A 243,793-nucleotide genomic window follows, 5' to 3' on the forward strand; every position below is an offset into this window, starting at 1 on the left:
CCTCTCCTTTATAGGTGTCAAACTTGCATGGTAGTCTTGAGGATTTTCCTGCTGATTCCCACTCCCCCCTTTATCCTTCACAGACGTTTTCCCCAGTAATCCTATGTATATCTAAAGTCTATTTGACATCAGCTTGGTGGGTTTTTCTAAACTTTTTTGCATGTGCTTCTTAAAAGACTTGAACTGACACAAGTTGGAAAAGAATAACCACCCAGGTAAGCCCTATCCAATTCGTGACCCATAAAGATTATGAAACAATATGAAATTGTTATTGTTTTAAGCAACAAAGTTTTGGGCTACTTTGTAATGGAGGAATAGATAACTGGATCAGTGATGTTTTAACACAAGTAGCGTGAAAAATTGAAAAGGTTGTATGTGAAAGAGTGATGTGTTTCTGAAGCAAATACTCTTCTAATGACATGACTTTACAAGAAATGACCAGCTCAGGAAGTGAAGCCTGAACTAGATAGTGACCACAAAACCAGTTTTTCCCAGGACTTTCTGGTTTTAGCACTTAAAGTTCAAAGTCTCAGGAAACGCCTCACTCTAGAGTAAACAGTTGCAGTTGGTCACCCTACCTGGAGATCCTCAAATACGCAAATAAAACAAGACACGGTTTTCCTCTGATGAGAAGTGTTTCTCTTCCTCCAGAAACCCCATTATCTTAACCAAGAGTCATACCTACCACTTAGGGTAATTGCTTCGTTAAGAATTCAAGGTCATTCCTATCAAATTAGAATGTGAAGATAAGTTACTCTTATTACTGTCTCCTCTCTCAGTGAGTTCCTCTAAATAGAAAGTCCCAAAAGCATTCAACTTAACTTTTAGGAAGCTTAGACACTATATAGCACATGCCAGTGACCGCTTTAGGGCAGGCTAACATTTCCCAGAGAGGGTTACTACACTGAATTTTTGCACCTTACTAGGCAAGAAGAAAGAAAACAAAATGCCCCATGGTTAGTTTGGGAAACATTGCATATTGCACCCCTTTCCAGAGAGTCTCAATGCACATTACATATTAAGAATTGGAGTAGACCTGCACAAGGTTAATCTTTTTGGATGATCACAAGCTCTATTTCATTCATCAGCCTGGTAAAACCAAAAATGATTTGTAATACCCACTCTTGGCAAAAGAACTGAGAAACAGTTTCTAGAATAAACCGTGAATGAAAACATAAAATGGTAGCGATCTTTTGGAAAGCATTTGGCGGTTATATTTAATAAATGTACATAGTCTTCTTTCTAGCAATCCTACCTCTTGGTATCCCTTTTACAACAAACACTCATCAGGGCATGAAGATGTGTATATAAAGGTTTTTCTTTCCACAGCTTTGTAACAGCAAAAACTTTAAATCAGCCTAAATGAACATTCTTATCCTTTCTTTTACAAGGACTTACTGAGCGGCTGTTAGACTATTCTAGTCACAGGAGAGAGCCCAGTGAAAAATGGAAGTAAGATGCTGAGTGTCCATCATGGAGTTTTTACAGATGGAATTTATGTAAACAGGGGGATAAGGGGGGCCCATAAGCAAAATAATAAACTAACTAAACCTAGTAAATATATACCACTGATATTTAGGTTTGGCTTGCTATAACAGAGGCCCCAAGTAACAGTGGCTTAAACAAGGCAGTGTGTTTCTTTCTTATGTCAAAATCTAGATAGGTGGTAGAGGGCGGGTTTGCTGACTATAGTTACATGAGGCTCAGGCACTTCCAGCTGTCATCTCTCCCATTCCCAGGAGTAACCATCATCCTTAGGGACCAACATGGAACTGGAGCCATCATATTCACATTCAGAAGAGCAGCAAACAGTGGGAAGAAACACGCACATTGGAATTTGTACATACAGTGTTCGCTTAATCTCACGATCCAGAACCTAATCATATGGCCATGATTAACTGCAAGGAAAGCTGAAAATTAGTGCTTTTCTTTTCTTCTGAGCATTCGCATGACCAGAACTTTTGGTGATGAGGAAGTAAGAGCGAAGAAAGACATGGTGACAACTAGCAGTTTTGCTATAAAGATAGCAATAAAACATAAAGAAAGGAAATGGAGTGATTTATCACCAAGGGTTGAGCAGTAATTTTACATTGGGTTGTCTAGGACAGCATTTTTGATGATTTATAATTATGTTAATACCTACATGAGAAGAATAAACCAATTGTATTAGTTATCCATTCTGAGTAATAAATTACCCTCCAACTTAGTGGCTTAAAATAGCACATATTTATTATATCACAGTTTATGTGGATCAAGAACTTGGGCACGACCTAAGTAGGTCCTCTCTTCTCAGTCTATGACCAAAGGGCAGAATCAAGGTGTTGGCCAGAGCTTCAGTCTCATCTCAAAGGCTCAACGAGGGAAGGATCCACTTGCAAGTTCAAGGGGTGATTAGCAGAATTCAATTTACTACATGTTGTTGGACCAAAAGCCTGACTTCATCACTGGCAGTCAGCCAGAGGATATGCTCAAGTCTAGCTCCAACATGGCAGCTGACTTCACCAAAGCATAAAGGCCAGGAAGGCCACAAAGAAAGTCTGCTATCAAAATGGAAGTCACAGGCATTTGCAGCCTAATCTCAGAGAGTCTTCCCATCACATTTCGCTGTATTCTATTTATTAGTAGCAAGTCACTAATTTCAGTCTATACCCAATCTTTGCATGGCTTTTGCCTTTATAAAGACATGCAAAAAGCAGAGGTGGAGCCTTCTTAAATGCCACATCACCTACGAAAATATATGCAGTAAAATCATTCCAGGCAGAGGGACCAACTAATACAAAGACCCTAATTATCTTACAACCTCAGCATGCTCACAAAAAGAATGAAGGGGGGTGCCTGGGTGGTTCAGTCGGTTGAGCATCTGACTTTGGCTCAGGTCATGATCTCGTGGTCTGTGAGTTTGAGCCCCACGTCGGGCTTCTGGGCTGACAGCTCAGAGCCTGGAGCCTGCTTTGGACTCTGTGTCTCCCTCTCTCTCTGCCCCTCCCCTGCTCATGCTCTGTCCTCTCTCCCTCTCTCTCTCTCTCTGTCAAAAATAAATAAATGTTAAAAAAAATTTTTTTAAATAAAAAAACAAAAAGAATGAAGGTGTAGGTGTATATTGTTGGTGTGCAGGGGAGAGGAGTCACATGAAATGGGGACACCGCAGTAGGTAGAGGGTGGTCATGTAGGATTTTTTTTTTTTTTTTTTTTGCCAAATCAGTTGTCTGGACGTTAATGTGCTATGGGATCTTAGGAATATTTTGAGCAGGAAAGTGGTATTTCCTAGTTAATGTTTTAATAAAGTTCACTTTGGGTCAATGTACAGGAGAAGCCAAGGACACTAAGATGGCATGGCCAGTGGCATCCATGAAGGCTAGAAAATAATTTTCACTGTGGTGAATATTCCTGAGAAGCCAAGCAAGGGACAGAGAATTGACCACTAGATTTGGAAAGATGGATGGCATTAGTGATACTGGAAGGGATTTTGTAGCAGGGGTGGGTATTGCAGGATGACTGGACTGGGGAGATGATGATGAAACAGTAAATGCAGATAGCTATATTAAGAAGTATTACTGTGAGGGTGAATGACATTGGAAACCAGAGGACGGTGCATGGTATCAGTTAAGCTTGGTGTCATTTGTGACACTAACATAACAAACAACCCCAAGAGTCAGCAGTTTAGCACAACATTTTTATTTCTCCTATACTACAAATCTAATTAAGGTTTTCAAGGGGCTTTGCTTATCATTCTGACTCAGGGGCCCAGGCTGAAGGAGACTCTGTAGAACACCTGCTTTCATGACCACCTGGCATGAGGCAGAGAACAGAGGGGGTCCCTCACTGGCTTTAAAGCTTCCTCTGGAAGTGACTGACCAAAGCAAGTTCTGTGTCCAAGGCTAACTAACTTAGCATCACATGTGTTTGCAAGGAGAAGGAAACCCTTGAAAACATATGGAAAGGAAGCTTAAGACCATTTTTAAGAACTTCTAACATTAGATACCTTTCAGAAACACCACAAGATGACTACCACAAGCCCTGAGAAAGAGAAAGTGTTTATATGGGACAACAGAGAACTGTGAAGGTGAATGATTGTCCACATTCAACTTGAGGAAATATTCTTAATTGACTACTTAGGCTATTGCAACCATTGTAACAAAAGGGAATGCAGAAAGTTGTAAAAGGTTGGTATAGTATTTGATGAGAAGAACATTAAATAACACCAGCACTGTGAGTTTGTTTATGTAAACGAGCTATCAGCACACAGGTCTGTGCATGCACACGCACGCTTTTCCTACATGGTACTGTGCTGGGACTGGATGGTACAGGGAAAAGAAATCTGATGTTTACACATTAAACTGGTAACAGACCTTGTTACTTTGGGAGAGTAGAGTGGAACTGGGATTGGAGATAGAGGTGAACTTTTGTTCAACTGTTATTTCTTGTTGTTTTTATAACACAATAGTCAAGTATTATTTGTATAATTATTTAAAACACCTAGGGGTGTCTGGGTGTGTCAGTCAGTAAGTGTCCGAATCTTGATTTCAGCTCAGGTCATGATCTCACGGTTCATGAGTTCACGACCCACGTGGGGGCTCTGCACTGACAGCACAGAGCTTGTTTGGGATTCCGTCTCTCTCTCCATCCCTCTCTCTCTTTCTTTCTCTGTCTCTCAAAATACATAAATAAACTTTAAAAAATTAAAAATAAAAAATAAAACACTATAAATTTCTTTAACCTGGCATTTCATAAATGAAAATCCCCTTAAAAAAACATATAGAACTTATTACAATCCCAAGGAACAAATTGAGGAAGCACGTCTGACTTTCCTGTCAGTGCTTACCAGGGCTTCCACGGGAGGATGAGGACAAACTTAATATTTCACGTCCTTATCTCTCCCAAGGTTTACCTTATCTCTCCCCTTTCAGTAAAACTGGAAAACTGGAGAATGGTTTTGTTTTCTTCTTCTTCATTCACATCTTTATAAATAAATGTATCTTATTTCTTTTTAAAATATATATCCATGATGTTCAATTTTGTCCATAAAGTTTGTCTGGTTAAATAAAATTACTTTCCTTTCCCTAAAAAAAATGTTAGAAACACATATGCAAATCAGTGATATAATCTCAGTTGGATTTTTTGTGAAAGTGTGAGCAAGGACACCCAGGTGGACCCACACAAAGGTGGTACCTAAGGAGAATTCCCAAACCCAAAGAGCCAAGCTTCTAGGTACATGAATACTTGTGACAAGACTTGCCATTGACAGGGTCACCGACTTTGCTTTGTAAAGCTCTCTTATCCAGTTACCGAAGCATGTGAATTTCTTTAAAAACACAAAGCAGAAACAGACCCATAAATACAGAGAACAAACTGATGGTTGCCAGAGGGGAGGCCGTTGGGAGATGGGCAGAATAAGCGCAGGGGAGTGGAAGATACAGGCTGTTAGTTATAGAATGAAGAAGTCACCAAGATGAAAGGTACAGCATAGGGAGTGTCATCAATGGTATTATAATAGCATTATATGGTGACAGAGCGTGGCTACACTTGTGGTGGGTATGGCACAACATACAGAGTTGTGGAATCGGTATGTTGTACCTCTGAAACAAATGTAAAGTGTGTCAACTATAGTTCAATTTAAGAAGAATAATAAATTAAAAATTAAACATACATAAAATAATACTTTATGTGTTATTTTGAAGTAAGGCTTAAAAATCACTAGTATCCTGAGTGGCTCAGTTGGGTAAGCGTCTGAGTTTGGCTCAGGTCATGATCTCCTGGTTTGTGGGTTCGAGCCCTGCGTCAGCGCTGTGCTGACAGCTCAGAGCCTGGAACCTGCTTCGGATTCTGTGTCTCCCTCTTTCCCTGCCCCTCCCTCACTCACATTCTGTTTCTCTCTCAAAAATAAATAAACATAATTTTTTTTTAAAAAAATCACTGGTATCTTTATATTTAAATGCATATTTCAGAAACTCAAATCCAAATATTTATCATCAAGTAATTGAATCTGTTACTGCAGAGATCTATGCATTGACAAAACAGATATCGTTCTGTAGAAGAGATGATTATGTGCATTAGGTATATTTTTGGCTAGAAAGACAAAATTACAATGAAACTTAACCTAAACAAATAGGAAGTTATTTTCTCACAAGACAGTATTTGCTGGGTTGGTTCAGCAGGTCCCAAGTGACAGTGACCAGCAAGTCTGTGAATATTTCTTACTTTCTCTCGTTTATCACAAGATGGCTGCAGCATCTCTAAGCATCACAGTCTTTATCTCATTTAAAGGCTTGAGGTGAGAGATGGTTCTGAGCAGAGCATGTCTCCTCAAGCTCCCCTCTTGAATAAGAGAAGGATTCCTCCCGCCAGATTTCATCCAATTTATATCCCCCTATGTATCATTGGATAAAACTAGGCACCATTCTCAATATTAGAAAAGGGGTTTCTTTACCCTCACCCACAACATCAGTGTCCCCTCCACACACAACACAGAAAAGAGGCCCAGTGACTTCAGGAAAAATAATGACCAGAGTCTCCATCACCGACCTTAAGAATAAGTCCTAGTAGTACTAAGCACTTACATGTGGCCAGGCATCGTGGGGAGTCTTTTAGAAATACTAACGAAATTACTCCTTAAAATAGCAATATGAGATAGGTGCTGTAATTGTTCCCACCTCACTGATGCAGATACTGAGGAATGGATAAATATTCCACACACAGGGAGTGAGTGTTCTGAGCCAGGATTTGAACCCTGGTTAGAGTCAGAGCTCTTAACCAGTATGCTAACTACTGTCTCACAGAATACGATGCCTAAAAAATAACGCATGTGGAAGGTTCTCCTACACTACTGAACGCTCTGCCGTATATGCCTGGGAGGGCAATCTTGCACAGACCTTCCAAACCTCACTCACAAAGGCATCACTCAACGTAAAGGAAAAACTGAAATGCAAGAAAATACAAATCTGAAGAATTAAGCAAGGTTACCTGAATTCATATAAATTTTTTAAATGATGCTCAAAATGGCAAAATAGGTAAGAAAGTGGGCAGGAACTAACTTAAAAGAAAACCAAGAAACCAGCAAGTAGGAAAGAACTGATATCATCTGGGGACACAGTGACTCTGGGTTTGTTTTCCTCCTCATAGAACCATAGACAGAAAGGCAAGCTTGAGATAGAGACTCATCAGAGTGAAGGATCGGGGAGCCAGGAGAAAATGACTCACATTCTTTCTCCTTTAGTATCTGACAAAGAAGGCATTGTGATTCTGTCCTCATGTGGAGAAATCAAACATAATATCCCAATCAAATTCCCCTGCTGAGGACCCTGACCAGAGTTAACACAAGGGCCCCTTAGACCATAAATGATGTCTTACCAGATAGCTCATCATTTTAAAGACCACCTCTAACCTTCTGGCCCAGGTCACAAATAAGAAAAGCTGAATTTTAAAAAAGCAACATTAAGCCAGACCTTCTAGGCTGAGTTAAGTAAAAAAAAATTAATACATTGACTGGATAATGTAGACTGAAAACTGGTTTTAAAAATTTCATTACCATACAAAATAATGTTTCACTTCTCAGAATCACTTTAAAATCATGATTTAAATTTAAATAATTGTTTGAGGTTATGGGCTAATTTTCACTCATTTATAGGAATAGACAAAAAAAATTACTCCTTTCTCATCAACTCACAGCCAAATAGGTGAGTGCTTAAAAAGCAGCAAATTCTTCATGTACATTAAATACTACACACACAGTATTGCTAGGCAAAAATAGCTGTTTTGGCTTTAAAAAAAAAATAACCTTCTTGCTTACTTATAATTTTCCCTGCGATCATGGTTTTTAATTTCCATCAGTGTGTTGGTTGTTCTAACACTGCGATAATTTTTCTTCCACTGTAGACTAATTTTTATTTCCTCTTGGGGGTCATTCTAGCTTTTGAGAACTACAAAAAGCTGATGGTGTTTTATTGATGTTTATAATATAGAATTGAGATCAGCAAACTTTTTCTGTAAAGGGCCAGATAGTAAATGTCTGGGATTTTGTGGGCCATGTCCTCTGTCATAACATCTCAACTTTGTGGTTGTAATGTGAAAATAATCAAAGGCAATACGGAAATGGGTATAGCTGTGTTCCAGGAAAACTTTGCAAAACAGGAGGGGACTGACTGCGCCCAGGAGCAGTATTTGCTGACCTCTGATAGGGAACTTCAGGTCTTAAATGACTGAAAGATTTAAATATGCATCTATGTCAATGCTATTTCATAGCAGCTTAACTAAAGTAATATATGTATAGTAATAAGTATGATGGACTGTCAACCGATGTCCTGTAATGCATATCTTTTGTAATTTAACTTCTTAAATGTTTAAATATTTTTGAAAGAGAGAGAGAGACCACGTGTGAGTGGGGGAGGGGCAGAGAGAGAGGGAGACATAGAATCCGAAGCAGGCTCCAGGCTCTGAGCTGTCAGCACAGAGCTCGAACTCATGAACTGTGAGATCATGACCTGAGCTGAAGTTGGATGCTTAGCCAACTGAGCCACCCAGGTGCCCCAATCTTTTGTAATTTTAAACTCGGTTATTAATTTGCCTTTTTTCAGCAAATTGTTGATGACTGACTAATGGGAAATATGGAAAAATTAATAATTGCATGTTTTAGCTAGGAAATTATGCTGTAACACGTTGAAACAACAGTGGAATTCAAAATCCTTACAGCACTGCAGTAAAAATTGTATGTTTTGTACTATCTCCTCTTCTCAGTCATTCCTTCATAACTGTAACCAGCTTCCTTACCTGAATTGAATTGGCCATGCAATATTATAGAATAGATCTGCCTGTCATGATTACCGATGCTTCATGTGTGAAATTACAATGACCATAAAGGTTGAATGAGTTGCCCAAGATTCACAAACCTATGTAGTAGCAAAGCTGGGACTAGAACGCAAATGTCCTGACTTTTCCAGGGCTGTTTCTGCCACATCACTCTGCTCCCTTGGTAGAAATAATTCCCCATAGGTCCTGCAGAGGGAGTCCCCAGAATTTCTAGGAAAATATCCAGATTTGGGGAAGTGAGACAGATGAGGCTCCAGAGAGTCAGCTAATGCTGACCAGTGCTGAGTGGTACAGGAATTTCAGCTGGGAGCCTCAGTCTTTAGGAGCAGCACTCCACATCTTGGTGGTTAACAGCTGGAAGTTGACCTCCAAGCATTTGTTAGGCATTTGCCCAGGATTTCAGCCAATATCTGAAACTTTGTGCATTAGATTAAGGTCTACTTAATACTCAAGTCAGGGATGTTCAATATGTGTCATGAGTCATTAATTAAGACGATGTATGCACCTGGAATGCCCATCTGCACCATGGTCAACATTGCTTACTAATCATAGAAGCCTTGATGTTCACATCAATGCTGCCTATGAATCTCAAAGAGATCACCCTACTACATAGGCTTCATTTGTCAATCTGAATTTTCACACCTGAAATCTATTCGCCTTCATAACCTTACATGACCATATTATTAGCTGTAGCTCAGATCTGAGACAGACACTGGTTTTAGTCTCCCACAGGGGTATAGAGATTTTTTGATAAGCATCACTTTGGGCTCAAGAGTTAGTAGGCTGGTAATGTTTTAGGTGGGAGCAAGATCATTAGTGCGTTCAGGAACGTGACTTCATGTAACCATAGTTCTGAGTCCCAGAAAGGGGCATAAGTTTAGAAAGGTATTGATCTCTTGAGCATAAAATTGTAGGAAAATAAAGGAAAGAGGAAAATAAGCTAAGTGAAATGAAGAGAAGGGAAAAAGAAGATGCAACCACCATTCATTGTTGCAAATAGAAGCTTCTGGAGAATGGTGGAAAACAGTAGGGGATTTTCTGCTGTTCCTACTGAAGCTTGTTGGACTTATTTTTGGAATTAAGGACACTCTTCAGTGTTGCATTGGTAACTCAGCTGTCTTTTATTCTCTGAATAATCACAGGTGTTCAGTGAGTTTTGTACAATTCATTCTACATCTTTCCCTTAAGCTTGTTTATGTATCTATGACATGTAATGGCTTCCTACAAACCTTTTACCTAACATAATTATAAAATTGTGTGTTCACATTTTATAGAAATGTGATTTATCTACATTTGAAATAGTGCGGTATAAACCATTAAAAAAAAGTCTTAATTTGTACACCTTTCTCTCCCCAAAAATTATGTTCAAATTTAATTTGATTTCATAGGTACCTATGTAAATTGTAAACTGTGTTCGCTTTTGTTAATTGTCACTACCTTCTTTAGCTGATAAACATAAAACCCATTTTATCAGGATCAGTATTGAATTAGGCAAGTTTTGAATTATATCAGGCCTTTAAGAATACCTTCTGACATAAAGTGGAGCCCCCTGTAACCCGAGTGTATTAGATGGTGTTTCAGAATGTGAGTAACTAAAGATAGGGGAAGTATCTCAGGAAGTCTGAAAAACTATTAACTCTATAAAAACTCCTGAGCCCAGAGGAACTCAGATAATTATGAACACAGGCTCCATAGCAATGAGCAATCTTGTCCCTTACCTAACTACCTGGAAAAGCTAAAATATCACGGAAGGGAAGAAACTATGTTTTGTTGTTAATTGAACCAATAACCAAGTTTGTGTCTGTGGTTCTAGAACTGTTTACTCACTTAAAATACACCTGACAGCTGACACAGGATAATTGTTGGCAATTCCTAACAACAAAGACTCAATTATTCTAGCAAGACTTAATCTGTATTTTTCATTTCAGAGAAATTTATCAAATAATTTTACTGGTTATTATCTTGATAATGAGAACAAAAGAAATCAGTATCTTCGTGTCAAACTGTCCAGAATATGAAAAGAGAGATTGTGAGTGATTATTTTATTCAGACTAAAGCTGTTTATTTCACAGTGTTTGGATATTGCTTTGGTTTTGATTTCCCTTCTCTAACCTTTGGATTCCTTTTCCATTCTTTCTTTTTTTTTTTAAGTTTATTTATTTACTCTTTGAGAGACTGCATGAGCAGGGGAGGGGCAGAGAGAGAGAGGGAGAGAGAAAATCCAAAGCGCTCTGTGCTTTCTTAATGCAGAGCCTGACTTAGGGATCGATTTCATGAACTTGAGATCATGATCTGAGTCAAAATCAAGAGTTGGATGCTCAACCAACGAAGCTACCCAGGCGCTCTTCCATTTTTTTCTTTCTTGAGGAGAGGCTTTCCCTTTAACCAAAAAATGTACAACACATGATTGCCTAAAAGCTCTTCGTTTTATTGTCTTTTTGATGAGCTGCCTTTGTGTTTGGAATCTTACTTCTTAGCCTGGAGACCCATGTCACAACAGTGTCTCTAAAATCATACAGAGAAATCGAAATTTTTTATTAGAAAGCCAAAATGGGGGCACATGGGTGGCTTTGTCGGTTGAGCAGCAGTTTTTCAGCTCAGGTCATGATTTCACCGTTGGTGAGTTCAAGCCCTGCACTGGGATCACTGTGTCAGTGCACAGCCCACTTGGGATCCTCTGTCTCCCTCTCTCTCTGCCCCTTCCCTGCTCATGCTCTTTATCTCTCAAAAATAAATAAATAATAATAATAAAAAAAAAAGAAAGCCAAAATGATTGTTAGAGAGGTTGTTCAATATTGATCTCTCCCTACAATTTTCATCAAATGTGAATACAACTTTTTTATTTTCTAGACAGGCATATAAAGTGAAAATATTGGCAAAAGGCACAGATACATGATGTTGAGACTGTGTGTTGGGCTACTGGCTTTGAGTGGGCTAACTTTGTGGGTGCTAGGATACAAAATGAGAAGGGGTTTCATAACGCGTGCTAGGTGGTAATTTTATTCAAAGGCATTTTGTGGATGTCACGATTAAAATTTTGTATAAAAATTTGCCATAAATAATTTAGCCTTTTCAATTATTCTAAGAAAAGCTAAACTAATAGTTATTCGTCTTTGATCCTCCACAATTTGCGTCGTGTTATGGACTGAATGTGCATGTCCCCTGAAAATCCCCATATTGAAACTCTAACCCGCAATATGACTGTATTTAGAGACAGGGTCTCTAAGAAGGTAATCAAGGTTACATGAGGTCATAACAGTGGGGCCCTGATTCTGTAAGATTGGTGTTTTTAAAGAGAGAGACATCAGAAAGCTTGCTGTCTCTCTTTCTCCACCATGTGTGGACAGAGTTAGAAGGCAGCCATCTATAAGCCAGGAAGAGAGTTCTCACCAGAAGCTGAATCAGCTGGGTCCTGAATATGGACTTCTCAGCCTCCAGAACCATGAGAAACACAGCTGTGTTGTTTAAGTCACTCACTCTGTTGTATTTTTGTTAGAGCAGCCCAAGCCAACTAAGACATACCCATTATCAAAAACCTTACACAGGGCTATTTTATAGCCAAGAGACAAAGGCCTGCCACTCTCCCTCTGGATTAGGGCAGGCCTTTGGACTTAAAGAACTCTGGGTTACAAAATTGGCTGCAGGGGTGCCTGGGTGGCTCAGTTGGTTATGAGACCTTACACTCAGGTAATGATCTCACAATTCATGGGTTCAAGCCCTGCATCGGGCTCTGGGCTGACAGCTCAGAGTTTGGAGCCTGCTTCGGATTCTGTGTCTCCCTCTCTCTGCCCCTGCCCTACTCGTACTCTGCCTGTCTCTCGACAATAAATAAAACATTAAAAATAAATAAATAACAAAACAAAACAAAATTGGCTGTGAGACCTTGGGCTTCTCCAAGTGTAATTTTCCATCTTTGACAATAGTTCTTATAATAGTAACAGAACCTTAGTGAGGCTGTCAAGATTAAAGAAGAAAAACAGTGTTTTGCATGAAGAAATCAGTAAATGAAAACAATTATTAGTATTGTATCCATCAACACTCAGAAGGGATGAGTAAACCCCTTAATATAGGTGAGGCCCCACGTTAATACTGTTTAAATGTAGCATTAAATAAAACCAGTAACTTGATGATTTCTGAAAATTAGTCTTAGATCTTTTCTAAAACAAAATAGCTCTTGATTCTATAATACAGATTGGCACTTAACAACATACAGGCGTTTAAGGTGACAGGCTGACTTTTACCTGAGCCCTGTGTCTGGAGAGCAGCCAAGACTGAGAAATCCTCTCACCCTTTTTATGCTCTGGGAAGGGCTTACAGCAAAGAAACTCCTTTCCCCCCGTGCAACTTAAGTAGCCTCATGGTACCCCCTGGTTTTTACCCAAGCCAAGGCTGGACACCGACCCTCCACATTCCTGTTTTTTACCTCAATGATTAGCTGAATTGCTTTCTCTCCAAGGATCGTGTAACGAAGTATTTCTTGACCACATTTGGTTAATCTTCTTTCCTTCCTGAGGCCTCTGAGTTTTGTCCCACCAGTGCTCAGGTGGCCTTCATTGGGCCCCTCTAGGGAACGGGCTATCATTAGGGCAAAACATTTTCCTCCCTCGTTACACCTCCCCCACACCAGGTGCTTCCCAGCCTGGTTCACTCCTCCTTCCCAAAGAAAAAGAAAAACCTCTTTTCCCTCAGCTCTGGAACTCTTGCTGATCTACATTCAAAAAAATCTCTCCCTATTGCAGGGGTCTAATTCACCACTTGTAATGATCTTTTAGAATAGTCTCTTTTTACCTAAGTCCCGATTTATTTTTAATCTGACGAAGGAAATCTGAATGAACTAAAATTTGTCCAGGTAGTTTGGGAGTCTTAGATTAATTGGCTCGTCAGACTGTGATGCCTCTTTCCCACTGACTGCCAGTGTTTTGGTCTCTGCTACTGAAATTGCAAATTGATGGGTAAAATAAAGTAATATATGATGAAGCGGGGGAGTTTTAACTTCCATTTAGAAAGATCTCCATCAGAGTTTTTACTATCTAACCCAATTCCAAGTATGTCAATAAAGCTTCCTGTTATTCAGCATCGTTTGCCGAGCTGAACACTGAATTATTTTACCAAACAGTATTGTGGGGACTTAATAAGCTACATGAAACGATTTAAACCACCTTTACGCTAAAGGCCGATGGATGTGATTAAATAGTCCCATGGTGTTCCGATGAAAGGTTTGCATATTAAAATGGTTGGGATTCTCTTTAGAGCAGTATGTTCTACTTGGAAATGAGTTGGGCTTGCATTTGCTGTCACCTGGGGAGAAATGTGGTTTACAGTCGTGTTGGTTTGTCCCCCAATTTCAGTTGGCTATTTTTCAGCAGCTGAGTGATTTAGGGGCTTATTTGTGTCACCTGAAAATTGAAAGCACATCACTTGCTTTGCGTGGTTTTTGGGAGCATTGAACGTGGACAAAGCACTTAGCACAGTGCCTGGGACAGGCTTAATAAAGAAATAATGTTATTATTAAAAAGTCACTTTATTTAGTTTTCTTCTGCCCTTGTACTCATTGGAACAAGGTTTCTCCCTGTCTTTCGATGAAAAGTTAAGCAGTTCTAGGACATTTCTAGTCAGTTTAAAGAATTTCAAAGTGCTTGGCAGTTTAAGTTACAAAACACATCTTCAGTTTGGAAACGAGAATGTCTAGATTCAGATAATATTGATTTTAAAATAAGCAATGTAGGGGCCAAGGGCAGGCCGGCAAAAAACGTGCCACTTCGGCAAATTGATTATTGTGAATGAAAAGTCACTCAAGAAAGCAGCCAGTGCAAAAAGAACACTCTGACCCCCTCCTTTGCCTCCAGAAAGCAGTAAATAAATCTCTGATGTGAAAGGTATAGTCCCTGTACCAGGAAGAGACATTCTAATTATCAAATATAAGGGATTCAGCACTGAAAAGCTGCATAAAATAACTTTGTTACTTTACTAATTTACTGCCCCAGTTCAGATTCTGGGTAGAATTCCTTACTAATTGAACCTCCCAAACATAAGTTTTCTTTGTCCTGTCAACTCTTCACAGATCTATTGTTCCTGTGTCTGCAAAGTATAAAAGCCGATGCCGTGGTCATTTCTTTAGACCTCAACTTCATTATGGAGCCTCCAGGTACACTTAATTTAATTTTTTTCCTGTTCATCTGTCTCCTGTCAATTTAATTCTTATACCAGCTCGAAGAATTTTGAAGGATAGAGTAAGATTGTTCCTCCCCAACACCAACATATGAGATCTGGATGGATCCCATATGTGTGTGTGGAGTGTGTGTGGAATACCTCATTTCTCTGTCTCTTCATCTCCAAGTCTGACAAGTGTTGCTGATTCTTCCTCTCCTGGAGGGTTTTGTTGGTTCTTTGGACGCCCACTGCCTTTGATTGCTGAGCAACTCTCACCTCCAGCTCCACTGACTATAGCAAATAGATTCCACTTCTTTTGGTCATGTACTTCTGTCCTAGTTCCTTTAGAACCCAGAAGTTCACTGCCAGCTTTTATATGCTGATGTTATTTCTCCTCCAGGAGAGTCTTCTTGGGCAAGATGTGACCACTACTGACTTTCCATCCCATGCTGCCGCTTACTCCCTCAGGCCTCTCATGAAGGCCACAACGAACATTTGCCTATCTTGTGGCCTCAACAGAGTGGGAGTGCAACGTGATCCCAAAATAGGTTTCTTTCAGCTTACCTGCCCTAAATTATTCAACTCTCACTCTTTAGATCTTTCACATAGAAGTTAGACTCTAGTCTCTTGTGTTTTTTCAAACTACCGTGACCTTTTCAATGTCTCTTCACGATTGTGTTGAAGTTATTTCCTCTAGAACCAAATGGTGAAGCACTTCCAGCCCTTCCCCATGAGGAAGCATGTTTGAGGTGGGACTCCAGGGATACAAAATACTCCACAATTCTTACCCTCAATGTTGGTGAACTGCTTCAGAGACGTCTAACTGGTCCTTTTTTTTTTTTAAATATATATTTTGGAGAGAGAGAGAAAGTGCACGAGGTAGGGTGCAGAGAAACAATGAGACATAAAATCCGAAGCAGACTCCAGGGTCTGATCTGTCAGCACAGAGCCCGATGCCAGGGCTCGAACTCATGAACCACAAGATCATGACCTGAGCTGAAGCCGGATGCTTAACCAACTGATCTGCCCAGGCGCCCCTAACCGGTTCTTGACCACCTAAAGTTTGCAAGTTCTATCAGATAGTCTCTTTTACAATACTCTTAGATGTCTGGCATCCAATAACTGATAGATTTGAGTCTATTTTAATATCCTTTTCCATTATTATTGGTTTATTAAAGCTATTCAGGAAGTAAAAAGCCTACTTTATAGTAATACATAGGATGTTTGCACAATTAACATTAGCCCAGCATCAGGAAGGATTCTGTCAGGTCATCTAGGGAACTCCCAAAAGGCCCAGAAGGAAAGGAAATAAAGAAAGCATAAGGGTGAGTTTTAATGCTCAGCCTAAATTTCAGACCCATATCAGCCACATGGGCATAAGTGAAGTGGGTGGTACCAGCTTTACAGTGGACATTTTTTTTACTTTGAATTTTAGAGAGAGAGAGAGAGTGTGAGCAGAGTGAGAGAGAGAAAATCTTACTCAGGCTTCATGCTCAACAAGGAGTCTGACACAGGCCTCAAGCCCACGACACTGGAACCATGACCTGAGCCGAAATCAAGAGTCAGCCGCTCAACTGACTGAGCCACCAATTTTAGCTCCCTTCTCAACATATATCCTTACTGATAGAACAAAAACCGTAGCAACTATTAGAATATGATTTATTAGCAAGCATTGCAGTAAACACTTTCATACTCATTATCTCATTTAATCCTGTGTCATTCAGAATGCCAAAAGAATCTAATAATCTGTCCAAGAATACATGATTAACAAACAGAGGTACTGAGTTGATGCCAGATCTATCTGGATCTATAACGTGAGCCCTTAAACACTGTGCTGGTTGATGTTATTCCAGACCCTTTCTTAGGTTTTGTAGTAAACTTGTCCAAGGTCTGGTGTCTCTTTCGTGCCATGGACACACTCCGAGTGTGAGGAGACAAACATGTCCTGAGAGTTTATTCAATATTTCTTTCTTTAGTTTGGCTGGAGAGGTATGAAGTCATTTACCAATGTAGGGATCAAAATTCTCCTTTAAGTTTCCCATATGGTCCACCAGGGATACAATCAAAATCCAAATCAGTAATTTGGTAACACATTCAAAAGGGACATGTTGTAAATATCAACGATAGAAAATAATTTTCTACTTCTCTGGGGAGAAGCAGACAACCTACTGTTATCTAGAGTATTAGAGATCATGCAGTACATGGTTTTTAAATGCCCAAACTAAATAGATCTAAATTTATGGAGGGAAAGCACGCAAGCAGTACGCTGAAGAGTTGGAGAGGAAATGACTGATTTTTACAATGTCCTGCATAATGTGAATAGAGATTCCGTGAACCAGCTCTAAGAACAAAATCAGTCTGGGGCGCCTGGGTGGCTCAGTCAGTTAAGCATCTGACTGTTGATCTCAGTTCAGGCCATGATCTCATGGTTTGTGGATTTAAGCCTGGCGTTGGGCTCTGCATTGATGGGATTCTCTCTCCCTCTCTCTCTCTGCTTCTCTTTCTCTCTCTTTCTCCTTCAAAATAAATAAATAAACTTAAAGAAAAACAAGTCTGTGATACACTGGATTAAAAGGACTTCCATCCTATTACTTTCTCATTCTTTAACATACATTTTGATTCTCCAAGACGGGATATAGTTTATAGTGGATTCACACTCCTTTGATCACAGGCTTTTGTTCTCTCCATCCATCCACCCTTCAGAAGGAACACATATTACAGAGTGGGCTGCCAGGGCTCTAGGGAAGCTTCTTTGAGAAATGGTAATCTGGGTGGTCATAGGAAGGAAGCCACTGTCTAGTAAATCAATGTGAAGTGTGATTATTGGGAGAGGAATAGAATCAGAATTGCACAGGTCTTTCGGTCTAAAGAAAAGTCAAAACGGTTTTCTGGTGAGAAGGAAAGTGTCCAAGTCAGATGTTTCACCAGTAGGAACACTGCATAATGAGCTTTCACAGTCACCGTAACCATCTGATGTGTGTACCCTGAGACGGATGGCAAGACTTTGGCTTCTCTGAAATTTTTAAGTGATAAATGCTTATTTTTGGCACCAAAAGTCACGGTCTTTTTTAGATACTGATTTCCCGGCTGAAACAACTCATCATAATGATATGCACAGACTGTACACTACAGATAAACTTCCTTCTGCCATCTGTAAATGGAGTGTAAACAGTGGGAGGGCACTGTGGCTACAATATGCAGCTTCTTTTAGTAAAAACCAGAGAATAGCAGATGTTAGCAAGGAGAATGTTACAGTGCTTTCTAATTTATTATTTGACATCCCAAAGTGTTAAAGGAGTGATATTAATCTTATTTTGCATTAGAGAAACAGGAGACAAGCTCTTCTGGTTGGAGGAAGCTACCCATATGACTGTGGAAAATAGTGCAGTTATGATCCCTTTCACAGAAGTGGACTTTCCTGGATTCTCAGATTGACTTTACTCTTAGACCCTCCTTCCACATGACTGACACCAACAAAATAGTCACCCATCTAAGACTCATGTTGACAGCTCAGAGACCAAACAACCTTATGCCATGACCCTTATAAGCTAATTCTGAAATCACTTGGCCATTCCTGATCTTCATGGATGACCCTACAATTTCAGCAAACACTGCAACCATCAACTTTCAAATCTGTTAATTCTCCATGGGAATAGTTGCTGAGATTTCTTGAGAGCATGAATTATTTCCCACTGAATCTAAAGATTTCAACCCCAAGAATTACCTCCTGGAGAAGTTCTGTTTTAATCAATAATAAAATAATCTTCACCAAATGTGACAAGAGGTTAATGTTAGTAATCTCAGATATTGTATAAATGGGTGTGTAGTATTCTTTGTTCTCTCTGGTATCTTTAATGACATTAGAAGTCTTTATTTTTACATACATATGGTACTTTTTAAATATAAATTACCTTTGCTAATGGGTCACAAGTAAATCTTAAGAGAAGCTAGCGGGGGAGAGGGGGAGGGGAGGTATTTGAAACGCAGCCATGTGAATGGCCCAAGAGCAATGTCTGAAATGGCAGAGTCTGAGTTCCTCTTGAGGCCCTACGCCTCAAAGGTCACCACGCCCTTGCACTGTGCCACAACATCTCCTTCAAAGGTTACGCTTCTGGGCGTTTATTTTTGGACCTCCTTGAAAGGGGTGACTTTGAGGGGTTAAGAGGATAAGGGATTGCTATGAATTCTTCATGTCTCCACTGACTAGTTACTTTTTCCATGTGTGATGCTAACAGTACTACCTCACTTTATTGAATATTCACCTAAATGCCAGCACCACATTAGAGGCATTTAATAACCATAACCATAAAGATGGATAAGGAGAGAGAGAGAGGGTTTTCTCAATTACAGTTGATGAAAATGAGTGATAGAGGCTTTGAGAGACTGGAACTCCCTCAAGGTCATTTAGTTATTTAGCTAGTGAGTGGTGAGGCCAGGAATTAGACCCAGGAATCTCTGACTCTTAAGAGCTACGATTGGTAACCACAAACCAGGGAAAGGCACATACACTGTGTACCTGCTGCCACTCCCTATTCCTATGTCCACGGCAGCCTTCGCTAATCGTGGCACTCTTCGTTGGCCTACCTCAGTGTGCCTTCCCTTCCGGACTGAAATGAGCTCCATTCCTTCATTAACTGTACAGACTTCACAGTTCACATTCTATAAGCCATTAAGACATACTTTGAGGAAAAAAATAGCTAATATTTTATCATTGATTATTATTATGCTGTCACTATCGATATCATGTAATGCCATATATACATATACATAGGAAATGAATGATTCTTCATTTGGTACTGCAACCCATGTGACATGAGAGAGATGATCCCATACTTTGTTTGATATAGAATCTGCATTTTTAATTATTTAGGCAAGTGTCGTCACTGTGACTAGTTCCAAAGCATAAATAACATTTTAGGTACCATGTGTCTAACCATCTGCAGTATTCCAGCATAATGTGTGTCCCAGTGAACTTGACTATACAGGAGGGAGTTGTACAAGCAATTAGTTACATTCTATGTATCTTCTGATCTCACCAAGACTGGCAGAGAAGGAAAAATTTTTGTAATGAAAAGAATAAAGAAAAATCTATACTTTTAATGGGTAGGATCATAAATGTTGTGACGATTCGCCCACAGTGACATAGAAAGTATTAAAGGTCCTAAAATCCTTGAAGAAGTTGAGATCTCCTGTGTTTCATTAGACTCTGAAAATCATCACTTAAACTGTAAAGATGTAGACCTACCCACTCAAGGGAAGCCCAGAAGTGGGCCACTAGAATTCCATCCTCTACCACTTGTTTCTGTTATAATGACTCCCAGGTAGTTATCTGAGAAAGGCTGTGGGCAATGAAGATTTTTGACATAATGATTTCAATTGGAGTACAAGAGTCCCCCGTGGTTTTGCTTTTCCAGGTTTCAGTCACTGGCAAATCCTCCTTCCGAGGTATCATCCAAAGGTCAGGAGTAGCCTCATGCTACATCACAATGCCTACCTCCATTCACCTCGCTTCACCTCATCACATAGGTGTTTGATCACCTCAGATTATTACAGGAAGAAGACAGGTATTACGGTATAATAAGGTGTTGTAAGAAAGAGATAGAGGGAGAAAGAGAGAGCACCTAACTCTCATTACAGTATATCGTCATCATTCTATTTTATTATTAGTTATTGTTGTCAATCTCTTACTGTGCCTAATTTATAAATTAAACTTTATTATAGGTGTGTATAGGAAAAAACCACAGTATATATAGGGTTTGGTACCGTTTGTGGTTTCAGGCATCCACTTGATCGTGCTGGAACGTATCCCCTGTGGATCAGGAGGGGGCTGTACTGGGGAGTGGCTGGTAGAGAAGTTTTACTTCGAGCAGTGGAGTAGAAAGATGTGTGACTTCTGGTGGGGTTAAAGACAGCAGTTCGACCGAAAAAGAGTCTTCCTGTAACTTACGGAACAGATAGTGGTTAAGATGTTAAGATATTTTATAAATAGCCATAACATAAATTATGAGGGATTCATATTTTGATAACCAGTTATGGAAGGCTCCGTTTTAACAACCACAGACATTATCTTAACTTGCTTTCACACATGACAATCATCATATCTTACAAGCATTTGTATTTGTTTTACAGTGTCCATCAACCATTTGGTAAGAGACCGTTTTGTACCTTGATATTTTTAGTTCTGGTTTTCTCATTCCTTCCCACAAACCTGAAATTTAGCTATTTTTACAGATGAGAAAACTGCATTTTGAGAGGCTTGCTAGGTCAGACAACTAGAAAGTGGGGGAACCAGCCTTTGGAATCTGAAATATTGGATGCACATGTACCTAAAAAAAGCAGAGGCTACCTTTTGGCTTTCATCACTACAGACAAGCAACCTGACCTTTGGTACATCCCTTTCACTGGGCTCATTCTATAAAATAATGATATTAAACAAGATATCCTATTTTTTTCCTATGAAGGGATTTTAATTCAAACAGCGACAGCACCAACATAAAAATGTGTTACAGAGGCTTTTAATATAGAGAGATATATAGATATATGGATATAAATACAAGATAGGGAAATTTGCTGTATCATGCACTTTACCATGCAGGATAACTAGAGCAGTGCTGTTGAGAAACTTGTTTTTAGGCATCAGTTTCTCCTTTTATTAAATGTGGGATTAACTAGATCACCTAAGGATGACCTAAGAATGGTGATCACCTAAGGCTTGACTAGATCACCTAGATCAACCTAAGGATGGTGAATAAACGGGGCTTCAGAGGATTCCCCAGAGCCCCTCTTTTAAATGCCAAACTGTGCGTATGAGCAGCTTTGAGAACCTGATTAAAATTATTACGGATTTTTCCCAGAAAACACACATGTGCACATAGATGCACCATTTCTATATATGCCAGAGTACCGACTCCTGATTATGAACTCTAGAGGTTTCCATTATGACATTCTGTCACTATATAATGCTATTTTTATAACAGGCTTTATTTCAAAATGACGTTTTTTAAACTTTGCATTATATTGATATTTTCCCCTTACAGTTTAATATATATTGTAGGAAAATTCAGTATTCTTAATTATATTCCTAGAGTATATTTGGGGGCTTCGTATACATTTTGGTACATATTGCCAAATTGCTTTATTTTATTTTTTTACCAGTTGGTATTTCCACCAGGAGTTATAAACATTTTATCACTTCCCTTGCCAACCCTAAACATTCTAATCATTCTTGACCTTTGTCACTTCTAGGAGGACTAATAGTGTTCTGTTTCTTTAAATTTTGATTTTACTACTTTGTGACTGCACTGGGTTTACATGTTTCAGATTTGAATCTGCCACAGCTACGACATAAGTTGTACATTTTTCTCACATCACGGAAAACCCAGAGAATGAGGAATATTCCCCCCGTGATAAGCTACAGTTTCAGGCACAAGTACTAATATAGCTTTTCTCTCTGGAGAACACAGTTCTATATTGGTACATCATTCTGCGTGGTAATCTGCATGTTTTGTTTCTCTTCCCATACACTAGGTGTCTCCATTAACACAAAAACATCCTCCAGATTTGTGAAACAGAGAAGCTTGGAGAATCCTGGGAAGTAGGATAATTTAGAAGGGGGTTGCATTGTTAATCTCTTGGAGGTATGCGCTTCAAGAGCTGCTGAGAGTTAAAGAAATAGCAGATGGAGTGGGGTAGGAACTGAGTAAGTGTCATGCAGGATTTAACAAAGTTCTGTGTTGCTTATCCCAGTGCAGAGGGACTTCCTGCTCAGACTGGGAGAGAACCATGAGCAAATGTGAGATTGCTCTGTCACAGAACCAAAATGGATGCTGAAGCAATTTTCCAACCATTTTATAACTTCTCAGAGTCCATCAACATGAGCTGTTTCATTTGCTTAATTAAAAAAAAAATCTAATACAACAGGAGTTGAACAATTTTTCCTAGACCAGCATTTCTTGGGGTAAAAAATAACACATCTGTCAGATATTACAAAACATTGAATATAGATATTATGGATTTTAGCCATAAATCATGGCTAAATGGATTTTAGCCCATAAATCATGAAGGGAATATACTATTACTTTTCATACTAAAAGTCAATTTGCTACGTCTATGAAAAGAATATCCAGAAAGCTGATGGAACATGATTTCATTCTTTCTGAATTTTTCTCAAGTTTAACTGATTCTTTTTTTTTTTAGGCTTATTTATTTGGGGGGAGGGAGGGGCAGAAAGAGAGGGAGAGAGAGAAAATCCCAAGCAGGCTTCAGTGCAGAGCACGTCGCGGGGCTCGATCTGAAGAACCATGAGATCACGATTTGAACCCAAGTTAATAGCCGGACACTTAAGAGAATGAGCCACTCAGGCCCCCCCTAACTGTTTTCAAATCTATGCATTGTTGTAGGTCAGTGGTTCTCAAGGTGCCATCTCCAAACCAGCAAGGGAAATAGCACATCTGGGAGCTCTGGGCCCCACCCTAAATCTACAGAACCACGAACTCCAGGGATGGACTCTAGCACTCAGGTTTTAACAAGCCCTTCAGGTGATGCTGATGCTGCTGAAGCTTCGGACTATTAATCTGAAAGGTGCCAGTTATATACGCGTATTATTTAACTTTTAGGTACGGAAGTGAAAGTTCAAGTTGACTTTGATATAAATGCTTCATTTAGTTATATGTCAACTCAGATTTCACCTAGTGACCTTTCTTGACAAAATCGTTTATTTCAAATGACAACGTATTCTTTACTGCAGAATTATCAACGTGACTATAACTACACCTTCTCAGTTAACAGTTTTATAAAATTATTTAATTACTACATCATAATGTGCAATTAGCACTTTTCACAGAGCTGAGTTATTTGCATATTTGAATTCATTTTTATCTTTAAAACAGTCCCATGATATGGCTACTACTATTAATATTTAGCTACACATAAAGTCATCAGAAATTATTTTATCATTCATTGTACCTGAGTTATTCATATATTAAAGAACTGTGAAATATCAAATTTGTTTTGAAATAATATAAATCATTCAGCAATCACTTTTATCTGTTTCTACCAGAAAGAAAAATGTTAAACTAAGAAACTAATTTTTTTAATGTCCTAAGTATTATAATTTATCACACTTTAAGATTTGAAAAATGCCAATCCCTTCAAAAGTAGAAGACTTGTGTAATTCACAAAACTTGAATTAATGAAGGCCAATAATAATGAAACCACAATTTATAAGTGAAGGATGGAGTGTAAAATCCCTAAGTAATCCACACATAATACATGCTTAAATCTTGAAAAGTGCCAAGATAAAAAAAATGCCTTGAGGAAAGGGTGCTTGCTGTATGCATTTTATATTACTTTGAAACACTTCCATCTAGTGGTTGAGCCTTTTAATTACATATTTCATTAGAGCAATAGAATTATTGTAAGATGTTTCCACTGTTTAATTCATCAAAAAAGCATGTTTTTTTTAAAAAATTAATTTTAAAACACAGCTAACTTTCATACTCTAAGTAGGAATTTATGGTTCATAATATAACATTTTCTCTGTGGGATTACAAACATACATTATCAACATTTTAATTATCATAATGACTCTCTATATATTGTATTGCAGTTAACTTCTTGGTATATAACTTGTTGATGTTTACCCAAAAGGAAATTTGTACTGATTCTTGTGACTGGAATTACTGAGTTAATTACTGAGTTACATAACTGTTTTCACAAAACATTGAAAACTTCCTTTCCTGAAAGAAGAAGAAATGAGGGCTTGGTGTCAGCTTAAAAAAATTTTTTTTTTCTTCTGTGGTAAGACCTGGACTGCAGTTTTTTGTTCTTGAGTTTATGGACATAACATTCTATTAGTTTTGGGTATACAACATAATGATTTGATGTTTCTATATATTTCATAATCATGCCCAGTAACTCTAGTATATTCTAAATGTTTTTAAAATGTAAAACTCAGGGCACTATGTTTTGATATGCAGAGTAGTTATTTTCCCTTATTATTATTATTTGTTGCATTGTTTCCCATTTGGTGCCTTAGCTCACTCCTTCACCGAACAAATATTTGTTGGGATCTGTTATAGGCTGGGGCCCATTCTGGGTATCACAGCAGTGAACAAGGCTGGCGAAGTTGCTGTTCTCATGGAGCTTACATCGTAGTGGGAGTAGGAATGGAAAAAAAAAATCACACAAAAATATAAATTAATACAGCAATGATTGATATAAAGGAATAACATAAACATCACCTGACTACTTTACAGTTGATAATCACAGACATCTTCCCTGAAGAAGTGACATTTAAACAGAACGGAAACCAGTTTATAGGAAATTCAGGAGAACATTCCAGACAGAACAGCAACTGCAAATGTCTTTAAGGCACATAAATGGATTTTAGCGGGCTCTAGAAACACAGAGATGGGCAGAACGATCAAAGCACAACTTTGGGGGGAACGCTGTATGAAATAAAGTTGGTAAGGCAGCAGGAGCTACCTCATAGATGGTCACAGGGCTAGGAATTAGGGGTTTGGGCTACATTCATTGAGTAACCATTAGCATACTCTGGTTTATAGGTTACTAAGTTCCCTGTGATTGTTTTATACATTGGAGAGGAGAGCAAAAAAAGAGAATACAAATACATTTAAATATATATTTTGGAGTTAGAACTGATAGGAGGTGATGTAGGACAATGAGGGAAAGAATGTACCCCAAAATGATTCTAAGTGCTTTGGCTTGAGTAACTGAGTGGATAGTGGGTCATTTATTAAGATGAAGACACTGGGTAAGAATTGCTTAGGGGTACCAATGGAGACTTCTTTCTAGACTATCTAGACTAGAATCTTCTCAAATGCATTCATTATTTGGAATTATTTGTGACTCTCATTCTTTAACACATATTTAATAAATGTTCACCAGAAGCCAGACACTATGCTAGATGGCTGGTATTTCCAGTAAAATTGACCATCTATCTCCTGCCTCTACAGAACTTTTACGCTACATGAAGAAATAAAGACAGTAATCAAATAGCCATAGCAAAAAGTGAACTTGCAACTGTGTAACACAAAAAATGAGAGGTATATAAAATTATGATACACTAAGATAGTGATTTGACCTACTTGTGGAAGACTTAGAAGATTTCCCTAAAGAAACATTAAGCTTGATACTAAATCAGGGATTCTGTGAAGAAGAAGTAAGAAACTTAAGAGATGCAAAACAGGAAGGAATTTGCCAAATACTTGGAGCTGATAAAAGACAGAGTCAGCCTGGATTCCTTACTAACAGAACCTGCAGCAATCAGTATACAGGCTACTAATTTATTAGGGAGTACAATCCTAATAAGTTAGCATTAGGCACGAAGAAAAGAGTGAGGCAAAGAGGAAGAAGCAACAGAAGGTACATTATTGGAATGGCCACTGTTAAAATTCAAATGATTGCTCTGATCCACAGGACCATCCAGTATGAGGGAGTGGGGAGGGGCCACAAGAGAAGGTTGGAATTTAGCCACCATCCCGTCTTTCACTGAATAAACATTTGCTCCATGGGGTATTAATTCCTCCATGTTTCCACACTGAGCACGAAAAGGCACCAGGCAGGGTGTCATAGTACCTCATGCCAAAGTGTCAAGGGACAAGCCCCTCCCCCCCCGCCCCCAGCAAGAGGTGCATCATGGGCACTTCTGTTAATTACCTTATGCAATTAGTCTGTTGTAGTCACTTGGAGCAGCTCATGCTACAAGTGGCTGGTACTATACGGACTAGGTCTGGAGAACCTGAGGTATTTGATATAATCATTGTCAGAAATGGAGAGAATGGTGAATGATGGCAGTGGGGCTTAGTAGGGGTCTGACCATGCAGAATGCTGAAGACTTACTAAAGATTTTTGTCATTATCTTAAGAACTGGAAAGTCATTTTGGGGAGTCATCATAGGGAAACAGCATGAATAGATATGCACTTCAAGTATTATGCTCTCTGTATTCTGATCAAAAGTTTGTGGAGAGGAAGGCAATGCACACAGACCAGTTAGTATAAAAGTGGCTCAGCCAAATGATCACAGTACACAGCAGTGAGTAGATCCAGGAAATAGATAAGCCATCCTATCAACAGGATTTTGTCATGGATTGAGCACGGGGAAAGGGAGAAAGCTTGGTAAGGATAGGTTTATGGCTTAAGTACTGCTGAAAATCATTGCATTGTATGCACAGTTGAGGGGTGTTGGATAAGTTTGGAAGGGGAAAGTCATTCACTCACCTTTGAAACACTGAGTTTGAAATAGCCTTCAAACATTAGGAAAAGAAATGTCAAGCAGGAAGTCATAAATAGAAAGCCTCAGATAAATGGACAATCCCAGGCTAAAAATACCTTGAGGTCATGTGTCTGCACATGACAATCAAAGCCTGATGGCTAAGATAGATTAGAGAAATAAGAGAAACCTAACATTGAGTCTTCACAGAACTCCAGAGTCCAACAAGTTTGGATGCCATGTTTTCCTCTTGGCAGAATTGTAAGGCAGCAAATTTATCAATTTATTTCAATTACTGTGTTTTAGGCTACACACATTCAGTTGCTTTATATGTATAATGTTGTTTTCCCCTGTTGTACATTTTGATCACGTATCTTAAAACCAAGAAGTTTCTAAACATGATCACCAGGGCAATATTAAACTCAAACTTACCCTTCTTAGCATTTCTAAGATAAATGGTGGAGTGAGAGATAAAAGAATACATACTGGAATAAGGATTCTGAGCCTGGGTTTACAGTCAAACAGCACTGGGTTTAATTTCCACCTTGAGCCCATCCTGGTTATACTCACCACATTATTTTAACCATGTTGTGCCTTAATTATACAAACAGAAGATGTTTTAGAGGTTAAATGTGATAATGTATGTAACATGTTTAGCACACATAAAACACTTTTCAAACATCACACTTTCCAGTAGATTGTCTGGGTGTCCCAATTACTTGCTAGCCTTATTTGAAAGTGTAGTATATTGGACATTTTCTTGAGTATTGACATGTCTACACTGTTCTAAAAACAATCAAATGAATATATACATTCATCTTAATTTCACATTTATCATTAAGTGCAGAATTATTGGCCTATTACAGTTTGTAGATGTTGTTATTATATGGCCTATTTGTATGTATAGTCCTTCAAATCAAAATGCTTTTATTTATATGTCATTTATACTTAATCAATTTATACTTCATTCTGGGATCACAGGCAACTGAAGCAAGATTGATATGTAAACTCTGATTCTTCTTATCTGGACAGAAAAGTATACAAACATTTTTAGAGTACATGAAGTTGAACTTTTATTTGGAAAGTTGAATTTCTTGTATAATGAAAATATTTTTAAACCATACATATTCATAAGCATAATACAAACACCACCTACTGTACAAACACATTTTAATAAAGTTCTACTACGAATATTAATCTAAGCCAAAAAAAAAAAGTAATCAGGTAAACCAGTTCTACATACCTTTCATCTCTTTTGATGATGTAATCAAACAATTTAAGACACAAAACAAATTAAGCTTTGGCTCAACCCTACTTATTTCACTATGGGAACACTAGGATATATACTACCACAGATTACAAACCCAGTCCCTTTATAATCAATTTAAAATTGTTACAAGAATCATATCTTAATGGCATGTAAACATATTTAGGGTTTCAATTGGCAATTATGTTTTAAATGCTTAGAAAAACACACCAACATTTCTCATTATCGTTCTCTCTCTATCTCATCTCTTCCATGAATATAAAATAGGAAAAAATATTATTTGAGACTTCCAGCATAATTTCATTGTGCTTTACACTTTTATAAACATGGGTACATCTAAAATATCAGATGCCTTTACACCAATAGAATAATCCACCAAATTCACATTTTCTTATAAATACACATGCAAAATTAGTGAAAAACACTTTTGTATAGCAAAGACCCTGCTTACTTGTTTTCTGATTAATCATTTTTGATGGCATGTGCAAATCATACTGCTCACTGAACAGTAGATTTTACTTCCTGTAGATTTGTTTTTCTATAAAAATATATTTATGTGCTCACAGGAAAAAAGTTGAGTTGGTATGTGTGGGGTGACTTTTGATACATCATTGGATTAACGGTTTGTTTATGAAGTTACAAGGCATCTTAGCTTTTATCGTTTTCAAATTTTTCTTCATAAAAAAGAACACCCTGTGACAAAGGTAAGGTAACTGAGATAATCATTAGCACTTGATAGTTGAGACAGCATGAAACAAAGGGGTCAAGCAACGTGCCTAAGGTTTATATACAAGATCAGCGCTGGAACCAGGAAGAGAACTTGGATTTTGCCAACCCTTGGACAGTTCTCTAGGAACTCATCCCCACCAACAATCCTTGAGATTATATACAATCTATTACATTAAAATAATATTGACAGTTAACAGAGAAAGTTAGTTATGAACCAATTCTTCTGCACTGAAGATTCGTAGTAGAAGCCAAATGGTATTAAGAAAACATATAAAAAAATAACAGCAAAAGGCAGTCATAACATAATCTCAGGCTTCGTATCTGTAAGTAAGTTTTGGTCTTTGAGAAAAATAGGAGCAGGAACATCCTTGTTACTCATACTGCTAAAGGGAAACACTGAGGTCTAGGAAGATCAAACACTTCAGTATTTGTGTTAACTTCTAATTTAAAGATTATCAAATTTAAAAGAAATCTACTTCTAATGCTTTCTGGAGAGTATTTCCAACCTGCATGATTCTCTTAAAACCGTTTGGGCTGATGACAAAGAAAAGGAACCAGAATAACAGCAGAACTAAACGCAAAAGTCCCAATCTTGGCCTTATCAGTGGCTGAGTACGAGAAATTCCTCCCAGGTATGTCAAAACATGAGGATTCTTCCTCCAGAAAATGCTTTAGAAATCTGATGGGGATGAAACTCAAGGTGCACTAATGGAAGTGTGGACCCTCACACACAGGGAGGACCAAGACGCCCTCTCCTTTGGAAACTCTGACTTCTGGGAGTTTGGTCAAATCCTGAGCCCATGACACATTGTTTCAACTAAGACATTCTTTTGCTGCCTATGCATTTTGGAGGACACACAAGGTAAAAAAAAAAAAATGACCATTAGGTACTCCATGTGGATTACTGCACTGACCACTATAAACATCCCTAATTTCAGTCCACCAGAAATACAGTGGGCTGCATAAATCAAAGTCAAGATTTCACAAGGTATGGCCATAGCTACAGTTCAAAACATAAAGGAAAATCTGTGAGTCACTTTCACTTAAACATAATTAAGAATTTCATGGTAGGGTTAAAAAATATTTCCATAAAGTGAGAAGTTGAACACCAGATTTTACTGGCACGCATGCACAGTCCTTCATAATATTTTTAAACCATTTCCATGTACAATTTTAGAAGGACTAGTGGCCCACATGCCAGAAAATGAATTCCCTGAATTTGTGCTGACTTTGACAGAGGAACAGAGATCCCACCTTAAGGATGTTTAAAATGTGAAAAGCAAACCTCTATATAGAAATATCTACTGTAAACAGTTTTTCTTTTGGGGGCTGGGGTAGGAATATACTCAACAATAAAAACTTATTTTGAAAATATGAAAACATTTCCCTCAATATTTATATGATATTTTATTTTGAGACTGTAGGAAAAAGCAATATAAGAACAAAACCCAAATGCTTTATACAAAGTCTTCAGTTTTGGAACCTCATGTTGTTGGTTGTAGCTGTGGAATGATGCAAAATGTTATCTTACTATATACTTTAGCTGTACAAACATGCCTGTTAATGTTCTTTTTCTCACTTCAAAATAAAACACATCTGTATTTTTAATTGTGTAAATATTAACATAATATGTACAATGCATTCATGAAATAGATGCAAGCATACCATTATATAAACATAGAAAAAAGGTCAAAGTGGTCAATTTAGAAATGAAGATATTAAATAGATATAGCTAGGAGATGCCAGCAGCCCGGAAACCTTGGCCTGTTCTTTCATAAGATAACCTTCTGACCACCACTTCCTTTTCAGCTGAATTTGGTCCAAGAAAAGAACAAAAAACAAAGATGGTTCTAGATGTCATAAGTGACATACCCAAAAAATTCGTGTTGAAACTGAAAAAATTAGAATTCTGTTTAAACAGGACCATCTCTGGGCAAACAGTTAGGCGCTCAATAAATACGACTTGATTGTTTATCTAGGACTCCTGCTACAAAAAATTTAAATAATAGGTTTAGACTGTATATATTCAATGAACCATTTTAATAAGACATTCATATTCCTCTTTACATTTTAAATAACCGGTTTGCTTCCCATCTTTTTACCTGTTGTGAAGCAAAGTCACTAAGACAGTTCTCAGAGACTGAATACAAATGTGCACACAGAGGAAAAACCACAAGGTAGCAACAACAATGCAAACACAATGACCAGTAAAACCAGGCAAAAATGGAGTACACTGAATGGATACTTTGGATTCAGTTGAGGTGAATCTAAGTACAGGATTTGTTTTGTGTTCTGAATTTTCAGCACCTGAAAAACAAAACAAAACAAAACAAACAATACAGGCCTGGAGTGCTTGGTAGTTTACTTTTTCAAGGCAGTGCTATTTTCTCGACATGACTGCAAGATGTTCAAATTCTGGATGAAATCTTAAGCCAATACGTTTCTATTCCTATGTGAAAGTTCTTGCTCCCTTGAACAGATAAATATGGAAAGTTGATACGAAACCACTGATTTGTACATGTGGTACATTTACGCCCGGAGTGGAAATGTCGCTGTGGAACTGCCATTGCTTTCAACAGATCCTTTCTCCTTAGACCCAGCATAAGCGCCAATGAAGGATCCGTCTTCACTGAACAGACCGTGATCTCCTTCTCCATACTGGACCAAGCTGTCAGCACTTTCTGTGGCCTGCATATCCCTGTTAAGCGATCGAAGGCTTCCTTTGAGAGGTTTTTCATCACTGTCGCTACAAAATAAAAGACAATTCAGCAAAATCTAATATAAGATATTCACATAAAGCAAAACTCGTGCATATGTGCTAATATGTCTTACAATTTTCAAAACATTCACATCAACATTGCGGACACACAAACCCTAAATGGCCCTTTCTCAAATAAATGTTTAAAATGTCATAACCTATTTGGGTCATTCTGAGGAACTGAGAAAGCATTTTCTATTATCCACAACACTTCTTTATCCACAACACTTTAAAAATGGGAGTTTTGAGACAGTCAGACATTCAATCTGTTGACGTATATAGATGATAATGTTATTCCCTTTGATTTCCTGAACTTTTCGAACTCCCAGTCATCAAACCTTGATCTCTCGTGTTTACCTTTTATTCTGTATCCTTCCAAAATTTTCTCTTTTAATTGGGTTAATCAATCAAAGTCTGTTTCTGGTAACCAGAGAACTTTCTTTAATACAGTTGATAAATTCAAGTTGGTTGAAATTTTTTTTCTTTTACATGGCTGGCACTTTTAGAACATAAACACTTATAGTATCCTAAATTTATTACTAAAATGTCTATAAATGTCTATAAAGTGATACGGTATTCTAAATTTCTGGATCAAGATCTTGTTTAAGTACTAACTACTATCACACTACAATGCTGGATACTAAGTTAAATGATCTTATAAAATTTTAAAAAGGAAGAATTTGGAAAAAAACTCTATAATTAGAATATGATTAGCACTTTATAATTTTTGGCAATCAGTGTTGTTCATCAGATAGGTCCATCTCTCGGCTGTCTTAGAGCAGGGCAAGGTGGCACCTTCCTGACCTTTCTGAGTTATACATTTCCATGTGACTTGCTTTCACCCAAGAAGAGTGAGCAAAGGCAGCATGTGTCACTTCAGTGCCAGCGCTCAGTTTGTTGTGTTCTATTTCCACTGCTGTGGTGGTCCTGGATGCTCATCTACCAGGCAGTGCTCCTAAATGATCAAGATGACCAGAGCCAAATGTGTGGGACACACAACTTGAGAAAGAAAACAAGAATTACCCAGGCTCTCCTGACTCATACAGTAATTGGCTCCAGAATCAGGATGCTTATAGTCACAAAACAAAAACAAAAATGTGGCATGAGCTTAGGGACCGGGCAGCAAGTGGTGCAGAAACTATCACCTAGAAGCCGGAAGGATGACAAGTCATGTCATGAGCAAGAACAGCATCCAGTAAAACTGTCTCCTGGGATGGCTTGGAGACTAGATAATTTTCCGGATGAACATGTTTTGGGAGAAGATGATGGAAAACATTAAGAGATTAAGTAGATTTAATTAAAATATTAATAAATAATTTTGTTAATGGGATGCCAGGTTAAACAGTGAAGGGGATGGCTTTATCAGGCAGCAAAGTATGGAGGAATGAGTTTTTGAGCAAGACATTATCATAGCTTTTTTCTTCCCTATAAAACTGAACCAGTAAGATCTGTATTTCAAATATATTTTAAACAATTGCCATAGGCTCCTAATGATTCTTGCCTCATGGAATCTGAGTCACAATTTTTAAATTTGTGAAGTTTCAAGTTTTCCTCTCTCTCTCTCCCTCCTTCCCTCCATCTCTCTCTACTTTTCTCTCTCCCCTCTTTCCTTCATTCTTCTCCCTTTAATGATCCTTATTCTGTAAAGAAGTTGAAGTGAGTAATCAAGAAATGTAAAAATATAAAAAGAGCTTTTGATAAGTGGACAAAAGAAAAATTATCATAGAGCCTATAAGGAGGCTCAGATGTACATGGTTAACCCAGGTCAGCTAATCACATTGCTCCATTTCACTGAAATGGATCCAGGGATGGGCCAGTTAGAGTCAATCAAGTCTCTTTTCTGATGTGAATTCTGACCTCCTGTGTGATAAAGGCCACATAAGCCTGGGCGTTGCAACTCTCTTGGCTGCAGTACACAAAGGACCTGATGGAAAACAATGCCATCTCAAGTACAAATGGCTAAGAAATGGGGAGGGTGGTGGAAAGAGGAAGATGGTGACCAAAAACAGCAGAATGAGAAGTTTAACACAATCTCAAGAACTCCCTCCCTCATTCGGATATCCTGCAATTCCTCCCAGGTCTGGCACGCTTTTTTTTAAATTTTTTTTATTTAAGAGAGAGAGAAAGAGAGCAAGAGAAGGAGAGAGGGACAGAGGGAAAGAGAATCTTAAGCAGACTCCATGTTCAGCATGGAGTCAGATGCGGGGTTCGACCCCACAACCCTGGGATCGCGACCTGAGCTGAATCAGATGCTGAACCCAACCGAGCCACACAGGCACCCCATACACGTTTTTGTCTTAAGTTTGGCCATGCTCTACCCATTTGTTAATAGTAACACAACCCATTTCATCTATAAAACCTATCTTATCTCTTTTGGATGATCCTTTATCAGCATCCTTCCAGGGCTGACAGAGCTGCTCTTCTTTTCTCTGCCCTCTCTTATTCTCTTTACTTAATTACAGTGATTTGCATAGGTAAGTTTTTCCTCTGCAGACTGGGTTCATCTAGAGGACAGGATGTGTAACTTACTCACCTTTGTAAGTAAATAAAGGTATACAGAATACATGTTTATGGACATAAACTGAATACAACCTGGGTTCGTAATGGCCATGCTAGAGATTTCAAGATGTTTTAGAAACTCCAAATAGATAATCACTCTAAATGAAAATGGTATCCTTTGCATTGCACACAGAGCTTTAAGAAAAGTCTTCTAACACTCACATCTACCTAGATTGCAGTTACACCCACCTGTGCACCCAGAAGGTTGGTTACTATCACTCAAGTAGATCCTATTTTTACAAACCATTGCTTTTTTTAAAGTGTTCATTTATGTCGAGAGACAGAACGTATGGGTGCAGAGAAGTCACAGAGAGAGAGAGAACCCCAACCAGACTCCACACTGTCAGCACAGAGCCTAACACAGGGCTTGATCTCACGAATTGTGAGATTATGATTTGAGTGGAAATCAAGAAATGGACGCTTAGCTGACTGAGCCACCCAGGTGCTCCTACAAACTATTCTTTAAAAAGGCACTACAAGATAGTAGTATAAACTTTATTTTAACAAGAAATACTTGTTTGTTTTTGTATTTTTAAGCTTATAACCTCATGAGTGCATGTTTTAATACATTTTGAGAAAGGACACTGTTTACCTGTATTCACCAAAGGTTTCATCTTTTACTGACTGAACTTCTGGATCTGGATGCAGATCTTCCTTTTCTTTCACTAAAACACAAATAGAGGGGTAAGTAATACAAATAATTTTTAAAGACATATTAATAATGTAGTTAAAGATAGATCATCAGTAAGAAGCACTGCTCCAGTTCTTAGATACTAGCGAGTCAAGGGGTTTTTTTTGTTTGTTTGTTTGTTTGTTTGTTTTTTGTGGTTGTATCTACAACCCATCAGTTACCTCTTTGTTTAAGCAAAAAAGGAAAAGGAGTTCCTGGATTCTCCTGATTTGTCATCAGAATTACAGCCTGTTGCAAACCATCCTGTGGCTATTCAGTATTATGTGGGCAATGAGTCTTATTGGAAGAGTAAAACTTAGTTACGGTTTCTTAGGGAAGACCAAATTACTAGATCTACATTGTACTAACCAAAACTTTTTGAAGATGCCACGGGATCATACCAGATCTATGTCACTAAAGTGAGTCAAGAGTCAACCTTTGACCGTCCTCTTCTCACTCATATTCATAATTGCCTCAAATAATCAGAATATTCAGGTCTATCTACGGTGACATTTTAAATTTGATTTATTCTAAGTAGTGGGACACAGGACAACTAGGAAAACTCAAACAAAAATCCTTCATGGCATCTTGTACTTCTACTTGCAGAGACCTAAAAGATTCTTTTACCCATCCTACAATGTGAACTCCTGACTTTTTTTTTTCTTTTCCATCATTCTTTAAAATTTGGATAGGGCCACACTTCACAAGAGACTATTTGTTGGGGATACTCAGAAGAGGATGTTCTATCTCTTTAAAATTTCCAATTAACTAACTCAGACATTCATTAATTATTGAAAATCTACTTCATAATAATTCAGGGTTCACAGGAAAAAAATGAGATGGATAATTACATAAATTCCCACACATACATTTTTTTAAAAATTTTTTTTAACATTTATTCATTTTTTTTGAAAGGCAGAGAGAGACAGAGTGCGAATGGGGGAGGGGCAGAGACAGAGGGAAACAGAGAAACAGAAGCAGGCTCCAGGCTCCGAGCTATCAGCACAGAGCCCGAGGCAGGGCTCGAACTCACGGACCGTGAGATCATGACCTGAGCTGAAGTCGGCCATTTAACCGACTTAGCCACCCAGGCACCCCTCCATGCATACATTTTGTAAAAATTTAGAAATTATGCTTTTGTTTGTTTGAATGTTCAATATACATATCTGTTCCCAATAAATATTTGCTAGATGAATCATAAGCCAATAAAAGAACTTCTCACTAATCTGAACATCATCAAACTAATAGGAGGAGGTTCTAAATCTTTCCCGTTATGTAAAAGCATCTTGAATGCTAATAAGAGCAACAACACAATATGGATAGCTGAAAAAGATCAAATAAATTTGAAAGTTGAATTAAAGCCAACCATTATTTAATTATGATGGTTTTTATTTATGTTTCATGTACATTAATGCAGGAGCCAGTGTATTCAATATATGTCATGGTCATAAGAAAAGCATTCCCAGCCATGGTTAACTCTAACAAAGCTGGCTGACGGAGTCACAACTGTTAGAATATGCTAGTGCATGCATTCTCTGCACCATAAATATGTGGCAAGGCTTGCTATAAATGGGTCCCTTCCTCTTAAGACAAACTGTATGTGTGTGGCGTAGTGATTAGTGTTCTCAACATCTCTGATACTTTACAGACAGAAAGTAGAAGCTTGGAAATATGATAAGCTTCCTTAGAGACTATCTAAATACTAGAAAGTAGAAAACAAGTAACCATCTGAAAATAATATTCTGGACCATATATCCTTTGGTTAGTTAATTTAGGATATTTTTTCCTTTCAGTACACTGCATATCTAATGTGCTAACATAAATTTGACTTAAATGTGTAACTTAAAAAACAAAAAATGTGTCAGAAGAATGCCTCCTAGAAAATACTATTTAATAACTTCATAGGATATTAAGAAACAGCTTTACCTGAATACTTTCCACCTCTGTTCCTCTTCACAAAGCAAACAGTTAACAGGATTAGTGTGAGAAGAGCAATCGCACACATCAATCCAATAAACCAGCCTTGAGTGGAGATGTCATCATATAAACCAGCATATTCTGTTGTATAAAGAGAAATCACACATTGAACACTAGAAACAGGCTTTGGGATTATGCCCCTTGTGGGAATATGAAACATATTTTTTAAACATACAAAATAGCATCCGTTTTATTTTTCCTTTCATTGACCCTTGAGGCAATGTGATTTAAAGGACATTTCACTGGAAGAATACTGATAAATCATTGCAGTCTTTATTTAGAAAGAGCCCTCTCAAGCTACATTTGACTCAGGATGAAAACCAAAAAGGGATAGTGGAGGCAGATCAAGTGAAATACACAGCAGCACAAGCAAGCAAAAGCATAAACTGGCTTGGTTATATGCAGATTGCCAGGGAGTTTCTGTGGGGCTTATGTTGTTTTGTTTTTCTTTTTAGTTTTTGTTATCAACATGTGTTAATTGGCAGGAGGTATTTTTAGTCAACTAGTCTGGTAAAAATGATAAGGAATATGTTGGAACTTTGTGGAACATTCTTCATTTTGATAATTTAAAAATGGTATGCTAAAACAAATGGAAACTATTACCTTTATAGCTAATGTACTCCACATTTTTATCTTTAATACAGGAAGTAGGTAAAATTTAAAAATCTACAAAACATAGATTTATTGTCTAAAATTGCCCCAAATACAATCTCATGTCTCACCTCTCCCTCTGGTCTCAATTACATCTTCAAAAATGCTATTGTTATCAACCCAATTCTTAGTCAAGAGGCGAACTATATGTTCAGCTCCAGGCTCAAATACCTCTACCGGGTGAGTCTTTTGAGTAAGATTTACTCCTTCTGATATCTTCCCGATACTTTTACCTAAGAAATGCACAGAGTTAAATCATATAAATTGTAATTGTTGAAAAACAGGACATGAAAAGTAAAAAAAAAAAGTTAAAAAAATCCTGTTATTTGAGAGGAGAGCCATTTATAGCACTTATTTCTCAGAGAGTTTTTGAATTATCAGAAGATCAAGAACATCAACATTTCAAGCTTTTCTTTCTTAATACATTGAAATTGAGTAAATGCAATGAACTTATTTCATGTCCTTTAAAGATGATGTACTTGTTGATGAAATGGCACTATATGAATGGTTCAAAACCAAACACAGATTTCAAAAAATTATACAATGTCACTTTGTGCATTATGAACTTTCTCAGACCTAGCAGGAAACTGAACATGGCCATTTTGGCTTGGTTTTGAAAACAAATGGCATTATAATTATATGTGTGTGTGTGTGTGTGTGTGTGTGTGTGTGTGTGTACACACACACACACACACACACACATATATATTTGCTTTGTTCTTCTCCATCAGTACTGATGGAATAGCATTATAACATGGTTATATCTTATATACTTGAAATTTGCAGACACATAAGCAGTTTTATAGGTACATAAAGTACAGGTTTATAGGTACATTTAAATGAAATGCACTGGGATTTTTAAAATATTGTAAGACATTAATACTTAAAAAAAAGAAACATGAGTAGGGCAATATATTAATTGTAGAATCCTACAGAAGTTAAAAATATGAGTCAAGTGTAATTAAAGGTACATTTGATTTCTGAAGTTGCAACAAAATTTGCAAAATATCTTTATATTTGATCCACAGTTTTGCTAAGAATCAACTCAACATAATAAATGTAAACCAGAAAGTGTTAATAATTTACACTGGAGATAAAATACTGTAATCCATGTTGAGAATATTAAAAGTTATGAAACCCTGTTTCAAATGGGTATATGTCACACATTAAAATTTGGCTATAACTTTTAACCATTGAATACACATTGATGATATAGTTACTGGTAACAAAAGGGCTTCATTAAAAAATGTCACCATGGGAGAAGTAAGGCTAATTATATTAGTTGAGCAAAGCCTTTAAGATTGAGCACCAGTGAAATAGAACACAATTAATCTTGACTTTGAAAAACAGAAATATTAGTATAACATTAAGTAGTGCAAGCTTTTGAAAAATAGAGCAAAGCAAGTGTTTTGTTCAAACCAATAAGGACACAAATATTTCTGAATAGCTCCATCATCTTTCCCCTCTTAGACTATGGAATGTGAGCCACCTGAAAATCAGAGTGACAACCAGAAAATAATCAGAAAAAAAAATGCTTGTGTATCAAATCCCATTCTCTGAACAAATGCCAGATGACCTTAAAATGTGCTATCTAGGCAGAGCAAGAAGAAAGATACAGAGAAATAGATTCTAATTTGCACAAAAGTTATTTTTAGAGTGTTGTGATATCAAGCTTTATCTCCTCAGTGGAAATATATATGTATGTTTCCTTTTTCAGAGATCAGGCTGAAATCCAGTGGCAAAAAGAGATTATAGTTTCTTTCCTGTAAATATGGCAAGATATGCCTATAGAAGAGAAATCAGTGTCAACTGGGGAAGGGGCAGTAGCTGAAAATGCAGAATCCTGAAAAAGAACACAAACATACTAGTAAGGAACATTTTCAAATTACTGAGACATAGGGCAGTGAAGAAATATGCTGTAAGATACTCAAGCACATTAGCTACATCTTTAATTTGCAAAGAAGATGCCACATCATTTATAAAATCATACCAAGAGCATTTTCCATTAGCTAAAAACATTTTCAACCATGACCAAACCCAAATTCTCTAAATAATTCCATAGATGCATATGGTGACTATAACTCTTCTAAGAGGATTTTGTGAATTTTTTCTTACCTGCTGCAAATTAGCAATGATGGGATTAGCATTTCTCCTGCATATTATGGTCTTGATTCTAACAAAATAGCAACCCTCTCCATGCCTCAAACTCTGTTTTGAAAAATATGGAAGTTGCACATTTAGATTACTACTATTCTGACTTCTTTTCTTTGTATGGAACACTTGATGCCAGTTTGGCCTCTTGAGAAATGAGATCCTTTTTGTTACTAAAAAGTTTTCAATTACCATTAAAAAAAATTTTTTTAATGTTTATTTATTTTTGAGACAGACAGAGACAGAGCATGAGCAGGTCAGGGGCAGAGAGAGAGGGAGACAAAGAATCTGAAGCAGGCTCCAGGCTAAGCTGTCAGCACAGAGCCCAACAGGGGGCTCTAACTTGTCAACTATGAGATCATGACCTGAGCCAAAGTCAGAGGCTCGACTGACTGAAACACCCAGGCGCCCCGCAATTATCATTTTTAAATCTCTCTTTTGAGTTCTTCATTCAACATGGTGTCTCATTTGTTCATGGGAATAATTTGTGGGTTTCTTGGGAGAAACTATTTGAATACATACACTTTTCCCATAAAAGGGAGCTTTGAGTATTTAGGGTATCCGAGGAAAACATAAAGCCTTCACCGTGTAAATACAGTAGGAACAATAAGGAGAAACAGATAATAAAGATCAGAGCATAACCATTCATACACAGTTATTTTACAGTGATTCATATGCACTTGGATATATTTTAAAATAATATACATACTTTATAAGTTACAATTTAGTCTTTCCCATTGCTATTGCCTTTTTCTATTGAATCTACCTTTCTTTTCTGATCTAAAATTTGGAAAAGCATCCAGAGCAATGGCTAACATACAGTAGAAAATAAACAAATGATTATATTTCCCTTCCTGCCATCTCCTTTTCCTTCTTGTCTTCCTCAAATATCCTTCTAGGTCCAATCAACTTGAATCCTATACAAAGCCCTGTTTTTTAACTTCTATCTGTGCAGCAGTTCCTCTGTTTCATTTCCATTTTTTGGCCCTAACTTCTTAATTTCTCTCCTTTTAAGCTTAGCAAAAACACTGCTAAAATTATAATTGCTGAAACAATTTGGGAAGGAAAATGGGTCTGAGTTGGAAAAAACAAAACAAAACAAACCAGAAAAGTGCAACTGAATTCGCAGACTTACACAAATGAAACCAGAGATTGATGGGTCATTTCCAAGTCAGTATTTGACATCAACCAGTAAACAGTTAAATTAAATTGATACATGAATCAATATATATACGTGTGTGTGTGCGCGCGCGCACGCGCGTATGTATGTATGTCTATATATATGAGTCAAGACATGGAAGTTAAATGTATTAGATCATTGTTACAAAATGTCTACCAGGACAAGAGGCAAAATTTTTTCGTTATGAAAAATTTCCGAAAGAAAAATATCCCTCTACTAACCTTATGAATAACTTCATGGACTTACATACTCCTATTTTAATTAAAATTATAGTCCCTGACCTTATATACACTGAGGCTATAGTTTCATGCTGTTGTGTAGAAATCCATAAATTGAGTCAATGTGAACTTTACACACAAGAGAAATAAATTTTGTATCTGTATCAGTGGAAAACAAAAGGTCAAACAGATTGAGACCACAATCATTTCTAATTCACAAGGGATAGCATGGTATGTTCCCTTCAGAGCAATTTAAAAACCAGCATGCAGGAACCTCTTGCACTTACTCCCTTCTCCTAATGTGGAGCCTTCCTCTGTGATTGGTTTTCCACAGCCCTTTGAAGTGCAAGCCCTCAAGTAGAATTTGTACTTGGTAGTCGAATTGAGGTTTGAGAGACGCCAGCTGGGCTTTGATGGGGTGGTAATGTTGATATCATTTAGTTCTCCAAGTTCATAGGTGTCATTTACTAAAGAAATAAACATGAACAGCAATGCCTTAGATTTCATACTCTTAACATTTCAACTTGTGTTGTTCCTTATTTTTGATTCTGTATACACTTGTGGTATGCAAGGCACTACCTTAATGATTAATGGCCAACAACTTACTCAATTCTATGATGTGGACATAATTATTATTACAATATCATACATGGGAAAATTGAGGTCTAGCAAGAATAAACACCTTGCCTCAATCCAGAGCTAGTAACTCGCAAACCAAGATTTGAATCCAAACCACAGCCTTTCCACTCCAGAGCCCATGTTCTTGATCACTCTGCCACACTGGAGCAAATCACTCCACTGTCATTATACCTATTAAAAATGATGGACTTTCCTCCCATATTATATATTCATTGAATCTTTCACGTAAGCGCTTTTAATCTTTTAGCAGAATAATTTGGACAATGTTTTGTCCAAATTCATTTAATTAAAAAAAATGTAATGTTTATTTATTTTTGAGAGAGAGAGAAACACAGAGTATGACCGGGGCAAGGGTAGAGAAAGAGGGAGATACAGAATCTGAAGCAGGCTCTGAGCTCTGTGCTGACAGCTCAGAGCCCGACATGGGGCTTGAACCCACAATCTGTGAGATCATGACCTGAGCCGAAGTCAGATGCTCAGCTGACTAAGCCACCCAGGTGCCCCAATGATTTGTTGTCTCCCATGGCTTCTGGTTTAATATGAGACACCAAATAAGTCCTCATTATATGCAGAACCAATAAACTGATTAATAAATTATATATTATAAGATACCTACTATATACTAAGAACTATGCCAAGTGCTAATCAGAAAAAGATGAATTATTAGACAGCATCTTTCAAACAATTTGGACCAGCAAGACCATGGGATTTATGGTATTACCATAAATGGGATTACCATAAAAATAGTCCAAGAAACGAAACATATCCCAAAATTGTGCAGCCATTAGTAGCAAGGGAAGGGCTAGAATAAATCCTTTTGATGCTAGTCCAACATATCACATAGGTTAAAAATATATACATATATATACATGCACACACACACACAAACACACACACTCGACATAAAAATGCCTTTTTTTGGTTTATATAGTGCAATTAGATCAATGAACAAGAAAAACAAAGATCCACATATTGGAAATTAGAAAAAAAAAATCACTCTTTACAGATTTGAGAGCATTCCTATAAAATACCACAAAGTCCATTGAAAAACTACAGTAATCAATCTACAAATTTAGAGAAGTATATAGAGAGCTCTCATACACACAATCAACAACTATTTAGAACATACAAAGCAATGGAAAGAGAGAAGTTATCCAAAAATATTTCAATACCTTAACAGAAAGCAAAGTAAGTGTACAATTACATCATTTGATTAAAAATCCATATATCAAGGAGTATGATAATCACTGCAGTTGTTAACATTCCAGCCTTTCTCTAAGAACTTGTTTTTTAACAAAAATTTAAATCTTACATACAAATCAACACAAAGGTTGAAATTAATGTTGAATTTCTTTACTCTTCAGATACATAAATCATACCTTTACCAAACAAATTAACAGTTTAAAAGTCTTCAAGTATTTCTTCAGTGCTGTCTATATATTTGAAAACCAGTTCATAGAATACTGTAGGCTTAAGAGCTCAGCATGGAGAATCAGACAGATTTAGGCTGGAATCCTGCTTAATACTTACTTTACTACATGGCTCTAGTTAGGTGAACTCTGCATGCCTTAATTCTGACATCCACAAAATAGTGAAAATACATCCCTCATATATTTTCCATTTTAATGAAAAAATATGGGGAGAGCACTTGGTACTGATCCTGCTACTGAGCAAACACTCAAAAAATGCTAACATGCTACCTCTACTGGGATTATGCCTGTATCTATGTAACTATATGGCCCAACTCAGAACAGACCTTAGGAGCTAAAACTCATACGTGACCTGGATTGCTACAAGCTTTGAACTACCTGGACGCAGAATAGCTCACTGAGACCATCATCAAGATGGCTTTTGCAAGCAGCACAGTCCTAGGGTTTCAGGTATGGAATTCATGTCCTCAAAATCTAAAATTTTCTATGACCTCAGTTCCCTAATTTCCACTTTGAGATGATGCTTAGATGTAAAGACTGTTACACATGGAAGGCACTATGATTAAAAATAACCTGATTTTGTATAAGCGTGTTTTCAACCAAATGTCACAGCAGCACAAGGGCAGAGCCCAGTCTGAGTAATGAGGCAAAACAACTCAAGGCTCACAGTACAATGTGCTATACCAGCGGGCTATCCACAGAGGTTTCTACAAACAGAAGTACGCTTAAGGTTGAGGCCAGAAGCATGTGTTGGAGACAAAAGAAGTGCAGGGTGGAAGTTACATGCGCTCTGAATCTCTGTTACCTCATTTACTAATGCTTTTCTTTGGCACGTTTCTTAATTCTCAATGCTTCTTATGCATAAATATTAAATATATACCCTCTGGTACCTACTGACTTTTCCTCTGATTCAGGGATTGGTAAACCTTTCTGAAAAGAACTATATTGTAAATATTTCAGCCTTTGTGAGCCATGTAATCTCTGCCACAGCTACTCAATTTGGCCACTGTAGTGAGAAAGCAGTTACTGACAAATGTAAATGAGTGGACATGTATGGCCTGTTTCTGAGAACAGGCAGCAGGCTGGATTTGGTCTACAAGCCAATTTACAAACCCCTTTGTTGTTAAGGTAGTATGCCAGCTTACAAACCACCATCATTAGATTCTCAGAATAGCAAACCAAATACTCAACCAATAATGAAATATTAATAGGTGGACCCAATTCAAATTTCTGCTTACTTATCTGATACTGTAATAGATAGCCAGTTAAGTTTCCATTCAGTTTCTTAGGTAGTCCCCAGGTTAAAGTAGCAGTGTCTTTATCAACTTTGATGACCTTCAGAAAAGCTGGTTGTTCAGGTACTAGAAAACAGAAGATCAAGAAGAGACACTTATAAATTGGTAAGTTTCTTTTTTTTAATATCCATTAGATAACAGTTTTTTATAGAAATTGAGAAGCTAACTCATATGGAGTACATATTAATTAACTACTAGTAAGGAAGGAAATGTTTAATTTGCTCATGGCATAATTCCCATTGTTGGCATTATTGTCCACTGTTATTCTTACCTCCTTCTGGTGTCTGAAATATATAAGGCTCACTCTCTGGACCAGCTCCTTTGGAATTATAGGCTAAGACTGTTAAATGAAATTCACTAAAGGCATCTAGAGAAGGAACCATTCCATAGTTTCTTTGTCCTGAAAACCTCAGAATGTTTACTTCTTTGGGATGTGTTCTTCCATCCAACAGACTTTTTGTTTTCCACCAATTTATCTGCAATGGAAACAGGAATGCTTTAACATTTTGGCCATGGTGGCAGATGCTCTTGTAGCTTCTTCTGAGATCAGTTCTTATTTGCATTTAAGATATTTATTCAGCAACAAGAAGAAAATCTATAATAAAAACCTGATATCCTTTTAGATGTCCATGGACTCTGTCCTTTGGAATTGTTGACCAGGAAACTTTAACTAAGGTGCTGTTTATAACATCCACACCATGGATCACTGGAGCTGTATCAGGATCTGTTAAGCACATAAGAATCATGAGTTTTCAATAACCTTTAAATGTGACTGTATCCCCTTTTCAAAAGGTGATTTTTCATAATGCTTAATCTGAGCAAAGCACTCTTAGGAAATCAATTCCAAATGGAACCAAGAGAGTTTCTCAACTCGCAGGAGTTTCAGGGCCCTAATAGGTTTCTAGGAGAAATGCAGCTCTCCAGGCAGGGGCAATGTTACTAGAAACAGTGGCCAGTGAAATACTCTGTGGGTATCTCGCCTTTAGAGGCAGGTGAACTAAACAATGTAACTAAAATTACTTGACAATTTGATCAATCTTTTGGGAACAAAAGCTAACTGAGCATATGCTAAGTGTAGGCAATGTTGGATTGGCTCACATAATCCTGAAAACAATGCAATAAAGTAGTAGTATTATCCCCATTCTACAGAGAACTAAGTATAGAAGAATAAGCCAAATGCAGAGTAGCCAAGATAAATAATATCTTAGTTCACAGTGATGTTTCTGGTGTACTCGGGTAGAAGAATTTAGGTAGCAGGCAAATAAGGAGTTAAGTCATTTCACATTCTCAACCTTCCATTCTTGGATCAAAATATTACTCTGGACACTGGAAGAATAATGAGAGTAATGCCTTAATGACATGAAATAGAGCATCTTTCCTTTTTTCAATAACCTACTTGTTATTATGGTCTAAGTATTTAATAATATGAGCATATCAGTAGTACCTCAAAACTGTGTGTGTGTAATTCTATATACAAATCTCAGTTTGCATCTCATCTGCATGAGGAAGATTCCAGACATACAAGTGAGTGAGGCCCGTGCATGGCAGCAGATGGTTGTTAGGAAGTCTTTGATAAGTAAGGACAAATGTCACTGGAAACCATATGACAGTTATACTGATCAACTAATTACAGTGAATGATTACTCATCTTTGATTTTAATATAGAAATGGGTTTACTGGGAAGTTGAATAAAATTAAAACTTTTAACATACTTCCTTACTACTCTATAGTGATCAGCTATCCTACAGTCAACCCTCAAGTAGGAACCAAGTGTTATATTTCTGTTAATCTCCCACAGCTAGTATATCCTCTTTGCATGCAGTAGTTGCTCAAAAATGTTCATCAATAGAAATGCAATATACATGAAAGAGGTGCTTGGCGGTTTCAGGTGTATCACTTACAGTCTTCCCCAGAATACAGAATCACTGACTGAGGCTCAGGGCCAGAGCCAAGGTGATTGACGGCTTGGACCTGGACATCATAAGGAGCGTAGACAGTAGGCGTCATCACGCGCAAGGTGTGGTTTGTGACTGTCTCTTCTTCCCACTCCACGGGGGCTCCCTGTGGCTTCCATGTCACTCTGTACTCTAGTCCTGGTCCATTCTGCTCCATGGATTTCAAAGGCTAAGACAAAAGGTAAGACTCATCTAGTGTGATCACAGATATGCTGAGTCAGAGACGGCGGCAATCCACCCTAAATTGCCTAAGAAACATTGCAATAGAGGGATCGGGTCTTGGAAGATCGTAAACCTCCCCCTGGCTTAGAAACGCTTAGGAAAATTTTTGTCTTTCTCTAAGTTTGAAAGTTAGTCCTTCACCTACCTAAGTAGTAAGGAGCCACAATTTAGATGCCTTGATTATGCCCCTGTGGTTAAGTTTCACTGTTCGTATATGAAAGGATTTACTAAGAAATTCCACAGAGGACTTTTGCTTTTGTCTAAATTTTACTCTACTATTTCATGACCAAAGAACTAGGAGATATAAAAAGGGCATGATCATGAACTGCATGATTGTGAAAGAGATCTCCCATGAATTTTCAGTCAGAACTCTTTCCACCTGACCCCATCCATCCTTCTCCATCTGCTTTTCAAGAGAAGAGAGAGATTGAGTAAATCCTTATTTCTGGATAATATGCATGTTTACACATTAGCGCCTAGAAGATATAGCTCTTCTCTATAATAAAATAACTCTCTAGCTTCTTGACTATTTCATTAAGACAAAGTGCCCCCCTCCCATTACCAACTTCCACTATATTTTGCTGTAAAAGAAAATTTAGTGGAGGAATTTCTCGTATAGGAAATTGGTTATTTCCACTCTCATTTTTAATCAAGCATTACTTTAATTAAAAAAAGTTAAAGTGATTTAAACCACCTATTTCATTCCAAAAATGGGAATATGCATTTAAACGAATCTGTTATATAGAATACATAAAAATGTGACTTTAGTCCTAGAGCGTAAGGTTCACTTAAATAAACAGTAATTTTGTGGGTATAGACGAGTGATTCAGTAATGTGGTATATAGTGTTTTCTTACAGAATGTGCAAAGCTTCTTGACTCAGTCCAATTTACTAAAATACTCTTTAGATAGATTGGCTGGAATTAGGTTGAAAGGAGTGCTATATCAGCAAAATAATTTCAAGTTACACGGACTCCAAGGTGATTCCTTAAATTAGTTATGAGGGGAAAAAAATCAAAACAAAACAAAACCCTTCTGAGATTTCAGTCACTGTCTATACTTTGCATTCAAAGTTTTGCACTGAGGTAATTATTACTACCATCAGGATATAAATTCACCAGGGGCTCTAGCAGTGCCCAGATGAATCAGGCCACAAGCTTCTAGTTTCATACCGCAATCTGGAATTACGGTTCCTTCAGCCTCTACCAACAATAAATGTGCACAAATAAAAGTATTCAATTTACACATGTTTTGCTCCAAGGAAAATTGCTACATTTGATAAAGCTCTCTGGCAAATTTTAAAATAAACTGTCACCATAGGTAACACTTTTAAGAAAAATCTTATCTAAATCACCAGGCTCCTGGGTGCCTGGACTCCGGAAGAAGCCGGAGGAATATTTTGTATTTGGCTTTCAGACAACTGGCAACAAAACCACAGCAAATTCTCAAAGAGGCCCCCAACGAAGATAGCAGACGGGAAGGGCAAAAGCAGGGGTGGGGGTCGGGCCCTCTTTTCATCACTGACTCAGCGCAGGGCATCTGGGTAAGGTCATTAAAATGAGAGTCCCAGCTTCTCTGTATGAAACATACAGCTGATAGCATCGAGCTGCGGTGGCCCTTCAGGAGTGCGGACGACTAATGAGCTGATACTGGTATGCCGTGGTGTGTTTCTCTGAGGAACCGGCCTGATCATTACATGCTATTATTTTCATCTAACCACTTATAACATCTGTCTGATGGAAATTTCTATGAAACTTAAGAGAGAAAAGGACAGAGACTCTACAAGAATAAGATATTAACATAATTTCAGATTATAAATTAAGTAATTATCAAGACAATGTAGTAGCAAATATGTATGACCACAAATTCAAGGAAAGAAATAATATTCTTGGATATATTTAGATTCTGTGTATTACCATTTGTCTTCAAATTTCAAATTCGCAAACTTTAATTGCACTGAAATGTGAATAATGGGTTAGTGTTAATATAAAAATATTGACTAAAAAACATCAAACTAAGGTTCATACATCCTAAAACCCTTCGCAAAATCGTATCTGGAAAGAGGTTTAGAAATAAAATAGTATATTCCGGCATACATGCAAGAATGTTCTACATTTACATACAATTCAGTGAATTTAATGTTGGAAGTCTATTATTCAAATCACAATGTTTGGTAATCTACTTTCAAGTAGGTTAAATTACTTGTTCATGAATATGTCCAAAAAAAGAGGGGGGGGGGATTACCCACTAAGAAGAAATTTAGAAATGACACTCAAAAAAAAGTCATCTGAGCAGATGTGAAATTTCATCCCAAATTCAAAGACGAAAGTCTACTTCATAACCTTTAATAGAGATATATAAAGGGGCAAAAAGTACAGTTTAAAGTCCACAGATACCTATGCTGATACCCTAGGTTTGTTGATGTCTAGTGCCAATCACCCTGACCTCAGCTCCTATATCTAGACAAAGCTGTAAATGACAAGGTTGTTCTCGGAATTAGAAAACAGTATACAAAAAGCTTGATCGTGCTTAGTAAGTAGTGGGTATTATTTGGCAGCCATCCTTTAGATATTCATAATGTTTATTAGACCATGTACTAAAATTTAGTGAAAATTTTTGAGTATATTTTTTACATGAAAGGATTGAGAATACTAGTTGTAAAAATACTAAAAACTCTGACAATTTTGATAATTGATCACAATTATATCAACCTTTATAAACTTTACATAATTTACCACTGTTTAACATTCTAATAATATTCTAATCACAAAGATCTGTAAAATATACAAATTTAATACATTTATAAAATATACAAATCTTATAAATTCTTAAATCTTATAAATTCTTAAAAAATATTTTCCTATCCTTACACGTAGCATGCAGATCTAAAGGAAAGAAAAAAAAAAAAAAAGAACACAAAGTAGTGTATAACACATTAAAGAATACATACCTCCCATTTTATAATCATTTCCTTGGGTTGAGAGGCTTGAACCCTTATGTTTTGTGGATTCTTGTCTGGAGCTGAAAAATTATAAGTATTAAAATTACACTTTCCAATTTTACGGTCCATAGGTAAATCAGCCTGTCATCCCTCCTCCAGCTTAAAACAATTTAAAATAACTTTGATTGTATTTGTTTATTTCTATCTGGCCAAGTCTGTAAAAAGACTTAAGGCAATTTTTCCCCCAGCTTTATGTAATTGACATGTAACATTGTGTAAGTTTAAGGTATAGAGTGTAATGATTTCATAAGTGTGTATGTATGTATACATATACATATATGTATCAAATACATAGATACACATTTTATATTTATATATTGTAAAATGATTATCACTGTAAGATTAGTTAACCTATCCATGAGCTCACATAAGGCAGCTTTAAATATATATTTTATTTGGGACGCCTGCGTGGCTCAGTCGGTTGAGCATCCAACTTCAGCTCAGGTCATGATCTCATGGCTTGTGGGTTCAAGCCCCGCATCCGGCTCTGTGCTGACAGCTCAGAGCCTGGGGTCTGCTTTGGATTCTGTGTCTCCCTCCCTCTCTCTACCCTCCTCCGCTCATGCTCTGTCTCTCTCTGTCTCAAAAATAAACATTAAAAAAATTTAATATATATTTTTATTTAAAGGGGTAAAACCATACACTTGAAGTAATATAATTATTATTTAATAGAAAGTAGACGGTTCATTTTAGGTATCTTCATTTTAAACCTGCTCTTTAAATTTTTCAACTTGCTTTTTTAAAATTCTTAAACCTACTTTAAAAAAAATTATTTGAGAGAGAGAGAGAGAGAGAATCTTAATCAGATTAAGATTAAGAGAATCTTAATCTCCATGCCCAGCACAGAGCCTGATACAGGCCTCAATACCATGACCCTCAAAGCATGACCTAAGTTGAAATCAAGAGTCAGATGCTCAACTGACTGAGCCACCCAGGCATCCCCAAATGTTAAACCTACTTTTTAAATATACATTTTAATTTTAAACCTTTCCTTTTCCTATTAGAATTACTGTTAGTAATGTGTGCTGTGAATATTTCCATCTTAACAGACAAACACCATGTCTTAATTTCAACAGCCCAGTGTTAGGGACAACAAATAGGAAAGAGCAGGTAATGTGCCCATGAAATATATTCAGATGGTTCCATTTCATAAGAAAGGGCTAAGTGTAGTTTTAGTGCCAAACGCAACTTACACTTAAATCACACACGTATGTGTGATTCAGTTACTATCTCTTCTTGCTTTTCCTCAATCCAAAAAGGAAGCTATACCCTCGCGTATTTATTTTGCCCAGGGGAAAAAATAATAATGTCACTGTTATGACCACTCAAGCAGTCCTAGATATTTTCAAGTGTTGGGGCACCTGGGTGGCTCAGGAGGTTAAGTGTCTGATTTTGGGTCAGGTCATGATTTCATGGTTCGTGGGATCTAGCCCTACATCAGGCTCTCTGCTGTCACCTCAGAGCCCACTTTGGATCCTCTGTTCCCCTTCTCTTTGCTCCTCACCCACTTGTGCTCATGCTGTCTCCCCCTTTCTCTCTCTCTCCCTCAAAAATAAACATTAGAAGAAAATGTTAACAAGGTGACTACAATGAATCAACTGTTTTATTTCAGAAAATTTAAATAAAAAGGAATATAAAGGGAGAAAGCTGATTTTCTATATACTGAAATTCAGTTTATAACATACTTGATACCTGATTTTAACATGATACTTACCTATCACAGATAATTCAAAGTAATGTTTGCTCATATACCTCCTTGTAATTTCCTGCTATCAAACATGCATATACTACTTTTTAATCTGATGTACTTTGGATATTTGTGTGCTGTTAGTTCGCAGAACTTTTCAAGCTGTCTATTAGGAGATATCTAAAACCCTACACCATAGTATCAATTTGTTGTTTCATATGTTGAAAGATGGGACAAAACTAAAATATTTTGAAACTGATGATATTTTGAAATATTTTATTTTGAAATATTCAAAATATTTTCAAAATATTTCAAAACCTGATGTGAGAACTCACATACCTGCTGGAGGTGTTTCATGATGATCTGATGGCTGGCTAGGTTGGCTTCTCCCTACTTCATTCACGGCTATGACCCTGAACTGATATCTCACATATGGAGCCAAAGATAATATGACTGTTGTTTCTTTTCCTTCGACTCTAGTCAGTTCCTCCCATCTTCCAGGTTCTTCCTTGTTTCCTTCAAATTCAACAATGTATTCTGGCAGTAGAAGCATAAGAAAAAGTAAAAATTAGAATGGAGTTAGTATGTTTAAGTTATAATAACACTTACATACAATATACAAAGTCTGAAAGGATGGGGAGCCTAGGTGGCTCAGTCTGTTGAGCATCTAACTCTTGATTCAAGCTCATATCATGATTTCACAGTTCGTGGGTTCCAGCCCTGGGTTGGACCCTACACTGACAGTGAGAACCCTGCTTGGGATTCTCTCTCTCCCTCTCCCTGCCCCTCCTCAGTTTGTGCATGTGCATGCTCTCTCTCTCTCTCTCAAAATAAATAAGTAAATAAACATAAAAAAAGTTTGAAAAAATATTTTAAGAAGGATAATCTAGAACTGTGGTAAAAAAAAAATGGCCTTAATATTAACTGTGACTCAGGAGCTTCAGGAACATAGTTACCCCAACATAGTATTCCCTACCACTAATATGGCTATTGTGATCATTTCCAGCGTCCCATGTCAGCCGAACACTCCTGTTCTGTCTTTCAGACAAGTGTAGGTTTTCTGGTGGATCCGGAACATCTAATTAACAATAAAAAAAAATTAAGGTAAGGAGAGTGCAGATTGTGGCTTTGTCCACTCAATTTTCTCCCTGAGGCACATTGCCAGCCCCCTTTCTTTCTCTCCAGGCCCAGGTCTCCACACCCAATTGTCCACATCTCAGCAGCCCTCCAGTTCTGCTTCAAATGCAGCTTCCTGCACATATATTCCCTACCATAAACACTCTCTCCCTTCCCTCTGATGCCAGTTCTCAAAGGGCATCCTTGACCATGATCATAAACATTCTTTCAGAAGTAGATATTAACAATGAGGATTTGTTTCTGGGCCCTGTCTCTCTGGCTTACTGACGGAGCTGGGCCCAGGAATCTTCATTTCTAAGCAGTTGCCCTGCATTCCCATTATGTGCAATTTTGAGAAACATGATCTATCTCAAGAGGATCAGTATCTTCCTGCTCATATGTTTATTTATGTACCTGATCATTTCCTGAATATGACAGATCTTCAAGAGTTATAGGGACTGCATTTTATTAATATTTGCATCACCCTCAGTGCTTTGCATATAAATGTTTTGTGACTAAATGAGTAAGTGAAAAGTATAATATCACTTCAATCATGCATGCAATTACCACATTCAAGCAATAAAATTAGGCCCTATGACTATAGGAAAATAAGATAAAGAACATGAACTCAGGCTTTCTTTTTTGTATGCTCTGGATTTTAATTGTAATTTCTAACAATAAATTCTCAGTATATAACAGCAACTTTTATACTCTCTTGGCCTAGAGTTCTGAAAAAGAGTAGGTAGTCTGTTTTTATTGGAAGAGAAAAATCTGGCACCAATAAATATGTCACAGACTAGAAAATTGAGTAGGTGATGATTTTTTTTTAATTTAAAAATTTTTAATTTTAAAATGTATTTAAATTCCAGTTAGTTAACATACAGTGTAATATTAGTTACAGGTGTATTACTTAGTGATTCAACACTTCCATACATCACCCAGTGCTCATCACAACAAGTGCACTCCTTAGTCCCCTCACCTTTTCACCTGTCCCCCTGCCCACCCCCCTTCTGGTAACCATCAGTTTGCCCTCTATAGGTAAAAGTCTGTTTCTTGGTTTTTCCTCTCTCTCTTTTTTTCCTCTTTGCTTATTTTTTGTTTCTTAAATTCCATATACGAGTGAAATCCTGTATTTGTCTTTCTCTGACTGATTTTGCTTAACTTAATACTCTGGCTCCACCTATGTCATTCCAAATGGCAAGATTTCATTCTTTTTTATTGCTGATAATATTCCAGTGTGTGTGTGTGTATGTGTGTGTACACACACACATACACACACACACACACCCCACATCCTTTTTATCCATTCATCAATCAATGGACACTTGGGCTTTTTCTGTAATCTATTATAGGTAATGCTGCTATAAACACTGGAGTGCATGTATCCCTTTGAATGAGTATTTTTGTATTTGGGGGGTAAATACATAGTAGTGCAATTGCTGGATTGTAGGGTAGTTCTATTTTTAGCCTTTTAAGGAATCTCCATACTATTTTCCACAATGGCTGTACCAGTTTGCATTCTCACCAATAGTGTAAGAGGGTTCCCCTTTTACCACATCCTCACCAACACCTGTTGTGTCTTATGTATTAATTTTAGCCTGTCCAACAGGTGTGAGGGGATATCTTATTGTAGTTTTGATTTGCATTTTCTGAGGGTGAGTGATGTTGAGCATCTTTTCATGTGTCTATTGGCCATCTGGATGTCTTCTTTGGGAAAATGTCTATTCAAGTCTTCATCCCATTTTTCATTGGATTATTCATTTTTTGGGGTGTTGAGTTTTATAAGTTCTTTATAGGTTTTGGATACTAAGAGTAGGTGTTGACTTTGAGTGTTACAGTCCATGGAAATGTTTATCAAAATAAAGGAAGAGTGAAACAAAACAAAAAACCAAACGTATCCCTAATGGTCTTTACTTCTGAAATTTGATTTCAATTCTCTCTTGTACCCAGGGACATTTGTCTTTTCTCAGTGGAGACAATTAAGTAATATCTCTTAGGACCTTCCCATGGGCTCCTTATTCCCCAAGTGGGAGGCATCATCTATGCCCCTGTGAGTATTTACCAATTTCTGGAAATTTACACTGGCAAAAAAAACATTGTTTTTTATTCAAAAGAGACTATTTTATTTTAAAAATGCAGTCAGTGACTGTGCAAACTTCAGGGCCTTAAATAAGAAATTATTTCCTCAACAGGTTTCAGATCTGTGAGCTCAGAGAATTTACATTTCTCTTCAACACTTCCTAAGAGCTCACTCATTTTTCAACTTACCTAAAGCAACCAATACAGACTGTAGCATCTGACATTAAAATCTGCTCTTTCCAAAAAGCATATGGAATTAGAATTGATGGAGTGCAGTTGATACTTAAAAGATTGATATAGTTAAAGGACAGTTAGATCAAGGACAGCTACTTCTGATTGCAACAGGTCAAGCATATCTTTTCAAAAATCATTTTCTGGGGAAAAGAATTTCTCTAAACTACACAGGGATCTATTTGTTACCATCAGTTAGTGAGATATGCTTCTTTACACCAGGGACTGGCTTCAAATATTAGAAGGTAACCTCCAAGAAGTGGTTAAGAAAGTACAATCTTGTCATAGAATATTTTTTAAATGAATTTATTTTTATTCTTAGAAAATTGGTTAAAAACTTCATATGTGAGTATTATATGTGATCACAGCAACTCTATTTAAAATTATCAAAATCTAATGGTTTTGGAAGATAGTAGCCTAATCACATGACTCATATATTAAATTTTATAAGGAGCTTTGGACAGCGTGCAGCAAGTGGTATGGTGTCCCAATTCCTTAGCTGGCTCCATTGCTTAAGATACTTAGGGAAAAAGTCCAGGGATTCTGAAACTTTCTCCTACACGTGCAGTGCCTGAGACAAACTCTACTTTACCTGAAGCTCAACTATTTTATCTGATGACTCACTAGTGGATTAACTACTAGAGGGTTGGGCCTTTCTGAGTGCAAACCCCTGAAGTAGCTAAATTCCTATGACCAAACATCTCACCTAAAGGTACAATTCTACTGAACCAAGTCCATACCCTTTACCACTTGGGAACTCGTGTGTATGTGTGTGTGCGCGCGCGTGTGTGTGTGTGTGCGTGTGTGTGTATGTGTGTGTAGAACCCAGTCTGATGACCCTTTGTTTCACTTAAACATGATGGTCATTTATTTCTCTTGAAATATATATTTGCTTCTCTTGAAGAGATCTAGCATGTTTAGTCATTTTTCACATCCTACCTCCAAATACACTGAATTATTTCCTCTCATCCTGGACACTCTATTAGCAATCTACCTGTGGATTCCAGCAACCAGAGAGCTAAAGATACAAATCCTGTTACTAATAATGATTAATCTACATATGTAATAAAGGAGTTAGGCAAAATCAAACACTAAAGGAATATCAGCAAACTGGAAGAAAGACTAAATGGTTCCCACAGGGGGAAAAAATTGTAACAGAAAACTACTTTTAAAAAAGGTCTCTATCAGTCAGGGTCCCAGCAGAAATGCAATAGTTCACACAATTTGGATAGTGCCAAGAGTTTTTAGAAAAAAAACTCTTTCAAAAGAGATAGGCAGAATATATGGAGTGAGGGGTGGAGGGAGCAGTTAATAGAATTTTATCAGAGAGGATTTTGTGGAGAGAGCCTCCCTGGGAGGAATCAATGACAATGAACACAGTCAGCCTGCAGGGAGGGAATATGGAGAATAAATACACCCACCCTCGTCTATTGCCAGGGCTTCCCATTGGTTGAAACAAATGGAAGTTTGAGGGTAAGTGGTTCGCTGATGTTATCCATATAAGTCAGCTTTCCCTATCAGATAGCTTATGGGGAGTGAATCTGGCAAGGAAACTGGAAGAGAGATGGTCTAAGAGATGGTTCAAGAGCTAAAGGTGGTCTAAGAAATGCACCAGAATGTTCTAAGAGCTTTAACCATGGGTAACCGGAGGAGTACATTCTTTTCTAATTAGCATTATCATAAAAAAAAAAATCAAAGGCATTCCTCTGTAGAACTCTTGAAGTTCCTCCACACCCTTCCCAGAACCCTGAGAACTTAGCCCCTGCCTTTGGTTTAGGGCATGACCACTGTGCCACCACCATGGGACTCCCAGCCTGATCCCTCCACAAAACCCATCTCCATTCCTCAGCTGTATTTTCTCTGCAGGCTAGGAAAGGGTAGCTCAAATGCCCTGACAACTCAAGCGTGCTTCAGTTTTCTTTCTGCTGATAGCATCGCCAACCTCCCACTGCTACTGGAAACATTACCATGCAGGGAAAAGAAATTAAGCATTAATTAATTTCTTTAAAGCCAGAAGAGGAGAAAGCATTTGAAAGTGGAGTTACTATTTAAATGAAAAATTCAAACTAACAGTATATGTACAGGGGCTCAAGTAATTGTTGATTTAATGGTCTAAGAACAATGGAATTTAATTCGTAACAAGAAAGAAATGAACAGACATTTCCCATTAGTAGCGCACTTACCGAGAATGGTTACGTGAGTTACATCAGCAACACTGTCCAGGGCAGTTTGAGCTGAACAAGAGTAAATACCTTGGTCCTCTGAGGTGACATTAGATATGGTCAAATTAGGTCCATCGATAGTTATCCTACCAGTAAAAATAAATGAGTATATGATGAGGATGAAAACAACAGAAACAGCAGAAATATATATTCAAAAATATATATTCCCTATAAAAATATTCAAGGAAGAGTTAAAGAAAAACACACACACACACCTTCACATAATGCAAATTTTATTAGAGAGTGCCACAGGTAAAACTGGGGACATGGGGTTACTGGAGCATGCACAACTGTCTACACAGCCATGAAAGGGATCCGTTTGTTTTGTTTTAATTATCAACTCCAACCATCTGTGATGCATGGAGCAGTGACACAACTGTGTTGCTTGGTGTTTCTGAAGACTGTATTATTCATTATAATAGCTAAGATACATCTGAATAATTCTTAAGGTTTGTGAAGGGAATCACCTACATAGGACCAACTGGGGGCTTCTTCCAAAGGGACATTCCTGAATCACCCCCCAGATCTACAGAGTCAGACTGTCTGACACAGAGACTGACAATCTGTTTTTGACAAGATTGCCTTTCTCCACCCGTCCACTCCCCTAGCACAATGCACATCCAATAGATCAGATAACAATTAAACCATGAAATTTATTTGAACAGTAGAGGGCAGACTAGCACTTCTTTTTGCAAATCATTTGCACTGAGCTTTTTATCATTCGCCCTATTTTGCCAATTTGTAATCCGGTTTACTACATGGAAATTTCCTTACTATAAATTACACTTTTTACCCTATACCTATGTACTGTCAACTTAACTATTTAAGCACTTTTAGAAAAATTAAGTTCCACTAAATATCAATTATATTTAAAGACTTTTGCTATTTAGTTGAGATAATGTGTTTGCAGAGAAGGAGCGAAACTCATACAACTGACGTTTCTTTTGTATTTTTGAAAGAAAGAGGGCACAAGTGAGCGAGGGGCAGAAAGAGAGAGGGAGAGAGAGAGAAGAGGGGCTCACCAGAAGCAGGGTTTGTGCTCACCCAAAGAGGGGTAATTGACGTTTCTGATGTAAAACTCATTTAACCTCTTTCTAGATAAAAGTCTCAGGCCCCTTGCCTACCAGTAAGGAGAAGGTGTCCCAGCAGAAAGTGAGAGACAGAAGCTTCCTAATGGTTCCCTTGAAATTTAACCGAGACCTGTGATCTCTGCTCCCTGCTAGATGTCCATGCGTGCTCCTGGCCCCAGCCAACCTCAACAGCAAGAGTTACTCCCAGCCTTCTCCACTCCAGTGATCTCTTCTAAGAAAATCTAGCTGAGGTTACTGTTGCTCACCCATGCCCTAGGGAATACCGGCAGAATATCTGTGTCACTGGCTTAGTTTGCTAAGACAGCCAGAGGTTCATTTGAGTGTCAGCCTCAGCATCCTGCAGAACCTATTAAACTCGGCCATACAGAGGATGGCTGGAGTTTCTGGGATCAGGGCCTAAATATGCAGGTCACATCACCCACAAGGCACGAGTCTCTGACTCCCTTCATCACTGAAGCCTGGAGGTTATATGGAAGACACCAGGTAACTAGGCAGCAGTGACAAAAGAGGGAGAATATGGGGAGATCTGAGCAGTTGACAGATTGACTAAGACCTAACATAAGGGTGAAGATCTCTGTTGCAATATGTAGTCTTTTAGGTCAATAATTAATCTCCTCTTGTTTCAGCGACAACAGTTCCAATACATATGCTCCTTTCCACAAATTCATATATACGGGAAGGATGAGATGGAATAAATTAAGTACCTAGCTGAGACCAATGCCTCTGCATAGCGGTGGTGTAAGCACAAACACACAAACACACCAATAGGGGCCAAGCATGTCAGAGAAATGAGATAAACCAAATGTCTGGAGAAATTAGTACAAATCATGATCACTAAATTGGACTGAGTATTTTCTAAGTGCTTGGAATGTTAACTCATAATAACCCTGTGGAGGTATCTTAGAATGTAAAGTTAAGGCACAGTGAAGTTAGGGAGCCTGTCTAAAGTCATAGACACAATAAGTGAACGAGATGAGATTTAAATCCAGGCTGCTGGACTCCAGAGTGCACACTCTTACTCACCCCACGGCTGCAGTCTCACCAAAGGAATGCACAAACTATCTTCAGGTTTACTTTTTCAGAATCATGAATAACAACACAAAACTGCAGGGGAGGTTTGGCTAAGGATGGTCTATTTTTAACCCCTACTAGTCACAATGCAAAAGGCAGGAGAGCTAACCTCTACATGCTTTTGAAAGATAGCACAGGCATTCAGTAAATGCTGAGTCTTTTCTCTCTTTAATGGACTCTGATATTGTCCAATGCTATTCAATATTGTCTGATGCTATCCAGCATCTATTCACACTTCCTTCTACAGTCTCTCTTCTATATATTTTACATTCTAAATATATAGAATGTAAAGTAGAGAACTTTACATTCTCTACACAGAGATTAGGAGGCTTAGAAGCATAGCTGTCTGTACATTCTAACTGGAAGGACTGTAGGTATTATTTAGGTTCTGCCAATGAGATAGACTCATCTGAGTTTGGGATGTAAAAGGGTGATGGGGAGTGCCTCCTCTGGGTCCCTGTGAGCAGACAGCGACTCTGGAAGACCCAAGAGCTGGCATTGGTTGATGTCACTGCCAGCACCAGTGGTGTGAGGTGGCTGTAAAGAGCAGCATTTTTCAGACCTCTGGCTTACAGCTGCAGTTCTATGTGACAAAGAACCCAAAAGTTTAGTAAGCAGCTTCCGTTAGGCCCATCTCTCCCAGTCTTCCCAGTGGTTTGGTAAGCATGCACACTCATGCAGTACCTCTGTCTCACACATCTGGAACGGACTCTATTTCATGCACTAACAGCAAGGTACACATTCTGTTAAAAGTCAGTAGCAAACAGAAGAAGATAACTATGTGAAAGAAAACCCAAACAGTGCACTGTATTACCTTTCAAACGCTGCCCTGATGCCAAGACTTTGGGGTCCCCAGGTGGCTCAGCCAGCTAAGTGTCCAGCTTGGGCTCAGGTCATGATCTCACGTGTGTGAGTTCGAGAGAGCATCAGGCTCTGCAGTCAGCGCAAAGTCTGCTTCGGGTCCTCTGTCTCCCTTTATCTGCCCCTCCCTTTCTCTCTGCCCCTTCCCCACCCTCGTGAGCACATGCTCTCTCTCTCAAAAATAAATATTAAAAATAAATACATAAATACTGCCTTGAAGACTGAAATGAATTAATCAGTTTTTATATTTTAATTCAGCATGAATACTTTTACAACTATTTGTTTTTCAAGTGCTAGGTGTTAATCCCAAATATGATGACACAGCATAAGACTGTACCTACCTGCCATCCTCTGTGGCATTAATTTCAAAGCCTTCTCCATTTTTACTCCAGGACAACTTCAAACTATGTTTTAAATATGGGTCACATTTGCTCTCACAATGTAATTCAAGTGTATGCAATTTGGGGACACGAGGATTCTTAGGAGAAACTTGAAGTTTTGTAGCATCTGTTTTTACCGAACAAAGAGACTCGTTAGAACCATAAATCACAGCTTACTTCGTAATCAAGTGCCTGCAATTTAATCAACCAAAATTGTCAACGTAATAGTCATATCTTCATGCAATGTTTTTTTGCACTGTAATTTCTTAACATCATATTTCACTACTATTTTCTTTCCATCAAGCCCAAACATCTGAGAAATTAGAGTGGAAGTACTAATTAATATCTTAGAAATTCCCCGTACCACTTCTTGGGCCAAAGAGTAAGAAGAGTGTGACAAAATAAATGTCTCTAGATGCTGAAAAAATATGATTTCTCCTTCTAGTGCTTTTGGTCATGTGATCAAAGGACTGTAAGGGGAAAAAAGGCAATGAGTTGATTTTCTATTAATGTGTTTATTAATAATTCAGAAACCAGAGGTATGGTAAAGCCATACATGGGTGATCTATCAACATAAAGGTGGGAAATGAGAACATAAGCCCTGTGAAGAAGGGGTTGTGTCTGTTTTGTTACAGGAAGTTTCCCCATAGCTCAAAAGGGACCCTGTACACAGTAGGCATTCAACACATATTTGTTGAATTTCTTGTTGAATGAGGTATGGTGAGTGATTTAGAGTATTAGTGGTATTAACAATATGAAGCTCAAAAATGCAGCTACAAAATTAAATATATCAAATAAATTAAATTCAAATTCAAATCAAATAAATTAAAAAGAATCATATTTGGATGTCTTAAAAACATTTGCTCATTATGACTGTTTCAAAACATATGATCCCAGGGGTGCCTGGGTGGTTTAATTGATCATATGTCTGACTCTTGATTTTGGCTCAGTTGATGATCTCACCGTGGTGAGATCAAACCCCAGTTGGGCTCAGCACTGGGCATAGAGCCTGCTTAGGATTCTCCCTCTCCCTCTCCCCCCACTTGCACTATCTCTCTTTCTGTCAAAAAAAAAGAAAAAGAAAAAGAAAGAAAGAAAGAAAGAAAGAAAGAAAGAAAGAAAGAAAGAAAGAAAGGGAAACAAAGAAACAAAGAAAGAAAGACAATCTACTCAGTTAAAAAATATGTACATATGATCCTTACCCTTAGAGGCCATACTAAAGGTTCTTTACCCTGCTGTGGCATTTGGTGACTTTCTCAGAGGCCAAATCTCATGAGCTGACCCCCAATTCCACAATTACATTTTAACATTTGCTATCTATATGATATTCCATGAGCTGATTAGAAATTGAAAGTGATAAAACAATTTGATTATTTGGTATCCGAGGCATGAAACTTGAAGATACTATTTAATTGAATTTAATTGTAAGTGAATTATTAAACATCTATTCCTATTTTTTAAATTTAAAGTCAGAAATCCACTTAATAATAACAGATACTACTTAATAAGCATTTATTCTATTTACGAGGACTCGGCAATAAAGTTCACAGTCATGCAACACTTTATAATTATAATAAGTCTATAAATATAAATATTTTCACCTTACAGGGAACATAAGGCTAAAATGAAATTAAGTAACACCAAAGTTTACTAACTGGTAAGGGCTTTAAGCTGCAATTTGAACCTCAATTTGGCAGAGACCAAAGCTCTTGCTTTCAATCACTATGCTAGATAGCCTCTTACTCAATTCAACTCTTGACATTTTTTATATGCAAAATTGTGTTCTTATATTTCATTGACAAAATTGCTATATATTCCTTACATATAGAGTGGATATTTAGAGCAGACAAAAAGTTCATGGCCTTGTCCATCCCTTTGTCAATTAGCAGTTCTGAGGTCCACTTTGCATCAAGTGCTGTGTTGGGCAAGAAGAACGTGAAGATTCATTTGGATTCGAGGCTTCCCTCTCCTTGACTTTGAATCTGGCTGAGTTGTTAAACTCTGATATAGGCTGGTTTTATAAAGTCTAAAAAAAATCACCTTCACTGACTTCACAAGGGCATTTTGAGAATTGTATATGACACTTAAATATGGGGGAAGACATCATAGTTAAGCAGACATAGTAGGGGTATATTTACATGCTTTAAAAATATAATCTGCAGGGTTGGTGTGTTGGATAACTTAGGGTACAAAAAGAAACAGATACTGTAAAAGAATATAAGACAGAAGAAAAACAAGGAAGGAAGGGTATGTGTGAGAAGAGAGACAGAGAATTATAAATACATCAGTAAAGACAGACAACTGAACAAATATACCCTGTTCTCTAAGCAGCAGTAGTGATAGGCCATGATGATGCTGCACCACAAGAAACAGATCCTCCCTACAATCACTGTAGGATCTTCCTATTATGTTTTCCTGAAAAGAATTTTCTGAGCAATTTTAAAATCAAAATGTCAGTGAAACCCAGGACTTTGTTTTAAAGAGAGAATAAACACAAAGCTGTTCATGAGGTTTTGTCAAACCCTTCTGATTCTATCATGCCCCAGTCTTTATGAAGCTGAAGTTTGATGAGTTCATGAAACTTTTAGCTCAAAGTGTTGATTGCTGATGACATTATGTTGAGTTGGTTATTGAAATAAAATAGTTACAAAAATACCCCCAAATAGGGCATTTTAAAATCTTGCTGGTCATCCCCCAAACACTTAGGTCCCTTTTAAAATTATAAAAAGAGGTGAACATGTCATCAATATTTCCTATAATTTTAGTGATGGTCTTTCAGATGAAACATAATCTGGGAGTTTCGAAATACAGTCTACAAATTTTAATACACACTCAAATTTATATCATATTGTCTCATTTGGGAAAAGGACAAACAACCTAGGTGAGAATTCATGCAAAGTAAAAACAAGATAAAAGTACTTCTAATATCCAAATTGGCTGTCACAGCAGTTTTTCCTTTAGCATTTTCCACCCAACAAGAGTATGAGCCAGCATCGTCTTCTGTGGTTTTGTTGATCTGCAATGTGCCATTTTCATGGATATGATACCGTCTACCTTCAAGGGGTTTCGCTTCATCCACCTTCTGCCTATGAATATAGAAAGCATAAATCATTTTAGATGTGAGAGTATTATATACTCTTTTTTGAAACTGGTTGCTGATGTCATTTAAGCTTAGCCCTTCCAGGAGCTCAGAAGACCTTATGTTCCATCAGGGTTTATATTTTCCCCCAAATGGGTCCTATCCTAGGTGTATATCATACTTGTCCAAACAGCCAAATAGGCTAGAGGAAATCCTGGACCATGTTCTAGGCTTCTGCTGTATTCCTGATAGCTATGAGGACTGCTTTGCATCTGTCCTCACAGCTTAATAAATATTTTCTGGTTTATTGATGGTGAGCTCTTTAGTTAATGATTGCTTCAGGGTACTAAATGGGAAAGCTAGTAATTGAAAGAGATAATGAACCTTCTGAACCTCCTGCCGTCTGGGGGAAACATTGGTCATTCAGAAATATTACAGGCCAGGAAGTAGTTCCTGTCCTGTGGACATGGATTACATTTACCCTTATCAACCCAGAGCCATTTTCTCCTCCATTCATCCATTTTCTAAGCATTTGCTGCCAAAACTTGATTTATCCAGTGCATTTCAACATAAGACGCTGCTGGAGCAAAAAAAAAAAAAAACCAAAGCATAAACTCTGGCTGCTGTTCACAAAGGACTTTCTAGAGCTGAGATTAGGGTAAAGCCAGTGAGGCACAGAAGCAAAATGTAAGCGTGGCCAAAAAAACTCAGCACTCAAGATGAATCACATTTTAATGAACTATGTTTAAAAATAAAAATAATGCAAAAAATCCAATTTTTAAATCTTTTTTTTAAGTTTATTAATTCATTTAGAGAGGGGAGGTGGGGAGAGGGACAGACAGTAGAGGGAAAGAGAGAGAGAATCCCAAGCAAGCTACACACTAATGCAGGGCTTGATCTCACAAACCACGAAATTGTGACCTGAGCCAAAATCGAGAATCAGACGCTTAAATGACTGAGTCACCCAGGTGCCCCAAAATACCCAATTTTTAAAGAAAGATCTGAGCCTGCACTTTAATGACCCCGCCTCCCCATCTACCCTCTAGTCTTGGCCTTGTAGAGCAATGGCAGGCTTATTTAAGAACAGTTTATCCAAGCTTTTCTGGTGAAGTAACAAATATGTCAGATTCACACAGGTGTTTGGACTGTCACACCAATCAATACATTGAAATTAAATTCAAAATACACGTTGGAAAAGTTTTAAGGATATGTGTTTGGAATCAAATTCAGGCTTAGATAATTATTTAGAAAATACCCAAAACAACCACAAAAAAGTACAGTCAATTCTGGACAACATGGGTTTGAACTGTGTGGGTCTACTTACACATGGATTTTCTTTCAGTAACTATATTGGACAAATTTTTGGAAATACACAACAGTTACAAAAACTCACAAACTATGTAGCCTAGAAATATGGAAAAAACAGTTAAGAAAAAGTTGGCTATTATTGTAAGTATACAGTATGTAATACATATAACATACAAAATGTGTGTTAATCAACTGTTTATGTTATGGGTGAGGCTTCCAGTCAACAGTAGGCTTTTTAGTAGTTGAGTTTTGGGGGGAGACAAAAGTTATATACAGAGTTTCAGTCACATGGGGGATCAACCTGTAACCTCCACAATGGGCAAGGGTCAGCTGTAATATATGACTTTTGATGTACCCAAAATGAAAACCAAGTCTATCTATATAAAATTGCCTCAGTAATCACTTCAATTCTTTGCTTTCCTTTGTAAGCAGAAATGGCCCTCCCTAATCTCACCACGTGAGAAAATCCTACACATCTGGTCAATGATTCCAGGAGAGGTAAGTAATTAAGTTTGCTATCTTATTTCTCAGAGGCATTGGCTACATGGAACACCAGCACGTCAAATGATGGATGAAGACACAATGAATGAAATCTACCACTGACATTCTCTTAAGAAAACCCTGTACCAGCTTACCAGGACACTATGGCCTCGGGTGAAGCAAAGTACTCGCAGTGTAAGAAAGCACTGTACCCAACCACCGTAGCATAGTTTTCTTCATCTTCAGTTTGTATCAGTGGACGAACATCTATTTGAAAATAACATAAATACAGTTGTGAACGTTCATTAAGAAATAATGTGCACAAATTAAAATTTTCTACATCCTAGTTACATTAATAAAAATGGGAGACAACTGAATAACACAGTATAAGGTTTTGAGTTAGAAAAATATCCAAATTCAATACATTTTTGAAAGTTTAATTTTAGTAGGATGGCTAATGCCCACACGCTAGATTAAAGGTACTTTGATGTTTCTCCCCATGTTTTATATGTTGAGAATTCAGTCCACTTGTGTGTATGACCTTGAACATCTTCCTTTAGAAAGTAAACAGTCTGCTCCCAGACTGTTACTTACCTACAACATCAATATTGGCATTGGCAAGGATAGTTCCATGGACATTTGAGGCTTCGCACTGGTACACAGCAGTATGATTCGGTTGTAGGTTGGTAAAACTGATTTCCGTGGGGGAGACAACATCACCAGCAAATGGATTTTCTGCAAGAGATTAAAGAATGTCAGTATGATAAAAAATGTGATATAAAATATTTATACACCAATTATTAAATGTATCACACAGTATTTATATTTTAAGGCGAGTTTAGGGTGAATAATAGTTCACTGAAGCCAATTTTTAGAATTTCTTACCATAAACCATGTTTTTTTTCCCTGACCCTTCTCCAATTTCAATCTTCCTTCAAATTAATATTTATTGCTAAAATATTTGTTGATCTCAAGCTCATTGCCTCTCCATATCCATACCCATAAATAAAATTTCAGATTTTCCATTTGTCGTTCAAGTCCCACTATAACTAGACCTTACTCACTCTTGTAAATTTAGGTCCTAATACTGCCCTGCACAAATCACATGAATCAACACAGAGTGATCTCCCCAACCCACCAACATTGGCTCCTCTGTTCCCCCTTTGACACTTTTATTCCTCTATTTGACTTCTCTGCCCTTGTGCAATTTTCTGGTGTGTACTGTTCATTTCAGTTGTCTTGCTTTGCTATTCAACCACTTTGGCTACACAACTTATATATTTCCTTTTCACAGTAAGACTAAAGCCTTCTTGGGATCAGGGGCTAGGTTTTCTACTTTTTGGCAATAAATACTACCTCAATCCTGATCCAGGCATAATTCTGGAAATACCTTTGGGAGTTAAGAACATCTAACATTTCTAGTAGATTTACAAACGGCCAAAGAACTCTGTTGGAAGTGGCACATGCATTGTCTCGTTAACTCTGCTCAGAACCTGCGGGGTCAGCACTAATATGGCCACTGTGGAAGAAGGGACTGGAGTCTGGACAAGTGAATGCCACCTCCTACAGCATTTGGCCACATGCCAGATCTCATTGCTCCACTATGACACTACAAACAAGCAGTGTAAAGGAAACATATTACCTAGGAATGTCAAGTGAAGGACACAGATGTTAAATTTTTTTACTTTAAGTGATATGACAAGATTACCCATAAACCTAATTTTTTTTTCTTATTGTGTCTCTATTATATAAAATAGTGACTATACTAAGTTTTGGTTTGTAGAAAATGTTGAGTATTGTTTATTGAAATAGAAAGACTTTTCTTATACATTTTTTCCTGATAGTCAGAAATGAATATATTTTTACACTTGACTATGACTCCACGTAAGCAGGACTCTGACTGTGCATTATGCACTGTGTTCTCAGTGCCTGAAAAGCAGCTATCACAGAGGAGGCACTCGGGAAATATTTCCCGAAATGACTGAAAGCCATTTATGTTGGGTGGCATTTTATTCCTAGAAGGTCCCTGTGGTAGGCAGAATTGTAGCCCCCAACAGATACCCACATTCTAATCTCTATCAGTAAAAAAATATTTAACCTTACATGGTGAAAGCGACTTTGCAGAGGTAATTAAGGTTAAGGACCTTGAGATGGAGGGATTATCCCGGATTATCCAAGTGGGGCCAATGTAATTACAAGGCTCCTTAAAATCAGAGAGCCTTCCCTGGCCATGGCCAGACAAATGGAGATGCCTATCAAAGAGTGGTCAGATATGCAACGACGCTGACTTTGAAAATGGAGAGTCGTGTGCCAAGGAATGTGGGCTCTCTCTAGGAGCTGGAAAAGACAAGGAAAGGGATTCTCTCCTAGTTCCTCCAGAAAGGAACACACCATGGCTGACAACTTTATTTCAGCCTAGTGAGGCTTAGTTGGACTTCTAACCTGCGGAATTGTAAACTAATACAAGTATACTATTTTAAGTCACTAAATTAGTGATAATTTGCAGAGCAACAGTAGAAAATCGATACAATCCTGCAGAGTCGTTTCCCTCTTGAGAACTGTCAGGAAGAGGAGCTCTCTGAAGTTCTTCAAGGCTGCAAAGGACTGAGTCTCTGAACCGATTCCGCATTCCTATACCTGATGCCCAGCTCTTCAACTGTCAGAGCTAAGCCCATCACTCTCTTTAGATTCCTTATACCATCTTCCCATGGGTAAACCCTGAATCAAACACAGCCTTACAAAAAGAAGAAATGAAACCAGAGCCTCAGGTTTGAGATGAGTAACAGCTGAGCATGGCTTCGTGCCATCCTCTGGGATAGGTACCAGAAGCTGCAGCGTGCTGCTGCATGCAGGCCAAGGCTAACAGGAGCTCCCAGGATTCAAGAAAGCCAGTTCTCTATCAGTATCAAGCAAAACACACTAGGTGTGCCATAAGTTGTCTTTGGTCAGCTCAGTGAGCGATAATGCAACACACTGGGAGCAACTTCAGCTCTGAGACTTAATCATTTCTGGGTTCCACGTTTAGCTCTAATTTTACTGGGGTTAGGGCACCTGGGTGGCTCAGTCGGTTAAGTGTCTGACTTTGGCTCAGGTCATGAACTTGCTTTTGTGAGTTAGAGCCCGATGTTGGGCTCTGCACTAACTAACAGCTCAGAGCCTGGAGCCTGCTTCAGATTCTGTGCCTCCCTCTCTCTCTGCCTCTCCCCCACTCATGCTCGCTCACTCTCTCAAAAACAAATAAAAACATTAAAAATTTTTAAAAAACCTATAAATTTACTGGGGTTGTGTCCTCAATTAAGTAATGTGACCTCCTTGAGCCTCGGTTTGCCACATGTGCAAACGAGAGAATTAAAAAAATATATATCTTCTGCAGGGCTTATTAGGAGGCTCACAAATATTGGATGCAAAGCATTTGAAAAAGGTTAAGCCTGTTATCAATAAAAGTAATCACTTTTTTAATGATTATTTATTTATTTTGAGAGAGACAGCAGGAGTGGGGATGACACAGAAAGAGAGGGGAATCCAGAGAGAATCCCAAGCAGGCTCCAGGCTGCCAGCACAGAGCCTGACCCGGGGCTTTGAACTCAGGAAACTGTGATATCATGACCTGAGCCAAAACCAAGAGTCTGACACATAACCAACTGAGCCACTCAGGCACTCCAAGAGTAATCATTTTTGTGCAATTTTGAAATACTACATATAAAGGATACGGAATTGCTAGAATTATAAGCTCAGAGAGACTTCAGATCATTCAGTTATCCCACTGTTACTGAGCATCCCAACCAACGAATGGCTATAACCCATTTGCAGGGGAGCAAGGAGAGCTATGGTCGACAGCTGTGGAAGGAACACTGAGCTTGAACTCCAAGGATGTGGCTTTGTTTTCTATCCCTGCCATTATTCAGCTGTGCTGTCTTGTCTAAGTTTATTTTCAGCCTTGATCTCCTCATCCCCAGGTGAGCTTTCCCCTTTATGTATGACGTGGCCCCTGCATCTGCCGATTGATCTTGTGTCTGAACACTGCCCACTCGCTCAGCTCCAGCCACGTTGGACTCCTGGCTTCCCATCAACACTCCAAACATACCTGAGGGTCTTTGCCCTCACTGACCTCTCTACACTGGAAGCTTTCCCACATATGGATGCCCCCTAAACTCTTTCAGTTCTTCTTTTTTTCAGGTAAATTACCACGGGAGTCTTCCTAGTATTATCTTAAAATAAAAGAGCCACTCTCGGTCCTGAACTTGTATTACACCCATCCCTTAGTCAGCTATTTTTTATTTATCACACTACAACACAGATTTATGTGCTTATGTGTCTATTAATTGACTCTCCCCGCTAGAATGTCAGGTCCACAGGAAAAGGAACTGTTCATTTTATTCACTGCTACTGTCCCAGCAATAAGGCCGGTCAGTTCTGGCACAAAGAAGGCGTTCAATAAAGATTACTGAATGAACGAATTGATCTGTTAAATATGAATAATCGTACCTCCATTAAAAATGTTCATTTGGGGATGCAAAGCAATATATGAATGTCTTTCATAAACAGCCGAGTGCCATTCAGATATATAATTTTATGATTTTATGTTTCAGAGAATCTGCATTCCTTATTTTAGCATCCTTAACATTCTTTATAAACAGCAATTGATCTCATTTCCCTCTGATCTACCTGAAGCCTTATCTTTCATTTGTTAGTCTGCTCTCTAAAGAGATGAGGGAAAAAAATCTCAAATTTGAGGATTTCAATAAAGAGGGCTAAGGTTTCCTGAGTGTGTGGTATGTAACAACAATAAAAGTAAAGAATACTTTAGGAATGTCCCTGTCGTGAGCATTTTCTGCATGGTCTTTCCTTTACTCCACATAACAATCCATGAGTTGGTACAATTTTCGTGCCCATTTTACTGATGAGGAAGCAGATTTTAAGAGTGTCAGTCATAGGCCCAGTCACACAACTAGTAAATGGTAGAGCCTAGATGCAAACACAGGCATTCTGGCCCCAGAGTTTATAAACTATCATAATGTTGCACAGATAAATGACTATCCTAGGTGGTTGACCACAATGACCTCTTTCCATCACAACCAACTATCATTAGCTCTGTTGTGCTGTGAAAAAACAACAACAACAAAACTAAACCTTTGGGACGTTCAGTAAACAACTCAAGATCATATACCTGGGAAGGTGCACAGCCTAGATGGGACCCCAGGTCTCTGAACCACCAGATGTCTACACTTGGTATGAACGGTCCAGGACAAAAGAAACTTATGAAAGCCATATATATATGTCTCAATAATAGAAATGCTCAAGATTAAACTAGTCAGTTGACAAATAAGATTTGTTCTGTCCTATTTTGACAAAGACATTCAAAATGATAAGAGCTCTAGGTTCAAACTGAGGATTTTTGGACTTCTCAGAGTTCTTTGCTGGAACATGGTAGAGTAGGGAGAATCAGGCTTCAGCCCTTGTGCATCCCTGCCTTTCCATGCCCAGCCCATTTGGGATGGCTGAGAGCTGACTAGACAGGGATTTTTCTGATCTTCGGTACAAATGGAGCTCAGTCAAGAACATGCAGGGAGCCAGGGGTAGGGGGCATGTTTACAGTTCTCTTTGGCCTGTGAAATTCTCAAATAATGACAGCAGGCATGACCAAAGGATGGCCAGACCAGGTCCTTGTGAAGAGCAGAACCCAAAGCCGGGGTCACTGTTGCTTGGGTCTAAGGGCAATTCTGACTCTCAACCCATGTTCTCAACCACTAGGTCACTGCACCAATTTCTTCTCAGGGAAAAGCAAAGGAATGGGCTTTTCTCCTTTTTCTCAATCAGCTGCTTTATCTTTTTAACCTAATTTTTATATAGAGTTAATATAATGACCCAACAAGTACAAATGTTATTTATCACTTCTCCATAAATCGAAGCATAAATCAAAGTGCTGGGAAAGATTCAACTTTGAACTTCCTGGCTGGATCTGTCTAGATGGTCCAGCCACTTCCCAACTCCCATCTTACACATAACCAGGGTGTCTGCCTATCAACCATCCGAGCACACCATTGCCTTCAGCACCGCATCACAATTGGTGTTTCACTTACTGTCAATCGGGGAGCCATTGACTCTCCACTTGAGTGTGGGCTCAGGCTCTCCTTCTGCCTCACATAACAAGATACCGCTGCTCCCAGTGCTATACACACCACTCTGAGGTTTCTTTGTCCAGCGAGGAGGCTCTGGAATAAAGTGAAGACATCATAAGTGACTTGAACCATGTCAGGAGGTCCGAAAATTTTAATGCCTGTGTTTCTATAATGTGCCAGCAGATGGCAGCCACAATAAAGTGTTTCACACTAGCTCTTTCTTGTAAATGTTCCGTCAGGCAAGGTGGACACTGTTTTTAGTTATAGGGTGTGTGCATGCGTGCATGCATGGTGTGTGTGCGTAATCTAATTTGGACTCTTAGCATGCATAATAAAATTAACATGTATACAATCACTTTGTTCAGCATCACAAGTATCTACCTCATTAACAGAAAGTGAAGGAGGGATAAGCAGATGGTTAAGTTTATTTAGTGCTGGCTGTGGCTTATTTTCAAGCTGCAGCAAGGCGTCTAAAAAGGCTGACATTCGATAAATGTATCTGGAGAATTTTTAAATGAAATTGAAATGTCCAGCATTTATTTTAAATATTTCTTAATGACTTTGTATCATTTGTATACCCATACTGATATCTAATTATCTATCTTAGAAGTGTGGAAACGTTATTTTCCTAGAGATTATTTTTTGTAAGACAGGGAGAAGAAAGCCTAAAAGCAGCATTTAGCTTTTTGTCCTGAAAACAATGGAGGAAAAATGTATTTAAATTACTTGCATCTTGGCATGTTCTATTGCTCCAATATTATAATTCTAAGTGGTGTTTCAGTACAGAATGAGACATTTATCTTTAGTGCAAATATTACTGCCATATCTTGTCACCTTAAGTATATTACTATGTCAGGAGTGAATAAAAGATTTAGATTAAAGTGTGGATGGTTTGGATAATTTGATTCCAGAGAAAATTGCACAACACCTGCAGGTAGTAATTTCCATCAAGTGTTGCTTGGTTATTTCCCCCAAGACATTCTTGGATTTCCATTTTTAGTCAAAAAGGAAACTCTTTTAAAGATACATATATGTGAAATGAAAAAATAAGTCATGTAAACTGCTTTTTTTGTGTAAGTAAAGGGGAAACAAAAGGATTGTGTCAAAAGAAAATGCCTATAAATTCACCAAGAAAATCAAAAATATGCAAATAATCGTGCAAGTTCAACTCTGAGAAAGGGACGTGCCCTAGAAATTATTCCATACGGTGTGGACTTAGTTACTAAATCTTAAATTAAATATGTGTATTCATCACCTATAATCTGTAAATATTTAGTCGTTTAGGTTAAAATGCAATAGTCCAAATTATAAACTGCACATGATTCTCTGAGGTGTATGTATATGTACATTTTTATGTTATTGTTATTTTTTTGTCTTTTCACATTACCACAATAAAATCAGACATTTGAGTTAGAGGGAAAAAATTCCACGAACATGAAAATTTCCATGCTTACAACAGTAAACTAATATTGCTTTCAGAGCAAAAACTAAATGTAAAAACATAAATCATAGGGATATAATATACAGCATGTTGACTGTAGTCAATAATACTGTTTGCATATTTGAAAGTTGCTAAGAGAGTCATCTTAAAAGTTCTCATGAAAAGAAAAAAAATTTGTTACTGTGTGGCCATAAATGTTAACTAGACTTAACCTGGTGATCATTTTGCAATACATACAAATATCGAATCATTATGTTGTACACCTGAAATTAATGTTATCAATGATATCTCCATAAAAATAATAAAATAAAGAAGATTATGTAATGATGACATTTCTCTAAATACCCATGCATCATAAAATACGGATTTTATCTCTACTCTCACCCTACAAATTTCATTAACCCCTGGTATCCATATTAAGCTTAAGTTATCAGCCTATCTGATTCTACCTCCTTGCAGACCAAGGACTAAGCTTGAGAGATACCATCTAACTCGCTTAGAGTCACCAACAAAAGAAGCCCCACTCTGTGTTCTGGCCACTTCATGGATCTGTGAACCTGTAAACTGAGTAGCACTGGGACTCCAAGGAAAATGTGATGTTATTACTAGTTAATTACTATTTTACTAACTCAGACCACTGATAGGAACGAAGTCCAAATTGCTTTACTAACTTTCACTTTGTGCTCCCAAATCCAAGTTCCTTCAACATCTATCCACTGGAGGGTGATACCAAGGCGTTTCATATATTCACTAGAAATCATTGCTAAACTTTAGCTCTTTTGAATAAGCTTTTTAAGTGCTCGGGTATTTGTTTTATGTTTCTCAGATAAATAAAGAGCCATGGAGGAACCTTACCCTTCCTTGTGTCTCCTCTGCTTGGCACAAGGAGAACAGACACATGTGGAATAATTACAAGTTGAAGTGAAATGATTGATCCCCAAAGACTCTAGTGAAAAAGGCATAGGGAGGAAAGAAAATGTTGGATAGGAGGGAATCACTGACTTCTAGTAATTCAGTCTCATCATGCCATGTCTTGGTTGAACATATTTAGCTAGTTGCTACTTTGTTCACAAAAGAATGTAGAGTGAGCCCGAGGACATTGGCTATGAATCAGGATATTTTTGGTGAGTGAAGTGAGTCTAGGGACACACAGGGACAGAGAACAAACAGATGTTTGCCAAAGCTTCAAACACGTAACTCTATTCCTGAAGGGTAAGATCTAGTTGAAAGAAGACGAAGAAAAACTCAAGAGAAAGGAATAAAAAAACCAAAACAAAACCAAAAACAGATAAAATGGAAAATCCTGGGAGAAAACATCAGTGAATCCCATTCTTTTATCCATTATCCTAAAAGATACATGATAAGTGATGAGAATAACTTATGCTGCGACTTTACTCATTTTGTCATAATTATATATAAAGAAAGATGATAATTTCCCTATGTTGCTAAAAAGTGAGATGCAAATGACTAAGCATTTAGAATATAACAAGTTAATGAGAAACATTTATCACTGAAAGGAAAATGAAATAAAATAGGAAATTTGGTACCTATAAAACAACACAGAGGCTATTTTCTTAGTAACAGATTCCTACTAAATATCTATGTTCTATTAAATCAAAATTGTGAGGTTTATCAACCTTGGATTTAATTGTAGTTTTTTAGAAAAAATAGATCATTTGAAACCGAGGCTCTCTTAAGTATATCAATGTCTGAATTGCACTAGAGTTCATGATAGCTTTTTAAAATGCAAGACAGTTATGGGTATGTAAATATTTTCCTACTACAGCAAAATTCAAAAGTTTAAATGGTTCAAAAGTTTACAACATGAGAATGGTGCAAGTTGGTGGGAGTTTATTTTTAAATAATCAGTTGAAGGGCACCTGGGTGGCTCAGGGGGTTAAGCGTCTGACATCGGCTCATGTCATGATCCCACAGTTCATGAGTTTGAGCCTTGCGTTGGGCTCTGTGCTGACAGCTCAGAGCCTGGAGCCTGCTTTGGATTCTGTCTCACTCTCTCTGCTCCTCCCCAGCTTGCACTCTGTCCGTCTGCCTCTTTCTCTCTCTCTCAAATAAACACTAAAATAAATAAATAAATAAATAAATAAATAAATAAATAATCAGTTGAAATGTGATTGTGGTCATATTCTGTTTTTTGGATTTAGAATGCTTAGATGTCATTTTAATGTTTATCTTTTTATTGAATGTGCACTATTTGTATCATAGATATCTAGAAAGGATAGCTGTGCCTCATCAAGACATCCTAGCTGTTTTTATTTACCTGGATTAGACAATTTGAAAATGCACACGGTCTTCATATTTAGGATGTTGTAACTTAAATTACATAATTTGACTATGTTTAGTAATAAAGAAGAAATACCACATCTACAGAGACTACAAAACAATACATGCTTTTACTTAAGCACAAATGGGTGTTTTCAGAATGGACTCAATTTTCAAAATTCACGGTTACATTGCTTTGTGATCATATGGTAATTCTTGTTATTCAATTTGAGTTGCTAAACAAGAGACAAAAAAGGGGAAAGGAGATATAGGAAGGCAGAAGACAAGTGAATGAAAGTAAGCTGATCTGCGCATATGATAAATGAAGGTTGTATTTCTTGGTTTCACACATATACACAAAAAAGAAAAAATGACTTCTTGAGCCCAGTTTGCTTTTCACTTGCATGTGTGAAGAGAAACTCCTAAAACATACAACTGAGGGCACATTTAGTAGCTTCTCATTAAGGAGAAAAGATTAAATGTTCCTAATAAAAACATAATTTACATCTCAATAGTGCTAATAGCTGTTTTATGAATAGTGAGGACAATTCGTTCAGGAAACCTGTATTCCTTTGGAGTCCTATAGTCAACATTTTAAACTGCGTAATTAAGTTTACATCCTTGATTTTTTATTTATTTATTTTTTTTGCAACCCTTGCAATTCTTTTCAAAGCTTCAGTCTTATAGTCAAGAAAACCGTGGCCAGATTGTTAAAATATTCAGCTACCGTAGCAATGTTCCAGCCATCTGGAAGGATTTCTAACAGTCAGCAATTTGGAGTAGGAGCAGCTAACAACTAGACATGTCTGGTTTGTAGATATACGTGTTTACACTGGGGCAGGGGTAGGGGGTTACAGAAAAATATCCCTGCTGCATGGTGTAGCCGATTTATATAGAAGCAGCAAATGAAAAAAAAAAAAAACAATGAAGCATCAAATGATGAATAAAAATATATATAAACTTCTCAAATCTTCCTTTTTGAATTTCTTTGTGAATAATGCCAGGTCAGAAGAATATATCACTGATGGCAAATGTTGATATTTATGCATAATATTAAGATGTCACCTATACCAGTTTTGCTTTTGTTGAATCAAGGAAAATGATACTCTCATCTTTGGTTTTCCATTCTTCTTAACTGAACTGACTATAAACATTGTGGGTGAGGTCTTAAAAACATGGTGTTATTCCAAACAGCACCTAGACCAAAACATCTATCTTAACATTTACTTGTAAATGTAATCTGTGTCTAAGTCTTCATTTTTTCCCATTCATTAAAACAGCTTTTTACTTAGATGTTCCTTGTACAGATTGAAGGTTTAAGAGGTAAACTTTATTGGAATATAAATGGAAACCCTAGAGCACCACTTCACTAACTGGGACCCTGAAAGAGACAATTCCTTTCACTAGTTAAGCCCTCACAACACTAAATGAGTACAAATGCAGTAATCAATCCATTAATTTGATCAATTCAGTCAACCAAACCATAGATAGGAGACCTCACTGTAATTAGACCCATAGAAATCAGTGTGCATCAATCAGATTCATAAGATGCCCAGATAAACTTTACTTGCAGGGCAGGTACAGCCCCAATATCCACATTGTGTGGCTTCCCCCTTTTTTAAATGATGACATCATGGCCTATTTATTTCTATGAATACAAGCAACAATAGCTAATCCTCTATTCAACAAAAGGCGTGGGTTTACAGAGATAAGTTTACTATAATATGTATCTTGCATCTTTTGATAGAAAATTAGTATTTACAGCACTCAGTCTACTCCATCCCCATAAGTAACATATTGAATATCATGTGAACCCAAGATATGGACCAAAAAAACAAAACAAAACAAAACAAAAAAACAACCGTATCTAGGAAAGAACTAAGACAATTTGCCTGATACCCTCTTTTTTTTGAGGAAGAAACTAAAGAACAGAAAGTCAAAGTAAATTGATTAAAGAGACAGCAAGTTAACCACAGGACTGGGAAACAAACTCTAAGCTTTTTTCCAAGCTCCTCAAAATAATTTGTCTTTGTAATGCTTACTTCCTCTATGATTTAATATTATGCAGTATCATATATATAATAAAAATTGTGTGAAAGTCAGGTGTGTTTAATACCTAACATGAGATCTTTTCTTTCCATTTGTCCCTTTTACAAGGTTTTGCAGGTTAAATGTCAAATCTGGTTAACTGAAGTATAATATAGTTCAATACCCACTCCAAAAACAAAAGTTTAAACAGCTTACCTGTTTTAACATATATGCTTTGGAATTATAGGTTCACCTTTTTTTTCTTTAATAGAAGAAAAATAAATCAATATGGGGAAAGTACCTTCTACTACAACATGAAAATCATGAGAGGTTGATCCTAAGAAATTGTTGGCTGTGCAGCGATAATTCCCTCTGTCCCGGTAGGAAACGTTCTCTATCTTCAAAGTCTTGCCATAATTTTCTTTTGTTTCTCTTCCTTTGGGTAGATCACCACCTATTTTGTTCCAATCGACCTGTGGAGTTGGTCTGCAAAACAATAAATACATGATAAACATTTTTTAAGCTGCAAAATTAAAATCAAAGCTACTCACAGGATACATCACTTAACGTATTGCTTTTACATATGCTCTCAGAGTTCCAGTAAGTAACAATCAGCCTTCCCAGGGCATGGACCTGTACTCCACCATTGATGGTGAACGCTGGATTGGATCAGGTCTCCTTTAATGCAAGCACCTTTAATAGTCTGCTTCCATGGAAATCATGCTTCTTCCATTAAGAGGACTAAGTATCTATCATAGCTGAATAGGTATATATAGATAAAGGGTGGGTAATTGGATCCACAGAAATATTAAAAGATTTTTTTTCAAGGTTTTAATATTTTACTAGAAATATTTTAAGTGTGAAACCTCCTTATAGGTGATTTGGAGTGGCTAGAAATAATAGCCCTCCTCCCCATATGAGTTTGAAAAACAAGAAAAAGTAGGACCCAATAGTAAGCAGAGGGAAGTGCTATCCTCTTAATACAAATGAAGCTGATAGTGGAGAACATGGCGCAGATGTGATAACTGTATGTGATGGCTGGACCAAGAATGGCCTGTTTTAGGGTAAGGTGGGCTCTGCACAGACATGGCTACCGAAGTGGCTTTCTTCCTTTGTTGGGGAATAGAGAAAAGTAGTGGGGGGGAGCAAGGAGGAGGGGGCAGATGAACCACATCTCCCTTGCTCAGAAAGATGAGATCACCCAATCAAACCAAACAAACAAAAAAACTGAACTAAACTAAAACCAAACTGCTAACGTGTCATACATCAAGAGAATAACTGTCTCCACCTTAAGGAGGAAAACAGTAGTGGGGAATCAAGCCACCTGGGTTTAAGAAAAATCCCAGCTCAGGAAATCCAGACAAGCAGAGGGTTGGTGACCTTTATGACTCTTGTGATTTACAAGTTATGTGGAAAACACCAATGGCTGGGGCACCTGGGTGGCTCAGTCAGTTAAGCATCCAGTTTTGGCTCAGGTTATGATCTCATGGTTTGTGAGTTCGAGCCCTACGGAGGGGCTCTGTGCTGACAGCTCAGAGCCTGGAGGCTGCTTCGGATTCTGTGTCTCCATCTCTCTCCCTGCCCCTTCCCCACTCATGTTTTCTCTCTCTCTCAAAAATAAATAAACATTTAAAATAAAAGAAAAGAAAACACTGAAGGCTGATTTTAATTAATATATTTTTTTATTTCTCTTCTCCAGTTGGGTTATATGAATGGAAAAACTTAATTTTGCTATTTTTATTGATGCTGCTTTTCCTTGCTCTATTTATTTTTATTATGAATAGCTACAGGTTATTGACATATTCTAAAGATGGGCATTATGATCGTCACTTTATCAATGAGGATTCTAAAGCTCCAAGAAGTTAATTAATTCACTTAATGTCACTAGGGTAATAAATGACATGTTAGAACTTAAGTTTGTCTAACACTAAACTTGCTTTTTCCATGGCTGTGTTTTATTATACCTGTGCTTTTTCTATCCCTTTTCCCTTCCTAACTGTATATTCTTGGGATATATGCTTGTAGCCAAATTAATTAGTTAGTAGTTAATCACTGAACAATTACCTCATATTGTTTCTGTCAATTATCTCAGACTGTTTGAATTGCTCAGGCAAGCATTAAAATAATTCCATTATTATGCAAAAACTATACAGAAGGTAAAGAGGTAGGTCCCTTAACTTACACACTCTCTTCTCTTCCTCCATTCCAGGCTGAAGCCTGTAACGTGCCTTACAGATCTAGAACCACCACTTTCTATTTGCCCAGTCTGAGTACAGGGCACCCTTTTGTGGGAAACAGTAATGATGCTCCAACAGGCAGCTGGGAGATGATATTAGCTCTGGCTTCCTGCACACACTACCTAACAGAATGCAGAAACTCAAGTCTCCTAACTGCTTGCTTTCCACGCCATCTGTCAAAATGGCAATTTGCCAAATTACAGGCTGCTCTGGACCTAAGTTCCTCCAAACTGGTTTTTCTATGAGTTCATGCTTTAATAGTGCAAGCATCTCACTTTCTGCAGGCTTCTGCAGGATTCTTCCCTTCCCTTCCCTTCCCTTCCCTTCCCTTCCCTTCCCTTCCCTTCCCTTCCTTCCCTTCCTTCCCTTCCTTCCCTTCCTTCCCTTCCCTTCCCTTCCCTTCCCTTCCCTTTCATCCTTCCTGCCTGCCTTCCTTCTGTCCTTTCTTTTTTGCCAGTCCTTGAAAACCAGTCTAATCCTTTATACCTATCCCTTGAGAGAACAGAATAAAATGATTATCTACAAGTATCAGGTGAACATGAGACCTAATTTATCTAGTGACATATCTCTCCTATTCCAAGAATATCCAGCTATATTCTTGTCAATTTTTTTCTTTTTTTTTAAATTTAAAGAACATTCACTAACAGCAGTTGGGCAGTGAAAATTTGAGGGAAAACATAATGCTTAATCCCTTTTTTAAAGAAGTTTATTTATTTTGAGAGAAACATGGGAGGAGCAGAGAAGTGGGGGGTGGTGGGGAAAGAGAATCCCATGCAGGCTTCGCACTGCCAGGGCAGAGCTCAACATGGGGCTCGATCTCACCAACCAAGAGATCGTGACCTGAGCTGAAACCAAGAGTCAGATTCTCAACCGGATGAGCCACGCTGGCACCCCTTAATCCCTTTTTATATACAAACATGCACTATCTCATACTCTCAAATTTTGTTCAGGTACTTATCCAGCCAATTTTTGTTAGTATACTTCCTTGCTCTTCCTACATTTTTATAGTGTAGCATCTTGAAGTAGAATCACACCTACCTTAAACTCAAGAATTTACAAGTTACAGAGGCAAGAGAGTGAAGAAACAGTTTGATACCAATAATCAACAGAGGGAAGTGACAATACCCCCCTCTACTTCCAATGAAGCTCCCACAGGGTGAGAGCAAGTGTGAATTGGCACCTGAATGTGCACTTTCCACTCAGTGCCTGCCCTTCTGAATGAGATTCATTGTTGCTTTAACTATTCCAAATTCCTGCCTTATTCACAGAATTTATAGAATCTAAACCCCTCCATATCGGTTTCTTTGTGAAAGTTTTCCTGTTTTAATGAATAGTATCAACATTTTCATTGCGACTAACCATTTACTGAAGTATAGACCTACAGCCACGTCTTCAGATTCAGAAACAATGCCATTCTTTGTGTCGGCCCTCCTCCACCTCCCCCTTAATTGAACAGACCATTCATTGGGTTGAACTGAAATACATTAAATCTAGAGGTAGTTTAGGGTTCTGGAGACAGGATGGAACTCCAGCTCCACTTTATACTGAGCTTGAACAAGTTCAATCAAGCCGCTGGGTGTCATTTACCTAACCTGCAAATGGGAATAATGGCCGCCTTGAGACGTGGTGAGCATGAAGTGAGCTTACGCATGCCATTTCAAACACATAAGCAACCTGTATATCTTTGCCAGATGGAGAGAGACGTTTACAAAGCTAAGGGGCTGCAAAACCATTAAAATTGGCTCTTTTTCTTCATAAACCAATTTAAAATAACTCATTCAGAATATATATTGAGTTATGAATGAATACAATTTTTAAAATTTCAAATCCCAGTTCACCAACCAGATGCCCAGCTAGAAGAGTCCCTTGACTAAGTATTAAATAAGATAGTCCTGATTTACAAAGGCTTAGGGTGTTTGCTCAACAAATGTAACAATTTCAAGACATGACCAAGTGACATTTTTTGGAGGATTTGGAAACCTGCATTGATTTTTCAGACAAGAAGAAGCTGAGTTAATTATATTCTTAGGTGAAATTCTCTGAAAGTATGTGCTCTGGACCTCTTTGTATGCAAAGGGCAGCAGGGTGAAATAATAGATAAATAAGGCTCCTTGCAACCTGAAAAGCAATCAGAACCCATAACATAGCAAGAAGGAGTGGGAGAAAATGTGATAGCAGAGACACAAAAACCTGGCACCCACAGTAAGAGACTGGCAAGTAACAACTTCAAGCTCTAAGGATGGCATCCTCCTACTGACGTAGGTAAGGAGAATGTTTTCATTGTCACCTCCATTCACACTATCACAAACTGACAGAGCAATCTAATTATAAATCAATCTCAGTCACAGCCTGAAGTCTGTAGAGTGAAGTGCAAATTACTTCCTCCAGAAAAGTGGTAACAGAATTTTTTTAAAGGAAATCATTTTAAAAATGTGTATATAGGATTAACTGCTTAACTAATGCATTATTCTGTATAGAAAGGGATTGACAAAGTCATGAACGGGGTCAAGTTACTCACAGGCCTTCAGCAAAACACTCAAGCAGCAGGGTGTCCCCTTTGAGGATGGTAACTGAGGACGCACTGCCACTTTCAGGAGGAGGCAACAGCAATCTGGGTTTTCTTTGCTTGATTGAATTTGCTATAATTCAGAAAAGAAAAGTCACATACTTTTTTCCAAATGAAGACAGTTAAAATCCTGTGGTACTAAATCTTTCTTAAAACTTAAAATGTATTTACCTATATGCTCCTATGTATATATACAAAGATGTATTTTTAATATATTGCCATTTAAATAGTCTCCATTCTTACCACGAAGCATGGATGGTCCCTCAGAATCAATAACTTAGTGTAGCACCAAGTTTTAAGAAGGTCATGACTGAAAACACACCTTCAAATTTCACAAGTTCAAGTACAGTTGAAGATAATTCGTTTTTTTTTAAGTTTATTTAAAGACAGAGAGAGAGTGAGTGTGCAGGCATAGTGAGAGAGAGGCAGACAGAGACACACACACACACGGAATCTGAAGCAGGTTCCAGGCTCTGAGCTGACACAGAGAGCCCGATGTGAGGCTTGAACTCACAAACGGTGAGATGACTCACAAATAACCTGAGCTGAAGTCTACCTCTTAACCCAATGAGCCCTCCAGATGCCCCAAGACAATTAGTTTCTTGATGAAAGTCCTTAAAAGTTAACAGGTAGCCTATGATTTTATATTCCACACTTTAATCAGACCTTGCCATGTCTAATGGCTGTGTATGAATTTGAATTTCATTTAGTATGCCTAAGTATTTTATAAGATGCTTGTTACAATATAGCTTCCCGAGCCTTGCTCCCAGAAATTCTGATTCAGGAAGCGTATGGTGGACACCATGCATCTATGAAGTGGGCAAGTTCTTTAAGGTGACTCTATTTACAATCTCAGCCCCTCAAAGAAACATAGTGCTTCAGGGAATGATAAGCAAACATTTTCAGTAACTACATATTGTAATGTTCCCTTTGTTACATGCTCAAGAATGCTTTTCAAATACAACGAAAAACGAGGGCTTTCATTTTCAATGTAAGTTTTAACATCATTTCCAAATGTTCTCACAAATTGTTTTTTGTCCATCCAATGTATGTCAATGTGATTTGACATGATGTGGAAGGTGCAAACAGCTGACATTCAGAGTAGGGAAATGAAAAGCCCTGATAGCAGTGTGCACATGCTACAGCTTCCTTACAAGTATGTGTTTATCAAAAAATAATTGTTGAACACACAGTATGTGCTATTATTTTTAATAAGGGGTGTACAGATACAAGGAACATGTCTGGGTTATTGACCTCAATAATGCAGTTGGGGAAGTATATTTAATCAATCCACCTTCAAACTGAGAAGGCACCGAGAAGAGTCCTCTTCCAGCCCTTCTGATGTTGCCAGTGTATCAGAAATCTAGATGAAGCCACTGGCCCCCATGACATGAAGAACATTTGTTGCATTCACATAAATGAACTGTGGAAAACTAGTTATATAATTCAGGTTCACTCAGACATCTTCCATACAACACTAGTTCTAGTACCTGTCCTGTGGGGGAAAATTGTAATATTTCACAGACAAATGAGTTACGAAAATGCAGCAAACTGTATTCTTAGAGTTACAGCCCAATGTTAAAGTACTCTGAGAAGTCTTACAAGAAACATAACCATTTAACTTTCTTAAACCTAGTGTTTTCTCTACTGTTTCTTTCTTCTACGTACATGTAACAACTATCAACCAAAATGTCACTCAAAAAGGACAGAAGTCTTAGGAGACCCAAATATACATGTTGGGGGCACCTGGGTGGCTCAGTCCGTTAAGTGCCCCACTTCAGCTCAGATCATGATCTCACAGTTTGTGAGTTTGAGCCCCGCATTGGGCTCTCTGCTGACAGTACGGAGACTGCTTTGGATCCTCTGTCCCCCTCTCTCTCTGCCCCTCCACTGTTCATGACTTCTCTCTCAAAAATAAACATTTAAAATATATATAAACATACTGGGGCACCTGCGTGGCAAGTTGTGTGAGTGTTCAACTTTTGATTTTGGCTCAGGTCATGATCCCAGGGTTGTGGGATTGAGCCCTGTGTTGAGATTCTCTTTCTTTCTCCCTCAGCCCCTCCCCGCCAACTCTCTCTTTCTCTCTCTCTCTCAAAAAAAATACATATATGTGTGGGAGGGTATGTGTATTTGTCTATGTGAATTATATCATATATAAATATAGATACTTTTGCATAGTGAGGAATTTATAAATATCACTCTTTTGCATATAGTTAAGGATGGGGGTGGGTAATAGAAACCTCTATGCGAAGGGGTTTCCTTTATAGAAATATCAGTATTTTAATATACTCATGAACATAGTAACAGAAAAATTTAAGCTTTGAGATGACAATGAGTTACAAAAGGTAAAAATAAATGCCAACCCTCTTCACGTGATCAACTTACCCTTGGAACCAATTTCTGTGGATGAACTTGAGTCATTAGCATGCCTTACTGAAACATAAAAAAATTAAAGAAAAAACTCACAAACATAATGGTAGATGCTAGTATCAATAATGAATGGAAAGTCACAGTTTTGTCTAAGAAAAATTACAAAATGAGATATAACCATGCTTCACTAGAACATCATCTTAGGGGATATCTTTGAAAAAAAAATATATAATGAGCTTAATCTTGAACTACCACAGATGAGTCCAAGGTCGAGAGGACACAGATTACAGCTCTATTACAGAGAACTGAGGCTGCCAAAAGCGATGCTATAGTGAAGACCTGGCAAAGTGTATCTACACATAACAATGAAAAAAAAACCATGAACCAAATTAGACAATGAAATGGTAATGCCAACTTTCGACTCTCCCAGAGCCAATTATTCAGTCAGTGAACTGTCGGGGATTATCTCTGCCCTTTGAATCTTATGGTTCTTTCTCCCACTAATGACTTTTTCCCATTTGGGAACCCAGACTGGCATCTGCAGAATCAAGCAGGGAAGAGAAGCAATTCAAATAACTTTGCCAATTTGGGAAGAACAACAAAGCTTGATGTGATAAAAAAAAATTATAATATTCAATCTTTTTATTTTCAACTCCTATTTTCTTCGACATTTTCAGCCTTCTAGTTACTCAAGATCACGATGCATCAAAGCCTGAGACTTGCTTCAGAAACCTTAGAATGTCATCGTGTATTGCACCCACTGCAAATGACCAGATCCTGCAGACGTCAAATGAAATATACTTGTACTGTGAATTGAGATTTGATTTTCTGGCTCTGAGAGACAGAGCTACTGTAGGTCTGCAGCTGCAGATGTCTCTTTCATCTGGATGAAGTCTCTAGAGTTGAACTAAACAATGGCGGAAAATATCCACCCAGCTTTAACTGGCTTCAGCCAGAATGAAATTGCAGGCGCATTTGTATTCAGCATTCACGACGAAACGATAAATTATTTGGACTTACAACTGTTAACTGTTAGTTTCATTGGCATTTTCTGCACAATAGTCCTCAATCTTGGGAATGCAGCAAAGCAACAGTAATCATTTCGACTGTCTTTTTCTTCCACATTTGCAAAGTACAGATCTCCCTTTTGACTCATGTATACTCTTTCATCTTGTTCAATGTGTTCTAACTCTGGAAGGAAACATTTTGTCATTAATAGGAGCAACTGCCCTTTATTGTGCTTCATCCCCCTTCTTTATTTTCCTTTCTTTCATATTATTTCATTTCATTTCATTGTTCATGCTTGCTCTTCCTATTCCTCACAAGTCTGGTCTTAAAATAAGAGCAGTGAGTGAGAAGTAAAAAGTAAAAACAAAAATAAAAAACAACAACAAATCCCCTGGGAGCATACTTTCCACCATTAACCAAAGAAACCCACTGGTGGACAACCATTCTGTACCTTCTACCTCTCCTTACCACCTAGGCTGCTACGTCTATACTGGTGTATCTGAAAACTGGTCCAAATGGTTCAATCAAACAGATCTCCCCAAAAGTCATGTGCAAGGCATTAGTCTGTCTTTCCTGGATGCAGCTTGGAATGTTCTAGAGTGATTGGAGTCTGGAATGTTTGCCTGCAGCCAAAAATAGTTTGTCTCGCTTTCTTCCAAGTACTGTACAAATATTATCATTTTTCTCTCTGCATTACAATGTGAAAACATTTAGGGCACATTGTGAAGGCACATGCTGGAAGAACTATACAAGAAGCTGGAGTTTCAACTTGAGAGTGAATACAATTTTTTTGGCGAATGAAACACAAAGGTTCATGCTAATTTCTCTGTGGGTCACTCTATGTAGCAGGTAGAACATTATTAAATAGAAATATAAGGCTAGCAACACAGACCTAAGCCATCCTCAACTTTGACATGGACTATATTCCAAAGGTAAGTAAGTTGTTTGGAATGCAGATAGCATTTTCTTCATAGACATACATTACCATATCAATAGCCTCTACTCTTTCAGATATGATAAAATCAAGAGATATAGTTAAGGATTTTCTAGTGTTTTCATGTATACACTTAATATAATATTTAAAACTTGAAACACACTCTACAGATGGATATAATTTTTTAAAAAACGATTTCATTCCACAATGATAATGTGCTTTTTCTTTTTTTCCATGTTGATAATCTTACATTGTTTTTAAATCTTTGTTCCGCTATAATATCTGACACGATGCATGAAATTAAAAGGTCTCCTATGTATGGAACAGAATGTTACTTACCAATATTCATCCAGTAAATGTGTAAAGGTGGAAGGCCTTTGGGAGGGTTGCATGGGAGGACGATTGGATCTCCCTCCTCCACTTCAAGAGGGTCAATTTTTTCTTTTGGGAATTTTGGAACATCTAGTATACAAAATTATTTAAGACAGTATTTTAAAATTAACTTTTAATGTCACAAGCAATAATATATTAACACCTTCTTTTTAAAAAATAGAGCATGCTTAACAAATCCAGTGCCCCAAATCTTGGTTCTTGTATCTCCCCTGCAGAAGAAAACACTGTTAAGAATCTGGGGTGCGTCCTTATAAAACTTTAAAAATGCTTCTACATTTTGCAAGTGAAGACGACAAATATTTTTGCTATGTGACATCAACTAGCAACAATATGTTGTGCGTATTTCTCTGCATAGAACTACAAGTTCTGAGTCAGGATTCACTGAGTTTAGTATCTGATAGATAACTTTTTTTATTCAAACACTGTGATTTATTTTCTAGGCAGATACATATTTTCTGCCTTGGCTTTACTGTGAAGTCCTTGATTTAATGGGCGAATACTCCATTCAAAGCATAACCAAACTAAATTAAAAATTCAAAGCCCACGTGGGGCAAATGGTATGAATACAAAAAGCCAAACATGACCATTTTAAGTTGCTAAGAGAGTCTTGCACATTGGAATCACTCCCAGAAATGAAATTTTAAATGAAATGGAATTGATGTAGGAAAGGAGAGTTGGCAATATTTTAACATTTTTCCCCCATTCAGGAGGCAGTTTCCTAAGAGGGCAATACAATTACAATGGAAATCTAAGTCACACTAAGCAGAATGTGAAACCCAGCACCACTGTGTGATTAGTTTTATGAAATTATTTATAAAATCATTTTAAGAACACTCAAAATGTATTATGCCTGAACACTACATTAACACCGTATGATTTTTATTAGGGGGTTTTGAATGATGTAATTAATAAGGCTTTTATGGAAGAAAAGGACCTTACGAAGGTATGTATAACACTACTGGCTTGATGGAATTTGTTAGGAGGTATCCCATCTCTATATTTCATTTTCAAATGGTGGTTCACAAAAGACAATCATTACTCCTGGAAGTCTAGAGATACATGCATGTATTGTAAAGTTTCTTCTGGAGGAGCTGTGTACATTTTCCATGTATTTATTCCCTTGTCCCTCAACTCCAACCCCAATTCTTTACTGGTTGAAGGAATTTGCTGACATTTCTCTTATCGATGCACCAGCTGGTTACACTGAATTGCTTTTTGTCTAAATTCAAGGACCCTTCAAGGCTTAGCACTGCAGGGGCAGTGCATTATATACAGTGCCTTTGCTAGTTTGGAAGGCAGGTTTCAGTCATGTGACCATCCTCAGTCAATTCCTCTTGGTCAACCCATTGTGGCAGATTTCTCGTAGTGAGGCTGGAAACATATTTGAAACAGCAACTATCGTGGCATCATGCTTTTGCTCTAGCTAGCATGAAATTTCCACCAAGAGACAGGAAAGTATGTCTAGGGCCATCACTATGGTAAGGTCTTGTAGGTAAAATCTCAATGCCACCTATTTGGTAATGCCTTACTTAGCTTTAAAGGAGAGCAAATACTATACAAGTCATTTTGTAGAAAGTATACACCTTATGCAAATAATATGTAGCAATTTACAAAACTATTAGGTGATCAAAGCTCCAAGTTCAAATCACTTATTGAGTGTAACTTGCTGTAAAAGCCCCTTGTTCATTGGTATTGAAGTTAACAGGGCCTTTAGATAGTTACTGAATCTATTTATACTCAGAGAGAAGGGGCAACAGAGGAAGGGGAACATAGATTAGAAAATGGAAAGTGCCTGTAATCCTGTTTTATAACAAGCAAACTTTACAATGCCTTACAGGAATACACAGTTCCCTCGGTGATAGCCATTGTAAAGTAGCTAATTAATAAGATATATAAAGCCCTAATTAGAGAGCTGCCCCCTCAGAGTATTCAGAAAAATCTAATGATTCAAACAGATAGTACTGCCAGTGAAGCACTATCATCCATGCATTAATTAAATCTAGATTATAAAATTCTAATTCCAAAGATGTACATATGTAATTCAACTGGCTTCCAAGGCATCAATAATAAAAATAAAATAAAATTTATAAGCCTATCAAAACCTTTATCACATACCATAAATCTTTGGAACAGCTTTTGATCAAAGATGAAATTATTATCAGGAAAAAGTGAAGAACATTTATATATTTAATAATTTAAGGTCTGAGAATAGATATTGTAAGAGACATTAATTTGTCAGTATTTTTTTTATGGTCCTCTTCTTTGACTTTGCCACTATTTAATAAGTCTGGTTCCATGCTAGAAAGTGAACATTTTAATGGCCACAAATAAATGTGGAATTTAATTACTGTAACTCAACAGCAGGCATGAAGCTTATCTTAATTCAAATAAAGAAACAACTCCATTTAAAAATAACTTCAACCAATGGCTTTTGCTAACTGTGTTTCTCTGGTGATAAACATTAGCATTGTTGAGTTTGGACAGATGCAACACTTTTAAAAGTGAATTGCAAACAATTATTTTTCTTTTGTGGAAGGCAACTACATTGCTTTAACTCGCCAACATATTTTAAATGAGTGCTCCATAAACAGCAAAAACACAATCACTTAATTATGTTTCAGTAACACTGGACTTGACCATGGAGTAGCCTCTCTGCAAAGGAAGGAGAATGTACTTGTACATCGGTATGTACCTAAGCAGAAGTTCAAGAATGTTTGGAAATCCCATAATAACCTAAGTCTACATGAAGTCGATTTCCTTTATATATAATGTCCCTATCAGTCTATCTGCATTAAGAAATCAAGCATTTGACAGCACCCATCTTTTTTATTACTCTCCAATAAGCTTGCACAGTTACAATTCAGTGTCACAGTCCAATTTCTAGTAACAACTCCAGTGGCATACATTCCCCAAAACCCAGTCAGAATCTAGCATGAAAACACTTTTCTAGAAACTAGTTAACTGGACAGCAAGCAGTCTTCTTACTGGAACTATCAATATAAAGCAAACCAGCAAATACAAAATTTCTAAGACCTCTACAAGTTGAGATGCTGACCACGAGTTTTGAAACTCATCATTTCAATTCTTTCAACCAAACACACTGAAAAAAATAACATCTTTGTACTTGAAATGCAGATGCCTTCTAAAAAAATATTTTGTATTTAGAGAAGAGTGCAAGCTGGGTTCTGGACCAAGTAGTGAAACTAATTGGCTTTGCCGCTTCAGACCAGTATTTTTACCCTTTCGTGCCCCCATTTACTTTTCTCTGGGATCCTAGAGTCCTGTGAATTCATCTCCCTAGGCTCCTTGAAAGACTCACTAGGTTAGAAGTTTCTTAAGGGAAGGATATTGTAAAATCTAAGCTGTAGAGTCTTACCATGCCAACGTGCTTAATAGTAAAGAGTAGTAATGAAACAGCATCAGCATAATTTAAGTTAATACAAATCATAGTAACTAAACCACTTAAAAGAAAGCCATTAAGGTGACTTAACCACTATCAAGTTATGTAACTCTGCAGATAATCTGTCTCTGGCACACAAGTAATCTCATCAAGTCTTCTTACACTCTTTATCTCTCTGAGTCTGATACTCTACTGCCAAGCTATTTACAACAAAAAAGTGCAACACTTTTCAGCTCATGCAGAAGATGTGTTACCTAAATGATCAAAGCACAGACAACACTGTATAGCATTGTGGTTAAACACATGAACTCTGGAGCCAGCTGCTTGGGGCTGAATCCTGGCTTCATCACTTACTTAGTGATCAGAACCTGTTACTTAATGTGCTTCAGTTTCCTCATCCAAATTCACTGATTTGTGTAAAAGTTTAAATAAACCATTTCATATAAATCAATTAACATGGGGCACTTAAAAATTATTCAACATATGTTGGCTAATAATCAAGTATTTTCACTTTGCCTAGTTCACCCGACCACACTGTAGAGAGAGGAGATGGGCAAAGGGACATACAGCTTTCTTCTGCTGTGCCTTCTGATTTTCTCTGTAGCCTACATTGTAATGACTTCCGTAATTCTATGCAAATATTTGGAATTAGCTTTTACAGAGGAGGTAGGGAGGAAGCCAGAGGAAAGAAACAGTAAGTTTGTCATGTAGAACCTATGATTTAATGATACTCCTCCCCATTACTGGGCAAACGTTCCTATGCCATAAAATTTTATCTATTCTTTTAATGTTTATTTACTTATTCATTTTGAGAGAGAGAGAGACAGAAAGGGTGGGAAGGGTAGAGCAGAGATGGAGGGAGAGAATCCCAAGCAGGCTCTCTGCTATCACCACCGTGAGATCATGCATGACCTGAGCTGAAATCAAGAGTCGGATGCTTAACCAACTGAGCCACCTAGGTGCCCCAATAGAACTTTATTTTGACTTCTCTCTTTGTTTACAGGACTGGATTGGTGAACTTTTGAGTGCCTTACATTTCCATTCAGTGGGTTTAGCAAACTGCTACAGTCTGACATCATTATGATGAATGCATGACACTGAGCTCACATGCTATATCATCCCTAATTCTAGTTTCCATATGCAAAGAAATTTAATTGATTCCCATTTCCTGGAGGGTACCCCATTAATCCATTTAGGACTACAGAGAATTAACATTGCCTTTCAGTCTATGAGCTCGTAATGAATTCATGCTAAGGAAGGACACCCAATCCAGCCCATGTCATTCCAGTCATTCACACAACATGACGGATGAGAGGAAAATCCTTGGTCTTAATTAAACCTGTAAAACTCCAAGTTGCACTCTCAACAAATTGATCTTCTTTAGTTGGTTTGCATATATCAGTAAAAGAAATTAGCATATGCTACCAGATCCTGCTTTTGCTATTCTACTCCCCCCAAATCTGAGCAATAAATAGCCACAGTATGTCTTAAGGGAATTGTCTTGAGGAATCTAAGGAAGCTATACAAATGTAGAACCTAGCAGACCAGAAATTCTAATTGGTTTCCATTAAAACAGTATAAAAAGGATTGCATTCCTAAGCCTGCCATTTCGTATATTACTTTAATAGTGTATGGAAATTGCTCTAGTATTTTTATTCATTCTTTTATTCTTCAGCCTATGAATCGATAAATCAGTCACTGATAATATGCATTCAAGCAGCATCTGGAGGCATACAACAAAAGAAGAATAGCATAGCATGACATCTTTACCATTTTTAAACATCCCAATTAGTATACGCACAACTAAAAGACTCTTCCAAGCAGTACATAACTAAATGCTTTAAAAACTCCAGAGAATTTTCACGTGGATTTCCTTAAGAGAACTATCTGTAATAACCAAAAATTGGAAACAATCCGAAGGGACATCAACTGGCAAATGGATAAACAAAGAGTGGTACATCCATACAGTGTAGTATTACTCAGCCATAAGAAGGAGCAAACTACTGATAAATGTTACAATGTGAGTAAGCTGTAAAATCACACAAGGTGGAAGGAGCTAGATGGGAAAATAATGTATGGAATGATTCTGTTTATATGAAATGTTCAGGAAAGAAATTTACTGAAGCAGAAAGCAGATTAGTGACTGCCTAGGGCTAGGGGTGGGAAGAGAGAGTAGTACCTACAAATGGGCATAAGGAATCTCTGGGGGATGATAAAAATGTCCTAATACTAGATTATGATGATGGTTGTACTAAAAATGTATTTTAAAAACTCAATGATTTTGCACTTAACACCAATAAAATTTATGATATGTAAATGATGCCTCAAAAAGTTGTTTTAAAAAATCAGAAAGAAAAATTGCTATAGGCTGAGAGGGAGTAGGAATGGTAAGTGGAGGAAGCTGATCTGTGTGTGCTGTGAAGGATGGGCAGTACTGAATAGCCCAAAGAGAATTGTTTGTATCGTCATATCAACCACTGGCGGTTGTCAAAATAAAGGCTAGAAAGACCCTTATCTTCTTCTCAGAACCACTCACCACATACACAGGATAGAAGTTTCTTGAGGACAGCCTCTGTTTTGTTCACTGCTATCTCTCAAATTACTAGAAAAGTGGCTGGCACATGAGGGGAGTTTAATAAAGACATGTTGAATAATTCACGGACTAACTCTCTACGCCATATTGCGGGAAATCCATTTAGTGAAGTGATTTTTCCTATGTTTGAAAACAGTACATTGTGTTTGTTTGGTTGGTTTTTCTTTTACTCTTTCATTCCCTAGCAAACTCAACTGCAGTGTTATTGAAAGCAGAAAGCCGAACAGCCTGTAAAAGGTTTCTGTTTGTAAGAAGTAATAATGGGATTTCCAGTTATTGTCCTCGTGTAGAAACTTAGGGGGCTAAAAAGCCTTTCAGGTTAGTCTAAAGAAAACTTTAAGACATCAGAGATGACACTCTAAAATTCGAATCACAAAGTTTCTATCAATAAAAAAAGAATTGATTCTCTACATCTTAAGAAAAGAATCAATTGATAACATTGTAGGAAACTTTAAATGGTCTCTGACTTCTAAACCCCAAAGGATTGGGATAGCGGTCCTCTTCAACATAGAAATGATTGCAGAAAGCTGTTAGACGATGAAGTAATTTCAGGAGAGACTGGAAATGATGCATAAGAAACCTAATTTATTTTGCTTTTTTCTACAGCAGCAGAAAAACATAGCAATTACCCACTACATAGCTCACATCCAAATCTCATCTCTTCACTGCAATGCTAGCCGATTCTGGCCAGAATTACCCTCACAATGTTCATGACTTCACTTGGTCTGCTTAGATAATGAGAAAAAAATATTTTTTAAAACCCTTTAATTGCAGAATCTCATATTAACATGTGCCATTTCCTTCTCTGCAATAGGTCTAGCTTTTTCCTTTGTGTCTCCATAGCAACCATCAGAGTTCAGGTTGGGGATCATGCTGATGCTTTGCCTTCCACAACAGATTTTTAATATCCCTCTCACACATATCTTATTTCACCTATTTTAGTTAATTAGATACATAGATTATATGGTTATAGTTAGACTACAATATCTGGTTTTATAATATAAACTATAACATGACTATAGTTACACACTTATAGATAATTACATCTGTCTGGTTTTATGATCACAACCACAAATTTCATGGTAATAACTTTCTGATCCAGAATTCATGAACATCTACTAGTGAATGTCATTTCAAACCTAAACTCCTGAGGCCAGTTTTCAAGTTTACATGCCTCTACTTTTGCCATTACTATGCTATAACACCTTACTTAATATCCCAGTATATCTAATGCAGACAAGTAAATATGGTACTTATAAATTTTGCATATACAAAAAAGCCATTTGCAAAGAATAAAAAGAAACAAACAAAAACAGCCAACACTCTTATCCACCACCCCACTGTACAAAACTCAACAGTGTCACCATGACCTTCCTGTCTGGTACAGAATCCATCCCTTCCCCCTTCCATTAGAGGAAACTACTATCCTTGTGTTTTCTTCTTCTTTTTTTTTTTAATCTTCTTGCAATTTTTCTTTTTTAATTTTATTATTTGTTTTTGAGAGAAAAAGAGTGCAGGAATGAGGGAGGGACATAGAGAGAGAGGGACAGAGAGAATCCCAAGCAGGCTCTGTACTTTCAGCATGGAGTCCAATGCAGGGCTCAAACTCCTCAACTGTGAAACCGTGACCTAAGCTGAAATCAGACATTTAACCAACTGAGCCACCCAGGGGCCCCCGAAATTGTGTTTTCATCATTGTTTGTTTTTCATTATAATTTACCACATACAAGTATCCTCCTAAACAATAATTTATCTTCCCATATTTTGCACTTCTGTTAATAAAATCATAGTGTATGTATCATTCTGAGAATTGCTTTGATTATTCAACATATTCCCAAGATTCATCAATTTTCACTGCTGAGTAACTATACCACCATAGGTTTACTCATCCTATCATGGATACACTCATGTTTTTTTCCAATATATTTTTAATACAAGCAATGGAATCACAAATATGCCCAACTGACACGGATGAGTGCCGCACACATGAGGAAGGAAATGGAAGAGCCAGGTTACAGGTAAGACCATCTTCCATTTAGGAGAGACTGACAAATATTTTCCACAGAGCAGGAAAGTCCACTTGCAATGGTAGTAGATTATGGGAGCTGCACATTCCCAACTAAAATTATTACTCTCAGACTTCGTAATATTTCCCAACTTTGTGGGAGCAAATGCTTTTATTATGTGGGTTACAGTACATCTATTTCTGACTACTAATGGTGATGAGCCCATTCTCATATTTTCATTTGAAAAAGGTATATTTTTTCTATTTATCTATATCTTTTAAAATATTTTTCAACTATAAAGGTTTCACATCTCTTTGTTGGATTTATTTTCTGCTTCTACGTTATTTTATCCCATCTTTTTTTTTTTTTTAGTTTATTCTGTTGCCTTAAGTTAATTCATGCATTTTCATCTTAAAACTATGTTACCTAAAAAGCTTAGATCCCTGGGGGACTCAGTAGGCTAAGCATCTGACTTTGGCTCAGGTCATGATCTCATTGTTCATGGGTCAGAACCTGGAGCCTGCTTCAGATTCTGTGTCTCCCTCTCTTTCTCGGCCCCTCCCCCACTTGTGTTTTCTCTCTCTCTCTCTTTCAAAATATACAAACATTAAAAAATAAAAACAAAAAAGCTTAATCATTAATTTTCACCTCTTCTTTTCTAATGTATGTTTCTAAGATGAAATGTATCTGTCTAAATAACGCTTTGGCTGCCTCATGCGTGTTTTCCTATGTAGAATTGCTACCACTGTCACTTCAAAATATGTTCTATTTTCTTTTGCCATTTCTTATTTGACCTATGAGTTTCTTAGACATCTGTTTATTGATTTTCAAAGATATAAGGCTTCTCTAATTTTGTTGGTATTATTGACTTCTAACTCAATTGCATTTGGGTCATATTTATTTCATAGCTAATATGTCATCAAATATTGAAAAAAATGCATTCTGCAGTTTTAGGTGCAATGTTCTATACATGTTCATTAGTTGGAGCTTATAATTGGCTTCTTTAAATCTTCTATATACTTACTGATGTTTTGTCTGCTTGAGCTACCAAAAAATGAAACATATTTTAGTATCTCTCATTATTATGATAGGTTTGTCCATTTCCACTTGTACTTCTATTTTTGCTTCATATATTTTAATATTATATATGCCTAGGGAATTAATCTTCAGGAAGGCTTTTAAAAATAAATTCTAGGGGCACCTGGGTGGCTCATTTGATTAAGTGTCTGCCTTCGGCTCAGGCCATGATCTCAAGCCTCACGTCGGGCTCTGGGCTGACAGCTCAGAGCCTGGAGCCTGCTTCAGATTCTGTGTCTCCCTCTCTCTCTGCCCTTCCCCTGCCCATGCTCTGTCTCTCTCACTCTCAAAAATTAATAAACATTTTTAAAAAATAAAAATGAATTCTATTTTGACTAATATTAATTCGGACATTCCCATTTTGTTTTGAATAGCATTTATCTGGAACATCATTTCCATCTTGTAGTTTCAATAACTCTGTACCCTTATGATTTAGATGTGCTACAAGGTAAACAATCCATACCTTTCTTTAAAGAAAAAAACTTGAAGCATTTAGTGTATTTACTCTCATCTTCAATTAGTAATATATTTGGATTTATTTGTACAGTTTTTTCTTTCCTTTTCTCACATTTCTTATCTTTTTCTCCTTCAAACAACAGGGTCTGTTAACCATTCATATTTTACTCTATATTTTTAATGTAATTACTTTATAAATCTTAAGATGCATACTTTACTTGTAAGACTCTAAATTCTTATCTAGAATAATATAAGGACTTTAGAATCATTTAAATCTAGTCCCCTGTCCAATTTTTTAGGATACGTCTTTTCATTATTTGTTTTTCTGAGGTTTGTGTACATTCTCACTGGCTTCCAGCATAAAGTGTCAATATCCTGGAAAGGCAATGACTCTGAATCTCTTTAGTGTCTATAAGTCTGCAAAAAGAAATTGCCAAATAGAAGCTGACAACAGTTTTTACATAAGAATGGACTCTGCAAAGATTTTAGTTAGAATCAGGTAATGTGGGATACCTTAAGAGCAGGGAAAATAAGTGACCAAATGTGGAAGTTGGTCATCAGAGATCCCATGCTGTAGAGGCAAAATATGGTAATAAAGGAGTCACTTAATCTTCGTAGCAGTTATTGATAAAACACACCCTTAACAGTAAAGTAGTTTACAGTTTTCCATGATTATTATTTACAGAAAACATTGTTAATATATACCAATTACTGGCTATCCTCTCCCAATGGGCACTCATATTGCTGGAGTAAAGTAGGGCTATGAGATTGGCTTTGCCCACCTGACAAACTATGAGAAGTTGCCTGTATAGTTTCTTGTTGGAAGCAATTATTGCCTGGTCTCTGCCCCAGATTCTTTGACCAAGGTGGTGTAAATTTCACATGGTACACTCGCAGAATGACGCTATTTCCAGTGGCTGGGACCTCCAAAAGGCTGCATGGAGAACACCTAGCCTAAAAAGCTGCCAGACCCACAGCCAACCACATAATCAGGGAATTAACACGTGGGCCTGGAGAATACTTGTTGCAGCAACGAAATTTAGCCACATCTAACCAATGCATTTAGCTTGATTCTCATCTTATAAGGCAACGCAGACTCTTATTTTTTCCCATGTTAGATATAAGAATATTGAAACACAGCAAAATTATGTTGCTTTCAAAGATCATATTTAAAGTATCAAGATCTAGAAGATAACTTCCCTTATAATGAAACATAGGGCATATTTAAGCTGGTAATTAATTTATGAATGTGTTATTATTCTCTTCAACATTTCACTAAAATATTTGTAATATGGAATATCCATTGTAACACTTACTTGGTACTATAAATTCTATTTCTTCTGACATAGCAACTCCCAGTTTATTAGAAGCAAAGCAGCGGTATTTCCCTTGAAAATGAGATATGTGCCCCTCATTTGGGATCTTAAATGTTCCTGAGTTGTTAGACACAATTATCCGAGAGTCAGAGAGATCAAAAGTCTTGTCGTCCTTAGTCCACATAAATCTGTAAGATAAAAGAAAAGTAAACAATCCTGAAAAATGAAAATGTATTTCTTAATTTTAAAGTAGTCATAATCAAAAGCACAACAATGACAAAACCAAGGCAATTTATGGTTTAAGAAAAAAAGATTTTTAATTGGCTATATAATAGAATACAAAAAAAAAAAAAGCCTTAGAAGAGTCTGAGAAATCTCACAAGCTGCTGTAGACTGAATGTTTATGTCTCCCCCAAATTCATATATTCAAGCCCAATCCCTTATTGTAAGCGTATTTGGAGGTAGGGTATCTGGGAGGTGCTTAGATCATGAGGGTAGAGTTCGCATGAATGGGATTAGCAGCCTTATAAAGGAGACTCCAGAAAGCATTTCTGCTGTCTTAAGTCATGTGAGGTAACAGCAAGAAAATAGTTGTATATGAACCAGAAAGCAGGTCCTCATCAGACACCAAATCAGCCAAGGCCTTGATCTTGGTCTGCCCGGCCTCCAGAAATGTATAACAAATATGTGCTTGTTGTTCAAGCTACCCAGTCTGTAGCATATTTGTTATAGCAAGGTGAACTAAGACCAAGCCACAAAAGAGCTGTGACAGCTGAGAGAACAGAAATTGAAAATAGGTTTTGTTCTGTTCTTTTTGAAGCTATTTTAGCTTTTCCAACTGGAAAGGTATTTTACTAGTATTTCAAAGACTACTCCATACAAACATATAATGTGTCATCATGTGTGTATGTGAAAAGCTCACTCAAAATTAAACAAACAAGTACTATTAAATGTGGTATTTCCTAACATTACTTTTAGACATATTAGTAACATATTTGAGACCACAATGAATATATAATTTTGGAAAAATTAGGTTTTCTAATTATTACAATGCTACTAAAGACAGTTTCTATGACTACATTATCTTCTGTCATATGATTACTGTGTAAGTTACTCAATGATTTGAATTTTCTCCCTTTTATAAACAAATTGTGCACACAACCTTAACATATTTATTTTTTGGTTCTTATCTAATATTTCATTAGGACAATCTCTTCAAAGACTGATAGACAAATAGCATAAGAAAAATTTTACAGTTGTTGATAAATGTTACAGAATTGTATTCCAGAAAAAACCCTACAGTTAAGTTCTCACCATAATATGTGACCACCATGTCATTTGTATGGATGAGGCTCTAAAAAGCCTTTTTTAAAACAACCTTATCAATCTAATAATGACTTCCCAACTTGATTTTAGTTAACATTTCATATATGAATTACCCATGCAAACTGGATAATGTTTTAGGACACCATATTATTACACCAGCCTAGCTGATTATTCTCTCAACAGGATTAACAAACCTTCATGGCACACATATTTTTGTTGGGAGTACGCCTGCCCCCCACTCCACTCCTTTTACTCCTTTTTCTCTCTCTGTTTTATGTTTTATTGGCTTTACTTACAAAGAACAGAGAATCTATTCTTTTAAATTCCAGTACGTTGACTGGGATTACTTTACATATACAGAATTAAACACTTCCACTTGGCAATATGCTACATCTTTTCATTCTTTGAAATCTTCTTTCCCGATCCTAGGCAGAATTTTGCAGTCACCACCCCCAATTTAAATCCTGCATAGGTCTTATTACATAGTATTTGATATTGTTTTTGTTGATGTTGCTACCACTAATTGTTAAGATTGCTAGATTTTTTCCTTTTGGTAGTGTGATGAGATATTTTTTCCTTCTTGTTTCCTATTTATTTTCTAACTGCCTTGCATGGACATCTAATTAAGGTTTTTTAAAAAGTATTATTGGCCACTTATTGTAACCCCTTTGTATTTATAAAAGCTTGTTTTTTGTCCAGGGAATTAATATTCTTGGGTTTTCAGATAAAATAACAAATTACATAATAATAACAACAATAATAATAAATATTAATAATCATATTTTCTCATATGTATAGATTTTATTTTATTTTCTTACATAATTATATTGGACTTGGATCTAGGAAAATAAGAAATAATGTTACTAGAGATTCTATTTTGATTTCTGAATTTATTATAAGTGCTAGTAGTATTTCATAATTAAACTCATTCTGATTACAGACACAGATAAATTTGATCATTAATAATATCTGACGATTGTGTATTATCTTTTGATACAATAATTCAGTTCATTAACATTAATACATATCATAATATTGATTGATCCATACTGATCAAGCCAGATGATCAACTAAATTCATCTTCATTCCATACAATTCTGTCCACATTTACATATATTGATTGAATATATTCCATTTGGTGAAATATAGATAATAATGATAATTTAACATGTTAATGATTCATTAAGAATGATTTTTAAAATAACATATTATCAGGCAGTAATCATGAGAGCCACAATACAATTTCAAATAATTTTCATTAAATATGTACCTTCTTAATTAATATAAAGGAATTAAGCAAATCAATAAATGGGTAACTTTGCTGACAACTTGAGAATCACCTACATTAAAATCTAAAATTTTCCCTACAGCTTCTCCCACCTCATTCCCAATACACCCACATTTCTTTCTCCCTTCCAAAGTATAGGAGGTATTTTAAAAATCTTTCATCGCTGATTATGATCACTTACATTAACAGTTATTTAACTAATCAACTACTAGATAAAAATATACAATGCATATAGCATTCTGCCATCCAGGATGACTAAATATTTCTATGATAACTTAAATATCAAGTAACGACCTATTCACTAAGATATGTGTCACATTTAAGACTTGCAATAATAACTATGTATACAATGTCATGTATAAATGTATTAAGCATTTGGCTTAACAAATGTTACCTTTCACTAAGTAGAATAAAGGATGCTTTGGGTTTTGACTGCCTTTTTCACTTGTAACATAAGGAGTGACAGAATATTTCCACGGTGCCAGAGCCCATGGTAAGTATTTAACATAAGGTAAATCATTCAACGGTGAAAATAAATTCGACTTGCACAAGAACATATGTAAAATAGCCAAACTTTATCTTCATAGACATAGCTATCATTCTTTTGGCATGCTTACCTTAGTCACATGTAGATTTATACTCCAAAAAGCTTATAACAGTCAGAGTACAGAGAAGTAAAAACACTGTATGCATTAAACAATGATTTGTTTGAAAGAATACTCACGTTGGTTCTGGATTTCCTTTAGCTTCACACTCAATCTGAAAATATTCATCAAAGGGAAAGGCAACTTGCACTTTTGACTGTTTTATGATGGTTGGAACCTGCTGAACTAAATATCAAAGTATGTATGTAAAGAACATGGTCTGCAAAAACTGGGTGAGGTTAATTTAGCTATAACAGAAACAACTGAAATACTTTGTAGGGGAGGCTGGCTGGCTCAGTCAGTAGAGTATATGACTCTTCAGTTCAGGGTTGTGAGTTCAATCCTTATATTGGGTACAGAGATTACTTAAAAATAAAATCTTGAAAAATAAACATGCTTTCTATATTGGTAGGTAAAAGAACTATAAAAGAGTGAAAATTACAGAATAAATTTCACTTCCTCTTTGAACATGTATTTAATTCATTTTTCTGAGGTGTGTGCTCTTGGGTCATTAAAAAAAAAAAAATTCCAGTAGAGTTAACACATGGTGTTATATTAGTTCAGGTGTACAATACAGTGATTCAACAATTCTATGCATTACCCAGTGTTCATCGTGATGAGAGTACCCTCATCACCTATTATACCCACCCTTTCCCTCACCTCCCTTCTGGTAACCATCAGTTTGTTCTCTACAGTTAAGAGTCTGTTTTCTTTTTGTTTGTCTTTTTCCCTTTGTTCATTTTCTTTCTTAAATTCTACATATTACTGAAATCATTTGGTATTTGTCCTTCTCTGACAGTCTTTATTTCTTAACGTTTATTTATTTTTGAAAGAGATAAAGACTGGGCATGTGCGTGCATGAGGGGCAGAGAGAGTCAGGGACAGACGATTGGAAGAGGACTCAGCAAGCCCCATATGGGCCTGGAACCCACAAACCATGAGATCATGACCTGAGCTAAAGTTGGATGCTCAACTAACTGAGCCACCCAGAGGCTGTGACTGACTTCTTTCACTTAGACTTATACCCTCTAGATCTATCCATGTTATTGCAAATGCCAAGATTTCATTCATTTTTATGGTTGAGTAATATTCCATTACATATACACATATGTGTGTGTGTGTGTGTCTGCACACACACATGTGCATACACATACCACTTCTTCATCTATACCACTTCTTCCATCTATATCGAAGGATACTAGGGGTGCTTCCATAATTTGCCTATTGTAAATAATGTTGTGATAAACACAGGGATATACATATCTCTTCAAATTCGTGTTTTTGTATTCTTTGGCTAAATATACAGTAGTGGAATATCTGCATCATGTGGGAATTCTATTTTAACTTTTTTGAGGAACCTTCATACTGTTTTCCACAGTGGCTTCACAAGTTTGCATTCCCACCAACAGTGCATGAGGGTTCCTTTTTCTCCACATCTGTTGTTTCTTATGCTTTAGATTTTAGCCATTCTGACAGGTGTGAGGTAACATCTCACTGTGGTTTAATCTACATTTCCCTGATGATTACTAATATTGAGCAACTTTTCATGTGTCGATTGGCCATCTGTACCTCTTCTTTGGTGAAATGTCTTTGTCTTCTGCCCATTTTTAATTGGATTATGCAAAATATATTTACTTTTAAAGAATACATACATTTACTGCTACCATTTCATTTCATGTTGTCATATATGTTCACTTCATTTAATCCAGAACAAAAGAACAATTTGTAAAGCAGAAGAAAGACTGCCATATCATTACAACTTTAAAGTCTCTATTTTTATTTATTTATTTATTTATTTTTAATTTTTTAACGTTTATTTATTTTTGAGACAGAGAGAGACAGAGCATGAACGGGGGAGGGTCAGAGAGAGGGAGACACAGAATCTGAAACAGGCTCCAGGCTCTGAGCTGTCAGCACAGAGCCCGACGCGGGGCTCGAACTCACGGACTGTGAGATCATGACCTGAGCCGAAGTCGGACACTTAACCAACTGAGCCACCCAGGCGCCCCAAAGTCTCTATTTTTAAATTATTGGCATTTAGTCTATTTGATGTGTGTATATATCTTTAACTTAGTCCAATCATTTTGACAGTTGTTTTTTATTTATAGTGTTCTAAGACATTATAATTAATATGCTACTTTTACTACTTTATTTATTTCCATTATTTTGTCATCACTTATTTGATAATTTTCTTATTATTTCATTTTTCTGTTTCCAGGTAACATGTACTTCCATAGATATCTTCAAGCATATAAATTTTTCCTTTATTGAATTAGTGACTTATGATAAATTTCCAGACATGGACACAAATAATATTTATTCTGGATATATGATGACATCATTTCACAAGAGGACATTTATTACAGACAAAATGGGAGTACAACAGTTTCCATCATCCTTGCCACAAATGAACACCAGTATTTAAAAATGATAAAATATTTTGCTAATTTTACAAAGGAAATTATAACCTGCTCATTTTCTCTATTTTTATTTCTACACATTGCTTTTGTTAATAAATGTTTTTCCCTAAGTTTGTTTATTATTTGTCATTTCCCATTTATAAATTTTCCTTTCACTACTACTGGGGGTCTGAGACTAGGTTTTTCTCCCTTTATGGAATTTAACACTAATAATCATCCAAAAAATACATAATGGTACTTTTAAATAGATTCTACATATTCAAGTACTCCGGGTCTTGTGAAAAACTTGGTGTGTGTGACAAGTTAAATAACCTTCAAGACAAACTTAAGGGGCGCCTAGGTGGGTCTGTCGGTTAAGCGTCTGACTTCGGCTCAGGTCATGATCTCACAGTTCATGGGTTCGAGCCCCAAGTCTGGCTCTGTGCTGACAGCTCGGAGCCTGGAGCCTGCTTGGATTTTGTGTCTCCCTGTCTTTCTGCCTCTCCCCTGCTTCTGTTCTGTTGCTCTCTCAAAAATAAATAAACATTTAAAAAATTGAAAAACAAAAAAGGCAAAACTTAAAAATTGGGCAGAGGACTTTGTCTCTCCTCAAGTGAAGTAGCCAGATGGCATTTCGGAGAATTGTGTTTATAAAATAAATATATTAATGCTAAAGATACAAATATGGATTATGTTTTAAAGGGGGACACAGATTTATGTAAATGTCTACTATCAGGGAGCAGTCAACAGTTTTCAAAGTGATACATTACCATTTTAGTACAGTTCTTACGTTTTCTAGAAAGGAAGGGGACAGCACAAAAATCACAAGGAAGTGTGAAAGATTCAGCTGCAGGAAACTGACTTAGGCAAATATGTTTTAAGAAAAGCAATTTGCAGAAAGGCACTGAGCCTGAGTTTTTAAGTAATATTCCACAGTGGAGTTACAAATAGGACCCTAAACCCTGTGACATTTAGCCAGGCCCTGAGTCATTCTGTTTTTTCATTTGTAAAATTAGGGATTCAGGCTAGATAAATTGCTGGTAAGAATTTCTGGTCTTGGGATCCCTTTACATTCTTAAAAATTATACAAGACTCCACGGTGCTTTTGTTTGTGTGGGTTATATCTAACAATATTTTCCATATTAGAAATCAAAACTGAGAAATACTTAAAATGTTTATGAATCCATTTTAAATAATTGTATATGTTAAAATAAACACCTATTTTATCAACAACACTAAATATAATGAGGATGGTGGCAATGTTCTTACATTATAGCAAATGTCTTTAACATCTTCATAGAAGGCAGCTGGATTCTCATGTATATTTCCACACTCAATTTGTCACACAAGTTGTTTGGCTTAAATATATGAAGAAAATCTAGCTTTACACAGATAATGTACTTGGAAAAGGGTGAGATATTTTATCATCCTTTCTGATGATTGTGGACATTCCAAAATATACACCAGAACTTCACAAGTGGTAGTTTCTTAAATATTTACTACAATATGGAACCTGAAAGCATATCAATGAGCTTTTCATACTCTGTTATATGAAAATGTTTTACCCATGGGTTCCTTTTTAAAAAGATTTTATTTTTTAAGCAATTTCTACACCTGACGTGGGGTTCAACCTCACAACCTCGAGATCAAGAGTTGCATACTCCACCACTGAGCCAGCTAGGCACCCCTATTCATGGGTTCTTTGTAATCCACGTATAATTTTGTAACATCATATGATAATCATTTGGGAAAAAGATACTGGTTCACTGACCCTGAGAGGGCATTGGTCCTGTTTTAACCTTTGATGGCCAGCCTAGAATAAATAAGTCAAAGCTATTATTTCCAATTCTAAAAAATAATTTTGGCTTAATGAATCTGATAACTCTGTTCTACTAGTTTAGGGACATTAGCCCAAGTTTAGTCTTTATCCATATACATAAACATTTCAACAACATGCAAAAAACATTCATACCTTCAGTGACATTTGTCTCATTTCTGACTGCTGCTATTTCTAAATAGAGCAGGTCTCAAGCTTATTGCAAATTCACATTATTTAAATTATATTACAGTTACAAAGGATGAGGGATGATGCACAATAGCAACAGTCCCTAAGATATCAGCTAATAACTTGTGAACAACTTGTTTATTAGAACATTACTCTTTCTTAAATTTGCTAAGGTTGTAAAGTCTCAGCAATAACTAATTACTCAGGGAATGGAACTAATAACCTTTGGGTGTTTATAAGAATATATATTCTACATTATAAATCCTTTCCTCCATAATTAGGCCAATTACAGAGATACCAGACTCGTTGACATTCAAATTGGATACCTGCCTTCATTGCATCTGCTAGTAACTGCTCTAGAGTACCGAAATAAATGGATAATATTCAGTTGTTCTGAAAACATGTCATTAATATTTTATAACAATTGTTGTCTAAGGACATTAAAGCATGAAAATGCATAAGCAATTGAGACAACAAGAATAAAAATGTGTGCTATGGATTAATAAAAACTTTCAAATTCTTTACCACTGATGAACTAAATGAGAAAAGATGGAAATTTGAAAATGTATATTCTAAGAGAGTATGGTCAGGAATCTGAGTCTGAAATCTCAGGGCATCTTTGTTGCTACTGGGGCGGTGGTGGGGAATATAAAATTATTAACCCCTTTCTCACAAGGATCACCAAACACGTTGCTCTTGATTTGGGACTGCACTCAAATCAAAAGAATCTACTGAAGATGAATTATTTCCAGCTCTTGAACAGAATGTTTAGAGTGAGGCTGGTATATATTGTGAATAGGCTCAGAGTACATCCACAGAACAGATAAGTGGAATTTCTTAAGAAGTAAGAATATTCAAAGAGAGACTTGACCCTCTGTCAAAGACACTGGAGAAGGGATTCTCACTTAAGGCTGAATTAATAGGGTAGGGCTGCCCAAAGTGTGTGATGTGCAACTGTTGTGTGAAGTAATTTAAGGCAGCTCTCAGAAAAATGGTTTAAAACCACATTATATTATACATTCAGAGACTTACTTCCTTTTCTATTCACATTCAGACTGGGTAATTCAGAAGAAAAGTTTTAGTTCAGAGTTAGCACTTCTCTTAATGTTTATTCAGCTTGCTGAACTGGTCTAATTGTCTAGAACTTAGATGATGTGCGAAGATCATTTCCAAAGCTAAGATTCAATTAAACAAGCAACGCCTCTTGTATTATAAATCCCCAAATCACATATGGAAAAGACAGCAGGGATAATACAGGAAGCATATGGATAAAAATATCTAAATAACCTCTCAAGGGTCTTTTGTATCCCACGTCCTTATAATAACACAAGACAAATTCCCCAAATCTCTACATTATGTAGCTGACACAGTATCACGTAAACTGCGCTTGCAGATATATTATTTTTTAACCAATGTACGTTATGATATACATTTCCATAAAACTACTGACCTCTGGATATGAATTCACACTATTGAAGGCTCTACATTTTCAGAGTTGATATCATTTTTTATTTTTAGTTGTATAAAAATGGCTTTTTAATGTTTTCTGAATTGACTGCTTTCATTCTTTTCTTAATGTTTATTTACTTATTTTCAGAGAGAGAGAAAAGAGAGAGAGAGAGAGAGAGAGAGAAGGAGAGAGAGAGAAAGGGGGAGAGAATGAGTGGGGGAGGGACAGAGAGAGAGGTAGGCAAAGAATCCCAGGCAGACTGCAGTGTCAGCACAGGGCCCATCCTATGAAGCATGAGATCTTGACTTGAGCCAAAATCAAGAGAAGGAGGCTTAACCAAATGAGCTATGCAGGCGCTCCCATTGTTTTCATTTGTAAATATATGATCATTTTGAAAAAAAAGATACCAAGTGTATTCAGTTTCTTTTTATCATAATTGGTTTAATACCATTAATTTCTGAATCATAACACTCCCCAAAATAAACTAAACCTAGAAAACTAACAGCTGTTGATAATAGTGAAGAATATCTTTGACAGCAAAACACCTGATCTATAGGTCATGTTTCTTGTTAGGTGACAAGTTTGCATAAGAGGCAAAAAGCCTGAGCTGCAAAATAATTATAGCAAGCATCCAAATACAAACCATCCAAATTTTTAAAAAGACGGTGATGAATTCTGATGACAGACTGCGGGAAAATAAATAGAAATTTGATAGAAAAATCACATCCTCAAGCTGCTAGTATTCTACTTAAAAATGAAAATGCAAATGAAATTCCATAAAGTAGGTATTGAATGCTGTCACTTTACCTGAAAGTGGTATTTCAATGGCTGTGGAGAATTTGAACAGGAAACAAATTAGAGATATGATTAATCCTCTTCCACCTATCTCCATTGCTCTTCAGGAAGGAGGCAACTCAGGAAGAATGAAAATTGTAGTGTCTCCTTTTACTTTTGGTTTAAAGCTGAGCAGAGTGTAGTTCACCTGGAAACCCAAAAAGAAACAGAAAGACATATACTTTAAGCTCATATACTCTGAAACAACAATATAGTATAAATAAATGTTTCTGTTGCAATAATTTTCCCCTTGATGAAACTGTTTTCTAGTAACTCCACATAATATAATTAGTTTTGCTACGTGTTTTTTTGTGTGTGTTTTTTGTTTGTTTGTTTGTTTGTTTGTTTTTTAATACAGTTGGTATAGGCTATACTGCAAACCACAGGCCATTCCAATGAATTAGGTTTTTCTGGCAGAGGAGTTTTTTGCTTCAAACCACTCAAGGAAACTCGAATGGGGGTGGGTGTCAGGGACTATGAGGATAAATTCATTATAAGCCATTTTGTTCAAAATGTGGCTCTTTTTCAATCAATTCTTTATAGCAGGCATCTAACCCCATTTGAGTCATTTATGAAACATCACAAATTTACTCTTTGATTTTTCTGGCAAACAACTTTTCACATGCAAGGTTATGACACTAATAAAAGGTGAACAGCAAGATATAGGGAACAGAAAAATGAAGGACACATGCATAAAAACCCCAGCCACTTTAACTAAATTTCACAAACTTGGGGTTTGCGCAAGCAGAAAATAATGTCTTCATTTACTTTACATTTAAGCAGAATGTTAATACGCTCCATACTATATAGAAATAAACACTAAAAGGTCAATTTTCCTTTACGTTCTCATACCATTTCAATTTTTTTTCTGAAACGCTGTGATAGTAGACATCTAAACACTGTTTATAATGCAGTTTTAAAAGTAAATTTGCTCAAAATGTGACTGTTCTCCAAATGTATCAATTTCTTTTTCCATAAAAACAAACTATTACTGTATTTATTCACTTAGAACTGGTACAAAGAAATTAATGAACATAGAGTCAGACAAATTATCAAATCTATATTTAATTCCAAGTATATAGACTTTTTTTAATGTTACCTCAACTTTTACCTGAAGAGATTATGCACTGGCATCTTTCATATATGCATAGTATAAAACACTATACATTTAAAATAGTAACTGATGCTGCTGTTCTGCTGTTTTATTCATCATTTTGAAAATCAGAAAATACAAAATCCTGTTTGTATTTTAATTTGAGGAAAGTTATGTTGATTACAAAGGAAAAAGCTCCCATCCCACCCCACCCACTTGCACCACAAAATGTTGAATTAGAGTAATGGCTTTACTCTGCGTTTTCCTTCTTTTTTTTCTTTTAAAAAAGTTTTTTTAATGTTTATTTATTTTTGAGAAAGGGGGAGGAGGGGCAGAGAGAGAGAAGAAGACACAGAATCACACGTAGGCTCCAGGCTCTGAGCTGTCAGCAGAGAGCCCATGCGGGGCTCAAACTCTCACGAACTGCAAGATCATGACCTGAGCCAAAGTCAGATGTTCAACTGACTGAGCCACCCAGGCACCCCTACTCTGCGTTTTGTGATCTCAATTGATCCATCTATAAAAATGGGAACTGGGAAAAAGTTATTTTTGTGTAGTTCAGAAAATTTCCCCAAATGAAAAATAACTTACATAGGCGATAGAAAATATTCTCAAATGTATCATTGCATTGGCACCTACTTTCTTGATAAAATGAATTATTCTCATCAACAAAATGTGGAAAATTACTTTATTTATGAAAATCAGAATATTGCCTAACTATGAAAATTGAGTTCTGCATATTTGTACAAAGGTGGGAGATATTGAACCACATAGCTATTACTAAGATGAAAAAACAAGAAAATACTAATACCTTGTCCTTTGAATTTTCCTTTTCCTTCTCTCTTCTTGAAATACTTTGATCAGAGTCATCTCAATTCATTATGTATGCTTATATGTCACTCTTTACCTATAATCTATCACTTAATATTCTGTCCCATTAATATTCAATGCTAATTTCACTAAGGGCATTTCATGTATTTGTGTAATGATCTTGTCCTCTGTTAGTAGGGAGAAAGGCTTTCAAAACCATGATGCTTTTAGGCGACCATATTTCCATATTCATACATCACACTATACTGAAACAGAAAATAGAAATACTAGATGGCCACGTAAGTGACTACAAGCTCAATTTCCATTAATTCCTGATTTAGGCTAGTGAGCTCAATGGTGTCCAATTGCCATAGTAAAATAACTTGCAGGCACTAATTGTTCAATAGTGATGATCTGACTTAGGGAATTTTAATGGTTTTAACTACACGGTCTTGATGAGAGAAATTCTCTCCCATAAAAGGATGCCACAATGAACCCTCGACTTAAAATAAGGCTATAAATTAAGAGACATAACAATAATGACACCAACAGTTTCCAGAATATGGAATGGTTAATTCTGTATCTAACCTATTCCCCTGCAGGGATTAGCTTCAATTCACCAGAGACTTCGATGTTAAGCGGTTGTTAGATAAAAGTCATTGGAAGTTAAAATGTGACTCCTTGCAGGCAAGACTCCATTAAGTGATGATGATAGCCCCAAAACAGCTTTCATATTAAAACAGGAATGCCAGTCATAATTTCATTGTCAGAATGCAAAAGGGCATACTATTTAGTAATTATGTTTTGCAACAGTAAGGTAGCAACAACATTATATTCCCATTTATCTTTCTTCAAAGAATGTTAACCTAATGCCTCACATCAGGCCTCAAAGATAAAGACAATTATTGGAACTTAGGGTAGAAATGACAGTAAGACTAGAAGAAAATAACACTAGAATATTTTGAGGCCCAATCACATAAAGCTGATGGCTGATTGCTTATATTAATGACGTTAACTCAGATCCAAAAAAGAATCAATGAATTTTCATGGGTTTAATTTTACTTCTATCCTAGCTCATCTTTGGGAAGAAGAAAACCATCTCTGACATCTAACTCAAAAGAATCATATACGGTGTCATGTAAAATTGACCCTTCTTGACTGCCTTAGCTTTTAAAGCATGACAGGAGGATAAGGATTAAGAACACAGGGGTGCCTGGGTGGCGCAGTCCATTGGGCATCCGACTTCAGTTCAGGTCATGATCTCATGGTTCATGAGTTTGAGCCCCGCGTCAGGCTCTGTGCTGACAGCTCGGAGTCTGGAGCCTGCTTAGGATTCTGAGTCTCCCTCTCTCTGTGCCCCTCCCCCACTCATACTCTGTCTCTCTCTCTCTCTCTCTCTCTCTCTCTCAAAAATAAAGATTAAAAAACAATTAAAAAAAAAAAGAACTCACTGGTTCTGGGACAGAACAGAAACATGGACAGGCATGTTCCCTGTATGGCCTAGTTCTAATTCAACAGTAAGGAAACCAAGTTCTTTGTTTCCCCCCACATAATAGCCTCTAATACACATACATCATTAATATTACAAAATGACCTCAAAGATCCCTCTTATGTTTTTAAAATAGCTCCACTGTGGTAAATCTAGGAACAACTTACTCTCCTAACTTCAATTCACCTTCTGCTTTAGGGAATGGAAAACAAAGTTGGCTTCTCCTATGTCCATTCTACCTCACCTACCAAGTACATGCAAAGATCCTGGGGCCCACAGGTCAGCTAATAGGAGACAGTGATGTATAGTGAGGGCATAAAAACATGAAAAATGGAATCAGAATATTGTAAGCTCATAAGCCATCACTTACTACTGATGAGGGAACATGTGGTAGGCTGAGGACAAAGTGCAAGCTAGCACATCCATGTGTGTGTGGGATGTGTGTGATATTCTTCAGGCACCCCTGGCTGCCCAAGGACAAAGGAAAGCAAACAAAACAAATGGCCAACTGATAGAAATCACAGTCATACAGGACCTGGGTCACATCAGTTTACAAATATCTTAGTAAATTACAAGAAAAAGGAAATCTTATCAATAGCCTAATCTGCAGAAACCTATAGACTCAGTTTTCTGGAGCCCCAACATCACCCGTCCATAATGATATGGGGAACAAAGGCAAGAAGGAAACGGCAGGTAAAATTAAATATCCTCATAACCTGCAACCCATTGACAACTACTTGAGACAAATACAGAGTATGACATTTCTCCAGGAACTCTCTACCATCCTGATGTTAATGCCTTACTAGAGGGAAAGCAACCTTAGCATGACCATAGCAAGGCCTCAGTTAACTCAGGAGTCCTCTTTAGCATATCAAAGTCCCTCTGGAGGCCTCCCTTTTGAGTTGACCTCTCTTCTCCATAGCATAAAACCAGCCATTCTTCACAACCCCAGCGCAGTTCCTTCTGCCCATGGGTCCTGTCCCCATGCTTTAATAAAATCACCTTTTTTGCACCAAGGATGAACAAGCAATCCTAAAATTTGTTTGGAGCCACAAAAGACCCCAAATAGTCAAAGTAATATTGAAGAAGAAAACCAAAGCGGGAGGCATCACAACCTCAGACTTTAGCCTCTACTACAAAGCTGTAATCATCAAGACAGCATGGTATTGACACAAAAACAGACACATAGACCAATGGAATAGAAAAGAGAATCCAGAATTGGACCCACAAATGTATGGCCAACTAATCTTTGACAAAGCAGGAAAGAATACCCAGTGGAAAAAAGACAGTCTCTTTAACAAATGGTGCTGGTAGACGGCAACATGCAGAAGAATGAAACTAGACCACTTTCTACACCATTCACAAAAATAAACTCAAAATGGATGAAGGACCTGAATGTGAGACAGGAAACCATCAAAACCCTAGAGGAGAAAGCAGGAAAAGACCTCTCTGACCTCAGCTACAGCAATTTCTTACTTGACACATCTCCAAAGGCAAGGGAATTAAAAGCAAAAATGAACTACTGGGACCTCATCAAGATAAAAAGCTTCTGCACTGCAAAGGAAACAATCAACAAAACTCAAAGGCAACTGATGGAATGGGAAAAGATATTTGCAAATGACTTATCGGATAAAGGGCTACTATCTAAAATCTATAAAGAACTCACCAAACTCCACACCTGAAAAACAAATAATCCAGTGAAGAAATGGGCAGAAAACATGAATAGACACTTCTTTAAAGAAGACATCCATATGGCCAACAGGCACATGAAAAGATGCTCAACGTCACTCCTCATCAGGGAAATACAAATCAAAACCACACTGAGATACCACCTCACTCCAGTCAGAGTGGCTAAAATGAACAAATCAGTAGACTATAGATGCTGGAGAGGATGTGGAGAAACGGGAACCCTCTTGCACTGTTGGTGGGAATGCAAACTGGTGCAGCCGCTCTAGAAAACAGTGTGGAGCTTCCTCAAAAAATTAAAAACAGATCTACCCTATGACTCAGCAATAGCACTGCTAGGAATTTACCCAAGGGATACAGGAGTGCTGATGCATAGGGGCATTTGTACCCCAGTGTTTAGAGCAGCACTTTCAACAATAGCCAAATTATGGAAAGAGCCTAAATGTCCATCGACTGATGAATAGATAAAGAAGAGGTGGTTTATATATACAATGGAATACTACTTGGCAATGAGAAAGAATGAAATCTGGCCATTTGTAGCAATGTGGATGGAACTGGAAAGTGTTATGCTAAGTGAAATAAGTCAGGCAGAAAAAGACAGATACCATATGTTTTCACTCATATGTGGATCCTGAGAAACTCAACAGAAGGCCAAGGGGGGAGGGGAAGGGGGAAAAAAAGTTACAGAGAGGGAAGGAGGCAAACCATAAGACACTCTTAAATACTGAGAATAAACTGAGGGTTGATGGAGGGGTGAGGGAGAGGGGAAAATGGGTGATAGGCATTAAGGAGGGCACCTGTTGGGATGAGCACTGGATGTTGTCTGGAAATGAATTTGACAATTAATTACATATAAATAAATAAATAAATAAATAAATAAATAAATAAAACATTTTTAAAAAAAGAATAAAAGAAGTACTCTTAAAAAAAAAAGAATTCTTTCTTGGTCCTCGGTTCTGGACACTCCCCCAACCGTCACCCCAAAACATTATCACTACCATGTGATCTTAGGCAGTTTATCCAACAACATCTCTTGCTCATCTCTACAAATGAAGAGTTTTAGTCCTTAGGAGGGTTAAGTGAGGTAACGTATGTTTAGCACAGAATAACAAATGACATTTACTACTATTACTGACAGTTGATAATTTTGCTGTTACTGATAATTAGGGTACAACATCCAGGAATAATATTCTGATCCAAAGAGTATGGTTAATTTGTATGACTTCTACAATAGCTATAACATCTAACTACTGAAAAAAATAAGACTATTCACTAAAGTACTTAGTGGTGAAATGATATAGATTTAAAATACTCTAAAATTTTTTAAAGGGTGGCGATGTGGTAGATTGACAACAAAAAGCTTCATTTCTCCTCCCCTCCATGTCTCAAAAAGCTTCATTTCTCCTCCCCTCCATGTCTCCACGTGCTTTTCAGGTTCTCCCACCAAGAAGCTCTTTCCTAACGTCTTGAATCTGGCTTAACCAAGAGAACGAGCTCTGAGCTTAGGCCTCCAGAAGAATGGTACATTCTTTCTCTCTGCCTCTCTCTCTAGCTGCTCAGCTAGACTGCTGGACGATGAGAGACATTACTCCGTCACCCTCTGTAATTCCTGGCCAATAGGCAGGCAGCCACTAAGTGTGAAAGGGCAGCCCTCTTAGATGAGCCAGCCCCAGATGACTTGCCGGCTGCACGTAACTGCAAAAGTTGGCCCAGCCGGTATCGATCCAGACTGGTTAAAATCAGCAGTATCACCCGATAAGTCTCAGGATATGCCACCCCCAGATACAGCACCCTTCGAACACCTTCTTTAAGCTGAAGGAATTTTAGAAAGGGCAGTGCGAGAAGGATTCTGAGCTTCCTCTGACGTAGGTCTAAAACCCACCTGTGAGAGGTGCTCTCCCTATACCTGTAGGGAAACAGAGCATTCTTACCTCTGAAGACAGAGGGGCAAGGAGATGAATCTGAATGAGCAGACCTTGCTAAAGGTTTCCACAGCACTGGACACTCAGCCCAGACTCCTTCTCTTCTATTACACTTTCCACAACTTTCTGCTGTTCATAAAATCTAGCATTAACATGTTTCTTCAGCTCCTCATTTCCTTCTGAAAATTTGTGTGTCACATAAAGCTTACTTTAATAAATTTGTATGCTTTTCTCTTGTTGGTCTGTCTTTTGTTATAGAGACCCGCCAAGAACCTAAAAGGAAAGAAGGAAAAAAGATATTTTTCCTCCTCTATACACCCAAGCACACAGTAGACTTAAGAACAACAGTAAATGGGGGCGTCCAGGTGTCTCAGTCAGTTAGGCATCAGACTCTTAGTTTCAGGTCGGGTCATGATCTAACTGTTCTTGAGTTTGTGTCCCGCATTGGGCTCTGCACCGGCAGCATGGAGCCTGCTTGGGATTCTCTCTCTCTCTCGATCTCTCTCTCTCTCTCTCTCTCTCAGTAAATAAACTTTAAAAAAGAACAACAATAAATAAACTTTAGAAAAAAAAAGCAAACACTTAATACAAATGTTTCTTGTATTAAATTAATCTGCTTTCACATGGCATGCAATGCACAAGTAGCTAACTGATGTAGGGAAAAAAGAATAAAAGAATTCCTACCATAGGGAGAATTGCAGAAACTGTGTAATATATGCATATAAGGATTCTTTATACTACTCTATTTTGGGTATGTTTTAACATTTCTATATAAAGACATTTATAATGTGGCCATTCAGTCTGTTGAAATCAGAAGTAAGCCTAAAATATTCCAGTACGGTAAGGAGATTTCTTTAGCAAAAGGTAGACTACATCTACTGGCATACTTTTAGCATGGAAACAGAAAATAGCCAGAAGGTGTCCCTTAAGGCTACCATGCTATCAGACCTCTTCTGTTGCAACTACATTCAGAAAAATCTGAGGTCCTGGGGCACTTGGGTGGCTAATCGGTTAAGCGTCGGACTCTTGATTTCGGTTCAGGTCATGATCTCTGGGTTTCTGGGATCAATCCCCATGTCAGGCTCTGTGCTGGCAGCACGGAGCCTGTTTGGGATTCTCTCCCTCTCTCTCTGCCCCTCCCCTGCCTTCTCTCTCTCTCTCTCTCTCTCTGTCTCTCTCTTAAAATAAATAAGCATTTAAAAAGTATTTTGAGGGGCACCTGGGTGGCTCAGTCAGTTAAGCATCTGACCCGACTTTGGCTCAGGTCATGATCTCACGGGTTGTGAGTTTCAGCCCCACAATGAGTTCTGTGTTGACAGCTCAGAGCCTGGAGTCTACTTCAGATTCTGTGTCTCCCTCCCCCTCTGCTCCTCCCCTACTCATGGTCTGTCTCTGTCTCAAAAATAAATAAACATTAATTTTTTTTAATTAAAATAAAAATTAAATAAATAAAAAGAATTTCGAGGTCCCTTTGAATGTAAGTGTATGTGTGTATACGTGTATGTGTATGGCCATATCCATTCATATCCAGCACAAGTTCATCATAAATACAATATTTGATCCTTATTGCTTTATGTGTTTGTAATGTCATGGTCCAACTAAAGGAAATAGCCAAATTTACAGTAATTATTTATATCTGGGTAGCTATTAGTACAACCTCTGGATTTTTTGGTATTTTTTTTATGCTTTGATTCTTAATTCACTGATTTTATATAATGTTTCCATTGGAGTCTGTTAAATTCCATTAATAAAGTACAGAAAGGCAAAGAGAAATAAAATGTGGTAAGAGTACATAGTCACTTTGGACTATTGTTTACATTTATGCATATATGCCGACACTCAAAACTAAACAGAAACACAAATGATTTTAAAAGTAAGCATCAAAAGGTCTTCAGCTATTATTACTATGTTCTGAATAATAATAATTCCTAATAACCACTTGTTTTTTATACTTGACAGTAATGGTGTCATGTTTACTCAAAACCTTTGACACTCTGGTTTTCTAATGGTCCCATTGTATCATAAATCATTTTTTTCCTTTAAGCAAATGAGATACCACAAATTTATATTCCCGAATTCCAAAATAAAGAGATTCCTACTTTCCTGTAAAATGAATAAAATCTGATAGTGTAGTGAATGGACCAAAAGCAGCTTAAAAAGGCAGCTGGTTGGGAATAGTAAATTTTATCTTGGTGACATTTTTCACATCTTGGCACTTTCTGTCACTAATTATTCAAAAACATGTTCAGGTGAATTTTCTCAGGGGCAAAGACAACAAAGCAGGTCTAAAGAAAAAAAAAGCAACTCTTAGGGTCACTATGTTTAAAAACTCTCATTTCTACAGCAGCAGTTTACACAAAGCAGCCATGTCAGCGACAGCCCGTCTGCCATTTCTAAAGAAGGCATGGAATGTAAACAGCCCCCCAAAAGTGCTGTGTCGACATTCCTGTTCACTAAGAAACAGCATTAAGTTGTTTCAGACACTATGAATTTCAGAGATCAGAATTAACTTCATGCATGCCAAATCATTAAACAACATTTTTCTCCTCAGGAAGCTTGAAATAGACCAGCAACTTTTATTATAGTCAGCAGGAAGGGATATATTATGATACTGACATCCAAATTGTAGTTTTAAAAATAACTCAATGGATTTGTGTAATAGGCTGGGACAGTGCTATGACTTGGAATTGTTTAAATTTTTATTTTCTCCTCACACTAAAAGGGCTTAGGAATCACTGAGCTGTTACGAGCAAGTGTCTCATATAAGGCCATTTGACATTTTCATGATGGGATAGATGTCACCTTCACTTCCCTCTGACCTCAAGTGTCCCTTTACAAAACTCGTTCTAGAGCGACTGTCAGGCCAGGGTACACTATTCCCTGGATTCAGGAATTAGGTTTTACCGGGAGGAAGACCAGCACATTTCCATAAGCCTAAATCGTGATCAGAATCACTCTAACACCTGCAAACTGGGAAAGGATGACACAAAGAAATTCAAAGGCTTCTGTTCAATCACCCCACTAGGCTAATACCACCAATCAATTTACAAGTGTCATAAACACAGTAATACGGAAATAACTGTTAATCGCTTTTCACTCTGAAAACAAAGGAAATATACGTTATGGCCATATCCATTCAAACTCTTTTTCATGTCACCAAAATGACAAAAGAATTGCTTAGAGGAATTGCTTAATTCATATTCCCTGCTGAAGATCAAAGAAATGTAGATTTTTATTATAAGTAAATTGATTTTATTGGAAAATGTCAACTTTAATTAATAATTATGTTGGATAAATTAATATTTTTTTAATTTTAAGTGTTTATTTGTGAGAGAGAGAGAGAGAGAGAGAGAGGCAGAGAAAGAGGGAGACACAGAATCCAAAGCAGGTTCCAGGCTCTGCTCTGTCAGCACAGAGACCTACGCGGGGCTTGAACCCACAAGCGGTGAGATCACAAGCAGAGCCGAAGTTGCACATTAAACCAACTGAGCCACCCAAGGGCCCCAATTAATAGTTTCAATAATACCATTTATTTAACTAAATAGCACAATACTGTGGTTGAGCTCTGACAGGAATACACCTGAATAAAATCAACATTTTTGTTTGCTTATTTTGCCCTTTATTTACCTGACCATCTTAAATTCTTAACAAGTAGCATACTGCAATGACATCTAATTAAAATTCTTTCATAATGGAGAGAAAGGAAAAAAAAACCAAAATTCAAGATCACTTAACTTCAGGGATGGAAAAAATGATCTTACATCCCAACACAGAAGTCAAGTTCTGAATCATTTCTCACAACACACATTATATACCAGTGATGGTCATCTAGGGCTTTTTTTTTTTTTAATTGAGAAATAACACAGATGTACTAAAACACACACTTACATGTACATCTCAGTGAATTTTTACATATATAAAAATCTGTTTAACCACTTCTCAAACCTTTTAGGGAGTTTTAGTCACCAAAAGCATTTCACCAGCCTCATTCCCAGAGGACTCCAGAAATGGCCAGTTCATAAGAAATCAAAACCTGTTTGGGTTCCCCTAAACTACGGGATCCCAACCAGCATTACTGGGGGGTATTTCTCCCTACGGCTGATGCTTGGAATACATGGAGATAGTTTGGTTTTGTCTTAATGTCTGGGGAGTGTTATGGGCTTTTCATATTCAAGAATGCAGGAGTCATAGACCTTAAATGACCTGGACTTTTTTCCTACCTGAAAAGTCTTCTCCATTGTGAGCTATCCTGGTGTTTATAATGAAAGGTTATGTGGTCAATAAACCAGAGATAATCTATACACACTACTATACACAGCTTTGAAAATTTTTCAATGCACACAAGCATATAAAGACAGAAATTTATTTTGCCTATTCAGGGTTTTATAAACTTATTTGACTATGAAAATCTGTGTGTGTTTGTGTGTGTGTGTGTGTGTGTGTGTGTGTGTGTGTGTGTCTGTGCGTGTACATGTAATTTTTACCAAAATTCACACATGGAAGAAACTGCTTTATGAGTTATCATCAACAAATAATAACTGAAATATCAATAATAATAGCTATCAGGCTTTAACCTTTATTGAACAATTTTTATGTGCCACAATTGCTTTTCCATATGAATTTGTTTAATTCTCACATCTTCTTGATGTAGATATAATAATATCATAACAGTAGCATCCATTTAAATACAGGGAAACTGAAACACAGAATGCCCAAAGTCTTATAAATAAAATGTTGAGTTCAACTTAAATGGAATGGAACTCAGTCTAGAAACAATGGAATCTGTTTCTGGAACCACTGTTCTTAACTATTGTAACTACAACCATTTGGAAAAAAATAATCTTCAAGATTGAAAAATATTTATTGACCATCAGAATAAAACTGTAATAAAACACATCAAATTAATCATAATTTGCTTCATGTAGGAAGCAAATATGGAAAATTTCCCACTGATTAATTCCATCAGATCTTAACTAATATTTCCTAGGAGCATCATCTTCAGGGAAACAGAGCATCATCTTCAGGGAAAAAAAATATCTGCAGCTAGATGACATAAAACTTCACCATTCAAAATTGTCTCAACCACAAAAGTTCCTTCACTTCTAATTTGAATGAAAGCACTCATGGATTATATTCTCACCTAAAATTATCAAATAACAAAGTTTCTACAATTTAAGAACTGCAATATATGGGAGACAGAGATTCTAAGACATTTCTGAGCTATAAACAAAGATCAACTTCAGGAAATGAGTTCTTAAATTACAGAAAGCATCCTCTTAGATCCTTTTTCTTTTTCCAGCTCCCAGGCCTACTTCACAATACTTATAATTACAGAAGACTGTTAACGGCTTTTAACAAATAAGCTATTGATACCCAGCTGGCAATCAGATCAAAGTTCAATCTGTAGACCTTTTTCTCAGTCTCTACTTTTCTCCTATCATTAAATCCTATTCCTTCTGTTTACTTCCTCTTTATTTCTTCCTTATATATGTCAACTGTGCTCAGTGCCAAGAAAAAATGTTTTCGAAAGCTTCCAGATAAATTAAAAGCTCTTTTGTTTATTCCTTATTAATAGACCAATGACACAAACACATGTGAAAATAGGTTTCAACGAGCCTAGAAATCATTGATAAAAATCAACCACAAGCAAGAAATTTGGAGGTTTTTTAAAAAAGCATAATAAATGATAAATAATGTTTGATTACAACTAAAAATTACATATTTTAAAAATAGAAAATTGATTTTTAAAATATACATGTTTTGGATGATTTTAATGGAATTATCCACTTTATTAATCAAATGTTTTAAGTGAGTACACACTAATTATAAAACCAAAACAAGGGCTCAAGAGTTGATTTTGCACCTGTCTTGTCCACATACTTGAACACTTCCTGAGGCAGGATCCAGATTGCATTTACCCTTATGGTGCCTGCCTAAAATATAGGAGACATTTGATAAATCTTTCTGAATAAATGAATGAATTTCACACAGATGTCCACAAAAGAATGTACTCTGCATAAACGCAGAATGCCAATGAAATTTTAAATACCATTTTTTTTCCTCATTCACCCAAAGACAACTCAGAAATTAAATTTTCTGAATTACGTTTTAAAGTAAATGTGTGTCTGAATATGTAATACCTTGATCTAAATATTGCTACACTTGTTGCAATCACAAAGGTAACAGAAATAGGACTTTCAACAAATCTCATTAATTTTATTAGTGTTTACTTGAAACCAACTATATTCCTAAGTTTTAGTGGTTCTGACAAGTGCCTACAGAAGCAAAGTATTATATTTTCTAAAATTTACTTTAGAATACTTACAGCATAAACGTTGTGAGTTATATAGATGTTAAAACTGAATTTTACTGCATCCTACAGTGTGGTTAGATAATATTTGAAAGGTTTAACCAAAACTTTGCTAAACTTCTAATTAAATGTAGCTGAACTGGCTATGTCAAGTACTTCAGATATCTTTAGTTTTTAAAATATCAGGTGGCTTGTAAATGTTTGAAGAATGCTTCATAGTCAAACCAGGGGTATTCAGGATATAGGTGGATTCATTAAAGATGTATGTCCAGACACAAATACCCTTTCATGAAGAGAGTATAAAAATCAAGCAAGCCCTACAGCTTACAAACATTCTGCATCCTAGGCTTACGATTCCACTTACTTGTGCAATGAGAGTTCTTTCCCAACTCCAATTGGAAGGATAGCTGAATCCTAGAGCTAGAACATCCTATCTGCTGCTAGGGAAGCTTTCTTGCAGAGTTGTATCACAATTATCTGGGACTCCACTGAGCTCAAAGAATAGAGGGGAAAACTATGTGTGTACTATCTGCATGTGTGTGCACCCACATGTATATGAGCACATGTGTACATCTGATGGCAACTAAACTTTTGTTCATCTAGGGAACTTCAGCCTAAGACTGCCCTACTCACAAGGCACCTGGTAGCCAGGCTGTGAGAGAACTAAAATATTCATCTCCCTCTGAGTCTTGGAAACTATCAGTATCTACAAAAAGAACTAATGATGGAAAAATGAACAAATTAGATTAGGTCAGCATGCAAACACCAAGAGATCATTATATCCTATAAACCTTCTGTATGGAGGCATTATCTCTAAAGATACTTTTATAAATCGGAAAAAGTTACACACCATTAACCTTAACATAAGGTTATTTTGCAGGCTTTAAAGAATGAGTCAAAAATTGGTACTTGAGTTTGGTTTTATTTTTCTTTAATCATCTAAGGCACTTAAGAATATTATTGTGACTAGGAGGGCCACCATCATTAACAGCTTCTAGTAAATATTAAGCACACAAACCAGAGACACTAATATGTTCTTTCAGAGAGGTCAAGGCTGTATTATGAATATAACCAGTTCATAGTTTGGAATATCTCATTTTTTATTTTCTGTCCTTATATTATTTTACAACATATTTACAATTTTTTTAGCTCTTCTATTTTGTCCTCATATTTCCTTTTGTTTTCTCTAAGGTACAACCTAAAGCAATTTATCGGTTAAAAATGCTAACAGCCATATACTAAACTTTAGACTTCCCAACCCCTCCTGAAATCTGGAGTTCATAAAAACATCCCTCTTGTCAATTCATAACTTTCAGGAGGAACATAATAAAGAAAATCAACCATAATCATTGAGATCTGAGGCATATTAAAGAAGTAACACTGATGCATAATCATTGTCGAGATGAAGTGGTATGTTATTTACTCAAATTCATAAAAAAGGTATAAGTAGTTTTGTTGCAAATAGTCTAACAGATGAATGAATACCTAGGTATTTCAGGAATTTTAAGCTTGCCACTATACAGTTCCTAAAAAGCAATCCTATTCTTTTAAAATCATAAAATACAAAGTAATATTTCTAGGTACTTAAGAGAAATTTATAAATAGCTTATAATTTCCTTTAGCTCATCATCACGCTGATGATGGCATTAGAGCCGACAAAGTTGAATGATCATCCTTTGTACTTTCATGAGATGAATTAATGCAGAATCCTGGGCCCATGACCTAGATCCCTACCACTCATATTTTGTACTTGTTTTCCATGAGTAAGAAATAAGAACAAGAAAGCAGTTTCAGCCTTATATGTCATTTTGAATTGACTGACTTCTTTTATTTGTATGATAACCAGTTAGATATACTTTTCTGGGGGTAAAGTTATACAGTTTACCTAAATTCATATGTTAAGAATATAAAATAATCTTATGACTCTTGAATCTAATATTAACATTTTTAAATGTACTAAATTTTTAGTGCATACATTTCTAAATTAGTTTTTATTCATTTTATAATAAAAATGCATCCCTATAAAAGTCCAAAAAATAATTAAACGTATTAAAAGAGAGAACATTAAATATAATAATTAGCTTGTTAATTAATAACAATAATTAGATTAAAGATTACACACATTTCATCATGTTCTCCGCTGCTGGCTAACACTTAAAGTATGAATACTTCCAGGGATGCCTGGGTGGCTCAGTCAGTTAAGCGTCTGATGCCGACCCAGGTCTTGATCTCAAAGTTGTTGAGTTTGAGTCCCACATCGGGCTCTGTGCTGACAGCTCAGAGCCTGGAGCCTGCTTCGAATTCTGTGTCTCCCTCTCTCTCTGTCCCTCCCCTACTTGTGCTCTATCTCTTTGTCTCTCTCTCTCAAAAATAAAATAAACATTAAAAAAGTATGAACACTTCCAGAAACTTTTCTGTAGAAATATATATGATATATAATATAGTACATAAGGTATCCATTGTTACATAAATGCTATCATATATCTATGACATTCTGTTAGGTAAAAAAGGCAAGTTATAGAGTGATATTCATAGAATTAACAGGTAAAAGTCATGGAACTCTTCCTGGGAAAGTCACAAGTTATTAGTTATTCTAATTTCAGTTTAGGAAAATCATAATTGAAAACTGAAAGATTTCAAACTTATTGGGCTATAAATGTATAATTGGGAGGGGGTCAGTCGGTTAAGTGTCCAACTCTTGATTTTGGTTCAGATCATGATCTCACAGTGGTGACAATGAGTCCCAGGGTGCCACACTGGGCATGGAGCCTTCTTAAGAATCTCTCTCTCCCTCTCCCTCTGTCCCTCCCCTGCATGTGCTCCTGATAGATGGATAGATAGATAGATAGATAGATAGATAGATAGATAGACAGATAGATAAAATAATAATTAGGATAGAGGTCACTGCAGGTGTTATGAATGTTCTTAAGTTCATCACCTTTTCACCATTAGTTTATTTACTGTGTACTTTTTTTTTTTAAGGACCAAAATGGAGTCACTTGTACTAGGCCTCACATCACCAAAACAAGGCTTAATACATAACGAAACTGCAGTTTCCATCTCACCTTGGAGTATAACCTTAAAGCAGGCAACTAGGAATTTCCTGGTCAGCAGTAGTGACGAAATCCGCTTGATAGACCACACAGGTGAGGTAATCCACTCTTTCCTTGTTCCTGTCCCCTTGTGCCTATAAGTCTCTCCCATTTTGTACAGCATTTCAGAGTTCCATTCTATTTGCTACATGGGATGCTGCCCAATTCATGAATCATTAAATAATGCCAAAATGATCTTTAAAGTTATTCAACTGAATTTTGTTTTTGTTAACAATTAGATGTCCCTGAATACAAAGAACATTCTCAACTCTAGAAAAACTTTCTTTTATGCTGTATTTTGCAATTCTAAGACACTACTATATTCATTGAAATATCCAGAGTCACTAGCAAGCGACAGTGACAAAGAAGGTGTTAGGTAAATGTTTGGATCAAACGTTATGCGAACTAAAAGTGACTTTTAGCCACTTGGTACTTCTTTGTTATAGAGCTCTTCCCCTGGAATGAGAGAACTCAAACTATCCTTCTTTGTTACTAACATACCATTAATAAACGATATAGCTGCAGAGATACTCTGTTTTCATAAACATTGTGGTCTGTCATACAGTCTGAATTTGACATAGCTAAGAGTCAAAAAGGAAGTAAAATTTATTCACGATCAGGTAGACTACAGTGTAATTTATTACAGAATAATTGATAAATAAAAGCTGCCACCCAGTCACCCAAAGAAGTGACTTCTTTTTGGATGAAGAGCCCCAGGCAGGAAGGCAATTTCCATAAAGTAAAAGCACCACAGTGCCAACTATTATATGGCAATGAAGCATCTCTTTAGAAGAAGTGATTTTCACAGCAAGAATTCTGTGTTTTGCTCCTTACACTTTTGACTACACAATGCTGAGTCTCAGCAAAGAGCTATATAATTGCAGAAGAATCCCTTCTCTGAGCAACCAAAAATCACCTCCATTAAGTGTTGAATCATTCAGTGAAGGATAATGGTAACCCAGATATAACTGCTGGCTGTAACAAGTCACTTTTGCTTGTTTTATTGGGTTAGAATTGCCAGTAGGAGTTTGGCTATGAATTCTCTTAAGCAGGAAAAATAGTATTGTTTCGCATTCTTGTCAATTTTTACAGCAGGCTTCTAATCATTTTCTCTAAACCTATATTTTATAAAGTTCCATTTTCCTTCAAGTTTTTGACCAATATATCTTTCTGAAACTCAGTAATAATCTTTTCTTTTCCCTATCGAAACCTTCAAGGTGGAGTTGGTCAAACACTTTGTGTTAAAGAGAGGCCAGGGGTTCCTGGGTGACCCAGTTGGTTGGGCATCCAACTGCAGCTAGGGTCATGATCTAATGGTCTGTGAGTTCGGGTCCCATCTCGGGCTCTGTGCTGACAGCTCAGAGCCTGGAGCCTGCTTCTGATTCGGTGTCTCCCTCTCTCTCTGAGCCCCCCCCCCCCACTCACACTCTGTCTCTGTCTCTCTCACAAAGAAATAAACATTAAAAAATTAAAAAAAAAAAAAAAGAGAGAGAGAGAGGCCAGGAGTTGCAACCTTGGCATAAAGGACAAGGGAGCGGTAGTGAACTTGTTTTGATATCATATTTCCAAGCAAGCTCACTATTGCAGACCCATACAGACATAGTCTCTGGTTGGGGACTAACTGTTGCTTATGTGGTTTCCTTACTTCCCTATTAGGTTAAGGCAGTGTGCAAACTCCAAGCCTATGGGAGCTAGAATCATGGAGACATCAAAGAGATAGAATGGGTTTTCAGTAATTCAGTTCTGGATGCAAATCCCAACATCATATCTAATTAGCCGTTGGACTAGATTATCATTTTTAAAATCCAGATATTAATTCTGTCTTCCAAAAATGCTATAATCACCCAAGATACAACATTTGTATATAATATTGTACCTGGAACATCTTTCTCAAAACTCAGTAGCAATGTTTGTCATTTTTATTATAATTCATTCTTGCTGGCACCATTTATCATCTGACTCCAATCTACTTTTCCAGTGTTTTCTCTCATCATCATCCAAGGAAAACCTATTTAAGTATTCACAGCTCCCCATGCCATTATGCTTTGCCCATATTATTCCTTCTCCCTGAAATGCCTTTCTCTTCTTGCTTTACTCAATAAGTGATTGTTCAGCCCTAAAGATTTAACTTGTACATTGATTCTGCATTTCTGGAAGCCAAATTTGCTGCTCTGCTAAAGCTAATCAATAGATTTTTTAAAGCACCCTTATCATAATGTATGCTTTTGACACCTCCATCATCCCACATAATTACATTTGTGTGTGTGTGTGTGTGTGTGTGTGTGTGTGTGTGTGTGGCATTAACATTTAAGTTCTACTCTGTTAACAACTTGCAAGTATAACACAGTGTTCTGAACTACAGTTCTTATACTGTAACTTAGATCCCCAGAACTTATTTTCCTTATAACTGTTAGTTTGCATACTTTGACCAACATCTCCCCAGTGCCCCCATCCCCAAACCCTGGTAACTACCATTCTACTCTATCTCTGTGTTCAAGCTTTTTTAGGTTCCACATATAAGTGAGAATATATACACATAAATTGGAACAGTATTTGTCTTCCTCTGTCAGACCTATTTCACATAACATAATGTCATAGTGTATTATTTGTTTAGCTGGCTATGCCTCCTCTAAGGCTGAAAGTTCACAGGAACTGAGACTGCTGTCTTATTTATCCTCATATAGTATCTGGCACATGAAAAATTGGTAAATGTCAGCAGAAAACATAAACTTGAAACTGGACCAATTGTATTATCCACTGAGACTTCACCTTTCTCATAATATTAAACCATGTTATAGCTTCACTATTGCCTTGTTAATACTATTTTTTTAAATACTGCCATCTATTGAGAGATCTATTATATGCCATGTACCATGTTTAGGGTTTCAGATTTATTATCTGTGGTATTGGTTTTGCGTTCCTCTCTGTAGACTGTAAAAATATTTGAGGGCAAGGATCGTTTTACTCATCTCTATATCCACATTGCCTAGAAGGTATGTAGAAAAAACATGGCTATGCAGCAGGTCTGGCATTCATTCTTTCCCTTGACCAAGGGATCACCCCTTCTGGAAAGTAAGGTAATGGCACTGACTGACAGGAGAGCACTTTCTATGAAATGTTGACTGTGAGGCTTGGCCTCTGGTAAATAAACCTGGGAGCTATGGTTTATGGGGCATGGTGTTTGGAAAAAGCCCTGCAATTATGTGAATATAAAATAGAGATTTTTATAACCTATCCTCTATTTGTGCAAGTAATGAAAATGTCACACGTCACTTACAGATCCCCTCTGTAAAACTGGGTCCAGTAGGTGCTCTGATGCAGCAAGAAAGAACCTGGAAGTTTCACTCACTGGAGTTCAAAGACTTCTCCCTTAGGTAATCATAAGGCACAGGAAAAAAAGGAAGGAAGTTCTCAACCTCCAGTGAATGAAGTTCCCAGATCCTCTCTTTGTGCATCTGACCATGCACTGGAACCAGTTTTAAACAGTGCTTCCTGTGCCTAAAATAATTTGTAATTTGTAATAATCTGTAATAATTTGACCCACTGTATTATCTCAGTCTCCAATATATATTTCCTAAAAGAACATAGTTTTATGTCTATTTAACATAATGCACTGAAATTCTGAGTGAAAGCTCTTTGGATATATCCAAAGAACATTCATAATTCCAGGATTAAATATTGATAATGATATTATTGATATAATGTACCTTTCCAGAATTATAAGCACTGAAAACCATGAAGAAGACAGGCTGTATACTGAGGTGGAACAAGTCCACTCAGGAGGTTTATTAACATAATCGCAGATGACTGTCAAGAGGGCCACCTAATACCCTCTACCTCTGGACCTAACAGCTATACCAGATCTACAGAGTCCATTTGTATTTTGAACTCTAATCCCCCCCTATAATCACCAAACCACAGAGATGGCCAGATAACATTTCCTGCATCAGACTAAAGAATTCACAAAATTAAAATCAATTTGGTTCCTGTTGTTAACCAAGGGTGTGTTTGTTCAGTCCCACAGAGATGAGCCAAGCACAGAGCCCTCTTTGAAGCTAACAAAAGCTTAAGGTCAGATCATCTCCATGGGATACAAAGCAAACTAGGGAGAAGGGACAGCCAAATGGTATTTCAAGTGTTCTCTCAGAAAAGTACTTCTATAATACAGAGCATTCATGCATGATTGGAGACAGCTTTGTTCTCTCTCTACAATGTGTTAAGTATTGTATGGTTTTAAAATAATAATGTTCTACCTTTCACTGACTAAAAATAGCCTATTCCTTGAGAATTTTATTATATTTGTTCATACCACATGGAAAGGTGCTTATAAATCTAAAATTAATTTTACTCACAATTCTCAAATTACAATACGCTTCCTTATAAAGCCAAAATCTTCTAGTCTGGAAAAAAGAGCAAACCAAAGATGATATTAATATTATTATTAATAATGAGGGGCGCCTGGGTGGCTCAGTCAGTTGAGCATCCGACTTCGGCCCAGGTCATGATCTCATGGTTCATGAGTTCAAGCCCAGCGTCGGGCTCTGTGGTGAGAGCTTGGAGCCTGGAGGCTGCTTCGGATTCTGTTTCTCTCGCTCTCCACCCCTCCCCCACTCATGCTCTCTCTGTCTCTCAAAAATTAATAAACATTTCTAAAAAAAATTTAAAAAATAATGATAATAATATCAGTTTAATTTTCTCACCACAAATTACACTTTCTGATTCCTTTTCTTTCCCTATTCTTGTACCCATATCACTCTTTGATCTTTTCCTCTCCTTATCACCTCATATTTATCTAACCAGGTCTCTGTTGTAGTCCTTTCACTTGATACCTCTCCAATCCATGCCCTCTTCACCTATTAATTTTCAGATCACCAAAATTTCTTTCAATTCTTCTGTAATGCACAATCTCTCCTCTCTACATCTCCTATTACTTCACTCTATCCCCCTGAATTCACTACCAACCTTACTGCTAAAATTATATGCATATATATTCTAAGTAACCAAAAGAAAAATCTTATGTGCATTTAGTTTAACTGCTCTGCTCTAACTTAACTCTATTTTCCTCCCATATTTCCCCCCATATAGTATTTTGTTCATGATAGGATGAACAACTATTATATGTCTTCCTCCCACATGCCCTTTTTTTTTAAAGAGAGATTACAATCAAGGTATTGTGTGTGTGTGGGAGAGAGAGAGAGAGAGAGAGAGAGAATGAATCTCAAGCAGGCTCCACATCCAATGCAGAGCTTGATGGAAGGCTCCATTTCATGACCATGGGATCATGACCTAAGCTGAAATCAAGAGTTGGACACTCAACTGACTGAGCCACCCGGGTGCCCCTCCTCTCATTATTAAAATAACCTCCCACAAATTTTGTTTCAGGTGTGGGCTCATGGTCTAAGGTGGACCACTCACAACCTCTAACCTCTCTAGGTCACTGTGATAGGTCCAAGAGATGGACCTGTGACCCAAGCATGGGCAATGAAAATGATTCCCTAAGAATTTCTAAACCCTGTTTTCCTTTGAGGTCATAAATCTATGAAAGCATGAGTCAGAAATAGCCAATGACCATGGTTCTAAACTCATGGAGAAGTAAATGAGAAAAGAAAAAAAAGAAAAGAAAAAAAATGTTCACAAATGAACAAGGACTTCAACTACCTCAATTTCAACCTCAGTCTGGACATCTGAACTTCATCTTTCCCCTTTATCATCTAACTAGGACAAAAGACCCAGCAGGCAAAGCATCCCATGATGGGAACTCAAACTACCTCCTCAAGCAATAATGACCCTGCATGATGGACCCCAAGACAATGATCAACAGGACCTTTACCACCCAACTACAATACCCACCGACTTTTCTCTGACATTTTCCTTATATAAACCTAGAAGTCCTTTTAGCACTTTGGAGGCAGTCTTTGAGACATTAGTTCACAGTCTTCCTGATGTTGGCCTCATTAAAATAATCCCTTTATTGTTACACTGCCATTCATCTCTCTACTTTGGATTTTGTCAGTGACAAGTGGCCAAACCTGGTCTGGTGGGAAACCCCCTTGAGCCAGGTGCTCTTGTCCCCTTGGGCCCTGGCCAAAGGAAGAAAGCAGAGATGGGTATGAGAGAGGTAAAAGCATTTGAGTCCTAGTACCAGGACTCTAAGGCCAGGTCCACCCATATTTTCACATAGTTTTCAAATATGAAGTAATGAGTTCTATATTTAGTATTAAGTAGCTTAAGTTTTTGTCACTTGTAACATCTGTAAAAGATTTAAAAAATCTATATATTTGAGTAGGGATCTTAACTCAGTAATAGGCAAGTAATAATTTTCAATTTGGACAAAAACCAAGTAAGTATTTACTAATTAAGTAATTAAGTGCGTAACAGGATGTTAAAATAGAAAATTCATCTGAGGCACCAAGAAACTCAAGAAATACATTCCAAACAATATGCTACATAAATTTCAGCACTCTCCAAAAAGGGACCTAAACTCCTAGCACATCAAAGATTAAACAAAAAAGATGAAAAGTTGAATGGAAATGAGAGGAGTATTTCCTTGGGGAGGGTTATGCTGTGATTCTGATTCCCACCCTCCCCCAGGAAGGAGATGTGCTATGGCTCTATCTTCTAAACTCAAACCAAATGATGATTTTATACATCCACTTACAATCAGTTCTTAAAACATAAGCCTGCCATCAGTACAACAGAGCCTACTTCTTCACTAGATAAGTGGCCCGAAATTTGCTAAGTAGCAAATAGTTAATAGTAAAGGAAGTAAAAAAGAAAAGCCAAAGTCATTGTTGTGCTTTATCAGTCTTTTTCATTTGCTTAGCAAATTAAGCTTCATTGACCTAATAATATTTTCAATTCAAACTGCATACCCAAAGGCAGATAATTTATTTTTCATTGTTTCAGAATAGGGCTAACATTTCCCTTTACATTTTTATTTGGGGACCCTGCTAGAAGTCTGAATCTGGGATGACTCAGAACAGGAAAAAAGAGTTACTTTTGAAGAGGAGTAGAATATGCCAGCTAAAATATGCCTCTGTGGCATGAGGATTATTTTAGGCTTATTATCTTTCAGAAACAGCTGGCACAGGAGAAACTCAGAGTTACCCTTTTGTAAGAGGCATTTACATTTACGAGAGAATTCACCATTTGTCAGAGTGTCTTCCTGGCTGTACCACAAACAGGAGGGATCACTAAATCTCTAGAAGCTCATATCTGTAAGGCAACAACCTGAATTTACATAACATCCTGATCTTTGTTTACTATGCTTTTCCCAGTAACCTTCTATGACAGGCCTTCCCTTTCCTCCGACATCTTTGGTTTAGCTGAAGAAGGTATTTAAGGTGATGGCTTGGACCATTTTGGAAAATTACTCCGTTTTCCTGAGTATCTCCCATGTATATCAGAGGTATACCTGTTATTAAACTTATCTTTGTTTTTTCTCTTGTTATTAGCACCACGCTCTAACCAATTGAACTAACCAGCCAGCTGACTGTTTTTTCTCCTGTTCATCTGTCTTTTATTAGAAGGACTCTCAGTCAAGAAACTAGAAGAGTAGAAGAACAATTATTTTTCCACCCCCACACTTTCAAACAATAAAATAATGGATAATTCTGCATCCGTGGTCTCTTTCTTATTATAACTTCAAACTACTTTGGAAAAGTTTTTTTTTTTTTTTTCCCATGGTGGTGGTGTAGTAGTACTTTTGTTTAAGTCTTATACATGTAAGTCCCATTCAGTGCTTTTGCCCATTAGTCAAAGGGCAAGTAATGTTTAAGCAGCTGCTCCTTCTGTGCTTTTGGAGCACTGGAAACTCTCACAAATTAAATGCTGTTTGCTCCTTGACTTCTTCCCTAACCTTTTTGGCATGGTAATTGTTTATGTAAGGAGAGTAATTCTGCATGAACCGTTAGCTCCTTATTATTCTAATAGACACTCCCCCAAATACATAAAGTCCAGCTTTGTCTCTACGCTCTGTTAGATGTGGGATAGTGATTGGAAGGCAAATTGTGTTTATAAAGAGAAATGAATTGGTGGAATCTTATTTATGGCAAACATAAAAGAAGGAAGGAAGGAAGGAAGGAAGGAAGGAAGGAAGGAAGGAAGGAAGGAAGGAAGGAAAGAAAGAAAGAAAGAAAGAAAGAAAGAAAGAAAGAAAGAAAGAAAGAAAGAAAGGAAGAAAGAAAGAAAAAAGGAGGAAAAGAAAGAAAGGAAGGGAGGGAGGAAGGAAGGAAGGAGAAAAAAGCCCAAGTTCCATCTGTCAATAAATTATCATTGTAGTAAGTATCATTACAATAATAAGTAATCTAAAATATCTTACAATAGCATTACAGTGTCTGGCACATAGCAAGCATTCTATATATGTTTATTAAATCAATAAAATGGAATAAATTAATGACTTGTAACTTTATGCCAATCAGGCAGTCTGAATGCTGAATTCCAGTTAACTTCATTTCTGAAGGTCAAAATACATTCCATCTTGGGATGTGGTGAATCCAACTTATTAATTACGTGGACTATATTAGTGTTCGCTGTGGTGTACTTTTGCTAATACAATAATTTCATGATCAGAAGAAGAAGTATATATGCACCCCATGTTCACTGCAGCATTATTTACAATAGCCAAGACACAGAAATAACCCAAGTGTATACCAATGGATGAATGGATAAAGAAATTATGATACACACACACACACAGAGGAATACTATTCAGCCATAAAATAAATGAAAACGTGCCATTTTCAACAACAAATTGTCTTTTGTATGTGGTCATTGTTTTTTAAATATCACTTAAATGTAACCCTAGTTTGTTTTTTCCAAGCACATGCAACCAAATAATATGACATGAGTAATATGAGTTCTGATTATTTTTCTAGTTGTCAGTAGACTCAAAATCAGCCCTCATGATTCTAACCTTTATTGTTAAAAATCTTCGATAGACTTTCCCCATAATAGCATCAGGAAGCACAACGTAAGACACACAAATGTGTTCACGACACCTTCAAGCCACAGTGGCTCAGATTCATTCTTTGGAATCTTTGATGGGAGCACAGAGTTGCGAAAGATGCAGGAGATTCAACAGTATCTCAACAAATATTGGAACATATCCTGCTTGACCTTTGATTTCTGAATAAATATTCCATATTTATTGTTTTGTGGATTTTTTCTTTTTTGGTTTGTTTCACATTTGCTTATTTTTTTCAGAATGGGGAAAGATCGAGCTGGTTGAGAATCCAATATATTTCTTTCCCACCTAAGCACGTTTCTTTTAAAGTTTCTACTTCAGCATTTCTCAGCTTTAATAACTACATAGTAGTTCATTACTTAAATGAAATACAATGTTTATTTTACAAACTAACATAAAGCACTGTGCTGTATCTATATATTTATATGCAAACATAATTAATAAACATTATTTGGTCTTACCATAAGCCTATCAATCAGGTTGATAATAATCATTAAAAAACATTGGTACTTCATTTAGGTAAGAACATCAAGGTCTCCCCTTAACAAGATTTACCTCCTGGGGCATGGTGAATCAAACTTACTAATTATGTTGGCTCTATTAATTTCCACTGTGGTGCTGCAGACAGTGTTTCTAATATAAAAATTTTATATTTAGAAAATAATTATTTTAAAAGGATGTTCTAAATGACTATAAAAGCTGACTCTTGACTTCCATACGTAAAATAGCAAATTAAATAAATACATGATAGAGGCAAACAAAAGTCTGTGATTAAATATGTGCACTTATCACAGATAGCCCCATCAGGGCCTAAAGATTAGGTTCCCATTCAAGCAATAGCTGCCCTCTTGGCGGTAACAATACACCCTTTTATGGTCCTGACTTAAAGCATTTTTTTTAATGTTTATTTTTGACAGAGAGAGAGAAAGTACAAGGGAGGGAGGGGCAGAGAAAGAGGGAGACAGAATACCCAAAGCAGGCTAGGTGCTGAGAGCAGAGAGTTCCCCACAGGGCTCAAGCTCATGAACTGTGAGACCATGACCTGAACCGAAGTCAGATACTGAACCAACTGAGCTACCCTGACTTAAAGCATTTTTAATGAAAATGATGTCTGCCACTTAGATATGTTTACAGTACTTAAAATACAGAGCCAGCATTTCTGGAATGTGAATTTGTAAGAAACACCTTTATCATTTGCAGAGCTTATACACAGCAGTAAATCCAATAAAGAATGAGATACTGATAACAGATAGTTTTAACATAATGAGAAGTGCAAGGTGAATCACTGTCAGCTCTTCTGTCTCCTGTTTAACACTGATATCAAAATACGCACTTGGAATCAAGGCGTAAGTATAAATCCTGCCTCAGAAGGAGTATTTCCAAACATGCAAAGGTTATATTCATAAGCTGAGCTGCAAAAGACAATTTTCCTGCTGTGAGGCTCGACAGGACCAGCACAGTCAGCAGGATGTTAAAAATCCTTCTGCAGACATATGTTAGCAAAGCTACTGGATGGGTCCAAGGCTCATTATGTTTGCTGACAATCATTTTGAAAAAGCACAGACCAAACACTTCTAAGGCAGCCAGTGCAAATGTGGATCTTTTTCATATTTCAAAAATTTTCATATTTCATATTTCAAAAAGGAAGAAAAAGATGTCCTTTAAAAATCTCTTATTTGAAGAGTAATTATATACTATTAACTGAAGATGCCAATGTTCAGAATTTGTTTACTACTTGATCACTTCTATGAACCAAATTATTTATACAGTAAATTTATACCAATGGGCCTAAAACAGCTGTTACCAGAAAACCAAGTATATGGCCAGGCTGGTAGGGCTGCCTCCGCACTCCTCGACACTTTAATTCCCTCTAAAGAACAAAGGAGAAATAAAACCAAAATCAACATGAGGAAAACTGTAGAGTTCATTTATTCAATTTGCTCTGCAAGTGAAAATAAAAATGAGATGCAGGTAAAAAATATCTATAAAAATAAGGAAACAGAATTAGGCTGATGTGTCTGATGCTATTATAAGATTACATTTTATATTTCCAGGAAATAAAAAGATTCAAAAGTCATTCTTCTTTAGCAACTGAAAAATCAACAGTTTCCTTTGTTAACAAATCTATCTTCCTGCCCTTGCCTTAAGGGACCTACTAAATAAATGACTTATACTTTAAATGTGTATTGGGGCACCTGGGTGGTTCAGTAGGTTAAGCGTCCAAGTTTGGTTCAGGTCATGATCTCATGGTCCGTGAGTTTGAGCCCCGAATCAGGTTCTGTGCTGACAGCTCAGAGCCTGGAGCCTGCTTCAGATTCTGTGTCTCCCTTTATGCCCCTCCCCTGCTCTCTCTCTCCCTCTCTCTCTCTTTCTCTCTCAAAAATAAAGATTCAAAAAAAAAAAATGAATGTGTATTAAACAGGTAATCTTCCTTTCACAAAAGGTCTTATATTAATGTATTAATCTATATAATATCATTTATAAATTAATACAAATAAGAGTTACTCTTATTAAAAATAATTTACAATGATCATCATAGCTAACATTTTTGCATGTGGTTACAGGTGTACTCACCTTAATGACATTTAATGTTTACAGCGATTCCACAAAATTCCTCTTACAAATGAAGGAAGGGGTTCATACAACCTTGAAAAGATTTAACTGAATGCCTACTGTATTCCACGTATAGGGCCAGGGGTTGAAAGTGGTAAGCGAGCAAGGCATGGCTTCTTCCCAAATTATGTTAGTCAGGAATGACTGGTTAGAGTTTGACACTCAAATAATCAAATAAGAAATCAAGAGAAGAAAGCAAACACTAAGCCATGCTCTTTAATTGGCTCATTAAGTGACTGAGAACAACTAGTTCTCTTTTCTAACCTAAGATGCTTATACAGCTGGTCTTCATTATTTGCAGACACCATATTTATAAATTTACCTAGTAGCTAAATTTAACCTATCGCCCTCAAATCAGTACTCACAGCACTTTTAAGGTCAGATACAAACTATGCACAGGGCACAGAAAAATTTAAGTTGCCTAACACACCTGTTTCAGCCGAAGTTGAACAAGGCGATTCTCTACCTTCTTTTTTTAATTCCCATACTGCACATGAGAGTCCTATTCATGATCTATTTAGTTTTTCTCATTTTTAGGCTTTTTATTGGTGATTTTGCTATTTAAAATGGCTTGCTGTTTAAAAGCATTGTGAAAGCACTGCCTGGTGTTCCTAAGTGCAAGAAGGCTATGATATGATATGTCTTGGGGGGAAAACATTTGTATATTACATTTCATTCAGGAATGAGTTACAGTGCTGTTGGCCCTGAGTCCAATATTAATGAATAAACAATATACATTAAATAAATGATTACATAAAAACATACTTAAAACAGAGTTATGCATTGATCAGTTGACTGAAATGCTGTGACCAGAAGCTAATAGAAACCTAAGCCTGTATTTCCCCAGGATCCGGGGTTCAGCATTTACTTAGTATTTGTGATAACTTTATAGAACACAACTACCATGAATAATGAGAATCAGCTATAAATGTTTTTGTTTTTTTAGTTAGGTTTTATTACATTTCTCCTATTTGAGTTAGTTTCAGAATAAAGCCTCTTAATCCATAAAAGAAGATGAAGCAAAGAAAAAAATTCAAAGATTAAATAACAGTATCCATAGTACATTTACAGAATTAAATAGCGCACCAAGTTATCAAGTCTTCAGGGAAAAAAAGAAAGAAACTTCACAGCAAGTGCGTTTTTAATCTCCAAAGTATTATATCTATATTTGTTCCATAACTCCCTTTTAAATGAAGAATAGTGTTTTCTTAAAGACCAAGAAATTAAAGCAAAATAAATGATGCCTCCCTATTCCATCTATCTTTTTTTTTCTTTTTGCCTGAATCCTAGGATTCTAATTCACACATTTTCCCCTAAATCACACTTCACCATGTCATTTGATGCTATGGAAGAGGTATTGATTAAAGGTTTTCAAAAGGATGGAATATAGCAAACAACTATTAAATACTCCTCAGTTTCACAATCAAGCTCATCTCAAGCTTTGTTGAATAATAAGCTTCTTTCTCTATATAAAGATGATGTTCTAGATCCTGTTGATTTAAAAAAACTTTTAATGTTCATCCCTGTGGACAAAGCCTGACATAAAGAGAATACAAAGATAAAACACACCACACATGCCATTTGTCAGGGAAATGCTGAGAGCCTTGACCAGTAGAGGTGCAGGGTCAGCAGGGAACCACTCACATCCTCCTAAACGACCTCCTCCAGTGACAATCAGCAATTTTGAAACAGCAGCCCAGGGGTCAGAGTAAAATCTGCAGAAATGGAACTGGGCCAAAATATATACTCAGAGGAACAGTAAGTCTGTACCCTTGACCTCATTAGCAGCAAATTGTAACCAATTGCTAATTACCTTATGGCTATATCACAAACTATATATATGTGTATGTAAATTTTTTATGTAAATTCTACACGTGTTTGAACCTAAAATTTGCAAGAATCTAACACGATGATTGGACTTAGAGGAGATACTAGATAAACTGTCACCCTCTAATGGAAAAATAAGGTTAAATCTTGAAGTAGTAACCAAGTTTCTGATGGAAAATATACTACTAATACATAATACTATGTATTAAATGTACTGACTTGGGCACCTTAATTTAGTTTGTTTTCTCCTGTATACTGAGGAGGAGATAATTCGGTCAGAATCCAAGTTAAAAAAAGTGAGCTAATGGACACCAATAAAGAATGTTATTAACTCCCGTTAGTTCCATGTGTTATAAACATAATCTAAATGGTTGATTATAGCAAATCAAAGACAGGCACTTATAATCTCCATAGATGAAGTTTTAGGACTGATTCTACGATCACAAATAGATGGCTCGCTCATCTTCTCCAAAGCACATTTCCATTACTTCAACACATGTGTTTAGTACCTTGCACAAGTACATACAAGAGAAAATGAAAGACAATTCAAGATGTAAATGTGCCAGTTGAGAATTATGGTTTGAAGAAAAAGATAATATCATCAACATCTACTACTACACAGTGAGTGTCCATATGTGCCTGGCATAGAGCTAGCGTCCAGGGAGAGGGGTGAACAAGACAGACTTTGGCACTGACATAAGAGAATTTACATTTCAATGATAGGCAAGAAAAAAGACCAACAAACAAACAAACAAACAAACAAACAAAAAAGAAGTCTTTGTGGTAAGTACCAAGCAGGAGACAAACTGTGTGCTGTAATCCAGCATCGGGCATGCGTGGCTATCTCAGGGGACTTGGGAAAGTCCTTAGAGTCCTTTCCTTAGACGGAAATATCCTAAAACCGGACTTATAAAACAGGGGGTGATGAACTCTATGAATGATCTTCAGTGTGAATTTTGTTGTTTATTCTAATTATGCTCCGTTATGAAAGTAAGAGAAAAAAACTGCCAGAAAGAAACATAACAGGGAAAACTGTAAGGTGGCAACACAGGACCTGAAATCCTGCTCCTGCTCACTGCAAACGTTCTCCTTTCCTACCTCAAGCACCAGTGCAATGTTGCAATTTGTTCATAATTAGTGACTACAGGAGCAAGGCAAAATGGGGAGTTTTCAAGCCACTTCTGGAGGAAATAAACATTGCTAATAATAAGGCTATATTTATCAAGCAATGGCTATGTTACATGTGGGTTACATAGAATATTTCAGTTCATGGTCACAACAACCGTAGAAGACGCGGGTTACCATCCACATTTTACAGCTGAGTAAACAAAAGTAGAGTCAAAATAACTTGTCCAAAATTACTGTGGGGGCATCAGGCTTGCACTCCAGAGCACACCTGGACCTTTGAGACTGATTTTCAACTACTAGTGTCAAAGGACAATTAAGGAAAGAATTGAAATGATCATCTTCTCTGGCTCCCTGTAATTATCTGACTGTACTGAATTTTGTACTCAATTATTTAAGTGCAGCATAGAAATATACTTTGGCTTCTCTGGTAACACTACTTTTTAAAGGCCAGTGATATTTGCAGAGAAAATGGTGGGGTGGGGGGGGACACCTGAGTGGCTCAGTCTGCTAAGTGTCCAACATCGGCTCAGGTCATCATTTCACAGTTTGTGAGTCTGAGCCCCACATCAGGGCATCAGGCTCTCTCCGGGCAGCAAAGAGCCTGCTTCGGATCCTCTGTCTCCTTCTCTCTCTATCCCTACCCAGCTCACGCTCTTCTCTTTCTCTCTCAAAAATAAACAAACGTTAAAAAAAAAAATAGTGGGACCTCTTCAAAGTTCACTGAAATGCCCAAGTCACTTAACGGCAATAATTTGTTTATCAAATGACAACTGCCTTTTTTGTAATTCATCTCTTACCTTTTTATAGAATTCTGCCTTTCTTCAAAATGTGTGACTTGCAGGTACCATTTTGACTTGCTCCGGCATCTAGCATAAAAGGTGAAGACCTCATAATGGAACCTTTATTCGAATTAATATTTCAGTGATGCTTGCAAAACAGCCTGTTACTTCCAGTAGGCAAATTTGCCTTCAATTTTTCTAAATGTTTATTTATTTTGAGGGAGAGAGGGGGAGAAAGAGACACAGTGGGGCAGAGAGAGAGAGATTGAGAGAGAGAGAGAGAGAGAGAGAGAATGAATCCCAAGCAGGCTCTGTGCTATGAGCATGGAGCACGACTCAGGACTTGATCTCAGGAACCGTGAGATCATGACCTGAGCCGAAATCAAGAGTTGGAGGCTCAACTGACTGAGCCACCCAGGCACCCCAGTCAATGTGCCTTTAAAATGCAAGTATATGCCAAATGGTTTACTTAGGATTTCTGTTTAAACTGAAAACATTCATGAGCATAAATTAAACTGTGATTGATAAAAGAATCACAGTCTATCTTCTGCAATATTTTACACTTAATTTCATTATCCACGCCCAATGAAATTATAAATCAATCTACATACTCAGAAGTTTATAGGGTTTTTTTTCCCTGTTACCACAACTGCATATAACTATCCATAATACAAATGAGCTTATCCACTGTTATGCCCACCTTAAAATGGGTATCTTAATCCAGTTCAAATTTATAGACAAATCAGAAAGGTCTGACTAATGTCTTTGGGCCTACCAAAGTTAGAGAGACAAGCCATCCTTAAGACAAACATTATTTCTCTTCCTTTTTTAAAACACATCAGGTGAGTATTTTCCTTTGAGCAGCTTTCTCTGGTTATTGCCATCTCTTTGGTGATATGCAACATTAGGAAGGTAGAAATAAATATGTTGGGTTCCTGTAATAATTCTTAGTTCTTGACACATGGGATATTTAAATGACTGCAAATCTCACGTTTGGTTTTGTAATGGTCCACTTTTTATGCTGTCATCATAGCAGTAAATTGGATTACATTGGTAGGACTACATACACGTTATAAAATCAGCCAGACTTTGCAATTTGTTTGGCAGAGTCCTAATGATTTCCACACAAACACTTCAGTGTGGTTCACATCTACAGGTAGATAAGTACATCAATATGTCAGAAAATGCTCATCTATTCACACCAACAAATTTTGTGTGCCTTAAGAAATAAGTCAACACTAATTCATTCATATCTTTGTTTTGATGTCCTCTTACTACTCAGAGCTCACATTAACATTTTTTTAACGTTTATTTACTTTTGAGACAGAGAGAGACAGAGCTTGAATGTGGGGGGTGGTGGTCAGAGAGAGAGAGGGAGACACGGAATCTGAAACAGGCTCCAGGCTCTGAGCTGTCAGCACAGAAGAGCCTGACGCGGGGCTTGAACCCACGGACCGGGAGATCATGACCTGGGCCGACGTCGGACGCTTAACCAACTGAGCCACCCAGGCGCCCCTCAGAGCTCACATTAAATGCCACCTCAGAGTGCTCGCTTCGGCAGCACATATACTAAATTCCACATCACAGCCCTTGTTAGTTCACTAATCCGATGTAATCCCCATCATTCCCTCACAACTTCGTGCCTGATGAACAAAATGCTTGTCAGTGATATCTTTTGTTTACTATTTGTTCTTTTCTTCCCCCTCTGGCTCTTCCAAAGTTGGTAAGCCCCATCAGGACAGGGACTGATATTTCCCTAATGTATCCCCACTACCTAGCAAAGTACCAGGAACATAATATGTATCCAATACACTTGATCTTAACCCAAAGCTTAAGATAATAGGTACACAGTAAGTGTTTAAATCCCACTTAACTAAACGCTGCTGATTAGCTCTCATTTAAGTGTCCTATGAAATAAATATAATAATATTTCCTTTAAATGAAAGGAGTGTATCTCCTTCCCATAAATGAAAACCACCAGGTCAAGTGAGAGATGTATTGATTATGTGAAAGGAATGGTACTGTAGTACGTGAGGAAGTAGAAAACTAAAATCCAAAGAAAGAGTTTGAGTAGAGGTTGTTACAAAACAATCAGATACCCAGATAGTGGGACTTACACTTAGATCACTGGACAGAAAATAACAATCTTTTGTTTCCTTGGGAGGTGCTGCATTCTACATATCATATTCCGTGAAATAGGTGAGAAGTAGCAAAGGGAGGATTTATATTAAGAGAAGGACAAGGGTGCCTGGGTGGCTCAGTTGGCTGAGGATCCACCTCTCAATTTTGGCCCAGGCCATGATCCCAGGTCGTGGGACAGAGCTTCACAGTGAGCGTGGAGACTGTTTAAGATCCTCAGTGTCTCTCTCTTTCTCTTCCCCGCTGCCCCTCTCTCCCACTCACGTGCGCTCTTTAAAATGCAATAATATAAAACTTAATTTAAGTTAATGTAAAAAATTTTAAAAAGTAGAGAAGGACAGAGGTGGCTTCCTTCGTGTTTTCCTCATTTCTCCTGTAGTACGGAGGGCTCCAAAGTCCTTGCTTTACCAGCACACAGCCTAACAACTGGAATGATACAGAGAAGATTACCATGGCCCTTGTATGAGGACGACATACAAATTCATACAGTCTTCCATATTTTTCAGTGGGATGACTTACTCAAAGTGCTAATGGTCAGCCAAGAATTCTATATCCAGGAAAACTACCTTTTAAAAATTAAGGAGAAATTCATACATTTCCAGCTAAGCAAAATCTAACAGAATGTGTTGCCTAGCGTATCTGCCCTATAAGAAACATCAAAGTAAATCCTTCAAGCTGAAATGAGAGGATGCTAGATATGAACCCGAAATCTACATACACACAAAATAGAGAACACTAGTAAACAAAATATAAAAAAAAAAAACATTATATGTGTTTTTTGTAACTCTCTTGTATATGATTAAAAGACAATGGCAAGGGACACCTGACTGGCTCAGTTGGTAGAAAATGCAACTCTCAATCTCGGGGTCATAAATTCAAGCCCCACATTTGGCACGGAGCCAACTTAAAAATTGTAGAAAAAATTTAAAAAAAGATAAACATTATATAAAGATATAATTTGTATAACAATAAAAGCACAAACGACAGAGAAGATAACAGGGATATATTGGAACAAAGCTTCTATATACCATTTAAGTAACTTAGGATTTCTATGAACTAGATTGGTTTAGGTAAGATGCCAACTGTAATCCTAGCAGAACCTCTAAGAAAATACTTTTTTAAATACAGAAAAAGAAACAAGGGATATAAAATGATACACTAGAAAAATATTTATTTAAAATGAAAGAAAAAAGTAAAAGAGGAATAGAAAAACAAAAATATAAGCATATACGAAAAATAGCAAAATAATAGATGACAATTGTACTACATCAATAATTATATTAAATATAAAAGGATTTACGGGGCGCCTGGGTGGCTCAGTCGGTTAAGCATTTTAACTTAACTAGCTTTGCTAAACTAGCTAGCATTTAAATTAACTAGCTTTGCTATATTGTAATAGCTCAAACAAAGGTATTATATTTTTTAAAAATGAATATATAGTGGTGCCTGGGTGGCTCAGTTAAGCATCCAACTTCGGCTCAGGTCATGATCTCACGGTCTGTGGGTTCAAGCCCCGCGTCGGGCTCTGTGCTGACAGCACAGAGCCTGGAGTCTGTTTCAGATTCTGTGTCTCCCTCTCTCTCTGACCCTCCCCCGTTCATGCTCTGCCTCTCTCTGTCTCAAAAATAAATAAACTTACAAAAAATTAAAAAATACATATATAAAAGATTTAATATTCTAATTAAAAAGAGAGATTGCCAGAATAGTTTAAATGAAATGACCCAACTCTGTGTTGTCTATAAGTGAAAAACTTCAGATTCAAAGATGTTTATAGGATGAAAGTAAAAGAATGGAAAAAAACATACAAATACTTGGAAAAAGTAACCAAATCTAATCTACCATTAGATAGAGGTACCATTTTGTACCCTCAAAATACACAAGACAAAAACTGACAAAATTGAAGGGAGAGATAGGCAATTCAATAGTAATGGTTAACGACCAATACCTCATTTTCAGTAATGGATAGAACAACTAAGCAGAAGATCAACAAGGAAATGGAAGACTTGGAGAGATACAAAAGTTTCTATGGACTTCTATGGGAGAGTACAGGAATTGCTGAATATAAAAGCCACAGGGCCACTGTACCAAGATGAAATAGACCTTTATTAGTAAGAATTCTCCACAGAAACACCAGGGTGTGTGTGTATCTGTATCTACCTGTATATAAATACACACACACATGCACTTAACGTCCAGTGTTATAAAAGTTAATCTTATCTAAAAACTACCTTCACAGAAACATGTACAATAATGTTTGACAAAATATCTGTGCACAATGGCCCAGATAAGCTGACACATAATATTAACCATCACAGGACTCTACTGATAAGTTGGATAGATGATGTGGTCAAGACGCAGAGAGGCATAAGCAGCATGATCAAGGCCTGAGATAGACAACAAGAAAGGGAAGATTTCAGGGCCCTGGTAGTCCAGGAGAACAAGCTTGATCACAATTTTACCAGCAACCTAATTTATAAGAGGTGGTGGCCCTAACTGGGTGACTTTGACATTAAATGCTAATGGCAAAGCACCGTACTGAAGTCAAGCAAGGAACTTTACAAGCTAGCACAGGACTGAACACTTATACAGAAGTCCCCTTTCTATGCACTCTTGATTCATCCCAAGCTCCTAGAAAATTTCCTAGGGTGCAGAGGTAGAGACAAAGAATAATTCTGAAATACTGAAAAATTACTATGGAGACTAAGCTACTTAAACTGGTTGCAGGGTTTCTCAACATGAACATTATTCAAACTTTAGAATGAATAAATTTTAATTGTGAGATACAACCTGTGCCTTAAAGGATTTTGAGAAGAATCATTGACCTCTATCCAGGAAAGGCCAGAGGCACCCGTTCCTCCAAATCGTGACAATCAAAAATATCTCTGTACATTGTCAGGTGTTGTCTGGGAGAGACGGGCACAAAAGCAATCCAGCTGAGAACATCTGGGTTAGATTGTGACAGTGTTAATTGGAAAATTCTCTAGCCAGTAATTTTAGTGTGTGTGTGTGTGTGTGTGTGTGTGTGTGTGTGTATTAACAGGAGCACTTTGCTAATATTGCTCATAAAACTCATAAAACCAGGGAGGAAAGATTTCCAATCTAGTAGTCAGAAGAGCAGAGGAGAGTATTTATTAAACTAAACATCAACCTCAAACATAAGTTCCAGGTCATCTCTTTACCCTTCAGTGACTCCTCATATAAAAAAGTGATTTTCTTTATTGTAGTCAAAGTGATGGTTTACAGTGGTAGCACCTCCTGACTCTTGGCCTTTCTGCACATTCTTAAATGCTGCCCTTTAGACAGATTCGGGTGTCTTTCTAAGATCTTTCTCACATGTAGTGAAAATATCAGAAGCAATTATGAGTCAGCTTTGTCTATTATAAAAATGTTTCAGCATTTTAATGCTATCTAAATTATTGTATAGGTCCTCAGGTTGTTCTTTTAAAAAAAATTAACATTTACTTATTTTTGAGAGAAAAAGAAAGAGCGTGAGGGAGAGAGGGACAGAGAGAGGGAGACACAGAATCTGAAGCAGGCTCCAGGTTCTGAGCTGTCAGCACAGAGCCCAATATGGAGCTCGAACTCAATGAACTGTGAGATCACGACCTGAGCTGAAGTCGGATGCTCAACTGACTAAGCCACCCAGGCACCCCTGTCAGTTTGCTCTTAATAATAAAATGATTTGCCACAAATTGTTGTTTTTATCTTTTTAAAGGAATGATTTTCAATTTTCTTGACATACTTTTTGGAAAATAGTTTAGATACCAGCCATGTCAAAAGTGAAAAGGTATTTATTTCAGTTACATGCAAAATCTCTCATTCTTTAGGTACAAAGTGCCATCACTGTTGTTAGCTTTAAAATAAATACCTTTAGTTTACCAGCAACATTTTTAAACATGTGTTTTATTTTTACATTTTACCTTTATCCTGACTTAGCAAAGATAGGCCTTAAGACCAATGCAGTATCAGTAAAGGCCTCTTTTTTTGTTTGTTTTCTTTTTGTCTAGTAGAAACCTGATTTTATTCCAACATAACCATAATCAGCACTTAAAAAAACACTAGATAATGTGGAAAAAAATCTGTATTTTCATATAATGGTGTTATACTCAGTATGAAAAAAAAATGCTTGCCAAGTAAAGGCATTAACACATTTTCAAGGGACTTTTCAAGTGCATTTTATCCCCTTGGCTCAGCATTTCATTTTTACAGCATCTATTAATCACATCTAAGCAGGCTTTAAATCCCCAATCCCTACTTCAGATTATTTCACAATTGCTGTCCTCGTCTCTCTTTGTCTCTAGTACCATCTTCCCCAGATTCCATTGTTTTAGTTCAGCTCTTTGCTCTGCACTTTCAATCATCCCAAGTCCACCATCCTATGAGAACAGCAGCCATCAATTTCTAAGGCCCTACAACAAGGACTAATGTTTATACTTTCAAAGGGAATTCACTGAATAATAAAGACCACTTAAGAAACGCCAGGAAAAATTGATTACTCCAGAATACAGAGCAACCAGTACGGATTGGAGAAGAACAATGCCATTTAGTCCTGAGAATTGGTAGAGAGAAAAAAAGAAAAGAAATGACTAAATTCATCTTTGTTCTTACTGTATTTGGATATTAAGAATCTAAAAAGCATTTAACGTAATCAAGAAGAGGGAAAGACAACAGCTATACATTTTAAGAAGTTAAGAACTGGTAGGAAGATAAAGTATATTATGGTAATACACGGAACCAGATACTTTCTCCATAGAAAAATAATTCGATCAAAATAATTATACTGTTTCAGTGAGGTAGAAAGGCACAGATAAGCGGTTACCTATTTTCTTCTCTGTCCTTATCCTTAAAAGTAACTGATAAATTGCTAAGGACCTAAAGGCTAAATACCATTAATTTATTTTTCTCAGATATCTGTCATAACTCTAAATGTTATTCTAGAGGTCCATTTTATGCACGTCTCCATAATAATATTAAGATCCGGGCATGAGAAATATACAAAGATATCAGAGGAATCTCAAGTTGCTTGAAACCACGTGAAAGCTAAGGGCAAACTCATATCTGAAATCAAAGCTCCCTGGATTTTTCTTCCATAACAAGATTCAAAATAATGTCATTTCTTGCTTTGTTCCAATTCCTGATGGAGTTCGAATACTGAAACACTACTCCTGTCTGAGATTTTCAGACTACCATTCAGAACTTCTCAAAAATATCACCTTTATTGAATAACTGTGTGTGTATCTCTACAAGGAAATGGTTCTATTCATTAGGTCCAGAATCCCAAATCTACCATTATGCTTCTTGAAAGTGACAGTAAATGCTTTTCAAATACAATTTCTTCTTGTCCTTCTTATGGATATTATTTAAAAAGCAGCAAATAAAAGAGGAAAACAGGTTAATTTTATGCCAATCACAAAACCTGGTGACAGGTGTCGCCATGTGTTGCAACAAGATCTCTTGGCCATGGGTCATTGCTTTGAAAGGAACTAACGAATGGCTTGCAGAACTGTGACACACTGAAAGGCCCCCTGGGATCTCATGCAAAGATCTCATGACAGGTATGAAATTAACTCGTGGCATCATGGTATTTTCCAAACATGACAGCTACCAGAATCATCGCCACTTAGCGCAGTGGGGATTGAGGGAGGAACTGCAATATCTAGTAAATGATTTCAGTGGAATCTCCTAAGGGGCTGTATGAAAAACCGTCCCATGAGAAAATGTCTAGAAAGTTAAAATTATAGAAGGTGGGGCTCAATTACGTAGCAGTTGAAACACAAAAATAATTCTGTTTTGGATAGCCTTACAATTTTAATTTGCTTCCTGGGCTGATTTCCACAGAGAAGATGAATAAAGTACCCATTATTATAATTTCGAATAGCTCTTTATTTATTCCTTGAATTAGAACAAGGGTTTCAGTCATGAGCTGAGGAAGTAGTGGAGTAACCATGCTTTTTGCAACACACATGTGCACTCATGCACACACACACACAGACACACACACACACACACACACGATGGCTGTGCCATGCAAAACAAAACACTAATGCCGGGCACCTGGCTGGCTCGGTTGGTTAAGCGTCCAACTTCGGCTCAGGCCATGATCTCACAGTTTGTGAGTTGGAGCCCTACGTCAGATTCTGTGCTGACAGCTCAGAGCCTGGAGCCTGCCTCAGATTCTGTGTCTCCTTCTCTCTCTGCTCCTCCCCCACTCATGCGCTCGCTCTCTCTTTCTCTCTCTCTCTCAAAAATAAACATTAAAAAAATTAAAACACTAATGCCCACACTGTAACTAAATCTTATAATTATGTTACATGCAAAAATGTAAAATCCGGAAACAGTACCTATGAAACTCCTTGTTATAGAGAAGATAGATCTTGAAAGAGCAGAGCAAAATACTTGCATCACATAATAAATAAATATGTCAGAAGCTTACTTTATTGACTTCTGAGTTACTTGTCTTTTCTGTATCAATTTCAAATGTCATGTTAAAGATAATATAGAGGGGCTCCTGGGTGGCGCAGTCAGTTGGGCGTCCGACTTCAGCCAGGTCACGATCTCGCGGTCCGTGAGTTCGAGCCCACGTCGGGCTCTGGGCTGATGGCTCAGAGCCTGGAGCCTGTTTCCGATTCTGTGTCTCCCTCTCTCTCTGCCCCTCCCCCGTTCATGCTCTGTCTCTCTCTGTCCCAAAAATAAATAAACGTTGAAAAAAAATAAAAAAAAAAAAGATAATATAGAAAATGAGCAAATAGGGAAAAGGAATAATAGGCAAATTTGGCATCAAGAAATAAAGTCACATAAGCAAGGTATTTATTTTCTTTGAATTCCTAGTATAAAAACATGTAAGTTATGAGTGTCACTTGTTTGCATAATTTTCACAGTATAAGGTAAGAGAAAGTACAGTGATTACAGTTTAAAAACAAGCAATTGTTTGTCCTAAAAAGGGCAAAAGTAACACGTAACCAGAAACGTGGTAGAGAACCAGAAATTACATGGGATTCAGTGCTATATTGTTTTGCCAAAAGGCAAATTAAGTGTATTAATGCTATGTATGTATACAGATATAAACCATTAACTCTGATTTCACAATCTGGGCACTAGCTGCTAACTCCTGGTTCTTTATTTTGTTTTTCAAAATAAATTTTCCCCAGAATTCCTTTATGTTCCTAGCATGTGGACATTATCATTTAATTCCAGGACTGTGAATACCTTAATTACCAAATAATACCTTTCAATTTCCAAGCAGATGTTTAATGCATTCTTCAAGATCAATAAGTATTTAGCATATATAGTAAGTGATATCCCAAAATGAACATGCATGTAATACACACTAGGTAACAAATACTATGTGCCAAGCACTGTTCTAAGAACTTGACAAGTAATTCATTTAATCTTAATAATAACAATCTTATAAGGTAGCTACTATTACGATCTCCAACTTTCAGATGAGATAATATGGGTACAGAGAAGATCAGTCATTTTAACAAGTCTACAGCTAATAAGTGGGATATTCTGGAATTGGACAAGAGTCCATTATCTTTAACCTTCCTGTCGTGATGCTGGGGAAGTCCTTTCCAGATCAGTGTATAACAACCCTTCCAGTCATGAATTTCCCCCTGGGACTTCTGTGATTCTTGCTAATACCTCTTTTTTAAGCTTCATGGTCAAAGAAAATGGAGTCAGTGGATTCCATTACTTATAACTATACCACCAAATTTACAAAACTCAACTTTCTTCCAAGCAAGCTAAACTTTGCCCTTCCCCAACCCCAGCCCCCCAAAAAGTTTCTGAAAGAAGGTTGTAACACTTTTAATGTTTTGATGATTCCAGGATTCAGAACTCAAGATGTTTCTCACTCAACACATTTTCTTGAATATCTATTAAATATACACATCATATATATTATATATGTTAAAAAGAGTGGTGAGTTAAACATACATAATCTTTACCTCCTCAACACTTTACATTAGTGGGAGAAATGTATTATAAAAGTAATCATGTCAAAGAATATGTAATTTTAAATAATTTTTTAAAAAAATGGTATAAATTGGTGATATAGACTTGGGATTCCAGAGGAGTCTTCAGTCCCAACTCTGATTACTAGTTTTTAAAACATGATTTTTTTAAAACTTTTAAGTTCTCAGTTACTTTTTTTTAAGTTTATTTATTTTGACAGAGACAGAGATAGCATGAGTGGGGCAGGGGAAGAGAGAGAGAGACAGATAATCCCAAGCAGGCTTGGTGCTGTCAGTACAGAGCCCGATGCTGGGCTCGAACCCACAAAACTGTTAGATCATGCCTAAGCTGAAACCAAGAGTCACACACTTAACGGACTAAGCTACCCAGGCACCCCTAGATTCTAATTTTAAAAAAGAAATCTATTAGAAGGAAATAATAGTGTTTTAAGGATTAAAAGAGATAAAATAGCAAATGCTTAGAAAATTTCCTGGCATACAATATATATATTCAATTAATAGTATCTTTATAATTGCTCATAGTGTTTACATTTTACAAGAGCTTCCTTTTATGTAAGTTTATCTTTACATTAGTGTTCTTTTCAGACTAAGAACTATCCTTTTGAGTAATAGTTATGGCTTTTTTTTTCAATTACAGCAAATAAAGATTCTTTGTTATAGAATAGTAAGTTGATTAAATTTCCATTCAATATTCTTATGAATACAAAAAAAGTTAGACTATTGGGAAAAGGCAAAACACCTGGTCCCTAAGTGTCAACAGTTCCATTTGTGATATCATACAAACTATCTGGTAACTCTCTGCAGCAAAGTACTAAATATTTCACTATAGTGGGCAACATTTTGTCATTCTACACAGCAACTGAGACAATTCTTATGTTTTTTTCATAGAGATAAGGCAAACTTGGACCCACTACTGTCATCAATACACATCAATAGAAATAATACAGAAGTTAAAAGTACTCATACATAACTGGAAAACAAATATGATATTTGCTTCTGTTCTGAAAATCATGGATTTATTTTTTCAACCTAAAAATGGAAATCTGACCAATGAATAGAAAGTTTAAATAACAAATCATTTTGATATAGCAAAATATATCCACAGGATGTTAGTATGATACCAGATAATGAATCATGCAATGATTAAGAGCATGGCTCAGCCCTACCATTCAATGGCCATGTAAACCTGGGAAATCACTGATTCCCACACCATCTCCAATCTAAGGGGCATTAGTAAGCAAATAATTCCAACCCACAGGTTGTTGCAAGAATTAAACACCTAATATATGCACTGAGCATATATTAGCCTAGACGAGAGTCCATGCTAACAGAATTTACTATCTAAATTACTTAGATAAAAAAGAATGATAAATGAAGACACTGCAAAGATCACAGTGGTTTATGTATAGAAAGCATAAGGGGCGCATGGGTGGCTCAGTTGGTTAAGCATCTGACTTCCGCTCAGGTCATGATGTCACAGTTTGTGGCTTCAAGCCCCACACGGGGCTCGGTGTTGACAGCTCAGAGCCTGGACACTGCTTCAGATTCTGTGTCTCCCCCTCTCTCTGGCCCTCCCCTGCTCATGTTCTGTCTCTCCTTCAAAAATAAATATTTACAAAAATTTATATACAGAAATCATAAGAATTCAGGGCACCTGGGTGGTTCATGGGTTAAACATCTGACTATTGATTTGGGCTCAGGTCATGATCTCACATTTTGTGGGACTGAGCCCTATGTCAGGCTCTGCACTGACGGTGTGGAGCTTGCTTAGGATTTTCTCTTTCTCTCTCTCTCTCTCTCTCTCTCTCTCTCTCTGTCCCTCCCCCACTTATGCTTGTGTGCGTGCTCTCTCTCTCTCAGAATAAATAAATAAACTTAAAAGAAGAGAATTCAATGTGACATTCATAATATTTCTTGTACTAATGGGTAAATCCTCATATAAATAAAAAATAAAGAGAAAATTATGCATTGATTAAGGCAGAATATATCCTGTACTTCACAATTTTCCAATTGCAGATACCTTAGATGCTCCTGAAAACTCAGAAGGATTTCAGAAGGAATCTGGGGGTACAGTTTGTAGTAGATAACAGTACACAGGAGTGACATCCATACTTGTTACCATCTCTCCACCTACCACCTCTAGTTTAAATTCAGGCAGGCAGGGGTACCTGGGTGGCTCAGTTGGTTAGGCGTCAGACTCTTGTTTTCAGCTCAGGACATGATCTCACAGTTTCATGAGTGCAAGCCCTGCATCAAGCTCTGCACTGGCAGCACAGAGCCTGCTTGGGATTCTCTCTCTTTCTCCCTCCCTCTTGTCCCTCTCCCATTCATACTATCTCTGTCTCTCTCAAAATAAATAAATAAACTTAAAATATTTATATACAGGAAGGCAGATTACAATTTAACAACAAAAACATCCATATTAATATGGATAAAAATTTTTAAAGAAGTTATTATGATAGAAACCAAATGACCTCAAACTCGTGTATATGATAATTTCATAACATATGTAATTCTTTTTTTCTATCCACAGAAGAAATGGGAGAGGGAATAGGCAGGGAAGAGTGTGAATATGCTGAATTTAGCTCCCAACCACTACTGATGACACTTAATGGCAAAACAATAAAGGTCTGGAGAACCTAGCTCCTGATTAGCATTAAAGGAGATAACAGAGGCTAAGGGGAAAATAATTAAGTATGGGGATGATAATTATCTCTAAGGAATTAAAGAGCTTAAATACTTGTGGAAAAAAGACAGCTCAACTGAAATACATTGATTCAGGTTCTTGGACAAGAAATTCTCCCTTGGCCAGGGTGGTGCAAAGTACTTTCAGAGGGTGCAATTATGTGGTCACAGGAGGGCAAACCTCTTTTTTGGCCATGGAAAATCCACTGATCAAATTCTAGCTATTTTACACCTAGCAAAAGAACAAAAACGAAAACAGAAAAAAAAAAAATAACAAAAAGCTATGAAGTCCTCACTGGCCCTAGAATATTTGTCAAGCTAATGTTTTCCTAGAATTTTTGCACCTGCTGCTCCCTTCACTTGGGTGGCTCCTCCCCAGATATTCACAGAGCTACCCTTCATTCAAATCTCTGGTCCAATGTCACCACTTCAAACAGGCTTTCCTTGGCTATCCCGTGTAATAGTGGCCCATTACCTCACTTATGCTTCATAGGAAGTTATCACCCCCTGATGCTTTTTTACTTCTTTATGGGCTTGGCTGTTTGTTATCTCCCCAGATTAGACTCTAACTCCTTTAAAGGCAGAACTCTCTTTTATTCATCTCTAAATCCCCAGCACCAAATGCCTGGCAATTATGAGAGTTCAATAAGTAATGGGTGGAAGAATGAATGAATGAAAATGAATGAATGAAAATGAATGAATGACAGGATAGATCAAGTGGAAGGTAGCAGTCCAGCAGTCGGTCACCTTTGGGATGGTCTTTGGAACTTATACCACAGAATGTGCTGATTGCTGCTTTGAACGATTTCAATACAAACTCTTACCTGATCTTGTAATTTGTTTCCAGAATGTAAACAACTCCACAGTCTTTCTAGTGGAAAGACCTAAATTCTCTCCTGCCTTGGGCTACTTGCCACTGAAAGTGTTATGGCTAATGTGCTAACTTACTGCATAAGCTACATGAGGGAAGAATCTATGTCCAATTGACCTTCCATGTTTCCACATAACCAAGAAATAGTACCTTGTAACCAAAGGAGCCTGTGTTCTTGAAATGCCTCTGACAGGGAAAAGGAAAAGGGAAATGAAAGAAGGGTGGAAATTTATTAGAAATACACATATTACTAAACCTAAGACTTGGAAGATGACCTGCAAGTCCATTCAGAAGTGACAAAGAATAGTGTGTTGGTCAGAATAAAAAGAAACAAAATCATGACTTGGAAATAGGTCTGCCATTACCCCTAAGACTGAGAAGAGTCTGGGTAAATTTCACAAAGAACAAGGAACTAAGAAAATTACAACAACAGTAAAAGAGAAATGTAGACACACGTGGAGCCTTTCAAAAGGGTAAATAATGAATTCTCCCAATATTTTTGGCATTGCTTACATGGGCTTACAGAAAAGAAATAGGTTTTAAATAATGGTAGCCATATTATGGCAAAGCATAAAAACAATAAACATTTTGAGGTAATTAACAGCTGCAAGAATTCCCTTTATTCATAGCAATTGGTAAAATTATTTATATGCATGTTATTTAGGAATATAAAGATTTCAGTTGCCCAGTTCTGTTGGAATCCTGCTACATTGCAGAAAATGTCTACCGTATGACTTCAGTAAGCACATATCAAAACAGTGTTTTATCACAATGCTATTTTTAATAGCTAGAGAGATGACTACCAAATAGAAATGTCACAAAAACATGATCTCCACTTAACATGAAAGATGACTTTTCATAAGAGGGCTTCAAACACAGCATGCGTATTAAAAGGGAGAACCAGGATGCATGCTCAACACACAATACTCCTCTCCACATTCATCAATGTTCACTTTGATTTCCCTTTCCTTTCTCTGCTGCTCCCCTGAATCTATTTGTCAGATAACCATATCGCGTGCTTCCTGATTTCCACAGCTTAGCAGGAATATATCAGCCTTTGCAGCACTGCATCTCTGGCTTTCTATTTATGCCAATGTCCATTCGAAATTAAAAAAAAAAAATTTGACAGTTTTTCTCCACCCTCACAAATTCCCTTCATTTCATCTCATGAGAATTTCCCATGTGGTAAATGTATCAAGCAGGTTTCTGTAATCTCCCTGACAACCACTCTGCCTAGGAATGCCTAGAAATAATGACTGGGCACAAGGGTCGTCATTCGGGGAAAATAAAATAGGAAGCCTCATGGAGTTCTCTAATTCAGCTGAAACTGGTTGATCAAGGATCCTCACCTTGGTAGAACATTAGCCTTAAATGATTTCATTTTTTATCTCAAACATTGCTTGCAACGCTCTTTTGCCAAATTCTCCTTTCCCGTCACCATATGCTATTTTTGTCATTACCTAAGCATCATGTCACTTTTTATCACTAAAACTCAGGCTGATTTTCAAAATGCTCCCTCCTTCCCCATTTCTGGCCAGATCTTAGACTTTTGAAAGGATCTTAAAGAAGGAGAGGAATGCAGTCTCCGGTTTTATTCTTCTTCTTTCTGTAGCATCTTGGGATTATAACTATCTTTCTAGCCTGATCCTCTGTTGAGTCAGCCCCTGTACCAGTCCCTGGCATTTCCATCTCCCTCCCCCGCTTCCACCTCTCACTGCTGATCCCAGGGGGTCCTGTCCTGCAGCTGGTGTCAAGGTACTCCTGGCAACCCCCTTAGGTGAAGTACCAAGGAGACAGCTCCAACCCAGCCACTTACCATTTAATCTACAGGACACTCATGCACCCTTGCTGGACCCAAAGGTGAAAGCATGAGCCACTCAACTGGCCCATCCTACCACCTCTCGGCAAACATCTCCTGCTCTGTCCACGTGGACACAGGCATATACCAGGAAGTTCGCCATTGATTCAGATAACCAATCAGGGAACACACTGCCAGGCTCCATCTTTCAGGCACATCAGTCTGCTCCATGATTAAGTCAGACCCCTTCACTCGGTTTTCCATAAGGAAAAGTGCTATAGATGGAGTCCCTCTTAGCACAAACAATGCATAATTTGCACAAACAATTTAAAGGAGCCACTATCCTCAGCTGCCTCCAAATCTTTCTGTGCATAATCTGGGCAGTGGGGGTAATGGCTGAAGAACTTTGGCTTCCTTCGGCTCTTAGGAAGCCTCTGGGAAAGAGTCCAGCCCTAAGATTTTATTTTTCTCTTTAGTAAGGTTTTATTTCCCTTTTACTAAAGACTAACTGGGCTCATCTCTGTTTTCAGCTGTGAACTCTAATTACCGATTAGAGATCAACAACAACAACAAAAAAAACAAAGTCCCACTCAATATCCTGTCAACACTCATGATTATTAAAGAAGTGTAAATTAAGCTAATATTTTGGCCACCACCTGAATCAGTTTCATGTCTTTATACCACTATTTTCTAGAACATGAGAAAAGAAGTTGCATGAACTGTTTCTTAAAACTAATTGCTAGTAATTGACACAGGATTTAAATTCAAATCTAATTCCAAAGATTGTTTTTTAATTGTTTTCTGTGTGCTAAATAAAACTGTAAGACTTATAGCTGCCTCTGATTATATAATTATCAAATTTTGCAACACATATTTATGGTATGTTTATTAAACTTAAGGTTAAAGAAGAATCTGTACGAGCAATTGAATTAATTATGGAACTGAATCCAAGTACTGACAGTACAAGCTAGGCATCATTTCTTAATAGATTTTCCATGTCACTGCTAGATCTTCTAGAAGATCTTATACTTTGTTATTCTAAATTATTTTCCACACTGTTTATGAATATAATTCAGAGTCTTGAGAAACCTACCACTTTTTTATGCAAAAGATTGTATCTACTGAACATGTCTTGGGCCAAAACACATGTAAAGCAGGAGTAAACATATAATGTGAGGGGTGCCTGGGTGGCTCAGTCGGTTAAACGTCCGACTTCCGCTCAGGTCATGATCACACAGTTTGTGGGTTCGAGCCCCACATCGGGCTCTGTGCTGACAGCTCAGAGCCTGGAGCTTGCTTCGGATTCTGTGTCTCCCTCACTCTCTACTCCTCCCCCACTCGTGCTCTGTCTCTCTCTAAAAAATAAATAAACATTAAAAAAAACATATAATGTGTTAAGACCATAAAAAAGAATTGAATAAACCACAAGCTGTGACATAAAAGCAAAGCAAGGTTTTTCATAGGAAAGACACATTATTTCAGAATTGACCATCAATAGCAGAGCTAATCAAACTCATGGCTAAAAATTACAATATCAAGACAAATGCATTTCTGTGATAACTGTGACATTTTCTCCTTCAAAAAAATCACTCAATTTCCTTTTAATTGTTAGTGGGAAATAGTTTATATTTTCTTAACAAAATACCTCTTAAATTATAGGGAGGATATTTGTTGCCAAAAAGCAAAGGTTTTGAGTTTTATGTAACAATTTAACAAAGAAAATCAACATGAATCTAGCCTTGCCTCTGAGATACACATCAGGGATTAATTAGGTGTTAGTGTTAAATTGGTAAAATCATGAGATATAATATACAAAATGATTTTAGATCCTCAAAAGAGAAAATTTTACAGATCATGCTTTTAGTATGAATTCTCTTCTTGCAAAATAATAAAAAAAAATTATCATAATTTTAAGGTAACATCAGCCACTAGAAGCTTCTCAAAACTAAAAAATTCTTAAGAAGCGCATGCAGTATTAAAGAGAAGTAAACAGGAATTACAACGTGAACATAAAACAGAGGAAAATGAATAATCCCAAACTACCCTAAGGCCTAACTCACCTCACAGTGGTTAATTTAGATCTTATGCAAAGGAAGTTGCTACCAGGGCAAGGAAACAAATTCTCATTATATTTGGTGCCCACAGGACACCAGGGAAATAATGGCAAGATGGTCCTTCTCAGCATAATTTCAAAAAGAGATCTTGCTGCCAAGTACACTTGCCTTAACGAAAATGATATCACTTACTTGTTCAATTATTCAGTAGACATTTATTTGAATCCCGCCATATACAGTGAAGGAAAGCACAAAGTAAATAGAGTACAGGGTCCTTACCATTGTGAAACATGAAATATATACTGGAAGTAACCGACAAACGAATGCAAGGAACCAGATCTGCTGATATGAAAAGTAATGAGGACAATTTATGCAGGTAAATGCTGCAAGGGGCTGGCACATAATTTGTGATCAGCCAGACACAGTTCCTACCGTTTCTGGCAGGGGGAGGGGGAGATCCTCTCCTGGATGTCTTATTCCATGCAGGCCGCTATAAGAAGGTGCCACAGACTGGGCAGCTTATAAGCAACAGAAATTCACTTCTCTCAGTTTTGGAGGCGGGGCAGCCCAAGATCAAGGTCAAGAGCAGATGAAGTGTCTGGTGGGAACTGGCTTCCTGATTCATAGATAGCTGTCTTTTGTGCTGTGTCCTCACAGGGCCCAAGGGGTGAGGGAGTTCTCTGGAGTCTTTCTTTCTTGTAAGGACACAAATCTCATTGATGGGGGCTCACCCTTAGGACTTAATCACCTCCCAAAGACCCCGCCTCCAAACCCTATCACACTGGAGATTAAACTTCCACATATGGACTTGGGGGGAGGGCACAAATATTCATTCTATACCACTAGACCCTAAGATAATCAGAACAACTTTCATTAATAACTATTGTTATGAGTAAATAACTGTGTCTCAGCATGTCCTCAACTAAAGCTCTGGAGGTGTTGCCTCGCTGATTTGGAGAACCTCCATGCCCGCCTCTGATAGGATAAAGAATCTACATTGGGCTCAGAAATGTTCAAAGACTATATGCCATTTATTCTTAACCTTATTTATTCTAAACGAAAATAAAATTTTATCTCATTGTAACTTGTTGATGCAGGAAAACCACACAATCTCTATCAGATAGGTTGCCCCTTAACCGACAGGGCCACCCAGGCACCCCTTAAGAACCTTGAATACTGAGGAGAAACCTTTTCCATTCCAGAAGACTCCTAAACCATTTACCCAAATTTACCACATCTCATTCCATTCAACCCTTACCTTAAAACAACCAACTATCAAGTTTTAAAAACCTTACAACCCACTACATTAAAGCCTCTGCTTCACTGTGAGTACTTAAAATATTCTGGCGTCACATTTCCCACACCTCCCTGACACAGGTTTTGAATGAATGTGAGGGTAATATATTACTGTATGGAATTCTAGAAACATCCAGATGCAGCCTAAGCTCTTCTCGCCACCTATCATCTTTCTCCTGGGCTTTTAGATCAGATCAATCAGAATTTTCATTTTAAGTCAGAAACCAAGTAACTTTTGACTAAAGAAGTTATGTAAAGTCCAATTCTGTATCTAGAAAATGAGGGCAATAACAAAGGACAATTCTTTGGTGACCATTAAGTGACATAAAAATATCATAGCAAAAAGTACATGAGTGATATTAGGAAAATGGTATAGCAGACTTTTATTGAATGCTTACTACGTGTTGCAAACACTAAATGGGTATCATGTGATTTCATCGCATACCAGTCTACCAGGTAAATATAGCCACTGTCTCAATTTTACAGATGAGGTTAGTGAGACACAAAAATGTTAAGCAGTGTGGCCAAGTTCATACAAACAGCAAGTATGGGAGCTGGAACATAAACTTCAGCAGGCCACTTTCTGAGCTACTTTGCCAAACCACCGGTCAATTAAATAAGGTGTATTATGCAAATAAGAGATAAAAAGAGTTCCAGGCACAGGTAAATGAACCTAGTAAATGACTGACACAGATTAGACAGGTGATGCTTCCATTACAGGGTATAATGTCATTAGTAGCAAATTTACTAAGTAACAACTATTGAAGGCTGTATCTCACTTGGAGTTCTTTCCTAAATCCCAAACTAAAGGCCTTTCAAAGTGGTCAGAACTTCAGACCAGGAAGCAATGGTTGGAAAGGAATGTTTACACAAAGGTGTAGATGCATTAATCACTTAACACGCTGATCTTTTATGCAAATAGTCCTTTATGAAAAGAGACAGAAGGTCTTTGTTTTCCATAACGACACATTTTCCCTACAACCCCAAGACTCTTTTATTAATCAGAATGTCCTCTGTTTAAAGACCAAGGATCATTCGTTCTGAGTCAGATAACCACAAGCTTCCCAAATAGCCCGTAAGTATCAGTAGCTCAAAGACAGGAAGTGAGAATTTACCTTGACAATCTTAATGCATGGCATGTAGTAGGTCCACAACATGTATCTATACCACGCAGAAATGATACAGGTCAGGAACATTTTGTTAGTTGGATAGTCCTGCGTTATTAAAGATGTATATTGCCAGCAAGTACTCTCACTGCTGTTCAAACATTGTTTTCAAAACAACTTCTCCCTTTCTAAGTTATTTATTTGAAAAACTATACATTCTTATTACTACTGAGTTCTTATTTCTACTGCAATACAAATAGGAGCTCTACAAGTTCATTTTCAGAATGATTTCCAAGGTAGAGTGAAGAGCAATAAAGGCAGGGGTTATGAACGGTATCATTTACTGTGTGGGCTTGTTTTACAAGTGCATAAAGAAATAATTCACTTGTCCTATTCACGTGGCGATGAATTTAGTATCATTTGAATAGAGTGCATAAAAAGACTCATTCAATTCATTTAACTACTAATTGATTATCCTTATAGTGAGGTCTGAATGACAGAGCCAGAGCAAAGTACCCAAGGGAGGAAAAACAAAAAAAAAAAAAAAAAAAGAAACTGGAATAAAAAATTGTTGGGCAGTTCTGCAAATCTATCCTAAGATAGTGATAGTGTAGCCTATTGATACGATCCAATAGATCGTAGATAAGCTGGTGGCTGGAAAGGAACACATAAGAAAAGCTCATTCTTTTCAGGTCAATATTAGCACGCTGTGTTATCACCATTGGGCATTGCACGTGGATCTATTCAAAAAGTGTACCTTACACAATTGTATGGAGCTAAGAGCAAAGTAAAAAATATGTAGCATCATTAAAATCACTTTCAACACCCACTAAGCCAACACAAATGTAGTGAATGTTCTGTACATTTCAAGAACTGTAAATAATTTAAAGAAACAGAAGAGCAAATACATGCATAAATGAAAAATGTAATACAAATTCTCATCTTTGAGAAAATGGACTCGATGAACCAATCATATGAATAAATCTTAGATAGATAGAAACACAAATACATAGATACCTGAGTGGTCTTGAACAGTGACAAATGCAAGTTGGAAACAAGGGACCTCTTATGATGTCCCGGGTAACACATCTGATTATTGGAAGTTGCCAGTTACAAATGAATATTTCCTTTCTCTAACATTCTTTCTTAAAAGAAAACAAAATGACAAACGAGGAAGATGCCACAATGCTACAAAGAAGTAGCTGACAAAATTCAAAACCACCATGGTATAAATGAGAAATTTTCAGTTAACTGTTCAGCAAGTCCATTACAGTTTTTTTTTATTAACTACTCCAAGAGCCATAACCTCTTAATGCATCAATACCACCCTGAGGATTAGTCTGAATTAGCTCTTTCAGATGGCTAGGAGTTTATTTGATGAATCACCATTAGTCTCAGGGCACCAGAGTGGACAGAAGCAGGTTAATGGAGCAGCTCATCTCAGTTCTGAGGAGCTGAGGTGCCAGGGCTTCTGGATTCTGCTTGGGTGCAACTCATTTAGCAGAGAAATCTACAAAAAAAAAAAATCTACTCTCTAAAATTTCTTCCCTTTGCATGGTATTTATATGGTCTTCATGTTTCAGAGCCATTCTGAATTCTACAGGGAAGGCCAATCTTTAAACATCTAAAGGAGATTATTAAAATGCTGTCATTACAGTGTGACAACTGCTGGTAGTTGACCAGGTAAGAGAATGAGAAGAAAGCACCTTCAGAGATTCTAGAACCAAGGGGACAAACTGCTCATGGGCATGTTTTGCGCACCTGAGACGGTGGCTTTTGTGGAGGCTTTCATTACCTTCCGTTTCTTACATGTTAGGAATGTTAACAACGAAATTCATGTTTCTGTCCTTTTAAAAAAAAAATGTAGAGTGTCTGACAAGACGAGTCCTGCTTTGGCACATGGCAAAGATCTTCCAGAGCTGACCAGAACTTTCCAGTTTCAGAAGAGGCTGTTTTCTCCAGCACTCCAGTCCCCACCACTCCCAATCATGATTCCTCTCCTGATGCCTCACCCCTTTGCATTTAAATGTGTGACACTAGCCCTAGAACCACTGGAGATCTTGGCTATGAATATACTCCAGCTATTAAAGCTCTCAAACTAAAACTCTCAAACTCTTTACTGACTTAAAGAATTATCAAGAATATATATTATTGAATTTCTTGTTATTAAAATCTAAAGATGGAATTATAGTCCAGCAATAATTGTTGGATTAGTGATTCACAATTATTATCACTTTATCCACAATTTATTTCTCCTTATAAATACTGATATAGCTCCTCTAGAGCCAACCTTTAACTTTGTGGCTTATATGTTTAAATATTCTATTCATCGTGTTTCAAATTTGACAGATATATTAAAAATCAAAGAGCCATAAAGTTTGTAAGGCCTGAATGTTTCCTCAGTATCATTTAGCTCCAAATCATATATTTTGCAAGTAAGAAATCAATAAATTTGTGACCTTTTGAGGGACGCACAAGTAGTGAATGTGAAATTTCAAGGATGGAATATGATTTTTTTTTAACCTCAGTTCAAGGCTTAATTTTAGTAGTAACTGGCCTCTCCTGCATACGTTTCATGGGGGAAAATAATACCATTTTCTGAATATGACATTCATCCTTCTCTCTGTTTTTCTCCTTCCCTCTAGGTCTCTTCCCTCTTTCTTCCTTTTCTTCTTCCCTCCCTACTTCCTTCCCTCTCTTCCTTTTTTCCTTCTTTTTCCTGGTCATTCATCCTTCCTTACTTAAGACCCAATATTTTATGTAGATGCAAAAGTTATATAAACATCATGATAAACTGATAATGTTTCAGTGGACAGCTGCATGGGGTAATTTTATAGGCAATTTTGTTTCATTATGCTTATATTATACAATATTGAACTTGCTTTTTTGTACATCAAAGGTGAAAACATGGAGGGTGCCCTTGTCCGGCTAGCTAGGAGGCAGAAATAAGTGACCAAACCATTGTGGGATGTAACAGCTTAGCTCATCATTCAGATGATTCCCATTTACTTCTGAAAAACAAATTAAGTATAATTAATTTAATAAGTAGAAACTGGGGCAGACAGAATGGCTTCTCAAACAGTCTCAAGCTCAAAAATCAGGATGGCTTCCAATAAAATGGTGGTTGCAGAGTTGCTGATGTCTCATAGAAAAGTCTGAGAAGAATAATTTAATTTAAAAACCATTTTGGCTTTCCTAATCTTATTTGTTTCTTATTGCTCTTCTCCCTTATTTTATTAGTAGTGAAGTTTATAGGAAAATAAGACTATCTCCTTCCATGGAAAGACTTTAAAAAATGTTTTAACATTTATTTATTTTTGAGAGACAGAGAGACAGAGTGCAAACAGGGGAGGGGCAGAGAGAGAGGGAGACACAGAAACCGAAGAAGGATCCAGGCTCTGTCAGCGCAGAGCCTGATGTGGGGCTTGAACTCACAAACCCTGAGATCATGACCTGAGCTGAAGTTGGAGTCTTAACCGACTGAGCCACCCAGGGGCCCCATGGAAAGACTTTAAGTAGCTCTTGTCTTTCCACCATCCCTATGCACGGAGATCATTTTGAACAAGGTTCACAAACTATACCCCAGCTCTGTCAGGGAGGTAACTTTTTAAAATAATCTATCCGCGGTGTACCTGGGTGGCTCAGTTGGTTAAGCATCCAACTTCAGCTCAGGTCATGATCTCATGGCTCGTGAGTTCAAGCCCCGCAATGGGCTCTGTGCTTCCGTTTGAAGCCTGGAGCCTGCTTGGGATTCTATGTCTCCCTCTTCTGCTCCTCCCTTGCTCGCGCTCTCTCTCTCTCTCTCTCTCTCTCTCTCTGTCTCGTGTACACACACTCTCAAAAATAAATAAACATTAAAAACTGACTCTTGAGGGGCGCCTGGGTGGCTCAGTCAGTTGGGCGACTGATTTCGGCTCAGGTCATGATCTCACGGTTCGTGGGTTCGAGCCCCCCATCGGGCTCTGTGCTGACAACTCAGAGCCTGGAGCCTGCTTCCAATTCCGCGTCTCCCTCTCTCTGCACCTCCCCTGCTCGTGCTCAGTCTCTCTCAAAAAATAAATAAATGTTAATAAAAAAAATTTTTTTTAAACTGACTCTTGATATAGGCTCAGGTCATGATCTCACTATTTGTGGGATCAAGCCCCAGACTGAGCTTTGGGCTGACAGTGCAGGGCCTGCTTAGAATTTTGCTCTCCCTCTCTCTCTGCCCCTCCCACACACATGGGTACTGAAGTGCGTGCATTCTCATTCTCTCTCTCTCTCTCTCTCTCTCTCAAAATAAAGAAAGAAACATTAAAAAAAATGATCTACCCAGTTCTTGGTTGGTAACCTACAGTAGTCTGCTAGTACCCGTGTATGTACAGAGCCTTGCTGTCATGCTGGCAATGGAATGGGATTTAGTAAGTGGGACTAAGTGCTCAACCTACAGTGGCATCATGGCCAGAAAACGATTTTACCAAGTTTCTTCTCTCTTTTGAAATAACAGACCTACATTATAGCATATGTTATGGTTTGGGAGGTAGCAATTCCCACCTGGTCAGTAATGTGCAAATACCTTAAAATTTGAGATACAAATGAGTGTATACTAATGCTTTGATAGACATGTCCTCTTTTAAAAATAAAGGTAGAAGGCCATTTTTAAACATTTCAAAAATGTGTTCTCCATACTTTGTTTTTGGTGTACTGAACGTTGTGTGCACTTATGCAAAAACGGCCATGCTATTATTTTAGATTACAGATGAATCCATACAGTCCTGGGCCCCACTGCCAGAAATTCTAATTCAACAGGTACAGAGTGGAGCCCAGCACCTGCATATGTAAATGACATCCCGAATCATTCTTTCACTCATTAATTGTTGATTTAACAATCTCTTCTTGTGACAAATATTATATGGTGTGCTAAGTAGTATGGATATGATGGTAAAGAAAAAAGTCCCTGCTTTTATAAGTTGTTTTAATCCATAAATAAAAATATATAAAACGGAGGTAGAGGTAAAAGCTATGAAGAGAAATCAAATAGGGTAAAGCAGCAGCAAGCAAAGGTGGGTGAGAGAGCACGAGGGGATGTTCGGGCAAGGCCTCCCTGATGCTGCTGATGAAAGTGACTCAAAGACCAAACCTGGAGAAATATTCCCTTTAAACAGGAAAAGGAAAAGGAAAAGGAAAAGGAAGAGGAAAATCTATGCCTTGTTTTGCAGCCCAAGATATTTCATATCAGATGAAATATCAGGTGCCAGATATTTCTTATGTTTTCAAATTTCCTATTTCTCTTGGTACTTAACCACAGTTTGCTCATATTTCTTTGCAATTCCTATCCCTGCCCCACTACCTCCCGAACCACACACACAACACAAATCACACATATTTTTTTTTCAGGAAGCTGTTGCCAAAAGTTTAAAATATAGAAGATTTGGCATGACTGTCAGGTGAAAAATAAGTACTTAATTAATAAACAACATGATGAATTGTCACAAAGTTGGTAATCCTAGCTAAAAGAAGTATGGTACCTAGCATAAAGGATGTGACTGTCACCTTGTATTTTATTCCACTCAAGAAACTGCTGATAAATTGTATCCAGATCTAAGGGCTTTGATTTAAGATTGATCCAGACCAAGCAAGCTTATTCAGGGTTAACCTCCCAAGATGGCAGGAGGGACAGTACTCATGGCCAGAGAAGTTCAAAGAGCTGGTAATGTTTCTGTCTTCCTGGAAAGCAAATGACACATAAAACCTCTCATCAAACATCTGAAGGTCGTAGGAAAAGGGTTGGATTTTGTTGTCTATGGTCCCACAAGGCAGACATGGGAGAAACAAATGCAAACTATACAAGTGGCAATTATACAAATATGTACTCAAAAGCCACAGGAGGAAGACCCCTTATTAGAGACAAGGAAGTAGAGGTTGGTGACCACAGACTGAGGTGGCAATGCAAATGCCGTCAAGACCCAAATGAAGGACTGAATGAAATGACCACTGAGATCTGCGAAGAGAACCAGTGACGCACAATTCATATTCCATGACTCATAACAGCATGACTGATCTCCCCCATGAAACAATATCCCCTGTCACTTTCACAGTCCTCTCAAATCAGAAGTGACGTTGGTGCTGCCCAGACAGTCAGTCATGGGGGAGGAAGGGATAGTCAGCCACGTGGGAGGAAGAGAATGCTGTGACTGGAGGCAGCTGGCCTTTACCAGGGCCCTACATGTCCTTTCCCAGATTGCTCCCTCCTTTGAAGTTGTCCCCTTCTAGCATCCATCATCATCTCCCAAGTGACCCCCACAGATCTGTCAACACATCCTTGGAGCAGCCTGCTGGTGTCCTTTCAGGCTGGTGTTCCCAGGCAGGTGTTCCCCGGAGTCTATCTTTTTCAAAATGAGATATCATAATTAATGAAATAAACAATTTCAGTGTTTCTCAATCCATTCAAATGACCTGTTCATGATTGTTTTCACAAGCATGCGTTACTTGCATTTAAAAAAAAATTTTTTTTAACGTTTATTCATCTTTGAGAGACAAAGAAAGACAGAGCATGAGCGGGGAAGGGGTAAAGAGAGGGAGACACAGAATCCGAAGCAGGCTCCAGGCTCTGAGCTGTCAGCACAGAACCCGACGCAGGGCTCAAACTTATGAACTGTGAGATCATGACTTGAGCCAAAGTCGGACGCTCAACCGACTGAGCCACCCAGGTGACCCTACTTGTGTTTATTTTTAACTGATTTTTCTATTTCAATTAAAATATCTTAACATGTTCTCTCAGTATTATAAATGGAAAATCAGCATCATTCTACCTAAAATAAACACACTGAAACATAACCAATTAAGTTCTAAAGAGACACTGTGACCAGCAGACTCCTGGATTTCAAAGTGTGGACTTGATGAAAAGGAGATGATGGAAAGTATTAAAAATTGTATAAAATCATGCTAGCACAAAACTAGCCTTTGAGTTAAGCTGAAGTACCAAAAATTTATTTATTTATTTATTTATTTATTTATTTATTTATTTATTTATCATGTTTATTTTCATGTTTGTTTATTTTGAGAGAGAGAAAGCATGCACACAGGAGATGAGCAGAGAGAGAGTGGGAGAGAGAGATTCCCAAGCAGGCTCCATGCTGACTGTGGAGCCCAATACAAGGCTTGGTCTCACAATGGTGAAATCATGACCTGAGCTGAAATCGAGAGTCCATTAGTTAACCTACTGAAACACCCAGATGTCCCTAAAGTACCAAAAGAAACTTTGGAAAAAAATGTGTGCTCTATATTAAGTCTATTATTTAATTATACTTAATCTTGGATTACCCATGTGCACCTCATAGCACATCAGTGGTATCTATCCCATAATGTGAGATACACTAAACTGACCAAAGCTAAAGTCCCCACCTTAGAAGTGACAGGAAACCACAAGCCACTGAAGTTACCCAGGTGGACAAAACTTTAAGGAAAAATAAATTAGAGAATGGGAGACACCCTAGAATATCCACGGAGACATCTTTAATCACCTACATATTAGGCCCCCCACCCCTTGAACTGGAATTTCTAGGCAAGGACAACCACAGTAATAGGCAGGACTCACTTCCTGCCCCCTAATGCAGTTCCCATTCACCCATGCTTCAGGGCAGCAATACAAGGTTGTCCAGTACAAACGGTTCACTCATTCAGTCATCCAAAAAAACAACTGAGCTACTGCTGTGTACCAAGTGCTGTTCTAGGCACTGGGAATGAATGCAACACTGAAAAAACAGTTAAGGTTCCTGCCCTGTCCTCCAAATTTACACAGGATTATATGGGGGCAAGATAGCTAGTTAAAAGAAGCCTGGGTTTCTCAACCTCAGCATGATGGATATTTTGGGAAGGGTAATTCCTTTTTTGCAGGAGGGTGTCCTGTGCACCGAAACCTGGACTCTAATTGCTAGATATCAGGAGCAACAGTCCCACTTTCCCCCCACTCCCACGCCAGCTGTGACAACCAAAAATGCTCTCTAGACATTACTAATCATCCCCTGAAGGACAAAATCACCATTGGTTGAAAACCACTGCTCTGAGGCCTTCTTCCCTACATCCAAAATAAGAATGCCACATTACACAACTCTAGGGGGCACCACTCATCTGTACTCTACAAGAAGGTATCCCTCTGAGTTGTGCAACAACTGCACCTGACTCAAAAGGAGTAGCTCTGCTTTACTATGCTATGGGTGAGATAGATGTTCTGTGATATACACTGATTTATAAGTTCAATAAAAAACTAGGATGGGGAATACATATCAAAGTTCTATATTTTCAAAGGTTTTTTTTTTTTCTAAGCTTATTTATTTATTTTCGAGAGAGAGAGTGCATGCAAACAGGGGAGGAGCAGAAAGAGAGGGAGAGAGAGAATCCCAAGAGGCTCCATGCTGTCGGCATAGAGCCCGAAGCAGGGCTTGAACTCATGAACCATGAGATCATGACCTGAGCTGAAATCAAGAGTCAGACGCTTAACCAACCGAGCCACCCAGGCACCCCAGTTCTACTATATTTTTAAACTGCATTCATGAATACTGCTTTTGTGTTTTCTTCTCTCCATCATGCACACACAGACACAAATGGCTGGAACCCTCTTACTTTGTTTAAGGTATCTTTGGTTCTAAGCAGAAGCCTAAAGAAAGCAAAGGCACAAAAGCATTACTGATGAATGCTGTTGTACAGTTCTAGATAATTCACCATTCTTTTGGAAACGAGAATGTGAATCCCAAGAATTTTGCAAGCCGTGAGTGTGTCAGTAGACAAGGAAGAAATATCCTTGATCCATAGACCCCTTCTGATTTTTGACAGTCTAACAGACTCATGCTTCTCAACGCTGGTTGTCCAAAAGAATCACAGGTATAAGTTGAAAAGAGCAACCGCGACCACCACCAAAACAGCTATCTGGGTTCTATGTACGGTTTTGGATTACCATCCCAGAAAACCTGAGATCTAGAGAATTCCACAGGTAATTTCTATGGGCAGTGAAAGGTGAGAACTATAGCTCTAAGTTGTCGAGAAACACTGGGGAAAAACAAGGCAAGAAAATAAGGCCTATAGTATATGTAGGATCCATTTATCTCTGCATCTCCCAAATCTCAGATACTGAGTTCCTTCTGCCAAGCATTGATACTTGCCCCAAATAAATGAAAACCCTATACATTTAAACTTATTCCAGACAGTATACCAACACAGTTTAGTGTGTATGTGTGTGTGCACATACACAAACACACACACCACCGATCACCAAACACAAAGATGGTATGGTGCTCATCTGTGCTTCTCTGTGACCTAGAAGTTACGGAATTCCCAGGGTCATTTGAATGACCCCACACTGGAAATCAATGTGATATGAACCATGATCACTTAAAATGTCTGGAAAAAAGTTTTTATAATCACATGAAACTCTAGGAAATCTTCCCTGTTGCCTTTGAATCATAACAACTGGAACTCTAGCCTTTTCAGGGGATAAAGAAAGAAATGTTTAAACTACACACAAGTAACTAAGTCAAAACGGATAGCTCAAAATAGCCTTTCTTTCCCCCAAGAAAACAACTGCTTTTTGAGACTATAATTATAGTAGGAAGCCAGTGAGGAGGTTAAGAATGAGAGGGTCTAGGAATAACATTCTGAAAGAAAAATTAAATCCTACTAAAATTTCACTGGGCAGAAATGGGCTCCAAAGGAAGACCCAGTGTAGCTGGAGATAGCTGTGGGCAAATCTTGGTGCATGAGCAGAAAGAAGGGCAGAAACAAGTGAAAATACAAGTCGAACTTCTCTGCGTAGTTTACACATCCCTGCATGGTCTGGTGTCCGCCACCTTCTCATGAATCTCCTTCCAGCTACCTGTGTTCCAGCTACAACTGTCATCTTTAAGATCCTAGACAATGTCTGGCTCTTCCTCCACTCAAACTTCAGCTAAACTTCTCCCAGCTCTGACAACTCTCAGCCCACTTCTCCTTCTCAGAGAGGCCTCCTCACTAGTTGGGGCAGGGATCTTCACAAGTCATCATAGAAGGTTGGTTTCCCTGGGAAGCAGACTCTGGTCTGTTAATGGGGCAATGGAGATCAAAGCATGGGGAATGGCTAGGAAGGAAGATGAATTAGACAAAGGGAGAAGTGGAGCTGTAATTCAGTATAAGGAGCTGTAATTCAGTATAAGGAGCTGTAATTCAGTATAACTCCTTATAAGGAGTTCTGGAGTGGGCATGATTCTTAAAGCTGTCCTGAGTTGGGCCTTTTCCCTCCACATCAGGCCTTAGATGTGGGCTGCCCTAGAAAGAAAACATGACCTTGAGCAAGGGAGTACTCTTTTTAGCTGAGGCAACCCTAATGGGTTGGGAGGGGACACACGAGGGCTGATTGCTGGCAGCACTCCAAGCAGGATGGAGACCAAATGGATCTCAAAGATTGAGTGGGGAAGGGCATTACAAAATCCACCACTGTGACTTTACCTCACTGTCCCTCCATCTTTTCATGTGTAAAATGGGGATGATACTAACAATCTCAAAAGGTATACAATATCTAATATGATAACTGCCTCAATGTAAAGTTCTCAAAAAATGTTAAGTTTGCATCTTTACCTAGTCTATTCAGGAAAGGATATGGATGCAATTTTGATCGGGGAGCAAACTACTCCCTACTAGGGAAAAAACACTGGGAAACCTACTAGGTGTTAGGGATTTTCTAATATCTGAGAAGTGTCGCAAGTTCTTGTCCAAATAGAGCTTACATTTTAGTCATGGGAAGAGAGAAAATGGTATGTAAATAAATAAGTAATAGGACACTGTTGGGAGTAATAAAAGTTAACCAAAGGATGAAGAAATGTGTTTCTTAAAATACTATATTATCAGATTCCATTAGTGGTTCACAAAAATCCAAAACAAACTAACTTAATTAAGTGGAATTTATTGGCCCAGAAACAAAAACTATAGAAAAGACAGAAAGAGAACTAACCCAGGGACCTCACCAGATTCAGGAATCCAAACACCATCAAGGCTGTCTTGCTTTACCGTTATTTCTGTCTTACTTGTTTGCAACATCATTTGTTGAGACCAGCCTGTCATTCCAGCTTGAGTTCAATAAATCCCTAGTGAAAAACTTTTCATGACCAAACTTGCCTTACCTGTTCCACCTCTAAAACTATGGTGCTATGGGAACACTGACTGCTTCATGATTTGATATGTATATACCCGTAAGGCCAGGGCAATAAAAGTAATGTTAGTAATAACTGTAGAGCTTTTACCATGTGTAACATACAATACAGTTGAATAATTTTATCTATTGAAAAACTAAGTACTATCTCCTCTTTACTGATGAGAAAACTAAGGTTCAAGGAGATTAACTTGCAAGAGCACACATTAATAATAAGTACTGAAGGTCAAATTCAAGCCCACTTAAATCAGATCTCCAAACCACACACTCATAACTACTAGATAATTAGGCCATACTAATGGTGGTTATTATTATATAGTTATATCATAATAAGTATAATTATTTCATTACCTTAATTAATCCATGCTAATTGGTCTTCCATCCAATATGAAGGTATGATAATTGGACACTCACAAATGAAAAGCATAGCCATACAGAGGCTGACTAAATGGGAAATATTGTAAGAAAAAATAGCAAGGGAAATCAACGTGAAATACTATTTAACGCTACAATCATTGAGGCCAATCAGATAATGAATAACCAATTTAACCAGATCTAATTCATGTTGGGGTTTGCATGCTTCCATTCATTTGAGTGGGGTCTATAGTACATTTGAAAATTAGTGAGGCACTGTGAAATGTGTACTAATCCAAAAATTGGGAAATAGATTTAAGATGTAATTCTTATTTGGGGCATCTGGGTGGCTCAATTGCTTAGGTGTCCAACTTCGACTCAGGTCATGATCTCATGGTTCGTGGGTTTGAGCCTCGCATCAAAATCTGTGCTGACAGCTCGGAGCCTGGAGCCTGCTTCTGATTCTGTCTCTGTCTCTCTCTGCCACTCCCCCGCTCATGCTCTGTCTCTCTCTCAAAAATAAGTAAACATAAAAAAAATTTTTTTTAATAAAAAAAGATGTAATTCTCATTCAATAAATATGCAGTTAACCTTGAGTGAGACAACACCTCAATTTTCTAACATGTAATATAGGGACAGTAGCACTGGGAGCTACCTATGTAATGGATTTAACACGCATCCCCCAAAGGTAAAGATACAAATAAACATGAAAGCATTTAGACTTTCTATCATGCAAAACATGGCAGTGAGGTTTTTAAAATATCAAATAGAAAAAATATGTGTCTGTAATCTTTCTTATATTTGTGGCACTATAAAAAAGAGTAAATGTCTAGCAAACCACAATCAAAAGTAAATTTTGTAAAGTTGCAACAAAACTTAAGTGAAGCATAAAGCAGATGCCCCAACCAAACAAAATATTTACACATTTGAATAATTAACAAAGTATAAAAGAAATCACTTTCCCTTTTCTAGATTTAGAAATGTTATAAAATTATATTTTGACCAAAATAATCTTAAAAGTATTCCTATGTATTTAATAAAAAAAAAAAGAAAGGAAGAAAATATTTTCTAGTGGTCTTCTAGGTGTGGTGGCTGAAAACTTTGGCTTGAAGCCTCATTTTTTATCATTTGATTTTACAGTCCTTGGATTTCAATTTCCAACTCAGCTTGATATTTTTAGTTGGAAAACTAAATTCATTTTAAATAGGACTGTAAAAATGTGACAATTACAAAGGGAATGATTTGAGAAACCAGCCATAATGGGAAATTAAATGTCCCACCGAAACACTTTAAAGGCCTTTTAGCAGAAGAAACGTGCGCTATAACGTTTAATCTAAGATAACAGAAACTTCTAAAATGTGTATTACAGAAATGTAAGTAAAGTTGCTAAAAGGTAGAATTGTGTTTCTCTTCAAAATCTACTTTCCCTAACCAGCCAGGGTATAGGCTTCCCATAACTGGACTGAAATTTCCAGCTTTAGATTAGTATGGGAAATCATTGGTAGTTAGACCAGGAAGCAATCTTGAAACCATTTAATCTAACACCCCCCATTTAATGGAAGTGTGAAGTTAAAACTCAAAGTAACGAAATGATATCCCTAAAATCATAGTGCAAATCTGGGCTAATCCCTGGGTAAGGATGTTAATGATGATGGTGATGAGGGTTGATGATAATAGTGGTAATGATGGTGATGATGATGATGATGGTGATGGTAGCTAACATTTATTAAAATAATTTTGAGATAAGGATTACGATCAGCAGCTGAGGTTCAGAGAGGTTGACTAATTTGTCCAAAATACTCAACTGAGAAGTTTCCAAATAAGGCCTGGAGCTCAGATTCTTTTGGCATTAAAATCCATTCTTTTCAGCAGTAACATTTAAGCACTGCTCTCGACCCTGTCGCTGGACTGATTCGCCACCACCACTGCCCTCCCCCACCCTAACATAAGTGAAAGCCTGTTAATAAACTTCTCTAATGAAATGGATCCTCCTTACTTTCCGTCTTGTCCAGTTTACTTCCCATCTATGATCAGGTACCAATTCTTTCAGAGAAGCCTTCTCTGATCATAGATCAAATCTACCTTTGACTCTCCTTTCTAGCATTTATCAGAGCAGCAATTTTACATGTGTTTGCATGATAATGGGATTAACATGTGTCCACCCAAATGAACTGTAAGCGTCATGAGGGTAAAACTGTGTTTTACTTTGCTGCTGTATCCTCAGCTCAGTGGCTCTCAACAGTTAAACAAAAGTAATTGTTGGGGTGCCTGGGGGGCTCAGTCAGGTGAGCTTCCGACTTGGGCTCAGGTCATGATCTCCTGGTTTGTAAATTTGAGCTCCACATCTGGCTCTCTACTGTCAGCACAGAGCCCACTTTGGATCCTCTGTTCCCTTCTCTCTCTCTCTCTCTCTGTCTCTCTCTCTCTGCCCCTCCCTGGTTCTCTCCCTTTCTCAAATGAATAACTTAAAAAAAAGTAATCATTGAATGAATGAATGTTTAATTCCTATAAATGCATGAAGCATCCTATATTAGACAACTGGGAAGTCATTTTTTAAATTAACTTATTTATTCTTGACAGAGAGAGAGAGAGAGGGGGGGGGGGGAGGGGCAGAGAGAGAGAGGAAGAGATACAGTCCCAAGCTGCCTCTGCACTCTTCATCATGAAGCCTGATGCAAGGCTCCACACACGGAGTTCCATCTCACCAACTGTGAGATCACAGCCTGAGCTGAAACCAAGACTTGGACGTTTAGCTGACTGAGCCACCCACACACCCCGACAACTGGGAAATTACTGATAAGATTTATTTCACTTTCACTGGCAGTTTACAGATGGCACAAGTTTATAATGGTACAAAATACCACAAAGTACAGATCACAAGAGAATAAAATGTATAGGGATATTGTACACAGTTAAGGAACTAGTTACACTCACAATATGTACTGAGACATCAAAAATCATGGAAGAATCCATTAACTGCTTTAAGAGATGTTAACAACTCGCATGTTAACATGGACTAAAGTCTGTGACCCAAATTAAATTCAACAGACAATAGTTTCTAAAATATAAAATTATTTACCTGCTGTTTGCAGTTGTGAAGAGAATGTTAATACAGACACGAAAGGGCTACAAAAAAAAAAAAAAAAACTACAGCGAAAAAGTACTGCCTGGTGTCATTTTGCAGGTAAGTTATTTTAGCCAACAGTGCCATCCACTCACCACTTCAAAAGTAGAACATAAATATACTATTGAAAAAAACAACCCCGCAAGAGTCATTTTCATTTTTCAAATCATGCAAGCTATACTCAAGAAAGGGAGATTATTTTGCATAGTAGGCTTTGATGTATTTCTTCATTTCCTTTCCTTCTCTTGCTTTCTCTTGCTTTTTTGCAGAGTGTTGTGGTATATGTAAAGGCACTGATATCTGATCTTTGTGCATGAGGCTTCCTTCCACTGTAAGATCATTTGACAGACTAAATTAGCCTTTGATCAGAGGCTTTGATTTACTTCTTAATTCCCTTCTTCATCACTAGTCTCTGAAATGTGTCTGCCCCTCTGCCCTCCCCAGTTCAGTTGGTGATGGCAGTGATGTATTTCATTGGTTTGTTTCTTCTCTGGGGCCTCAAATATTTGCAAACGTGTGCAGTTCAATAAAAAATCCTCTTTAGGGGAGATGCCTACGATTTGTGTCAATGTTATAGAGGATATTTTTCCCCAACATGAATTGCCTTGGGGCAAAAACAGCATTTTGTGGAGAAAACACAATTTTCGCTCCTCAGCGGATTTCACTGTAGGTCATTTGTTTGGCTGTGCTACGTAATTTCATGGACATCTTATTTGTGCACTATGTCATGTTGCTACTTGAAAAATCCTTTCAAATAACAATGTAAGGTCCAAGGTGTCCATTTGTTAAAAAGATCACATAAGTTTTCTTGGGTTTCGGCGTCTCTTTGTCTTGAATATTTTAATGGTCATTTTACGTCAGCCTTCCCTCTGCAATGACATAGGAACTGTTTTCCTACTGACAAAGGACTCTGCCTTCTGAAATTGCCAAAATAGAAAAAATAAATTAAAGAAATTAGAAAATGGCTGTAAGACTGAACCCAACCCTATTAAAATCTTAAAAATCAACAGACTGGCAGTTACAACAAAAATCTGCAAAGCAATCACAGACCTGGGCTTAAAAATAGAATTTTTCACACAATGCTCATTCTACAATCATTTAAATGATTTTGAGATGCCATTTCCCTAGTGACTTAAAATCTCCCCATAGCACTTTAACAGCATATCAATATATCCTAGCTTCCCTTTGGAGCCCTCACTGAGTTTTCATGCCTTGGAGATCATATTTATTTGTGTACATGATTTGAGTGAAAACAAATCCAATAAGACTCCAGTTGAAACAAACGTATTTTTGGCACCTCAATACTGATATTATGTATGCAAATTGGAGGTGGTCCAAAGAACAGCCAAGAGAATGATGAAGGGAATGGAGTGCTTGGCTAAGAAAGAAATGCAAGGCTTCTGAGTGTCCCAGAGTGGGTAAACAACAATAAAGGAACATAACAGCCTATAAATATTTAAAAGGTGTAAACATCAAATATGGATAGGAATGATTAATTCTGGGACAAGGGCATGGAGGTAGTCTTGACGTGCTTATTACCTAGACAAGAAAGAGGATACTGTTCAGTACCATCACTCTGAAATATGAAACATTAATTATTCACACAAAATATTTAGCAGCCAATGGAATCTTACCACTTTTGATTATCTCATTTCAAAAGACGCTAAAAATTAAGTTATTCTCAAGAAGAGAATTTTTTCTGAGTAGGTTGATTTTACTTATCTTCCACTTAGGCTTTCTTGAGAGAAATTTCCATTTTGCAAGACACTCAACAATACCTCATGCTTTTACTTCCTAAAGGTCCTGAAATGAGTTAGCCATATACCGATGATAAAACCAGGTCTCAACCAGCTAACAAGGGATATCAGAGAGAGGAGAGTTTAGGGAACATTAAAATTCATCAGAAACCAAGTCTGAGACTAGAAACTCCTAAGAAGACTGCCTAGATTACAGAACCTAGAAAAGCAATCCTGGAATTTACCACAGAAGGTGTTCAGGTATCATTTCTCAAGATAACGTTTTCCTCCCTTCATTCTTCCTTTCTTTCTCTCTCTGTCTTTATAGAGCATTCGGTATGTTCTAGGTTCTATGCTCAGTATTAATAACATGAATATATATTTGAACAGCACATTGTCCTCAAAGATGTATTCATAAGACAAATGTGTGAACAATTAATTGCAGTTGAGTTGAGGGCACGTAAACACAGTTTGAACAAGACACAGGGAGGATCAGCCAAGTAACTTGCATTTGTGCAAGGTAATAGAGTTCTCCAGAGAGCCACAACCAACAGGATATACAGAAAGAAAGATATAAAGAGATTTGTTATAGGAGTTGGTTCGCATGATATTATGGAAGCTGAGAAATCTCATGATCTGCTGTCTACACACAGGAGAACGAGCAAAGCCAGCGGTGCAATTCAGTGTGATTCCAAAGGCCCAAGAACCAAGAGCCCTGATGACCACAGGCAGAAGATGGGGATTCCAGCTCAAACAGAGAACAAATTCACACTTGCTCTGCATTTTTGTTCTATTCATTCAATGGTCCTCAATGAATTGGATGATGCCCACTCAAACTGGTGAGGTAGATCTTCTTCAGTCAGTCTACCAATTCAAATGCTAATGTCTTCAGGAAACAGACTCACAGGCACACCCAGAAATCATGTTTAACTAGCTATCTGGGCATCCCATAGCCCCTGTCAGGTTCTGTCAGGACACAGAAAATGCACCATCACATGCAGTGTATACAGCACACTGCACTGAGATCATTTCTAAAAGGAAAGGTTGTTGTATCTTATTCTCTCCAGAATATAGGAGCCAAGCCCTGACATAACTAAACATAGGAGTGGTCTCTGCCAGTGGATCTGGAGGTCATTGGAAAATAATACCTTTATGAAAATGTCACAGGCCAGCAAGGGGAGGCAGCTAGAATCTTCTCTCACATAATAGCACTTTGCTAAGACCTAAATGAAAACAGTACTCTCTCTTACATCCTAGAATATGCAGCCTAGTCTTTGATAGAATAGAACCCACCCAGGCCCATAAATCAGTAGAAGGAAGAGAGCAAAGAGTGCGTAGAGATAAGCACCATCAACCAGCCTCAGCAGGTGACCCAAGGTGACACACCGTATTTAACAAAGCACATATTTTTTCGTGAACTTCTGCTACAAAAACATAGTCTCTGTCATTCAACTATTTAAGCCTTCTGTTAGGATATATGGATAATATCATCTTTTGATTAGTTATACATAGATAATGAGTGAAATGTATAAGTGAACGCATTAATCTGTTATGCCCATACTCAAATTCATAAAATTTCTAACACTTAAATTGTAGCTTGTGCTGTGAACAAAAGGTTAGATAAATTAGGGTATTAAAAAACAGCAAAATTAGTATTCACGTATTATAATCTAACCAGACTATTGGGGATTATTTCACTCCACTTTGTTTTTCAAGAGGCTCTTTTGGCTTTTGGGCAAGGGTGCTCCAAATGAAAAATTTTCAAAAGAAATTTAATGCTTAGGGGCACCTGGGTGGTGCAGTTAATTAAGCCTCCGGCTCATGATCTCACGGTTCATAAATTCAAGCTCTGGAACGGGCTCTCTGCTGTCAGCAAGGAGCCTGCTTTGGATCCTCTGTCTCCCTCTCTCTCTGCCCCTCCATTGCCTCCCCCCCCACCATTCTCTTTCTCTCCCTCAGAAATAAATAAACATTAAAATTTTAAAAAAAAAGAAATTTAACGCTTAAATGTGGAGGGGTGGGTGGAGGATGTCCAAGGACTTTAATTCCATAAACACTTCCTGGAAGATACATAGATGAATTTTTAAAGCACCACGATGTAAACTGATGGCAAGGGAACTGGTTTTGTAAAATTGAATAATTTGATCAGTCATCAAGAAAAACAAAAGAAAATGAACGTAACTTAAAAGAAATAAAGGGAAGAGTGCAAAGCTAGGAGGGAAGAGTTGTTTTGCAGGTTGCCATCCATTTTCACCATGTCAAAAGACACAGTTGTTAACACATCATCATGAGACCACTACAATTAAGGTTTCTCACAGTAGTGTGATAACAACTTTTTCCAACTGTAATACCTTGGACATTGTATTTCATCCTTTAATTTCAGAAAAGATTTACCAAAGTTTCTTATAAACTAGAAATTCACTTAGGATGAGACCATACAGTGTTTTGACACAATAAGTGTACCTTATTGCTAACCATCATCAAAGGATTTGACTAATTAGACTTCAGGAAGAGTTTTCTCTAAGAATATGAGTGTATATAGCAAATGCTTTTTAATCTTGTAGGAGGCCTGGAGATTATATGGAACTAGAAACTCTATGCAGTGTAACCCTCTTGGATTAAGCTCCAAAGGAAGGATCTAAACATAGTGGAGGAACAGAACCACTCAAGTGAATGAGACAAAGAGGCCAAATTTATTCAAAGAACACACACACACACACACACACGCACACATACCCGCACATGCACACATGCACATGCACACACACACATGCACACACACGCAATTCCCTCCTAGACTTATTCTTGGAGTAGTCCCTTATTCATTTAGAAAGCCTCTCCTGGTTACCAAGCAGTAAGTATGTTAACAATGACTCAAAGTCACGGTGTTTCATCTGTTACCACACGGTCTTCATTATTTTACAGTTACTAAGATCCCAGTTTACAACCAGCATATAGAAAGACCGCATGCCCCAGATAATGTCTTAATCCTTCAGGAGCACATATTACATTGATAATGAAATGTGCTCTTGAGAAAGTAAGAATAATATTATTCTTTCATTTGTATCATCATGGGAAAAAAATACCATTTTTTTCCCTTAAATCACTTTGTCTTTAAAAACTCATAATGATAGTAATTGTTGACATTTACTGAACAGTATTATGGGCTAACCACAGAGCTAATAAGTGTTATCAAAATAATCTAATTTAACCTGTACCTACAGGCAATCACAGCTATTACTCAAATTCTACGAATCAGGAATTAGAGGTTTAAAAGAGGTAACTAACTTTCCCATAACCACATCGTTGTGTGCCTGGCCCTTGAAAGGGGATTTTTCTCACTCTTCCAAACTTTTTGAAATTAACTACAATTCGGTCTGGTACTGCACAAAGAATGTGAAAAAACTCCAAAGGAGGATTCAGGTCAGATTTCACATTGATCCAAATCCAAGGGACAGTTACTGAAGCTGAAAGCCCTCCAGACCATGAAGGGGTAAGCTCTGTTTGACTGACAAAAATACAGGTTTTCTCACTAAAACTTCAAGCCCCTTAAACAGCTGATCTTCTCAGATCCCAAAGGTGCAATTCATTTTCTATAAAAAGATGACGTTTAGGTAAATACCAGGATGCAACTTTCAAATATGCCAAGAGGTCAGCTAAGGGAAAAATAACTTTTAGTTAAGGGCTTCGCCCTTTCAAAAATAAGCCAGCATTTTAATAAAATTTAAAACAACCACCACCACCACCCTCATAGGTACCATACCTGGTCCATGTCCTCCGGCTATACTCTTCTACTATGCATTGCATTAATTAAATGCACTCAAAAATGCATAAAGCAACTAATTAAGTAAAATATTCTTACCAGTAAGCTCAGTTCCCCTTAGTTCCACTACAATATGTCTGCAGTATTAAGACAGGGTCATTGTTTGCAGTTTACGGCACCTAGAGATAGATTTGAAAGTTATAATTATGGAGATCATTTTCAGCTAAAAATCATTTACATTTATGTTTACCTTTTCCCTGTTACAAAATACTGGTTTAATTTTTCTTTCTCTCCACCCCTCAGAAAAATTCCCAAATGCCTAAACAATAACAATGCTCTGTTGCTATAAAAAGACATCTTGCAGATTCCTGTCTATGAATAAATGAAGCAGAGAGGGCAGACACACAGAAAACAGTCACGTAATTACACTTCTCATTGAAAAAATTATTGACATGTCTTCTCTCACAAATTCAAGTATTTTGCAACAGACCACAATTTTTAGGAATTTCTACCTGGCAGTCCTCCATGAACTGTTTTTCACAATAGCCCCTTGTTTTTGTCTGAGGCTGTGACCAGTATGTCAACATAAAACAGTAGAGACTAAAGTGAGGAGAGCTCTCTGAGGAAACGCTCTCCAGGATTGGAACTCTATGAATTACACAGTTAACATAAGCTTTTAATTCAAGAGACCAGCTTTCACCCAGGTGTGATAACTTCAAGGCTCCCATCTTTTTAAAAATCAACGTAAATAAAAAAAAGTATTTCAACCAATATACACAATCACTTCACTGTTAATTGCTGGATGATTTGACAATTGGTCCCCAATCCCTAAAAGATTGCTGATAAGCCTTTTTATCATGTCCCATGAGTACACCTTGAAAAGCCAAGATTTTCTGTTGAGCATAAGGACAGTCAAAAAAGTCAAAGAACTGGTTTTGCATGCCAGTTGTCAGAGCTTAATGAGCATCATTCAGAAGAGCTAAATTCCATGTAGTAATTCTAACTCATTCTGATAGAAATTACTAAAGATAGTTCTAAAACTACAGTATTTTGGGTCCTAGGAAAAAGAAGAATGGTTAAAATATCTAAGCAATTCACTTGCTTTCTTTGCATTATTTGACAGTATCTTTGGCCTTCTTCCAAAAGCTGTTGCCAAAAAGTTATAAACAGATTGCAAAGCCTCTACAGAGAACTTCACACCAATACAATGAAAAACAACTTCCACCCTGGCAAGTGTAAAAATAGTCCCTACTGCTGTCCAATTGACCAAGTGACACACTGCACAGACTGTGCCCTGTATACTCTTGTTTAGTGACCTCATTTCGATCCCTTTAGGCCTACTCCTGGCACCATTATTATCTGCATTATTATAACACACAGAATTGTTTATGGAAAACTAACAGCGCATAAACAACATTTAATATGGCTCCTAACCAGTGGGTCCTTGGTATGTAACGTTAGAGTATTACTGTGTTTACTAAGTTCTACCAGGCTACTGGAAGTTTGACCTAAGTAGAGGAGCAGAGGGAGCCATCCTCATTTTCCTGTGTCCAGAATCTTCTATGCGTCACGACAGTCATTCAATAGGGAAAAGAAGAAATGAAATGTTTGCACACATTGATACCAAATGGGATCTGCTGATTGTCTTGCCCCACTTACTGAGGCTGAACTTAAATGATGGGACATAGGATGTCCTCTATATTTATCCCAGTGATAAAAAAAAAAAATCACAAATTGGGTATATTCTACGGCCAGAGAGCTGTAGTTCCAATATTACGTCTCTCTGAGACATCACTCCAAAACCCATCCATATCACACAGGTACTATAGGTGGCTCTTCCCAATGGCTCTTACCTTCTTAACACTGTCAGTGACACCCATGACAACAGGGATCAGTGCCTGCACTGAATTATCCACACTCTCGCTTAGTATTTTCAAGACTATTGTTAGGCATTAGGCTGTAGCTACTGATCAAACTTATTTGTATGCTCACAGCGACAGCACATGCCTGCTGAGCTCTCATCTGCTTCGTTCAACTCTGCTTGAGAAAGCATTCCCATTAATCATGGATATAAGTTCTCTGCAAGTAATCCAGTCAACGTGTGTGTGTGTGTGTGTGTGTGTGTGTGTGTGTGCGTGCGGCATTGGTGTATATAAGGAATTATCTCTTATTATTAGGTCTCCTTTCATTATTTCATATTGTAGTATAAGAGCTCTAAAATAGGGTACACAGACAATCCTTTAGAATGCAACAATTATATATATACACACACACACACACACACACACACACACACACATATATACATATATAACATAAATAAAAATACATATTATATAACATATATTTGAAATAAAAATACATATTAAAACATTTATGTTGATTTACAATATCTATATATACATACATAAGTATACATGTTATTTTAAATTCATCTTATTTCTTGTTTTTTATTGTTTATTTATTTATTTAGAGAAAAAGAGACAGAGAGTGTGTGGACAGGGGTCAGGCAGAGAGAGAGAGAGAGAATCCCAAGGAGGCTCTGCACTAACAGTGGGGCACAGACCATGAGATCTGAGCCAAAATTGAGAGTCAGATGTTTAACACACTGAGCAACCCAGGTGCCCCTATCTCATTCTTTTTAATTCCTGTTTTCTTAGAGTAACATTTGGCACACTATGTATCTGTATAATTGGGATATACATATATTGGAGGTAGAGGCTCAAACATTTTTAAGGATAAGGGTATACACACAGACACAACAATACAACAGTCTAAGAAAGTGTCTTTCTCATTCTACTTTGATCATATTTACAAGATGTATTATCCTTTGACTTTATTTAACCTACAAGCCTTTACCCTTCCTTCCACCATCATTGATACAGATACCAATATCTTATTTTTTTTATTCTTAGAGGATAGTTGTTTGTTTCTTTTTCCAATGTCCCTACGCTTCCTCTACTTAAGATATTTGAATAAATATACCTACCAAATGCAAAGGGAGGATTGATAGAAATAGTGACAGAAAAATCTAAAGAATTTTGAAGTATATTAAAACAAAATGGGCCTTTGACCCTTATGTTTCCTTTTTACTGGGGGAAGAAAGAAGCATGAATGAAAAAAAACATATGTAGTTTAGGTACATCAAATGAAACTGTACTCACGTGAGGAAACAAAACACAGAAAGGGAGAGAAAGCACCCTAGAGGAGAAACAGAACTTGCTCAAAAGCAAGAGGCGTTAAGGCTGGATGAGGCTGGTCCACTCAGTGAAAAGGATACTTATGGCAGCAGCTGTGAATCAGGTAAACTTGGGTCCACAGGCCTTCCTAATATGAACATCTTGCTGCTCTGACGTTATTTAGTATTAGAAAATAGTACTTTTCATACAACGTGGCCCCTAAAAACCAACCAATAACTTCATCAGGTGCTCAGCAAAAGAAATGGCGATCTCTTCCAGTCGTGGAGTAAAAGTTGGCTGCAGAAGAATTACTCACAGATGATAGGTCACTTTTCTACACGGCACCTTCCTAGCATTAAAAAAAAATTCTTTTTGGAGCGCCTGGGTGGCTCAGTTGGTTAAGTGTCCAACTTTGCCTCAGGTCATGACCTTATGGTTTCTGAGTTTGAGCCCCGTGTCAGGCTCTGGGCTGAGAGCTCAGAGCCTGGAGCCTCCTTCGGATTCCATGTCTCCCTCTCCCTCTGCCCCTCCCCCACTCATGCTGTCTCTCTCTCTCATAAATAAATAAACTTAAAAACAATTACTTTAGAAGGGTGCCTGGGTGGCTCAGTCAGTTGAACATCTGACTCTTGATTTAGGCTCAGGTCATGATCTCACTGTTCTTGACTTCGAGCCCCAAGTCTGGCTCTGTACTGACAATGTGGAGCCTGCTTGGGATTCTCTTTCTCTCCCTCTCTCTCTGCCTCTCCCAAGTTCTTTCTCTCTCTCAAAATAAATAAATAAGATTAAAAGGAGCTTGAGCAGGGGAGAAGGGGAGAAGGAGAAAGAGAGAATCTTAAGTGTGGAGATCGACATGGGTTCGATCCTAGTGGGATCATGACCTGAGCCAAAATCAAGAGTCAGATGCTCAACCGACTGAGCCACCCAGGCTCCCCAGCCTCCTAGCGTATGTTTAAGGTGAATTCTCTTTACTCATTGAATTTATAACACATCATATGTAAACTGCAAATGCATTGTAGATAAAATTAACTCAAGGCCAAATGGCTACTCCTGCTAGGTTTCACTCTGTATTTAACACAATGAATCTTGAGTTCAATAAGGGCACATTTTGACTGTTACTGTAATTCTAGTGTCACTGCCTGGCACCATAACGAAGGTTAATAAATACATTTTGGATGGATTAATGAACGAATGTATGAAAGCTACATGTATAAGAAGTAGTAGTACTTCACAGTTACTCAAATTGACAGTCACAGGGGTGAATGTCACACACCATTAGAGGAAGTGGCCCCATCCTACTGCCACTGTGCCTATCAAAAGGGACACTGTCACACGGAGGAAAAAGAGACAGAGAAGCTGAAAATAAAGTGAGTGTGTACTTATTCACTGTGTGACCTTAGGCTAATGACATAACCTTTTGGAACACCAACGGTCTCATAGGCAATAGGGATAATGGTATCTTTCTTGCAGGATAGGTGTGAGGGTAAGGACTGATGTGTATAAACTGCTTAGCTCAGGGCTGGGACCTACAAGGTATCCAGTAACCGGAGGGGCAGCACAGAAGCCCATAACCACCCACAGGCAGTCAATGAGGCCAGGAGGAGCACGTGATCACAGAGACACCCTTCAAACTCAGCCAACATGAGAAAATCACGTTCCCCCAAATGGTGACACAGGAACGTTGACAACTGCTATAGAAGCTGCAAGTGTGAGCAGTTACAGGTCCTACTCTCACAAGACAGAGAAGAATTTCTCTAATAACGTTTTTTGCAAGCTTGTGAGCTCCTGAAGGCCAGAAAAACAACAAGAACAACAACTCTTTTTCCTCCCTGGTACCCAAGCACAGTGGCTGTCAAATTGTCAAATACTGGTTGCTTAATAAATGTACAATGAATGAAAATGCCTATTCTATATATTTGTGGGGGGGGGGGTGTGGGCAGTATATAGATGTATTTGGAATCAAGAGTGACTATTTTTTCATTTTTTCTTTCTTTTAAGTACCTAATCTCAATTAATCTTCAAACACTGGGGTTTTTTACTGAGTTAAAAAGTAGACTGAGAGCACATCAGCTTTCTGTCAATATTTGGGTCAATATTCTTAAAAAGTTGGGATTGAAAACACCTTCCTTTCTGTCATCAACCAGCATCTGCCTGACAGAAATGAGTTCTTGATTCAAATCAGTAAAGTCCATGTGCTCAAAATGTGCACCAAGATGCTCAATTTAATTTTTTAGAATGAATATAGTATCTTTTAAAAAGAAAATGATATATGATGCACCTAATATTCCCTGGAAAATAAGCTGGTAGTATAGTAAAAATGAGCACACAACAGAAATTCTTCAATATGCTTAACATAAAGTGATGTACAATAAAATAGGAATCAGGAAAGCTATGATCAACAGCAAAATTTGTTTTTGGATATTATTTATAAGCAAAACTTGACACAAGCAGTATGAAAATGTTGAATTTGCTCCTATCAATACCTCTGAATGAACACTCTGAAAGAAACTAGTCTCTATTTCAGATTACTAGTTTCAGCATGTGTTGACTCAAAAACAATTACTGACCCCCTAAGAAGGGTCATATGTGATTTTCTTCTAATGTTAATTGAAGACATACTTTGTGCTGCATGGTGTGCTAAGCAATTTATCTGTTACCCACAAGTGACCTCTAAGTTAGGTACTACCGACGCTAATTTTATAGAAGATGCAATGAACTTAAATAGATTGGAGATCACAAGATCTCATTCTGTGCAAGATCACAATGAGAATGAGTGGCACAGCCATGATGTGAACATGTCGATGTAACTCGGAGCCCATGTCTTTATCTACTCTAGCCAGACTTCCTTATTGCATCATTCGTGTAATGTACCTTGAGTTTGAGAAAAGGACTACATAGGAATTACTTCTCTATTTACTTTTTTTTTAAGTTTATTTCTTTATTTTGAGAGAGAGAGAGAGAGAGAGAGAGAGAGAGGCAGAGTGAGAGTGAGAGTGAGAGGGGGAGAGAGAGAGAGAGAGAGAGAGAGAGAGAGAGAGAGAGACAGAATCCCAAGCAGGCTCCACACTGTCAGCACAAAGCCCAATGCAAGGCTTGAACTCACAAACCATGATCATCACCGGAGCAAAAGTCACTGAGCCACCCAAGCACCCCTGTCTCCTACTATTTTAAAGACATATATCCAAATGTGTTAAGGAGCATCATGTAGAGAAATTAGCAAAGGATATTCCAGGGTAAGTCAGAAGACCCAGTGAATTTTATTACTAGCTCTATCACTAACACTGCTTTTTAATGGTTCAGAAACACTGCTTTCTTAACCAGTTTAGGTCTCGGTATCCTTACTTACAACATGAGAATGCTAACAATTTTTTTACAGTTTCTTTTGGCCTTCAAAGTTTATGATTACTGGGGCACCTGGGTGGCTCAGTTGGTTAAGCGTCTGACTTCGGTTTAAGTCATGATCTCGTGGTTGTTGAGTTTTAGCCCCACATCAGGCTTTCTGCTGTAGGCATGGAGCCCACTTTAGATCCTCTGTCTCCCTTTCTCTCTCTCTCTGCCTCTCCCCTGTCGGTGTTCTGTGTCTTTCTGTTTCTCTCAAAAATAAACAAACATTTTAAAAAAGTCTATGATTACAGGAAAAATTAGTCTCATAATGAAGCTGAAAGAAAGGGAAGGGCAACTAAAAAAATATTCAAGAGGCTGGAGTCATGAACTCTAATACAAGGGAAGATTAAATGATTAGAAATCTTTAATGTTGAAAGATGAATATACAGGACAGACCAAAATGAATAAGAATCTTGAAGGATACAGGAGAAGTGAATATAATTATATGTTCTATAATCTTGGACTGCTGAATCTTGAAAGAGGAGAGATCCCTCGGAAATAAATTGAGAACAAATCATATATGATAGAACTTTCTTACTACGATAGGTTATAAATGTTAAAGAAATATCTAGCTTCCAGAAAGTTGATACCTATTTTTTGGCAAGTGTACTCATAGTTTAACAAAAAGTAGGGTTTATACCCTACTTTCAGAGTATTTGCAACTACCATTTGAGAACATTGTGAAGAACAAATACACCTCTCAAGAATCTTTCCCTTCTCAGGGCACCTGGGTGGCTCAGGCAGTTAAGGGTCCAACTTCGGCTCAGGTCATGGTCTCACTGTCTGTGAGTTCAAGCCCTGCGCCAGGCTCTGGACTGACAGCTTGGAGTCTGGAGCCTATTTCAGATTCTGTGTCTCCCTCTCTCTGCCCCTCCCCAACTCATGCTCTCTGTCTCTCTCTCCTCTGTCTCTCTCTTCCTCCGACAAAAATAAATAAACATTAAAAAACATTTTTAAAAAAGCAAGAATTTTTCCTTCTTTATGGATGGCTGACCCTAAAGGACCTGGATCTGACCAATGGTATCAATTACACTCAGGAACTCAGGAGTTTTGAGCCTATCCCAGAACGTAGCACAGAGCAGGTGATCAATAAATATCTGCATGAATGAATGAGCTCTGCTACTTCCTAGCTTTATCACCTGGGGAAAATTATCAACTCATTTTTTTGCAATCAAATGTGGACATGATTTACTCCAATGCTATTTGAGAGGTGACAATTGTCGTTGTAGCAGAATAGGCTCAGGGTGATAGAGAAGGACCTGAGGGACATGTATAGGGCACTGGCCCCACATGGCACCATCTGGGGTCTTCGAACCATGAATACTGAGGGAGCAGAACAACACTGGAGGCCAAGTTTCAACCACATTACCTGGTCAAATCACAAAGTGTGGACTAGAACCCTGTAACACAAAGGGGGAAGCTCTTGTTTTCCAAATCATACAACTTAAAAGTCCCACCTGCCAGAGGCCAGAGGCCCTCTTACGGACCTGCTCATCCCGTTTGTCACCTTGGTGTCTGATGGGCAGGGGCATTCTTTGTTTTCTTAATTCTGTTGAGAGTAGTATTAGTATCAAATGAAATCATGTTTGAAATGGTTTTGAAAGTAATCAGCAAAATGCCAAAGCTTTATGTTAAGAATAAACTGAATAGATAATCTTTTAGATCTCAATGAGCATCTAGCTCTGATTTTATATTACTTTCCAATGCAATTGTAGATTGTCTCCCCAGGAAGTACAAAGGTCCATAACAAATCTGCAATTCTGAACACAATCAACTGAGGAGTATTCTGCTTTTGTGTACGATCCAAAATGTATATGATGATAATCTCAGATACCAGAAAAGCAAAGGTCCTCTGACTAAATCCTGATCAAATCAGTTGGCTGTGGACAAGTTAATACCAAGGTCTGGCTCATTCAGTAATGACAATAGGATACATTTACATGGGGTTTGCTGTATGCCAGGCACTCTTCTGTTTTATGCTGTTTTTTAATGTTTGTTTATTTTTGAGAGACAGAGTATGAGCAGGGGAGGGGAAGAGAGATAGGGAGACACAGAATCCGAAGCAGGCTACAGGCTCCAAGCTGTCAACACAGAGCCTGAGGGGGGGGTCGAACCCAGGAACCATGAGATCATGACCTGAGGCGAAGTCAAATGCTTAACCGACTGAAACACCCAGGTGCCCCTTTTATGAATTCAATTTATCCTTACAACTCTATGAGGTAGACAAAAACGTTCTGTCTTTAAGTTCCTCATTTTAAAGGTAGAACAACTGAAGCACAAAGAAGTTACATATTGTCTAGGATTGCAAAACCATTTCCCCAGGATACAGCTTTTTAATTGTGATAGTCTTAAATACTGCCAAAGGCATTGTAATAGCATCAGAACACTTTTAAACCGGACTCTTGCTCTTTAGGCTGCAAGCGTAGTCAGACATGTATTTTCAATCATGATTAAAGAATGGAATTCTAAGTCATTAAAAGTCAAACTGAAGTACATATATCTTGCAGGCACATTTAGGTATGAAAACCAGGTAATATAGCTAATACTTTCTTTTTAATTTTTTTATGTTTATTCATTTTTGAAAGACAGAGAGACAGAGCACAAGGAGGGGGAGGGCGGAGGGAGAGGGGGGCACAGAATCCGAAGCAGGCTCCAGGCTCTGAGCTGTCAGCAGACAGCCCAACGCGGGCCTTGAACTCACTAACTGCGAGATCATGACCTGAGCTGAAGTCGGACACTCAATCGACTAAGCCACTCAGGAGCCCAGTAATACTGGTAATACTTTCTATCTGAAAGCATGTACAAGGTCATCTTTATTCATTCATTCAAGTATTTATGACTTGACTATTCTGCATCCGGCACGATGGTCAAGGCACGCCCATGAATGGAGAGCCCTATGTCCTAGAAACAGGAATTGTCTAAACAAATCCAATCCCAGGATATTATTCCCAATTTCCTGCTTGAGCCACTCCACCTGCTGCTTTAGTCAGAGTATTTGCTCAAACAGCTTTCAAGCCCTGAGCAGTCTCTACAGTTCTTGCACCACTGGCTTATGAGCCTCAGAATCTCTGCTTCCCCCTCATCTTCCCCAAAGCATGCCTAGGGCTACACTCAGTAACTCTCCCACAGAACAAGACTAAGTTTCAGTCCTCTGTCCACCTTCCCAGTATTTTTCAGTACTGTCTGTATTTTAGTCTTGATAGCTACTTACGATCGCACACCACAGTGAACCCTAGGAGACAAATAATTTACAAGTGGTTTTAGTATTCCACCAATGAGAAACTCATTTTTTACTTATGAATTCATGTTAGAAAGACTTTGAAGGAGATGGCAATTGGTTAAGATGGATAACTGTGTGGGTTAGGGTTTCTTTTTTTTTTTTTTTTTTTTTTGATTTATCATAAGAGTAATAAATGTCTACTGTAGAGATCTGGTAAAATATAAATAGCTATGTATACACACACATACACACCTATGCATATATTTATAAAAAATAAATATATATTTATTACATATATGCATATATATTTAATAAAACAAAAATCATCTGTCAAAGTTAAAAATTACTAAGTGCATTTCCTCCCCCAGTTAATATATCAATATTCAACTAGTGCTATAACTACACATATACACACATGTATGGATATATATACAAATACGTAAAAATCATATACTGCATATCTGTACAAAACGTTATAAATGTTTTACCTTACTGAATGATCTAACATACCATTTTATGTTATTCTGTTTAAACCAGTCTTCACACAAATAGAAAACCTGCTTGAGTTTAAACATATTGAGATATGTTCAAACGTTAATGTAAAATCATATTTAGTCAGTGTAACTTATAAAATTAAATTTTGGTAACAACCTAAATGCTCAGTAGTAGAGAAATAATTAAGTTCCTAGAATATGACTATGTATTAGACAATTTTGTAGGTTGAAAAATTGTGTTTTCAAAGAATACTGAATGCTGAACTTTCATATAATATTAGATGAAATAAAAGACCACAAAATTTTATATGGAGTACGAGCTCAATTTTGCCAACAATAATCGTATATATCTACAGCTTTGTGGGAAACAACACTGGAATAAAGGGGCAAAGAGAGATTAAAGATGCTCTAATTTAATAGACACTTTTTAATGATCGTAAGTTACCTTTTGCATCAAAATAAACATGGTAAGAAATAAAACCCTTCCCCCCCCCCCCCCCCGCATAGTTATTTGGCAAGGTATGTAAATGGGCCAGTTTATGAAACTGAAAAGGAAGTAATGGCATTCTAATGCCAGAGGAGGCACTAGGGGAGAAGAGGAGAAGAAACCAAGAAGCGCAAGAAAGCAAGGCATTCTCAGGTTTAGAGGCGAAAGAGGAGGGCAGAGAATAGAAAAAATAGACATTAGGCTGAAAAACTGAACTGCAGGGACAGTGTGAACAGCTCTGAATGTCATGCTTAGATAATTAAACTTCATCTTAAAAGAGAAGAGCATTGTGGGATTTTAGTAGGAAATGACAAATTCGGATTTATGTATCAGGATGCTAACTCCAGTTTATATGTTGGTATTCTCAGATAAAGCCAAGGTTTCAAGGGTGCTGGAAGTCTTGATTCAATAGGAACTAAAGAGAATGGGGATAAAAGAAAAGCCTGAATTGATTCAGTCTAAGATAATGAGTTCAGCCCCTACCTTAGAGGAAAAATTTTAAGTGCTCCTTGGTTCCTTTCACAGAAGGTCCTTGAGTGGAGAAGGGAGCAAAATAGCTTAGAAAATTCCAGTCTAAGATGTAAAGTTAAATTATGGTAACACAAACACCAACTCTGGTACTCACTAGCTATACCCCTGAGTAGGTCACAACTACCATAAACTTCTGTATCATCCTTTTTTTTTTTTTTATAGGCAGAGAGAGTGCTCATCCCACAGAGAAGGGGCAGAGGGTGGGGGGAGGGGGAGAGAGAGAGAGAGAGAGAGCGAGCACATGCATCTTAAGCAGGCTCCATGCCCAGCGTGCTTAACCTACTGAGCCACTCAGGTGTGCCTACATCTTCCTTTCTTTAACTGGGGCTAACAAAATCTGCCTCACCACCCTCAGAGAGTGGCAGTAAGTGTTTGTAAATGGTAAACCACATAACAGAGATAATGTCAATGAAATCAGTATGTCAAAGCAGTATGTGCATTTCTATGTTAACTGAAGCGTTATTCATAATAACCAAGCTATGGAAACAACCTATGTGTCTGCCAATGGACAAATGGATAAAGAAACATTGATTACACACACACACACACACACACACACACACACACACACACAATGAAAAATAACTCAGCCATAAAAAAGAAGGAAGTCCTGCCATTTTCAACAACATGGATGAACTTGGAGGACATATCACTACTGAAATAAGTCAGACACTGGAGAACAAATACTATATATGATTTCATTTATCTGTGGACTCTATAAAAGTCAAACTTACAGAAGCAAAGAGTAGAGTGGTAGCTGCCAGGGACTTGGGTAGGGGTGCTGATAGGAAGATGCTGGTCAAAGGGTACAAATTTTCAGTTATAAGATGATTAAGTTCTGGGGAACTAATGTAGAGCAGGGTGATTACCTGGTTATTATCTGGTGATAACTGGGTTAATAACACTGTATTGCGCACTTGAAATTTTCTAAGAGAATAGATCCTAAGTATTCCCACCATACACACACACACACACACACACACACACACACGCACACACAAACCCCAAAGGTAACTACGTGAGGTGGTGGATGTGTTAATTAGCTTGATTGTGAAAATCATTTGGCAATGCATATGTATATAAAATCATGTTGCACACTTTAAATATATACAATTTTTATGTGTCAGTTATACCTCAAAAAGGTTGAAAAAAATAAAATGTTTCACTTAAAAATAGATAATGTCTAACATAATTATTTTATATACACTAACTTGCAAATGGAAAGTTTGTTGTGTAAAAAATACCTAAGTGCAAAACCTACCTTGTAAAACTGAAAATAAAGAGCTAATCAGCAGAGCATGAATAAATTACTCAATAATTTAAAAAAAATCTAAAACTGCAAAAAAGATATGTCAAAAGATGTCTAAAAATTGAGGCAGACTAGTTATTTATTGATAGACTCTAAATGTTAGTCATTGATAGACTCTAAATGTTAATTAGTTATTGATAGACTCTAAATGTTAATGTTAATAAGTTAAACATACTTATTTATTATAATAAAATAATTCCTATTAATTTTAACGCAGAAAAGATTGTGCAATTCAATGACAACTGTCATAATATCTTTATGTAGACCAAATCAAAATAACTAAGTATGAAGACTCCAGGAAACTGTGTGCAAGCAGAATGATATACAAACACAATGGTGTTACTCAAAAGACCGAATTAATAATTTGTAACAAGCTGCCGATATGTGGGTCGAGCCCACGATTCCCCTGTGCTTCCTCACAATGAGCTCAGTACATGGGAGATACCAAAGTACTCCCCAGTTAGAGAGATGAATATGTGAATTCTAAGCATAACTTTCTGGTCAACCAGTAGGGGTTGCCATGTCTTTCATTCCTGCCAAAAACTGATCAGCAAATCTACCAGAAATAGAAGGGTTATCCACAAATTTTAGACACGAAGAGCTGAATATCATTAGTGATGCTGTGAAAAATATTTATTTAAACAAAATTTGCATTGGGCTCAGGAGGTTGAAAGTACAGTTGAGGATAACACTGACACATTTATGGTGAGATACATTTGTGGTGATGGACAATAAGAAATAAAATCTAAAGATACACTGTCAGTTGAAAATGTCAATTAACATAATTTTTTTAGTTATTAAAAAACAACATGTAGAAAAATACTATATTTAATGCAGTCCTATTGCACAAAATTTCAAAGTTCACCTACAGGCTATGTCTGTTTCAGTTTTCCATAAGATTGTAATTGATCTGCAATTAGCTACGTATTTAAAACAAAAGAGGACTAGATGATGGTGGTGACGGTGGTGTGGTGGTGTGGAAAGAAATAAAGAAAAATCTGCCTTAATTATGGGAAATAATCATTTAAAAAATTAACAGTGGGAAAAGTTATGCAGATCGCCAATCTGCATTGATCTTCTCCCTCAGTAGAATTTGTTAGACAAAAACCCTTGGTAAATATAAACCAATATGCTAAATTCACTCTTCAAGTATCCAATACTTCCATAATACAAGTATCCAATACTTCCATAATGTGAAATGGAAATTGGTGATGACTCATCTAGTTAAGTGTTTCGTAACCCCATTAGAATCACAAACACATTGGAGAATCTGGAGAAAGCTAATGGCTCTTCCTCCAGAGGCATACACCCATTTTCATGCATACGATATACTGAAGACAATTACAATGGTTTCAAATTTTAACTCTCATTTGGCTTATTCAAACTACCCAAGACCAAGTGCAATGTAAAAAGCAAATATTCAGCCTCCAGAGTACTAAAATATGTTGTAATTGCTTAATCAAATTGTATTGCAAACTACCTATAAGAGTATAACACCTTATATTTTATAACACTCTACCAAAGATTTTTTTTCATGTAATCCTTGAAACAAGTTTGTGTTAATTTGTTAGATTTATTTAAAAATTAGGAAAAAATAAAATGCAGAGGGTTAAATTACTTCTTCAGTGTCACACACAGCAAGTGACAAAGGTCAAGGGTAGAAGCCAGTATTGTGATTCCAATTCCAGTCCTTTCTCAACAATGTCATGACCCACTTTCTATGTCAGAAAAACAGTGGCGTATACTTTGTGAAGTTGTGGTTTAAAATGACACAAAACAAACTCAGTCCTTTCCTATGAAAGAAAATCTTTTTTTTTTCTTTTTTTCCTCAAATTATCAGTTGGTTGTTTGCTATGAACCAATGAACAAGCTGGGAACCAGTGCTTCCCTGCTTGGGATTTTGTCAGTTTTAAGCTTTTGCTTTCATCTATTTCTGTTTAACGTGACACAAAAGCGTGAGAGAACCACCACTTCCTTAGTCTCTTCACATAATCCGGGCATCATACAGGAGCTTAAAAGATATTTTATTCCGTTCATTTTATACTGAATGCTTCAAATTTATTATACAAGAGATCCTTTTTGATTCTTCAGAAGCAAGCCCCTTTTTGAAGTTCTGGTAACAAAGTGTTTAAGAGGGTTCTTCCAAGAGGGTCCAGTTGGTCACTCAGCACACATTTTAAGTACTCACTTTGTACAGTTCCTTATTGGGTCTTTATAATGCAGCAGAAACTCACAGTGGGGGAGAAGGGAGAGGGAGGTTCCACCCAAAGCAAAGCAAAACAAAACAAAGGCAGCAAAAGCTAAGAGGTGTTCAACTCTTTTGCTGGAGGAACCACAATGATATGAAGGGAGGAAATTTTTATCTAATGGAGTCTCGAATTGGGGGAGGAAAGGGGCACAGGCAGGTACTTGATTTGCAAGTCCAAGACCAGAAAAGTGTAAAGATTAAGGCCTAAATTGCACACAATCAACATTATTTTCTGTTTTCTCAAAACCACACAGAAGACAACAAAATATATTCTCAACCCAGTTACAACAATCCCACTGAAATCCCAACAGACGTTTTATACTCACAAAAAGTGGACAAACTCTAGTAACTGAGAGCTGAACTAATTATCTGGAAAATTCAAGCAAAAAAAAAAAAAAACAAAAAACCTCTTTCTTTATTCCTTCCATATCAACAAATACTTCAAGAAATACGAGGCTCTAAAGATCTACATATTCGAGAAAATGGACTGTTCTGAACAGCCTGCTCTCCTTTGAACATTCACATTCTTTGGTTTTGAGAAATGTAATATTTTCAGGTTACTTCTTACGTTAATCATTCACTTAGTATACGAATTAGATGCAACTGAATTGTTTCTGTATTTTAAGGAATATTTGGGCAACTTATCGATGGAAGCATGGGGAAAATGGCCTGTTAAGAGAATGCTTTGTGAGAGGCATTTTCTTCTGTCATTTTTTTTACACATCAGTGCTCAAGATTAATAAAGTTTCTGAAGGACATAACAGTTAGAAAATAACATTAGGAAAAACTTTTAATAAATTATACCAGGCATGAAACGTGTTGGTAGAAATTATAATTAACAAAAAGTGAAATGTTACACCACCTTAAAAATAGAAAGCAGAATTTCCTTAGAAACAACACACAGGGCTAATGCAAAAATCAATGTTCACTGTGCTGGCTGCTTGCAAAATTACACAATTAATCCTGTGTAAACTAACCTATCAGCCATGTGCACTGCAGGATTCCTGATAACTATTAGGCTGCACAATCTATTTAAGAAAGAGAACTTTAATGAGATCCCATGAGAATCTAAAAATTTAAATCACTTTTTTTTCTCCCTAAAAGAACATTTTTACTCTATTTAATGGACATTACTTTCCATATCTGATACACATATGGTCAGATCCACCATTAAAACAATCATCAGGAACCAGAAAGATAGCCCCTCTTGAGTTTAAAATATGCTACTGAGCTGATTTCAAAGTAATAGAGGATTTAGAGCTCTACATGACAAAAATGCTACCTTATCTTCCTCTTGGCTTTGATAGCAATCTATTGCTATCCTATGTCACTGGGCCTCACAAGGCCTAATCAGCTACTCTAAAATTGTATTACCATATAATATACTCCGTGAAGATATGGAGTCCCATGTGCATTCAGTTTATGTAAATTATAATCTGCCTAATTCCACTACAAAAATAAATAAAGTAACCACTTAGGCACGATCATTTTTAAAATACTGCCTCAGTGACCCACGTACATATATGTATACAACTGAGTATATGTAAAAATGTCTTATTCATGGGTAGGTATCCCACTGAATGTTTAACACCTAAATAGACAATTTTGCCTAGTTTAAACAGAAACACAGTTTATATTTTTCTTTCTGGTGATTGGGGTAAGCCTTTAAAGGACTTGTTTCACTCTTAGACTGCATGTAACTCCATCTATAAGCATGCCACCTGGACAGAGACTCAATGATTCTTCAAACACTCCCCTGTGCTTTCATTACATACTTAATTGAATCTAAATTCCCTTGAAGAAAACATATCATTATTAAAACTACCCATTCCAATACCATCATTAAAGTTGGTCTCAACTCTTCTTCTGAGTTCTGATTCTTTAACCTTGACAAGCAGTGATAGGGTAAGTCCATTCAGGCATCATTTGCCTGGATCCCAAAGCTGTGTGCCAAAATAAATGTATGCGTGGATGGATCAATCTATCAATTCACTGATAGACAGATACATCAGGGCATTAGCTATAAGAACTCTAAGAGTGGAAACGAGAAATCCTGTCCATCATCTTCCCTGAGCCAGTGTGGACGGCTAAAAGAAACCCAGCCTGTGCCCACAACCTCCCTTGATGAGCAGTGGCTGGTTTCTTGTGCTTTGGTTCACTGCTGGAAGCAAACAGCAGAATGCAGATAGTGTAATGAAATCACTAATGGGAGGCCCGAAGTAATGAGTGCAGGTATCTCCAGGAGTAGACAGATGGGAAAAAGTGAAGTAAGACAAGACAGGGACAATCCCAGAGGAGAAAACAATGTAGATGGTGCAAAGGAGAACAATTTGCCTACCAGGCTGGAAGGTCCCTAAGCACTAAAAAAAAGCCGACATTTCTGCTGTGACTCGTCAGCACTAAAACTGCAGTCAGTGTCCACACATGCTACTGTCTCCAGAATTCGCTCTATTTCTGACTGCATTTGATTTCTATTCCATGCCTTTTGTTTCCTCTCTCCACACATCTATCACCTACTGTATATCAAAGTGGTACAAACCTTTTAGACCTTATTTCCACATCATAGTGATTAAGAATGGGAGAGAAAAGACGGGGTTTTTTGTTTGTTTTTCTCATTTACCTCAGAAGCACAACAGGCTCCCATTCAGTCCTAGGCACTAGCTCTGGCATTTATGCAGCATGGCTTGAATGCTACACACATACACAGGGCTATTCTAGACCCCAACTTCAGGTCTAATAATAGATCATTTCCTCTCTTCCTATGTTTCTTCTCATATAACTTTTCTATAAAAAGTTAGATAGTTGGGGCGCCTGGGTGGCTTGGTCGGTTAAGCATGAGACTTCAGCTCAGGTGATGATCTTGCAGTCCGCGGGTTCGAGCCCCGTGTTGGGCTCTGCACTGACAGCTCAGAGCCTGGAGCCTGCTTCAGATTCTGTGTCCTCCTCTCTCTCTGCCCCTCCCCAACTCTGTCTCTTTCTCTCTCTCTCAAAAATGAATAAGCATTACAAAAAAATTTTTTTTAAAGTTAGGTAGAAAAATATTTTTTAAAATGATTTCACCAGACAACTTCCTGCTTAGTTTTAATAGATAGGCATTATTAGGTGGTAGTTATTAAAGAAAAAATAAGATTGATACGGTGGGAAGAGGTGGACAACATTTACACATTTTCAACTCTGGTAATAACTGCTACTTTACTGTATGACACAAACATTGATTTTACCCGTGAAAACTCCTGGTGACATTATTTACCTGAAATAATGTGCATAAATTAAACTGATATGCATTTCAGTTTTCACTAAAAATTTTCTCTATTTTCAACAAGAAAATATTTTGACAAGGACTAAGATACACTTCTTGTGATGTTTTCAAAACTCCTATGTGAAGCCTATCAGAAACTATCTACTTGGATTGTCTACTAAACATTGGGGAGAGGAGGAAGCGCCTTGAAAAACTACAAGCACTATAAGGTACATTTTTTTTTTCTCTAAGAAGTCATAGAAATATTTCCATTTTGAGGCACCTGGGTGGCTAAGTCAGATGAGCAGTTGGCTCTTGAATTCAGCTCAAGTCATGATCTCAAGAGTTGAAGAAATCGAGCCCTGCATCCAGCTCCGTGATGAAAATGCTGAGCCTGCTTGGGATCCTCTCTCTCTTTCTCTCTCTCAGTCTTTCTCTTTCTCTCTCAAAATAAATAAATGGGTATTAAAAAAAATAAGAAATCACAATCACTCTCTTGATTTTAGATATCTAGAGAAGCACAATCACTGTTTAGTTCCTAGAAAATGGTGGTGGTGTTTATTATGTTTGTCTGATTGTGGGACTGTCAGTGTGTGCATGTGTTTAAGATACTGAATTGTTTCATGTTTGACCCAGCTTTCACTTTGATTTTATGAACAGTCTTATAAAGAAAAAAAAAAAAGATAGGCTTTAAGAATTAGGATCCATCCTACTGGATAAATCTCTATATTCATTTTCAGACTTCAGAGATATTAAATTTGGCATAACTCTAAGGATCAAATAAAAGACAGTCTGATATCCTGTACAACTTCCATCCTGACCCATATTCCTCTACTTATTGTCTTCCTATTGAGTTGGACTGGAGGCTCTCTAAGGTAAGTGTCACTCCAATTCCTTACCATTTTTCCTGAACTGAACAGACTTGGTATCCTAAGTGCTCGATACTGCTTGTTGAATGAATAAAAGGTTTACGAACTTAATATTCTAGTCAATTAGTGCCTGATATAGTCCTTTTGAGTTCTTTAAATCAATTTTTTTGCATTTTTATCCCACTAAATTCTGCTGTTTAATGTAGCCAATATGGTTTTTGATAATTCAGTGGATCTATTAATATTAACAAAAGCAACAAGCATGTATTTAGCAAAAGCTCCAGGCCAGTCACTGCTGTGACAGTTTAAAACATAGTTCATTTAGTAATTGCAACAATCTTCTGAAATATGCACTATTTTTCATCGATGATACAATGCAGTTACAGTACAAAAATACCACATTCTGAATAGATTACTACTTTTAAAAAGTGGTATAGTGTCCACACAAAAGTTATTTAACTCCATGGGTCAATACATAGACAAGGTTTACCTTCTAATATTAATTTTGTAATGGGGATTTGTATTCCCATAACACTTCACTTAAGTATCACTATTTTACATCATATAGTGATAGTGATGAACCAAAAGGTTTTCACCAAAAGCTTACTTAATTTCATGGATATTTCAACCAGAAAAGAGTTTGAAGGGTGGTGTGGTTGGTAGAATAATGACTTCCCAAGATATCTACATACTAATCCCTAGAAACTGTGAGAATGTTGCCTTACATGGTAAATGAGACTTCGCAAATGTGATTATATTAAGGACCTTGAGACAGAGAGATTATTCTGTATTATGTGAATGGGTCCAATAGAATCACAGGTTCTTTGCAGGAAGAAGGCAGGAGGGTGAGTCAGAAAAGGTGACATAAGGGCAGAGCAGACAAAGAGAAGTTGGAAGACGTTATGCTATTGGCTTTGAAGATGACAAGGAATATAAGTAGATTCTAGAAGCTAGAAAAAACAAAAAAACAGATTCTCACCTAGAGGCTCCAAGGGTACATAGTTCTGAAGACACCTTGATTTTAGGCCTTCTAACCCCTAGAACCACAAGAGAACATATTTATGTTGTTTTAAGCCACCAACTTGGTGCTGTTGACAGTAACAACAGGAAATGAAACAGGTCAAGTAACACAGTCATGTGTAGATAAGAACTTATATTTTGATTTGGGGAGTCAATGTCTGGTACTTATTTAGGTTCACACAAAATATATGCTGCCTTCTAACTATTTTGCCAGGAGATGAAATAATATTATATCCATAAGCTTAAATTCAAATGATGCTGCTCCTTACAGAAACCTAAATTTTTATATAAATTTGTCACATATGTAGTCATATCATTATTGAGCAGATAAAATGTTTTCATAAATTAACTCAATAAATATTAAGATACAATAGACTAATATCTTATATATAAGTTTGGTATCTGTAGTCTCATTAACTTAATATTAAACACATAATTTAATCTCACTCTTGGGGTACCTGGGTGACTCAGTTGGTTAAGCATTTGACTTAGGCTCAGGTTATGGTCTCACAGTCTGTGGGTTCAAGCCCTGCATCAGGCTCTGGGCTGACAGCTAGAAGCCTGGGGCCTGCTTTGGATTCTGTGTCTCCCTCTCTCTCTGCCCCTTCCCTGTTTGTGCGCTCTTTGTCTTTCAAAAATAAACAAGCATTAAAAAAATTTTTTTAATGAATTAGCTCTTCAATGGTGTGCTTGTCTATATTCCAATGGTAAGAATGCTTAAGAACTGACATAAACATTAGGAACATTACCTGATGCACTAAGTACTACTCATTATAAATAAGTCTTTGTATGGATGTTAAATACCGGAGTGTGACTATGTGGTTTACCTCTATTTTTGTGATGAGGAGATTGAGTTGACTTTTGGTCTAGTCTTTCCCAACCACCATGAAATTAAAAATGGAAAGGCATGAGATTTCTCTCAGATCTAAGCAAGTTAATCTTTTGAATGAGTTTAGTTAGGGTCTTTTAGCTCCTATAAATACTCTAATAGATCTACATTGTGATTAAGAGCTGAAACAAAGTTTCAGTGATAATGGTTCCACTTGAGGATCAAAAAACACAAATTCTATGTTTGTAATTTTGCAATGTAGCTTCAGTGTTTTTATTTTATGAAGAAGTTTAGATCCAGAAAATATAATTTAAAAATTCTAAGGGCGCCTGGGTAGCTCAGTCAGCTGAGTGTCCAGCTTTGGTTCAGGTCATGATCTCATGGATTGTGGGTTCGAGCCCTGTGTTGGGCTCTGTGCTGACAACTCAGAGCCTGGAGCCTGCTTTGGATTCTGTCTCTCTCTCTGCCCTTCCCCCACTCACATTTGGTTTCTCTCCCTCTCAAAAATAAACAAACATTAAAAATGAGTAAATAAATATTCCTATATAATTGCCATCTAGAATTTTTAAATATTAACATCATCAGGGCCCCTGGGTGGCTCAGTCGGTTAAGTGTCCAACTTCGGCTCAGGTCATGATCTCGTGGTTTGTGGGTTCTAGTCCCACGTCAGGCTCTGTGCTGACAGCTCAGAGCCTGGAGCCTGCTTCAGATTCCGTGTCTCCCTCTCTCTCTGCCCTTCCCCTGCTCATGCTCTGTCTCTGTCAAAAATAAATAAACGTTAAAAAATTTTTTTAAAGTTAACATCATCATACTTGCCTCAGAACTCACATTTTATTTTTATTTTTATTGATGTATTTTTTAAGTAGGCACTATATCCAATATGGGGCTCATCCTCACAACCCTGAGATTAAGAGTTACATGCTACCTGGACAAACAAAAACTAAAGGAGTTCATGACCACTAAACCAGTCTTCAAGAAATTTTAAGGGGGACACTCTGAGGGGAAAAAAGATGAAAAACAACAACAAAGACTAAGAGCATGAAAAACAACAACAAAGACTAAGAGCAATAAAGACTAGAAAGGACCAGAGAACGCCACTTAGGAACTCCAACTCTACAGGCAACAAAATGGCAATAAATTCATATCTCTCAGTATTCACTCTAAATGTCAGTGGACTGAACACTCCAATCAAAAGACATAGGATAACAGAATGGATAAGAAAACAAGATCCATCTATATGCTGTTTACAAGAGACCCACTTTAGACCTAAAGACACCTTCAGGTTGAAATTAAGAGGATGGACAACCATCTATCATGTTAATGGTCACCAAAAGAAAGCCAGAGTAGACATACTTATATCAGACAATCTAGATTTTAAAATAAAGACTGTAACAAGAAATGAAGAAGGGTATTATATCATAATTAAGGGGTCTATCCACCAAGAAGATCTAACAATTGTAGACATTTATGCTTTAAACGTGGACGCACCCAAAAATATACATCAATTAATCACAAACATACAAAAACTCATTGATAATAATACCATAACAGTAGGGGACTTCAACACCCCACTTACAGCAATGGACAGACCATCTGAACAGAAAATCAATAAGGAAACAATGGCTTTGAATGACACACTGGACTGGATGGACTTAACAGATACATTCAGAACATTTCATCCTAAAGTATCAGAATACACATTCTTCTTGAGTGCACATGGAACATTCTCCAGAACATATCCCATACAGGGATACAAATCGGCCCTTAACAAGTACAAAAAGATCGAGATCATATTGTGCCTATTTTCAGACCACAATGCTATGAAACTCGAAATCAACCACAAGAAAAAATTTGGAAAGACAACAAATACTTGGAAACTAAAGAACATCCTACTAAAGAGTGAATTGGCTAACCAAGAAGTTAAAGAAGAAATTAAAAAGTACATGGAAGCCAATAAAAATAACAACACCACAGCCCAAATCCTCTGGGACTCAGCAAAGGTGGTCATAAGAGGGAAGTGTATGGCAATCCAGGCCTTCCTAAAGAAGAAAGAAAGGTCTCACATATACAAACTAACCTTACACCTTAAAGAGCTGGAAAAAGAATAGCAAATAAAATCTCAAACCAGCAGAAGATGGGACATAATAAATATCAGAGCAGAAATCAATGCTATCAAAACCAAAAACAAAACAAAACAACAAAAACAATAGAACAGTTCAATGAAACCAGCAGCTGGTTCTTTGAAAGAAGTAACAAAATTGATAAACCCCTAGCCATTTTGATCAAAAAGAAAACGGAAAGGACACAAATAAAGAAAATCAAGAATGAAAGAAGAGAGATCACAACTAACACTGAAGAAATACAAACAATAATAACAGAATATTGTGAGTATTTATTCACCAGTAAATTGGGCAATGTGGAAGAAATGGAAAAATTCCTAGATACATATAAACTATTAAAACTGAAACAAGAAGAAAGAAAAAATTTGAACAGACCTATAACCACTAAAGAAATCAAATTAGTAATCAAAAATCCCCCCAAAAAACAAGAGTCCAGGGCCAGATGGCTTTCCAGGGGAATTCCACCAAACATTTAAAGAAGATTAACACCTATTCTTTTGAAGCTGTTCCAAAAAATAGAAATGGAAGGAAAACCTCCAAACTCATTCTATGAAGCCAGCATTACTTTGATTCCAAAACCAGACCAAGATCCCACTAAAAAGGAGAACTATAGACCAATTTCCCTGATGAACATGGATGCAAAAACCCTCAACAAGATACTAGTCAACCGAATCCAACGATACATCAAAAGAATTATTCACCATGACCAAGTGGGATTCATACCTGGGATGCAGGTCTGGTTCACTATCTGCAAAACAATCTATGTGATACATCACATCAATAAAAGAAAAGACAATAACCACATGATCCTCTCAATAGATGCAGAGAAATCATTTGACACAATACAGCATCCTTTCTTGATAAAAACCCTCAAGCAAGTAGAAATAGAAGATCATACCTTGAGATCATAAGAACTATGTATGAACGACCCACTGCTAATATCATCCTCAATGGGGAAAAACTGAGAGCTTTCCCCTTAAGGTCAGGAACACAACAGGGGTGTCCACTGTTGCCACTATTATTCAACATAGAATGGAAATCCTAACCTCAGCAAACAGACAACACAAAGTAATAAAAGGCATCCAAATCGGCAAGGAGGAAGTCAAACTAACAGGCACATGAAAAACTACTCAACATCACTCATCATCAGGGAAATGCAAATCAAAATCACAATGAGATACCACACCACACCTGCCAGAATGGCTAACATTAACAACTCAGGCAACAACAGGTATTGGCGAGGATGCGGAGAGAGAAGATCTCTTTTGCATTGCTGGGTGGGAATGCAAGCTGGTGCAGCCACTCTGGTAAACAGTATGGAGGTTCCTCAAAAAATAAAAAGTAGAACTACCCTATGACCCAGCAATTGCACTACTAGGTATTTATCCAAGGAATACAGGTGTGCTTATTCAAATGGGGCACATGCACCCCAGTGTTTATAGCAGCACTATCGACAAAAGCCGAAGTACGGAAAGAGCCCAAATGTCCATCAATGGATGAATGGATAAAGAAGATGTGGTATATATACATACAATGGAGTATTACTCAGCAATCAAAAAGGATGAAATCTTGCCATTTGCAACTATGGGTATTATGCTAAGCGAAATTAGAGAAAGACAAACATCATGACTTCACTCATATGTGGAATTTAAGATACAATACAGATGAACGTAAGGGAAGGGAAGAAAAAATAATGTAAAAACAAGGAGGGGGACAAAACATAAGAGACTCTTAAATATAGAGAACAAACTGAGGGTTGCTGGAGGGGTTGTGGGTGGGAAGATGGGCTAAATGGGGAAAGGGGCATTAAGTAAGATACTTTTAGGAATGAGCAATGGGTGTTATACATAGGGGATGGATCACTGGAATCTACTCCTGAAATCATTATTGCACTATACACTAATTAACTTGGATGTAAATTAAAAAATAAATTAAGAAAAGAAAAATAAATAACCTAGTATCAGAAATAAATAATGGAACACCAAAAAAAAAAAAAGAAAGAAAGAAAAAGAAAGAAAATTAAAAAAAAAAAAGGTAACATATTGTAGGACTCCATTTACATACAAAGTGCTTAATAGGAAAATCAATAAAGACAGAAAGTGGATTAGTAGTTGCTTAGTGCTGGAAGAATTGGGGGCTAGGAGGTGAAATCTAAATGGCAGGGGGGTATTTTTCTGGTGATAAAACTATACCAAAATGGATTATGGTAACAGTTGTGCATATCTGTGAATATACTAAAAATTATGGAACTGCACATTTTAAATGGATGAATCCTATGGTATGTGAATAAAATCTCAATAAACCTGTTTAAAACAAAACAAAAAAAGCAGCACATGCTTTACCAAGTCAGCCAAGCATCCCCAGAAATCACTTTTTAAATAAATAAAATACAAGAAATTAAGTTGAAAGCCCCTAAATTTCCCTTCTAAATTTCATTTCCCTTTACTCCTAAAAACAGCCAACATATTTAATTTAATGTGTTAGCAACACATTTTTATCTTCTACAAAGAAAATATAGTGTTGCATGAGTGTTTTTAATTCACATAATTGGTATTGTTAACAAGAAAACAGGCCCCAAATGGAGTTGCTTATGCTAAGCCTAACCACACCAAACCAAGACTTAACTTACAGTTTCAGCCTGTCCTAGAAATGGAATCCTACACTCATCAATCAAGAATCGCCTGATCAGCAATAGCAAGGTAATCTACCCGATAGATCTCTGCTACCTCCTAAAGGAAAGTGACCTCTTTGAAGCAATTCACTTTTTGCTACTATTCCTTGTATGTGCTCCCTTCTGCCCCTAAAAGTCTTTCACTTTGTACACCTTCTCAGAGCTCCTTTCTATATGCTAGACAGGATACTGCCTGATTCATGAATCACTGAATAAGGCCCATTAGATTTAAAAAATGTACTTATTTGAATTTTGCTTTTTAATAGTATCATACACAAGGTATCATTCTGACACTTGTTTTTTTCCACATAAATTGTTTTCAAAATAGGGGTGCCTGGGTGGCTCAGTCGGTTAAGCGTCAGACTTTAGCTCAGGTCATGATCTCACAGTCTCTGAGTTTGAGCCCCGTGTCGGGCTCTGTGCTGACAGCTCAGAGCCTGGAGCCTGATTCAGATTCTGTCTCCCTCTCTCTCTGCCCCTCCCCTTCTCATGCTCTGTCTCTCTCTGTCTCAAAAAGAAATAAAAACATTAAAAAGAATTTTAATTGTTTTCAAAATCTACATTTATATTTGAATGTAATATATTCACTCATTTGAACTGTTCTATAGAAGTCAACACGCATATACTAAATATTTTATATATTTCAATCTATTCATCCCCTTTTGATAGACATTTAGGTTTTTTACACTTTATGTACTTATAAATGACTACAACGCGAGGGGCACTTGGCTGGCTCAGTCAATACAGCATGCAACTCTTGATTTTGGGGTTGTAAGTTCAAGCCTTACTTTGGGCATAGAGCATACTAAAAAACAAAACAAAACAACACAAAATTAAACAAAACACATGGTTCACAGTACATGTTTGTATTGTGGGGCATAAAAGCAGGCTGCCTCAAAATGGGCCCCTTTCGTATGAAGATGATTTTGTGTTAAAAGCAATCAAAACCCAGAAGATTCAAGAAAAGCTCTTTACCACCCTCTTCAACTACCTGAAAAGAATTTAGATAGAGGACCTGCTCCAAGAAAACTATCACCAGAGATAAAACTATGTTATATTATGAATTGGTATAATAGACAGGGGGAACTTAGCAAGGCCTGTTTGATCAAAGCCCTCTATGCCCCATTGTTTCTGAGTGGCCCACACACATTTCTTTCCCATACCTTTAACTCTTTTTCATCTTCCTAAGGGTTACATTCATTTCCTGTGAAGTCCCAGACGCCTACCTACTTCTCCTTATTTCAAAAAGACATATATACCTCACTTTCACCGTCTTTGGAATTTCCTTGTCTGTGTGGATTTCTCATGTGTATGAAATTAAATATGATTTCCTCCCATTAATCTGTCTCATGTCAATTTGATTCTTAGTCCAGCTAGAAGGACCTTGAATAGCAGAAGAAATTCTTCCTTCCTGACTGTATAGTCCCCCTTGAGCACATGCATGAGCACTTCTCTTGGGTAATCATGCAGCTGCAGAATGGCTGGAGCATCCCATGGGATAAACATTTTCACCCTCACTAGCTACTGTGAATTCCTCCTCCCACAGGGGGTTCTGTCACCTTTCACTCACACAAGCAGAGCATGAATGCTCCCATTTCCTGATATCTTCACAACATCTAGTTCTAGATATTTTCCCTGTTGCAGTCCAGTAAATGTTAAACACACCCTCATTGTTTTTTTTTTTTTAATCAGCTTTACTAAGGCATAATTTACATGGAGTAAAATTAACAAGTTTTAAATGTATAATTCAGCAAATATTGACAAAACTATACATTTGTTTAAACATGACTGTAATCAATATACAAAATATTCTCATCACCTCAACTCCTAAACCTCACCCACTATCCCTGAAATCACTGATCTTATTTCTGTCCCTCCAGTTTTACCTTTTCCAGAATATTCTATAAATGAAATCATACAAAATTTATCCTTTTAGGTCTGCCTTCTTTCACTCAGCATGATGCTTTGAGAGTCATTGATGTTATTGCATATGGTCTATTCTTTGTGATTGCTGAATAATATTCCATGGCTACAGATGAGTTATAATTTGTTTTCACTGTGATTTTAATTCACACTGTCCTGATTAAAGTCGAGTGTCTTTACATGTGTTTTTGGCCATTTGAGTTTCTGTTTTCTAAAATGTGTTCTCTCTCTTTGCCCATTTTTCCATTGTGTTATCTTTTTATTTTCTCACCAATTTAAGAATTATTATTTGTTCTTTATGTCATTATCCATATAACAGATTATAACCATATATACATATACATATACATACATACATACATACATATATATATATATATATGAAAATAAACATCTAAAGCCTAAACTTTAATTGTCCTAGGAGAGAACAGTTAGAAGCTTTTCACATCACTAATGTATACAGCAAAATAAATAGGGTAGGCATTTGGGTTAAAATCAACATAATTTACTTGCTATTCAGTAACCCTTTTCATTATAAAATGCTTCTTTCCTTGGGAAGGGGGAGGTGGGTACCGTGTTCTCTACTCACATGGAAAAACTTAAACAGGGTAAATTAAAATATAGCAAGGGGGGAAAAAGATAACCAAATTCTATTTGATACAATTATCTTTCCATTTTAATCAAACCACATCATGCTTATGATCAATAATTGAATGGAAAATGTCTTTCATCTTCCATACCCAACACAAAACTGCTGTAAGAATTAATGAGCAGGTTCCCCCGGTGGAGCATACGCACAATTCTTTCAGCTGTGCATGCCCTCTTTCAGACCAGAAGCTCACTAAATGTCACTCACCCCAGCCCTGAGCCCTCCTGAGGCTCATCCGAATCCCTCCACTACCAGGCAGCATGGAAACACGTATCTTAAACCTCTTCTTCTCACAACCCCATATTCTTTGGTTGTTTCCTATGTAGGTTTCCTGCCTGCAGGGGCTGTGTGCTATTTCTCACAACAATCCCCAAACCACCCATATCATCTTATTAAAAGTACAATAAACAGTCTCACAAATCCCCTTTATCACACCCTAGTTCAAGTCCAAGTTGTTCTCATTCCCCAAGTGGAATACCAACTGGTCCTGCTCTCTGTTGCAATCCACTCCTCATGCAACAGCTAAAGTGATTTTTTTACAAACATAAATCAGATCAACTTGCTTGAACTGCTTGGATTCCTTTGAAGTTCCTATAGTGTGCTTTAAATTCATATTCTTATCCATGACCTGTAAAGCCTCACAGGATCTGCCCTAACCTTACCTTTGCCAATCTCTCCCAAGCTCCCTGCACTCCAGCTTCTAGCCTTCTGTCAGCTCTAGACCATGCCAAATTCCTGCCTTCCACAGCGCCTTTCCGCTCCCTGCCCCTCTGCCTGGAACCCTGCTCTCCTGGCTTTTTTCCTGTTTGCCTTCTTCCCCTTCTGGCTCGGATTGAAAGTCACCTTCTCAGAAAAGCCTTTCTAAAAGTAAGTTCCTCCTTTCATTTTTCTCTATCATAATCCTTTGTTTCTTTCCTCTAATGATTTTATTTGTTTACTTATTTATTGGCTGACATTCTCAGTAATGGTAGACTCTGGAAGGCAGGGAATTTATCTTCATTTTAATGCTTACCACGGTGCCTGGGATTTATAAACAGCTCAATAAATATTTGATGAATGAATGAATGACTCTTTGGAGTCAGAACTACACACACACACACTTCACTTCGAGTCACTGGTTCTTTCCCTCTCTTATATCTGGGAGCATAGCTTCAGACCCATATGTAGGTAAATTTTTTCTGATACTGTTCTTTTCTAGCATGAATCTGGTCAACAAAATTATTCAGGAGTTGCACAGAAGGTAATTCCTTTCCCAGTGCACACAGGGCTGGGGCGGGGGGCGGGGAAGCTACTGAAAATTCCCTTCCTCTGCAGACTTTTTAAACTGCTAATCAGCACAAACACAAACGGGTTGGAGCAGATTGCGCACAAAAGGTTGCTGAAATGGCACATAACTAATTCTAGGTGATTTAATATCTGACATTGCCCTAGTGAAAATATTGACAAAAAAGAAGAATATGATTTGGAGTCTTTCTGCACTGCTGAATTTGGTGTTAGCTTTTAAGCCTCTATCAAAACATTTCCATAAATCAACATTGCTAAAAAAAAAAAAAAAGAGAGAGAGATCTGGGTGTGGCATCTGGAAACCACTGCCAAATTAGGAAAATGCTAGCAAATGGCAAAATGCTAGTTTTCTGGGTATGAATCGCCGTATTTAGCAATCCTTTCCCAAATGTTCCACTTTGTCAATGTCAAAGGTTGCCTCCAGCAGTGTTCCTTGAGTGTCCAATGGCATCTTATGCCTATTGGAGAAATAAGCCTCCCAAATATATTGTCGATACCTATGGTCAGTTAAGAGTCATAGAGAAATATGAAGTTCCAACGCTTCTGGTAAATCCACATCTTACTATTCCAGGCATCTATCAGCACAAACTATTTTATGTTTATTTATGGAAAGATCTGTTATATGTTAACTATCTTAGGGTACAGAGGCTATTCTGGTACATTATTTCACAATTCACTCTCAACTGCTTTACCAGAGTATTCATTTTCATCCTTCTCATGGACACTTTAAAAAGAATACACAAAAAGTAAGAAGATTCTTTTCAACTATCATATAGAAAAGTCAACTGTGGATTCAAAACAGATCAATAAAAACAAACTGCAGTTTTTACAATTATTCTGCCATACACCCTCAAAGAGCCAAAGCTTCAAGCTCCAGTAATACTATTTTCCCCACAATACCTCAATTCAAAACAGTACCATTAGTCATGGATTTTTCTTTATGTATTTTAAAAATTTTATTTTTAAGTAATCTCTACACTCAACATAGGGCTTGAACTCACAACCCTGAGATCATGAGTCACATGCTCCAGTGAATGAACCAGCCAAGCACTCCTGAGTCTTAAAATACTATCTGATTAGTATTATTCCTCTAAATATAGTGGTATTTTTTTAAACATAATTTTTTGTTTATATTTTCTGCCATATTTTGGCAGGTAGGACTCAGATCTCACATTCTTGGGGGTTAAAATATCTCTAAAGACATTTATGCCCATTTAGAACATTCATTATACCAATTTCCAAAGCTTTAGGCTGGAAGTTGACAAATATGATGAAGGTGACAATTTCATGGAGCCAAATAAATAAAAAATGAGTAGAAATGCAGAAAGTAAAAAAAAACAAAAACAAAAAAAACGCAAAACTTCTAATTCATAAAATGGCGAACGCAAGTAAACTTCACTATCACATCATTTCAATAGATGGCAATGGCATCCTTGTCAAAAGTCAAGTTGTAAAGCTTTTGAGAGTTCCGCTTCAATGCACAGCAAGGTTTTATAATTAGTCACTTAGTATGAGGCCGAGAAATAAATGTCACTTTTCGCACTTAACAAACATACAGTGGTATAAGCTAATCCATGACAATTTTACAAGGTTTTCATTTTGCTGATACATGCTTGCTGAGAAAGCAGAGCCTAAGACAGTGAATTCAGCATAAGTGAGGTTATGTAGATTTACAAAAGAGCACTTATGTATGTGTATGTTATGTATATGAACACATGCTATGTGTTCAAATTCTCAACTTTATAGTCTCTGTCTATATGCCTTGTCACTGTTACTGACTAGGTGCACATGATTAACATTTGTAAGGAGTAAGTTCAGAAAATAAAGCCAGGATATTTCATATCACTGCAACTATTGCTTTTTCAACTCTACTAACACACTATGCTTTCTCCTACTGAACTTTAAAAAGTTATATTTTCTGTATTTCTAGGTATTGATGAAATACCCACAGTAATGAAAGAGAAGAATGCATTATACAAGATGCTATCGGAAGCAAGAACAGTCATCACTGAGTAATACTGTGGGTATTCATTTCCCTACCTTTTTTAAAAAGTGAAATTACTGATGTAATTAAAATGCAATATATAAAAGATTCAAGAAGTCGATTATGTAAGTGTTAGTATGGCTAATAAGAAAACAAAAAGGAGGGGTGCCTGGCTGCCTCAGTCTGAAGAACATGCAACTCTTGATCTTGGGGGGTCATGAGTTCAAAGCCCATGTTGGGTTTAGAGATTACTGAAATTAATAAAACTTTAAAAATTGTTAAATGAAAAAAATTTTAGAAGTGATATTTGTAATGTACCACATGGGCTCAAGTCTCTAAGAAAAGCACAAAATATTTGCACTTGAAAAATGGATGACTATTACACAAACAATTTAAAAAATCCTGGTATTTCATCATCAGCTCTTAATATTTGATGACCATATCATTACTTTCCTTTATTTTTTCCCTTTTCTTCATTTCACAAGCATATTAAGTCTAGAGAACCAACCACACGACAGCCTTCTCTGCATTATCTGACCTTCTAGGACTGAGAACCAGGTCCTAGAAGGGACCACAGAGCACAGAGTCGGCAGTGCGCTGAGACATAAAGGAGAAATTAATGCACCTGAATAGCCAGGGAAGTGCTGTGCTTTTCTTCTGGGAACCTCTGATTTCCTGGTCACCTCAGAATTGAAAAGCACATCCCAAGGTCATAGGACTCAAACATCCCTATGATGGCTCTGGATGTCCATATCCCCTGACTTCCCAATCAAGCAGGTATTAGGTTGGCTCCCTAAAATAGAAATACGGTGAAGGTACCCATCTTCCACCTAGGTGTGGCTTTCTCTAAGCCTATGCCAAATTAGGGAGGGCTCCTGTTTTACATAATACATGGATAAATAAGCCTTTCAGAACTTGGGAAAGGTAATCAAATCACATTTTATCACACAAGAAGGTTTTCTCTAACAGCACAAGATTACAGTGTAATAAATCCTGCTAAAAATTAATTGCTCATTAATTAGGGCTTGCACATTTATTTTGCTACAGAGAAATGGTAATTTCAATGGAATTTCTTCCTTGTCTTTCAAATCCTACCTCTTCCCTGACACTTTTAATAGTGCATAAACTGGAAGTAATCTTTCCTGTTCTGATCATATACTGTCTATACATTCCTTGTGGCATTTTTGGTCCTCTATTTTACATTGTACTTGAGTACATGTCCTTAATTATACTGGAGGTTTGTAACATTTCAGAGTGTCAGACTGCAAAAACCGCATAGATGTTAACACTAATACTATTTTGTGGACATATATTCAGTGGTAACTGCAAGCATCTTCAGGCCAGCTACTGTATCTGATTCATCTTGGAATTCATCCATCCAGCAGAGAGATTTTCACACTGCAAGAACTTCACAAATTTTCATCTAATGGTTAAATGCAGGAACCTCATAGGATAAAGACATAGAAGTGTGTTGAGTTTTTCTAAGGGATGTCTTCACCCTCCTTGAATTGGGCTGCATGTCCCAGACACTGTTCTCAGTCCTGCGGTGATCTTAAGAAGTCCTTTGGGATGATCTAAGTGAACATCCCCTTTGCAGTCTCTTGTAATCCTTTTGACTGTACAAAAAAGTAGGAGTCTCCAGGAGGTCCTAATATAACACTAACAACACTAACTTTACTAATCTTGCTATTTTATGGAGGCAACCCGGAACCATCGGCAGGCAACACTATCTAGCTAGCATTTAATGACCTTGGACTGTTTTCATAGTTTTAACATTTGTAGTTACCTCTCTTGTTTCCCACTGACACTGGGGTTTCATTTACAGTTATGAAATAAAACCTCCAGCTTAAGGCAACATATTTTTTTTAATGTGCCGTTAAAAATGTAAGTAAATTATGACAAAAATACTGAAGATGGTGCATTTCAGGGAGTCTCAGAGAATGGGAGATGAATGAGTGACCGGTTATTACAAGAAGAAAGAACAGCAGGAAATCTATCTGGGAAGACAGGAGTGCTAAGAAGGCAGGAACAGCAAGCTATTGGGTAAAAGGACAGGTCTCTAAGGATACAGGAAAGTAGAAGGGAATAATGAAGGCTGAGTCCGGCTGAATGTGGAAACCAAGTGTGACAGTTACTTGGCCTGCAAAGTAGTGGGGAGCGAGGGGAAATTTTCGGGAAGTAAGTGACATCATGGTCAAAGTGACAAGCGAGAAAGGGGATTTTAACAGTGACATTTAGACCTTAGTGGACAAGAATAGTTACAAAAGGCAGAAATCCAGGGAGAGGGAGGCTGTAGTGGTCTAATGATTCAAAAGCTGAACAAGGAACTATCCAGAATAGTTCATGAGAAAGAAGTCTCAGTGTGTCAAGGAGAAAGGTGAAGCAGGCTTTGTGGTCAGTTAAAAGTAGAGAAAGGATGCACAGGACAGATGGAAAACTGCTAAAGCAAGACTGGCCAAGAGGTGCTCTTTGCTATAGTAAAAATGTATTTTGCTAGACCAAAAGAAACCACAGAAAAATTCTGAGGATTGCCTGTGTTTCAACAGTCCCAACAGTTTTTAATACGACTTTACAGGTTGTATCATCTAAAAACTTACATTCTCTGAACAAGGAAACATTTTATCAATGGCTAAACGATTTGTCATTGCAATACCTTAAGACAAAATCAGACAACATGAGTTCCTTTAACCTCTCTGAACAGGATTAATACCCACCTTGCTTAAGCACCTTGTTTTTATAAACGTCACATTAAATCATATCTATGTGTGCCTCTTATTTAAAGGCAATTGCCAACATTAGCAATATAGAATTAAATTCACCATACCATAGCACTTTAGAGTTACATATATTGCATTTTGCCTGCTTAAAGAGTTTTTGAAATATGACAAATATAGTGCAATACTCTGTAAGTGCTTTTGGCAAGACTGCAGGAGAAAAACATCCACTCATGTTTATCAGAAGGGTGGGATAATGTAACAGAGGTGGAAGAATAATAGTATGCATGGCTCCCAGGCACTGAGAGAAAAATGGCATGCCATAGCAGGAAGAATATGATGGGAGGGTGTGAGGAAAGACAGAAGTAGAGGCATTGAGAACACAAATTGAACCCGTATCAGGCACCGCAGTAGTTGTTCTCCATCCATTATCCGTGAGCATTTGAAGAGAAAGAAACAGCCCAAGACAGCTCCCTTGCTGTATATTCTTGACCTGCTTCTTGCTCTGCACTCGCAAAGCACTGCAGGAAGATAGGAGAATAATGTTAGTATTTGTCACCTGTTAGTCCCCTTTCCATTACAATCCTGCTTCTGGAAGTTACAGGTAAAGAAAGGCTGAAGCCAAAAGCACAATCATCATTTTGGTGCATGAAGCCTGCTTCCTTTTTTGTTAGAGGCTATGACAGATAAATAGAAGGAAACGGAGAGGCTCTTTTCCATCCCTCCTCAAGCCTAGTGCCTTGTGCAATCTAAGTAGTCAACTCCCTGTTTCCTAGCATTTGAGTTTCACCATGGCCCTTCTGACTCTGCTGGGGTACCCTTAGTTTTCCTGAGGTCAACCCACTTCCAAGATGAATGGAAAAGAGTTAGGATAAATGCAAAAGGATGACAGATACAGAGCATCAGAAAAGCCCATCCCACTAAGGAATCTGAGCCTGAAGTGTCCTCACCTAACTCGCCGCACAGCCTCTCACTTCTATTCTCTCTCCCTCCAGGCACGGGGGCCTCTGGCTAGCCAAAGTTCACTCTCCTGTCACATTCCCTTCTCAAAGTCGTGTGTTCTCCTGCGGTTAACAGATCTAGGAAGTAGGAAGAGAAAGGAGTGTCCCTTTGGGGCACAGCGTTGTTCCACCTGTTCCATGTTTTCTTCCACTTTGGTATCAGTCATGTGGTGAGTAAATGGTATCACAGTGGGTTTAATAATTCTCTTATTAAAGAGAATTCTCTTATTAAAGAGACTGGTGTTTGATTGTTTGGACTACAGTGGAAGGGAGGCTGAACCTGCTTCAGGCCTAGTCTTTACAAGAACCAACAATCTTCTAACTTGGACTTGTGGAGCTCTGAGCCATCATGTGCGAAGTCTAATGACCTACTTGAGAGACCAGAGGAAAGACCATGTGCTACATGAAAAGAAACAGAGGTCAAAGAGGGGCCCAACTGAACTCAGTTCTGCTTGAATGTGCATAACACCAGACATGCAAGTGAGGCCATCTTGGGGCCACTAGGGAAGCCCGGCCAAGCCACCATCTGAACACCATGTCACCCCGGTTGTCACCAGGTAGGTCACCACCTTAGCCCTCCCTGTGTTCCTAATCCACAAAAGCATGACCCACAAAAGCAATTTATAAAATTGATGTTTAAGTTACGGGTTAATAATGTGCCAAAAGATAACCTGACAGTGTCCCTTTACATTTTACATAAATTGCTACATAGTCACAATTCAAACTAATTTTTCATCATTTTCCCTCTTAGCTACACATAAGTCTCCAGGTACTTTTCTTCCAAACGATAAGCAACTTGTGTATTTCCCCCAAGAATCTCATATGCAAAGCACATTCCTACTGAGGTCTTAAACAGTTTAAAGCCATATGGTGAATTCCCCATGCACAATTCAACAAAAATAAATGATGAAAATAGCATGAGCTCAATTTCAGAAGTCAATGGAATGGTGATAGTATTTACAAAGCATGGCCTCCCTAAGTGATAGTAATAAAAAAAAATACATTATGACACGCTTGCAGTGCAAAATCTTATCTCCAAACGATAGTACCTTGGACAGTTATTAGTGCCTTGCTTCTAGAAGAACATCTTGTAAGAGGTTTGGGGAATTTAATATTGCTGTTTTGTATTTATATGTAACATTCTTAAACAGGTCAGTATGAAAGATGATTTTACATGATTTTCAAATTAATGATTTATATACCTATAGGTGATATACCAAAATATTTTTTAGTTTAAACTACTTTGTAGTAACTTCTTAATGACTCAGGATCACACATAGAGCCATCATGATTTCTGAGTTGCCTTTTTCCAGCCTCTCCATTCTCCTCCCTTGCTGAGGACATCCTAGCTCTAACTTCTTTTGTCTGTGAACGAATCTGCAAAATTTCCATCATCTGTTCTAACTTGCAGTGTATATGTGTCATCCACTAAAATAAAACAGAGCGTTATGCTTATTAGAATGGTTCTAAATTAAGAGTAAGTAGTCACTGAGACAGGTCTTTCCATACGAAAATGCTTGTGGTGAATTCAGTGAATTTAGGTTGCTATGAGGCCTCTTCATTCAACTTTTAGATATTAGTTTAGGATTTAGACACTGGAGGTAGCTATTGAGTACACTTCAAATTTACTTGTCATTCTAATCACTAATTTATTTTAAATCTCTTACTCTTATCTGCAGTAGTACAACAGCATAGGGGAAAATGAGCATCGTTTTGGCAATAGGTGAGAAATGCCATTCAGTATTTTAGGACATCTACATAGATCAAAATAAATTAGTATTGAAGAAATTTAATACAACACGCTAATTACAAAGTAATGAACTGCTCTGCATAATTCAAGACCTCCATTTTTATTTTTCAGTATTTGTGGACTGGAAGTAGCTGCATCATTACTTCAGTTTTCGACTTCATTTTTAGGATCAGTCATAAACAGCACACACCCTGGCCTGCTCTCCACCATGTGTGCACACACACGGACGACTACTCAAATAAACGTACTTTATTCATGGAACCAGTTTGAAACAACCCTAAGGACACTGGAATACAATCTTCAAAGGCAGTAAACGTGATGTGAATCCAGTTGAATAAAAACCCAGAAGCAGGCACTCCATTCCCTTCATAGGGCACAGAACCAAATACACAGCCAAATTAGCCTCCCATTAAGGACATAGTCTGGTTTTCAGCAGAAACCATCAACCTACTCTCCACTATAAGCATCCAGTTTGTTAAACCCATTATTTAAATGAACTTGGGAAATAACAACATACACCTTTCTGTCCGTCCTCATCAGCTCTGAATTTTGAGGGGCCAAGGAAGTGGAATGCATGCTTAATTGAGGCAGTAACTACAGGGCTGTAGCAGATTGTTTTACTGTTAAATACAGTAATGAGTTTTTAATGGCTGCTGTCCAAAATTACAGTGGAGAAAAATGGTTTATTAGTAATAATAATAGCTGGCACTTTTATCTTCAAAGCACTTTACAAATATTAGCTCATTAATCCTCCAACACAGGGAGGCAGTGGTAAATGTTTCTGTCCTCAGTTTACAGCTGGTGAAACAGGAAAATAGAGGGAGTAAGCAAGTTTTCAAAAAGAGGTTTTAGGTATAGAGGTCAATTTCCAATTCAAAGGACTCATATCATTTTTGTAATAGTGTCATGATATTACTAATACAAGTACAACATGCACAGAAGCTGTTTATTCATTTTCTTTGCTGTGCAGCCTGGCATTGGGACTGGCGACCCTGATGGCCAACTGGGCTGCTCTTTCCACAATGGCTCTGCGGTTCTTGGAGGAGACACTGTGAACAGTCTCTGCACAGGAAGATTTGCTGCACATCAGCAGCACTTCAAGCTCCTTAACATGGTGGACTAGGAACTTCCAGAAGCCACTGGGCAGCATGTGCTTTGTTCTCCTGTTGCTCCCTTAACCAATGTTGGGTATTAAGATCTGGCCCTCAACTCTTCCGCACACCCTGTTATCAACATCTCTGGGGTTCCACCAGTTGCGCTTGAGTCTGACATATTGGTCTGACTGGTGCTGGATGAACTACTTGGTCCTCTTTTCATGTATTTAATTAAGTAAAATATTTTATTTTTAATTAAGCTCTATCCCCAACATGGGGCTCGAATTCACAACCCCAAGATCAAGAGTCGCAAGCTCTACCAAGTGAGCCAGCCAGGCGTCCCTCTTGGTCCTCTTTTTAATGATCTTGGGCTTCACAGAGGTCTGAGGGCAGCCATGGTGCCAAGCAGGAGATGGCTGCTAGCTCCCCAGGCAGCTCAGAGGAAGAGAGGACTCATATCAATTTTTATACATAATTGGATGGCATTCACTGTGATGACTGCCAGCCCCTTTTTCAGGGGTTAGTGGTTAAGGTCAAATCCAGTTTATTTGAACCTGACTCACAAAAGCACACGAGTTGAATCCGAATTGCTCACTGGTGGTCCTTTAGTATTATTTCAAGCAAGTCAACTATCTTAAAAAATGCAGCCCAAATCAATTACATGCAGATGCTTCTATGCATGGAAAGGTGGTCTGTTGATACCCTTTGAAATCTAGCACCACTGAGAAGTAATTGCTAGACGTTACAAAGCAAAATTGAATCAAGGTCAAAGTTAAATACCTTTATTTGGGCTTTCTATTTTTATCCATTCACTCAGATCTCCTTTATAGAAAAATAGTATCCATCTCAAATTAGCCAATAATAAAAAATAATCCAAACAGCCTATTATTGATTCTGGTGCAGTGTACAGATGTTAAAATTGTTATTATTTTTCTTTGTTTGCTTACAATTGTGGGCCATGTTACAATTTATTGCCATTGTATAATGCCTTAGATGTTTTAATCCAATGAATTCTCCACTGTGTCATCAGATACATTTTACAGAACAAGTTTAGTAAGTCTTTGGATTTATAACACAAAAATGAATATATTTCTTGAGAAGCCAAGTACTGTACTCTAGAGAAGCAGACATGGGTCCAACAAAAGCCCTACAACAAATCCATTTCCCATGTCCAAGGAAATGAGAAAAACTGTCTAGGCAAAGCAAAAAGCAAACATTTTTGCCTCTATTACACAAAAAGAAATGGGAATTCCTTATTATCTGAAAATACAAACACTGTTTATATTTTGCACATTAAAAAAAAATAATAACATCTGTTTCTAAATATCCCAAACCAAGAAATCAAATACCTCTCAAAATCCCAAATATATTGACCATGCCTAGGATAGGGTTAATTTTTTTTTTTTTAATTCTAAAGCCTTAATTGACAGCTGTGAATAAAGATAGTGCCATCATAAAGATTGGTGTCATTTTAAGAAGAGTCAGGCTGCTTTATGACATGTGCCATAGTCAACTATTCCTATCTTAATCTGGGGTGGCAGATACTCACACCTTTGTCGAAATGCCAACCGTGTAATGTAATTGGTTACATGTAACAGCCAGATGTGAGGGAAGTCCATGCATATCAGTATGACAGAGCTTCAGAAACATTTCTGCCAAGACAGAAGAATGGTAATGAGGGCAAGCAAAAGCTATGGGGAGGGTAAAGGTTGAATTTTACATATACTGGTGCCCAGGGACAGGAAGAGTCAGGCACCAAATGCTTTTACGACAAGACTTTGGAGGGAATACAAACACCCTCCTCTCCCAGTGTATTGCTCACATGGAAGCCCCTCACAATTAATCTGTTGCATTAAGGCTTTTGGATAGTCTTTTTAAATGCTGCCATTCCTGGGATTAAGCATGCATTTTCATGTCATACCTTAAGAAGAATCCTTTATATCTCCTTTTCCACATGTTTAACTGAGATAATGAAGACACGGTACAGGTAAACTTGGATAAACAACAGGGACACGTGCTAGCTCTTGATGAAGACTATAGTTATAGAGGATATAATATTCTCCATAGACTATAGAGAATCCTGCTAACCAAGGGGGCACTGACACCGCACACTTGGGAAATGAAGTCCTAGAGAGAAAAGAAAGGGTAGGCAAAGGACTGAATGGTTGTGGCTCCCCCCAAAATACCTATGTTGAGATCCAAATCCCAGAGTGGTACTATTTGGAGGTATGGCCTTTGGTAGGTAATTAGGTAGTGAGGTGGAGCCCTCATGAATGGGATTCGTTCCCTGATGAGAGAGACTCCAGAGAGCTCTCTTGTCCTCCTTCAGCCATTCTTGTTATGAAGACACAATGAAAAGTCAACCAGGAGGAAGGCCCTCACAAGAGGAAGCAGACTATGCTGGCACCCTGACCTCAGACTTCCAGTTTCCAGAAATATAGGAAATAAATTTCTCTTGTATATAAGCCTCTCTACCTAGAGTACTTTGTTACAGCACCCTGAATTAACACAGGGTGCTGAGGCTGTATGAAAGAATCAAAGGGGGTTCAAGGTAGCAGTTAGGGACTTGGGGCTGGGAATCAGACACTTCTGAGTTTCAGTCCGGATGAGTTCTGGCTCTGCCAGTTCTAAGCCATATGGGGTGACTTTGGACAAAACCCCCACAACGTCTGTGCCATCCAGCTCAAAATGGGCATTATAATAATAGTACTTCATGGGGCGTCTGGGTGCCTCAGTTGGTTAAGCATCCAACTTCGGCTCAGGTCATGATCTCACAGTTCATGGGTTCAAGTCTGCATCCGGCTCTGTGCTGACAGCTCAGAGCATGGAACCTGCTTCAGATTCTGTGTCTCCCTCTGTTGCTGCCCCTCACCCACTCATGCTCTATCTCCCCTAGTTCCTCAAAATAAATAAACGTTAAAAAAATTTTTAAGTGGAAAAAAAAAACACAAATAATAGTACTTCATGTAAATGACTTACGCAGAGAACGCAAAATATATCATAAACATTTAACAGGTGGTAGCTATTTAAGCATCAGCCTGGCACACAGCCTTAGTCTGTCTGTAGGATAAAGCAATTATTTAATAAAAGCTTTTTAAAATGACTGGTCAATATCTCATAGGACCTATAATCAATTAACCAATCAGTCAATATATCATTGAATTAAAGAAGCTATGGAAAATCAAACCTCCTTATGTTTGGCCATGGCTACATTCAACCCTGGAATATAACTGGTTAAGATTTCATTATTTCCCCTAAACTCATTACATCCTTCGGTTTACATATTAACTTTTTAAAAAAACTCATTTATACCATATTTTTCTTGTGTCTCAAATAAAATCTAAAAGTACTAGTGTGGGTATTAAAATGGGGTACAAATCAGGATATCTGAACCTTAATTCTGGTTTCACCACTGCCTAACCAGCTATTAGACCGTATTTGTTTGTTTACAGTTGTTTTTGTTTGTTTTTAAAACAGGCTAACGATTTATTCCTTTTTGTTGAGCACATCACTGTAAAAATCAAATAAGATGATATGGTAAAAAGAAAATCTCTAAAATACTGAAAGCACCCAAATAATGTAAGACATTAATAACTTTTCTTTTTAATAGAAATCTTCCAAAGTAATCTTCTGAACAGATGGAAATATAGTGTTGAGTATGTTAGAAAAGGTCAGTATTTACTTCTCCTTGCAATTTTGCATGTATGAGATGTGTTGTGTCCTTTGAACGCATCAGCACACAAAACATCCCATAATAAGCTGATATTCTGTCCCTTTACGTTCTTTAGCAAAGGTCTTCAATGTGATGACAAACTGAACTCACAATCAATTCTAACTACATGGAATGACCAAAACAAACAAACAAACAAACAAACAAACAAAGCCACATTTTCCTTCCTTCCTTACCTACTATTACACTGTGGATTTCGCCCCTTAGCCCCAGGAAACACAAATGCTTCCTATCAATAGGCTACCAATGCCCCCCCCCCCCGATCTATTTCCTCACCCTCTTCACTCTACTGCCACTATGCCAAAGAAGAGGGGTACCGCTCCAGAGATTCAAATGTCCAGGTTACAGTGACTTTAAGCTGCTGGACTGTTATCTGAGGGTGTGTCTCATTCGCAGGCATAATATCTGCAATCTCTAGTCTTACATTTACCACTTACAGCAAAAGCTTTTGTGAAGGAAGAACTTCTGCTAAAAATGCAAACCTGTTACCATAGAGGCTATAATAAGCCTTTTGCATTAGTGTCTGTGCTGTATCAGCTCTCATCTTGAAAAGGGGAGATTATATGCAGGGGAACGGACAAAATTGTTTGGAAGTCTGGAGGCTGCAGCTGAAACCTACCTCTGAATGGGAGCATGTCCACCTAGAGAAATGAAAGAAGGGCAAAGAAAGCAACGACCAAGGAAAGTGGGAGAAGATGGTACTGAATGCACATTTAATGGTTCTCCATTTTGTTCCACTTTTGGCAATTCAAACCTTCTCCTTCCTCATTACCCCTTGTTCCATACATTTTAAGGCTTCAAGGTGTGCTGAATGTTCTTCATTAACCTGCCAGATTCCAATCCATTCTCCACCCTCCTCCATCCTCCTCTGTGCAGAGGAAACCAGTCTCTGCAGACCAATCAGGCTCCCCTGCCGTCTGACTTCTGGTTGGTTCGGCTACTCTGAGAAAGGAGATCTGCATCTCCCACTTGACCGTGGCTGGTTCTCTCCGAAAAGCCACAGGTCCTGTCTGGTGGCCTTTCCCTAGGCTACTGCTCTCACCTCCTTAGTAACTTCCCTCATCTACTGTCTCTCTCACTGGATGAGGGGCAGCTCTTCAGCAGCCCTTTTTGAGTTCTCTCAAGCCTGTCTAAAAAGATGTGGTTGCTTCTTGAAACTCCCTTCAATTAACCCCTTTGAGTATGATTTATACATAAGAAAAAAATAAAAGTAAGAACAAGAAGAGACCACGTTTTACCCAGAGAAGACACAAAACTCTGGGTCCTTTAAGACTGCCAACAGCACTCTCTGGACACTCAGGTTCAAGACTGTGAGAACGTCAAGGTTTTTAAGATAAATCAGAAATACAAATTTTTACATAAAATCCCTGGTTTTTACATATTGGCTGAAATATTTCTTAAACACTCCTAACAAAACACATGTGTAGGCTAGGTTCAGGGTTTGGATCCTAAATAGAGTCTTCTTTAGAAAAAAAAATGTGCTTTTCATTGCAGTGTGTAATTACAACAAGGTAGAAATTCACATCTCTAGCATCCCTTTATTACACAATTATTTAGTCCTAAAAATATAATTCTCTCTCCCTTATTTGAAAACTTGAGGTAAAACACAGAAGCATCCAGACTCGAAAGTAACAGGAATCTGGATATCTGGGTCTGTTCGAAATGTATGAATCTAATCAAATCATCTAATTTCAGTAGGGCTCACTCCATTCATCTGCAAAATCAGGATAATGACTTCTTTCCTACCATCTTCACAGAGACATTTGGCTGAGAAATGAAATAATACACAGTAAATGAAAAGTGCATTTGAGCTCTTCAGAGAATAAAGTGCTGTTTAAACCAAAGGGATTAGTAAGAAAAACCTCAGAGGTTTGCCAAAGCTTTTTTTTTTTTTTTCTTTTCCAAACACATTTCACAACACCAAGGCCAACATGCCTCAGGCCAACATGATGTTAAAGAATGTCTACCCCAATCTATGTTGGTGGTACTCAACCCCAAGGTACATTACCATCACCAAAAGCTTTCAAAAATCCACAAGTCTTAGTCATCATCCCCAGGGATGCTGATGGGATTCATCTGGGCTGGTAGTTTTACAAAGATCTCCAGGTGATTCTCATTTCAGTCAAGCCTGAGAACCAGAACTCTTAGAATCTTTGAAGTATGTGGAACAACCACTATTAGTCTATGTGTGCATAATTGATGTAAGTATCAACAGTTTTCCATTTGATTGTGCCATGATGATGGTTCACACTGATTCATATACATAGGTATACACGCACATCTCTGTATCTTTATCCATTCATAAACTGAATATGGAATAGATGGATAATAATAATTATAATTAAAAGCCAGAATTCATTGAGTGCTTAATAAGTTCTACTAAACTGTCTATATAGATTGCCCCACATAATGTTCATAATAACACACACAAGCTGGGCATGTATATTAACCTCCATCTCATAGAAGAAATCAGTGTTAGATTAAAATGACTTAGCCAAGGCCACATACCAAGGAGTTAGCAGACTGTGATTTTGAACCCAGGCAGCCTGATTACTATAGCCAGTGCATTTAACCACCACACCAGTTTGCTTCCTTCCCACTGTGCCACACAATATAAGGTTTATGAGATGCATAAAATGGAACGTATTCCCTCAAGAAAGTTAAGATCTGAGAAGGGAATTTTGATGCACACTAAAATTCACAGCTGAATAGCAAAGTGTTCTATCCCAAACCCTGGAGTTGGGGAGAGTTAGATTAGAAGATGGGCAGATGATGGATTTGCTGAGCTCCTACTTTGCAACTATGGTGAAAATGAGATGCAACAGAAGGGAGAATGATTATGATCACCAGGAAAAGAAACTCTGGTCAAAGAACAGAGCACATGTCTATAACTGTCAAACTCAGTACATTTATTATTATCATCATCTGCTAGTATCACTCAGATTGGATATCTATACCTTCTTCAATTTACCTATATTGCCAGTTCAAGCAACAAACCACAATTTTGGAAGAATTCATCTCAGTTCAAATTCTATCTCTGATTCTTCTTGAAAAATTGTGTATAAATACACATAAACACACACACACACACACACACACACACACTCCTAATAATCTGACTTCTGAAGAGATAAACAAGTTGTAATCTTTTGGTAGGAACAAACTATTATGAAAATTAAAATAACATTTTTTACACAAGATTTTACAAACTGAAAACAATATGCATTCTCTTTGTATTTTCATTATCTAAACACAATAGGAAGGTAAGCAGGATCATTTTTTATCCACAATACATAAAATCTCAATTAGTTATGGTCTATTTGTGCAGTGACTAAAAACATTCGTTAACAAAACAGAATTTTCTAGTTTACTGGATAAATATACCAGAGGAAATTGCAGAATAATGTTAGGTTGCCAAGCAACCACAGCTCTACTCCCTCTTGTTTGTGATCAATCCAACTCATTCATCAAGCTTCCTATCCCAGTGCTAGAGAATTCCAACCAATTTGTTTCTTGGGGAAATTATAGTGACTTTCGGTAACACAATAACACTTTTATTCTCAGAAGATAAACTTAGATGTTCTTTCGATCAAAGGGATGTGTTAATTCATTATTCTCTACATGGTGCTAATGAGAAAGCTATAATTAACTAACTAACTATTGCGACACACATAAAATAAACTGCAGTAATTAGTAATGTTTAAGGTGTTAACCAGCCTCCAAAATTAGAAAATACAGAATCTTTCCTCCAATAAAGATGTAGAGAAAGGAGAAAGCACCATATCTAATTAAATTGGGAATTGTTTCCATTCTCCCTTCCACCCCAAAGAGGGGGAGAGGCATAGTCGCCAAAATGTGAGAGATTTCACTTCAATAGCAGAGAAAATGGCTCAATGCCAATCCTACTTGTAGGTAGACATAAAATGCTGGCGAATAATGTAATCTTTTCTTTGAAAGAATGCTTAGCACAATATTTTTCCAGGAATGAATAGAAAGAATATTATGCTTTCACTCATTAGCTGTGTTAACTTAGCATATTGTATGTAAATCACCATAATAATTGCATTCTCTTCAGACTAAATTAGTTAGTTACAATGAAGCTGTAATCAAAATGTTCATAATTGAAAATATAGTATTCTAGGTCTCGGTTTGAAAAAGTAACAAGCAACACTGATTGAATCAGATAATACAGCACATCACTGAAAACACCCTTAGTATGGAGACAACTCCCTCCTCTAGCTTATACCTTTGCATGTCAATTAGCTTCCCAAATTCAGGACTCAATACCTCCACATGTGTCATGATTTTCCACGTTACCCTTTGTCTTTGGCCAAACTTAAGCTATCCTTATGCATCACTGCTTAGATTTTTAGGGGAAAATAGAAAACAGTGAAAAGCCAAATTTTGGTTTCTACAATGTATTAGGCTCCATGGCACTGCTGGCTGTCATAAATCAAAGGGCAAAATAATTTCCAACAAATGAAACATTTAATGCCAAGGCTCCAGGGAAACAATATGTAAATGATCACATGAATTTCAGGCAAGCTGTCACACTAATTCCTCAAGGTACCTTTTAAAGATGACATATTCACGGTGAAGAAGAGGGTGTTGTCATGCAAAAGTCAAACTTAAAGCAATACTCTATCTGAACTGATACTCACAAGGCTTCCTGACACTCATTCCTTCAAATCTGATGACATTCAGCCCCCTCTATTACTTAATTTTCTTTTATGAGATTAAAAAAAAAAAACTAGTAGAATTGTAAATCAATCTTGATCACTACTCTTACTTAATTCTCCCTAAAAAAAGCAATCAGCCTAATTATTTCAACAAAGCAATTTTAGGTCAAAGAACCTATCTTCAAAATATTCAAAAGTAAACTATAGTTTATCCAGCAAATATTTTCCAACGTGAGGTCTATTTTATAAAATCATAAGGAACTTGGGGATGGGGACATCTGTCCGGTTTTACTTCCTTCAGATCCACCAAGACATGCCTACATTTTAACAAGTAAGTGATATTTTTAAAATGTATTTAGAGCTAATTCAGTAAATGGGATTAATTAACTCAAAGGTAATAAACATATTATGCACAATATCAAATCCTGTCAGTCTCACAATTAGGTTCATGGAATGTTTTGCTCATCACTAGATTAGTTAGACCACCTAATAAAACCATGAGGTAGCAATAAACACCTGCAGCTTTTTCTTTTTTAAGGAACACATTTGTAAGTATAGATGCAACAGAGCAGAAACTGAAAAAAAACATGTATTAATCATGATAGTCCTACTCTTCTACAGTGATGTGGGTAAACACTTGCCCAGAAAGAGATTTTTAATGAACTGCCATAGCCAGTACTCACACTTGCCAAGAAATAACTATTTGTCTCTATTTATTCACTGACAATATTCAGGTGCTTGTGAGGAATGATTACACACTGTGCTCTGCCATTACTAGAAGTAAATCCACTGCAGCACTTGAGGCCATAAAAAAGGAAGCTGGGTTATACACTAGACTCTAGAACCAAGTTAAATTATGAAAGCCAGAGGCTGGTCCATCACAAGAGACTGGAATTAAGACAAACCCAACTAGAACATCAGCCTATGAAAGAGGAAATGGAATCTTACACACAAGCTCTAGAATAAACTCTTTCTTTTCCTTGTCACTAAAAGTTTCCCCAAATAGCTTTCTAAGCTTTTCTTTCCAACAACGTCTGACAAGCCATCTTGACCAGCAGTTGGTCACTTTGTATATTCCAATCTGCTGCACTCCAGAGCTATGCAGGTAGTTGCACGGGGCAGAAATATTTAATATCTGTCGGTATCCTCCAAAATTAGAAAACACAGTACTTTGTCTTAAATAAAGATGCGGAGAAATAAGAATGCACCCTATCTAAATAAATTGAAGATTAATTAATAATAACAGTAACCCCATCATAACTAAACCAAGGTGCTTATTAAGCATTAAACACTAGGCTAAACTATCTTCTTGGATTATCTCATTCCAGTCCTGCAAAAACCCAAAAAGTAACGTATGGATATTTTCGTTACTATTTAAAAGGGGAAACCGAGGCCCGGAGGAGTTAAATGGCTCGTCCAAAATCACACATCACAGACGTTGGAGCTGGAATTGGAACCCACCTGGGCGCCGCCAGAGACTCTGCCTTCCGTGAGCCCAGGTGGATCACCAGTTGCCCACCTCCGCGCGCACGCGCACATGGCAACCCACCCCCCCACACCCCCCTCTCACCACGGGCGTTCCAGAGAGCGCGCCGTCACGCACGCGCGTGCCCAGGCGGCCACTTGCCGGCCCTTGGTGGGGGGGTGCCCTCAAAAGGTTCTCCAGGGCGGGGCTGAACCCCAGCGCCCTTCGCTTAGCCCCGCTGTGCCACTAGACACCTGCCCTCCGCCGCTCGCCTTCCACCCCATCCCCTGCCCGCCTTCTCGCTGACAGCCGGACCCCCACCCCGCGTTCGCCCCAGGGCGCGGCTGGGGCGCGGCTCGGAGCGTGGGTACCTGGGCCCGCGCGGCAGCGGCTTCTTTGGCCCTCAGGTTTTCGCTGGAATTCCAAAGTGCGGCTCCCACAGCGAGCAAGAGGAATGGGAATGAAGGGGCCGGCGTCCCCCAGCCTCTCAGCTTCCCGGCTCCAATCCCTGCTCTCCAAATTAATCACTTTCTCCCTCCCTACGCATACTCTCAAAAGAAAAAAAAAAAAAAAAAAAAGAAAAAGAAAGAAAGAAAGAAAAAGAAAAAAATGAGAGACAGAGAGGCACAAAGAGGAAGAAGGGACCATCCGTGACTGGCATCTCTAGCTCCACCGGCTCAGCTACCAGGGAGCCATGGCAACCACGCCCCCGGCCTGGCTTCTAGCCCCCACGGTGGTCTGGGGAGGTGGAAGTCCTGAACCTCCCGGCTTTCTTGCCCCCCTTAACCCTGCTGTCCACAGAGCTCCCTTTCCAAGCTGGCGGCGTATACAGAACCCCAACCAGTACCTGGGATTCTCCCCTGAGAATGGGATCAAGATAGGGGCGGAATGGGGTGCGGAAGAGAGCAAATGCTCTACGACCCTAGAGATGGTCCGGGTCAGGGGGGAGACCAGGATTGATCCCAAACCCAGCTAGACCGCCGACCCCCTACTGGAAAGAGAGGGCTGCAATCTCTGGGAGGGTCTGGAATCCTCTCCAGAGGGTAGGGAGCACTGAAGGGAGGAGGATTGGAAGAAAGACCGAGGGTCAACCTACCCGTAACCAGGCGGACAAAGTGGGAGCCGGAGGATTCGCGGACCCGGTTCACTCTATCCGAATAACCCAGAGCTGTGTTTGAATACAGCCTCAGCCACCAGGGGGCGGGGCTGGGAAAGGGGGTGTCTCTTCCCGGGTTAGGGCTGAGGGACCTCGGGCCACCCCACTTTTAGGCAAGGATGAAGCCCAGATTGCGCACCATTTCCTACCCACAGTGAGTTGACCCCTCCCAGGCGCAAACCCTTAATCCGCCTTCCATCACGCCCAGAGAGTTGACTACCCGGCGAACGGGGAGAACCCGCAGGGCTAGCAAAACAGATGCAAATTAACCCCCACCTAGGCACACCTGAGCGTTCGGCCTTAGCTCGGTTCCGTACCTTCCCTCGGGGAAACTTCTCCCCCAAGCTGCCTTGCTGCGGGAGAGAGACGTGCAGAGTCCAACAGCTCCTAGCGGATCCAAGGGAGTTTCTTGCAGGCTGCTCGCTGCTGATCCACACGCGAGTCTGCCCGCGGAGATCCTGCCGGGCCCCGCCCGCTGCTGGCAGTGGCCGCGAGAACGCAGGACCTGTTCTGGCTTGCGCTGGGATCCACGCCCTCCGGGCAGAGGCTGGCTAGCGCCTCTCCTCTCTCCCTCGGTTCTGTTTCGCTACCCCTCACCCACGCCGCCTATTTTCCCTCCCTTAGCACACTCCCTTGGGACAGGAAGAGCTACAGGCTTAAGACTTTGTATTTATTCCATGCTGAAAAGCAAGGGACGAAGCCAAAACTTCGCTCGTCGTTTTCAACATTTATGGTCAAAAGAGGTAGGATCGCTGTCCCTTTTATCTGCAAAAAAGAATTAAAAAAAAAAAAAAAAAAAAGCCCTCCCCCTCCCGATGGTTTCACTCAGTACATATTCTAGACACGGGTCGCCAGTCTGGTTTTCCCTCATCGCTGCATGTTGGAAGGGTGTGGTGCCATGTACCTATTAAAAATATTCTTTTTGGTTTCCTGCCCCATTTATAGGTGTAATGGGGCTTGCTATTTAATTTGCAAAAGATGCTACTACAGTAAGCTGCCAAATCATTACATACATAAATTTGGGCACCTTTCACTGTTAACCACTTTTAAAATTTTTGTCTTAATACCTATGGTCTGTATTTTTACCACATTATTCCGTAAAGTTTTTTTCGTACCTATTCTGTATTAATTCACTACTATAGGGTAGAAGAAAGCCCGGTGTGCTCATTTCCAATGTAAAAGGCCATTTCTGATCCCTTATCAATTCCACCAAAGCATGTAGATTTTACTGTAGGATCCCAAAATTGATTTGGAAAAGTTACAGGCTTTTGCAGGGTAAGTTATTTATACATCTTTTTTGTTGGTTTTTTTTTTTTTCACGCAATACCACTTAAAAATTCTGTTGCATTTAAGTTCTCTTTGATGGTAAGAGAATCATTGACTTCTAATTTTTACTCCACTAAGGCAGTAAGATTGACTTTACAGTCGGGTTTTGTTCTCCTCTTGTGCTTGAACAATGAGGACATTTAGAGCTGTGAGCTCCCCTCAGAGTTGGATACCACTATAGTAGCAGCAAGAGGGAAGGCAATTCAGAATTCTGCTTCAGAAGCAACTGAATAAAATATTTTGAAAATGAATTAATGGACTTTTAAACTTTAATAATTGTTAACCTTGGAGCCCTGATTCTGTCAGTTCATGTGTGGGCCCAATTCTTACTGACTGCATTGCAAATTGCAAATGCAAGTGAGGGCAGGATTTGTCCTGAGCTTAAATTGTACTGCTAGAGTAGTAATTTCTTTGCCCGGGGCATCATTATTCACATGGCATGTTTTGTAAAGTAGAAACAAAGATAGAATATTGAATAAAATTCCTACAGGGAAAATATAGGGAAACACTTCCAAAGTCAAGGAGACACAAAAGCTGAGTTGATCTCAGAAGGTGAGCACCGTCTGGGTAAACATTTTCTGAACAAAAGATTCAGAACTCATTCCTGGCCAGACCAACAGAATACTCTTCAACATAGAGCTCTCCTTTTCTCTATGATTTGTTTGCTTGACATTAAGATCATTATTAAAAGATATATAGGGAAAGAAAGAATGAGATCCTAGTATTGATCAGTTAGTGTTCAAGGTGCTAGGGTACAGTGGAAAACTCAACAAGGCTACCTGCTTCTTTTTAAGTCAAATATCCAAAAATGTGTTAAGGATTCCAAGGCATAATACTTGAAACAAAAAGATGAAGTGTCTATTCTTAAATATGAGTTTTCTTCAAAAGGAAACAACAGACTTCTGAGTCTCTGACACTGCATATAAATGAGGAAATAATAGCCCAATAGTAAGTCCAAAGCTTACAAGGGACAGCCATGAAGTCTGTATATACACAACACATTTTACCCCAGTCAAATAAATCTGAAGTGAGGGAAATAGGGAAAAATACACAGGGAAAAAAGGAGGCAGGAAAGAGGAAGGGAAGAAGGAATGGAGGAAGGAAGACAAATGGTTAACCAACAAAGGAAAACAATATTTAAAACAGAGAATTTCAGGCAACTAAGTAAGCCTTTTTAAAGAAATGAAAAAGAGAAGCAGATGATTTAAATTTCCACGTCCAAGAAACACCTCATAGATGTTATCTCCAAGGATAACATAGGATAATGTATAAATGTACACACACACACACACACACACACACACACACACACACACACATTTCCAAAGGCAGGTAACAAATGTAGGCTTTCTGACTCAAGGAACTTAAACAGCTCACAGCATCAGATTCCTGAAAGGCTGGAGCCCAAGACCAGAAGGCAGCCTTCAACCAGAGTGGATATTTGGTGAAGCTACCTTCTGCTGCTGCTTTGAAACCCTCTCTTGGCTCCCATCCTCCTGTCTGACACTTTGTTCAGACTCAGTTCCCATTCAACAATCCTAATCTATCAGGCATCACACAGTTGCACGTGAGTGCTAAAGAAAGACTAGATTCTTACCAGTCACATGGAAATAGGGCTGCATTAGCTTTGAAAGGTGTGAATTTATCACTCACAATTGAACGAGGCCATGTAAAATAAAAATACGACCATCAAACCACAAATGAAGGGGAGAAAGGAAGTCTTTCATGAATAGAAGCAGAAGGTGGGAGAGATAGGCCAGTCATCTGGAAAAAAGAGAAAGGGTATTAAAAGCTGGAGTATTTTTCAGCTTTTACTGCTGATTTACTGCCTATCCCCAGCTTGAACCATCATTTGGTATCATTCCCAGAGCTGGGACCATTGGAGGAGTATTGCCTTTTGGCAAAGCCGAGTAGCTAGTGATATGGCAGTGTTCCTAGAAAAATTGTTTAGCAGAAGAGCTGTAGTTTTTGAAATGGCATTTCAGTCTAGCAGTTCTGAATAGTCACACATCCACAGGGGTTTTCTGGCCAACTACTGTAATAAAGGAAAGCACGATGTTCCACTGAGGGATAGGTCCTCAAAGGCAACCTTGGAAGTGCAAAGCAGCTACCCTCAGCTTGGATATTAAGAAAGCGAAAGAAGACCATATTAATTCTGCAGAGTTAAACCGACAGTGTCGATACTCCTTTAACTTGCCCTTTAATACAAGAACAAAAAGACATGTATTAAAAATCAAAGGGCAATCATTCTGAAACAAATAAAAAGGTGAAATCTTGTCTTTCGCGCCCTGGATCATTAATACGTGTGATTCAGCCTTAGGAGGTCACTGAACCAGATGTTTTCACTAGACGGATTTTTTAAAGGGCTAGGTAATTTATGGCCATTAATAACATTATACTTATGTACCTATGATCATGCTAAGTGTTATCAAACCTCATACTTTAAGGCATTTGTTGATTACTTGTAAAAGATCAGAAAGATTTCTGGTCCTCCGATCAGAAATGCTCGAATGCCCATTATGACTAGCTTACTCTCCTATTGGTGATTCTTATCTCAAAGGCCTGAGAACAGGTTTATAGTATGAATTCATATTTGTTGGAAAAAATTCTCATATTTTTGGAGGATGAGAATTTCATTTAAACCTCTCTATATCCAACATAATATAAAATCTTTTCAATCTGTAAGTTACCTCAGAAAGCATATTCTTCCTTTTATACTTGAGGAGGGCAAGGTTCAGAAACTTTCTTGAGATTGTACAACAGGCTAGTGGCCTAGAATTTATATATATGTATACACACACACACACACACACACACACACACATATTCTTAATCTCGTTAATAATTAGTACAATATATTCTTAATCATGTATGATTTTAGAAATGACAGGCCACTGCCATCTTGAAGGACAATTGTATTTATTCCAATTCTGCTACAGCCAACAAGATGCTGAATAGTGAGATGGTGAATGACACCAGAAGAATAACAGCTAATCTTTAGAGAGACAAATAGCTGAAATGAGGGTCTTAGTTGATCCTTTTCTTCCATCTATTTTGTCCAATTGATTTTGGAAATTGGTGTTGTCCCACTCTCAGGATAAAGGAAACGTGCTAGAGAAAAAGGAGAGGGCCACTAATTCTCCTTCATTTAAGAGCTTGTGGCAGGCTTTTGGTTGCTTGTCTCTTTGCCCTGACCCCCTCACCCTGCAATCTGTTCTCTTTTACTTCCTGGGCACATAGCCACCTACCCTTGTGACCCAGTTTAGCTCCACCGCTAGGTTCTCAAGAAAGGGACATGAGGAGAAATCCTATTGACAACTACAAGGTCATCTTAAAGATAATCTAGATTCACTCCTCTTTTTCCTTGTAGCTAGCCTCAAAGAATGAAATATGCATGTTGATGATGACAAAAGAACCCCCATTATCCCGAGTCCCTGGTGACTGTAGGAATCAGAGCCCACATATTGCCATAAAGAAGTGAACTTCCCTATTCTTTAAGCCAGTGTCTATATTATAACTGTTTAGTCTTTGACCTAATTAATGCCATTGTAATCTCTATTATCAGAACAATTTCAGAACAGTCAAGAAAAATAAGAATGGATGGTACAATAGCTTTCCATTATTTTCTGCTTTCCCACCATTTCTAGACATTTGTACAAGTCAACGAATCCTAGGAAATAACATCTATGTTTATGTGGGCTGACAGAGGCTGATGCCAATACTGCTTATCTACCACTAGTCCAGGTAGCGGTACAAACCACATATTTCCCATCCCTCTGTCTATGGTGATTAGAGCAATGAAAAGCATCAAACTCAGAAGTAGCTACTGAAAGACCTACAAGGGATGTATGCTTGAACTATCAGGAAAAAGCACAAGATTGCTCAGGAGGCATGATATAGAGAAGGTGGCTGCTTACCACCACTTAGAAGAAGCATGCCTGAGAATAAAACCACCGCAGGGAAAAGAAAAGATGGATACTTGACACTTTATTTGAAGACTTAGTTCTTCAAATAGCTGAAATCTTATTGTTTATTAAAAGCTTAAACTAAAATGCATCTTGACTAGGTAGCTAAGTGAATGAAAAAATACAGTAACCAACTAGTTTGAGTTAGTTTCCTGATTCCTGACATCAAAATCATTTTTATTCGCCATAGATTCCTAAGTAAAATCATTCCCTTTGGATAGGTTCTTTAGACAAAAAGTCTTCCTTTCATGAGATAACTCTTCTGACTGGTAGTGACTCCTTGAAATACTATGTCCAAAGGGTTCCAACCGGGTATCCAAGTTTGGCTGGAAAAAACACAAAGTGATTATTAATGATGCCTGTCATTGATATTACACAAGAAATGATTCTCACATGCTGGATATTTGCCATCCTTCTGTTCTTAGTTTAAAGTTTGGCATAAATCTAAACATGCATGGGGGCTTTTTTTTTAACTTTATTTATTTTGAGAGAAGGAGAAAGAGAGAGAGAGCGGGAAAGGGGCACAGAGACGGAGGGAGAGAGAATCCCAAGCAGGCTGTGCACTGTTAGCATGGAGCCTGATGCAGTGCTTGAACGCATGAACCATGAGATCATGACCTGAGATGAAACCAAGAGTCAGATGCTTAACTGAATGAGCCACCCAGGTGCTTTTTTTTTTTTTAATTACAATATAATGGTACATTTGTGGGGGGGGGGCATATTTTTAGCAGTTTTAAAAAGAGCCATGGAACAACTAGTCCTTTCCATGCCATCGTGTTTAGGGGCCATAATTCACACTTTCAATGGACTTTGTTTCCTACAAAATAAATTAATTAGCAGACATGCATTTAAATCACAAATTGCTAATATGTGATATACTGTGTTAACACAGACCCAAATGTAACTGAGACCCCAGGGGGCAAGAGCACCTGGCTCTGGGGGTCCCAAACAGAACATGTTCAGCCAGCTACTGACAAAATCCAAAGGTTGAGAGATTAGTGGCAGTGAAACAAAAAAGGGATTATTTTAGTGAGGCCAACACTTGGAAGATTGTGGACTAACATCTCAAAGACAGTCTCCAAAGTGCTGAAAGTACTTCTAGGTTTATATAAGGACAATGCGGGACAAAGGTCAGTGGATACTTGCAGGTGAGCAGTAAAGGTCACATTAGTCATCCTGGAGTCAATCACATGGGGTCTTGCTGATGTCAGGGCTGTTGTTATTGCTTGAGGTTTGGGTTCCCATCATGGGATACTTTGCACACCAGGTCTTTTGCCTGAGTTAAAAAATTAGCTGGAAAGAACCCAATCTGTTAGAAAGTACAGACTGAGGTCAAAATGGAGGTAAAATCTTCTTTCACAAACTCAGTTATTCACAGGCATTGCATGGAATTTATTGTCTTTCAGGGGTTAAATGAGACTTGTCAATCTATTTCTTTATATTTTAAATTTAAAACCTTTTTATTATTTTTTTATCAATCTATTTTTTTCATATTGTTTTTCAGAATATGGTACACAGGGGGACCTGGGTAGCTCAGTCGGTCAAGTGTCTGACTCTTGATTTCAGCTCTGCTCATGATCTCATGGTCTGTGCGTTCAAGCCCTACATCCAGCTCTGTGCTGACCATGCGGCGCCTGCTTGAGATGGTCTCTCTCTTCCTCTCTCTGCACTCCTCCCACCTCTGCCTCTCTCGCTCTCAAAAATAAGCATTAAAGAAATAAATAAAAATAAAAATAAACCTTAAAAAAAAAGAATATGATAAACAGACAAACCCAATAAGGCATTTAAACTCCATGCCACAGTACAATACACTACAGCAAGGGTTCTGAATTTCCTGTTTATATTGACAAGAAATATTTCCCTCATCTTATGGGCATTGGTTCCTCAAGCTTCTGCAACTTTCTCAGTCAGGTAGTTTTTTGGTGTGTCCCCTCTATCCCCCGTGGACCAATCTAAGTTATTGATTTAAGCCATCTCCGGCCATAAGCAAAGGGATGCAAGATCAGTACCCTGGTCATCATTTGATACAAGCAAGCAAGGTTAGCTTAAGGTCCCATAAACTTGTCTGTGTGCAGAGTCATGGTCCAAACCAGTGCCGTGGTTCCCACTGGGTAGTGGTCCAGGTTCACTTTGTTCAGCTTTCTAGCCGATAGGAAGTAGATTCATGTGAGAGTTATGGAATAGAGTAGGACTACCATCTCCCCAGGGAAAGGGGTTGGACCTGATGCTGAGATGGGGGTTGGCGACCAACTTGGGTTTCTTCTACTCTCCATGATGTGACTTCAGGAAGATGTTCAGCCTGCTCACTCCCAGTCCAGGGAGCACTACAAAGTAGTTGAGGGCCTTCCACATACCAGCAGATCCGTCCTCACCATGGAGGTCGTTTGACATGGACTGCCCCCACTGTGCCGTAAACCAATGTAGCAGCCCAGAAACCCAGGATAACCCAGGGGCTGCCACCTTTTTTGATGTGGACTTCACTTAGGTAGTTTTTTGGCAGCTCGTCATAAAATATTTAAGGGCTCATAAGCAGGCATGAGTTTTACATAACATTATTGCCCATATATAGTGTTTCTCCCATACAGGCAAAATTTATCAGCTCATATCCTGTTTCCTATAGTTCCGTACATCCACACTAATATAAATATAAAACACACTTGCAGGATTTCCTATCTTGCACATAGAAGCCATCTTCAAAGTTTCTTAAAATTAAGCAGATTTTAATTTCTCAAATATGAATAAGGAAGGAAATTTAATGATGAAAATCTGAACTCTTCCAGGGTCCCTAAAATATTCTGATACAGTTTTCTGAAGAAGACATACAGAAGTTACCAAGCATAAAAATTAGTAATTCTTTCCAATGTGAACTTGTAGACCTCTAGTAATGTCTTTTTTTTTTTTCCCAGAACTAACCTTCCTGCAGGTAAAAAAACTACAAAGTACAGAAAAAATATAAAACATAATACCTGAAAGCACTGTGACCCCAAACAAACAGTACTGGAGAGGGGAGACAGTTGGAGGAAGGAGACAACATTGAATGAGTTTCCTGGTTTACAGGTGTGAGCTGGAGGGCAGGACCCAATCTGTCCATGCTAAATGGGTAAAATAGGCAAAGAAAACTTGAAGAAACAGAGAACAGAGATTGTACAACCAGACCAACTAAAAAAGAAGAGGGGGAATCCCATAAAGGAGAGAGCCAGGGAGAATGAACCCCAGATTCTGTGTATTAACACTGCCCCATCTTTGGCTATCCTCTGAAATACACATTAGTAGGAAAGTCTTGAAACAGCTCTGCCGAGACTCCAAAAGAAATGAACTGAGATGTCAACCATCCGCTACAAAGGAGACTATAGTTTGATCTTATCTACATTTATTATGGTAATAAAATTGATAAGAAAAATAAAATTAAAATCTATATTATTTGGAGAACATAACAGAATCCAGACTATCTACAATGCCCAAGAAACAATCCAAAATGGCTCAACATATGATAAAGTATATGTGATCTGCACCCAAAGAGAAGCCAATAGAGATCAACCGTGAGATGATCCATGCATTGAAGATAGTGGATAAGGAATTTAAAGCACAAATATAATTATGATCATAGAAATAAGATATTCTCACAATGAATATAAAATTAGGACAACCAAAGCAGAGACATAAAATCTCTAAAAAAAAAAAAAAAAAAAAAAAAAAGAATGGAAATTCTAGATATGAAAAAATATAAGATAAAAATATAAAATTTTCAGTTTGCTTAATAGCAGTTTAGAGATGACAGAGAAAAGAGTCAGTGAATCTGAAGCTAGATCAATATAAATTTTCCAGCATGAAAGAGAGATTAGAGGCAGAAAAATGAATACAGCATTAACATATTTAATATGTATGTAAGCGGAGTCTCAAAAGAAGAGAGACATGGAACATAAAAGTAAATTTGAAGAAATCATGGCAGAAATTTTTACCAAATGTGGTGAAAGCCAGGAACTTATAGATTCGAGGACCTCTGTAAACTTTGAGCAGGATAAATGCAAAGAGAGCCCCACTTAAGGGCATAATAATCAAGTTTTCAAAAAAGCAAAGATAAAAATAAAATGTGGGAAGAAGACAGAGAGAAAAGCAGCACATTACATACAGGTAAAGAGCAAGTTTAAAGTGCTGAAGCAAAAAAAGAAATCAACCTAGAATTCTGGATTCAGTGACAATATTCTTCAAGTATGAAGGCAAAATAAACATAGTTCCAAATAAAGGAAACTAAAGAGGGTTATAGCCATCAGAGCTGCAGTCCAAAAAATGCTAAAAGTAGTTCTTAAAGCTGAGGGGAAATGATACCAGATGAAACTCAGATCTTTAGAAAGAAATAAAGAACACTGGAAATAGTACATAGCTAGGTAAACATAAAAGATTATTTTTCTTTCGATTTACTCAAAGTGTATAAGACCATTTAAACCAAAAACGCCTACTTCTTACATCTAGTAAAACTGACAATTCCCCTAATTCAATAAAAAATGAACATTATCACATGCACAAAAATGTCATTTCTTATATGAAGATACGTTTTAATTATCCATATTCCTGAGTAAAATATAGCATCTTTCATTATGTCAGCTTCACCCAGTGTTTTATTATTAGCACAACTATAGAGGCCTGCAGAGATTTTGCAGAAAGATCAGCCCAATTAGATAAAAATGAGAATTCTCTTTTCAGATCTAAATTTTGCATCATTACCGCTCTAGGAACAGATCATTAAATTATGATTTAGTCACCGGGTTCTTTACTGATTAGAATGCAGAACACTTAACCATTTGCATCTGAAAAAGCAAAGTGGAATAAATATAGCTAGTCCACTTAAAAATAAAAGAACTTAAAATTTATCTAAATTTGAATGAATTGTTTAAGAGGAAGTACAAAACAACTCTCTGCCCCGAATAATGTGTTTTTCTATTATGCATGCCCAGAAGAAAACTGTTTTTGGTGGAAAAATCTAAGACTGATTAATTGATAAATACCTTACACACAAGGTAATTAACAATAACTCTTGTACATCAAACATGTGTGCTTTATCCAGTGAAAAATACATTTGAGGGCAGCTCAGTTTTGATTCTCAAAATTAGACTGATGATTATAAGAGTACCAGAAACAGTTATTATGAACCAAGAAAAGGTTTCTCTTTTGATATTTCATCCAATATCATATATCTGTTCTTTCATGCAACAGTTGAATATCAGGAATGGAAGAAAGATGCTATTTGTGTCTTAGAGAAAGAAAGATGCTATTTTTAAGTCTTCATGAAGACCTAATAACCAGAAGTCGTAAAAGCAGAATGCACAATGCATTTTTGTGTTTTCAAGGCATTGACAAGCGCCAACAATCCAGTTAAAAGGGAGGACAAGATGGAATAAATAAAAGTAAGTTTGTTTTGTAGTTCTAAACTTTTTTCTCTATGAAGTAAACACATGGAGGATAGTATGCTTTTTTTCTACACGTAAAAGTACCACAAATCTAATGAACATACAGAAAACATTTTTCCATTAAATGCTACTCAAATAAAATGCAAATAAAATTTTTACAAACTAATATTATCTGGCAGCCTACTTATGTCTTTAATTCACAATCTACTCTGAAATGTAGATACAGTGAAAACCTAAAATGCTTACCAAGATATTTAATGAAGCATAATACTAAGTTTTAAAAAACTTAAAATGCTATTGAAATAAATTTCATTTTGATAATAAATTAATGTATTTACTAGGAAGAAATTGCAAAGCTTTAAATACTGACTAATTCTTACTCAACTGATTTAAATATCAAAATCTGGTGCCAGATTTTGAAGGTGATGGCTGGCAATTAACTTCTGTAAAAGTTTGTGAATAAAGCAAGGCATATGTTCCACACTTGACGAATTACACACATCCATTATAAGATCTAGGAAAGAAAGGCATTCCCATGCCAACCTTCAAACCCTCAAGAAGAATTTATTCAAGCTATAACTCTACACCCATGACAGAGCAAACCAACATAAAATGGGGACTTTACCAAAGGGACTGTTTCTAGAAGGGTCAGAAGAGATTTTCCCGTAAAATGCTTAGAAGCCCAAGTGTTTTGTTCTATTTAATACTTACCGTAATAAACTCCTATCCTTTAAGCTATAGAGTTTTCTCACCATCATGTGATCTAAGATGTAAGGTGAAACACCCTTTTGTCAGAATTATCTCAGAGAAGGAAAATACAATACGTTCTCTGAAATGGTTGTTATGTTCATATCCTTGGCCTCCTTGGAAATTGGTAGTTAAATGGAATTCTACTTGTGGAGAGCGAGCATCACCAATTTTGTACTTACTACTATCATTAGGAGTAATCTTGTATATTTGTTGAAGATGGATGACTTTGTTTTTGCTCTTGATTCCCAAGAGATTGAACTTCAGTAAAAGGATACAGAAAGTGTTGTTAAATGGGGCAACTGTGGTGCATATTAAAGTAAGAAAAGTGCATAATAAAGTCATAAAAATAACAAGCCTAAAATATGAGCAAGCATTACTTCTCTAAATAAACAGATGTAATGGAGAGAGAGAAAAGGTTGGGGGGGGGAGGAATCTCATTATGCATGCTAAAGAATGCTCCATCCAGAAAACAAATTTTTATACCTTTATTTCACATTCCTTGGGAAATAAATAGCCCTATCAATAAAAACATGCGCTTTTCTGGGATCAAAATGCTAAAGTAAACTTTAAAAAGGTCATTAAGAGTTTAAATGGGAATTGGAAAATACACACACACATGCAGTTGCCAACCAGGTGAATTTTGTGAACCTCACACTTTGCAAGCATTTCTTGAAACCTGCAAGTGAAGAATCAGGTGAAATTGTATTAATGATACCATTGTTCACATAAATTATCTTAGGAGAAAGGGACAGCCTGTAATGCCACCTGAGTCATCATCTAATACATACACACATATGGACATGCAAATATACACATGTACAGAATCTGCATACGATAAACATGAAGCATGGCATCTCTCCTCGAACCAGTATAATTAATTTTCCAATATTTAGAATAAATGGAACTTGACTTTGTTTTAAAACGCCCTCAGTGGTGAAAGCAGTAAGGAAGAGAATAGACAAGACCACCTTGAATACAATACAGAAGCAAGAGTTCCCTTCTGTATCTAAAGTTGGAGAGATTCAATGCCTTCATAACAGCCTAATCCAAGCAGAGTGGTGTCCTGTGGAGATTTTCAGTACGGTCCATAATAGGGATCCCTTTCATCTCAACTGTAGCTCTGATAACAGTACTGCTTGCAGATGCTCAGAAAATGAATAGAAGGGGTACATCCTGCTCTGAGGAAAGAATAAACAGGCAGCAGGATCCTTACTATTCTGCCAGGCCAATGCCAAGCCTCCAAAGACAAAGGGGTCTTTCCTATCACTGGCACATCCAAATCATACCAGTAAATTGTAACCTGTAAAGCAGATTTGTTGTCCCTCATGCATCAGTGCAGTTACAGTCCAATTCTTGCAAACGGCCATTTCATTAGGGCCCAGTGTAAATATGGATGTGGCTTAGTAGCTACCCAAGTTATGAATCAAATATTCATTCGGAGAGGTAAACAAGTTTAAATGGCTCCTTGGCCTTTATAATCATAGTATATGATCAAAACAACAAAACCATCAAAGGAGAGCCAAATAAGATGTTTCCACGTAAAGTAAATGATGTAGTCTCACAATGGAAATCACAGTAGTGATGTTCATATATAAGCAGAATCCAGGAGAATAATCGAGTTCTTAATCATCATGAAAACTGTATCTCAGAATCGTAATCAGTTGATTTTGTACTTAACTCTACGGTAGTGGAGATGAGTTAGCTGTTACCTGTAGCCTTGTTGTCTCATAACACAGCACCACATGCATTTTAAACAATTAATTAGCCTTGATTTAATGGTGCAGAATGTAAGGATGGAATAAAGTGGCAAAATGAATACATCTTCATAAAATGAAGTGATCCAAACATTCCTAAATCATTTGCTTTGATAACAAAAGCTATATTTCAAAAAATGATCAAGTATTTTCTGAATACTTATTATACATCAAAAAAAAAAAGAACCCTGAAATAAGACATAGTTCATTCTTATTCCACTTGGGACCGTGTAATATATAAATGGGGAAAATTATATAATTGGCCTTAACAGATGTCAGGTTTGACATGGATACACGAATAAGATCATCATAAGACTTAAAGGTGTTTTAAAACACTGAGTCTAGCATATTACTTATTTCCTTATTCAAAAAGCTACAATGTCTCCACATTGTGAACAGGAGAAAGACACATCTCTTGGCTTCCTATTAGAGGGCCATCACCTATCATCATCAGTTTTACCAGCAAAACTCACAAACACCAGGCCTGTGTTTGCATTGGGATGGATATTCAGTAGGCTGGCTCTAGAAAAGCCCAGTTTCCCTGAATCACTATAACTCTAGATGACTCATCTTGGCTCTTAACATGTGAAGCCTTGTTACAGCAACTTTCCCTTCAGTTTTTATTAATAAAAATAGTGACAATAATAAACGCTAACATTTATTGAGGGTTTATTAAAGGTTTTGCACAATGTTAAGGCTTACATGTACCACCACCTAATTAATATTCACAAAGCATCTATCAAGTATGTACTATTATCATCCACATTTTACAGATGAGAAAGTGAGTCACAGAGAGATTAAATAAATTATCTAAAGTTACAGGAAGGGATGGATCCAAGATTCTGACGTAAGGCAGTTTGATTCCGTAGTATATGAACATGACTATTGTCTTAGTGTCCCCTAAGAGAATGTACATTCTAAAAAGCTAGGAGTGGACTGATGTTTTGTGTATGTCTCAGAGCAAAGATCAGAGACTACTTGGTGCCATAGTAGGGTCTTAATAGTAGTTGAATAAATGCCTGGATAGATAGATGGAAGAAGAAATGGAGAGACACTGAGGGCACAGATTAATTCAAGGATAAGATCTGAGATTTTTCCAAAGGAGATGGGGAAGAAAGGATACTTTGAGGGAAGAGCAGTATTGGAGAAATGAATAAATATGAAAGAAGAAGAAGCAGGCGAGTAGAAAATGACTTAGAATTTGAAGCCTGGGAGACTGACATGATGATGGCAAGTAAGGAACATGAGTCAAGTTCCAGACCATGTGATCGGTTTGGATGTACTGTGATATGGCTGAAGTGTACTCATAGAAAGAGCAGATATTCATAACATTGCAAAGGTGGGCTTTTAGAGCATTGAAATTAAGGACTTTGTTTTATGTGTTTCTGGGGTTTGTTGAGAGTCGCTGCTATGATAGGATCCACAAGGGTGGGGAGCATGGGGAGAAGAAGCCATGTCTACCCTCATATTTTAAGAGTCAGAGAAAGAAGGGACACCTGAGTGGCTCAGTCAGTTAAGTGTCTAACTCTTGGTTTCGGCTCAGGTCATGATCTCACAGTTTGTGGGTTCCAGCCCCCCATCAGGCCCCACCCTAACAGCACAGAGCCTGCCTGGGATTCTCTCTCTCCCTGTCTCTCTGCCTCTCCTCTGCTCTGTCTCTCAAAATAAATAAACATAAAAAAAATTTTTTTTAAGTCAGAGAAAGAAAACTATCAAATATCAAATTATATGAATAGTAAAGTATCGAAAAGTAAGAGATAAGCAGAAAAGTACAATGCTACGAACATTATAGCAGAAAAGTATGTGAAAAAATTATGTTTAACAGTATCAAATGAGGGGCATCTAGGTGGCTCAGTTAGTTAAGAGTCCAACTTTGGCTCAGGTCATGATCTCATGGTTCATGAGTTTGAGCCCCACATCTGGCTCTCTGCTGTCAGTGTAGAGCCTGCTTCTGATCTTCTGATGGATTGTCTCCCTTTCTCTCTGCCCCTCCCCCACTACTGCATACACGCTCTTTCTCTCTCTCTCTCAAAAATAAATAAACATTAAAACAAAAAAGAATAAAAGGCTTTAGGACCACCCCACCACCACCAAAAAAGCAATTGTTGACTTTGGTGAAACGTTGGCAGAATTA

The 243,793-nt window shown here is 37.6% G+C and overlaps 1 protein-coding gene and 1 non-coding gene across 22 annotated transcripts; one reads left to right on the forward strand and one right to left on the reverse strand.

Annotated features, from left to right (window-relative positions):
- Positions 1-28,231: 28,231 nt before the first annotated feature.
- On the reverse strand, positions 28,232-229,053 carry CHL1 (cell adhesion molecule L1 like). Of its 21 annotated transcripts, XM_053219046.1 has the most exons (30): positions 228,400-228,633; positions 199,370-199,427; positions 179,531-179,610; positions 128,418-128,465; positions 107,637-107,811; positions 101,056-101,161; positions 97,718-97,905; positions 86,816-86,938; positions 85,555-85,725; positions 84,550-84,597; positions 82,114-82,234; positions 77,660-77,844; positions 71,571-71,702; positions 66,085-66,225; positions 65,646-65,757; positions 63,543-63,709; positions 60,585-60,750; positions 57,182-57,306; positions 52,549-52,650; positions 51,912-52,109; positions 49,835-49,905; positions 46,610-46,832; positions 45,317-45,432; positions 44,980-45,184; positions 44,652-44,774; positions 41,632-41,811; positions 37,867-38,028; positions 37,094-37,225; positions 35,090-35,162; positions 28,232-31,926 (listed from the first exon to the last, which is right to left on the reverse strand). In XM_053219046.1, the coding sequence occupies exons 5-30, from the start codon at positions 107,719-107,721 to the stop codon at positions 31,710-31,712; spliced, it is 3,672 nt and encodes a 1,223-aa protein (XP_053075021.1). In that variant the 5' UTR covers positions 107,722-107,811; positions 128,418-128,465; positions 179,531-179,610; positions 199,370-199,427; positions 228,400-228,633; the 3' UTR covers positions 28,232-31,709. The 21 variants fall into 21 exon arrangements, with proteins under 21 accessions (XP_053075021.1, XP_053075018.1, XP_026898297.1 ...); XM_053219043.1 differs by lacking the exons at positions 128,418-128,465; positions 199,370-199,427; positions 228,400-228,633 and adding exons at positions 114,673-114,936; positions 228,777-229,053; XM_027042496.2 differs by lacking the exons at positions 199,370-199,427; positions 228,400-228,633 and adding an exon at positions 228,777-229,053.
- LOC113594673 (U6 spliceosomal RNA) lies at positions 141,916-142,019 on the forward strand. The gene has a single exon (XR_003415096.1). It is a non-coding gene; the product is annotated as a U6 spliceosomal RNA (small nuclear RNA).
- Positions 229,054-243,793: the final 14,740 nt, after the last annotated feature.

This window comes from Acinonyx jubatus, chromosome A2, assembly GCF_027475565.1.
Source record: "Acinonyx jubatus isolate Ajub_Pintada_27869175 chromosome A2, VMU_Ajub_asm_v1.0, whole genome shotgun sequence".
NCBI lineage: Eukaryota > Metazoa > Chordata > Mammalia > Carnivora > Felidae > Acinonyx > Acinonyx jubatus.

Bases quoted from the DNA above. Each gene is read 5' to 3' on its own strand.
- CHL1 (XM_027042497.2), bottom strand. From the start codon at position 107,721: ATGGAGATAGGTGGAAGAGGATTAATCATATCTCTAATTTGTTTCCTG. The intron at 63,710-65,645 runs GTAAGCTGGTAC...CTATATTCATAG, and splicing joins CCCGAGGCCATAGTGTCCTG to GCAGAAGGTGGATGAAGCGA. The intron at 45,185-45,316 runs GTTTTTATTATA...TTTCCATTGCAG, and splicing joins GACATCTAAAAGGATATCAG to ATAAATTGGTGGAAAACAAA.